At 44.1% G+C, this 288,358-nt stretch overlaps 1 protein-coding gene across 2 annotated transcripts; it reads left to right on the top strand.

Annotated features, from left to right (window-relative positions):
• The first annotated feature begins 137,988 nt into the window (after positions 1–137,988).
• KCNK15 (potassium two pore domain channel subfamily K member 15) lies at positions 137,989–262,459 on the top strand. Of its 2 annotated transcripts, none has more exons than XM_078651924.1 (3): positions 137,989–138,361; positions 259,827–261,368; positions 261,961–262,459. In XM_078651924.1, the coding sequence occupies exons 1-2, from the start codon at positions 138,061–138,063 to the stop codon at positions 260,741–260,743; spliced, it is 1,218 nt and encodes a 405-aa protein (XP_078508050.1). In that variant the 5' UTR covers positions 137,989–138,060; the 3' UTR covers positions 260,744–261,368; positions 261,961–262,459. The 2 variants fall into 2 exon arrangements, with proteins under 2 accessions (XP_078508050.1, XP_078508051.1); XM_078651925.1 differs by lacking the exon at positions 137,989–138,361 and adding an exon at positions 198,869–200,324.
• Positions 262,460–288,358: the final 25,899 nt, after the last annotated feature.

Here is a 288,358-nt window from a genome sequence, read left to right as displayed (position 1 = left end):
AAAGGGGGAGATGTCCTGTCGTTATGCCTGACTGCCCAGCGAGACAGGTCAGGCAATGAGGAAGCGGAAAGAGGGACAGGAAAAGGAGGAGCAATTAGTCTGTGAGCCAGTAACTTCCTGGCAGGGAATAAAGAAGGTTGCCCCTGTTTAAGCTCCGTGTCCTGTGGTCATTTGGGCGGGCTAGAGCGTGACAGGGGGGGGGGATGGGACTCCCATGGATCCTAATTGCAAGGCGACACCTTTCTTTGAAATGGATCCCAGGTAAACAACAGGACACACCACCAGTGCGGGGCCCCAAGCTGGTGGGTTGAGTGGGAGGCCCTGGGCAGCTGCCCACACGGCCCATGCCTAGCGCCGGTCCTGAACATGTCGCCCTGCTACCTCATCAGGTTTATATTCAGGACTTTCCGAGATGCGAGCCAGGCATCCCATCAAGTTTATATTCAGACAGTTCCAACATGCAGGCTTGGCATTTCGTCAAGTTTATATTCAAGCAATTCCAATGTACCAGTCAGGCATGTTTATATTCAGACAATTGTAATACATCGGGCAGATATTTTATAGAGCTTATATTCCGGGATTTTTATCGCCCACGTATTTCATCAGGTTTACATCAAGGTTCTTCCACCTTGCAGGTCATTCGTGCTGGACTCATCAAGTTTGTATTAAGACAATCATAACAAGTCGGCCTGATATCTAATTGAGCTTATTTCAGGCATTTTTATCGGCCACACATTTCATCAGTTAATAGCACTCGTAGGCAAGACTTACTGGTTTTGCCAAAGCTTATTTTTCCTGGGGCAGCTCCTGTCTTCCCAAAGTAAGCATCCTTTTTGAGAAAAAGCTACAAGGCAGCAGATCCTCCCTCCCCCGTCACCCGCCCTCCCTACAATGATTGACTGGCAGTAAAACCACCACCTTATGAATTAGGTCCTACTTGTTTTTACAAATCACTAGAATAATGCTTTTTAAAAGCTGAATTTAATTTCTGAGCCTGTGATGGACATTCACATCAGTCCTTTATTTGTAGGGATTTAAGTACATATTTTTCAATTCAAATACTTTGAATACTACTGTTTATTAGTGTGTTTAGGCTAAGATACCATTTTGGTAATGGAAACCTCATGGTACCCATTTGCGCGTCGTAGTAACAAACAGACACGTACTAATTTGATGATTTTATTGGAGAATGTATTATGAGTAACATGTTATTCCGATGTTTTATGCGACGAACCAGCAGCATATAATGATTACACTGTCTGAATGTTAATGGGGAATGTTGATTTACTGTGCTAATCTTATTCAAAAGCCACATAAAAAAACAATGCGAAATGGGTCCCTATTGGCCAATGTTCCGTCAGTTCTTCCTGCTTCTCAGAACATTCTCGAATCTGTGTTTCCTCAGGTGGGCGTTGCTGCCTAAGCGGACATTGATGGTGCGCGAGAACAGTGAACTCCGGCACAGCCCTGCCCTTCCCAGCAAAAACACTCCTTTTATTCTGTTTCTCTGATTCGCATTGAAAAGGAGTATTGTTATTTTTGTAAATAAACAGAGATGTGTGTGAGTCATCGACTGGTGACTTCTTTCTAAATCACTCTCACATTGCTTGTGCACTAACTTAGAGAAAACTATAGTCACCTCTAAAGTTTCTGAAGTTTTTTGAACCCATGTGGTGTAGCCAGTGAATGGCAGTGCTTCCCCAAAGTTCATTACAGATCTTCCCAAGAGTTTGTCGTTGCCCGTTTCACTGATAGCTTTATAAGCGCTTGCCCGTGTCACTGATAGCTTTATAAGCGCACCACTACCCCTGGTGTGGCTTTGTAGTGCTGTTACCTTGTCCGATGATTTGAATGTATGGTTTGGAGGGGCACTGGTGGGGTGCACCCTACATCACTGTTATGAATGAATGCCAGAGTTGTGCACCTAATGTAGTGCCCTAGAATCTGTTAGCATTCTAGTGCTAACTCTGTATTTACACCTAACACCCACCCACCACTGATGTCACTGGTCATGTGACACAGTACCAATAAAAGAGGCCGAGCGCACGTGCTCTGGGCCAGTTGCACCGAGTAAGCAGTGTGTCCTGCGTCCCAGTGATTTCCAGCATGAGGGCCTAGGGCCCGCCCTCTTACAATGGCGACGAGGGTAGCTGTGTCCACGCGTGCCACAGCTCTAAAGATCATCGAGGAAAAGGGGAAGAGAATGCTGCTCGCCTGAGAGCACCCACTGCGAAGAAACGGGCCGGCCGCCGAGAGGCCCGTGGGGCGTGTGTCGAGCCCCGGGCCTAGAGAAGAAGGAGGAGGTGACCGGGAGCTCACCCCGCACCTCTCCAGCCTGCCGTGGTCCGCCCTGCCGTGGCGGAGCCCCGAAAAGACAAGCGGAGCCATCGCGGTGCCCACCCGCTGAAGAACAGGCCCGTCGGCCGAAGGTGAGCCCAGACTGTACACCACCAAAAGCGGAGCCCACCCGCAATGATCACAACAGCGATAATGGCGGCCGCCTGATAGCGCCGCCCAGGACTATACAAAGCGGAGCTCACCCGCTATAAACACTGACTGTGCCCCCTAAGGTGTGGGAGCGGCGCCAGATATTGCCCCGTTATAAAGACAAGACCAGCGGAGCCCACCCGCGGCCTGCCTACTGCGACGCGGCGTCGGCCGCAAATGCCCCCGATGACAAAGCAAGGCTCGCGGAGCCCACCCGCGGCCTGCATGCAACCATCTCCGCCCCGCCGCGCAGCGTCTGACTAAAGCTGCCGCGGCGGTCGGGAAAAGGAGCCCGCAGCGTGAGGAGAGCTGCCGGGCCAATAACTTAGTAAGCGGAGCCCACCCGCAAAGCGCCAACACTCCTCCACCCCGCACCACGTGTAGCTGCGGCAGTGGGGGAAGGGAAACTGTAAATCCAGCGCCCGGCTTGCAGCCGGTAAAAGCAACTCCAGCGGCCCCGGCTTGCAGCGTGAGGAATAAGAGGCTGCTGCGGCGGCGGGGAGCACAGAGACAGCATCCAGCCTGCAGCGCGGCTGACGTTTGCCCCAGAGTGTCCACGGGAGCGGTGCAGGTCCCCACGCAGCCCAAGTGTAGTGAGGCATGCTGCGAGGGGCGGAAGAATCACGGAGTGAATGGCTGACCGCTGCCGCATGTCCCTAAGCACTACATGTACACTTTATCCTGCTGCCTGGCCCAAACAATAAGAGACAATACAGACACACTCACCAACCGTAAGTGAAAGCGAGTCTGATGCACGATCTAAAGGGAATCAGTGACTGCAGCATGGAAAAGCTGCCGTGGGAACAGAACTCTCGATGGTAGAAGGCAGCAGCACCATCTAGTGGCCAAAAGCAGAATCACCCTCACAAATTAAAGGGCACTGGCAGCCAACCCAAAGGCCACAAGGTGAAACAAGCCTACGACAAGCAAAGAAGGCCCACAGCCCAGCCAGCACAAGAGCCCCCACAAGTGACGCCCAGAGACTGATAGAGGACCACCTGCTGGCAGGTGGCTACTCCCAAGCAGAAAGGAACTGAAGGGCACGCAAGAAACAGTCAGCAAAACTGGATACAAGGCCTACACTCAAGGCACTGTGAGGCGACGGCGCAGGAGCGCGCCAGAAGCACAAGAACACAACAGGACTTAAGAATCGCGCCTGAAGCACCAGAAGCGCGCCAGGAGTGCAGCGACTCCTCACAAGATATCCAAGCGAACGCGCGACAAGTGCGCCCACGTGAAGAAGTTCACAAGAATCGCAACCAGCACCAAACAGAAGAAGATCCATGGAGTGGTGACGTAACCCTCCAGAAGCGAACACCCAAGAAGCATCTACGCCACGCCAGAAGAGAAGACAGCGATGCCTGGTGGCCACAGGTCATCGCTGCAACAAAATGGCGAAAGTAAGAACACCCCCACACAAACCAACGATGGTTCTGGAACCCAGCACTAGGAAGTGCGAAAGCGTATGATGCAAATGCGCAGCAGTGCGGACAGCACTAGCCCAAAGCAGCAAGTCACAAGAGAAGACATGAAGAGCGCACCCAGATGCGCACCAAAGCAACTCAACTGCGATGAAAAGAAAATGGTTGCGCTGACAACCCGCAGCATTGAAGATTCAACACAGAAGCAACCTGACCACTCAGCCTGGTCACCAAGCACGAAGTCGACCAGCCAGATGGTCGCACCAAGAAGCTCAGCACCACAAATCCTACCTGCCAGACCTCGGCAGAAGGGACCAGCACGAGGTCCAAGAAGCTCAGCACCACAAATCCTACCTGCCAGACCTCGGCAGAAGGGACCAGCACGACGTCCAAGAAGTTCAGACAAGGCACGGTCCGACGACCTAGTCCCACGAACTTCAACCACACAAATTAACGAAAGCAACAGGAAGAACCTGTGAAGGTCGCAACGCTAACCCTGGGAAGTGAGTAACAAGAAGATAGTGTTCTAGGACTAGGACAAGACCAGGAAGACACGTGCAGAGTGCGCGCGCTGCATGGGGAAGCCTGGCCAGAGAAGATGAAGAAAAGGGGAACAGGGTACGTTGCGAAAAGAGGAAAAGAGAAGAAGAAAGATCGGAGCGGCACCCCGCCACCGAAGAAAGGAAGAAAAGACGTAATCAGAGTGGCACGACTGTCAAGCTAAGAAGAATGAAGAAAGAACAGAGTGGCCACAGCCACTAAGAAAAGAAGAAAGGTGACAGGCACTGGAACACCGGAGTGCAATGGAGAACAAGCCTGGTAAGAGCACCGGCAGAGCAGACCAAAGACAACCACCTACGAGTCATCCATCCACATGGCGAACGCAGAAGGGAGCAAGATAGACTGTTGAAGACATCTACCTCTGGGGTTGGCGGAAGATCGAATGGCGAGAGTGCTCACACATCCAGCTGATGAACTGACCGCTCCACACCGACCCGTGGCAACCCGAGAAGAGGCCTCAAGGAACTCTGGTGGCAGCAAGTCCCACACGGGAGACAGATCTACAGAAGCACGTCTACAGGACCCAAGAGGATGAAAGCCTCGAGAGCAATGAAGAGAGTCGACAACTCAACCTTCAGGTGGAACTAGGACACGACGGTGAGGCTCGTGGAGCGCCCTGCTCACGGCCCGAAGGCTATGGTAGAGCAACACGACCGAAAACACCAGTCCAGTGGAAACCTGGCAAAGAGGTCCTCCCGGACATCTTGTGGCAGAAGAAAACCGGCGAGAGGGGCATCCTAGTGAGAGGGATGTGTGCACCTACTCTATTCACCTGCCAAGAGTCAACACTAAAGCCTGCCCGGAAACATCACAAAGCCAGAAGAGAGAACAAAACCAGATGACTGTTGATACCCATGTCATCCATCTATCTCTCATCACCTACAGAGCGAAGCAAAGGAAGAGCTGAGAACACCGGACAGACAGCACTGACAAATAGTGAACCCGCCGAACAACTGCGAACCGTGCCACCGAGAACTATTAGTCCTGAACGCAAGAACTATACTGCCTGCGGCCTGCAAGCAGCCAAAGAGACTCATTTTGAAAGCGCAAGTCCAATGTTATTTTCTGTGTTTTCCTTCCCCGGCAGGTTTTGGACTTTTTCCGTTTGGGTTAATTTTTAACCAATTTGGGAAGGGATGTAGTGCCCTAGAATCTGTTAGCATTCTAGTGCTAACTCTGTATTTACACCTAACACCCACCCACCACTGATGTCACTGGTCATGTGACACAGTACCAATAAAAGAGGCCGAGCGCACGTGCTCTGGGCCAGTTGCACCGAGTAAGCAGTGTGTCCTGCGTCCCAGTGATTTCCAGCATGAGGGCCTAGGGCCCGCCCTCTTACACCTAACATTATAGTACACCTGTAGTGAAGAGATAGGTGCTAATGCCACAGAATATCGCATTAGACGGTGTATGAAGTTTACTTTTTTACATACCTTCAGGGGCGCAGGAGGGGGGGTGCAGTGGGTGCGTGCCGCTAGGGTATCATCACTGAGGGGGGTGACATAATAGCAAAAATATGTGTTTTTATAAACACATACTTTTACCATTTTGTCAAGCGGGGGGGGGGTGACAAGAAATTTGCCGCACCGGGTACTACCTGGCCTTGCTACGCCACTGCATACCTTGTTGAGGTATTTGAAGTCAAATATTTCAGATAACAGTATATATCTTATATTTAGTGCATAAAAGCAGCTACTTGTGGGAGGACAGAAATACGCTTCAGCACATGTTTTTCATCCCACTACCCAGTGAGAAGAAATGGGAGCATGACTGAGAATAAGTCATAGCTGGGAATCTTGAATGCAGTTCAGATTCCTAGTCAGGTACATTTTAGAAGAGAATGGATTAGCAGGCAAGCTGTGCATAGAACTGAAGCAAAACTAACAAAACATGGACATTTCCTACACCATCCACCCACAGACTGGTGAAGGTAGCTCACTGGGTCAACCACACAGGAAAGTGAGTTAGGGCCTGATTATGAGTTTGGTGGTCATACGGAGCGGCAAACTGTAAAGATAGCCCCTGGACACAAGCTGCTTTATATAACTTTATTCTCGTAAACAACACGCCATAAAAAGTCTGCATGGCAGTGAGCACAGCCCGTGAGTAACTGTCAAACTCACTCAGCTGTCAACATTCCAGCTGGGAGCTGACCAATGACGCGCAAGGAAAAGGCACGCGCTGGGGAGGGTAAGGGGAAGAAAGAAAGGACTAACCACAACACATCTCCTTCCCTATGGAACAAAGGAAGGTTAGAAAATTGCTATCCCCTTAAGCTGTAATATATTCAAGATTGTAATTCACACACAAAGTCTTTATATTTGCTAGGTTTACTAAGAATGCGGCCAAAGCTGCTGGTGCTTGCGCTGGCTTCTCCGACACCTTCCGTGGGCCTACTTTCTGTGTCCTCAGTGGATGTGTCCACCCCACCAGCAGTGTCATCTGTTCCTTTTGGGTTGACATCACACTTCCCTTCTCCATTATCAGAAGTCTCATGTTCAGAGTCTGTACAACTTGTCTCCACACTTTCCTGTGGCTCCACCGACTCGTCCGAGCTTAGAGTCCTGTCCATTCCAACAGATTCTATTCCTTCTTGGTTTGGTCGCGTTCTGATATCCATACTCTCCATAGGTGCACTGCATTGGCTGCCTTCTACAACATCCTCATCATCTGAACATTCTAAGTGGCGATCGCCCTGCTCGTTGTTACGTTTCCTTTCCGTTTGTTCCTTTACTTCTGATCCGCGACACATTGCCATCCTTGAAGCGTGCCATACTTTTCCATCGCTGAGTAATGCTGAGTTACAAAAAACTTCTACCACCTCTAAGGGTGAGGAATATCTATCCTCCCCTTTGGCTATGTGTCCACTTTTTTTATCCTCACCTTGTCCCCTACCTTGATGCACACTTCTTTGCAGTTCTTGCTCTTGTCATGTTTTTCTTTGTAAATTTCTTGAGCGTTCCTTATCCTTTCCTTAATCGTTTCCATCGACCATCGCTGACTTGAGCTATCCGATGTTATCCTTTGAAATAGGAGTTCTTCCTCTCATTACTTCAAATGGTCTTACTAATGTCTTTTCTCCAGGAGTAATTCTGTACCCCCACATCATCACTTTTACTTCCTTTCTCCAACACTTTCCACTTTTGTTTGCCAATTGGATGGTTCCTTTTATCACCCGATTAAACCTTTCCACAGCGCCGTTTCCCGCCGGATGATAGACTGAAGTTGTTTTGTGGATGATGCCATTCCTAGCGATGTACCTTTTGAAAGCTTCCGAAGTGAATTGGCTGCCGTTGTCGCTGACAATAGTTTTCGGTATACCTTCCCTGGTGAACACATCGTCCATAAATGTTAATATGTCGCTTGTGTCAACCTTCTTGCACACCTTTATCTCTGGCCATTTAGACAGATGGTCCACCATTACTATTATGTACACCTGTTCGTCCTGCCATCCTATAGGACCTGTTATTTCCACTCCGATCCTCTCCCATGGCATGTTAGGGCTCGCCAAAGGTTTCAATGTTGGCCGAAGAGTTGTTTGTGATTTGTCTGAATTTTCACAATCTACACAGTTCCTTACAGCTCTTTCTATCTCCATGTCACAGCCCGGCCACCAGTACCAACTTTTATTCTTTGTTTAGTTTTGTTAACGCCCAAATGCCCTTCATGACATTTCTTATTACTCTATTCCTGAGAGTTTTGGGTGGTATGATTTTACCTTGTCTAAAGATGAGATTTTCTTCTACAGAAAGTTCATTCCTCAGTTCCCAATATGCTCGTAATTCTTCCTCCAGACACTTTTTCTTTGGCCATCCTTTGATTAAGAGTTCACGTACCCTTTGTAGTGTTTTATCCATGAGACAACACTGAGTCCACTCCTCTTTTTTTATGGTAGGGAATTCTTCACAGACACTTGCCACGCATAGCTCTTCTTCTTGTTCTACATTTTCCATGTTCTTTAATGGTAACCTGCTCAGGAAATCTGCCACCACATTTTTAGCACCTGGCAAGTATTGAACCTCGTAATTATAGTCCAAGAGTCTAATTGATAGACGTGCTAGTCTGGGTGACGCTGTGTACAACCCTTTCACAGTTAACACTTTGGTAAGGGGTTTATGGTCGCATCGCAGTACGATTTTCTTGCCCCAGATGTACTGACGGAAATGTTCAATTCCCCACACACAGGCCAGTGCCTCTCGTTCTATCACAGAGTACCTCTCTTCTGTTTCTGTCAACGAACGGGAGGCGAACGTGATGGTCACTTCCTTTCCTGTTTTTTCAATTTGTGTAAGTACTGCTCCTAATCCTCTCCCACTGGCATCTGTGGTGATGACACACTCCAATTCTCCATCGAACCCCTGCAGGGGAGGTGCTGTGCAAATTTCTTTCTTTAATCTTTTGAAACTTTCTTCACAATCCTTTGTCCATTCGAATTTGTTTTTGTTTTTTAGCAGTGTTCTAATATTGTATGTTTTGGTTGAAAAATCCTTTACGAACTTAGAAGAGTATTCAACTAATCTCAAGAACGCTCTTACTTCATCCTTGTTTGCAGGTATTGGTGCATCTTTGATGGCTTTTATGAGTTCTTTCTTAGGCTTTATTCCTTCATGTGTTATTTCGTGTCCCAAATAGTTTACCCTACTTTTGCTGAATTTGCACTTCTTGTATTCTGCGGTCATGCCGCACTTCTCCAATTTTTTCAGTACTTGTTGGAGTCTGTTATCATGATCTTCTTGATTCCTTCCCATAACTAAGATGTCATCTTGGAAGATGAGAATGTTCCTGACGCCTTTAAATATTTCCTGCATGAGCCTTTGAAATAACGCTGCAGCAGATGCTATACCAAAGGGGACTCTTTTAAACCTGAAACACCCGAAAGGCGAAATAAAAGTTGTAAGGTGTCTACTTTCTGGGTGCAATTGTACCTGGTGGTATGCAGCCGCAAGGTCAATGATAGAAAATACACTCATTCCTTTTGTGAGTAACAACATCTCCCCAATTCTAGGTAGCGGGTATTGGTCGATTACTATATTTTTAATCAGATCGCGAAGATCCATGCATAATCGGATTCTGCCATTTGGTCTCTTAGCGACGACTAAGGGTGCGACCCACTCCGCAGATTCTGTTGGTTCGATTATATCTGCTTCTAATAATTTGTTAATTTCTTCCCTAACCTCTTCCTTTATTGTAATGGGAATGTGTCGTACTTTGTGTAGGCAGGGTACTGCGTCCTCTTTTAGTTTAATCTTGTGTTGGAAACCTCTTAACTTTCCGATTTTTCCATTAAATACCCCCGGGAACCTTTCCAAAATATTCTTGTCCATTAAAGTGTCATGTTGAACCACTAAGACGGGCTCCGAGCTGTTGGGGTCAAGGGTAATGCCCAGCTTTCCCTGGTCTCTCCATCCTAATACTGACGGGCCAGTAGCTGCCACATACAGTTTACTGCACATTTCTCTTTCCTTGAAGAAGAAAGGTAATTCTCTGAATCCCAGAACTTTTATTGGTTCCCCTGTAAAGGTTTTCAGTGTAATGTCAGGTTTTTCCAACTCTTTTCCCAAAACCTGTTTAAACTTTCCTTCCCACACTCTGTGGTTGACAATAGTGCATGGTGAACCAGAGTCTGCAATTATTTCTAGCTTTACACCACCAATTTCAACTTTGCAAACTGGTTTCTTCTTATAGCCTTTGTTTTCGCCTTTGTTATCTGTTGTCTCTTTCACATTTAATACGCAGAAATTATATTCCGATTCATCTGACGAGTTTTCCTCATTCTCCTCTTCCTCTTGGACATATTTTACTTTCATTTTTCCACTTCTCTTGCATGCTTTTTGAAAATGTCCTACTAACCCACACTTACTACATTTGGTGTTCCTCGCCGGGCAGTTCCAATCATTAGCTAAATGCATGTTACTGTCACAGCGATAACATCTAAGGTAACCATATGTTCTTTCCTTACTGTAGGTTCTAGCACTGTTCTTTTCCTTGCTACTATAATTTGTAATTTTTCTTCTTGTTGCACTCACTTTTGCCACCACACTAGTCTCTTCATTCTTTCCCTTGCTCTCATTGATCACTTCCTTTGCACATCTCCCTGTGAGTTCTGCTTTTTTTACAATGTCTATTACCTGTTGTAGGGGTTTCTCACCTTTTGCCCACAAAGCATCCTGTATATTTTGATTTGCTGTACACATAACAATTTGGTCCCTAATGAGGTTGTCGTGTAATCCCCCAAATTTACACGTGAGTGCTATGTTTTTCAATGCTGCCACATACTCATCAACGCTTTCCTCTTTACTCTGTTTCCTCCTGTAAAATTTGTATCTATGTACAGCAACACACACCACAGGCTTATAATAGGAATCCAAATCCTCCATAGCATCCTCAAACACATTCCTGTCTGCCCCTCGTGGCTTTTCTTAGCAATGTTATTGTATACCTTTAAACCACCTGCTCCTAAACTGTGCAATAATATTTTTTTCTTTTCCTCTGGCTTTAATGCTTCATCCTCCTTGTCAAACGTGGATATATAATTACAAAAGTATTCCTTCCACTCTTCCCATTGAATATTAGGAGTACCTTCCCCTTTCAAAAATGGCTCAGGTGGCTGCAAGTTGTATATGTTGCTGTTCGCCATATTAAACTGCTCGTAGTATTATTTATTTTATATATATTCTTTTTTTTTATTGCACATGAACTTCCCTCACACACAATACACAGTTTTCCGTGTTTACTTTTAAAAGGATACTGATTTATATTTCCAGTAACTTGCACTGTTAGTTTTCAGTAAACTCGCGTTGCACGCTATTGATTCTGTGCGTGTTTCTCTTAGTTTCCAAGTAATTCACTCAAGATGGCGCTCAGCGCGATGACGTCACACGCGCTGCTGCGCAGTTAACATTCTCCTCACAAGGCTCCCTTCATGTACTTCCTCACACGGTTGATCGGTCAAAGTGAGAGTTAATCCGTTTTCTTTCAACTTAGTTTTTTTCCACTTTTGAAATGTTTATCTTATTGTCATTAGACGGTACTTTAATGCCACTTACTTTTTATGTTTCTCATCACAGTTCGTCAGCCTTAAGCGCATTAAATATGACAAATATTGACTCGTTTTCTTATTTTTTTTTTTTTGCTCAGTTACGAATTTGATGAGTTAAAGAACAGTACCTTCAAATTAAATTAGTGCGCTCCTGCTCATGCTTCCAGCTACTATTTCAGAATAATATGTCACTAGATTAAATTCAAATCCTTTTTCACAGATCTGCTTTAGTCTTCTTAAACACCGATATTCTTTCGTACCTTAGTTCTTTATATATTTAACTCAGTTGTCATTTCTCCGCTTCGTGACAAGCCGTTATTTTCCTTTTTCGTCCGGTTTCCTTGTCTCAACGTTTTTCCTCTATCATTTATTTTGCGTAGGTTCACTGGCGTGTTGTGCCCTCGTCGCCAAATTGTAAAGATAGCCCCTGGACACAAGCTGCTTTATATAACTTTATTCTCGTAAACAACACGCCATAAGAAGTCTGCATGGCAGTGAGCACAGCCCGTGAGTAACTGTCAACTGTCAAACTCACTCAGCTGTCAACATTCCAGCTGGGAGCTGACCAATGACGCGCAAGGAAAAGGCACGCGCTGGGGAGGGTAAGGGGAAGAAAGAAAGGACTAACCACAACACAAACCCACGGTGGCGATGCGGCAACCACTGCACCAGCGGTCCAACCGCCATATTCTGATTACAGAGATCAGACCACTATAGGACCGCCGCAACTGCTAGGGATCCCTGGCAGTGACTCGGTGGCCTGAGGGTCACACCGCCAGGCATATTACTAGTTTCCTCATCGCCAGTGCTCTCATAGTAGTGATCACACCATACAAATGCTGGCGGTGAGGAAATTTAAGGGGCCCTATTCCCCCAAGAGGCTGGGGATGCATGTAGGGGTACACATGGTGTACCCCCCTGTCTGCCTGCAACTGTGTTCCAGCACAGTGCACACCACGCTGGAATGCGTTATGGTGGTCCCATGGCCCTGCCATTCTAAGGCTCTCCTATGAGGCTTTGAAAGGCAGCGCTGTGGTCCAGCCGCTGCAAGACTGTCTGCCAAGATTACAACTTGTAATCTGGCGGGAGGTCAGTGGTGGAGATTGGTGGTATGGGAGTGGGGTTGTGGCGTGCTGCCCACTACCACACTGCTAAACTAATATTCAGGCCCTTCCTGCTTTCCTTGAGATAAGTTTGAAAATGCAGGATGGTTCCATTTTATGTTTGTTTCTGCCACTTAAATCTGTACACTTAAACATTTTTAACCATATATTTGCAGTGTATTTTAGGTAAGAAAATGTGCATGGATCATTTTAAGGCACAGCACCCAGGATTCCTTTTGGTCTCCATCTTGTGGAAACAGTCTAGGATTGTACAGTTTTCGGACACTCCCATCTATCAGTGAAATCTTTATTTTGCTGTGCTGTCTGACATTTCTGTGGAACACAATTAACACTAGCAATAAAGAACTGTGTGTCGTCAGCAGAAGAATGAATAATGTTGATCAAAGGCTGCCTTTAGATATTGAATAGGATGAGGGACGGAGACCAGCCCTGAGGAACCCCACAATTCAAAGAGACTCTAGTTGGTCTGAGGAACTCCATCCAGAGAAACTGATTCCGGCCTCTCAAACAACACAAACTTGTTAAATGCTGGGCCATGTAGCCCTATGTCTGCTAAGTGGTTGAACAAAATTGAATGGGAATCAAAAGTAGATGGCAAATCAAGAAGGAGGATCCCTGCTAGATGGCCACTATCCAAGATGAGTCGCAAATTGCTTACGTTGGAGAGGAGGGCCACTTTGATTTCCCTTGCCAGGCCTAAACCCAGCAGATGCTAAAAGGTCATTCTCCTCAAAATAATCTGAAATCCATTTGGCCACATATTTCTAGGCTATTTTAGCACAAAATGCAGTACAGCCTATGGTCTGAAGCTATATTCAAGAGAAGGCTCGAGAGTCACTTTCTATAGTAAAGGTATCACAACATTCTCTATCCAGGTGCTAGGTACAATGCCTGCATCAAACGAGCAGTTCAGTAGGGTAGTTTTCTGAAGTATAAACACTTCAGCTACATCTTGCAAAAGTTGGACCCGACACAAGTCATCTGGGGAGTAAGAGTGAACAGACATCAGTAGTTCCTGAATTGTGAAATCTTGCATGCTTGAGAATAGTGTTTACTTAGGAGAGGCTTGCTCTAGTGTAGTGACACTACTTGGCTACCTTACATGCGTGGCTGAAGGCTCCAATTCTATTGTAAATTCATTTGATTCTACTAACAAGGACAGCTTACAGTTTATCACATACATTCTCTATTTGAAGGAGGAATTGGAAGAGCATTGAGATACTCATAGGTGCTTAACTGTTGTAAATTTGGTCCAGGTTGAATTTGAGGCTTCCTAAATCGGAATATTGAAATGAGTTATTTTGATCTTACAAGTTGGGCCTCAAGGCAAGGGTGAAAGGCATCAGGGCGAAGAACCACCTGCGGGCACACCACACTGGCGGCGGCACTCCCCCGGAGCCCCTACCATTTACTGAATGGGAGGAGAAGGTGCTGGGCATAGTGCACCCTGAGAGCCTGGACTGGCGGTGGGTGACCGGCCTGGACTGGCGGTGGGTGAGGCAATAGCACTGTAAGTGGTTGTTTCAACTGCCATTTCAGATTGCATCATCAAATGTACGTGTTTGCCTGCACCGCCACCGCGGAAGGCGTGCACCGCCATAGCGGCGCCAGTGAGTGAATCTTTTCAAATGATGCACCGTAGCGGTAGCGCGCACATGCGGTTGCCGTTGTGTGAACGTGACGGTCCGGGCACATGTAGCCAATGTTAACAGGTTACGCGTTGCACGTAAGCACATTCAAATATTGCGGAAGACGTGATCCGCCACAACAATGTGAGTCATTGGCTCTTTTTGGATGAAGCATCCATGGAAAACCAATTGTTGCAGACATATGCCACTGGTATGAGCTCAGGGCCCTATATGTGTGTGAAGATTTCCTGCACACATTCACTGCTTCCAGCCACTGCTGCCTGCGACCGTCACCTCGACCTGCTGCTCCTGAGCTATCCAACTACTGCTGCCTGCGACCGTCACCTCGACCTGCTGCTCCTGAGCTATCCAACTACTGCTACCTGCGACCGTCACCTCGACCTGCTGCTCCTGAGCTATCCAACTACTGCTGCCTGCGACGGTCACCTCGACCTGCTGCTCCTGAGCTATCCAACAACTGCTGCTGTACTGCCACAGTCGTGAACCTTGCCATGCAGGGAGTGCGAGAGACCCGGTCTCGTCCCTTCACCGCAGCAGAGCTGGATGTCCTTGTGGACGGTGTGCTCAGCCACTATGAACGGCTCTACGGTGCCTCCGGACAGGTGGTAAGTGAAGTGGGTAACATGTTGGTGGGCATGAGGTGGTCACTGACTCCTTGCTTCTGCAAGCTTGGCGGTGTGCTGTGGGACCTTCACATGTGCTGTACTGCGCATGGCTGCATGAAGATACGTGTTTCTGCAATGTATATGATTGTGAAACAGTCCACTGACGTTCCCCTCTTGTCTCCCATCCTGGTAGGTGAAGCTGCACTTTCGCAAGGCCGTGTGGAAGACCATAGCACGTGATGTACGGGCAGTGGGGGTGTGCAATAGACGACACACACACTGCCACAAGCTCTGGGACGACATATCCAGGCTCAGCAAGAACGTTGCGGAGATGACACTGGGGATCATTCCGCGAACAGGCCGCCTTGAACGACGCACCATGACCCCTCTAATGCACCGTATCATTGCTGTGACGCATCCTGACCTGTCCGCCCGGCTGAGAGGGGATCAACAGCAAACTAGCGGTAAGCAGACTGTATGTGTCTGTAACTTGTGAGTGAATGCATGTATCTGTGCTCAGACACAGTAGTGACATCCGTGGTGCGTATCTGTAGCATATATTGCATGTTGGTGTCATTAGCGGAGTGAGCGGTAGCACCCATGTCCGCCAGGTGGACATGCCAGTTGATTAGTATTTGAGGGTTCCAGGACATGCCGTTGAGGTCTGGTGTCCCATGGCATGACATGTGTGGTGGTCTGCATGCACTTGCCCTGTTTGTATGATGTACAGGTTTCACAGACACCCACGGATCTATGATGTTTGGATGTGTGGTAGGGGTGGTTCATGTATAGGATGTGTGCTACATGTCAATCGACTGTAAGGAACTGTGTGACTTTGAAACCTTCAGTACGTGAGTGTGTCACTTAGGTTAACATCTCTTCTCTCTCTCTTTCAGCTTTGGCCGAGGGCACTGAGACACAGACAACGGAGATGAGTGGCGGCAATGCATCCGGATCCGAGATGACATACACACAGACTGACACTGAAGATGGCAGCCACGGAGAGGGGGACCGAACCGTCCCTGAGGACTCACATGTGGAGACACCATCGCCCTCATCCTCAGAAAGTGTTGGTGAGTCCGCACTGTTGGCACAGACAGGGAGTGGGCAATCGACACCTTCAGTCAGGACACAGCACACAGGGCCCACACTGCCACCCACTGCAACATGTACTGCTCGTGCTCGCCAGAGGAGGGGGAGCAGAGTTGCCTTCGGTGCAGGAACCGCTGCCCCTCCCCCTGTGACACAAAGTGCACTTTGTGCAGAGGCTGTTGATCTGCTGCGACAGCTGCGTGTAGGGCAGACCAACATGATCAATGCATTCCAAGACCACGATAGGAAGTTGGGGCAGGTGGTGGCATTCATGGAGGGGATGCATGGCGATGTTGCTGGTCTCCACAGAACAGTTCAGTCATTGGCAAACGCTGTGTCCTCAGCCATTGTACAGTCACATAGACAGGGTGCTACTTCTGTACAACCATCCACACCACTTGATGTTACAGGGGAGAGTGAGTCATCAGACCAGGCCTCTTATTCAGGATATTACACTAGGAGCAGCCACAGGCAGCAAGGCAGGGCACAGAGGGCACAGACGCCATCCCCTAGGCCTGTGATATCTTTATCCGAAGACGACGTGACCAACACTGGAGTTGACACACAGGATCATCTAGGGGTGTTTGTGGAAATGGATTCACATGCTACACAGCCACACCCCACCAAAGTGACTCCCAAGCCAAGGCCACCTCCCAAGAGCAGGGACACTCCCAAGGACAAGGACACTACCAAGAAAAGGGCACCTCCCAAGAGCAGGGACACTCCCAAGGACAAGGACACTACCAAGGAAAGGGCACCACCCAAGAGCAGGGACACTCCCAAGGACAAGGATACTACCAAGGAAAGTGCACCTCCCAAGAGCAGGGACACTCCCAAGGACATGGACACTACCAAGGAAAGGGCACCTCCCAAGAGCAGGGACACTCCCAAGGACAAGGACACTACCAAGGAAAGGGCACCTCCCAAGAGCAAGGTAGCTTCAAAGGAGAGGGACACTACAATGGACAAGTCTGCACCCAGGGACAAGGCACCGGCAAGGGATCAGGGCCATTCCAGGGACAGGACACCTCCTACGTCCAAGGCACATCCCATGGCCAAGGGTTCTCCCATGGACACGAGCACCATCAAGGACAGGCATATATCACCCCTGGCTGCACTGAGGCTGATGTTAAAGGAACGTACAACACATGTGTCAGCGGTGGAGTCCCCCCATACCTCTACTCCCATCCACGCCCTGCAGAAGCAGAGGAAGGAGTACACTGTTGTTGCATCCCCCATTACACATGATGCAGAGGGCAGAAGGCAGGTCCACAGCAAACGGCAGGCAGGGTCCAGCACGTCCCCAGAGAGCAGACCACCACAAGCACATGATACACCTTTGATGTCTGGTGATGCCACTCCACTTACCAGTCCAGGCATGTCCTGGGTGCCCCTACGTTTCACAAAGAAACGGAGACACACACCACTAAGATCTGACCACCCCAATGTCGCTCCAGTACAGCTGTTCCCAGCTCCCAGACTCACCCTGCCTTCTGGCCCATACAGCCCTGTGGCTCATCTTTTCAGTGGTCCTAGTGGCTCAGCTGCAGTTCACTCACATGTGTCAGATGCAGGCATGGTATTTGTTGGTCAGTGTACAGGGACATGTCCGGGCAGTGTGTCTGGGTCTATGGCTCATGTGTCAGTCAGTAGATCTGTGGCTGTGTCTCACACTCCTGTTTCTGGTGCTGGCGGTGTGTCTGGGTCTATGACTCATGTGTCAGTCACTACAGCTGTGGCTGTGTCTTACACTCCTGTTTCTGGTGCTGGTGGTGTGTCTGGGTCTAGGGCTCATGTGTCAGTCAGTAGATTGGTGGCTGTGTCTCACACTCCTGTTGCTGGCTCTGGCGGTGTGTCTGGGTCTAGGGCTCATGTGTCAGTCAGTAGATCGGTGGCTGTGTCTCACACTCCTGTTGCTGGTGCTGGTGGTGTGTCTGGGTCTATGGCTCATGTGTCAGTCAGTAGATCGGTGGCTGTGTCTCACACTCATGTTCCTGGTGCTGGCGGTGTGTCTGGGTCTAGGGCTCATGTGTCAGTCAGTAGATCGGTGGCTGTGTCTCACACTCCTGTTGCTGGCCCGGGCGGTGTGTCCGAGGCGAGTAGTCCAAGCAGTCCACCAGATTCTGTCGTGTGAGGTTTAGTTGCCATCACTCACATGTCTTTTAACTTTGTGTGTAGATTGTCAAATGTAACCACCTAGATATTATTATTGTCCTTGTGACGGGTCGCTTGACACACATACTTGGGTAGCCAGTGATGTACCTGCTGTGTTGGGCACAATGCCCTGTTGCTGTTCTGATACTGCATTCTGCCCTCTCACGTGCTGCCTCTGATGTACCTGCTGTGTTGGGCACAATGCCCTGTTGCTGTTCTGATAGTGCATTCTGCCCTCTCATTTACTGCCTCTGATGTACCTGCTGTGTTTTCCACAATGCCCTGTTGCTGTTCTGATACTGCATTCTGCCCTCTCATTTACTGCCTCTGATGTACCTGCTGTGTTGTCCACAATGCCCTGTTGCTGTTCTGATACTGCATTCTGCCCTCTCATTTACTGCCTCTGATGTACCTGCTGTGTTGGGCACAATGCCATGTTGCTGTTCTGATACTGCATTCTGCCCTCTCATTTACTGCCTCTGATGTACCTGCTGTGTTGTCCACAATGCCCTGTTGCTGTTCTGATACTGCATTCTGCCCTCTCATTTACTGCCTCTGATGTACCTGCTGTGTTGTCCACAATGCCCTGTTGCTGTTCTGATACTGCATTCTGCCCTCTCACGTGCTGCCTCTGATGTACCAGCTGTGTTGTCCACAATGCCCTGTTGCTGTTCTGATACTGCATTCTGCCCTCTCATTTGCTGCCAATCATGTAGCTGTTCTGTGCAATGGACTGCTGATGCACTTAGCCCCTCTCATATGCTGCCTGTGATGTAGCTGTTCTGTGCATTGGACTGTTGATGCACTTATCCCCTCTCATGTGATGCCAATGATGTTGCTGTTCTGTGCAATGGACTGTCGATGCACTTATCCCCTCTCATATGCTGCCAATGATGTAGCTGTTCTGTGCAATGGACTGCTGATGCACTTAGCCCCTCTCATATGCTGCCTGTGATGTAGCTGTTCTGTGCAATGGACTGTTGATGCACTTATCTCCTCTCATGTGATGCCAATGATGTAGCTGTTCTGTGCAATGGACTGTTGATGCACTTATCCCCTCTCATGTGATGCCAATGATGTTGCTGTTCTGTGCAATGGACTGTCGATGCACTTATCCCCTCTCATATGCTGCCAATGATGTAGCTGTTCTGTGCAATGGACTGCTGATGCACTTAGCCCATCTCATATGCTGCCTGTGATGTAGCTGTTCTGTGCAATGGACTGTTGATGCACTTATCCCCTCTCATGTGATGCCAATGATGTTGCTGTTCTGTGCAATGGACTGTCGATGCACTTATCCCCTCTCATATGCTGCCTGTGATGTAGCTGTTCTGTGCAATGGACTGCTGATGCACTTAGCCCCTCTCATATGCTGCCTGTGATGTAGCTGTTCTGTGCAATGGACTGTTGATGCACTTACCCCCTCTCATGTGATGCCAATGATGTACATGATCTGTTGTACACAATGCCCATGCTCTTGGATATTCTGAGGTTATCCACCTATTATGTTGAATGAAGCTAATAAATCATGTTTTGTGGTATGTCGTTGTCATCCCTGGTTGTGTACTTCAATTCTGTATATTTTTGTGCGATCAGCAATGTATTTCCTGTGACAAGCCACTCTCCCTTCCAACGTCACAGCCCTGGCAGGTACTCCCCTTCCGGCAGCAATAGGTGAGTTGGCGTACCTGCGTCGTCGTCGATGATGGTCCATGACTTGTTGGTGGTGGAGCACGAAGAGTATTGGAAATGTGTGCAGCGCTGGGTCCATGACTGCGATCTGCTTGTGGTGTGTATCTCCGCTGTGACGTTTCCGCCGTGTTCAGGCAGGTTGTTTTTCCGCAGTGATTGTATGTGTGTTTTCCGCCATCGTGATTTGGGGGACGGTCGGACACGTCATTCCGTACGGCAGTGTGTCTGGATTGGGTGCGTCCGCCGCGGGGTCGGGTGTACCACCGCGGCGGTGCGGGCTCTTCCACCGCGTCCGGAAATTTGACAGTGTTTCCCATCCTAATATGGCGGACGGAGTGTCCGCGGCAGGCGGACAGAAAAAAGGCTTTTTCCGCCTACTCAAGGACGGCGGTCGTCCTTCCGTCCGCCATCCTAATGAGCCCCCAAGTCTGCTGTTTGAAGCCTTCTATTCGGTTGGTAAGGGATAATCAGAGAACGATTGATTGCTGATCCCTTTACTCAAAATGACTTATGGGTAATATAGAGTGCCTCGAATTTGACTCTCCAATATCGGAAGCCAGTGTAGGGTTTTCAGAGCAGGTTTGGCTAATTGCTGATAAGGGACATCTAGGAGCAGATGTGCTGTACAGTTCTGAATGATCTGGAGTCTAGCTGTAGTGGATTTAGGAGATCCGAGATACAGTGCATTTCCATAGTCCATGTGTGAAAGAATTAACACCTGGACCATGATCCTTCTTGCCTGGAATGGGAGGAGAGGGAGGACTTTCCGAAGAATTCTCATGATGCCGTAGCACGTTGCCGAGAGTGTCGCTGTTTGGTGCCCGAAGGTCAGGGAATGATCCAGCCACATGTAATAATACCAGATATATGAGAAGCTGTTGGACTTGGCCCTTTTGTCAGGTTCACCCCTAAACATTTTGCTATTAAATATGACCTGATGTTAGTTGTTTTGGGCTTCTGCGCACTTTAGCCCTGTGTCCCAGTGTAAAGTGCGTGCGCAGCCTGAGTGCATGTGGTGAGATTGGCCTGCCCTCCCATAGGGATGTACGACGTTACAACGCATACTATTACAACGCATGCTTTTACAACGCATTTTTTACAACGCATAGTATACTACAACGCAATACTTTACAACGCATACTATTACAACGCAATATAGAGTAAGTAATAGAAAAGTACTATTACAACGAAATCCTTTACAACGCATACTTTTACAACGCATTTAAATGATTTTTTTTATTTTAGATATATAAAATCTGGCACGGGATGCAGGGAAATTAGGGGTTTTGGGTGGGGAAGTGTTTTAAAATGTGGTGAAAAACTGCACGGAAATGCTCATAAATTAACGATTTTTTTTTAAATAAATACCCGAGTAACAAAATTAATACTCAAGTAACAATTTTTTTAACTTTTTTATTTAAGATATATACAATCTGGCACGGGATGCAGGGAAATTAGGGGTTTTGGGTGGGGGAGTGTTTTAAAATGTGGTGAAAAACTGCACGGAAATGCTCAGAAATTAACGATTTTTTAAAAAAAAAGTACTCGAGTAACAAAATTAATACTGGAGTAACAATTTTAGTACTCGCATTTATAAAAATTCACTAATTTCACAGAGAGAAAAGTTATCTTTTCTTTAAAACATAGAAACGATTATTAAATAAATGACAATCAAACATTTTATATGAACAGAAAGATATTGGATATATAAAACCGCCATTTTAAGTACTGATGTTTACAAAGAAGTCCATCAACCATTTCCATGACATTAAAGATAAACACTAGTCTCAAAATGGATGCCAAAACGGAACGAAAGTATCAAAACATCACTTCAAAACTAAACATTTTAAATTATACGTTTCCTCAGTATATGTTTTAATTTAAAATTAGAAAACTAACAGTGTAAAGTAAAAAATTAATGATGCTACTGACTAAAAGATATAAATAGGAGCAAGACACCATTTTAAATTCAGTTGATTATCAACTCCCAGAGTAAGCAGACATCAAAAGGGGACTCTCTGACCTCTTCAACTAGCGATCTGCTGTAGCCAACTTTAAAGCGTTTATTCAAGGATATTCAAGTAAGTAATTAAAACGAAGTAAAACAAATGTTTATGTAGAACATTTAAGCAACAATAAATTAAAGATTTTAATTTTATTAACACGATTAATAATACTACAGTAGCCATAAATTAAAAAAATACCTGATTATATTTAAAAATATCTCTGAAGAATCCAATGTAAATATAAATGTAATTTTTCTAAAAACGTTCTTAATATTTCATCTGACAGTAATATTTTCAGAAAAATAAGATAAATTGTGTTAAGCAACGACAAATTTTTATTTTTTTCTGAAACAGTTCTCCAAACAAGTGAGACTAATACATAAGCTTCTTTTCAACAAAAGCTAATTTTCTACAAATCAACATAACTCAGGGCGAATTACAATAAGGTTTTTTTTAACTATCTACCAAAAAACATGACTAAATATTTTACAAACCTTACTAAATAATAATCCATAGCTATATTTTATTTTTTTTCAGACAGATAAACCAACTTGGTTTACGAAAAAAATCCTTTCAATTTACAACAAGATAAAAATACTTTTAAAAAGGTAAATATTTGTTAAAATTAAAAATAAGATTACATTTCAGAAAGAAAGAGTCAAATATGCACTTCTCAGTTATCATTAGCTAAAAAAAATTCTGAAATTTCCCAAAATTTTTTTTAATTCATTTTAGATACTCAAATTTATCTTTTGAAGCCCTCCAATCAAGAATCAAACTGAGAATATACCTCGACAAATAAAGCCAAAGACAAACATCAAAAAAATTAGAATTATTACTAAGGTAAGTGCTGGATAGTGTAAATATGCTACGTAGTATTCTAACTCTTAATAAGTATATCAGTAAACTAAATGCTAGATAGTGTACGGGTACCACTTATTATTCTTACTCCATGAAAATGCATCAGTAATGTAAGTGTTGGATAATGCAGGGGTACCAATTACTATTCTAACTCCTAGAAAGTGCATCAGTAGCGTAAGTGCTGGATAGTGTAAGTTTGCAACTTACTATACAAATTTTTATAACTTGCTTCATTACTGTAAGTGCTGAAAAATTAAGGGGTACCACTTACTATTCAAATGCCTAGAAAGTGCATCACTAGGGTAAGTGCTGGAAAGTGAATGAGTGCCACTCACTATTCTAACTCCTTGAAAGTGCATCAGAAGGGAAAGTGCTGGATAGAGTAAGGAAACAACTTAGTATTCTAACTCAAGTATAGTGCATCATTAGAGTAAGTGCTGCATAGTGTATGAATGCTACTTACTATTGTAACTCCAGTAAAGTGCATCAATAGTGTAAGTGCTGGATAGTGTAGGGGTGCCACTTACTATTCTAACTCCATGAAAGTGCATCAGTAGGGTAAGTGCTGGATAGTGTAGGTGTGCCACTTACTATTGTAACTCCGTGAAAGTGCATCAGTATGGTAAGTGCTGGATAGTGAAGGTGTGTCACTTACTATTCTAACACCAGGAAAGTGCATCAGTAGGGTAAGTGCTGGATAGTGTATGGATTTCACTTACTAATCTAACTCCATGAAAATGCATCACTATTGTAAGTGCTGAATAGTGTAAGTGTGCCAATGAGTATTCTAATTTAAAAAAAATGAAACATTTGTGAAAAATGTATACATTCAAAACACATTTTTTAAATTCAATTGAAAAAGAGTCATTTAGACATTTGCCACACCTTCAAATTTTTGAAATAATCAATTTACATGAAACATGTAAAAAACATTTGAAACATTTTCCAATTGTTTTTTTAGATTCCAGTTTGAGAAACCAAACCTGACAAAACAATCGACAAAAATCCCAATCAAACATATATTAGAAGACCAGGAAGAAAAGCAAGAAGCAAACTCCAAAAACTAAAGGTAATTTCTCCAAATAATCACCTCTAAACCACAAAAAAACTACCAAAAGATATATACATCAATTTTATAAAAAACAAACAAATATCATCAGTATAGTAAATGCTAGATAATATAATTGAGTCACTTCCAATTGAAACACTATGAAATTGATTCAGTAGGCTAAGTGCTGGAATTTGTTAATGTTCTCATTTTGTTTCAAAAACCAGAAAAGTGCATCAGTAATGTAATTGCTATATAGTGTAGGGGTGCCACTTACTATTCTAACTCCAGTAAAGTACATCAGTAGGGTAAGTGCTGGATAGTTTATGGGTGTCACTTACTATTCTAACTCCAGTAAAATGCATCAGTATGGTAAGTGCTGGATAATGTAGTGGTGCCATTTACTAATCTAACTCCATGAAAGTGCATCAGTAGGGTAAGTGCTGGATAGTGTAGGGGTGACAGTTACTATTCTAACTCCAGTAAAGTGCATCAGTAGGGTAAGTGCTGGATAGTGTAGGGGTGCCACTTACTATTCTAACTCCAGTAAAGTGCATCAGTAGGGTAAGTGCTGGATAGTGAAGGTGTTCCACTTACTATTCTAACTCCATGAAAGTGCATCAGTAGGGTAAGTGCTGGATAGTGTAGGGGTGCCACTTACTATTCTAACTCCAGTAAAGTGCATCAGTAGGGTAAGTGCTGGATAGTGTAGGGGTGCCACTTAGTATTCTAACTCTATGAAAGTGCATCAGTAGGGTAAGTGCTGGATAGTGTAGGGGTGCCACTTACTATTGTAACTCTGTGAAAGTGCATCAGTATGGTAAGTGCTGGATAGTGAAGGTGTGTCACTTACTATTCTAACACCAGGAAAGTGCATCAGTAGGGTAAGTGCTGGATATTGTATGGATACCACTTACTAATCTAACTCAATAAAAATGCATCACTATTGTAAGTGCTGGATAGTGTAAGTGTACCAATGAGTATTCTAATTTAAAAAAAATAAAACATTTGTGAAAAATGTATACATTCAAAACACATTTTTTAAATTCAATTGAAAAAGAGTCATTTAGACATTTGCCACACCTTCAAAATTTTGAAATAATCAATTTACATGAAACATGTAAAAATCATTTGTAACATTGTCCAATTTTTTTTTTTATTCCAGCTTGAGAAACCAAACCTGAGAAATCAATCGACAAAAATCTCAATCAAACATATATTAGAAGACCAGGAAGAAAAGCAAGAAGCAAACTCCAAAAACTAAAGGTAATTTCTCCAAATAATCACCTCTAAACCACAAAAAAACTACCAAAAGATAGATACATCAATTTTATAAAAAAAAAAACAAATATCATCAGTATAGTAAATGCTAGATAATATAATTGAGTCACTTCCAATTCAAACACTATGAAATTGCTTCAGTAGGCTAAGTGCTGGAATTTGTTAATGTTCTCATTTTGTTTCAAAAACCAGAAAAGTGCATCAGTAATGTAATTGCTATATAGTGTAGGGGTGCCACTTACTATTCTAACTCCAGGAAAGTGCATCAGTAGGGTAAATGCTGGATAGTTTAGGGGTGTCACTTACTATTCTAACTCCAGTAAAATGCATCACTATGGTAAGTGCTGGATAATGTAGTGGTGCCATTTACTAATCTAACTCCATGAAAGTGCATCAGTAGGGTAAGTGCTGGATAGTGTAGGGGTGACAGTTACTATTCTAACTCCAGTAAAGTGCATCAGTAGGGTAAGTGCTGGATAGTGTAGGGGTGCCACTTACTATTCTAACTCCAGTAAAGTGCATCAGTAGGGTAAGTGCTGGATAGTGAAGGTGTTCCACTTACTATTCTAACTCCATGAAAGTGCATCAGTAGGGTAAGTGCTGGATAGTGTAGGGGTGCCACTTAGTATTCTAACTCTATGAAAGTGCATCAGTAGGGTAAGTGCTGGATAGTGTAGTTGTGCCACTTACTATTGTAACTCCGTGAAAGTGCATCAGTAGGGTAAATGCGGGATATTTAAAGTGTGCCATTTAGTATTCTAATACCAGAAAAGTGCATCAGTAGAGTAAGTGCTGGATATTGTATGGATACCACTTACTAATCTAACTCAATGAAAATGCATCACTATTGTAAGTGCTGGATAGTGTAAGTGTGCCAATGAATATTCTAATTTTAAAAAAATGAAACATTTGTGAAAAATGTATACATTCAAAACACATTTTTTAAATTCAATTGAAAAAGAGTCATTTAGACATTTGCCACACCTTCAAATTTTTGAAATAATCAATTTACATGAAACATGTAAAAATCATTTGTAACATTGTCCAATTTTTTTTTTGATTCCAGCTTGAGAAACCAAACCTGAGAAATCAATCGACAAAAATCTCAATCAAACATTTATTAGAAGACCAGGAAGAAAAGCAAGAAGCAAACTCCAAAAACGAAAGGTAATTTCTCCAAATAATCACCTCTAAACCACAAAAAAACTACCAAAAGATAGATACATCATTTTTATAAAAAACAAACAAATATCATCAGTATAGTAAATGCTGGATAATATAAATGAGTCACTTCCAATTCAAACACTATGAAATTGCTTTAGTAGTCTAAGTGCTGGAATTTGTTGATGTTCTCATTTAGTTTCAAAAACCAGAAAAGTGCATCAGTAATATAATTGCTATATAGTGTAGGGGTCCACTTACTATTATAACTCCGTGAAATTGTATCAGTAGGGTTAGTGCTGGATAGTGAAGGTGTGCCACTTACTATTCTAACTCCATGAAAGTGCATCAGTAGGGTAAGTGCTGGATAGTGTAGGGGTGCCATTTACTATTCTAACTCCATGTAAGTGCATCAGTATGGTAAGTGCAGGATAGTGTAGGGGTGCCACTTACTATTCTAACTCCAGTCAAGTGCATCAATAATGTATGTGCTGGATAGTGTAGGGGTGCCACTTACTATTCTAACTTCAGTAAAGTGCATCAGTAGGGTAAGTGCTGGATAGTGTAGGGGTGCCACTTACTATTCTAACTCCAGTAAAGTGCATCAGTAGTGAAAATGCTGGATAGTGAAGGTGTGCCACTTACTATTCTAACTCCAGTAAAGTGCATCAGTAGGGTAAGTGTTGGATAGTGTAGAGGTGGCACTTACCATTCTAACTCCAGTAAAGTGCATCAGTAGGGTAAGTGCTGGATATTGAAGGTGTGCCACTTACTATTCTAACTCCATGAAAGTGCATCAGTAGGGTAAGTGCTGGATAGTGTAGGGGTGCCATTTAATATTCTAACTCCAGTCAAGTGCATCAGTAGGGTAAGTGCTGGATAGTGTAGGGGTGCCACTTACTATTCTAACTCCAGTAAAGTGCATCAGTAGTGAAAATGCTGGATAGTGAAGGTGTGCCACTTACTATTCTAACTCCAGTAAAGTGCATCAGTAGGGTAAGTGTTGGATAGTGTAGGGGTGTCACTTACCATTCTAACTCCAGTAAAGTGCATCAGTAGGGTAAGTGCTGGATATTGAAGGTGTGCCACTTACTATTCTAACTCCATAAAAGTGCATCAGTAGGGTAAGTGCTGGATAGTGTAGGGGTGCCACTTACTATTCTAACTCCAGTAAAGTGCATCAGTAGTGAAAATGCTGGATAGTGAAGGTGTGCCACTTACTATTCTAACTCCAGTAAAGTGCATCAGTAGGGTAAGTGTTGGATAGTGTAGGGGTGTCACTTACCATTCTAACTCCAGTAAAGTGCATCAGTAGGGTAAGTGCTGGATATTGAAGGTGTGCCACTTACTATTCTAACTCCATAAAAGTGCATCAGTAGGGTAAGTGCTGGATAGTGTAGGGGTGCCATTTACTATTCTAACTCCAGTCAAGTGCATCAGTAGGGTAAGTGCTGGATAGTGTAGGGGTGCCACTTACTATTCTAACTCCAGTCAAGTGCATCAATATTGTATGTGCTGGATAGTGTAGGGATGCCACTTACTATTCTAACTCCAGTAAAGTGCATCAGTAGGGTAAGTGTTGGATAGTGTAGGGGTGTCACCTACCATTCTAACTCCAGTAAAGTGCATCAGTAGGGTAAGTGCTGGATATTGAAGGTGTGCCACTTACTATTCTAACTCCATAAAAGTGCGTCAGTAGGGTAAGTGCTGGATAGTGTAGGGGTGTCACTTACCATTCTAACTCCAGTAAAGTGCATCAGTAGGGTAAGTGCTGGATATTGAAGGTGTGCCACTTACTATTCTAACTCCATAAAAGTGCATCAGTAGGGTAAGTGCTGGATAGTGTAGGGGTGCCACTTACTATTCTAACTCCAGTAAAGTGCATCAGTAGTGAAAATGCTGGATAGTGAAGGTGTGCCACTTACTATTCTAACTCCAGTAAAGTGCATCAGTAGGGTAAGTGTTGGATAGTGTAGGGGTGTCACTTACCATTCTAACTCCAGTAAAGTGCATCAGTAGGGTAAGTGCTGGATATTGAAGGTGTGCCACTTACTATTCTAACTCCATAAAAGTGCATCAGTAGGGTAAGTGCTGGATAGTGTAGGGGTGCCATTTACTATTCTAACTCCAGTCAAGTGCATCAGTAGGGTAAGTGCTGGATAGTGTAGGGGTGCCACTTACTATTCTAACTCCAGTCAAGTGCATCAATAATGTATGTGCTGGATAGTGTAGGGATGCCACTTACTATTCTAACTTCAGTAAAGTGCATCAGTAGGGTAAGTGCTGGATAGTGAAGGTGTGCCACTTACTATTCTAACTCCATTAAAGTGCATCAGTAGGGTAAGTGCTGGATAGTGAAGGTGTGCCACTTACTATTCTAACTCCATGAAAGTGCATCAGTAGGGTAAGTGCTGGATAGTGTAGGGGTGCCATTTACTATTCTAACTCCATGAAAGTGCATCAGTAGGGTAAGTGCTGGAAAGTGTAGGGGTGCCACTTACTATTCTAACTCCAGTAAAGTGCATCAGTAGGGTAAGTGCTGGATAGTGAAGGTGTGCCACTTACTATTCTAACTCCAGTAAAGTGCATCAGTAGGGTAAGTGCTGGATAGTGTAAGGGTGCCACTTACTATTCAAACTCCAGTAAAGTAAATCAGTAGGGTAAGTGCTGGATAGTGTAGGGGTGCCACTTACTATTCTAACTCCAGTCAAGTGCATCAGTAGGATAAGTGCTGGATAGTGCAGGGGTGCCATTTACTATTCTAACTCCAGTAAAGTGCATCAGTAGGGTAAGTGCTGGATAGTGTAGGGGTGCCACTTACTATTCTAACTCCAGTAAAGTGCATCAGTAGGGTAAGTGCTGGATAGTGAAGGTGTTCCACTTACTATTCTAACTCCATGAAAGTGCATCAGTAGGGTAAGTGCTGGATAGTGTAGGGGTGCCACTTACTATTCTAACTCCGGTAAAGTGCAGCAGTAGGGTAAGTGCTGGATAGTGTAAGGGTGCCACTTATTATTCAAACTCCAGTCAAGTGCATCAGTAGGGTAAGTGCTGGATAGTGTAGGGGTGACATTTACTATTCTAACTCCAGTAAAGTGCATCAGTAGGGTAAGTGCTGGATAGTGTAGGGGTGACACTTACTATTGTAACTCCAGTCAAGTGCATCAGTAGGGTAAGTGCTGGATAGTGTAGGGTTGCCACTTACTATTCTAACTCCAGTAAAGTGCATCAGTAGTGAAAGTGCTGGATAGTGTAAAAGTCCCACTTACGAAACTAACTCCCAAATCTAGTATAAACATAAAAAAGTTGTACATTTCTAAAAGATTAAAAAAAATATAGAAAACATAATAATTTTTTTTTCTGTTTTCATTTTCAACAGATAATGTCAAGCCAGGCCACAGCATCCTATATAAAATCCAGGAAAGGAAACAGACTTCTCCAACATTGTGGATATATATATTGTAATGAAAGGATAAGTGAACCAAGGAAACATTGGAGGTGTGTGCAATACTATTCTTCCCGTTGCAGCGGCAGAGCGGTTACTGTTGGTGACAACATAATAAAAACAACTGAACATAACCACTCTGCCTCTGCAATGGAGATAGAAATACGTCAAACAATTAACGAGATGAAAGATATTGCATCCACCTCCAATGAAACTCCTGGTTCAATTTTAAGAGAGGTTGCACAGCATGTCCCTGGTCATATTGCTTGTAATATGCCTATTATACCCAATTTGCGTAGAATTATCCAACGTAAAAAGCAGGCAAGTAACACACACACAGTTACCCCTCAAACTTTTGCTGACATAAATATTCCTCATGACCTTACTCTGTCTTTCTCTAATGAACCTTTCTTACTCTATGACAACCAAAACCCTCTTAAACGTATTCTAATATTTAGTACTCCCCGCAACCTTTTTAAGTTAGAGAATACTGAAATTTGGATGATGGATGGGACATTTAAATGTACACTCCATCCATTCACTCAAATTTACAGCATTCATGCACAAATTAACAAAAATGTAGTTCCCTTAGTGTACAGTTTACTACCAGATAAGCAATCTGCAACCTACACTGAATTTTTGACAGTGATTAAAGAGAAAACATCTGGCAAAAGTCCTCGGAAAATCATTATTGATTTTGAATTGACTATGATCAATGTGATCAACAAATTGTACGTGGATACCCAAATTCAGGGGTGTTTTTTTCATTTTTCCCAGGCATATTGGCGTAAGTTACAAAAAACATCCCTGGTTACAGATTACTGCTCAGATAGTAAACTACAATTTGAATTAAAAAAATTAACAGCACTTTGTTTTGTACCTCCTGAAAGTGTAGACGAGTACTACACTGCAATTTCTGAATCAGAATATTATGTCGAAAATGAAGAAAAATTGGCTCCCTTGTTAAATTACTTTGAGGACACATGGATTGGGCATCTAAGCCGATCGGGTCGCAGGAGGAAGCCACGTTTCCATGTGGAGTGGTGGAACTGCTACTCAACCTGCTTAGAAGGAGGTGCTAAAACAAACAATGCCATAGAGGGATGGCACAACTCCTTCAGTCATACAATTGGTAAACATCATCCAAATTTCTACTCTTTTTTGAAAACTTTGAAGAAGGAGCAAAGTTTTCAAGAAATGAGACTTGCACAAGCATTAACAGGTAGCCTAAATCCACGACCTTCTAAGCAAGCTAAGGAAATGTCCGAGAGACTATTGAGTACTTCAACAATTTTCGTTGAGTGTGGCATTAGACTACCTGGAAAATGTTGCTAACATATTACATTTCTAATCAATTTTCACAAAATTACTTTCCTGCTTTGACCTAAAAAAATGTTTACACATTTAATTTAATTGGCATTTTTTTAAACATTTTTTTACAAAAATTTTGTCGGGTTCCTTTACCTTAAGAAGTTTTTTTTTTCTATTCCACTTATTTCCAAAGAAGCCAATTCCACTTGAATATTTTTCCTTTTAATCAAACCTTTACAATCCAAAAATAATTAATTTTCCTCTTTTTTTTTCCTATCTTATTATGATATCCATCGCATTTAAAAAGGAATATAATATTTGTCAAAACATTTTGAACGATCCTTTTAAAATATTCTTTCCTTTCTCACCACTTATTTTTTCCAAAGTGATGCTTTTTTTACCAAATGTTTGATATCTTAAAAACTTTCCTATAAAGTATATTTTTTAGACAGTATTTGTCATTTTTTTGAAAATTGTGAATTAAACTTGTTTTTGGTAATGTCAGTAATGCATTCTACCACATAATTAAATAAAAATTTCAATGCTATAAAATTCCACCATTTTCCTTACGTATTTGGTAAATGTATTTAAATATTTTCTATTTTTTTTAACCAAAAATGGACGTCCTTCAAAAAAAATATGTCTTCGTTACACGAATCCTTAAACCTTCTTATTTTTTAGCAAAAAGGATATTTTTCAAAATTTGACGATCCCAACCTGTAATTTAATTGATTTTGTTATTAACTATCACATCCTAACTATTATTCTTCTCACTAACTAAGTCAAATGGTATCACATTCCAAATTTTCCAATTAAAAAAAACGCCAAGAAATGTCTTTGAATTCCAGAACCAATACATTTTAAACCAATACAACAAATCAACGCTCCAAAACGAAAAGTACAATATGCAACAAATTAAAGCTCCGAAACGAAAAGTACCACAATTAAATGAAAATATGTTTCCATTTTTTTTATTTTTCTCGTACAATTTGAAAAAAACAGTTTTATTTATCAAGTACTTTGTGAAAAGCAAACATTTTTGAAAAAACAACCTAACTATCCTATTTCTCCTCTTCAAATCTTCAATCGAAAAACAGATCTAAGTTAAATCAAAGCATTAAACGTTCAAAATGTTTTCAATAAATCAAATATTTATACAATTTTTCAATCTATATCCATTACATTATTTGTAACATAACCCGACGTAGACATATACAAGTAATATGTTCGGTGACATGCTGTAAACAAACTCTATACATCTTTTTATAACTACCGCAACCTCTCCTTATCCTTTCATTACAATATATATGTTCATAACTTTATTTTTTTAATGTAAAATAACTTTATAAAGTTTCCTACCTGAGCGCAGATCAGCTTCCAGCTGCTTCCAGCAATCGATGCTATCCAAGATGGCCGCTAACGTCGACGTCAACGTAACGACGTCATCAAATTCTACCAAGATAAACAAAGGACTATTTATTATACATTAATATTAAAAATATATTATTTTATTATAAATGTTATTTGGTGTCGTTAAATTATTAAAAAATATGAAGAATGTTAATAAAAATTCATATTATTTTTTATTATTTTTTTAACAAAAATAAAACAAATATTAAAAAAACGTCATTGTCTTTATACTTTTTTACTTCATTTAATTTACTCTAAAAATAATGTATAGACTACCAAAAATTATGTTTTTATTCACTTACCTGTATGCTGGTCTTGTTTTAATCTTCTCTCTCCTCCTTCTGTTCTTTTTCGACCTTAGTATTCCATTGCGTTGGTTACTATAGAGCGGTCATTGCAATAAACGAAGGACTAAACCTTCCATTGAAATGAATGTTAAACCGTGGGAAACATTTCAAAAATGTATGTTATTGTATGTATATAATTTAAAAAAATTAATATATATTTTAAATAAATAATTTATTAATAAATAAAAATTTTAATAATAATATTTTTCTTCATATAATTAATATATATTAATATTTAATTATTTTTAATTTTTTATTTGAATAATCATCTTAAAAAATTTAATCACTTCAACTAGTTTAAAAATTTTCATTTTCTTCAAAGATAAATGATTATTAATGCTTGTAATTACAATCAGTTTTTTAACATTAATCCAACATTAAATTTAAATAATTAAATATTTAATTATAAATATAAAGTAGGCACTACATATAGTTAAAACATTTACATTTTCTAAAAAGATACCTGAGTATTAATGCTTGTACTTATAAAAAAAATTTCAACATTTATGCAATATAATACTTAATTAATTTAAAAATAAAAATTAAATTATATATTTAAAACAATTACATTTTCTTAAAATATACCTGAGTATTAATTTTTATAATTTAAATAAATAGTTGAATAATAATAATTTTCTACATATTGTTAAAAAATTTACATATTATAAATAGATACCTAAGAATTAATTTTTGTAATTAAAAACATTTTTCTAACATTAATCCAACATTAAATTTAAATAATTAAATATTTAATTATAAATATATTGTAGTCACTACATATAGTTAAAACATTTACATTTTCTAAATAGATACCTGAGTATTAATGCTTGTGATTATAATATTTTTATAAAAACATTTTTCTAACATTAATCCAACATTAAATTTAAATAATTAAATATTTAATTATAAATATAAAGTAGTCACTACATATAGTTAAAACATTTACATTTTCTAAATAGATACATGAGTATTAATGCTTGTGATTATAATATTTTTTTTAAATTTATGTAATATAATATTTAATTAATTAAAAAAAAAATTTAAAATATATATTTAAAAAAATTAAATTTTTCTAAAAGTTACCTGAGTAATAATTCTTGTAATTAAAAACATTAATTAAATTAAAAATATTTTTTAACATATACATTACATTTATTTCATTTCTTAATTAAATTTAAAAATAAAAAAATATCTATATATAAAATATATTTACGATGTAAAAGCATGCATTGTAACAGTATTTGCGTTGTAAAAACATGCGTTGTTATAGTATTTGCGTTGTAATAGTTGCGTTGTAATAGTACTGCGTTGTAATAGTTGCGTTGTAAAGGTAGTTTCAAAGTGCTCCAGAACCAGTTGCATCTGGTTTTCCCCTTGCCCTGCACCTTTGAGACAAAGGAAATTGGTGTATAAGAAGGGGCTGTGACCCCATGTAAAAGGTTCTCTGATCCTGACTTGAGGGGTGCCAGCTGCTGGGCGCCAGGAGGAACTGCCACTGGGGACTGCCTACGTGCTGGAGGGCCCTGTGAGCTGGCCCCTGGGCCCAGCCTTTGCCCCCCCTGCCTTCTTAAAAAGACTTTCCCTGGACTTTGGGACTGCAGCGCCTGGGAGCGCTTATTTTTCATCCTGGAAGCACTTTATTGTTCACCTGCTGAAACTGCGCTTGCTCTTGCTGCTAGTAGTGCTGGGTTTCTGCCCCAGGAGGATGGCTGGTGCCTGCAGCGAGGAGCTGCGCCGTGGAGATTTCTCCCGCGTTGGGCTTTTGAAATACCCCTTGCGGGTGCCCACCCCGCCAGGGACTTTGTGCCAGTCTTGTACCCCCAGCGGGTGCCCACCCCGCCAGGGATTTGGTATTTAAACGGGAGCCTACCCCGTATTGTGCCGCACACCTGCCGCTTTTAATATCCCCTAGCGGTTGCCCACCCCACCAGGGACTTTGCATTTAAACAGGTGCCTACCCCGTATCACGGTGCTGGTCCAGGAATCCCAGGACGTGCTCCCTCTGACGTCACGAGGCCGCTATGCTGGGATTGGACCCAGCCACAGGCGTTGCCTCGCAACGAAGGGGGCTTGACTGATGGCAGCCATTGTGAGCGGAGGAGGCGCCTCGGTCCCAGCGTGCCTCCCGTACGCCGCCAAGCCTGCCCCCGGGGACCTGAGCAGCGAACGGAGGCTGCTAACCTGCCAGATGGCGGAGAAAGTATCGGAGTCCTCCAAGAGCCGCCCTGTAAGTTGGAACGGGCTGGGGGGCTTCGTGGGTGCAGGATGATCGCCGAGTAGGGGAGAGTGACCCTAACTACCTCTTGAGCCGGCCCGCCGTTGCGGCCCGCTCCAATGTTGGGAGACCCCTTTTTCTCCTACCATTTGAGAGTCCCCCGAGTGGGGGCTCACCGGCCCAGCTGTGACCGTTCTCTTTGTCTTGTGAGGGCATCATTAGTTTCCGACCCCCGTGTAGCTCCAACGAGGCCTCAGTCATCTTAGGGCTCAGGTGCCCACAGTTGCCCCGCTTGATAGTGGGCAACTGCAACACGGAGGCAAAGTTGGAAATCTCATTTTGAGTCCCAGAGCGGGACTCCGACGTGGGGGGCAGATTGAGTGCTTAGAGTCCCCCGAGTGGGGCTCACATGCACAATGGTGCCCGCACTGATTTACTTGAGGGCTCCTGGGGTCATTGTGGTAGAGGGGGCGTCGGGGCACATTGCGGGTGCCTGCCACCTCCCCTCCTGCTGTACCTACTTAGTTTGGTGCCTAGCGCGTTTCTTTAGTCCCAGAGTGCCAGTATTGAGTGGTGCTAAGTCCAGCTGCCCTGCGAGAGCGCAGGCAGCTGCCACGTGGCGCAGAATTGTTTAGAGAGCCCCAGGGTGGAGTCCTGAGGGCACCAAAGTGTCCGTACCCATCATTTGGATTCTACAGCTGCCCAGCACTTAGTGGGCAGCTGCCACGTTTAGGCTTGTTCTCTTGCGCATTCTTGCTTTGGCTGCCTAGGCAGCATGCCCTGACTATTTGGACAAAGGGCATTTGAGCCCCATGGACGCCCAGTTAGCCTGGGGTCAGTAACCTCTAGAATTCTTGCGCAAGGTGATTGCCTACTGTGTTTGTGATGATAATTGCCTAATGTGATTTATACGTAATGTGCGATGCCTTTATGCCTGTGATACCTCTAACTGTGTTTTTTTTTTAATCAGGAGGTTGTTTTACCTAGTATGGTTTATGCTAGTCAGTTTATGTTTCACTGCGTGACCTATGCCTATGGTGACTAGTATTGCGTAGTGCGTTCCTACCTTTTACCAGTAGTTACTGGTTGTGCTCTACATTTATTATCTGTGCTACATTTACAATTGGCGATTTGTGATTGTTCTGACAGTGGCCCAAGTGGCCCTGTCAGGTGTATATAATCCCTTGTAGATACCGCCCAGTGCCAGTTGGCACAGTGTACATTGTGTGATTGTGATCTAATGTGTTTATGGTAATACAAAGGCTATTTTTATATATAACCTTGTGTGGAGTTCCTTTTGTGGTGTGCCTAGTGTGTTGCTGCTGTGTGTGTGTGTTGCACAAATGCTTTACACATTGCCTCCGGGATAAGCCTGACTGCTCGTGCCAAGCTACCAAGGGGTGAGCAGGGGTTGTCTTGGCGTGTAACTCCCTCACCCTGACTAGAGTGGTGGTCTTTGCCTGGCTTTGGCGCAAGCCTTTGCTAACCAGAGATCCCATTTCTAACAGTAGCTGATTTAACAATTTATTTAAGTCCCAGACTGGAAATACAATTTAAAAAGTTCTCAATCACTCCTCCCTGGGTGTCAAACCACATAATCCCCCCAAATAATTGCCTGTGAATTGTCTAGGCTAATAACCGCCATAGATAATTGAAAGTGTACACAGAGATTTTGGGGGTAGATGGTCCACCTTTAGAAGATAAATATGCAAGGAGTTATGGAGATTCAGAATCACCTTGCAACCCATAATTTTTATATATACTAGTATAGATATTAGCACTTACCTATTGAGATTTCAAGGTTTTCCCTGAAAATAGCAGCCCTGCCCTTTAGGTAGTTGTTCTATTTTGATGAAAGATTGAGAATTCTGTCGGAATAGTATCAAAAAAATCCAGACCAGAGGTCTATATTCATCCAAATTTCAGTAAGAAAAGATAAGTTCATATCATTAGTCAAAACGTGCCGTACCTCTTTGTGTTTAGCAAGTGATCTAGTAATAAGCAGAATACTTTGTACACCATATTTCATGATGACCGAGGACCAGATGTACGACCCGCCAATTGGCGAGTCGCAAATTGCGTCGCATTTGTGACTCCCTAATTGGGATGCCAAACAGTGTCTGAGACACTGGTTGCGGTTCCCAATGGGGTTGCAATTTGCATGCTTCATGCATATTAATGAGGCTGTCGCATTTTGTGACTCCATTAGGAATGGCTGGCACTCCAGGGAAGGTGTAAGAGGAGATTCTCTTCGACAAGCACAAATCTTCAATCAAACATCCAACCAACAACCATATTGTTCAGACACACCTATACATACATAACTAGAATAGGGGGAAGGGTTTGAATGTATAATAATTTATACATTGGGGTTATTTATCTTTCTGTTATACACAGCTGTTTCCTTGCTATTATACATTCAAACTATTCAGGTTATGTATGTATAGGTGTGTCTGAACTATATGGTTGTTAGTTGGATGTTTGATTGAAGATTTGTGCTTGTCCAAGAGAATCTCCTCTTACACTTTGTTGTGGTACCCTGTCTCTTGGCCAGTGGGGTCGCTCCCTCTTCTTATATACTCCAGGGAAGGTGGCCTGCTGGGGTTAGCAGACCTCCATTTCTGGGACTGCTTTTAAATAAAGCAGTTTTTTTTAATGCAGCCCATTTTTCTTAAAGGAAAATGGGATGCAGTTAAAAAATAAAAATTAAACTTTTCAGTTTCATTTGTTAAGGGCAGGTAGTGGTCCCTGGGACCAATGCCTGCCCTTAAAAAATATTTGCGCATGCATTTGCAAATGTGAGTGTTTTGCAACCACAATTACGGTCACAAAGCATTCTTACATAGCTTAAAGAGTCGCTATTTGGAAGGGAAGCTATTGGAACGCCCCTTCCTAATAGCGAGTCGCTAATCCTATTTAGCGAGTCGCTAATGGATTTGGGACCAGCGAAATGGGATTAGTACATGGGCCACAGGTGTTTTGCGGGCGCAAACGCGTCTAAAACCCATTTGCGCAGGTAAAAAAACTTTTTACATCTGGCCCTGAATTAGTAAGCTCAATTCCCTGTTTCATATTGGATAAGATATGAGTTGCGCTTCCATGGGTGTTTCTGTTATAGATTGTGTCCCAAATTTGGCTACGAGGGGTGAAGGAATTATGCCTCAAAGCCAGCAGCCCGTCATGTGAATATTTATCGATACAGCATGCCAGATTTAGTACAGGCTTACCTACAGCATACATTCGCTGTGTGTTTGCACTTTGGCCCTATTTTTATATTGTTGCAGGCCCCTGCACATGCTCCATGCATCAGCTCCAGAGTAGAGCCACCAACAACAATTCTGGAAAAAACAGGCACTGCTATAGGGGTGGACCAATAGAGATAACAGAAAAGTCACTGGACCAACCCTTTCAACACTCTCTAAATACAGTCAAAATTTGAACAATAAAGTGCACTAAGGAACAAGCCTAATTTCAAGTTTAAAATGCCCCCAGTTATCAGACAACAATTTAAAAGAGAAAAAATGTATATGATTCACTTTTTAAAGCAGACATAAAAGTAACCCTGGGTGGAAAACTACGCTACGGTCGCTCGCGGTCCTCAACGTCAAGTTGGCAACCGCGAACGAGCAAAATCTACATCCTGGTGAGACTTTTCCCTCGTTCCCGATCGGCAACATCAAGTTGCCGATCGTGAGCGTGAAAAATAAACCTCCCGGCGAGATTCTCAATGCGGGGAGGTCAGGTTTCTCATTGCGAGTGGTCGCGTATGCTCGCGGCCGCTCGCGATGAGAAACTACCAGTCCGCGTTGAGAAAGCTGCCGCTTGTGTACAAATCTACTCGAGCTGCAGAAAACGACCGCTTGCACTGTGCGTGATGCCGTTCGCAATGATTGAACAGTGCGGACGAGCATCCGTCACTGTGCAATCCTTGCAAACAGCATTTCCCTACCGCACTACGCAGTTCGCTTAGCTACGCGTAGCATACAAAGTGCGAAGTGCACTTCACATAGCTACGTGTAGCGCGAATACGGGAACTACGCCCAGGGTTAGACTCATTTAAAATGCAATAAAGGCATTTCATGATGTCACGTGTTCATCAAAATTAACAAACAAAGAGCTAACACTTCTTACTCTGCTAAATTATCCAAAAAGCATTTCCAGAATTATTAGGACCTTATTTAGACTTGGCAGACATATTACTCAATCAAAACATGGCAGATGTCCCCCACTGTATGTACAGTGACATTGATGATAATGCTCTTGTAATGCAGTTGACGGAATATTTGCAATGTTCTGACCGAGTAAACTGCCTCTAAACTCTAAATTTGGCCTGGGTGAAATTTACATTACACAGCCGTAATTCACTTAATTTGAGGAATTTCGTGTTAGGCCTCTTACAAGAAATTCCTGGTATCATGCCCCTTCATATATCTTCACATAATTTGTGGTGAAAGATTACAGCGAAATGCCACATTCATGATAAAAATTGACTACAAATGCACACGAACAACAGAATGCAAGTGCTTTTGTTAAATACATCCTTGCACAAAGATATTATGCCCAACTTTAGCTCAAAATAATAGATTTGTACTTTGCATAATTACATTAATTTTCGCTTTCTTTTGCTGAAATTTTGCGCAATTATGCTGAAGGCAAATTACACGCATTAGACACCCCTTCCCCCACTCTACCCAAGGCTTATTAACAAATAAGGTGTAAAGCAAGCAAGCACCACACATGTATGACCGATGTGTACCTATTTACTTCAATCAGTAAAAACTGAGTGGTTCAGATCCAATTTGTTAAGAAAAACAGACAATCTGATGAAACTTTGGGTGAGAGCTATTAGAAAGATTTTCCATCTCAGAAGGAACAATTTGAAAAGTTCATAGGCAAGTAAAGAAAAAGGCAATGGAAGGGACATCCATTTAAAATCAAATAATAATCCTTGACCTGGCTGCTCTATTTCAATCAGTTTCCCAGAAGTTCACCTTTGTAAGGAACAAAGTGAAGCAAGTTGGAATGCACAGGCCTGGACATAGTAGTAATGAGTCTCCTGCTTCATCCTTGCCGAGTGCAAAATTCATTTTTGATATGCAAGATCAAGACAGTTTTTTGCTCTCTTGGGTGACCTGCAATTGTGGAAGGAAACCAGACTACATCATCTTCCTGTAAATCTTGTGTGGGCAAAACTCAGACATTTATTTTGCAGAATAACCCAAACAACAGCTCTGAAAAGAATCCTTAAGGTGCTCTGTTTTTTTCAAAGATTTACAGTTATCTCATACTGCATCTCACACTGCACTGCACTGCATCTCACGCCGCTTTTAAAAGTATTTTGACTAAATCAAACTAATTCCTGCACCTTCTCTGAGAATATTAGGGGGTCCTCTTTTGGTTTATCTCCATCAAAGTTTCCAAGTCAAAGAGCATACACTTAGGCTAAAAAGCAAATACAAAAATGTATACACAAAAAAATAAGTTAATCCAGCTATGGGAAATTGGGTTATTCATTGGGGGAGAAACCCCTTCTCAAGCAACAACCACAATCACTGTCAGGGTACACCACAAAAGTAATTAAACTAACTTGTGCTTAACCATCTGGTAGCTTGGCACAAAGGCAGTCAGGTTTAACTTAGAGGCAATGCGTAAAGTATTGATGCAGCACACAAACAGTATTAAAGTGAAAACAGAGCGCAAGAAAAATCCCACATTAATTTAGAAAAATAGTATAACTGTATTAAATAATTTACATGCGATCAGTAGAACAGGGGTTATGGATTTTTAATGTTGTAAGTAAAAAATAGTACCTAAATGACCAAAACCCCAACCCGGGGCATCTGGTAGCTTGACACCAGGGCACAATAAACAGTTAAGAATAACTGTGATAGAATGGGCCCGGTCTTGACTTACCTTTGGATTTAGAAGAAATTATGTGATTAAGCCCTGGAGAAGGTAGAGTTTAGTGTGGCAAGGCAGCAGGCTGTGGCTAAGGAGGCGTAGTCGTAGCAGGGGAGTGCTCGACTAAGCCGTCAATGAGGCGGGAAAAAGTTTGAGCAGCTGAAGCTGAATTCTCAGGCCAAGGAGGTTGTCATCGTTGATGGAGAACCTATTGCCCTCGACCTGGTAAAGATTACTACCTTCGGAGTTAAACAACTTTTGGAAGTCAAAAACATCCAGTGCGACAAAGCTGCAAACTGTAGCTCGAGAAGGCTATAGGTTGGCAGATACAGTCGATGAGAGGTCTCACTGAACAGGGTTTGCTACTGCTGAGAAAAACGCACTGAAAGCTACAGCAAAGTAGGGCCGACGGGCATTGTGACTGGGCGGATCAGCTGGCAGGTAGCTCTTAGTATTCAGTTGGTTCTTAAGCACTTTTGTTGAACTTTTAGGATTAGGTAGGTGCAGCACCTCTAGAAGCACCTCTAGCACCACTTCCTATTGTCCAGGACTAGAAAGGCATCGCTTGGGGTTTAGGACACACCTGGCAAAGGCCAGGTGCAGGGTTCATGTTCTCTAGAGACTCTGGGGTATATTATCAACAACTAGCGATAATTTTTGTCTCTAACTTGTTTAGAGACAAAAATTATCGCCGCACATCGGCGATTTTTATCGCAGATAAACCTTGCTATTAGCAAGGTTTATCGCAAATGCGATAAAAAACGCCCGCAATGCATGAATATCGCTGAAAAGTCAGCGATATTCATGCATTATCGAGCAAATGCTCTTAGCCATGTTATCCACCTCCCATTGGATAACATGGCTAAGAACTGCTCAGGGCAGGTGTTAGCTTTTGGAGATATTCGCCCTTAGCGCAAATATCTCCAAAAGTTGGTAATAGGAGATAGCGATGTTAGCGACTGTTTCCAGTCGCTAACATCTTGGCACGCCCACTTTGCATATCATTAGTGATAAATATCACTGACATGCAAAGTGGTGCCCATGATGGTCGCTATCTCCTATTAGCTGTCGCTAACTGGTGTTAGCGACAGCTTGGTAATAGGGAGATCATTTTATCTCCGCTTTCTTGGCTTTTAAAGCCAAAAAAGCGGAGATAAAACCCCTTGATAATATACCCCTCTTTTACCTCTGTAACTCACACAGGAGGCTAGCCAACTAGCCCTAGGAGTCACTCTGGTAATCCTGGGTTCAAGTAGCATAGCTTGCTTCAAGCAGTAGGGAAGCCCTATGGGAGCAAGGTAGGCCTCAATTAGCAAGAGAGCCCTCTGGTCATAGCATGACAGTCCTCCGAGACACAAGGCAGATCTCAAGCAGTGGGGCAGTCCTCTGGGGATCCAAGACAGCACTTCTGATGTTCTCCACAGTTCAAGGAGTGTTCTGAAGATGTGTTCTGAGGGCCCACTATTTATACATTTCCCTGCTGCCATGACTAGTGTTAGGTTTTATTGTATGAGCAGTAGTCAAAGCCCCTTTATTGTGCAAATGGGGCAGGAAACAGCTCTGCCCCTCACCCATACTGCCAAGATAGCCCATCCTGCCAATACCTAATCCCTTTGTCTCGCTGCCTGGGAGGAATACACAAAGCCTAACAGCAGGGTCATGTGACCCAGGACACTGGTAGCAGGCCCCACATGGTTAGGACAAGAAAATGCCAACTTTCTAAAGAGACATTTTCAGTTTTGTGACTTAACCCCTTCCATGCTCATGACGAGCTGAGCTCGTCATGAGTTGCGCCGCTCGCATGCTCATGACGAGCTCAGCTCGTCATGTAACGCGGCTTTTTAAAAAAAGCCGTTCAGCGCGAAAAAAGCCGCCGCACGCATGCGGTTAAAGTTCAATGTTACCATTAAAGAGGATTTTAAATTGCAATTCTTTTGAGCCCAACAATACCATTCCTACCTCCTCCCAATCAGCAGTTAACACTTATTAAAAGTAATAAGGTAACCCAATGTAATCCAACGGGAGAGATAGATCTTACTGTGGTGAAAAATCATTTAGGTTTTTCACTACCAAGACATATAAAACTTAAAAATGAATGTCCCACATTTAAAATGCAATGAACCCTACCACATTGACTGTTTAGGGCCTACTTTAGGGGAGACTTAGATGTATTAATAAAAAGGAAGGTTTAGACCTGGTAAAAGGTTTATTTTGCCAGGTCGAATTGGTAGTTTAAAACTGCACTACAGCCTGCAGTGGCCTGAGAAATATTTTAATGTGCTACTTTAGTGCTACTTTAGTGGGTGACACAAGAAGTGCTGCAGGCCCACTAGTAGTATTTAATTTACAGGCCCTGGGTACAAGTAGTAACACTTTACTAGTGACATTTACATAAATTAAATATATCAGTTGGTTGTAAGCCAAGTAGTTAAATGAGAGAACACAAGCACTTTGGAACTGATTAGCAGTGGTAAAGTGCAGAGAGTACTAATGACAACAAAACTAAATTCAGAAAACGGGAGGAGTGAAGGCAAAACATTTGGGGGATGACCACACGAAAAATGTCAGGTCTAACATCAGTGAAGCTGTCTAGGAAGTAAGGCTTGAGACAAGGATACGACTTACACTTTTTTATTGTCAGAGGAAATTATTACATTTCTTTAACATCTAAGAGATAGTGTAGCTATCTTGGTATGCTTTTTTAATGGTTAACAATTTTTATTCATGTAGAGCGTTTTTCTGCTGCGGGTGGTACTTTCTGAGAGAAAAAGGCTACTGGATGCAAATTCTCACAATTGGAATCCCTTTGTGATAGAACTCTCCAACTGTGACCTGTGAATCATCCTCCTCAAAAACATAGTGTAAATAAGGATTGGGATGATGCTAGATCAAACTTAGTAACTTCGGGTGTTCATAGGAAAGTAACTCCCTTGAAGCAACTGAATAATAGGAGACACAGTGTCTGACAAGTGAAAGATAAATCACCTTTTAACTTTGGTAAAACCAAGATGCCTTTACTTATCTTTTAAAAACACTGGAAATGGCTTATTCAGGAACGCTTCCACTTTTCTTTGGTCCATCAAAATCCTTAACTTTCTACTTTTGTGATGTGTAAAGTGCACTTTTCGAGTATCATATGGTGGTATATATGCACAGGCACTGAACGACAATTACTTGGTGGTCATGACCATCCTCTATGTGTGAGTACTAGAGCAAAATAGCATCAATATTGATGAATTCACATACAGCAACAAAGTCTTGAAAGACCTGGGGGCTCATTTATGAGCCCATGCGTCACTTTTACGCCGCCGGTGCGTCACTTTTTGTGATGCACCAGTGGCGTAAAAAATGCGCCTTGTTGCGCCATATTTTAAAAATTGACGCATCTAGTTAGATGCGTCACTTTGTAAACCCCTGCGCCACATTATACCTGCACCAGGTATAATATATGCAGGGGGGGGCGTATTGACGCAAGAAGGGGTCGTAGAAGTGACGCAGTGAAATCTATGAGATTTCACTGCGTCACTTCTAGGACGCCGTTGCGTCAAAATCTTGCGCCTGCCTCACAGCAGGCGCAAGACTGACGCAGGCCCTTTCACATGGGGCTTGCCCCATGTGAAAGGACGCATTGCTGGAGTTGCGTCACTTTTGTGACACACTCCAGCAATGCGTCATTTTTGCGCTTACAGATACGTCAGAAATACAGACGTATCTGTAACTCCTTGAATGATGCGTCATATTGTAAATATGACGCATCATTGAGGTCGCAAGGAGGGAGCAATGAAAAGTGACGCATCGCTGTTTTTTCGCAGCGATGCGTCACTTTTTATAAATGAGGCCCCTTGTTTTCAAAAAATGGTACACTCAAGGTGGTTCTTCAAAACCTGAAATGTATAACAGTAGTATTGTAGAAACTATATTTTGTTCAAAATTTAGTCTTCCACTTGTCTCCCTCAGAGCCTTTGACAGGGTGGTGCCCACCCCATCCCCACACCAGATGATCCAGATTTATATAATAAGTTGCTTTGCACACTTTCTCCAAGGGAAGCGGACAGTGATTTTCAATGGTGACCTTGTTCAAGGCTCTATAGTATAAGCCCAGAGATCAAATTCCTTTTGGGCAAAAAATGTAACAGGGAAGACATAGAAGACACACAGGGCCTCATTTATGAGATATGACACATCGCTGCGTGAAAGCAGCGATGCGTTACTTCTCAGTGCGCACTCCTTGCGACATGATTGATGAGTCATATTTATAATATGACGCATCATGTCGCAAGGAGTTACAGATACGTCAGTATTTCTGACGTATCTGTAGGCACAAAAGTGACACATTGCTGGAGTGTGTCACAAAAGCAACTCCAGCAATGTGTACTTTGTATGGGCAAGTCCCATGTTGTCAGTGCTTGCGTCAGTCTTACGCCTGCCATGAAGCAGGCGTAAGATTTTGACGCATTAGCGGCCAAGAAATGGCGCAGTGAAATCTTACAGATTTCACTGCGTCACTTCCATGACCCTTTCTTGCGTGAAAACGCCCCCTTGCATACATTATACCTGGCGCAGGTATAATGCGGCGCAGGGGTTTACAAAGTGACGCATCTACCTAGATGCCTCTCTTTGTAAATATGTCGCAACAAGGCACATTTTTTACGCCACTCGTGTGTCATAAAAAGTGACGCACTGGCGGCATAAAAGTGACGCACAGCCTCATATATGAGGCCCACAATGTCTAATAATGCCACTAGCCAGCAGTCTGTAAGGATATGTTGTTTAAATACTCATTGCCTTCCTTGATGCAGGCATACACCTAGCTACATGGTAATACTTCCCCAGGCTGTACATCAGTCCTGCAATCAAAATTCTAATGTGGATATCAGGTACCCATTTTTATCTTATCAAAGAAATCCTGAAAACCACTATATTGCGCAGGAAGCACAACACATGTTTTTTTTCTATAGTTACTAGCCAGGACAATGGTGCAGCTGAAGCTGGGATTCCTAGTAACAAGTGTGATGGCAACACAAAAAATCTAAGGTAATTTTACAGAGCTCCAAATCAATATGGTGGTTATGCGATAAAGATACGGAATACTAGGATGGTCCCAAAAACAAGGGCATTATTAGGTCAAAACAAAGGGGCCGATTACGATGCCGGTTGGACGAGTGTCCGACCAGCATTGTTGCGGTAAAGGGACTGGCCGATAGGTAGTTAGCAGTTCCAACTGCCATATTAGGATCCAACCAGCCGCGGCCCATGGAGGGTGTTTCGGTGGGGCAGAGAGGCGGGGTGGGGGAGGGGCAGGGTGGGGGGTGCTAAAAACCGGAGTATGGATAATTGAAGGTAAGTAAACAATTTATTAAATAAAACGAATTTCGTAGTGCGCCCTGCATCGCACAATGTGATGCAGCGCGCGCTACGAAATTCGTTTTATTTATTAAATTGTTTACTTACCTTCAATTATCCATACTCCGGTTTTTAGCACCCCCCACCCTGCCCCTCCCCTACCCCGCCTCTCTGCCCCACCGAAACACCCTCCACGGGCCGCGGCTGGATCCAACCGCCATGGAGGGGGTTGGAAACATGCCTTTTTGCATTGAAGTTTGTGCTGCGGTCCAGAAAGGGACTTCAGCACAATCCCCAATGCCAAAAAGGCGTGTTTTCAAACATAACATGTGTATTATAAAGCGCACGGTCACCCTTAGGCATCTTGGCGGTGAATAACAGATGCTTGAGGTTCTACACGGCGGCGGAATGCAGGATGCCCGTGGTCCCTGCAAGGGACCCCATAGGAGGGCAGGCCCCGTAGTATCACTGAGGACAGCCGGCCAGCACATCCTTGAGGGCGGCGCGAGCGAGCTGCTGGGGAGGGGGTGGGGCTGTGGGTATATAGGGGTGGCCCCTCCTCCCACTCGCCCTCTTTGCCGCTGCCCCTCTCCAGCCAGGTCGCGTTCCAGGCTCCTCCCAGGCCACCGCAGCCGCTCCGGCCATAGGTAGTCCCCCTCCCCTTCCAGGCCCCCCTTAGATCCAACCCTTACCAATTCGGGATATCGTCGAATGTCGTGCAAGGTAAGGTTGTTGTTCTCTCGCCTCCCCCCGGGCCCCGTCCTTGGGCTAAACCCAAGTTGCACAGGGGCTCCGTGGTCGGATACCACGGGGAGGTGGAGGCGTCCATGAAGGGGGGGCGATGCGGACGAGGCGAGGGGGCATGTAGGGCAGCAAGCGCTGGGCAGGCTGAGGCTTTGTAGTTCAACAGATGCCTTAGGCCACGCTGAAGCCACGCTGACAGGGAAGACCTAGATCGCCGGAATTTTTCAGGTCTACCGGCCAAGAGGCATTTGTGTACTTGAAGGTTCGAGCGTGCAACCCTGTGGGGGGGTCGGCAAAGCCCAAACCCCCAACGAGCGGCGCGATGGGTTATGGTCTTGCTGGGTGGCCGCCTCAGGCCACAGTGGCCACATTAGCTCAGGCGGACTCCGGGCGATGCGGCGGGGACGCATTAGGCCGCAGCAAGGTGTTGAGGCCGCAATAGATTATGCATGGCTACCATGGCGCCATGCTGACCCCCCCCCCCATGCAAGGCGCAGTGCGCCTTGCGGCGGGGCCGCCTTGACCCGTTGTGCACGTGGTGGGCGGCGGTAAGGTGGCGGGGTGGCATTGGTTTGGATGCTAGCAATGAGTCGCCTGGTAGAGCACGGGTACTGGGCCACAATGGGGGCCTTCTCGCGGTCTGGTGACTTGGACATAAGCCTACGTAATCCCCCGGCTGCCTCGCACCCCCCCTCCCCCAGCGCACCATGGACAGCTTCTCTTACAACTTCCTCGATGGAAGGTTGTTGTTGTGGGACGCATTGAGTGTGTTTAGCTGCAATTGCTCCATGGCCCCATACGTGCGGGGCCCGCGGTAGAGCGTGGATACTGGGCCTCAACGGTGGCAGTCTCGCGCCCTGGCGCCCTGGACTTATGTCCATTTAGTCTTCCCGCCGGACCGCTCCCCCCCCCCCCCCCGAGCATTGAGGCCGCACTAGTCCCCGCCTCGGTCACAATCGTCCTTTTAGGCATGTTGGCTGGAATTGTCGCTTATTATCCAAGGGTTTACAAGAAGGGATTCGGGAAGCGAAGGCTGTAGGGAGAAAACCAATTTTACCCATCACCGCCAGCCATGTGCCTGCCCCTCCCCCACAACTTGAAAATGAACGTGGAAACCTATAGCTGTGATGAAACAATCTTCCTTGTGTTCCAGCTGCACGGCTTGTTTTGCATACCCGTGCACGTCCCGATTCCGGTGTGACTACGGTCCCTTTTAGAGGAATGGATACCGAATCATGTTAAGTGTAGGGGCATGCCGGGCTGCATCTGTTTACCGCTCACCAAGATAGGGTCAGGGGTAGGGGCAGGCGATGGCATTTCCTGTTAAAGGGCACGTTGTACACAATGATTTGCTCTGCTGTGCCACCTGCTGGAAAGCCAGTGCAAAAAGGAGGGGTTGGGCAGACAGTATTATGTCTGAACGGTGGTCATTTGTACAGTTCATGTTATTGGAAGCTGTACAGCTTTATCTACGATTAGCATGGCGTGCTACGGATAAAGGAGCGGTGTGTGAGAAACGTGCTCTGTATTGTAAGATATCAGGCTGTTATCCAGGTAGAGTTGCTCAGCCGTTTGCATTCTGGTACTCGCAGTCCTGTATAAATAACAGGGAGCGAAGCTACAGGTGCCAGAACTCACAAACCGAGAACTCGAATGGTCCAATATTGCGCCAGTTATGGGAAATGTATAGATATGTATCGCTACTTTCTTTTCCAATTTTAATGATTCATGGTAGACACTGATCCTTGTTTTTAATTCATATCTCTTTTCTTCAGCTTACCTTTCATTCCGTCCTCTGACATTCGCGCCGCCCCTCTTCCTGCTTTTTAAGCAATACTTATCTGCCAGGCAGGGCTAGGGCTGCCTTTGATGGTGTTTTAGGAATTGTTGAATGAGAATCACGGAGAGAAAGCAGTGTAACCCCCACACCTGCCTGCGCGCGAGCGAGAGTCGCGCAGCAGATAAGGCTGCCTGTGGGGTGGTGGTGGTCTGTTTGCGGTTGGTATGCGGTGCCCGCATTCCGCCGAAAGACCCGCCTTCCTGTGAAGTCATGGGAGGGCAGAGGCTCGCCTCCCACCTGCAGCGGGGCTTACCGTCCAGGGGGTGTCGTGCCTCGGAGGAGCGGTGACATATCCGCGATGGGTGCAGGGCTCTGCAGGATGCTCTGCTGCAGTGCCACCCTTCTCTGCCTCTGATTTAAGTCAACGAGACCCGTTAGAGTTCGTCCACAGTCTTATCATTTAAGACCTGAAGCGTTCGGAATATCATACCAACGACGCCATAGTTATGCCATTTGTATTATGCAGCTAACAACCACGATAAGGCCAATAGCCCTGACTAGTTGTAGGTGTAATGCTACTTGTTGTATTAAATAGCTGGATGCAGGGACATAGGCAGCAAAAGATCAGTTGGGCGGCACACTTTGCTAAGCTCAGAATTGCAGCTGGTGTTACAGGCCACGCCCTTACTCACAGCGGCCACACCACTTTTAGAGACCACCCAGTGTTCCATCCCAATTAAAGATCTAACAAGCACATGTTGCACCTCTCGGGGTGTAACAAACAAAGATTCGACTACTTGTCTGAAACGGACAAGGGGGCTGGCGAACAAGGAGAGATAGTGGCTAAATACCATCATGTGCGAAGCAGATTAAATATAATTAAAAAAAGAAATTCATGCTCTTATAAAAAAAATAAAAAAAAATCTTCGAAAATCAAAGTATATTGCCGTAACACGCTTAAGCGTTTCACCTGGTACATCAGATTAGGTCCCTGCAGTTAGGAGTTATTGGAAGTGAGAGTTCTAAACAGGCACTGGGGAAACATGGGCAGAAGGCCAAGACAATGACAAAACTAGCAGTCCTGCAGAAGCTCGCAGACTCCCCGTTTTCCCCAAAGCGGTTTAGGGAACGGCCAGGCTGGGTGCGGATTCCCCCCCCTCCCCCCCCCCCTCCTCGGTCCGGCAACAATCCGAAAAACAGGTTGCCAAAGGAAAGTCCAAGACTGAACACTTTGTCCTTGGCGTCATCAGGTAACCACATCATGCATCTATATACATTTAAATAGCACTTTATTATTATTATATTATGCAGATTTATATAGCGCAAACATGACCCAGAGTATTGGAGAGCCGACACGAGCTCCAGTTGCGTTACACAGGGACACAGTATATTTGTGGTGGACACGGGGAGATTGAGGGATTTGCCCGGAATCACAGGAGGTCGTCGCGACCCCGAGGCTTGCACCTTGGTCCCCGCTCCTATGCGCTCCAATGTCAGCAATCTAGCTGGCAGACCTTCTTTCGTAGGGTAAAAGCGGGCGTTCGGTACACAGTGTAGTCCCAATACAAATCCTGGTGCTCCTCGATTGAACCTGTCCCTACCTTTTGGAAGTTCTAGTAATTATATTACATTGTAACATTATCAGTAAGAAGGATAGACACTTGCCACAGTTTTAAGGGCTTATTTAAGAATTATTATGGCAAAATCCATAAAATATAGCATAAGTAAAGTTAGCCTCAATGCATCCTGATCATAGTACATAGAACTCAGTAAAGTTCAATAGTAAATCCAACATAGATCTGCTTCCTAAGAGTGAGAAAGAAGGTTCCGTTAAGGTGAGAAAAAACTGCCCTTTATAGGACTTCAGTCAAAGGATTTCACACATTACTACAAAAAGAACATAGTTTGCAGGCTATACATCAATGATCAACAGGCGACAAGAAACTTTTACTTTAAAATATATTCAAGGATTTTTTTCCCATAAGACCAATACATTGGATTTAGAGGTCCTCAGAATGTATCCAGGTGACGCGAATTGTAACACTGTTTACTTGCGGTCTGGGACTGATGGTTGTCCTTGGTTAGGGACATCATAGTACATCTGTCGGCGGCGTTCGATACTGTCAGCCATGACCTGCTCCTGGGAAGACTAGATAACATAGGGGTCAAAGGCGAGGCCTTTAACTGGCTGAGGTCCTTTCTTCTGGGAAGAACTCAGAGGATACAGTTGGGGGATTTGATATCAGATGTGGGGACTTTAAAATGTGGGGTGCCCCAAGGCTCCGCACTGTCCCCACTATTGTTCAACCTGTATCTTCAACCCCTGATTGCATCTTTGGCTAGTATGGGCTGTAGAGTTTTTAACTACGCTGACGATACTCAGCTTATACTGAGCATCGATAATACCGAGGCTGCGCAGCAGCAAGCGCAGAAGATTTTGAGGTTCACGGTCGGCTGGATGACGAGAAATCTGTTAAAGATCAATCCAGACAAGACTGAGGTTTTGGTAATTTCATCAGCCACCTCACCTTGGAATGATCTCTACTGGCCTCAGGAGCTAGGCCCAACTCTGACTCCAAAGGCAAATGTAAAGAGCTTGGGGATCAAATTGGACTGCGACCTGTCAATGGGCAGTCAAATCTCTGCCGTTGTCGGGAGCTGCACGAATATTATCAGGCAGCTACGTAAGCTAGCGCCCATTCTTTCCCAGTCTATGTTGCGAACAGTTGTGGCAGCAACAATCATGTCAAGAATAGACTACGGAAATGTCCTCTATCTAGGCCTCCCAAAAACGCTCATGAACAGATTGAAGGTCGTCATGAATGACGCAGCACGTCTGATTTTTAGACTCCCCAGAAGGACTAGAGCATCTCCTCTGTTACGGAACCTACATTGGCTCCCTATAAAGGAGAGGGTAGAGTTTAAGAGCATGTGCACGGCCCATAAGGCTATTTATGGCCATGCCCCGGTATATATCAGAGATCGACTGGAAGTATATTGTCCAAAAAGAAATCTTTGATCCTCTGAATCTCAGCTGCTGAACTGCCCTCGGTTTAGGCTTGCAACTAAGGGAGGGAGAACTTTCTCTGTGTTGGCTCCTCAATTATGGAACAAGTTGCCTGAGGAACTACGCAGAGAAGTGAATCTCCTGCGATTCAGAAAATGTCTAAAGACATTACTGTTTGGGAGGGCTCTGGGTACAATGTAGTCCGGCTGCTGTATCACCTTCTTGTGGGACACATAGTTATTGTATGAATCCATCGATTTCCGAGCGCCTAGAGACCTGTAGGTGATTGGCGCGATATAAATCTAAATTAACAATAAAATAACAATAACAATAGTACGAAGACTAGTAAACCTTCAACCTTTCGTTAGGGACATCTTAGTTACAAAGACTAGGAAACCTCAATCGTTCCATGGGGACCTCACAATTATTAGAGCGAGGGCAACAACAACAATAATGCGGTGTATCTCGAGGTCATTTTAAATTGAAAGACAGTACAATTTCAATTTCAATTCATGTCAGCACAAACCTGATTGTGCACATTAGGAGCACAGGGAAGTAAAACAATGTTCACACCGGCATGTGGGTAAAACAACAATGCCATGTCCCCGTGCCACACCGGAGAGCTATCATCTCACCCGAATAAGGCCTCTTCTATGTGGCCTGTTGAAAAATTGTGACTGGATGCTCTGGACTGTGAGGAAGTTTCCAATTCCCATGCAGGCTAACCTGCAGCGTCTTTTAGGTTTGCCAATGTTTTGAAGAATAATTTTTGCATAGCAATTAAAAGAGTTTGTCTTTAGTTCACTGCTTATGTCTGCCTTGGTGAATAGTGCTTGTGAATTCTCGCCTTCATGGGTATCCGAGTGAGATAATTTGGGATCTCATGCAGTGAACAGGTATCTTCTAAAGTAATAGCTTTTGGTGCAAATAAACCCTCACAGTTCATGCCTTTGGACGCCTGGTCCTGTTATCTTGATCAATAAAGTGTCACTGCTGAACCTTCCCGGCATATGACCGGCCAGATGTTTGAAGTGCTTGCCACAAAATCTGGCGGGAATTTGTGCACAGTTTTGCTGCAAGTATAGAATTTAATAAACCAACCAATGTACTAAAAAGGCAGTGTAAAATAAAAAAGTGAGTACAGCTCAAAACATAATATGAGGCCGGTACAAGGGCTTTCTTCTCTCATTCAGAGAATATAGCCCACTCGGAGGAGTAACAGCAAGGATGACTAGTGCTGTCTCTCAGCTGGCAATCATCCCTATCCCCAGTAGTCCTCCCAATTATAGCACTCATACATTATAGAACGTATTTAGAACACCGAGCATGTTACGTAACCCTAAGCAAGTAACACATAGTTAATAAATACATTAATAAACCTGGCACAGCAGGTCCCTCCTTTTAGTTACTTAACAAGACAATCATGCACATGGGAAAATTTCATGCTGCAAAACAAACTCAAGTGGTATAAAATAAAATCATTAAACTTATCAGTTCATTGACAACTCTGAAGTATTTCAAAACAGGTCTCCACCTGGCGTATATAGTGTACTAACATCCTAGTCCAATTTTACCACCTCACACCACCTTATCAGAATTGTAACATCGGCTGGAAACTGTACAGAAGAAGTATAGTTTTCAGAATAAATAGAATTATTTATATTAATTTCTGGTCCACAATCCTGACCAGAGGCAGTATTTAAGTAGGGGTTAGTCTGTCTCGAGAAGGAAAGCTTAGACAACATTTTAGGTAGGGAAGGACATAGGGGAAAAACGGTAGTGTCCCATAGCTGCCCAACATGATATAGGCTCTTGGTTAGGGCAATTGCTTCAGCCACCTGGGTCCAACGAGCGCCCCAACGGGGCGACGTGTGATCCATGATAGGTTACGTTACGGCAGGGTAGACGAAGGGTTGCTGGCTATGCGGGCCCATACCAGCCTTTTCGCTTAAGGGGGACACGCACCGGCATGACTTAAAAGTGATAATCCTGGGGTAAAGGGACGGGGGCCGAGGGAGTCAGACTAGCTGCTGGCACTAGCGAGAGTGGGATCCTCGAGACCTCCAGGACAGGTTGCAGGCATACACCAGAATTGGGTCCATCCAGGACAAGAAAATCACTCCAGTCCCTATCCAAGACACGGGCAGTAGCTGGCGGCCAGACATTTAGTGGGGCAGGGTGCTAGACTCTGAGGGGAACATGGGGTCAGAGCATACCTTGGCCTTAATGATGGATGGATGTAGGAGTGTTTGACAACACCTGTACTCAGAAATGGCCAACCTTGGCTTCGCCAGGACAGGGATAGCCTTCTCACCATCTGGAGCAGGTAGAGGAGAGAAAGGTTTTTCAGATTCATAGGGTCCCGGAGGGCAAGAGGCGACTGCTGGAAGCAATGAGGGGGGACCTAAGCACATTGAGCAGTGAGCTGGGATCGTGTGGCCTCTGGTGGTCAGAGATGACACCTAGACCCATATGGCACGGGGCTAGATCCCAGGAAGCGTGGGAAGTAGCCCGCAAGCACGTAAACGCAGCCATGCTAAATTCACACAGATGCGGGGTTAGGGATTCATAGGGCACGGCCTGCTGCATGCCAAATCCGTTGAATGCTGCGGGCTAGACCTGGGGGAAGCGCTAGAGGCAGCAGGTTGCAAATAGATGAGATTCAGGGAGCTAAGTGGTGGGGGCTCTGGGTGCAGCGGAGGCCACACCCAGGGCTGTGGAGGAGTTACAGGGCGATCCCAAAACATGAAAGGCGCAGGAACAGGACCTGAAGCCTCCAGTGCAAAGCGCACCGTGCATAAGTCATACATGCTCCAAGGGGTCCTTCTTGGGAACTTGGAGTACGCCGGCGCCCCGTTAGTCCTTAGGGCGGTTGTAAACCTGAGCAACTGGGGGCTTGCCATATAGCGCTCCGCCCGGCTGGGGAAGGTGTGAGTTAACTCTCCCTTGTTCAGAGGGCGGAGTGGGTGGACGATAGGTCCACCGGTGGGAGGAGTTTATCCTCCCAGGTACAATACCGGGCTATGGCCGCTGGTGTTTCTTTGGCTACACTTCAGGTGCCCTGCAACGAGGGGTTGCGGGGTGGACGGGGTCGCCTGTAAGATAACCCACCTTTTATTTGTATATCAAATAAACCTGTAGCTCCTTTTTCCAATTAACACTGTGTCTGTGTATTATTGTTTGAATATTGTGGGATGCTGTGGGTGGCGGCGTACCGATAGAGGTACTATGCAGGATGCCCGTGGTCCCTGCAAGGGACCCCATAGGAGGGCAGGCCCCGTAGTATCACTGAGGGCAGCCGGCCAGCACATCCTTGAGGGCGGCGCGAGCGAGCTGCTGGGGAGGGGGTGGGGCTGCGGGTATATAGGGGTGGCCCCTCCTCCCACTCGCCCTCTTTGCCGCTGCCCCTCTCCAGCCAGGTCACGTCCCAGGCTGCTCCCAGGCCCCCGCAGCCGCTCCGGCCATAGGTAGTCCCCCTCCCCTTCCAGGCCCCCCTTAGATCTAACCCTTACCAATTCCCCTCCCTACCGCTCACCCGATGGAAGGGTGGGAAGTGGGGAGGGGGACCGCTATTAATGTTTGTCTCTTGTTGCAGGAGGAGTTACAAGGCGATCCCAAAACAGGAAAGGCGCAGGAACAGGACCGGAAGCCTCCAGTGCAAAGCGCACCGTGCATAAGTCAAACATGCTCCAAGGGGTCCTTCTTGGGAACTTGGAGTACGACGGCACCCCGTTAGTCCTTAGGGCGGTTGTAAACCTGAGCAACCGGGGGCTTGCCATATTGCGCTCCGCCCGGCTGGGGAAGGTGTGAGTTAACTCTCCCTTGTTCAGAGGGCAGAGTGGGTGGATGTTAGGTCAACCGATGGGAGGAGTTTATCCTCCCAGGTACAATACCGGGCTATGGCCGCTGGTGTTTCTTTGGCTAAACTTCAGGTGCCCTGCAACGAGGGGTTGCGGGGTGGACGGGGTCGCCTCTAAGATAACCCACCTTTTATTTGTATATCAAATAAACCTGTAGCTCCTTTTTCCAATGAACACTATGTCTGTGTATTATTGTGTGAATATTGTGGGATGCTGTGGGGGCGGCGTACCGATAGAGGTACTATGCAGGATGCCCGTGGTCCCTGCAAGGGACCCCATAGGAGGGCAGGCCCCGTAGTATCACTGAGGGCAGCCGGCCAGCACATCCTTGAGGGCGGCGCGAGCGAGCTGCTGCGGAGGGACAGGTACTATGTGCTGTGGCCCTTTACCAATGACGCAGCATGCCACTGTTGCGGTTCTGACAGCTTTGCGACTGCCAGGACGGCAGTCGCACCGAAATGCGGCTAAAGTGTTAAACTGGAGGGATCACACTTGATCTCAATACATGTTTCCTTCTTTCTAATCAGTATTCCTGAACTCACGTCCCAAGGTAAAACTCGTAGACATAAAACCAGAGACTGCATCATTTTCACAGCTCAGAAAATGACACCCGGCGCCAACACAATATCAGATTTACCTCACAATTTAGGATGACGGTTGGAGAGACAGTGAAGTGCGTGGCTCACAAAAGCTTCACTCTCTTACTCATAAAAAACACTGAATCAATAAAACCATCAGTACACACGTGGGTGGGTATAACTTTTCTGAGGAAATTGAATCATCAGGAAAGAATGTGTACTAAAAACTGCTACGTTACCAGAATCTCACACAGGGTGAGGCGAGGCGCATTCCTATATTTCTAATTCAAAGAGCAATTACCTTATATAAAGGAAATGCAAAAAAGTAAAATGCCTCAACACATTTACGGAATGTTTCCTGAACTTGATAAGATTCTCGACTGTGTCTTTAAGCCTAATATTTATATATATTGCTATGCAAATGTTGAGCGCAGGAAAATGGTTCTGCCCTTGTCAATCTGGCCTCCAACCCCTAGTGGTACAAGTAGGAAGATGGTATTCAAAGACTGTCACTCTGTTTTGAGGCGGGGTCCAGTCATGGGCGTTGCCCGAAAGGTTACCTCGCATATTCTGCCTTCTTGTTGCTAGCAGCAACATTCTTCGTTTTTGTCCTAATTGGAGCTGCTGAAAAAATCTACGACGCTGCTCTACAGGCATGCTGCTATGGAAACTTCTATTTATGCGTGAACAAGTGTGATTTATTTAACTTATTTAATTTGAGTATTCGAGTAGCGTGGGTCTGCACCCGAGGGGCACCAGAGCTCTGCGCAGCACCTCACGTGGGTTAATGAGGCATGGGTGGACATGTACAAAAGCTTGCCGTTGGTTTGGGCCATGTCCACAGGTTAATGGACCAGTTGGATGTATGAGGAAGTAAAAAAGGGGGCAGAGAAAGTCTGATTTGTTTCTTGAAGGGACAAGATTTAGTTTAGAGGGAAAGAAGAACGTTCCAGGTGAAGGGTGAAAAAGAAGTGGAAATCTGGGGGCATATTATCAACAATTAGCAATATTTATCGCTTAATAAGCTTAGCGACATATTTTCTATCACCGTGCATCGCCAGATTTTATCGCAGAGATAAAGTGCTATTAGCAACGTTTATCTCAAATGTGATAAAATATCCGGCGATAGCGGCTTAATGCGTAAATATCGCAAGAAATCCAGCGATATTCAGGCATTAACACCAATACGTCCTAACCTGAATATCCACCTCCCATTGGATATACAGGTTAAGAAGTGGTCTGAGCAGGCGTTAGTTTTCACCGATATTCGCGCTTAGCACAAATTTTTTAATCGCTACGCCTGCTTTGATATAGGCGATAGCTTTCAGTCCTAACAGGTTGGGTACACCCACTTTGCATGTCATTAGCGATAAGTATCGCTGACATGCAAAGCGTGCCCCAAATAGCTCGCTATCGCCAAAAAACTGTCGCTAACTGCTGTTAGTGACAGCTTGCTAATAGGGCGATGAAATTATCACTGCATCTCGGCTGAAAATTACCGCAAAAGCGTAGATAATTTCATATCGCCCGCCTTGCTAATATTCCCCCTGGTTCTCTAGTTTTCCCTTCCCTTGCCCTCAGGAGTACCTTTTTGACCAAGTTTATAGGCAGGTGCTCTTGTCAGAGAAAGAGTAAGGCTCTGAATATGGTTTGAACTTGATTGAAATGATTTGTTATCCCAGACAGAGCTATGACTAGGAATAAACATACCTTTTGTAATGAAATTTCTTGACACGTGGACGCATCACCCTACTATCAAAAGGTGTTACAGTCACAAGGTGATAGTGAGAAAGAGCCAGGCGGTATCCACGTGGCACAGAAGAGTTTGTTTGATGATATTTGTTATTGTACTTTGACCACATTCAATTACATAGTACGGGGCAGATTTACAACTTCTGGCGCATCTCTGCAAATCAGCAGGGATGCACCAGAACAGATGCATCACGTAATCCCCTCCTAGCGCCACCACGGATGCATCGCATTTACAATGCGGAGCACCATGGTGCAAGGAGGGGCAGATGCGTGACGCATCTTGTGGCGTACGGGCGGCGCATTGCTGGAGTCGCGTCACAAGCACGACGAAACTCCTGCAATACACAGGGGCTGCCCATACTTAACATGGTGTGTCACTCCCTACGCCTGCTTCAAGCAGGCGTAAGGATTTGACGCAGCAGCGTCATAAAACTGACTCAGGGAAATCGTGTAGATTTCACTGCGTCTGCTTTTCGGGGCTTTCCAGCGAGGGAACGCCCACCCTGCGACAGAACGCCCACATGAAACCTGACGCAGGTTTCATGTGGTGCTGGGCTTTACAACGTGACGCATGTGCCTAGATGCGTCACGTTGTAAATAAGTCCCAACGTGGCGCATGGTTTACACCACCGCTGCGTCACAAAAGTGACGCAACGGCGGCGTAAAAGTGTTGCAAGGGGCTTGTAAATCTGCTCCTGAGTTGATATTTCCATAGGAGAAGATTGCAGATTGGGTGCTCGCATTTTAACTTGGTGGGGTGATGGCTACACAGTGAGACAGAAACATGAAGCACATGAGTTATATCACACATGGTACATAAATACGTCTGAGGATAGCCAGTGTGGGAATGGGTAACAAGAAGTGAGCATTATGGTGTAGGTTGTCAACCCCGCCAATCCCTAGTATAAACGACTGATTTGGGGAGAAATTCTGATTGCAAGACAGGAAGGTGTGAACAGCTTTTTGTTTTGGATTGAGTTCCAGGTACAATATCCACTTATCAATCCGCTCTGCCCAACCCTGCACCGATTTACGACAGAGCTGAACACAACTCCGCCCACTCTGGGTTAAGTCAAATTTTGCTTGTAGAGATCACTGTTTCAAACTTAGTGCAAACAAGAGGCTGCATGCGTGGGTTGGTCGTTTGCCCATACTGTGTACTTGAGTAATAGGTCTAGTATTGTTCTCTTTGACACTGCTTTGGTGGAGGTCACCATGACCTCTCTACAGAAGGTGATTATGTTAGGGAGACATTTGTGGTTATTCAAACTGATGTTGTGCTGAGTTAATTACAGAAGCCTTTGAAGATTCCAGACGTACAGGTACCAGCAAGGATTCAGAAATGCTGCATGCTTTCAGAGGGCACAAGGAGTGTTTGCCTGTTCTTTGTCTTTTTTGTTATCCTCACATTGGCAAAGAAAAAAACATGAATCACAATTGAGAGGCTATGAAAATGATGGAAATAACACCACTTAGCCACTCACGGGAATTTTTATTTGATTTGAAAGAGCTTGTAACCCTTTGAGAAATGTAAACTAAACTATGCCCAAGGGCACCATTGCACTTGTTCTCAAATTAATGTAACAGCTTTTAAATGATACAATAACATCCTGAAAATACCCTTGTAAATTCCAGTGAGCATGATTTCTTCAAACTATAATCTTGTTTAACATACTTATATTTACAAGTATCTCAAGACACTACCACCACTACAACGGGGTGGTCACCAAAAGGTTCCACCTTCAGGTGAACCTCACCCATTCCAGCGTGGATACCAATAACTGTGAGCTCAACAGAGGCGAACAACACATTTTGCAAGTTACGTGAAAGGGTTGCCTGATTAATAGCATCCAGTAAAAACTTAGCTGTTAGAATCACACTAGTTAAATTAGGTGAAGGAAGCTTTGCCAGCCGAGGAGCAGTTCTGTTAAGCCGAAAGACATATTGCCCACTTGTAGCCACTTAAACGGAGAGAATTTAAAGTTTAACATACCTTGCCCATAAATCTCAGTAAGCTTTGGAGGCATGCAATACTCCAAATGCATAATAATGTGATGCCGGCTTCTAAACAACACAAGCATTGTCAATGCCAATATATCCAACCCAACACTGAAATTGCCTGGAGCAAAGATTTGTGAACAACAGACACCTACCTACTGGTAGTTACGGAGAACATGGGCTTGTAAAAGGACCAGGATATGATATGTTATGTTATGTTACCAAACTTATACCAAACTTATAAAGCGCATGGCTGCCGCAGCGACGGGCGTCTTAGTGCTGGTTCCAGATCGCACATACAAGGTGGAATTTATGGCCGAAGGATTATGCCGGAAATAGCCAGGTCTTTACAGCCTTTCTAAATGCCCATTGTTCTGGGTACTTCTGATGGTACCTGGGAGGGCATTCCAAAGGGCCGATGCCAGGGCACGGAACAACCGGCCACCTGCACATGCTCTTCTATCTTGAGGAAGGCATTTCAAGAGTTAGGAATGGAGAAGAGATGTGGGAAGTTGGAGGGATGATATAATGAGAAATGTTATTGATCAATTTAAGGTGGTAGTGCTGAGGCCTTCGAATGATAGGAGAGTAGAACCATGCATGGACTTGACTGGAATTTGGCACCCACTTCTCTTTATGGAAATATTGCTGACACAGGGGTATGGGGTGATAAGGAAATTTCCAAGGGAAGGGTGCTGTTCAGAAGTAGGGGGACCTCAAACAAGATGTTGATGGAGCTTGAGAGGAGAGGTGCTGCCCAAGGCGGGGCATGAAGAAAATAGGAGGGGCTGATCAGAGTTTTTGTGGCGAGTTAGGTATCAGCAGGCTACGTTACACAGAGATTGTGCCAAGTTGCTCAGATCTGTTTCTGGAGTTACATACCAGCCATCCAGGCACCAATAGCTGTCTTGATGGAGAGCCGAAGAGGTGACTGCAGGGCAGAAAAACTGCTGAGTGGAGGGGCATTACTACAGCAGATTGATTACCACATAGGGAGTAATTTGGAGAAGAACATTTGAATAATAAGGGAGAAGGGAGGATGTGGCCTTCCTTCTCTATGAAGACCACAAACTAAAACTGGTGCAAAGCCAGAGAGGGGATTAGAGGGTCCTGGAATGGTTAGAAAACAGACCACCAGGTCCAATCATGTTGTACTTGAGGTAAAGTGGGAGTTGGACCAATGAGGGCTGCTTGAGTTCTGTGGGTTTGGCAGGTGATATGGGTCATTGTTTGTAATCGTACATTGCATAAAGTATTTGGGAGTTTTAAAGGAGCGGGAGAGAGTTTGCTGTTTGTGTAAGATTGAAGTTTACTGCCACAAACAACTTCCCATCCATCCTCAAGTGCCCTCCCACTTCAAAATCACAGTGGAAAAGTTACAGCAAGTGGGCAAAAATAGCTCCTTCTTCTCAATTTGGAACACAGCATTCCTGAGAAGGAAGAAGTGATTAACAGCCACAGTAGCCTTATTTTTAAAGTAGTAACCTTTAGTATTCATTTTGACAGTCGCTGATTCACTGTGTAGGTAGGTGTCGGTACAGATTGTCTAGAAACGTAACCAGCAGATCCGAGCAGGACACATTGCACTCATAAATAAAACAAAGCAGCTCATTCTATACTCAAGATAAAATCAAATGAAATTAATTTAAAAGGAAATGATGGCCATAAATCCAGATCTCCATATTGTACAATGCGTCTGTGTTCCTATTTTAATTGCTTGCAATTGCATACTACAGTGCAGCGTATTTTTGTGTGTACATGAATTAAGGTTATGGATGTAATGATGCACCCAGACAGCAGATGTTTGTATCTCTCTGTTACTAGGTAACACATAACCGCTAAAGTCTGATGTCTGACACAGAAGAAATTAGTTCATTGCCGAATCCACTGCTTCAAATGCCATTTTAATCTAAGCTGTTACTATGAATAGCATTTCATAACTACAGCGCCAGAAGCCTAACTTACATTTTTTCAATAGTTTGGCCTTTATATGCTTCACATTGTACACTCTTCTAAAGCAGCTCTGTGATGTGACAATCTGCAGCACCCACACACTGAACTTTGCACAAAAATACAGTGAACAACATTCTCCATAGAACATTGAGTGGTTGGTCACATTATGAAAAATGTATCAAGTATGATAACTTTTGTTTCTGTTATAGCTTATTTTAAAATACCCCTGTGTTGCTAACACATACTTGCTTTGCTGTTCATTGTCCTTCTACTGGTTGACAGCTTGTCTTTTTTGGTGAACTCTCCTTCAAAGTAAGGAGGGTCGACACTGGATGCAGAGACAACATAGGGGCTGGGGTATTTTGTCTTTTTGCACTTGTAAAGCTCTTCATTTGCAAAATCACAGACTTTACAACTGCAAAAAGGTTTGTCGATATGTACAAAGGAGACACCACAGCTCATAAGTTGGTTTTGTGTTGGCAAAATGCCTTTTGTAAACTCATTGAAATTCAGTGGCAGCTCTTCCACTAAGGCGGAGGAGCTTCGCCCCACTGCTATTTCAGCAGTGCAAAAAAATAAAATAAAAATGATAATGACCGGACGTTATTATCATTTTATTTTTCTAAGCGGGAGTCAGGCAGTGCTGGGGTCTGTGATGCCAGAGCAGGGGAGGAGTGGTTTGCACTTCTCTAACTGCACATGACAGTTTTGCTGGCCCTCTAGGGCACGCAAAACCATCATGTGCACTTGCCATTTTCTCTGTTGGCCTGTGTTGCACAGCCCTATGGAGAACATGCACAGGCTCCCAGGCACTGCCTTTCTGCCATCCTTTTCATGGCGGGATCACTGCCATGAAAAGGGTGACAGAAATGCAACTCGTAATCTGCTTGGCGGTGCCGGCAGCGGCACCTCTCAGACCAATCACGATGCTGCTCCTGCAACTTCAATATTGGCTGGGAGAGTCAGGAAGCTTCCAGCAGAACAAGGTCGGAGGAGAGGCGTGCAGTGGCGGTAGAAGCATTATTGTTTTAATCCATCGCCTCACCACCCCGGTTTTGAGGCAGCCACAACTGTTGAGATTTAGTAGTATGAAAGAGGGGTCTTCTACTCCCTACCAAGTTCTTAGGGAATGTATCAGAGCTTTAGGACCACAATTGTGGTCGCAAACCCGTGATAAAAAAAAGCTCCATAAAAGCGGTGGTATTCCATTCACAAAGTAGAAGCTGTCCCATTGTGCTGTCTTGAGGCTGTCTTTGACTGGTTTCAACTCAATAGCCTCAAGTGCAACTCGGATAAATCTGAAGTGCTTTTCTTCGGTTGCCCTTCAGATGCGGGCTGGAAGTCCTGGTGGCCAGCGGCCACGTTTCCACCCTCTGCCGCTACCTTTGCGGCCAAGAATCTTGGAGTAAAGGTAGACAGCGGTCTTACTTTGAAGCCACAGATTCTCGGCCTTGTGGGAAAGTGCTTTGGCCTCCTAAAAATGCTAAGGAAGTTTCTGCCAATACTATCTCTCGCCCATAGAAGAACCACTGTCCAAGCTCTGATAGGCTCACGCCTGGATTATGCCAACGTGTTATACCTTGGCCTCCGTGAATTCCTTTTATCGCGTATGCAAACTGTGCAAAACTCGGGGGCGCAAGCCATTTTTGGTCCTCATCATAGATCCAGTGCAAGAGACCTTTTAAAAGCTCTTCACTGGCTTCCAGTTAGGAAACGTATCATTTTCAAAACTCTTACTCTGGCTTTCAAGGCACTCCACGGCACAGGTGCCAAATACATTAGGAAAAGATTGGACTTTTATCTCGCTTCGCGGTCGCTCAGGTCGTCTTCTTTGGCCTTGGCCTCTGTCCCGGCAATCAGAAGATCGCGTATCGGAGGCCGCTCTTTCAAACACTTGGCGCATCAATTGTGGAATGCCTTGCCTCTGTCCTTGAGGAAGAATGCCAATCTCTTGGCCTTCAGGAAGGACCTCAAGTCGTGGCTTTTCGTACAGTAAGTCTGCCATCCTCTCCTGCTCCGCACCGTTTTGGGTTTGCAGCGCCAGGACACTCTTCTGAGTAGCTGAGCGCTATATAAAACTCATTTTAACATAACATAACATAACATAACATAACATAACATACACCTTGAGAATGTGTGAGTGTTGCATTAAGAGAGTAGAGAGTAGACCAAGGAACTACTATATAGCCCTTCAATGTCACATACAGAATGTCAACTTATATAAAGCAGCTATTCTCTCTTTAAGGGGCCGGGCATGCTTTAAGGACAAGCATTGGTAATCCCAATAGGTCTGGCTTTAAGGGAATGTGTAGGATAATGTGAAGCATTGCAAGTAGATAGCATTGGAATGGATATGTATTTGGGTGGAAGAAAAGAAGTGTGGAATAATATTGGTGTTGGTTAGAAGGTCAGGTGACATTTGCACTGTCAAGCCAGACCTAAAAATCCATGTAGGTTAATGACTGCCCTTTTCCGATTTGTGATGCTGCCAGAGTAAAACATAATACATGTATCTAATTATCTAAGGTACATTAATAGATTTGAAAGCAAAACATATACTCTAGGCTCCCAATGGGTGCAGAGCCAAAGTCTCTCTCCTGGTAATTCTCACATAATTATATGACGACAGCTGTGTTGTCCAGAACATACAACATTGGCATTCAGAGAATGAAAATTGAGGGACAGGGTTTGCAGTCCTTTGTTGGTCTCCATTGCTACATTCACAACATTTCACAAGGGTCGCACAAAGGGTTTCTGTCTCATAAATAATAATAAGCCAGGAGATTTCGCAACTCTCTGCAAATGAGCATTTCGCAATGAGTCTGATTAGCACATGAATTCCTCATCAGAATGGAGGAGGGCTCCCAAAGCAGGGATCGCTGACATAATATGGTAGTAAACAATATCGTTGACAAAAATACTGGGTCAAAAATATTGTTTACCACAATATATTGCTCCTAAACTTATAACAGTATGTACAAAAATATGAGTAAAAAAATATAGTTGACACTAATATCGTCAAAAAATAGACAACAAATAGATGTTTTTTAAATATAGAGATTAAAGTAGTTAATATTAGGGCCTTAAGGTCTGCTGAACCAGTGGTGGCAGTCTGACCACAGCCACACTTCGGGATCAACCGCAGTATTAGGACTGCGGCGGTTGGACTGCCACAAGACCGGCGGCACCGCAAGAATCAAGGATCCAGCTGAGCCAGAAGTCTGCAACTGGCTGTAATATGCTGGTGGTGGCACCGCCAAGCATCTTACAAGTTGCATTTGTCTCTCCCTTTTCATGGCAGTGATCCCGCCCTGAAAGGAAGGCAGAAAGGCAACAAAAGGGGCCCTAACAGGACCCTCTACCGAATTTGATGTAGTGCCCCCCGTTGTATTTGCACCCCCACTTCTCGCACGGTGAGACATCTATGCCACACCGTGCAGGAAGGTGCAGTCGGCGGTCGGACTGCGGTGGTCTGCATTATAGGCTCTTCTATGAGCCTTGGAGACCGCTGCAGGCAGACCACTGAAACACTGCCCACCAGACCAAGATGTAACTCCTGAGCTGGTGGGCGGTTGCACCACAGGTTTAGCAGTCCTACCGTGGATGGTGGAGGACCACCAATCCTGTAATCAGACCCTAAATATTTAAATAAGTAAATTTAGCACAGTGCCATCCACACCAAGATAGAAAGATACAAAGGGGCCTACCTATTATGATGGTGGGCGGATCGCCATCTGTACCTGATTTACCCCTCGCCATATTAGTAGGGCGGGGGTACCGCGGTGGACGGACAGACCATCCACTACTTTTCCACCGGCAGGCAATCGATTGCCTGCCTTGCGGATCTGGGGCATAATATGGTGGCAGTGCAGAGCAGGCACCGCCATCCATATTATGATGTGCAAACTTGAAGGTTTTTCCACCGCGGCGATGCCGCCATGGAAAGGCCGGCGTAAATTGCTTTGGAGGCCCGTTACTGCCCCCCGGGCGGGTAGGGGGCTGCACTTGGGGGTACCTATGGTATCCCCCTACATTTCCATACACAAGGTGGCAGGCACCGCGCAGTGCCTGCCACGTTGTGCATGGCAATGCAAACATGCACTTTTAACATTGCGGATGGAGCTGCACCCAGCAGCACGATCCGCAATGTTAAAGGCCAGAATGCGCCTGCCGGTGTCGCGAGCGCATCCTAATTGGCCTTGTGGGACTGCCGCACCGTCGGTCCCATTTTCCGTAACGGTGGCGGGCGGACAAAGTGCGCATGCCATCGTAATGGAGCCCAAAGTCTATTGCCATTTCTACAGCAAAATCTTTAAGCATGGGATTAGCATTTTTGCTGTAGAAATGGCAAAAGACTTTGTCCTTTTCTATCTCGAGTTGGTTGACACTGTGCTAATCTTATGCTTAAAGACTTTAATAGAAAAGCAGACATTTGATGTGAGCAAATTTAGAGTGTTGCTGGTGTTGAGAGTGCTCTATACTGGAGCTGCTTTCCACCTAAACTTGAGAACTACCCAGAGTTTTCTGCTTCTTTTTTGCATAATATATGCATCACTCTACACCTGAATGGGTATTGTTTTGACTTATACTGGGTGCTCCCTTGTGGCTGGACAAAGCTATACCTCTCTGAAGAGCGCTAATGAGCTAAACACGTCAGGGGTTGCTTGTATTAATTTCAAGTTGGCTTGGAAGGTATTTTACCAATCCAAAGTTGAAATACTGTGCCTGGAGTGGTAAAAGGCTTTGGCAATTTTACAGCTGCCATGGACAGCACTGTGCTAATCCTATGCTTAAAGATTTTGCTGAAGAATGACAAAAGACGTTGTCCCTTTCTATCTCAGCATGGGTGGCATTGTGCTAATCCTATGCATAAAGACTTTGATGGAAAAGCAAATATTTGAGGTGACCAAATTTAAAGTGTCGCTGATGTTGATTGTGCTCTATACTGGAGCTGCTTTCACCTAATCTTGAGAACTACCTAGATTTCTCTGCTTCTTTTTTCCATAATTTATGCATCACTCTACACCTGACTGGGTATTGTTTTGACTTATACTGGGTGCTCCCTTGTGGCTGGACAAAGCTATACCTCTCTGAAGAGCGCTAATGAGCGAAACACATGTCAGGGGTTGCTTGTATTAATTTCAAGTTGGCTTGGAAGGTATTTTACCAATCCAAAGTTGAAATACTGTGCCTGGAGTGGTAAAAGGCTTTGGCAATTTTAGAGCTGTCACGGACAGCACTGTGCTAATCCTATGCTTAAAGATTTTGCTGAAGAATGACAAAAGACGTTGTCCCTTTCTATCTTAGCATGGGTGGCATTGTGCTAATCCGTTGCTTAAAGACTTTGATAAAAAAGCAAATATTTGAGGTGAGCGAATTTAAAATGTTGCTGATGTTGATTGTGCTCTATACTGGAGCTGCTTTTACCTCATCTTGAGAACTATCTAGAGTTCTCTGCTTCTTTTTTCCATAATTTATGCATCACTCTAAACCTGAATGGGTATTGTTTTGACTTATACTGGGTGCTCCCTTGTGGCTGGACAAAGCTATACCTCTCTGAAGAGCGCTAATGAGCGAAACACATGTCAGGGGTTGCTTGTATTAATTTCAAGTTGGCTTGGAAGGTATTTTACCAATCCAAAGTTGAAATACTGTGCCTGGAGTGGTAAAAGGCTTTGGCAATTTTAGAGCTGCCATGGACAGCACTGTGCTAATCCTATGCTTAAAGATTTTGCTGAAGAATGACAAAAGACGTTGTCCCTTTCTATCTCAGCATGGGTGGCATTGTGCTAATCCTTCAATCAGGAGTTTGTTGAAGCGCAACTACTCACCCGTAAGGGTCTCAAGGCGCTACGGGTGGGGGTGGGGGTGCAGGTTCCTTTCCATCAAGGAGGGGGTCTGTCGAAGAGCCAGGTTTTGAGGTTTCTTGCGAAGATGGGGAGCGATGTTGTCTGTCTGAGGTGGAGCGGAAGGGCGTTCCATGCTTTGGCCGTGAGGAAGGAGAAGGAGCGGCCTCCCGATCTGGTCTTTCTGGTGCGGGGGACCACGGTGTAGGAGAGCTGGGCTGATCGTAGGGTCCTTTGGGGTGCGTGGAATTTGAGCCGGCTGTTCAGGTATGCTGTTCCGGTGCCGTGGAGGGCCTTGTGTGCGTGGGTGAGCATCCTAAAGGTGCTTAAAGACTTTGATAGAAAAGCAAATATTTGAGGTGAGCAAATTTAAAGTGTTGCTGATGTTGATTGTGCTCTATACTGGAGCTGCTTTTACCTAATGTTGAGAACTACCTAGAGTTCTCTGCTTCTTTTTTCCACAATTTATGCATCACTCTAAACCTGAATGGGTATTGTTTTGACTTATACTGGGTGCTCCCTTGTGGCTGGATAAAGCTATACCTCTCTGAAGAGCGCTAATGAGCGAAACACATGTCAGGGGTTGCTTGTATTAATTTCAAATTGGCTTGGAAGGTATTTTACCAATCCAAAGTTGAAATACTGTGCCTGGAGTGGTAAAAGGCTTTGGCAATTTTAGAGCTGCCATGGACAGCACTGTGCTAATGCTATGCTTAAAGATTTTTCTGAAGAATGACAAAAGACGTTGTCCCTTTCTATCTCACCATGGGTGGCATTGTGCTAATCCTTTGCTTAAAGAATTTGATAGAAAAGCAAATATTTGAGGTGAGCAAATTTAAAGTGTCGCTGATGTTGAGTGTGCTCTACACTGGAGCTGCTTTCACCTAATCTTGAGAACTACCTAGAGTTCTCTGCTTCTTTTTTCCACAATTTATGCATCAATCTATGCCTGAAAGGGTATTGTTTGACTTATACTGGGTGCTCCCTTGTGTCTGCACAAAGTTATATCTCTCTGAATAGCTCAAATGAGCGAAACACATGTTAGGGGTTGCTTTTATTAATTTCAGGTTGGCTTGGAAGGTATTTTACAAATCCAAAGCTGTAATACTGTGCCTGGAGTGGTAAAAGGCTTTGGCAATTTTACAGCTACCATGGACAGCACTGTGCTAATCCTATGCTTAAAGATTTTGCTGTAGAAATGAGAAAAAGACTTTGTCCCTTACTATCTCGGCGTGTGTGGCACTGTGCTAATCCTACGCTTAAAGACTTTGATAGAAAAGGAGACAATTGAGGTGAGTACATTTAGAGTATAGCTGATGTTAAGAGTGCTCGATACTGGAGATGCTTTCCACCGAAACTTGAGAACTACGCAGAGTTCCCTGCTTCTTTTTTGTATAAATATATATATATATTCACTGAAAAAAACATAGGTTTCAGGGGTGTTATAGTTAGCTGGACATTTCACTCATACAAAACCATTGAAATTCCTCCGTGGTAGTTAGTTATACTAACTATAACTCGTGCGCCTGCAATCCACTGCTGATGATGTCACATATTACATCATTCATGACATGGTCAGTGACATCACTGATGACATCTCAAATGACATCACTGATGACATCACTGATGACATCATCCAGTGAATGTGGTTTGGTTTGATATTTAAATATGTATTATATATATAGCAATCTGCATTGAAGAATGAGTGGATGTATAAGTGTCTGGATGAAGGATTTAGTAGCACTGTGATTGACTGTTTAAGTGACTAATTTAATGTGTCTCACTAAATATATGGGATAGTGATTAAACTGTGTGAATATCTGTTTCATTGTATCTCTTGTTGTGTAAACTACTACATAAGTTGGTTACTAGCTATGTGAAAGTATATATTAGTATTAATTAGTTAAGTTAGTATTTGTATGGAATAGTGAATGTGTGTGTGGTTGAGTGGGAGGTGTGTGACTGTCCAAAGATGTGTAAATAGTTGATTTAGCAGGTATATGAGGTAAGACTGCACGTGGAAACACTTGTTTGGGTGAGTGAATCTCTTTATGAGTGTGGTGGTGAGTAAATATATTTCTCAATGATACATGTCCAACAAAGTAGAAATATAAAAGGCAGTGTGTGTGACAGTTGTTGTTAATAAATAAGTATACTTAAGACTCAGTGATTGTATGAGTGACTGGATATAATAATGTTCTATTGATCTTTGTTAGCATGTCTGAGTGAATCTATAGGTAAGTGTTTAGATGTGTGTGTAGATGTAGGAATCACTGAGTGGGTTTTTAGAAACTTGTATTGGTGTGTCAATGGTTTCAAATATGGTACTTCATATTTTATAATGAGTGTTGAAAGGTTATACTAGTGTATGATGAGGTGTCACGTGGATGATGTCATCAGTGATGTAATTTGAGATGTCATCAGTGATGTCACTGACCATGTAATGAATCATGTAATATGTGACATCATCAGCAGTGGATTGCAGGCGCCCGAGTTATAGTTAGTAGAACTAACTATAACGGGGGAATTTCAATGGTTTTGTACGAGTGAAATGTCCAGCTAACTATAACACCCCTGAAGCCTATGGTTTTTTCAGTGAATTTCTAAGGTTTTTTAAATGCTAATTCCTAACTTTAACATGTCTGAAACCTATGGTTTTTTCAGTGAATTTCAAAGGTTTTTTAAATGCTAATTCCCAACTATAACATGTCTGAAACCTATGGTTTTTTCAGTGAATTTCAAAGGTTTTGTAAATGACAATTTTTAAATGTATTAATTGTTATATTTATTTTTTTGATACTGATTTACTGCATTTTTTAAAACTATTTATTTCTAGATATTTTAATTTTTTAAATTACATTATAATTACATTATACATTACATTACAAAATATACTTTCTCAGAATGAATTACTTTAGTTTAAATACTTTGCAAATAGGCAATAGACTTTTAAGTACAGTAGTTATAGTTGTTGCAATGGGCAACCCAATTTCAAACACAATGCAACATTGAGCGCAATGTGAATTTCTAGTTAAATTCAATTAGTTACTTTATGGATTACTTTTCTAACCACAGGACTGGATCCTAGATTCAGTCCTGGGACATCTCCTTTAAACAGATGAGTAAAAGCATTTTGGTTACAGTAGTGATTTTTAAGGAATATTACTGTATTTTAAAAGTTGACCCTTAGAAATGTTTTCAGATGGAATCACCAATGTTATCCTATGGGAGTAAATTCACTTAGCAGGTAAGTAGTGTTATCATTACTTTTTCTTACTCAGTGGTGGATCCTGGATCCAGCACTGGTGCTTCTCCTGTAAACAGTTGAAAGAATACGTTTAAGTCATGCAGGCGATTTTTAAGGAATATTTGTAGTTTGTTAAAATAGACAGAAACTTTTCTGGTTAAAACCAGACAATGGATTCCTATAGAAGGATATACAAGTTACTGGTAAGTACGGTTAGAATTACTTTTCAGGGTCAGTGCTGGGCTAAAAGATGCATCACTGGGTTGTCTCCTGATAACAGGTGAGTAAATCGGAATTCGTAGTTTGGCTGATTTTATTGGAATATTTTAAAGTTCCAAAACTTCACACTTAAAAGAATTTCCAAGTGAAACCTGTCAATGTTAGCCTATGGAAGGAAATTCAAGTTACTGGTAAGTATGGTTAGAATTACTTTTCAGGATCAGTACTGGGCTCAAAGATGCAGCACTGCGGTTTCTCCTGATAACAGGTGAGTAAATCGGAATTCGTAGTTTGGATGATTTTATTGGAATATTTTAAAGTTCCAAAACTCCACACTTAAAAGAATTTCCAAGTGAAACCATTCAATGTTACCCCAATGGAAGGAAATTCACTTAGCAAGTAACTAGTGTTATCGTTACTTTCTCTTACTCAGTGGTGGATCCTGGATCCAGCACCGGTCCATCTCCTCTAAACAGTTGAAAGAATGCGTTTAAGTCATACAGGCGATTTTTTTGGGAATATTCGTAGTTTGTGAAAATAGACACTTAGAAACTTTTCTGGGGAAAACCTGACAATGGTTTCCTATTGAAGGAAATGTAAGTTACTGGTAAGTACGGTAAGAATTACTTTTCAGGGTCAGTGGTGGGCTAAAAGATGCAGCACTGGGTTCTCACGGGTGAGTAAATCGGAATTTGTCATTCGGATGATTTTAGGTGAATATTTTAAAGTTCCAAAACTCCACACTTAGAAGAATTTCCAAGTGAAACCAGTCAATGTTAGCCTATGGAAGGAAATTCAAGATACTGGTAAGTATGGTTAGAATTACTTTGCAGGATCAGTTCTGGGCTCAAAGATGCAGCACTGGGGTCTCTCCTGATAACAGGTGAGGAAATTGGAATTCATAGTTCGGCTGATTTCACTTCGGTTCAGTTTATATAGAGCCACTTTCCTACACCATCCCTTCCCTTCACCACTGTGCAAACACGCCCTCTATCGCGTTTTAAGTTGGGGAAATAATTCCCCTTCAATCCTGAGGGCCCCTAGAGTCCAACTAGCCCACTAGGTACACCCAGTAAGCGCCACAGAGCTGCGTAGCAGGGAGATGTAAAAAGGGGCACGACCTGCATCACCTCTCTGCAACACAGTGCAGTGGTGCTTCCTGGAAGCACCTGGTGGGCTACTTGGCCCCCATGGTCCCTCAGGATTGAAGTGAAATTTTTGCCCCAATTTAAAACGTGCCACAGGGCGTGTTAGCACACATCACCTCAGACCCCGTCCCCTCCCATCACCACTGTGTAAATGCGCCCTTTGGCCGTTCTAAGTTGAGAGATTAAGTCCCCTTCAATCCTAAGGGTCCCTAAGGTCAAACTAGCCCACTAGGTACCTCCAATAAGCGCCACAGAGCTGCGTTGCAGAGAGGTGTAAAAAGGGGCGTGGCCTCTGAACACCTGTCTGCAACGCAGCTCTCTGGCGCATACTGGAGATACCTGTTGGGCTATTTGGCCCTCAGGGACCCTCAGTATTGAAAGAGAATTAATTCCCCAACTTAAAATGCGCCACGGGGCTTGTTTGCACAGTGGTGAAGGAAGGAGGCGTGGTCTGAGGTGACATGTCGGCAAACACGCTCTGTGGCGCGTTTTAAGTTAGAGAATTAATTCCTCCTCAATCCTGTGGGTCCCTGGGGGCCAACTAGGGGCACCCCGGGACACTGCAGGAGCCGGCAGGAGCCGGCCCTGGGGGGTGGCGGTCCCCAGGACCACAACAAGGCTCCAGGAGGGGGGCAGCGTGGCCCCCTCCCCTTGTTTTACAAAGCCCCGGGGGTGGTGGTCCCCAGAGATGGGGGGTTCATCACGGACCCCCAATTACAATCTTTAGTGCCCAGGGGAGGTGGGGGTCCCTGGGGCATGTGGGGGGGCCTGAGCCCCCCACACAGGGTATTTATTTTTAAAAAAGCCCCAGGGGTGTCGGTCCCTGGGGCTGTGGGGCGCGCTGTGTGTCCCCCACAATGTTAATAAAGTCGCGCCCAGGGGGGTGGCGGTACCCGGGGCTCGGGGGGGCCTTAGAGCCCCCCCACATTAAACTATTAAGCCCCGGGGGGTGGCGGTCCCAGGGGCTGCGGTGGGGCTATGTGCCCTCGCAATTATTCTTACTTTGCCTTATTAGCATTTCGTTTTTTTTGGGGATCTGCAGGACCCGCGCACCCAGCACGGATTTTGCTGATTTTTAAAAAACAAATTTTTGGGGACCTTGGGGGTCCTTGTGGTACCCCCTGAGCAGGCCTAGGGGGTCAGGATGTTTCTACCCTGCCCCCTTTTCGAGTTTCTTGTGCCTCGGTTCTACCGAGGCATAAGATGGCTGCCTACACTTCCTGATTTGGAGTGTTGACAGCCAATTAGAATACACGTTCGTGCACGGCAGGGTGCCCTTATGGTGCGCGGATCCTGCGCGGCCATAGATATATATGTACTTTTAATTGTGATTTTCTCAGGAACTACTGAACGGATTTACACCATTTAAGTAAAAGGCACGAGTCTGAACTAAGGACTACCTCTTTGCCAAATTTGGTGTAATTCCGTTTCAGCAGTTCCTATAGAAAATTGCATGGGGAAAACACATTTTGGGACCCCCCTTTTTTCTCGGCCCCCGCTTCACGAATCACATTGAGACTTTCATGATAGGAGCGGACAGGAGCTGGCAATTAGTTTTAAAATATTTTGCGAAAATTCGTCAACCGGCGCCAAAGTTATGCCAAAGAGAATGTTGCGGATTTCTTATGGAAAATAGGTCCTAACTATAACTACCTACTTGTGACCACCAGTAGGTAATATATATATATATATATATATATATATATATATATATATATATATTTATATATATATATATTCCACGAATAGCACGCCAAACCACCTCCAGCTCAACAAACTGGCGAAGAAGGAGAATGGACCACTAAATCAGGCAAGATGGTTTTCTTTATTGCCAAGTTACAGCAGTGACACGTTTCGGGCGTGAAAGCCCTTGATCACACGTCGACCACAGTGAAACCAACAAATTAAATGCTTCACCAAGTGCACTCCCACTACCACACGTAATTGGGTCATGTGGCCCTCGAAAGTGAGAAAAGACTATGAACTCCAAAATCTATGTATGTATAAATACATATATACATAAACCAAAGCATTTCACTATATTAAAGTCACTGTTATATATATATATATATATATATTTCTTTGTTTTAAGAAACAGTTACCTATTTTACATAATTAATAATCAATTAAGTATTTGATTATAAATTAAAAATCCTTATTTACTATTTAATAATTATTATTGACCATTTAAAAATATTTTAATTGTTTATTACTATTAAAAATTTTTATTAAAATAATTATTTAATTATGATTTAATTAACTTCCCACCCTATGCCTCTACAAACCTAGCAGCTCACACCAAAAAATCAAAATAAATACGTTTAGCAAAATGTACATAATTATTATTCAGTTAAATAAATAATTAACAATAGACACTAAGGAGCCAATTTTGATGTTAGACGGACCCTAGTCCATCTGACATCGATCTGGAACTGGGACGAACTGAAGTCCTGTCGGCGATCCCAAACCAGCAATTAGGATGCATGCTCTCACTGTAAAGAGCTGAGGTGCAGTTCATCCCTGCACCCGGGGGCAGGCACCTCAACGTGCCTGCCACCGGGTGCAGGGATCAACAGGGGGGCATGGCTGCCATTCGGAGGCCTTGCACCCATGGGGACCTGCTGGGGGCCCCCAAAGTTGGATTCCCACAGCCTTTCTGAGTCTGAAAGGCCAGCACAGAAAGGCTGTAGGAATCTGCCATCGTAATCCCTTCGGCGGAAAGAGCCGTCCTTTGGATTACAGGCCCCTTTCTGAATGGCAGACGGGCTCTCTGAGCCATTCGAAAAGCCTTTTTGCATTCATTTCTGACCAACTCCATCAAAATGGGTTGGTTTGAAATTAATCCACACAGGAGAATACGATGCCGTAAGAACAGCTCCGACCAATGGTCGGAGCCGTTTGTTACGGCATCGTATCAGACCCTCAATTTTTCATTATTTATTGCTTAATTAACTTCCCACCCTAAACCACTACAGACCTTGCAGCTTGCACCTAAAATATAACTGAAATATATAATTAGTGCACAATTTGCTTAGTTAATAATCAATAAAATTATCACTTAACAATTAATAATTACTGGTTAATTCATTATTATTTAACTCCTTACCCTAATCCTCTACAAATTTAGCAAAGGACACCTAGAATATAACTAAAATATATTTAACAATTTACATATTAATAATCAATTAAATAATAAATTCTAAATTAATAATTCGTTGTTAACTATTGATTGCTTAATTAACTTCCGACCCTATACCCCTATAAACCTAGCAACCTGCACCTAAAATATGACTAAAATAAATAGTAATACATAACTTACATAATTAATATAACCCACATAATTAAGTGAAAACAATTAATTAATAATTCATTACTATTTAATATATTCCTACCCTATCCCGTACAAACCCACCAACCTGTTACAACACTATAAATTACTATTAACAATTACATTTATAGATCTAAATTACAATTACAATTACATTTTTAAAAATCGAAATCACTTAAAATTACAAATTACAAACACAGACAATAGTAACACATACAATTAATATATGAACTAGAACATATTAAATAATTAAAAAACACATTTTTTCCCACAATATTACTGAAAATGTTATTAAAAACAACAATATTCTTAAAAATTATATTACATTCCTACAAAAATGATATTCTTGACAATGATATATGTGCATCACATTGTATTATTTCCGAACTTTCTGTCTCCCGATATTTACAACTCAATATTTTGTCCAAACAAACAAAGCAGCTAGTGTGTACTAAACACTAATCTGTTTACGACCCCACCACAGTACTTCTAGCTAATGGGAATTAAAATATTAAAAGTAACACACTGCAGTCATTCATAAAAATGTTTCTCCCATTTTACTCTTTCAGTCTTTGAACTGTATTTACTACCACTTTCTTTACTCAAGAGGGCATACCAACATACATCACAAACATTCCATTTACACTTGCTCTTGATTAATGTCCTTGTATTTCCTTAATTCCATTCACTGAGATCGATAGGGACACAAAACACGCACACTCCCTTGCTATCAGACAGGCACACAGTCAGACAGACACACACACGCGCGCACGCGTGCACACACACACACACACACACACACACACCCATACACACACACACACACACATTACCTAAAGCATGACTTATCTTCTCCTTACAGTAACACATCAAATATATTTACATCACTAAAGAGATGAGATTTAGAATATATACGTGTTCCTCAAAGTTCTGAAGCACTTCACCCTCTCACATCGTTCCAGAGATCCCACATCATCCACTCCTCCAAGGTTCTTAAACTTCACAAAACTTCTGATAGTTCTCAGAAATGCCTTAGGATACCCTGAGATGTCCCACTGCACCACTAATCACACAATATTATTCCTTAAATATAAACACTATTATGAAATTGTTTACGAAGGATGATTGGATACACACGTGCCTATAATCATGTTCTCCATTACCTCCCCTTGGCATGAACAACTAGGGAAATATTTTCATTGTACACCAATATATCCTCAGATAAAACTGAGGCAGCCTAGCTGACTTTCTCAAATCAAATTTTATCTTGCATCATTTTATTTCTTCAGAACTCTTTTTCTCACTTTCCTTTCTCTATACATCCATCTTTGGTACACATTTTTGTTGAGGGGTCTTCCCCTCAGAACACTGAACCTTCTTGTGGGGGAGCATTGTTTAAGTGAACAACTTATTTCCCACATTTTTGACCCAGCCACGACACACAAAAAAATACAAACTCTTGTTAGGGTCTCACCAATCTACAAAGTACCTCTTTCTGAGACCCACCTGCTTCGCAGGTTAGAAAAACGTACTTAGCTTGCTATGTGTCTCAATTCATTCGAAGTGCAACCAGAATTAATGTCACTGATGACCAGAAGTCTTGGGTGCACATTAGGATGGCGGGCGGACACATCCCGTCGTACAAAGGGAGCGCCCGCCATAAGAGCGGGGTCCCGTGGCTGCCATTAGGCTGCGCCCGCCACAGTGGCGGGCGCATCCAGCATTCCTGGCATTGTGGCGGGCGGTGCTGAGGGCATGTTGTGCATGAAAGGGCAGGGGGGTACCATAGGTACTCCCCATGTGCACCCCTCTTCTCCGGGAGTCCCTGGGGGCCCGCAACGGGTCGACCAAGCAGACTCCGCATGCCTTTCCATGGAGACAATGCCGCCACGGAAAGGCATTTCAAAACCCACATCATAATATGGCTTGCGGCGTCTTTCAGACACCGCCACCATATTAACGGTCTTTCCGTCCGCCCCGGACCCCCTGCCACTGTAATCTGGCAGGGGGTCTCCAATGTGAGGATGGCGGGCGGATCGCCCCCGCCATGCCAGCGTTGGTTACCGCCGGCCCTGCGGGGGCGATCCGCCTGCCATCCTAATGGGGCCCTTAATGTTTAGAGAATACTTAAGCCTAAAAGTATGCTCTTTTATCTGAGTGAGCTTTTTAAAGAAGTGAATTTAGCTCCTCATAATCAGGTATGTTTGAAACACTGTACACTGATAGGTTCCATTCTGATAGGCTTGTTTCAAAGTTATTAGGTTTGGCTTTCAAATAGATATTGTAAACATCCTTTTAACACAGAACTACCCGGGACTAAATATTGTTGGGCCACAAGAGGATGACCCCGAGGAAGATCTCGTCAAATTGAACCCCCAAGGGAAATTGAAGCACGTAGGTTTGGCGCTGGAGTGTTTGGGTGCAAATATTAATAAACGATTCAGCCCATAATGGACTGATGTACACCTATAAACACCCGTGCAAAGGGGACGAATGTTTTTAAATAGTGAGTGAGTGAGTGATATATGCTTTATTTCGATACGTAAATATCTTAAAAGCAATACATACATTTGAGAATTACATTTCTTAAGGCAAGATAAAAACAGTTTAGAAGTTTATAAAAGATAAAACAAGCAACACTGCTGTAATAAATATTTAAAAAAAGAATTAAATTGCAATGGAAAGCCTTTTAGAACGAATCACCCATACCCATTTTAAAAATTTAGGGGCATATTATCAAGGAGGTTTATCTCCGCTTTTTTGGCTTTAAAAGCCAAGAAAGCGGAGATAAAATTATCTCCCTATTACCAAGCTGTCGCTAACACCAGTTAGCGACAGCTAATAGGAGAAAGCGACCATCTTGGGCCCCGCTTTGCATGTCAGTGATATTTATCACTAATGACATGCAAAGTGGGCGTGCCAAGATGTTAGCGACTGGAAACAGTCGCTAACATCGCTATCTCCTATTACCAACTTTTGGAGATATTCGCGCTAAGCGCGAATATCTCCAAAAGCTAACACCTGCCCTGAGCAGTTCTTAGCCATGTTAACCAATGGGAGGTGGATAACATGGCTAAGAGCATTTGCTCGATAATGCATGAATATCGCGGACTTTTCAGCGATATTCATGCATTGCGGCCGTTTTTTATCGCATTTGCGATAAACCTTGCTAATAGCAAGGTTTATCTGCGATAAAAATCGCCGATGTGCGGCGATAATTTTTGTCTCTAAACAAGTTAGAGACAAAAATTATCTCTATTGGTTGGTAATATGCCCCTTAGTAACACCACACACAATGAGGGATGATGTATCAGTCAATAAAATACGGAGGGCCACCAAATGCTGTCTTGTACCTAGAAGTCTGCACACTTGTGTAAGCCAGCGCCTCCTTGGAGCACAATAGTCCGGGCATTCAAAGAGAATGTGTGCCACCGTCTCGACCCGCGTTGAACACAAAGCACAGAAGGGTGAAGACTCTGGAGCTGATTTCCACCTAGACACCAGGTTGCCTAAAGGTAAAGTACCCACTCTGAGCTTAAAGTAAAGAGCCCTGTCCAATGGAATAGAAATGAGGTCCAGATAGGGCTCAAATGCAACCACATCTTTAATTCGTAAAAATGCTGTGGTTGAGTTGCAGCGACGAGGGTTGCAAATGAGTTTGGATGGTACCCACTCCCAGTAAAGTTTCTTCAGGGTGGCTTTGGGAGGAGCAGAACGGGTAGCCCACGAGTCAGCCAACCCCAGCTCCCCCAATAGGCTCTTAACGTCCCTAAGCCATTTAATTCGATGCCACCCCTCCATGGCCATCACCTCCGACAAGCATGCTGCATAAGAAGCTAGCTCTGGGACCCTCCACAGGCGAGCCCACAGGAGCAAAGGCCGGAGGCGCGCCTGGTCCGCAATAGATCTGCAACCCAAGTCAAGAAGCACCGGAACTGTTGGAGTGCTCAGGGGGAGCGCCATGAGGTCTTTCAGGAATTTGCTTTCTGCTTTAGTTAAAACCTCAAGATTTGAGGTGCCCCACAACTCCGCCCCATACAGGGCGGCAGTTACCCCTCTGGCTTTATAGATGTCTATAACCGGGGAAATGCAATGTTTAGCAGATGAGCGATATTCCCCGAGTACGGCACCAGTAACCCTTTTATGGCTCAGCAGCATCTTATGAATATGTGGGGACAGGCTCATGGAATTACTTAGGCGGATCCCCAAGTAATCAAACTCACAGACCCTCTCCAAGGGGACAGAGTTTAAGATCGGGGGGGTCCTAACCTTTTAGGAGGGTTCATGGTCAGAAATGTGGTCTTGTCTACATTTATCTTTAGACCCCTAAGAGAGCAGAACTCCTGGAAGCGGTTGAGGAGCTTTTGGAGTACCCAGGGTGTCCTTGCGATGAGAAGGGTGTCATCCGCAAAGAGCAGGGTGGGGATCCGAGTGCCCGCCAGGGACGGGGCATCTGCTGGTTCTTTAAGCAGGTGCTCTACCACACCATTCACATAAAGTGAGAGTGTTTTTAAATAAAGCTTTATGTTGACTGATCAAAAACGGGTCAGATTGTTTGAAACCATTTAACCTTTATATATGTTGATTATTCAATATCACTTTGTTAATGTATACATTTAATATCTTTATTGATTAGGTATGATTTTGCTTCAGAATGCTACCAATTGGGTGCCAAATGGCACGATCCACTAATGGAAGCATTGTAAAAAAATAACACCTGAGATTGATATAGTTATTTTTTTCAATCCAATGCCTTTATTGATTAGCTACGGTTTTGTTAGGTACTAAATGGTATGATTAATTTATTTATGTTATGAAAACATGGTAAAAACGATATCTGAGATCATTTATTATGTAAAATCACAAATATATTTAAATCCATTTAACATACATGTGTTGAAAAATGTCTACATGTCTGAGTTTGAATAATATTGGTGTAAAGGATGGTAAATGAAGCTAGCATGTTTGTGCTTGTAGCTGAGTAAGTCACTGTCACTCACTGATTCAAGCACCACCAAACAATAAGCAAGTCAGCTCTTCTTATAATAGTCCATTGCTCATTTTCACTGCACATCTAGTTGTCACGCAAATGGAGAACATTTCAAGACCACCCAGGTCACTCACAAAGCTGGCTTCTGTTTAATAGAATTCCATAACTTGAGGCAAAGGAAATAAATGGCTACATGAAAACTGAAAACTGCCCCTCCGCACAAACCTTGGTGTTGGTAGTGATGATACACTTTAAGCCACAATCAATATGAGAAAGACTCTTGATGATATCAGGTGTATTTTCGTAATGCATTTGTGATTCTTATCAGAACGGGGAGCCTTTTATTTGATTTTGATAGCCCTGAGTTGGCTGTGTGGAAAGACTCAATTTGCAGCATTTCAGTTGGTTCTACCTAGTAGTGTAGACTGATGGTGATAATAAAACAGGCATTAGTACCATACAGTTCCACACATGTGTGGTCCATGCAGCCTTACTGAATTGCTGCCCAAAGACCATATGCTGTTTCTTTAGCACTATAAGGAAAGGCCTCTTTTTGCATGATGACCCACCAAGTGTTTGGACTGATGCTGCTGGTTTTTAGACTCTGAAAGTGCACTGAGTACTTTCCAACAGGCCCCTATGCTAGTGCTCTGAACCTTAAAAACGCATATGTCTAATTGGCTCACCTACAATTCGCATAAGTTACCTTACCTACAAGTCCCTAATATATGGCACCAGCGGTATCCAGGGCCTGTAAGTTAAAGTGTCTCTAGTGGACTGCAGCACCTACTGTGCCACCACAAAGCATGACTCTCAGCCCACCATTGCTTGCTAGCAGAGCAGTTTTTACACTGCTAACTTGGCTTTTCCGTTTTAAAGCAACGGCATAAACCAAGCCCTCCTTTTTTAATATTAATAAGTCCGCCCTAAGGCAGGCCTCCTGAGCCCTAAAGGCGGGGTGCATTACATAAAAAAAATGTGGACATATGGTTCCTAACTTTACATAGCCTGACAGTAAAAACCTTGTATTGTTGTTCTTACTGTGGAAAAGCCGAGACACCTCAGCAGTGCTAACATCTGAATGGAATAACTAAATAAGATTCTTCTAAGTATCAAAAGAATCATTGCATTCAATTAAATGTATGGTCAAGGCAAATCTAATGTAACTTGCCGCTTTAGAAAGTTGCCACTTTGTTGCGCAAAGTTTTTACAATGACCATTTACTGTTGTTAACCTGCTGCCCTCCTAGTGGGGGACGTGTGAAAAACTCTCAGGAAGGAACGCAAAGAGATTGCTGTTTGAAGAGGTGTAAAATTCTGGCAGGAAGGCCAAATGGTATGAACCCAAAAGGCAAGTTTCAAAGGGAAAGCCACCTTTGATGGGCAAATGTTAGCTGCACATAAGAGGGCTGCTCTTTTGTTATTACAGACAGGCTGACATCATGTATGTGGAGGGGGAACCTGTTGCCAAAACAGGGTTCACAGTAGGCATATACCCCCAGGTTGCCACATCCCTGGGATGGGCTAGGGAGCGTCACGCACAAAGAGAAGGGTTCTACCATGTTGGGAGTGAGCAGAATGGTGCATGCTGGTCAAGCTAAATGCTGCACTTTACAGAAAGTCGTCGCTAAGTGAAAAGGGACCTGGTAGCCAATTGGCTGTACTGCACCTGATGCTCCTTGGATTACAAAGAGAGGTCTCTGACCAATGTGTCCTGCTTAAAGAAAAGTTGTTCCCAAGCCCTGGACAGTTGTAGTGATTGAAAGAGTCAGTTGCTGATGTCTTGTTGCAGCTTCAGAGTCACAATAGCTGAAGAATGATGTGTTGGTAGCCAAGAATGCCTGACCCCCACTGACCACTAAAGTTCAGCCTAGGAAACCAAGACCTGACCCTCAAAAGTTGTATCCAAGTGTGCTGAGGGTGGGAGAGTTGTCAGAGTGCCCTTTGGTCTCCTAACAAGAAGGTTACTGTAAGTAAAGGGAACTGCTGATTTTGCTATAACTGTACACCAGTAGACCAGTGGTTACTGGTTTTTGGCTGGCCTTCACACAGACTTCTCAAGACTTCTAACACTGTGGCCAAAGTTGCACCACTGTGTTCGTGGACCAAGGGGTGGCCCCGGTAAGACCCCTGTCACCTGCTCAGCATCCTCAGTATCCTTGAGCATCTTCAGTATCTTGTATTCCTTGCATCAGAACCACTCTATTAAAGGTTATGGCGGTTCACCAATAGAACCTGGAACTGGACTGGAGACTGCTTTGACTCTGAGATAACTGTTCTACTTGACCTTATGAATTCAGTGACTGGCTCCCTGCCAGACTTTGTAGCGACATGATTGCCTTTATAGCTGTTTTTAGTTATATGTTGTGGCTAACCCTAAACCGTGAGTCACAGTAGATTACAATTATTTTTAGCGCCAAGTAAAAATCTGTGATTTATTGTTTCTTTAAAAATTCATATCTCTGGAACCCTCCAGTGAATTTTTGTCATTGAGGTGTTTATTTAAAGATAACCATACAGCCTATTATTCTAAATTGGTGTCTGATTTTTAGTTGAGTTTTCTACTTATTCAGCTGTTTCAGTACTTCTTCATACTTTACACTGGTTCCTTCGCTAAAGCCTGACTGCTCATAGCCACAGCTACCTAGGTTTGAACTAAGGTTTTTCAAATAAACCTGACTAGACCCATTATGGATTTGTGCTTTTAACATGCAATGAGGTTGAACAAACCACAACATATAATAAAACAGCTTTCTCAAATATACCACCACACATTGGACTTTGAGGCTCAGAAAATCACAATGCCTTAGGTGTATAGACAGGGCAGTTCAGTTGTCAGCCAGCTGCAAGCCTGTGCAAAGTACACTAGTGTAGTATGGCTAAGATTCCCTGAAGCATCTAAATTGATTAGCAGCATGGGGGATAGTGGTGCCTGCTCTCAGTTTCGAAACAATTAGAGACAACAGAGATTCTACTAGGTACTAATTATGTGCTCGCAATGTTTTCAAAAGAATCAGTGAATATATATGAATCCAATAAAGCAAATAACAAATATACAAACCAGTGATCAAACAATGCAAGTAGGTCCATGTAGGTGTAGTAATAAAAACAATGGGATCAGAGACCGAGGCAGTAGACAATGAAATAGTCAGAAAAATACATCAAGTAACTGATTTTGACATTATGTAATAAAAATGGATCATGTATTTAGTCAAAGCTCCTAATTGACCATCATAATAATAACAGACTATCTTTGCTCCCAATGTGGTGGACGATGTTTCAACTCATCGATGATATTTGAAGGGTCTTCGTCAGGATGAAAAATACTTTTGGAGCATAGAGTAGATCTCAAAATTCTTGTGAAGTGTCCGGGGGTGGAGGGGAGAATCAACAAGGTCCTGAATCTGGGACAGCACACTCAAGCCCACATTACGAAGTCGGGAAGAATCATTTCAGCCCGACACCACATCGGTCATGGGACCGACCGTCACCCGGTCGGCGGGCCTGACCACTTCATTAGGAGGCGATCAAACACTGTCCGGTTGTATTCCTACATTTTGCTGAGGGAGCATGCATTCCAGCCATAAACCGGCGGTAATGCATGCTCCCATAGTAAATTGTGAGTTCATTCATACACCCTGTGGCAGGCTGGGATCAACAGGGGGGTACCATAGGTCCCCCCTCGGCCTCCAAACAGAGGACGTGCAACCAAGGAGGCCCTGCTGGGGCCCCCAAAGATGTTTTCCGACATGGTTTCCATGTCGGACAGACCAGCATGGAAACCATGTCGGAGAGAGTTATCGTAATCTCAAGGGCAGAAATTCCGGCCCTTGAGATTACTTGCCGCATTCCAACAAGCAGACTAGCTCTCTGAGTCAATCAGAAGCCAGCCGGAATGACCGGTCTGATTCCTTTCCGACTGCCTCCATTGATATGAAGTGGTCAGAAACTAATCCGACCGGCACATTACAATGCAATTCGGAAGGCTCCAACCATCAGTTGGAGCCTTCCGAATTTTTATTTTTATTAATGTTGGTATACAACATTTGTGACCTCTTCTTAATATTCTTTCTTCTCTCTTGTAGGTGAACTGTATACCGGGACCAACAGTTCTCCTCAAGCCCTTGGAGGAAAATAGAGGCCTCCAGGTAAGTGTAAAGTTTGGACTTTTCACTCTTTTGTTTCTACAGGGACGGGTGTGAGGAACGTTCATGCAGCCACCACCATCACTGGGTGTATAATTGGTAACTCCTTTGCATTATGCTAATCATTACTTTTTCTTTGAAAACTTAGGGTCAATGAGATAGAATCACCAAGAAATAGTTCTGCTCCTCTCCCTCCTTCTCTAAAATGAAATCCCCAGTGTTCCTTCTAGGGCAACCATGGGTATTATTGAACCCCACCTGTTTCCCTCCTCCCCCAGGCGTGTAAAAATACGGTGTCAAACTCCAATTTTCCCATTAGGATGATAAAAAAACACAGTCATTATTAAGACATAATTAGATTAACAGGAATCTTAGCAATCTTTTGGCGGGGACATCTTAGCTCCTCGGTGGTATTTGCCCTCCTCCCACCACTCACACCTCCCCAGAATACATGCCCACTCCTGGTGAAGCTACGCTCCTCCTGGAGTGTGGCCTGGCGTATCGGCTGACCAGTGACCACCTGGTGTTTTGGATCTGTCCTGGAAGCGTCTGCCTGCATAGGATCAGTGTTCCTTAGGAACTTGGTGATTGAAGTCTTCTTTATGTGGGTCTAACGATGTCTCTACCAGCTATGAGTTCCACTGTTCCCGGTCTCTTCCTGTTTCCTCCCTTCCCCGCATTCTGACTCCCCGGCGTCTTGTCTTCCTGGCGTCTCACAACACCCCTAAATCCAGTGGAGGTTTTCAGGGGTGCTGTCAGATGGGACCATGTACCTCATTTTCTATCTTGGCCGTTTCCCACTTCCTTCTGGACTCTTCAATGGTGTCGTTTCCGGATGTCTTTTGTTTTTCTGCGTTACCTTGAGGAGTGATACCAAAGGGGATAAGTTCACTCCACTACCCCAGTTCAGACATGGCCATATGCAAATCAGTCTGACCCTGTGCATTACAGGAATAGTTCAGCCCGAAATGCCAAGCCATGTCTTCCCTGGACCAGAAACAAGCATCCTGGGACCGGTTTCTGGCTAATGAGCCGTCATCAGCCAGGCTAGCTTGAATCCAGTGGCAAAGTGAGTAAGGGACTCATGTCTGGGCATACTCTACAAACATTGAAACAGCAACCTAAACATCTCAGGGCCATCGTCAATTCAGATGAGAATTACCCGGTTGCACGCCATTTTGGTTTAGTCCATCAAAAAAATGTGAATGATTTAAAATACTTCATTATTGACGGAATCCCTAAAAACATTAGAGGTGGAAACAGAGAGAAATTACTTAGGCAGTTGGAAAGCAAGTACATTTTGCTTTTAGATACTAGAATTCCCAATGGGTTAAATACAGGGGAGGACCTTCACTGCTTTCTGTAAATTTTGTCGGGAGATTGGGGTGTACAGATGAAGAGTGTCAGTCTTCGATTTTGTTTGCAGGTTTGAAAAACCCCCCTAACACCCCTTAGCCCTGTGTTTCCTCCTTTTTCATTTATATGATGGAGTTCTTATGAGAAAGTTGAAATAGAACTCTTTTTGCATAGAATGAATGTGTGTACTGCTTTGTAATGTGTAGTGTTCTGCTACAATTCACCTCGTTTTGAAGTAGATTTGGGATTTAATTGTCATTTTCTATAATGTGGATGAATCATTCGTTCATTGATCTTGTTGTTTTGAGCAGTATCGATTAATATGTAATGTATCAGAATCCAATGGTGGGGATGAAAAGGGCACTATGCCATAAGTCTCGGTTCTCCACAGAGGGTTTCTGATTTTTAGCCATCATTTCGCGAGTCTAGTAATTTCTACTGTTTGAAATGGGGTATAGGTAGTTGACTTATTTAATTTTGACATCATTACATGTAAACCTCTTAATAGGCATAACGTGTTTTTTGATCGTTTTTGGTCCTCCCCCTTGCTTTTTGTATTATCAGCCTATGACCAATGAGGTATATTTGAGGCAGGGATCTGTCTCTTGTCATGGCTGACCTCGCACTTTACACTTTGCACTTTGCACGCGTGTTTGCACAAAACGATCATGAATTTGAGCACTAGCACTTTAGCAACACCGATGGGCAGTAAACACAATTTGTATGTATCTAAAACATCTTGATATTCATTTTATCCTATAGACCCTTGATTCTTGATTAAGGGTACTGACATCAGCATGATATTTATGTTGTAAATAATGTTTTCTTGATTTCATAAATATTCAGCCTTCAAATTTATTTTAATTTAGTAGGTTGTATACAAAATGCAAATTCAATATTTACTGACAAATTTACGTGTTTTACAATGTTCAACATGGTGTCTGTTTTTTAATAGGATATGTGGTAAACCTTATATGTTTTCAGTGTCTATGAATGTATACGCCCCCTCTGTGTTAATTGTGCACCCTATTTATTCACTGTTATTGGTTCTGTCTGGCATGTGATCAAGGCTACCGTGTCGTAGCCGAAACGCGTCATGCTGGCAACTATGAGAGAATAAACTTCCTTTGAATTGCAACTTTAGCGCTGTGGAGTGGTCTGTACCTGTGGCTTTCTTTGTTGAATGAATGCTTTTCCTCGTGTAAGAACGGAGCAGGAACTTGAATCATATATATATATATATATATATATATATATATATATATATATATATATATATATATATATATATATATATATATATATATATATACACACATGTATATATCCAGAACACCTCCTCCCTGGGAATATATATATATATATATATATATATATATATATATATATATATATATATATAGTCCACAAGGTTGATGCAGGAGGTGAAGTTTATTCCTGGCAGCAAAGACGACGCGTTTCGACCACATCCGTGGTCTTGGTCACATATTTATGACCAAAAATATCATACTATATATTATAAATAAAAAATAAAGCCTAACTTAACGTTTACCATAAACGGACTCAACTGGTAAAAGAGTTCAAACTATACTAAACCAACCAATAAAATAAAACTATAATCAATTTTAACCAATAAAATCGCACAAACAATTAAATCAACAATATAAAAGGCACACTAATTTAACCAACTAAACACTTCAAAAATGACAAATCTGCAAGACGAGGCTTCACCATAGTCTGAAAACAAGCCAATAAAGAATGAATTCGGTTGAGCATAGACTATGGGATATGAGCTAACTTAATAAATGGTGATCTTCGTATTTTGATATTTTTTGTCGAAGAATTTGGACTGAAATAACACTCATAAGACAAAGGCGTGAGTCAGTGCCTGTGACTGGATAAGGTGCTGATGATTGGTTCCACACTAGAAGATCTAAGAATGACGGTATAGTCATAGTGAGTTGGACTGTATGGTCAATAGACCTATGTCTATAGAGTAGACTAATATGGAGGTAATATGGTAGGAACAAGTATCTTAGCTTTATTCTACACTCCTCTAAGTGAGATGTGGGCTTAATATGAAATGAAATGAAATGAAGAAGGTTCTTAATAAAGCGCACTGTGACCAAACGGCTTCCTGGCGCTAAAAAGATGACTGAGGAGGGTGGAAAGTGCCAAGAGTGCTTTAACAGGAGTACGCAATAGAAAACAAATGGGTCTTAAGGGCCTTGCGGAACTGTGAGTAAATGGTGATTGATGTGATCGACAAAGGAAGACTATTCCAGAAAGAGGGACCTAATACAGAAAATCTTGTGCCTCCAGTTTTAGATCTCCGAAACCGAGGTACACTGGAAAGAAACTGATTAGTGGAGCGGAGGGAACGGTTGGGAGTGTAGGGAATGATGAGAGAATTGATAAAGACTGGGCCAGTGCGAGCCCGAGCCATAAAAGCCAGGCAGCCCATCTTAAAGAGGGATCTCTGAGAGATAGGGAGCCAATGAAGGGATTTCAAGACAGGAGTGATGTGGGTGGAGAATAAGAGGGGCGGCCTGATTCTGAACAGCCTGTAGGCGGCAAAGTTCGTATGCCTGAATGCCCACGTACAGGCTGTTCCCGTAATCAAGACGGGAGAGAATCATTGCCAGGATGATGAGTTTAAGGGCGTCAGGGGAAAAGAAATGGGACACCTTTCGGATAATTCGGAGAGAAAGGAAACAGGAGGAGACAACCGAGCTGATCTGGGCATGCATAGAGAGGTCCCGGCTGACTTTAATACCCAAGGTCTTTGCAGAGGCCGCTGGGAGAGGAGGAGGGCCGAAAATGGGAGGCCAAAAGGCGGCTGACCAAGGGGAAGAGGAAGGGCCGGTCAGGACCAGCTCCGTCTTGTCCAGATTGAGCTTCAGTTGATTCCGGTTCATCGAGTCTGAAATAAAAACTAAAGTGGAGTGGAATTTAGGTAGGGAGTGCAGGGGAGAAGAAAGATCAAAAACAAGCTGGAGGTCATCCGCATAATTATACACGGAGACCCCCATATCAAGCAGGGAAAGAATAAGGGGCGGATATAGAGGTTAAAGAGGAGAGGGGACAGGGAGGAACCTTGGGGGACTCCACAGGGGACCAAGCGGGTAGGGGCGGTATGTCAGGAAAGATGCACCGCCTGAGTCCGATCTTTGAGAAAGGAGGCGAGCCAAGAGAGGGCAGTGCCTCGAACGCCTGCTGCGCAGACACAGTCGAGAAGGATGGAGTGGTCGACCGTGTCAAACGCAGCGGACAAATCAAGGAGCACCAAGGCTTGGGGCAAGTTGAAATCTGCCTTACTCTTTAGCTCGTCCATGACGGATAGGACCACTGACTCAGTGGAATGAGCCGGACGGAAACCCGCTTGGTGGGAGGCCAGGAGATTGTTGTCCTCGACGAAGGAGGAGAGGCAGGAGGTGATATAGCTCTCCAGGATCTTCCCAAGGTAAGGGAGAAGGGAAATGGGTCTAAAGTTAGAGGGAAGGGAAGGGTCTAAACCAGATTTTTTAAAAATGGGACGAACTATGGCGGATTTGAAAAATTTAGGAACTAAGCCAGAGGAAATGGAGGCATTAAGAAGGGAAAGAGGAGGGTCAGGGCAATGGGTAAAGAGCACTTTCAAAATGCGAGCTTGCGCAGAGTCAGCTGGGGAGCCAGACTTCACTTTCTGAAGAAGAGCCAGAAAGGAGTCCAAGGAAATAGGGGGAAACTGATTAAGAGGAGAGAAGGACAAAAGGGGGGCAGGGGAAGGGGGGGCAGAGGAGCTAAAGGATTATTGGATTTAATCTTGGCGATCTTCTCCAGAAAGAAGTCGTTCAGAGACAGGCAGAGGTCTTGGGAAGGGATACGTTTAGGGTTGGCTCTGTCAGAGGCAACAAGGTTGCGAACTATGGAGAAAATCTCCTTGGGCTTGTTAGCTGACAAAGAGATTCTCTCCGAAAAGTAAATAGTTTTATTTATTTATTTATTTATTTGCTGGTTTTTATAGCGCTTGAATCGACTCCAGATGGAGTATCTCTGCGCTTTTTGGTGCCGGCTAAACTGAAGATGTGAAATTGGAGCAGATGCTAGATCTCATTTTTAAATAAAACAGTTTTCAGTTGCCTCCTGAATTTCAAGTGCTCAGTACACTGTCTTAGGGACAGAGGAAGTCTGTTCCATAGTGTGGGTCCTGTGATTGACAATGCTTTATTCCCATGCCTCGCTTTCTTGGCGCGGGGCACCACTAAGAGCAAATTGTTGCTTGATCTTAGCGTTCGAGATGGCATATAGGGAATAAATTTGTTTTTAAGATAAGCAGGCCCTTGTCCATGGAGACATTTGTGGATCAGGCAAGCTATCTTGAATTTTGTTCTTTGCCGGATCGAGAGCCAATGTAATTGCTCAAGGAGGGGTTTGGATGGAGTCCTTGGCGGGGCATTCAGAACCAGTCGGGCCGCAGTATTTTGAATGACCTGGAGCTTAGCCAGCACACCTTCATTTGCTGAAAGCAGCAGGCCATTACAATAATCGATCCGACTTAGCACGAGTGCCTGTACTAGCGTCCTCCTAAAAGAATCCGGCAGTAGAGGGAAGACCTTGCGCAGCAGGCTGATGGTATGGAAGCAAGAACCCGAGATAAAGTTGGAGTGCTGTTTTAGAGATAGTTCTTGGTCCAAACGGACCCCCAGATTTTTCACTATCTGCTTTGGTTCTGGGGCTGCTTCCAAGTCCTGTGGCCACCAATCTGGGGCCCATAGCATCCTGGCTTCTCCAAACAGCATGACTTCCGTCTTGCTGACGTTGCACTGAAGGCAATTGGAAGACATCCAATGTGCCACTGCCTTCATGCCTGATGAAAAGGAGTTTCTTACTTCAGCGCAGTACTTCAGTTCCTACTTTGGCTCGCAGAATAGCTTTCTTATAGCTCGCCAAAAGCAGCTTGTATTTAGCTCGCAGGACGGGACAGTATTTACGTCTCCAATGGCGTTCAGAACGTCTAAGGTCCAGTTTGAGAATTTTTAGCTCATCTGTAAACCATTTTTGGGCGTCATGGGGGCTGCAGGTCTTGATTTTCCTAAGGGGGGTAACTAGATCGCAGGAGGAGGACAGCCAGCGATTCACGGGGTCTACTTGATGGTCAATGGGGAAGATGCATAGGTCAGGGGGGGAGGAGGCAAGAGAGACACAAAGAGAATCAAGGTCCACCCGGTTCCAATTGCGAGCCATGACGTTTTTGGGTAAGGGGGGCTTCTCTTGCGTTCCGAGCTCAATGGAAAAAGAGATCAATGAATGATCAGACCAAGTGCATGGAAGAATGGTAGGGGAAAGGATAGAACAGCTATCTGACCATATTTGGTCCAATACATGACCATGGACATGGGTGGGGGAGTGAAGATGTGGGAGGAAATTAAGAGACTGAAGGGTGGCAGAAAAATCCTTGGAAGACAGGTCTTCCCTGGGGTCGCCGGGCCAATAGTTAAAGTCCCCCAAGAGAAGCACAGAAGAATTATTGACAACGAGCGTAGCCAGTAGTTCTTGCAAGGCAGGTACAAAAGAAGGCATGTACTGCGGAGGGCGATAGAAAAGGGCTATTGTAAGAGGGGCCTGAAGATTGACTGAACGGGCAACTATAAAGTCGACACCAAGTATGGGAGGATAAGGAAGAAACTGAAACTGAAGACTAGAACAAATGATCATCGCCACACCCCCACCGACTTTACCAGCGGGACGATCCGCACGAAGAGCGTAGTAAGAGTCGGGGAGGGCGGATAGAAGATCAGGGAGGGAATCAGCAGAGAACCACGTCTCCGTGAGAAAATGAAAATCGGGGGCGTCTGTATCCAGTAAGTTAAAGATCTCAAGCTGATGTTTGCCTGCAGATCTAGTATTAAGCAGGTAGGCAGAGGCAGTACTGGATGGGCAGAGGGAGGAAGGGGCCGGGGTGGGAAGAGTCTGAGACCGGGGAGAGAATGGCGAATATCCAAATGGTGAGGCCGATGGGGAAGAAATATCCAATGCGACAATGCGCTGAAGCAGGGAAGGGTCAATAAGCTGACCTGTATTGAAAGACAACAGTTGAGCTGGGGTATAGGTTACAAAATGAACAGGGTCCATGGCCCCAGGTCCCTGCCGGTCGCGGACGGGCGCAGACGGGCTTGCCTTTGGCGCATTTAATCAAAATGTATGTCTTCATTTAATTAAATTCTTTATTTCTTTTTCTCTTTCTTTTTTAGGATATTAGGATGGTATTGCATTATTGTTGTAGAATATTTTTGTTTATAACTCTATGATATCAGTTCAGTTCAAGTATGTTCAATGCTGATTTTAAAATTTGGAGTCTGGAGTTGGCAGTTTGAGTCTATTGGCTGTTTTGAAAAGTGGTTAGGGTAATTACCAAACAGTGATGTCAGACACCAAACGCAGGGCTTTACTACATAAGCAGGGATGCATTTTACTTCTATGTGTACTCTTGTTCTCAGGGCATGATCGAGAACATCCAGGTAAAACTAGGACGGCATAAAGGTTCTGGTAATTTTTGATTTGCAATGTGAGGTCTTTGTGGGTTTCATTATCCTTGTTTAATGTTATACAGTCATTGAGGATGAGTTAATCTTGAATAAACTTGCTTTCAAATGGATTTTATGTGGAGCATTGACTTTTGGAGTGGTCTTTGAGGCACCTTATTATGATATGCTAGGAAATAAGGCAGTGGCGGCTGGCAGGGAATAGGGTGGTGGCAGGGGTAGGGGGAGTGAGAGAAGTAAACTATAAAATAAAAGCACCTCTTCAGCTGGCCACGTCTCTCCTCAACTTACCTTCTGATGAGTCCCGTAACGGAAGCAGGAAGCACGCAGGCTCCCTGTAGCCAATCACAACACTGCAATGCAGAGTTGCGTTTGGTCTGAGCTCCATGGTTCGGCGCTCAGACAGGGACTATGGGCCTCTGCATGTTCCCCACCAGGTTGTGTATTACAGTCTGGTGGGGAACATGCAAAGTGCACATAAGTATTTGGCCGGCCCAAGACGGTTGACCAAACCATCATGCATACTTTGAGTGTGCTCACCACTCCTCCCCTATGACCCCAGGCCCACCCCACACTAACCTAGCCCCGCAGCAAAGAAAAATAAAATGCTAATAACATTGTTATTAGCATTTTATTTTTCCATTTGTCTCTGCTCGGAGAACAGTGGCACGACACTCCTCCACCTTAGCAAAGGAGCCGCCCCTGAAATCAGGAGTTCTTAGGACTCAGGTGTGAAGGTACTCAAAGGTTTTTGTAAGTAGCATCTTATGAGTTATGTTGCTGATTGTTATAATTGGTCAATATTGATTTCTTTTCTCTTGTATTTTTGTTTTGTTTGATATTTTTAGATCTTATTGTTGGGGATCTGGAGTTGATCTGAAGTTCAGACCCTGTTATCAAGCATATGTGGCTTTACGGAATTTGCAAATAATCCTTGTTTGATACACGTATGAGAAGAATTTTTTTACTCCAATGCCTGATATGTTAATTTAGGAAACCTCTTAACTTCATGTATTTTAGTTCTTGAACTTCACCGAATTACTCCCTTTTGTATTTTCAATTTCTTAATTCAAATTATCTTTAAATAAGAACGTATCCTTTTCATTATAAATATGGGTTGACTGTATTTTGTTGTTATAGATTCAAACTTCTTATCCATTATTGACCACAGTTGTGGTTTTTAAAACAGATTATTATGGTATTTGCAAATTATATGTCTGGAGGCACAATTTGAAAAATTCTGTGGTGTAACTAAGTTGTTCTTTTTAGTACTTTTGCAGCCCTGAAGAAGTGGTGTTCTTACCGGGCAACAAGTGCTAGCTTCCCAGTTGCATTGTTTCTTTATCATCCATGAACTTCATAAATTATATTTTCTAAAAAGTCCTTATGGATTTGCAATTTTGTATAATGTCTTTGGTGTTAATAACTCAATGTGCATCATGTTGATGCATTATGTACACCAAAGGTATATGTTTAAAGAGTAGAGATTGATAAATATATTTTAGAAATTTTGGATTTAATTGCAGACATCATACAAAATTACTCCCCACACTTTATTACTACTTTTTAAATGTTTTAAGCCAAAGGGGAAAGTGGATTAGTGGGTGGAGTTCACAGGGCCAGATGTTTTGTTATGCCCTGAAATGTTTTAACCCTAACAAATAAACTGGCATCCCAAGTATTCTGCTTACTCAATGAACAGTTGTCATATTAGAACATTACCCCTAGCTGGGTGGCAAATAGAGCATCAATTTTTACTAACAGCATCCTGGAATATTTTAGCAGTATTATGATATTGTTATCAGCACCTGGTTTATTGATTGTTATATCCTTTAGTAAAGCAGTTACATTTGTTGTTATTTTCCTTTGCATGGAACATATGATAGTTTTCTTAGAGGAACACAATGTAAAGGCACTACCATCTCTCACACACACATTTTCTCTCCCTTTCTCTCTCTCCCTTTATTTATCTATCTCTATCTCTTTCTCTCTCTCCTTTACACATCATCTTCTAATGCCACATGTGACATCATGTTTCAGGTCAACAGCAGTGCATTGGATGTTGTCATAATGGTGTTCCTCACTCTAACTAGGGAATTGCACTGGTTGTTAGAGCTTACATTGTCACCCTAACGTTCCTTGAACAAACAGTTTTTTAAAGGAAGTCTGCGAGTCAGTTTTTGAGTGTTCAGAAAATTGGCGCTCAACTTGTTACGGTAGGATAGTGGTTAATGGATACTTGAAAAGATATTGTGGTAGGTGCTTCTTGGCCAGAGGAAAACCTTAACCTCTGTAAAGAAAGAAGGACAGAAACCTCCTTTTCTGTGAATTTAGGCAAAAGGTCCAGAGCACACAATATGTATCTGTAGACTGGTTTGTCTTAGAGTAGTGATAGTAGGGATAGACCGGACAAAGCGTATAGTTTTGAAAGGTTTTATTCACCAACAGTGTTCACCACCTGGGAATCACTGTAAATATCAATCAAGCCAAGCCGACACGTGTTTCGTCACAACATATGGCTGTGACTCTTCAGGGCTAGAAGAAAATAAATGAATGAATATGACGTCAAAAAACACATGGAATCGCGTTGTTTGTGGCAAAGAGGAACACCCGTGCAGTTAGAATGTTAATATGAACCCCTTAAACTTGACTACAAGCCATTATCAAATAAACTCCCACGTCCAATTAAGTTTTTATTTAGAATAGATACCCTTTAATCAACTGAGATTCGGTCCCATTTCTATTATTTGTGATTGTACCTACATTATGAAATATGCTACAATTGTCAAAAGTGATATTCTTTACTACAGACCAATTTATTTTCATTCATTATATCGTATTAACACACTTGATTTGATGCTATAAACAGAATTATTTTGCCTCACTGCACATTTGCACCGTTATGATCATGTAACGTATAAAATGTTATTGATCTAATTTTACCCTGATTGCGCCGAAAGTCACGACACATTGACCTATCCCTGACACCGGGAAGTTAGATTCATTCTGATCAATAAACTACAAACAAGTGTTGAAAAGTCACCAACATGTTTTCCTATCCCTTTCCCTTCTGTGTTGGTTTCCACTGCACGGGTGTTCCTCTTTGCCACAAACAACGCGATTCCATGTGTTTTTTGACGTCATATTCATTCATTTATTTTCTTCTAGCCCTGAAGAGTCACAGCCATATGTTGTGACGAAACACGTGTCGGCTTGGCTTGATTGATATTTACAGTGATTCCCAGGTGGTGAACACTGTTGGTGAATAAAACCTTTCAAAACTATACGCTTTGTCCGGACTATCCCTACTATCACTACTCTAAGACAAACCAGTCTACAGATACATATTGTGTGCTCTGGACCGTTTGCCTAAGTTTTTTAAAGGAATTTCATTTTTTATAAAAAACATTAGTTTCTCTTCTGAGTAAGGAACCACATTTTCCTTTTAACAAATTGTTTTCAGCGACCATATTTTCCTCCACCTACTACACATGCCAGCCACTAGTGTCATTGTAGCCTGACTTGTCATCGCCTGAAAGAGGGCAAGTTGTGCCTGCCCCTCAGTGGTGGGGAGAAAGCATGACCATGAGTAGGATGAAGAAGTGGAAAACTATAAAATCAACTCTAAGGAGATTGGCTCGTCATCAAGTAGCTTAGCTGTTGCCCATCACCAGGGAGGCTGGCACAACAATATGCCTCTCACTGAAGAGATTTTAACATATCTCAAGGACTGTTGCCATCTAGCCTGTCAGTGTGATGGAAATAGAAGCTAAAACAAGCCAATTAGAAGAGATGATACCTGGAGCTTCAGTATTGTTTACTTGCTGGATCCATGTCAAGACTTATAGATGTGGAGATGGTCTATGCAGCCGTGTGTGAAAAGTGCCCTTGTGATGGTGAACAAATATTGGCCAGCCTGATATAAAAGGAGAATAAGTGAAGGTGAAGGAGAGCCTTCCAGTTTGACATGGAAAGAGAAAGTGCTTGGCAGGTCGAAAAGAGAACTTTGACAGCGATCAATAGTTTTGTAGGACTCAGACAACATGTGCAATGGAACCTGATGATTATTTTCCATTTTATGAAAGGCAGTATTCACATGTGAGCTATTTATCTTTCACAATTTCCTGCATCCATTTGTTATGCTTTTTGAAATGGGCTTTGACTTTTATCAATCGTAGTCTAACCCTAAATGGTCCCACCGGCTTGTGTATATTCAACAATAAATCCAGGAGCAATTAACCAATAAACATTCTAAAGATGAGGAGCCACATGTACATAGGTTTCATTTTGCAATTTCCAAATAGCTAATCACAAACATTTCACAACACTTATGTACTAATGTGTCCTTGACACATTTAGTGATGCCTGATGGGGTCGCAATTGACCTACCTCATTAATATTCATCAGGTAGGCCGTAATTTGAGACCCATTGGGAATCGCTAAAAACACAGGGATGGCAGCCTGCTGGGGACAGCAGACCACCATGTCTGTGTTTGCTTTTAAATAAAGCAACTTTTTTTTATGCAGCTGTTAGACCTGGCACCATTGGCGTGAGTCTCCCTTCCATTTTTGACGGATTGCCTCCTCTGTTTTGATATGTTTTGCTGAATTAATGCTTTGGGCACTGTGCCACTGCTAATCTGTGCCACACTGCAAGTGCTCCCTATGTTAAATTAATGTACTAATTGGTTATTCCATGATTGGGTTATTTGATTTATCTGTCAGTCCCTAGTATAGTGCACCATGTGTGCCCAGGGCTTGTAAATCAAATGCTGCTAGTGGGCTTGCAGCACTGATTGTGCCACCCACAGAAGCAGCTTGTAAAGTGTGTCTCAGGCCTGCCATTACAAGGCCTGTGCGCAGTCTAGCTCTGCCATGTCGACTTGGCCAAGTGCACCCACTTGCCAGTCCCTAAACCTTCCCTTGGTTTCATATTAGACACCCCTGTGGTAGGCCCAAGGGCAGGGTGCATTGTAAGTATAAGGTAGGACATGCTCTGATGTGTGTAGCATGTCCTAATAGTGAATTACAGCCATTTTCATTTTTCACTATTGAAGCCTACCTGTTCTCACAGGCTAGAAGGGGCAGTTAGATTATTACATTCTTATAATCCTAACTGACTCAAAGAACATGGTAGAAATTCGAATTTAGTATGCCCGAATTCAGAATAATAAAATACATCTCTTAGTAAAGTTTATTTTAATATTCTGTGTTTGCAAATACCACTTTTAGAAAGTAGGTATTTGCTGCCTAACCATTTGAGCCTGCCTCTGCTAGGTTGTGTATTCCTTGTCTGGGTTTGTGAGTGACAGGGCTGGGGAATTCCAGGAGACAGACTGGGCCAGCCCAGTGGTGAATAGAGAGATCTGCATCTATATGGGAGGGAGGAGTTGCACCTGGGACCTGAATAGGGCTGGGCCTTCCCTCTACAATGATGGCTCCACCTCCTGTGGCTTGTCTGATGTCTCTGCCCTGTACTGTGAAAGGAGAGGAGGAATCATGTCAACAGAGTGCTCAAGAGCTGTATCTTCCCTCCCCTGTGCTGGCTCCACCTCCTGTGGGGCGGCTGATGCCTCTGCCCTGCACAGTGAAAGGAAGAAGATAGTCAGCCAGTGTGCTGTTTGCTGGGTTGGCCTGCAGTGGTTGCTTCATTGCCAAGGAAAAGGAGAAGGAACTTTGTAAGGACTTTCATCTACAGAATATTCTCCAAGGGCTTGAACTGTGCAAAAAGTGAACAGTAAGTCGGGAGCATTTAGATCTTCTTTCTTCCGGAAACAAAAAAATGCAGATTATTGCCTTAAAGGGCCAGCATGGGGCTTCAATGGACCTTGCCCCTTTCCGCTAGTGCTGCTGAACGACCACTACGCAGACGCCATCTTGATTCGCTATCGGATAGCATTTGTTTGTTTCCGGAATAAAGAAGAAAGAAGATCTAAATGCTCCCGACTTACTGTTCACTTTTTGCCGCAGTAAGGGGTATGCGAGTGGGGAAGCTTGGACTCCAGTGGCTCCGTGGGCTGAGTGGCATTTTGTTTCTCTGGCCCCGTTCTCGGATCTGGCGTGGTGGGCTTGTTGGACGGGACAGGCGGAGTGAGCGAAGCAAACAGAGCGAGCGTAGTGAACGAAGCCTGGACGGAATGGCACCTAAGCCTACTCTGGGCGCTTCGGCAAAATCGGCAATGGCGGCAGCTGCCAGAAAGAAAACCCAGGCAGCGGAGCAAACCGGACAGGAACTCGGAAAGGATGGGTCACCGATTAAACTTCGCAAGCCCTCTGCAGAGCCGCCAAGAAAGGGGAAGCAGGCTGCTGCGAAGATGCCTCCAGCTACTACTGTAATCCCCAGGATGTTTTCACAGAGTAAAGCAGGTCCGACCTCCAAAACTGAAGAAGTAATTACCTCCATACGCCTACAGGAGGAGGTCGAACTATCAGCAACACAAGTCTCAGGTATGGATCCCCCTGGGAAAAAGGGTATTACTGTTCAACAGGGCCCCCGGGTCTCCTCAGGGGAAAAAATACAAATGGAGCCTGCAGAGATCTCCTTCGTTGGAGAAAGGGGAGGCATGAGTAACAACGAGCCTGGCAATGTAAATACAGTAACTAGCAACATAAAGACAGTAGTGAAGGAGGGTGAGCCCTTGGGAGACGAGACTTTGACCGCACAGGTGGAGGGCGCATCTGAGGGGAGTCAGACAGTATTGACACCGGCATCGGATCAAACAACTGTAGGTAGCACCCCAGGTGTAGATGGGTTGGAAGGGTTCTTGCCCCCTGTGGCCCCGTTGGACAGCAAAGAGAAGGAGAGCAGTGAATGTTTCTATTCTGTCTCAGAAGAGGCGGAGTGGTCAGAAGATGATAGGAGCTCATCCCAGGGGGATAGTAACTTTGAAACAGAAAGTGACCTCGAACAGGACCCCCCTAACACAGCTAAAAGGGTAAATGCTCAATCAAATCAACAGGAGACAGTACGAGACTTACGTTGGGATCACTCATCCTCTATGCCACTCCAGGGAAGCCCCAATACAGTAAATCCTGTAACCCAGACCCCGATCCTGGAGGTCATCCACAAGGCAATTTTGGCTCATCGCGATGAAACACGTCAAGATAGCCGCAAATCGCAGGCTGCAATAAAGAAGATGCAAGGCAATGTCCGAAAGCTGTCCAAGGCATGTGCCACTGTGGGTGACAGGGTGTCAAACCTTGAAGAAAGGATTGTCGCAACAGAATCAGAGGCTGCCGCTGCCACCACTAGAGTTGAGTCCCAATGTGCCCAGGTTATCGATATTCAGTGGAAGCTGGAGGACATGGAAAACAGACTCAGGCGGAATAATCTACGGGTACTGGGGATACCTGAAGGGGTGAAGGGTTCGGATGTTAGGGGGTAGATGATTAATTTGTTTAAAGCGACTTTCCTAGAGCTTACTGACTGGAACTGGTCTGCAGAAATTCAGAGAGCACATCGTACTCCGTTTAAAATCCGAGCTGGTGCGGGAAGAGGGGATAAGCCTAGGGCAATTTTAATTTTCTTGGGCAACTTTATCTTACGGCAGGCTATTGCAGAAAAAGACAGACCAGAGGCACGGAGATCCAGCGAGGGAGTCACCTTTTTTGTCAGACCGGACTACTGCCATACGACGGTGGAGAGGTGCTGGAGGCTGAGACAATTGATCAAACTTTTTCAGGATAAACATATCCAAGTATATCTAATCAATCCTGCACAACTAAAAATAATAAATGAAGGTTGGACTCAGTACTTTGCCTCAGAAGTGAAGGCACAAGAATATTTGGACTCCCTAGTAAGCTAGGGGAATAAGTGGGTAAATGAAGAGGTTGGCTAGGAGTAGCTAAGGGGGGAGGGGCCGTCTGGATCCTTCCCATCGCTCTCTAATCTGTTCTTTTTCTTATTCCTTATTTCTTCTGTTTTTCTTCTTTTTGAATTTCGTATCACGGTAGATCATTACCTTATGTTGGGGGTTGCAAGGGGGTATTAGACACTGAAAAGTAATTGAATGAAATGCCCTAAAACGCTACTGCTGCTAACATCACAAGCACAGACCAAGGTCTGAGCGCTTCACAAGGATGGGAGGGGCTGGGGGTAGGGAAGGGGTTGGGGAGGGGGGGTGGGTCAGGGAAGGTTGGGGTGCTGACAGGGGTTGATCAAGGGGGGAAAGGTATAAAAAGAAAATTCATGGTACAAATATGTTCTTATCTATGGGAGCCGGGTATGGTTCCTATTTTGGATTAGTTGTTGTTTCTATTCAGTGGATGGTACAAATATTGAAGGAAATGTTTAAAGGCATTTATGGTCAATCTTAGGTTTTGTTCTATCAACATAGGAGGGCTTAACGATTTTATGTTTCCAAGAAACGCATCTACCCTGGCAAAAAAGCAGCTTCTTAATTTGGGGGGATTTGATATTTTATCTTGCTCTTCTCAGACTTCCACAGTAAGAGGGGTAGCCATTCTAGGGAAAACAGGACTTGGTGGGGTTAAGCGTTTTAAGTCTGACCCATTAGGGAGGTGGGCATTAGCCGAAATGTGCATGGGTATGACAATCTGTGGTTTATATGGCTCTAACCAGGATGACCCTGAAGCCTTTGAGCTACTAGAGAGTGAGTTGGTTAACTGGCCTACTCCCGTGGTGGTGTGCGGTGACTTTAATATATTTGCCGACCTCAATGGTAAGAATCAAGTATGCAGGCCGGAAGCCAAGGGTTTTTCGGGCCCTGTGCTCGTTGATGCAGTCCCACAGCCTTTCTGATGTTTGGGGCAATAAGGAGCCCGGGAATCCAGGGTATACTTACTTTTCTTGCCCGTATCAAAAATACACAAAATTAGATTATTTTCTGATTTTATCTACAGAAATGAGAAAAGTCAGAATTAGGAAGTTGCCGAAGGTCCTGTCAGATCACAGCCCCCTCTATATGAGCTATGATTTTCTAAAGTCACCAAGAAAACAAAGTGCTTGGACTTTCGATAGGAAACTGTTAGTAGACAGCACCTATGTAGAGCATTTAAGGAAATGGGCTAGGGAATTTTTCGATGCTAATCGTTACAGCGCATCCAGTAATAGTGTGTGGGATACATTCAAAGCAGCACTGAGGGGGGAAACGATTAGTTACGTTGCCCGTATTAGGAAGAAAGTGCGGGGCGATAAGGATAGGCTACTCGCTAAACTTGCAGAAGCAGAAGAACAACATGGTCGAGATGTCCTTCAAGGGAAAGATGGGAAATTAAGTCAGCAGAGAATTAACTCTGTTAAAGCAGATATACATGAACAGATGGCTGTAAAAGCTGCCTCTGAATACCAAGTTTTTAAAGGCAAAATGTATGAAACAGGGGAACAGGCGGGTAGAGCACTGTCAATTCGAATTAGGCAGGGTATCAGTAAAAATATAATAACAAGTATCCAGGAGAATGGTCAGGAGTATGTGGAACCACATGAGATTTTAGAGGTGTTCAAAAACTTCTATCAAACACTGTACCAGGAAGAGATTGATGGGGAGAATCCACAGGGGGAGTATCCAGATGAAGGATCTAAATTAGAGGAGTTGGAGAGTGAAATACTGGAGAGGGACATAACGACCAATGAGGTGCTAGAGGCATTACAGGAATTAGCCGCTGGTAAAGCGGCAGGACCGGACAGCATTCCATTGGAGGTCTACAAGTGTATCTCCAGCGTAGTGGTTCCACTTTTTCTGGATCTATTTAATGGTATAGTAGGCACTGGTATAATACCGGAGACATGGAGGGACACAAATATAGTGATTTTCCATAAGAAAGGAAAACCAAAGGAAAACCCTGGGTCATATAGACCGATATCATTGATAAACGCGGACAATAAATTATATGCTAAGATTCTGGCAAAACGTCTGGGGAGGGTTATTGGCGGTCTTGTCTCCCCCTGGCAGCATGGGTTTATCCCAGGGCGGGGAACAACAGATCATATAAGGCGTGCAATATCTCTGTTTGAGGCACATGCTGTCGGGAGGGGGCAGGGATGGCCATGATCCTCCTTGACGCCGAAAAAGCCTTTGAACGCGTCAGGTGGTATTATTTGTGGGGGGTACTGGCAGGTAGAGGGTTTGGGCCAAGAATTTCGACTGCCATCAAAGCTATGTACTCCAACCCGGTTGCTAAGGTACTGCTGATGGGTGAAAGCTCAGGGAAGATTACTATAACAAGAGGGACACGTCAGGGGTGTCCCTGTTCACCTATTGTGTTTGCCTTGTTTATAGATCCACTAATTGGGCAGATTTTACGCAGTGTGGAGATTAAGCCGGTTATAATTAAAAGCTTTGGGACCAAGATCTTGGCTTACGCTGATGACTTGGCAGTGATCTCCGTGGAACCTGTATCGGCCATGCGCACATTAGTGGAAATCACCAAGGAGTTTGGCAGTCACTCAGGGTATCGGTTAAATGAGGGGAAAACCCAGGGTATTTGTACAAAAAATATCGTTAAATCTGATTATAGATATGAAGATGCCGCAATATACTTGGGAGGGACTATTAATGCAGCAACAGAATCAATTATAAAGGATAACTTTGTCCCGCTGTTAAAAACGATTGAACAGGACCTTAAAAGAATGGATACTCTGCATTTGTCACTCATATGTAGATCCAACGTCCTTAAAATGGCTATGGGCCATATGTATCAAGGTACCAATTAGCGATTCTGTAATAGCGATTTTTAAGAAATCGCAATTTCAGAATCGCTAATTGGTATGTATCAAGAAAATTGCAAATTTTTAGCGATTTCTTGATATTCCTTAATTGTGAATTTGCAAATTGCGAATTCGCAATTAAGGAATACTTTCCCATTCATTTCTATGGGCCAGGAGGCCCATAGGAATGAATAAGAAGATATTCTCAATTTGCGATTCGCAATTTTCTAATCGCAAATTGAGAATAATTTCAAGGGTGCAGGGGTGTCCAAAGGACACCCTGTTGCACCCCTGAAATATGCATGAGTGCACATGTGGCGCACATACATGCCCTAAGGGCATGTATGTGCGTCACGTGGCACTTTGAAAAATGCAAAAATTTGCATTTTTAAAGGAATTCGCAACTTACCACCAACTAGAAGTTGGTGGTAATTTGCGATTCCTTAAGGCCATTTAGCGATTTTTTTTGGCATCTTAAATTGCATTTAAGGAATCGCAAAATTTGCGATTCCTTAAATGCAATCGCAAAATAAGGAATCACAAATTTTGCGATTCCTTATTTTGCATGTAGATTTGGGTGGTACATATCATTTTGTGAAAATGCATTCGCAAACGCTGAAATTCTGCGAATTTCGGTGTTTGCAAAAGCATTTGGGCATGATACATATGGCCCTATGTCACCTAAAGTCCTGTATCTGTTTCGTTCTAACCCCTTTTTAATTGATGAGGTGCTGTTAAAATCTATGGAAGCTATTTTTATGAGATTCTTATGGCAATATGGGAAGATTAGACGTTCACTGAAGCTTATGTCTCTTCCACAGGAGCTAGGAGGATTGGGCATCCCGAATCTAAGGTATTATCTTTGGGCATGCCTACTAACGCAAATGGAAATCTTATTCGATCCGTCTACAAGCAAATCCGCTGCCCAAGATCCCCCACATAGTAATCAAAAGGTTCCCTCGATATATGAGCTGCTAATGGGGAGGGAGGTCCATGGGGCATTACAAAGGAAAACAGGTCGTAGTTACTTTAAGAAAACTAGATATAAGCTATTGGACAGCGCCTGGGAGGTATGGAAAAAAGCGCAAAAGATGTTATTGATCCCAAAGATTAATTTATACACTCCTCTTTGGAAGTCAGGACTTAAGTATTGACGGGACATGGAAATATTGGGAACAGCAGGGCATCCGGACAATAGGGGACATAATGGAGGGGGATGTGGTGATGAGTTTTGAGGTGATTCAGCGGAAATATGGGATACCTAGTAGTCAAAGCTTCAAATATCTCCAGATTATGCAAATGCTGAAATCTATAGACCCCGAATCTCCCCTGGCAATCGTTGCAGTGTCTTGGAATATCTTTTAAAAGGAGGGCGCAGAATCAAAATTATTTATAAAGCTTTAATATCTGGGATCCAGGATGATATGGATAAAAAGGATGCCTCTTGGGCCAGTAAATTGGCGGATCCAGATGTTGATCTTGATAGAGGGCTACAATTAGATAAGGAGATATTACACTCCTCTAATTTGAAGGCACAACATTTCAAAACATTATTTAACCTCTATTATACACCCTCCAAACTCTTCAACTGGGGTAAAAGGGAAGATAATAAATGCCCTAGATGTATGAAAGGCCCAGCGGATTTGACGCATATGTTTCATAATTGCGAGAAGCTAAGTATCATAAAAGGGGAGATCGAGACATTTTGGCAGGGGCTGCTAGGCAGTAAGATCAGCCTATCCCCGACCCTGATGATCTTTGCAAGGTATACTAAACTGGGTGTAAATAAAGAGACTGAAGCGATTGTTTTTATCTCAACGGCAGTACTGCGTATACTCATATCAGCAGCATAGAAAGATGATACCGCTCCATCATTTCAAATGTGGCTGACCAGACTATTGGGTATCCATAATATTGAGGCCACACTATATGCACTAAAGGGTAGGAAGACACGTGAATTTGGGTTAAAAATCTGGGCACCCTTGAAAGCTTGGAGAGAATCATGAATGTAAACATGGGCTAGTAAATTCTCGTATTTTTATGTATATAAGGTATTTAAGAACTATAATGGTTTTATTGAAGATAGAAATATGCTTTTATATATAATGTCTATTTCTCATATTTTTTGTATCTCCTTTTAGTCTTGATAGATGAAATATTGTATGGAATAATCTATTAAATGAAATGGTTATTTTTCCTTTGTATTGTACCAGCATGAATTCTCAATAAAAAAAAAAGGAAGTATTACTTAGCTGTACAAAAACACTGTGTCGGTAGTACTATATACAAATGTGAAAGGAAGGTATGGCTGTGTCCTACGTAAAAAAAAAAGTAAAAAAGAATATAGGAAGATGAAAAAGAGGTAGACGCACATGGTAGGTGGATGGTGGGATGATTCCCAGCTTTGTTTTTGGACCATGGCCCATATATGAGAATGAACCGTGCATATCAATTTGAAGAACTGGGACATGAAATTATGTTCAAGATTATTGAAAGGAAACATCCCAGCCACCAAACAAGATCATCATCTCTCCATCAGCTTCTCAACTTTTTCCTACCAACATTCTAAGTCATTACATAATCTATTCTGACATTCTACGATGTCACACATCTCCCATCCTTCTGAAAACAAAAGAAAGCACTCCAACAGATTAAAAATACAGAGTGGCATAGGCTGGAGTCAAAGAAATAACAAAATATTATACAAAATAAATTGACGAGAGGTCAGAAATAAGAAGATTAAATCAGTGTAGCAAGCACATAAGCGTGAAGATAACTAGGCTCGAAAATATTCATTTTTTCTGTAAAATTTCTGATTGAAGACCTAGCTCGGAAAATACAACATTCCAAGTGTAGTTTATCAGAGACAGATCCATAGAGGATCACCATCTTCACCTAACCTACCAAGCTTGTTACCTCCATCCTTCTTGACAAGAGAAACCCTATTAAAAGTCCAACTGTGACTTCACTTGTCTTAATTGCATCCTGAAAAATTTCACCACACACATTGAAATAGTACATTTTGACCATTCATTTCTCCCCATCAGAACCTTTATCACAACTAAGGACCGGATTTAGATCTCGTTGGCCGGGTAACTCTGTCACAAGGGTGATGGATATCCCAACTGCTGAAATATAAATCCCATTATATCCTGTAGGATTTATATTTTGGCGGATGGGATATCCATCACCGTTGTGACGGAGTAACCAGTCCGCCAAGATCTAAATTAGGCCCTAAGTCATCTATTATGACATTTCTCATCTTGGTAAATGTGTTTTTGGCAACATCCTTCCCATCCATTCTCCTAGGATATGACCAACATAGCTCTCCCTCAGCATAACCTTCCACCATTTTACTCAACTTCTAGTCCACTGCATCCTTTTATTGTTCTATTGAATTTTGCTGTAAACAAAATATTTTCCTTTTTTTTTGTTGTCCTCATTTTGCCAACTCTCATGTTGAGTCTCTTCCTATCTGTCTATACTGAGTGTGATGACCATCAGTGAGTCCTTCATTATTTCCTGACAAATTTACCCCGGTGAACTACATTTATCGGGGTGCTGATGAAAAGCAAAACATGCATAATTGTGCCTGGTAAACCCTGTTTCTTGATGTTATGCCTCATTTATAATGCAATAGGCAGAGTGGAAATGAAGGGGTGAAAAAACAACAAAGCCTCAGAACAAAGCCTCGTTAACACGTAAATGGTCTTTTAAAGACCTGTGAAGTACTCGGGTGCGGCTGCGATAAGCTCAAAAACTTTCTCAAACTTTCTCTGTGTGTGCCCAGGAAGCTGTCTCACCGAGGCTGACAAACACGACGGGAGGGGGAAGCTGAAGCCCTTTGAGCCCAATGGGCGTTACGCGTGTGGTGCAAACCACTGTTTGCATTGGTGTTGGGATTATGATTATGCAGGGATTTTGCAGTCAAAATGTACTTGGTAAGTAACATGGCACGTGGATTTGGGTGCATTAACCACCAAAATATGCATTGAATGGGCAATTTTGAGCGCCAAACGTATAAATGGGCATTATTGTGATAAATAATCAATTACAAAAACTCGTAATTGAGGATCATATTTGAGCCCATAATAAATAATAGCCCACCTATACTTAATTTAAGTTATCAGTGCAGCGAATACCATTATTTTTCAGACGAACTCAGAATCAGGACAAAGCCTTAATGATGGCACCCAAGGATAAACAAACTAAAAGTAGTTTGATGCTTATCACTTCTTTTTTCTCGTGCTGAAACTTTTAAGCCTCTGCTACTGAACACTATAACATTGAAGACCATTGGTTTATATTTGTGTACGGAAAGTCACACATAAAAAGATAAAATAACACCTCAAATATGTCTGCCAGGACCAAAGTGTAATTGCACTATATGCCTTATCTACATGGACGCACAACAACTTCCTCCCCGTGCTGCTGCGAGGGCTCAAATGAAGACAGATGTCCTCGGCACCTTATCTGCTAGGTTTCGAGTATTGACTTTGTGTTCCTGCCACAAGCCATAAAAACTTTGCTGGGAAATAATCGACTTTCTTTGTTGTTTTTATTGACTTATGCAGCAGAAATGTGTGTTGATGATGTAGTCTTAGTAATGCAGGACGCATATCTGGCTGGGTTGTGAGCACTGCTGAGAGATCAAAGAGCCATACCTGCGGTTGGAAGTTAATATTTAACCTTGCATGTCCCTGTTTTGTTCTCAGTCTCAGTATTGTTAAGAAGGATCTCATCTTTCCACAAATCTACATTAACTCCATGTCTAGTCTTTCTCTCACAGTCCTAACCTTGTGGGCGTCTCTGCTCCCTTAGCCTTAACTATTTCCTTGGTTTGTTTTGTTTCATTTTCATACAGTAAAAAATACAATCTCTTTGTCCTTTCTTTGTGTTGTTCCAATAATGAGCCCTCCTCCCTACCCATAAAACTCTAGTGATTCAGTTACTGTTCCTGGCAGATTGATTAAATCTTCCTGAAAATACCGGGGATAGTCTGCAAACAAGTTTAGGGCGAGGAGTGACAAGGAAGTCTCACACTAGGAGTAATTTCACGGTAAGGCAGGTCATTGTTTCAATGTCTTATCACAGTCCTAATCTCCGGAGAATGTACCAAGCGTTCAAAATCCTGGGCCTCCAAAATTGAATAAAAAAAGTGTTATACACATTGCTAGAGCTTAAAAGCGTTAAATATGAATACACAGTACTAATTATAAACATATTTATAACTAGTTTTAGATATAGCTCAGAGGTAATCAGAGATAACACTTCATCTAAGGTTCTATCTGTATTTTTCATTTTTATTTTTATTGGCAGCGTGGAAACACAAATAAACTCAGATAGAAGATATCAATCATATTTAAACAAAAATAAGATTTTTAATTTTTTTTTATTCTAGTGACAGATTACCCCAGTGGTCTAACTAGTCATTAAAATGTTCATCATAAAGTACACATATTGTGGTATTTTACATGTGATATTACGTGGAACACGACAACTCATTTCTGTATAGTAGCATTCAACTGCCCATTATACCTTGATAGTATATAGACTAAAGGGGTATCCACCAACCCCATCTGATGTGTCCAGTTGTAGTTGCCACAAATGCAACAGCAAGAGAACCTCTTGTTTCCTGATTGAGTCAATAGTGATGCGTCTAGTAGTGTAGTAGATGTCTTGTTGGCAAAACTGAGTAATTCTTTGAATGATCTTCGTATAATACTGTTGAAGCAGTGAATAAGTGGCAAATCAGAGATCATACAATCGCTTCTAAACAACAGATGCTTGGGCAGCCCACACACAGGCGGTCTCCACAGCCGGCCAGCAGGGCTTCAACTGATTCCACTCCACTTAGTGGCACTAGAACACTAGATGTTATTTTGTTCCATAAAGCTACAGAATATACAGTGATTATTCCCCGGTGTATAGAGAATATTTAAAGACTATTCAAGCAACGTGTGATATTCCAGACCAATACTATAGTCAGAACTGTTTTACATTTGACACAAGTTGCCTGAAAGATAGAATGAAAGCAAACCTCTTAGAACTAATGAGTAAAATTGAGACAATTCAACTGCACCCACTATTCGTCCTTCTTGGGTGTTTTGCCCATCACTACTGTATCACTCAGATTATACAGGGGGCTTTATTCAACACTTTAGTTCATATGCTGCACTGCCTTTGCCCCAGTGTTGAAATAGTGTATCCACCTTCTTCAGTGTTCCTTCTATGCCCATTATCGTAACAGCCTGACCTCTTTCACAGGCTCTGTCTTGATGATCTGTTTGCGCTGGGCTTCCTGGCATGAAGTCTGAGAGCTTGCTGAAGATAGTTGTGGAATTCATAAGAATAGTCCTTCATACAATGGAGCCAGAATATCACTCATATAATCAGCTGACATGATTGGTACAGCATATCCAGTTTAGGTCTTATCAGGGCTCCATCCTCCACCACCTGAAAACATCTCTCAATCTAAGACACAGCTAAACACACCGGCATTTTAAGCATCACCTGAGCCTGATTATGAGTTTGGCTGTGTGGGAGAGGGGCGGCACGCCAAACTCCACCTTCAACCACCCACCGGGTTGTAATTTTGGCGGGCGGTTCTGTGGCAACTGGCGCACGGCGCTGCCATCGAAAGGCTTATAGGAGAGCCTTTGAAAGGCAGTGCTGTGGAACCGCCACAGCACGTTCCAGCACAGCATGGACTGTAAATTCCATGCCGTGCTGGTACAGGGTGTGCATGCCCACAGTGGGGCACACCATGTGCCTCTCTCCGTTCATCCCCAGGCCTGAGGTAACACATGGCCCTATAGGAACCCCTTTGTTTCCCTCGCAGCCACACTTTTCATGGTGGACTCCCCGCCATGAAAAGTGTGGGGGTGAAGAAACTCGTAATATGCTTGGTGGTCCCGCAGGGGTCCTGCAAGCATATTGCGAGTCTCTGACCGTCGCACTGATCACTAGCAGTTGCAGAGGTCCAATGGTGGTCTAACCGCTGTAATCATAATATGTCGGTTGTACCACTGGTGCAGCAGTTGCGGCAACGCCACCTTGTGTTTGGTGGTCCATCGGACTGCCAAACTCATAATCAGGCACTCTCTCTCTCTCACCTTTACATTGCATGTGCAAATGAAACTAAGAGCATGTAGCACTTGCAGTACTAGAAGCTATATAATCACTTTTCCATACACATAAAATAACCCGAAAATAAGTTGCCTCCACCAGCCCCCCTGCTACTGACCGATAATATATTAAAATAACTCTCACAATAAAAATTAAGAACTCACTGCATACATTAACAACTATCTCAACTTCCTCTTCACTTCTCAAACTTTTCACACACAGGTACACCAATAAACTCACTTCTCACTCAGTAAACTCCAAAGAAGTACTAAGGCAACACACATTGCTGGAGGCATTTCAATTCAAGCAAGCTAGCCGAGACTCTCTGACAACATTCCAGAAGTAAACCACACCTCTTGGTGTGACAAAACACCTCCCAAGACTCTAACCATAAAACGTATGTGCCCCAAAGACTCTCAACGTCACCAATCTACAGACCTACTATACCCCCTCATGCAATAAGTTTTGTATGGTGCCTCTCTGCCCCAACTCCTAAACCACAACTTCTGGCTTAGCCCACACACATGCCCATACAAGCCAGCACTCTGCTTTGCCCAGCACCAGTCCAAGCTGTCACACAAGCCCAAAGTACAATCGTACCTGATCTAATAAGAACTCACAAGCTGCACTCACAGCCTCAGCATCAAGAAACACAGCCATTGAAATTTCTCATTGACATCCTGTGTTGACTGGTGCAGCAAACCTAGCCTAGCACTCATATGCTACACAAAAATCTACTGGAACTCACATACATGCCTAAACACTCACTCACGTACACCTAGCAAATTACAAAGCAACTAACACTCAAACAATGTTCTGTAAACCAAGGCCTGAATGAATATTTCCCTGTACACAAAAACATTGGGCCCGATTCACAGAATGAATTTAAGACTAAATCCTAAACTTACTACTATTTGGTATTCACAGAATGCACTTACTACTTTCGGGATTCACAGAGTCAACTTACTACTTTCGGGATTCACAAAATGAACTTACTACTTTCGGTATTCACAGAGGCGGAGCTTCCGGCTTGGGGGGCAGAGTTTGCGGCCCGGAGGCGGAGCTTGCGGCTCGGAGGCGGAGCTTCCGGCTCGGAGGTGGGGATTTAGCCTCTGGGTCGGAAGCTACGCCTCCGGGCCGGAAACTCCGCCTCTGGGCCGGAATTTCCGGCCCGAGTGCGGACGTAAAGTTAGTAGTCTTAAATCTATTCTGTGAATACCGAAAGTAGTAAGTTAATTCTGTGAATCCCGAAAGTACTAAGTTCACTCTGTGAATCCCGAAAGTAGTAAGTGCATTCTGTGAATACCAAATAGTAGTAAGTTTAGGACTTAGTCTTAAGTTCATTCTGTGAATCGGGCCAATTGAAGCCAGCAGTCCACAACCTTATAATAAGAAAATGTATGCACACAACCAAACGAACAGGCACTCACCCCTGCAAACAAGCAAACCGGGTACTTTCCTTCCCCTACAAGCAAGAAATCAGACGCATTCCCTTCTTCGAGAAAACAGAAAGTCTTTCCTCCTATTAAACTCAAACGAGGTCCATCAACATGGAACTTACTGCATTTCAGAAATAATCATCGCACCCAAACCATATACAATGAGGACGATTTGCAAGTACTCCAGAACATTTGCACTTCAGTTGTGAACAAGCACACTCACACAGCCTAATACATTTGTCAGCCAAGCACTCAAAATTAGCACCTCCTATACAGAATGTGAGGAAGCATAATCATTAGCGGTTAACTCTATAAATGTAACACTCTGTCAAGTACTGAGACACACTCTCCCACACGGCAGTGCATTAACATAAAATAATTCAGACAGAAACTTAATGTTATGCATCACCAAACGTCTCTCGAGCTCAAGGATAATTTAATTACAAAGTCGACAAAGATGGCAGAAATGCGGTATGTGGCGCCAGTAATCTACATGCACATAAAATAGATTTCTTTAGGGACCAATTATATTGCAGAGAGAAATTTAGTTTTAGGACCGACCTAAAAGCAGCCAATGCTCACATGGAACATATAAATGTGTTCAAAGGGACCACCATTCTCTCGAGAGGGCCAATCAGGAGTCACAGACTGCCACAGGGATACTATGGGGCTGATTTACAAAATACTTTTTGAGCACATGAAGTAGAACTAAAGAAGTACTGGTCTACATACTCTTTCATGCTTTTGCGAATCAACCCCAAAACGCCAAATAGCAAAGTGCAAGGAGAGCACAGTCCTGTGCAGCTGGGTAGGAACAAATTATCTTCGATGTTGACTAAATTATGCGACAAGAAAAGACAAATTATGCAGAGTAAAGCGGCACATTTTGTTATAGAATTACTTCATTGTTTTGTCTTTTTACACATGAGCTCTATAGGCAACTGAAAGAGCAACCTCTGACCCTGCTCGCAGGCAGGTCGCTACCCACGCTGCTGCACGGCTCTGCCTGCATTGTTTTTGCCTAATCTTGTATTTTTCCCCTGTGCCTAACTTGCTTTCTTGCCCAGACTTGTTTTTATTCCTCTGTCCCTGTACTTGTTTTCTTGCCTAAACATGTTTTTCCTTCCTGTGCCCAGTTCTCCCACGGCCCCCGCCCGTTTTTCCCGCCGCTGCGTCCCTGCGGCCCGCCCCCTGCAATCCCTTTCGCCGCCCCGCTACTGCCTCCCAGCTGCTCCTCCCTCCCACATCCCCTCAAATTGAGGCCAATGCTCGACCGCGCCAAAGGCGCGCCAAAGGCGTGCCTAAGGCAAGGCTGTCTGCGCCCGTCCGCGCCAATCCGTGCCTGGACCGCGCCCTGCGCCAGGACACCTGGACCCCGAGAACACCAGGACGCCCGACACCGCTACGATGCCAGAACCCTCCACGCACTGAACACCTGATGATCACACACCTGCTTCCTGGCCGCCCCGAAGCGCACCCACAGAGGTTTCACCTGCTGGAACTGCAGCTTCACAAGCATCCGCACCACCATGCTGCCGACCAGGAAAGAACCCAACCAGCTCAGATGCATCCTTCTCAACACCCGCTCTGCCCACAAACACGCCGCTGAACTCTGGGACCTACTCGACTCAACCTCCCCAGACGTCACCTTCCAGATGGAGACCTGGCTGAGCCTCGCCTTGTCACCCGACATAGCCATAGCCGTCGCGGAAGGCTACAAGATCACCCGCAGGGACCGCATCAACGGAGCAGGAGGATGAATCGCCATCGTCCACAGGAACACTCTCAGAGTCTCGACCAACACGGACGTCACCGTCAGAACCGCTGAACACCTGCACTTCCAGATCCACACCGACCCCAACGCCACCCTCAGAGGAACCCTCATCTACAGACCGCCCCGCGGACCCTGACCAGAGTTCAGTGACTCCATCGCCGACTTCATCAGCACACACGCCCTTGCCTCCACGGACTACATCCTACTCGGGGACCTGAACTTCCACCTCGAGAATATCAACGACACCGACTCCACCACCCTGATCGACAACCTAGCAAACCTCGGACTCAGACAACTCGTCACAACACCCACCCACTCCGCCGGTCACACGCTTGACCCCAACTTCTCTGCAAGCCCCCACGTCTCCTTCAACCACACCACCGAACTCCACTGGACCTACCATCACTGCATCCACTTCACCTTCAAGAAACGCACCACTGCACCACTGCACCCAACAGATGCCTCGCTGCTGCTGCTGGAGCAAAGTCACCGAAGACCAGCTAACCACCACCCTCGCCCAGAGCCCACCTGCCGACCCCACCAACCCTGACACAGCCGCCCGCAATCTCAGACAGTAGATAAACGACTGCGCCAACACCCTCCCCCGATCAAGAAAGCCTCCAACAGTCACACCAACAAGCAAGCCAGCTGGTTCACTGAAGACCTCCGGGCCTCCAAGCAAACCTGCCGAAAGCTGGAGAAGATCTGGTTCCATGAACGAACACCGGATAGCCACGCAGCCCATAAGAACGCCACCCGCAAACACCATCACCTCATCGGATCCGCCAAAAGGGCCTCCTTCAAAGACCGCCTAGACAACAATGCGCAGAACAGCAAAGAGCTCTTCAACACCATGAAGGAACTCTCCAACCCCAGCTCCAACGCCAATGATGTCCCACCCTCGCAAGTCCTGTGCGACTCTCTGGCCACCTTCTTCCACTGCAAGATCTCAGACATCCATGACAGCTTCAATGCCACGACCACCCTGGCAACCGCTGAGACCTCAGCCCCAACGACCACCATCCGCACCAACCCCCTGCTCTCCTGGACCAACATCAACAACAATGACACCCTCAAGATCATGAACACCATCCACTCCGGATCTCCGTCAGGCCAATGCCCACACCACATCTTCAACAAAGACAGCACAGCCATCGCACCCCATCTCCGGAAAGTCATCAACACCTCCTTCGAGACAGTAATCTTCCCGGAGAGCTGGAAGCACGCCGAGATCAACGCCTTACTCAAGAAACCCAAGGCGGACCCCAAGGACCTCAAGAACTTCCTGCACATCTCCTTGCTCCCATTCCCGGCAAAGATCATCGAGAAGACTGTCAACGAACAACTAACCCGCTACCTCGAGGAGAACAACATACTGGACCCTTCCCAGTCCGGGTTCCGCAGCAACCATAGCACCGAGACTGCCCTCATCGCCGCCACTGATGACATCAAGTCCCTGCTGGACAACGGAGAAACGGCAGCCCTCATCCTCCTGGACCTGTCAGCCGCCTTCGACATGGTCTGTCACCACACACTACGAACACGCCTCCACAACGCCAGGATCCAAGAGAAGGCACTGGACTGGACCACCTCTTCCACTCCGGCAGAACACAGAGCGTCCGCCTTCCCCCCTTCCTCTCCGAAGCCACCAAGATCATGTGCAGTGTACCCCAGAGCTCATCACTCAGCCCAACTCTGTTTAACATCCACATGGCACCATTCGCCCACGTCGCCCATCGGCACGACCTCAACATCATCTCCTACGCCGATGACAATGAGCTGATCCTCTCCGTCACCAAGGATCCCCGCACCGCCAAAACCAACCTTCACAAAGGAATGAAGGCCGTCGCTGAATGGATGAGGAACACCCGACTGAAGCTGAACTCGGACAAGACGGAGGTCCTCATCCTCGGATCCACCCCTTTGTCCTGGGACGACTCCTGGTGGCCGACTGCACTGGGAACCGCTCCAACACCCACTGACCACGCACGCAACCTAGGGGTCATCCTCGACTCCACCCTCTCCATGAATAAACAGGTTAACACTGTCTCCTCCTCCTGCTTAACACCATCTACATGCTCCGCAAGATCTACAAATGGATCCCCACTGAAACGAGAAGAACGGTCACCCAGGCCCTCGTCAGCAGCAGGTTGGACTATGAAAATGCCCTCTACGCAGGAGCCTCGGCCAAACACCTGAGAAGGCTCCAACGCATCCAGAACGCCTCTGCACGCCTGATCCTCGACATATCTCACCGCAGCCACATCACACCCCACCTGACAGACCTGCCCTGGCTCCCGGTCAACAAGAGGATAAACTTCAAGCTCCTCACCCACGCACACAAGGCACTCCACAACACCGGACCAACATACCTCAACAGATGACTCAGCTTCTACACCCCCACCCACCAGCTCTGCTCCGCCGACCTCGCCCTTGCCACAGTCCCCCGCTTCCGAAGAGCGACCTCCCATGGCAGATCGTTCTCCCACCTTCCTGCCAAGACCTGGAACACCCTCCCTATCCAACTACAGCAGACCCAAGACCTGCTCACCTTCAGAAAACTCCTCAAGACCTGGCGTTTCGAGCAGTAGCAGCATTCCCCACCCCAGCACCTTGAGATGCTCATGGTTGAGTAGTGCACTTTACAAATGATATAATTGATTGATTGATTGAAAGAACTGAAAGAGGACCTAGTGGAGAAGTGTGGCTCAGGGGTTAGAGGCGGCAGAATCGGAAGCTGAGATCGGTCCTGGACCAGGGTTCGATTCCCCGCCTCGGTGGGTCTCGGGCTCAAAATTCCACGGACTTGACAATTCTCGCTCCGGTGCCTACTCGATTCACAGGTTCACACTCTGCGACTCTGGGCAATAGCTTGCTTAATCTCCACTACGGCCCCTCGCGGCGGGATGCCTGGCTTTCACCTTGTGGATACCCTGCTGGGGTTATCTCACAGGGGAATACCAGGACGGGTTCCCAAGGCAAGCGCCTTGATGCCTTCGGGTGATACGTGCGCTATATAAATCGCAATACATTTACATTTACCTGTCAACCTAAACGAAAGGCCTCCCCTGGTCAGGTACATGTTGTTGCATTTTCCGTACTTTTGACTTTTGATCCCTTTGGCGCAAGAAACTATTTTCTTGTTAAAATTTGCAGATTATGTAGCAGATCGTGGATCAGAAGGTAAATGCAGCAATTAAATATTGATATGGAAAATGTCAGTGTTAGACCTGACAGCCTTAGTGTTAAAGGGTGACGCTACCAACCAGAATATAAGATCCTTAAGTATTGCCCGGCGGTGTCGCCTCTCGAACCCACAAGATATTAACAAATGAAGAGGCAGGCGCTGGAGACTGGAAGGCAGGAAACAAGGTTTTATTTTCTCCGGAGGAGAAACACATCAGTTGGACAGCAGGTATCGTTCTGAGGTGCTCTACCCGCATCTCTGAGGCCTGGCCTCTTATACACAAGTTTATCACTTTATTGCATGTAACACATTCTCGTCAATACTTTGATGTACGGAAAGACATCCTCGGAATCTCCCCTTCAGGCCCGTTCCCACACATAGTTACAGTTGGAGTCCCCACCCCGGTCACAACAGGTGATGATTAACGCGCAGCTGGATATTCCGCCGATTCACGGAATGTGTGGGGTTCGATCGGATCTCGTAGGGTAGGGGCTTTGATCGACCCGAGGGTCCTTTAATGGGAGGAAGCTTCCTACTGTACTGGGGGCAATAAACAGTATCCGCAGAGCCAGGTGGTGGCCTGGGAACGAGGAAGCAAACGGGCGCACAGGAAAAGGGGGTTTGTATCAAAGGACCTGGGACCATGAAAGGAATGAAGGGAGGTGTCGTGCTGGGAACAGGATGGGATTCCGAGGCAGAGCCGCGCTGAAGAGAGGTTTATGACCCGAGGCATGTGAGGGCGAGGGGGTTGTCAGCATGCGGGGGATGCCTGCGAGGCTAGGAGAGGGAGAGAGACGCGCTGGCTATCAGCAAAGGGGGCAGGGAAGCCATGGTGTTCAAAATGGCGGCTGTTTACGTGCACGAAAGGGTTCGAGAAGAGCAAGAGGGCGCCGATAATGTTGACGGTTTCAGCCTAACTTTCAACAGTCCTCCCTTTTCAACATATCTAGCCAACTTGCTTACTCAATGTCAATTTTCATCAAATTCCTAACCTCGGCATCATACAATGCTCTCATGTGTTCGCTTCCAAAGTCCACAGGTTTGGGGAAAATACAACTTGCACATAAAGAACACAGAGGTGGCAGACATTGAATTCCTAAGCATAGACCACATATTACAACTACAGGAATCAGGATAATGGTGAGCAGTCTCCAGCCCCAGTTCTTAACGGTGTCCCAGAACCAACCACCAAGCGACCATTCTTCTTGTTCTTGGTGGACTTCTGAAGAGAGTCTGTGAAGATGTTCGATGGCTTTGTACACTGAGGGTGAGTTGTCCGGTATGTATGTACAACAGCTGGACCCAATAATGCGGCATGCTCCTCCACGGTCCGCCAGAACCACATCTAGAACAAGGCGGTTCTGAAGAGCCACCAGACGGACCGCTTGGAGCTCGGCAGTGTTGTTAGCAAAGATACCAGCTGTGATGTTCATGGTTGTCTCAACTGCCTGAGTCAGATGTCGGATGGCACGGCTGTTTGCCATCGGGCCCCAGAGGGGGACGAGTCCTTTCATAGCATCGAGGAACTGCGCTCCTGTTGAGTCGGCTTGCTCAATGTCTTTGGCTCGTTTTTGTCTATGGTGATTCGCTGGGGCCACATAAGTCGGGGGAAGGACGAAGGAGATTAAACAAGTGCCCCCCCAGCCTTTGGGGAGCCAGGTGTAGGCCTTTGTGCCGCAGACGAAATACATGTTTGGGGATGACACAAAGGAAGGTGGATCCGTGGAATCCAAAGTTCTGGTAAAGCGGCAAGCGCTGCGGCCCACCAGCTGTGTCCCAAGTCCTTCTACACACATGTGGCCTGTGACGTTGATGACCGACAGGGCCACAGTCAGAGTGGCAGCCGTTCGTTTCCGCAGATAGGAGAAGGTGGGTCTGGTTGGATTGTTGAACACCTGCATTTCGATTCGTTCTTTAGCAGGGATGTCCATTTGGATTGAGTCGTTGGAGGTCTGCGGGCAGAAGTGTATCTTCGTTTTGTTTCGCCGGCCCCCGTGGGAGAAATGCGTTACGGTTCTGCTGGAGGTGGCATTGTCCTTATAGCTTTCTTGCAGGAGGATCAGCCAAGCAAGGCAAGAACCATGAACTGAGAAGGGCGAAGGGATGAATGGTATCGAGTGTCCAGTGGCGTGGGGTAGCAACCCACAGATCCAACAGTTGGTGGCATTGGTGGCGAGATTGTGCTGGTGAAGGAGCTGTACGAAAGAGTTATTCCAGAACTCCTTTCGCCTCTCTCTGAGTTGAGGAGAGAGCGAAACCAGATAATGTTCCTTCGTGGTGGTAGGCCGAGCGGTGGTCAGGAACGTTTCGTGAGCAGGCGCATTTTCCTCCATAATCCAGAGTGTGGTCATAAGGAGAAAGCAGAAAAGGATTGCGATGAAGAGTGCAATTGTCTTTGAGCTATGGAGTCTGTCTGTTCTCGGATTTCTGTAGTGGGTATTTCCTGTTGTCTCCATCGTCTTCTTATTTGGCGCTTCCATCATCTTCTTATCTGGCGCTTCCATCATCTTCGTTTTCAAGGTGCTCGGTAGTGGGCAGAACCACAGACTTAGTTTAGCTTCTCTCCAGGTAACCCTTGGTAGTTTTTGGGTCACCGTTCTGAGACCTTTTAACCTAGTCAGTGGCCTACTTAGCCGAAGCTCCCTCCTTTCGACGCAGGAAATACCCTTCTCGAGATGGCACAGTGGGATCAGAATGTTTTGAAAGTTCAAGTGTCTCTGTGTCGGGATAACAGTTCAATGATGGTCGGTCTTTGTTCAGGAGCTCTTCTTGGGTACTGACGTTGTCTGTCGTGGCCAGGGCTGAGGAGACCTTTTTGCAGTGATGGGCGTGCAGCCAGTGCTTCTTCCCCTCCACTCGAAGAGCTGTCCGAGTGGTGATCAACACTTGCCAGGGGCCCGTCTACCGGGGTTCCAGACTCTTCGACCGCTGAAAATTCCGGATCAGCACGAAATCCCCAGGTTGGATGGCGTGACCCGGACCCCTGGAAGCATCGGGGATGGCCTGCTGCACCTGCTGATGAATGACAGACAGAGTTTCAGTCAATTTATACAGATAATCAGACATTAGGACGTCCGGGACGTCATGAATGGAAGTTGGTTTTGGGGCAGACCAGACACTCATGGGTCGACCGAAGACAACTTCATAAGGAGTTAAGTGATGTCGGGTGGGGGTAGAGCGCATCGATAGCAATGCCAGTGGGAGGGCGTCTGGCCATTTCAGACCCGTGGTAGCCACTATCTTGGCCAGTTTAAGCTTTAGTGTGGCATTGTGTCGCTCAACAAGTCCAGCAGATTGGGGGTGGAAGACTGCGTGAAATTTCTGTCTGATGCCCAACCCCTTTAAGATGAGCTGGATAACTTCGGCTATGAAGTGGGGGCCATTATCACTCCATAAAATACGACAGAGGCCGTAACGGGGGAAGAATTCCTTTAACAGTACTTTTGCAGTGGCCATAGCGGTGTTGTCACGGGTTGGATATGCTTCCACCCACTTGCTAAATGCGCACACCACAACAAGTACATATTTTAGGCCTTGGTACCTGTCTAGCTGGATGTAGTCCATCTGCAGGACTTCAAATGGGTGGTTTGGGACCCCAAATCCCCCCCGGGGTACTACAGTTCCTTTCCCGGGGTTGTGTTGCAGGCATATTAAGCATTGTTGGACCAGGCGTTTGGCGGAATCTGGGATTTTATCATTGTGCCAAACTCTGGAGACAAGTTCGATCATGGGGGCTGACCCTATGTGGGCAGGGGAGTGTGCCATGGTCAGTATGGGAATCAGGTATGAGTCAGGTAGCAACCACTTGTTTGAGGCTTTTGTCCGCCAGCAGCCTTCGTCATCTTTTACTCCCACCCGTGTCCATTCAGTCAGTTCGTGTTGTGTGCTAACCGTTTGAATGTCTCTAATAGTGTCCTTAGCGTCAGTCCAGTTTTCTGCTTGTGACCTGGTCACGTACATACGTGTAGTCGTCCTATTTTCAGCTGTCGTTCGGGCGGTGATGTCGGCTAGCGAGTTTCCCTGTCCAATAATGTCCGTCACCTTTTTGTGTGCCTGGCATTTGATGACTGCAAGCTTTTTGGGGAGAAGGACAGCTTCGATCAAGGCGGAGACTAGATCCCCGTGCAAAATGGGTGTGCCGTGTGAGGTCAAGAATCCCCTTTCCCTCCAAAGGAGCCCAAAATGGTGTACCACCCCGAAGGCATACTGGCTGTCGGTGTAGATGTTCGCTGTGGTCCCTGCTGCTAGGATGCAAGCTCGTGTTAGGGCAATCAGTTCCGCTGCCTGGGCAGATCGTTGCGTGATGCGGGCTGTCTCGATTACAGTTCGAGCCGTGGTGACTGCATAGGCAGCGGAAGTGGTGCCATCGGGGAGTTTGATGCAAGAACCGTCCACCCACAGCTCCCCGTCGGGGTCAGGGAAAGCCGTGTCTCTGAGGTCAACCCTACTTCTAGTCTGTTCGTCTGTGAGAGTCACGCAGTCATGTATAGGGTGTACGTTGGGATCGTTCTCTGGTAAGGGTAACAGAGTTGCCGGGTTCAGTGTGGTGCATCTTTTCAGGGTGATATGGGGTGCAAGCAAGGTCAGTTCGTATCCGGTCAGTCGTGCGCTCGTCAGGTGTTGCGTCTTGGTTTGGTTCAGGAGGGTGTCAACTGCGTGGGGTACCAGTACCGTGAGGGAATTCGAGAGTACGATCCCCTCACTCTGTCGGATAGAGATTGCAGCAGCAGCCACGGCTCGAAGGCAGGCAGGTAAGGCCCTGGCTACAGGGTCAAGAGTGGCAGAGAAGTAAGCGCACGGTCGTTGTCTCGGGCCAATGGCCTGGGTCAGGACGGACAAAGCGCACCCCTCCCTTTCGTGCGTGTAAAGGGAGAAGGGCTTTTTGTAATCAGGGGTACCTAGGACAGGGGCCGAACAAAGGGCATCTCGTAGTTCCGTGAAGGAGGTCTGACACTCAGGGGTCCAAGGGAGTGGGAAGGGGATGTCTTTACTTAGCAGAGAAAGCAGCGGTTTCACAATGAGGCTAAAGTTTGGTAACCACTGTCGGCAGAAGGAGGTGAGGCCTAGTAGGGAGCGAACCTGTTTCTGGGTCTTAGGGACAGGAGTTTCAAGAATGGTTTGGATCCGGTCGGGAGTGAGTTTCCTTCCTTCTTTGGACAAAAGGTGGCCTAGGTAAGTGACTTGGGGTTGGCAGAATTGCAACTTCTTCTTGGAGACCTTGTGACCATTTTCTGCAAGGAAGTGCAGGAGTTGAATGGTGGCGGTAACCGCTAATGGGGTAGTGTCGGCTGCCAAAAGGATGTCATCGACATATTGTACTAACACCACTCCATCGGGTAACTGGACTTGATCCAGTTGTCTTTTGAGGGCCTGGCTGTAGATGCTAGGGCTTTCTGTGTAGCCCTGGGGTGCTCGGCAAAACCTATATGAGCGGGCTTTTAGGGTAAAGCCGAAGAGATATCGGCTGTCTGGGTGGATGGGGATGGAAAAGAATGCATTTTTGAGGTCGATGACGGTGAAGGTGGTGGCAGTAGAAGGAATCAAAGTCAGGATGGTGGTGATGTCTGAGACCACAGGGTACTGGGGTACCACCACTTTGTTGATTTCTCGGAGGTCGATGATAAAATGGTATGCTTTCTCATCTCCCTCTCCCTGTTTCTTGATGATGGGCAAGATAGGGCTGTTGCAAATGTTACTAACCACTTCCTCTACCACTCCTGCGTCTATCAGTGACTGGATAATCTTTACCAATGCCTTCTCGCCCTCGGGCGATATCCGATATTGTGGAAGTTTTGGGAGTGTTGCGTCTGGTCGGACAGTAATGTGCACTGGGTCAATCAACATACGCCCTACGTCCGAATCCGCTTTGGCCCACAGATACGGAGGCAGAGTGTCAAGCAGGGATGCGTCAGCGTCGGTGATGGAAAACATGTGTTGGGGAGAGCAATGTCTAAGCAGAACGGGGTTGTCGTAAAGAAACACTCGAACTCCATCTTGAGAACATCTAATCGTCGCTCGGAAGTGTTTCAGTAAGTCAAGTCCCATAATGGCGTCAGGGCTATTGGAGGAGAGCAAAAACGTGGTGTCAGTGGTGTTGTTTTCTACGTCAAAGAGAATCGGGGCAGACAAAGGGTTAGTGGAGGGCGTTCCATCGAAACCTGTCGATGTTATGAGTGAGCCAGACAAGGGTGCCCTTGGAATCAGTCGTTTAGATAACGCACTACGTGTTGCGCCAGTGTCTACCAGAAATGGAGACTTGGTACCCAGGACCTTAGCAGTGACGTAAGGGCCCTGCTGGTCAACATAGAGCTCGACTGGATCCCTCCCTTGCCCTTGGCTGTCCTATGCGAAGTTGTGGGCGTCCTCATAGTCGGATTGCTGATATTGGTTCTGCCTGGGTCGATCAAACGTATTTGGTCTGCCTGATCTGTCGTTAGTCGTGTCATTTGGGGGCCCTCGCTGTTGTCCCTTATTTCTCAGTCCATTTGCTATGTCCCTGGGGTCTCTGTTTTTGATTATTTCCAGAAGAACTGGGCACTGGGATTTCCAATGGCCAGTTCCTTTGCAGAAAGCACACTGGTCCTCTCTAAGGTCTGTACGTCCACTGTAGGAAGTCAGAGTGCGGTCCTGGGGAAATGTAGTCTTAGGGACGTTCGTCTGGTAGTTTCCCCGGTATTGGTCTCGTCCTATAGTCACCCCTTGCAGTTTGGCAATCATCACCCTCTCTTTCAGGTCCTTCTTCTTTTTCTCTGTTGCCCTATCGTTTTCATTTTTCTGATGTTCATAATATTGGGCCATTTGGAGAATAGCTGTAGGTTTGGAGGCTGCCCAACTACTCTCGCTGGCCTGTAATTTCTGGGAGATCTCCGATGACAGGCCCTTAACATAATTCTGGACAAACAGATGGTGTCCGGTCGCAGTGGTCATGTCCTGGCTGCTGTAATCGGAGAACACCGTTTCAAACCGGGAGAAGTATTCTGATACATCCTCCTGGGGTTTCTGGCGACAGGCCGTTACTATCGACCAGTCCACTTTCTTTTCTGGAATCAGGGTTTTTAATTTCTCTACGATTTTATCTGGAAGGTCTAGAATGGATTTCAAAGGCTTTTGTCCTGGTCCCCGTCGTTTATCCAGGTCATCGAGTTGTGACCAGGTATGTCCAAACAGCTCAAGGTGGTCGACTTTCCGGATTTGCTTCCACACATCAGCTGGTAGACATAACCCAAAGAACAAGTCGATGTCAGCCAGGGTCATAATCGTTGAACCCAGGGCTGTACCCAATTCAGTATAAAAGGCAGTGGGGTTTTTACGTAGGTCGGGCAGAGATTTCCGGAATGTCAGAATCTCTTGCCAGTCCCAGGGCTGGTAGACCCAGTTGTACACTACCCTTCCTTTTGCATCCTGGTGGTTTGCATCATCGTTAGTCCCTGAACCTCGGGGCGGAACCCAGTAAGGGGCAGCCTCTCGTATTGGCATCATGGTGTTAGGTTGTTCAATCTGAGGTTCGGTTGCTACGGGTGTCGCGGGTTTAGTCCCCGATTCTCGTTCAGTGAGGTGGCGGAAAACCTCAAGCGTACGCGTAAGGAGGTCCGACACATCACCCTCACCCTCTTCCCCGATATCGACCTTCCGGTACAGAGTCGTTAGGTTCTCGGGACCTTTGTCTCGATATCGGTCCTCGTATGCATTCAAGACATGGTAACACAGTCGTACGGTAAAATGTCGTCTGTGACTCCCAGTATATGAGTTAAACACATCCGTGATGTGCTCCTCACCTTCCTTCCTTCCTATCAGTGCTCTTACTATCCTGTCGATCCCTGCTCGCTCATCTTTGCTTAGTCTGTTTGTTCTTGCAGGGCCAGCCCCTCGAGTCTCAGGGTCGCCTAACGTTGTCGTTGATGCAGTATTTAATACAAGGGGTTCGGCTGGCACAGAGGCCATGGGGGCCGAAGCTGTGGCTGTACTTTCGTTTGCACCTGGGGGTGGTGCGTGCTGCGCTAAGGGTTGGGAAGGGGCGTATGGAGGGGGCATGTAGATGATAGGAGGATCTAACAGCAGATCATCGTTGGCTCGTTGTTTCGAGGGTAAATCAGGGTAGAGCGTGGAGGAAGTTCTAACTGGACACTGGTTTGATGTTTCCCTTTCTAGTTTCTGTTTAGCTTTTTCTCTTTCCTTTATCTCTCCCTCTAGTTTCTGAGCAGCTAGGTGGGCTGCTTTTCGCAGCTCTTTTCCCAACCTACTCTCAGTTTTCTTTTTATGTTGTTCAGTTTCTTTGCGCCACATGCCGAAACTATCAAGCATAGTGGGTGTTGTCTTGTTTTTACCAAGGGCTGTTTCTAGCGCTTTTATTTTATCATCATCGAAGGATCCTATCAGTGGCCACTGACTTTCTCGATCCTTTTTCGTATATTTATGCCATAGTTTGCTATAGGCTATAGCGATCAATCCATGCTTCATGAACATGTCCTTATTAGGGGTGCCTTCCAGTGGAGCCGGATGGTTCACCTCTAATAAGCGGTCCGGGCTAAACAGGCTACTAATCAGTGGGGAGAAGACAGACATGACGGCTCGCAACGAGGGACAAAAAGTCAGCACTACCTATCTTATCACTGTGTGCAAAGACTAGACAGAATATTTCTATTCTACGTTGTTTGCAGGCAGTGAATACCTCATGAATCAATAACAAATGACCAATAAATATTCAATGGGGAGAATAAGTAGGCCCGCAAAGGTCTGCGTTACCTACCCCTTTCACTATCTGCAAAAAGGGGGGTCTCTTTCCTGTTTGCAGACAGAGAATCTCCAGAAAGCAATAGTTTTGCGAACAACAGTTCAGTTTCAAGTAATTATTCAGTGGGGGAGAAAAAAATAGACACGACGGCTGCCTTACCTATCCTCCACTGCTTGCAAAGAGAGAGCCTGTTGTTTCTCCGTTTGCAGACAGCGAATCTCCAAATAAATAAAAAGAGCAATACTAGTATTTCCTAAACAATCAAGCAATTATTTCGCAACTCGTCGTGTTTACACGACCTTACCCGGACCGCATGGACAGTTTCTTGTCTTCCGAATCCAGCGCCCGATCGTCCTCTTTTCTCCGTTATCCTTGCGGCACTCCTGATGGTTCCCAGTCAGGACCGTAGATCACTCGAGAGAGGTCTGTTCGGAACCAGTGAAGTTCGGATGATCGGCTGTCAGACGAGGGTCTATCGGACAGGCGCGCTCCCGATCGTTGCAGTCGTTCACTCTGTCGTCAGGACCTCTCCCACTGGATCCACGAGTCGCTGATGGGCCCCACGTTGGGCGCCAATTGTTAAAGGGTGACGCTACCAACCAGAATATAAGATCCTTAAGTATTGCCCGGCGGTGTCGCCTCTCGAACCCACAAGATATTAACAAATGAAGAGGCAGGCGCTGGAGACTGGAAGGCAGGAAACAAGGTTTTATTTTCTACGGAGGAGAAACACATCAGTTGGACAGCAGGTATCGTTCTGAGGTGCTCTACCCGCATCTCTGAGGCCTGGCCTCTTATACACAAGTTTATCACTTTATTGCATGTAACACATTCTCGTCAATACTTTGATGTACGGAAAGACATCCTCGGAATCTCCCCTTCAGGCCCGTTCCCACACATAGTTTCAGTTGGAGTCCCCACCCCGGTCACAACAGGTGATGATTAACGCGCTGCTGGATATTCCGCCGATTCACGGAATGTGTGGGGTTCGATCGGATCTCGTAGGGTGGGGGCTTTGATCGACCCGAGGGTCCTTTAATGGGAGGAAGCTTCCTACTGTACTGGGGGCAATAAACAGTATCCGCAGAGCCAGGTGGTGGCCTGGGAACGAGGAAGCAAACGGGCGCACAGGAAAAGGGGGTTTGTATCAAAGGACCTGGGACCATGAAAGGAATGAAGGGAGGTGTCGTGGTGGGAACAGGATGGGATTCCGAGGCAGAGCCGCGCTGAAGAGAGGTTTATGACCCGAGGCATGTGAGGGCGAGGGGGTTGTCAGCATGCGGGGGATGCCTGCGAGGCTAGGAGAGGGAGAGAGACGCGCTGGCTATCAGCAAAGGGGGCAGGGAAGCCATGGTGTTCAAAATGGCGGCTGTTTACGTGCACGAAAGGGTTCGAGAAGAGCAAGAGGGCGCCGATAATGTTGACGGTTTCAGCCTAACTTTCAACATTAGGGTGGTCTTCCCCCTCACCCCCCCACACTTTCTGTTTTCCTCCTCCACTTTTTATTATCTAGTTTTTGCTGGTATGTGGACTCTCCACACGTTACCATTGCTAACCAGTGCTAAAGTGCTTGTGCTCTCTCCCCTAAGCATGGTAATATCGGTTTATCCCCAATTGGCATATTTAATGAACTCATAAGTCCCTAGCAAAGTGCACTACATGTGCACAGTGCCTGTAAATTGAATGCTACTAATGGGCCTGCAGCACTTATTATGCCACCCACTTATGTAGTCCTCTAAAAATGGCTCAGGCCTGCTATTGCAGAATGTGTGTGTACAGCTTAGAGTGCTATGCTGGCCTGGCAAAATAAACTATTTGCCAGGACCAAAACTTCCCTTTTTATCCATATAAGTCACCCCTAAGGTAGGCCCTAGACAACCCAGAGGGCAGCGTGCATATTTAACAGGCAGGACATGTACTTTTACGTTTTACATGACCTGGTAGTAAAATAATCTCAAAGTATTTTTTCACTACTGCAAGGCCTATCTCTCCCATAGGATAACTTTGTGATTACCATACATTTTATAAGTGTAGGCATTTTCTTACTTTAGCCATTTGGTGCCTGCTGTCTGTCTCTGATCACGTCCAGGGTGGGTGACAGCTGGTCTTTTTGTATTCCCCCTGGACAGTCACACACAATCGGTGCTTAGGTGTGACTTGATGAGCCATCCTGACAGGATGGGAGGGAACAGCTGGACCCAGCCTCACTTACACCTGAATAGGCTGTGTCCTGGCCCCACAGAAAGGTCTGCATACCCTCCTGTATTGGGTCTGGGGCCAGGGTAGGAAGGGAGGACCTCTGTGCACCTCAAAGGCATGTCTTTGAAGTCTTCCCTACTTCAAAAGTACCACTGGGTATAAGTACTGGACCTCAGACACAACCACTTCAGTACACCTCTGGACCTGTGGATGCTCTGCCAAGAAGATGGACTGTTGTGCTGATGAAGGACTGCAGCTTTGCTGGACTGCTGCTTTGTTAGACTCCTACTTTGCTGTGCTGACCTGCTGGCCTGCTGTCCTCCAGCCTGGGTGAGAAGGACTGGGACTGCATCACTTGACCCCACACCCAGAGTGAGTCCAAGGGATAGCTGTCTGGCCTCCTGAACTGAAGTCTCAGGGGCATAAAAGACTTCCATAATTTTTTTTAAAGCAGGAATTTTCAATTAAAGGAACAGGTGCTGTTTCAAAAAAGTTCTATTGTTAAGTTATCAGTCAGAGCAGGCATTTGGTTATGGACCACTGTCTGCTACCCCAGAGATTGTCCACATGGTTCCCAAAGGGGATGTTATCCATGAGAAACAGCTTTCCCTTTCCGAACCAGCTACCACCCAAAATTGAGGGTCGGTACCTGGAAATTGGTTTGTGATCTCAATTGCAATCATACACAAATGATACATCTCATTCTAAAAAACAAATAAGAGGCAGGTGCCACTTTTCACAACCCTTCCTGTTCAGAAAGGGTCAAAAAGGCCATTTTATGTATCGGAAATAATGTTTTCCAATTCATAAAAGGGCTTCAGTATATAGCAAAAGCTCTTTTGAGGTTGTAAACCTTGTGATTTTGCTATTTGCGCAGTTTGCAACCACCAACTTTGTACATTGGCCCTACATTCTCTCTTAGCTCCTGGTGTCCATAAGAATATCTTCCTGCCCATTACTTGAGAGTGGACTAAAAAAGTCATGGCTCCAAGTAAATTACAGTCTTTCTTTCACTGCTTTTACTGCTCTTGCATTACTGGCAAAATCTTTCAATCACCGCTACTTTTGTGTGTACATGAACATGAACACCACTGCTTCATTTGAGTTTGTGGTTACTGGTGCTCTGCACTTATTTGCCAACTCCGGGACTTAAGGCAGTCTGCCTTGTTGTGGCATTGTTTGTTTTATTTTACAGATCAATGCAAAAACAGTTGTTTATTAATTTAGTATACATTAAAAATTCATAGTACCTGCCCCTCATCCACTCTTATAGCTATGGGGGCCTGGAATAGTCTGAAGTGCCACACTTATAGGAGTGTGATATTAGTAGGTGTGTTTGTAGTGTCACCGGCAGCGCTTGTCAGAGCAAAGGGTGCTGCAAGCTACAGTGGCCTACTGACTAGGACCCCAGCACTTATTTATTTGACTAAATATGTATGTAATCTATTATTATCTTCTGTGGCCAGGAAAGCACAAACACACACAGGTTCCTGTCAGGTTTCACACTCCAACAGCCACTGCATTTATGACATACTTATGAAGAATGTAAGGTTTGTTTCACACTTTATTGGCTTCATTCTCAAATGGACACCCAGCGGCACAATCCAAGAAAGATTCATTGGTGCATGCCCCTCCTCAATGTAGCAAATATTGGGCCACAACAAGGCCCACGCTACACATATGTAGCAATTCACCAGTAGTAAATGTTACACCACACATTGAGTGCAGGCGATTGTGCCTACCCTTGAACACGACAACATAAAAAGATGTCATATTACCTGAGCTGTAGGCCACTTAAAATATAACAAAGAGGCCATTCTTTCCCAATTTGCAGTAGTATACACCAGAATGAGAAGGCCAGTCCTACATCTTTCAGCAAATTCTAAGAAGGCACATAGAACCTGTGGAAAAGTGCCCTTTTTTGCACGTTCGCTCCACTTTTTGCTCCAAGTGTTGATAATTATGACTCTGATAGTACACTGAAGTCTGCTGCTCACACTCCAGTGCCTGTGCTCTCTTCTGTTATGTCAAACTTGGTAATCCTAGATTTACCAGGACTTTACCTCCTTATGAGTCCCTAGTATATGCCGGTGTAGACAGGGCATAGGTGGTAAATGGATCCTTACGGCTGTGGCAGTTTTGGGCCACCCTGGGTGACCCAAGTGAACTACTGACAGTATGCTTGCCAATAAAACATGCAGGAGCAGTCCAAACTGCTCAAACTCAACTGTGCCCTCAACATGTATGGCACTGTTAAATGCAGCACCTTTAATATATGTGAGGCACCCCTAAGGTAGGCCTTCTCGGCCCAGGAGGCAGCATGTAGTATATGAAAGGTGAGAACATATAAGTGCAGGCCTATATATCCCTATAATGGTGTTCTTCCTTGGGAACTACAATAAGTGTTAGCGATCAATAGGCTAACATCGGCTGGCACCCAGACATTCTCGAGGTTGGTAGCTCCATTATGGTACCACTAAAATATGTCATGTTTGGTATCAAACAACATGCTTTCTCACCCCTAACATGAATCTCGTGCCCTGGGTGACATGACATGCACTAGGATGATGATCTTAGAGGTTGTCCACCTGGTTGTCCCAGATTCCCTGTACTGTGGTTGGCCAGCAAATGCTTCCCACACCTGCTGCTGCCAAGACCGGATTCTGACCTCCTGCCAGGCAACGTTATCACTCTGATAAGTCAGGAACAAAGGCTTGGGAAGGAAAAAGGTCATGCCTCCCTCCTCCACCCAGGCTAGTAAATTGGCACATCAAGGCAGTGAGATTCAAAGGCTGAACTGCCTCTGATATGCATCAGAGCTAACACTCAGTGAAGGAAACAGCCCTCCCCTGACCAGGCACATTTGCACCCGGGCAGCCAGGAAATTAGCTATGCATGGAGGTTTACTTCCCCAGGATGCTAGCCCCACTTCTAGGGTGAGTAGCCTGGTCTATACACCACAGTTTGAATTCTACCATCTTTAAGAATGGCAGAATAGAGGGTTCTGAGTAGAAAAGGTGACAAACACTCCCGGATGTGGTCACCCCATAGGTGGAATGGCTGTAGGGACTAGCTGCTTATTTGTACTAGCTCCCACACACCTACCACCCCAAAATCTAGGATTTAAGGGACCCTCCTGGCACCATACCCTCATATATGAACTACTTGCATCAAAGAAGGACCAAAAGGAGACCCGTGTTGCAGACAACAGGACTTTGCCCACTGCACCAAAGCAAAAGAGTGATGGATATTGTGTCTCTGTGACAACAGGCTTGGAACTGGGTGAATGAACTGCATCTTGGGTAAAACTCAGAATGCCCTGAGAGCAGTAGTGGAAGCCAGAAGCACCCTTAGAATCCCCTGGACTAGTGGCACTAGTCTCTTGCAAACTGCAGGTAAAAACACTCACTGGGTCAGCAGAATCGCTGGCCATCGGACCCTCTTTGGGATTGCCCAAACCAGGTGGTCCAGTGCTTTGGAGTTGTAGTCTCACTTGCCATGAAGTTTCAGGCCGCTACTTCTCTCACCAAGGTCCAGTTAAGTTCCAGTTCATTTTTGCTGTGCTTACTGCTGCCAATGCTTGTTGGTCGCCAATCTAGCAACTAACCCCCACACTCGATGCTGCATCTACAGGAAACACCGTGCAGCCTTCACTCATGTCAGCAGCTGGGTATTGGTTGCATTTTTACCTTCTGTTTCTTGTAGCACCATGTAAGCAGCTTCCGTTCAGCACCATGGACAGCCAGGACAACTCTGCAGCCAGACAATACGGGCTAGATAAAATTGATCTGACTGTCATGGACTGGTCCAGGGGCCCAAAGGAGGGTAACCCTGTAAGGGTTCCACGTAACTCGACATGCAAGTGACCGATTTTCACTAGTGTTTTTTTTTCCTTTGACTGTAATGTTACATTTTTCATGTATTATTTTTCACTGATTTCATATGGTTTCAAAAATCTAGAACTCTGGTTATAGGTATGCTAGTCAATTCATTTTAGTGTCTAAATTAAGATATAAATACACTCTATTTTTATAAATTGGTGTTGGTTTTCTCTTGAGCCATGTCAATTATTTATTGTCCATGTTGGTACTCTGAAATGCTTAACACATGTTCCTCTTGCAAACTTAGTGATATCATCTTGCAGCAGTTTTTGTGGCAGGTGCCCCCCACACAACAGTTCACATCGTGGGACCCTCCATCTCAGTTTGGTTAATTTCAAGCTAGGGACAGCCTCTCTACTTCTCCAAAATACCCTTGCATTTTTCATCCGGTTCTTTAGTGGTGGGTTGCTTCATAAGAATTATTCATGGCACACTATTCTGTGAAACATAAATATTTAACTAGTTGAGCTGCCAAAGCAGTAAGGGCTAAGGCAGGCATATCAAGCATAGGTTTTATCAGACAGGAACCCATTCTCCAACATGTTTAAAGAACTGTAACTCGAACACATACAAGATTCAAGGCACTATCCATCAACATTTAAGAGTATCTCTTGTACCGTGCAAGCAGACACTAACATTTCAATATACCACAAGCTGCAGGTGGAGCAACACACAACCATAACAAGAACCCTTGGTGTCCATCGTACTGGGGATGAGTCCTCTAGAGTAAAATGAGAGAGGCTGTCACAGGAGATGTTGCCCTGGGCAAGCATGACTATTCTACATGAACTGCAGACTTCTCTGTGTGCGCATGTGTGTGTTTTAGTAGTTCATATATAAGACGATTTGTGTGCATGTGCATGGTTGTTTCTGTGCATATATGTTGCAAATTAATTTTGTAAGGGGGTGTTTGCTGTGGCATTTTTTTACTGTGTTATATTTGAGGCAAAAGGCTCTGTGCATTCCAGTTTGCTCTCACCCCTGATTTATGACTTAGGGCATTGCATGCAACCCAAACAAAAAACACACTTCAGGGCTTGGTGATGAGATGCATGGTGCTATGCAACACAATTCAATACCGTGCACGTATGTGTGTTTCATAGTGTGCATCTCTATGTGTGCACTTGTCTGTGTCTGCCTATGAATGTCTTTGTTGTTTATGCCTCTGCATAAGTGGGTGCATTTTTGCATGTCTGTGCATGTGCATGTGTCTGTGTGCTTCGGGGTGTCTGTGCAAAAGTGGCACTGCCAGTCAAATGGACTGCAAATAGCCCTCTTTTACAGGCATGTTGTTGTAGTTGAGAGACATATAGTTTGCTGTGTTAGCATTTGAGGACCTACTTGAACTTTGAGACTGAATGTGAACTTGTGACTTCCTTGGATATGGATGATTCCACATATTCATGAGTCCTTCCCTGGGTGTAAGAAGCTCTGCTTGAGTTGTGAGGCAGAACCAAGGAATATGAAGTATTCCATGGCATGAAAAGTTAGTACATGGTCATGTGAACCATTCCCTGAACAAATGATGGTATAGGGCATTTCTGAGAATTCATATGATCTGTGGGGCTATACATATATCTCTAAAGCTGATTTTAGTATAGGATTGAAGCATATAGGCGTACATGATAGTAGAAGAGTATATAAAGGTGAATCTGGGATTATTGCTCAAAAGACTTTAACATAGTTGACACTGAATTGGGTGTGGGGTGTAAAAAACAATGTACATTTCCAAGGATATTTTCAATATTTCTTTTTTACAAGCTAGCTGTTTGGGTAACGTGTTGGTCTAGAATGTTTTCTAACTCCTTCCATGGCAATTATAAAGTTTTCCACACTTTGAGAAGTAGTTTTCAGAGATTTAGGTTTGGCTGTATAGACCACTTATTTTCTTCTTTCCTGATTGCTCAATTAATGGCTTTTATTGAAGGGGAGTACCAAACATGCTTGTTTTTTAGGTTTATTATTTTTTAATCGACTGTCTAATACTATTTCTAAGTTTGTCAGTGCAGACTTAATTTTGCATATTTACATGGAATCCACTTCAAGATTTTATTTATTTATTTTGAGGTTTTTTAACGTGCCACTTAACCATTTGCCTTGCAGACATAAGGAGGAACACAAATAATGATTTTAGGGTGGAAAAAATTACTACAACTGTAGAAGAAGACAAATCCAGTGCCATAGTTCTGGTGGAATGACTATTGTCCTGATTTTGAGCTTGGCAGAAGAAGGACGTCTGCCAAACAGTGGCAACTGACGCGTCGACAGTGTTTAGAGCTTAGAGACACGCTCAAAGTATAGAGCTGAACCTCACTGTCCACATTCCAGCAACATTTCCAAGGAGTAAACAAGTTTAACGTTGATGAAGAAGAACCACAGATTTTTCTTGAGGTGCACCGCTTTGTCTACGCATGTGCAGATGCACTAGATTTCAACCAACTCATTAGTATCAAACTACCCATCTCTTTGACAAAATCCATAGTCACTTTATGTCTTCACTTCTATTACAATCATGCTTAATTTGTGCCGGTTGTGGGCACATCTCTCACTTTTGTGACAGAACTTAGTTTTCATCATTAGACTTTGACCCAGTGCAAGATAAATAAAAGAATAAAATTGAGAAAGAGAAAGGGAGAAAATAGGGATATAAAAGGACCTGCTAGAGTTTACGAATGAGACATCAAGTACAGGTAGTAAAATAAAACGCCTAAGGTGGAATAAAAGACTAGAAAATCTTTTTGTTCGGTGTCCCTGGCATTTGATAGCACCGTGACAGGCTCTTAAGAAAAACTTTGCCCCCTCCCCTAACTTTTATTTTTTCTTTCAAAAAATAATAACTCTTTCTACATTACTTTGATATCTTTGGAGCTATATTCACTAAATCCCTTCTGGGTTCAGCAGGAAGTAGATTGTACCTTTTGGAAATGGCAGACAGCTTGTACTCTCTATTTGTGTCCCTTTTCCCATCTGTGTACAAGTGCATCGCATCCCTGTCATCTGTCTTTCAACTGGGACACAAATTACATTAATGCCTGCCAAACAGCCTTTTTGTGAACTGCAGTCCTTTTAAGTGGCCGGCATCATCTCAGCATCATCTCAGCGATGAGCTCAATAATTCATGAACGGCCTATGAGCAGAAAATGGAATTGTGTTGATAAAACAATGATTCCATACTCACTTCTTTGATCTAATGGCTTCATGAACAGACCTTTCTAAATAAGTAATGTGTTTCCCAGCTGGCTCCAGCTACCCTCGGTACAGGGTGTGCTCTTTAAATCAAAGGCTCGCTGACACTAATTTGCAATGACGCTAAGTGGGAAAGCACTTTAAGGTGTTGTTCAAGGAAGGCGAAGGGGCATCAGTGCAATATTTCAGGCGGCTCGGAAAATGGCATGTCCAGAATTTAGCCTGGGCCGTTATCAACGATGCTGTGTGTGCCTTTAACGTCCTGCTGCTGCTTTCCTCAGCACCACTCGTCCGCTCGGTTGCTATGGAACATCTCCAAGGCAGTGTCCGCCCGAGCTAAGGGTTAACCAGGGCTCTGGGGCTGAAAGTGCTGAGGCAGCCCGCTGCAATCACTTCCGACCGGCAAGTTACGGCGGAGGGGAAGCGAGTGGTGGTACCCGCTCCAGCTGGAGGTGAGCCCGGCCATTTCCCCGCTCTTTCCCCGCGCGATATATTGCTTGCGAGATCCCTCCCCAGAGAGCTTTAGCGCCGCGAACGCTTCATCAGCAGAATATGAAGATTTTATTCCGAATCTGCGGCATAGATGGTTTCCAGTCGTTCCGTTGTTCGTCATTTTAAGGAGTTGCTGACAGACGTATAGGGCAGACAGGAAAGGAAACCAGAGGAGGGAGAAACAACGTCCCCTCTACATCCACTTGAGCAGAAGACATGGACTTTTGACTTCCTCAGAAGTCGTCTTTACTTCCAAAGCTAGGGGCCCCCCAATAAGTTTGCAAACCTGTGTTTACTCACTGTGGGATGCGCATTATTGTATAATTTGGCAACATTGTTACCAGGGCTTTAAGTGGGATGAAAAAACTGGGGGGTCTCTCAAAGGGGCATGGCCAAAGTAATTAAAGGCGTGGCTTAAAAAGAGGTAAGCTAAAAATCTGTGCTTAGCATAGTGTGCTGTCCGACTTCTATTTTGTTGTTTCTGTCATTGCATCCAGATATGATGCAACAAGTAACATCATACCTACAAGAAGTCAGGACTATTGGCTTTGTCAATAGTTGTTACTTGCATAAGATAAATAAGCAGGAACTATGGCTTGTAGATAATTGAAAAAGCTTCCACTAGTCACACCAAGACAATGTTGCTGCTCCGGAGTTTCAAAAACAGAAGGGAAATCCAGAGAGAAAATGCCTCTCTTTAAAGGATTCCACTTACCCTACAATGCTCACCTGGCATGACGTCATGCCATAACTTCTCCACTAGTGAGAAGTGAGCAGTGTGAGCAGCGCCCATCGATGTGCCTGCTGTCACTGCAGTCTGGAAAAAACGGACCGCCTGTACCAGGGCACGAAACAGAGCCCGATAGAGACCCGTTTTGAGCCCCACTTTAAAAAACTGCCGGTGCTCAGCACCGGTTAGACCCGGCCCACTTAAAGTCCTGATTGTTACTATGTCTTCAAATCTAACCCCTCCCAGACCAGACGGGCGAGTGCCCGGGAGCTCCCCAGCTGAAACATGCACCCCAACATCCCCTGCAGTAAAAGATGAAATAAGCCTCTGGTGGTGCAAAATGACCGCAGCTTCTCTTTATTCACATCATTGAATGATCAAAACACACAGCTCAAGTGTAGCCAAGCATAATGTTATTACCCAAATTGTCTGTAGCTGAAGTCCAGTCCTTAGTCCATAACTGCACCCTGTGACAGCACCCTGAGCCAATGCCCCTCATCAGCCAGGGTCTAGCACCTCCTGCTGCCTCTGGGCTACACCTTGCTGCCAAGTGTTGTTGGCGGCCCTCGTGCCTGACTCAGGCTGCAAGTGCTATGTCTCCCCCATGTACTGACCCCTAGCCTGTCCCTGTGCGATTTAGCTGCGTGCAGTGTAGGAAAGCAAAACCTACTCGCAAAATAAGGAATCGCAAAATTTGTGATTCCCTATTTTGCGCATGCATTTAGAGAATCGCAATTTGCGATTCCCTAAATGCTATTCCAGTAGCCATCGCAAATTGCGATATTGCTGCAAGGGAGCCCCTGATCAGCTAGGGTCTAGCACCTGCTGCTGCCTCTAGGCTACACCTTGCTGCCAAGTGTTGTGGGCGGCCCTCGTGCCTGACCTGGGCTGCAAGTGCTGTGTCCGCCCTGTGCTGACCCCTAGCCTGTCCCCTGTGCCCCTGTCGTAAGGCATCCCAAGAGCATGCGCTTCATCGGCTCCTATCCTTAGCGTTCCGGCTCCCTCTGCTTTCCCTTTCTGCTGTCCCCCCACCGCCCCCTGCCTGAGCCCATTCATTATCTTCAGCTGTGATGCCCGCATTAAAGGTGCAGGTGTGTGGGCCAACAACGAGGGCACATGTTCTCTTCAAGAGACCACATGCCCTTTTAACCCAGTGGCGCAATGGGGGGGGGGGGGGCACCAAGCCGATTGGTCGCTTCAAACCAAGCTGACCAATCAGTGCCTAGCGTTTAACGGGCTCAGCTGCTTCCTGCTACGGGTTTCCGCCCTCCGGTAGGGGTCTGTTGCTGGCCCCTCAGCGGTCCAGCTGCAACTGCCTGGTCCATGTGCTTTCATGTCTTTGTTACTTGTTTTAGTTTTCGGTAGCTCTCATTATAGTCTCTGCAACGTCTGTTTTGGTGAGACTCTTGAGTGATTGTTTTTTTTGTTTTACTTTCAGCAAGTAGCACACAATTTCCTTACTAAATATAAGCATTGTTTCTCACACTGGTAAATAGTAATGATCGTTTGGGCTGGTGGCAGTGGAGGGTAATTTTTTAGTTAGCTGCAACGTTAATATTCCAAATTATCAGGACTGAATTTTATACATTAAAGAGATTGCACCAATCTGGTCATTTGTCACCGGTGTCAGACATTTTTGCATCAGTCATGAAACAAATATTTTCAACTACATCTTGTACAAAATGTCTTATTTTCTTCCTGCCAGTAATTGCTGGTTTGATCATTCACTTATTGCTTGCGCTCACTACAAAAGTGACAAAGGTTTGTACAATCGAATTGCCCTGTACTACTGCAATTTACTTTGTAATTTAGCTCAACTTTGACTATCACATATGCTTGTTTCCTCTTATATGTTTAATTATTTAACCAATAGTGAAGTGATTTTTACTACATGAATTAATTAATTTTCATATAAATTAAACGGAGATCATTTTTTTACAGATCCGCGTATGTCAGTTTCGCGAGCCTTGCCCGCTCAACATTCGCCATTGTCTTCCCAAGCTTTTTCCTGAGTTGAATGCTCTCCCTCCAAATTATGAAGAAGCAAAACATAAGGACGGTTTCTCTCATCCTTTGCATGTTCTCCTACCTGTTGGTCGGTGCCGCAGTCTTTGACGCCCTGGAGTCCGAATCAGAGGCCTCTAGGAAGTGGGTTCTGGAGCAACAGCAAGCAGATCTAAAGAGGAAGTACGAATTCTCTGATGAAGATTACCAAGACATTGAGAGAGTAGTCATAAGATCCGAGCCTCATCGAGCAGGAAAGCAATGGAAATTTGCTGGGTCCTTCTATTTCGCCATCACTGTTATCACTACCATTGGTAAGTAACATAATTACACCCTTCACTTTCTAATTATTCTATTTAAAATAAATGGGAAAACTTTTAGTTTGTCTAAATTTCCCTTGCGCATCCACTACATGATCTGCCATCATAAATAAAAATGTAGCGGCATATTACCAAGCAATAGCGATAATTATCGCTATTGCTTGGTTGGAGACAAAATTTTACCGCTGGGCTGCGGCGATTTTTATCGCAGATAAACCTTGGTATTACCAAGGTTTATCGCAAATGCGATAAAAAACGGCCGCAATGCATGAATATCGCTGAAAAGTCAGCGATATTCATGCATTACCGAGCTAATGCTCTTAGCCATGTTATCCACCTCCCATTGGATAACATGGCTAAGAACTGCTCAGGGCAGGTGTTATCTCCAAAAGTTGGTAATAGGAGATAGCGATGTTAGCGACTGTTTCCAGTCGCTAACATCTTGGCACGCCCACTTTGCATGTCATTAGTGATAAAGATCACTGACATGCAAAGTGGGGCCCAAGATGGTCGCTATCTCCTACTAGCTGTCGCTAACTGGTGTTAGCGACAGCTAGGTAATAGGGAGATAATTTTATCTCCGCTTTCTTGGCTTTTAAAGCCAAAAAAGCGGAGATAAACCCCCTTGATAATATGCCCCTGAGATTGTTGGAATGGAGATTTGTCGATATTTACTGTCACAAAGGGGCTGAGGAAATACAAACCAAGAGACTAGCTTTTCAGTACTGGTAAGTTCTGGAAAGGAATGGGTTAAGAGAGGTTGCCAGGGCAAGTGTAGTCTTTACTATCATTTGAGGAAACTGATTAAGTTATGTAACTTTGTGGGTATTCATAAATATTCCACATGCTTTTTTTCACCCCAAGCCAGTGCTTAATTTGAGCAAGGGGTTTCCGGTGCTTGGCTCCAGCATCTAATTCTCAACACAGGTGCTTCTGACAGCCGCAACAAGGTGGCGCTGTCTGGCTAATTTAGAGATGAGCACAACAACAGGTAATTCATTCAATATACATTCAAAATGACTATTAACTGCCACCCAAGTCATTCTTGTAGGTTTGAGGGCCTTAAATAGTCCGAATTGTCACATTTGTAGAAGTGTGATGGTTGGTAGTTGTTTTGTTACTATCGTTGGCAGCATGGCAGGGGCACTGTGTGGTGCAAACTGCAGTGGCCTCCTGACCAGAGCCCTGGCACTTTTTTTTCCCCCAAAATAATTATTTCCCCAAGTGATCTTATAAATTGAGTCCAAAAAGGGTGTCTTGGAGTATACAGTGTGAGTATTTTCCAAACACCACTACATTTTCAGGCAATGAGGAGAAATAATTTCTGTATGAGAAAAGATGGGAACTATTGCGGCAAATGCCCATTTGCCTGATCCCTAAATCTGCTGCTGATTGTCGATATATGGGTATTTTGGATGATTTATTAACCACATTGTCATTTTAGCACACTTTCAAGACGACACAACAATATTCAGTGTTTATGAAAAATGCCCACATTATTATCTCTTTAAATGGCAAATCTATTCAGGAGTGGAACTTATTTCATATAGAAAGCTTGTACATTTGATGTTAAACTCTCAATATATAGGTTTTAGTCTATGTAAATCTTTTCAGGTTTGAATCATGACATGTGCTTTATTGTACTTGAAGGAATATGGTTTCTACTTCTGCATTACAGAATATTTGGCAAGTTCTTGCATCAGAAAGAGAGTATGTAGTCAAAAATGGTGTGACTCTGCTTCATTGTTGGCAGAGAGAGAGACAACAATATTAATTATCTTGTATGTTATGCAGGATTTATTAGACCGAATTCTGCAAGAAGTTGGTGACAGCAGACTTATTGCAGCAGTGTGTGTTCATATATTGTAGCAGATCAATGAATGTATAAGGCTTTCATTTATAAAGTTGCCGTGCTTAAGTATTTACATTTGTTGACACTCTAAGTGGGCAGACACTTAACCAAAGCATTCCTAAAGCATTGCCATTTGTGTTTTTACACTCATCGGCCCTGTTAACACTTTTACCCGGCAACATCACAAAATAAAACTTTTCAAACACTCACCCCCCAGTCACAGATCTGGGTTTAATTCATCGTTATTTATCGCGTCACGTCACCCCAGTTTGAACCCAGCCATATGCAAATCAGTCTTGACCCTGCTCCCTTTGGCAACCGTTCAGCCTGAACTGCCAAGCCAGGTCATCCCTGGACCAGAAAAAAAGCAACTTGGGATCGTTTTCAGAGTTTAACCCTTCATCAACCATGCTCGCTTGAATCCAGTGGCACAGTGAGCAAAAGACCCACATCTTGGCATACTCTTAGCCACTTAGGATGCACATAGCAACCTCACAAAATAAAATGACGGACAGAGTGATGAAATCTTTCAAACACTTGTGCCCACTCGGTATTAATGAGGATACATAAGGGCTTGTTTAGGACCTGGTGGTACGTCCACCAAGGCTGCCTCCACCCATCCTGTGGCAGACTGCCCACCACATATAAAAATAACCAGAACTCTTCTAGTTGACTTCTGACAAGAGTTCTCCACCACATGGTGGAAGCACTTTCATTAAACTGGAATGGAAGCTGGAAATCTAGTCATTGTGACCCACTCAGCATTCTTTTTTGGGTATTCAGAAATAAACTCCAAAGTCAAGGGTATATTTCTGAATACCTAAAAGCAATTTGCTGACACAAGGCATTTTCTCCAAAGCAGAAACCATCCACCAAACACGAACTGGGCTCCCAGAGCTGAAAAGAAGAACTTGAAGTACCAGCAAAAGAACACTTGAGAATAATCAAGGAGAAAAAATAACTTGCAGGTGCAAAGCAAGGCACAATAGGGAACGCATATCAGCCCTCGTAATAAACAACTGTGAAAGTCTCTAGCATGCCTGCAAAAAGGGGCTCAAAGCAAGGGAACAGCAAGCATAAAAGTGAAGGACAGTGACAAGGGAAACATCCTTTACAACGCAACTTTTACAACGCACTACCATTACGACGCAACTTTTACAACGCAAGTTATTACAACGAATTGCGCTGGGGGGCGCTCTAGGATAGGGAATAGTTTAATTACAATCCAACACCTTCCCTAATATCCACGGGGACTGGAGTTGGAATAGTAAATTAAACTATTCACTATCCAGCACCCCCCAACGCAAGTCATAGTAACGACTTGCGTTGTAAAACCTGCGTCGTAATAGCAGGCGTTGTAAAAGCATGCGTTGTAGTGTCATACATCTCAGTGACAATCATAAACAAAACATAGACCACAGCATGCATGAGCAAAGAACATTTATTGTGATGTGGAGTGAATTCATGGTGAGTCATGAAGCAAAATGTTAAGAGGGGGTAGACTAGGATGCAGGAAGAGCATACTGGGCATCCTAGCTAATTTACAAACATTATATAATAGGAATACTACTCCTTGAGAGTATGAATGTTTAGGAGTAGAGTATAAATAAGCACTACACCCTGGAAAATGTGTAACTGATAGATATGACGCCTATCACAGAATTTAAAGTAAGTCATAGTAGAGAGGGTGGCTTGATGTAGAGTAATGGAAAAGTCACTCCTGGATTTTAGGATGGGATAGCCAGAACTATGAACACAATACTTGGAATGTTGTAGCTGCTGGTTAGTGAAGGTGAATTCTGGAGAGACTCACAATAGTGGCAGAAAAAATTATATTGCACTATTGTGAAGTAATACGCTAGACAGTGGAGAGAAGGTAGATGAGTAGACTACTAATGTAGACTTCTGCGTCAACGCTCTGAAAAGTAGGACAACCCGGCCGTTAAAGAACAAGGATATCATGGCACACACACCGAACAGCAATGCCACTAGACCGTACAATGGCAGTCAATGGAAAAAGGCTACTCCTCAGAGAGTGAGTGATATGATATTGCAGTGCTATACGATATACATGGGGACAAAAAAATCCCAGTGCTGTGTCCCAAAGTGTGAAAACTACAACAAGAAAACAGACAGGAGGACAAAGGCTGCAGGCCAAAAGTGTGAGATAGCTATTAAACACTAAGGGGAGCCGAAAGACTTACACACTACCGATGGACCATTTCTCCATAAATTTCGAGCTCCACACTGGAGAACCGATTGCCCACTAGAAAGCAGTCTCCAGAATGATGATGACATGGTGGAAGGTATTGCTTCCCTCTTTTGTGTCACACTTTCCCACCCAACCCTCCACAATGCACTCAGATATTAACCCAGACTTACATAAATATCATTGATCTGGCAAAACCGAATAATAATTATATGAAATCGCAGTTCTTCTGATGGCCCTTGGAAGAAAAGTCCCAAATAGGTATTTGGAGTCGATGAAAGCCATGTCTTGTTGCCAAAAAGGAAGAGTTTGAGAGAGGTATATTTGAACCGATCTCTGAGCAAACTCTATAAGGTAACCCTGAACCGTGCCCAACATCCAGCAATATTTCGACATTTTGGCCCAGTTGTGACCAAAGTGACACAATCTGCCCCCCAGTGGAAGAGTCGAAAGGAAAGACGGGTTTGTTAACTGTAGGCTGATTGTTAGAGGATAGATTACCCCTGTTTATGTCTCGGTTGTAACTCCCTCAGTAAGTCCCTAGGCCTTGAGGGGTAGAAGCCTGCTTGGGAGGAATTTTGCCCACAGCCTCTTCCTCAAAGGAAGAAGCCTCTTTGAGGACCTTGCGGGTTGAAATGGCCGCCTGAACACCCTCTGCCACTGCCTGCCTGTCCAAAAAGTGGGTTGAATACCGTCTTCAAGGATGATTGGGCCTTGTCAAGCAAAGCAAGTGTTCTCAAATTTCCCAGTGCAGTCCCCTTTAATAAATTGTTTGAGGAAAGTAAGCATGGTGTGGTTAATGTACGGAGTCAGTGCAGCCTTATGATGAAGGTCCAGCCTAGGGCATACAGCCCGGAGTCTGGAGTGAACCACTTGGATGTATGACGGTACAACGCGTGCTTTTACAACGCGTACCGTTACGACGCAGGTTTTACAACGCAAGTCGTTACAACGACTTGCGTTGGGGGCGCTGGAGAGTGAATAGTTTAATTTACTATTCCAACTCCAGTCCCTGTGGATAGTAGGGAAGGTGTTGGATAGTAAATTGAACTATTACCTATCCTAGAGCACCCTCCAGCGAAAGTCGTTGTAATGACTTTCGTTGTTAAACCTGCGTCGTAACGGTACTTCGTTGTAAAAGTTCCGTTGTAAAGGACGTTCCCCGAACCTCTTTCTCAACGCTTTTTTGAAGGTGGTGTTGCATATAGTCCAAAAGCAGGGGCCAGCAACCAATTTGAGGCCCTACGGTGGATGATGTCTGAGGATTCAAAAGTGAAGGGGCCCAAGACCGCCAGTCAAACATTCATCCGCACTTACAGGGTGTGCCTACCACTCTTCACCCTGCTCTGAGAGCAGAGCAACCCCGCCTGCGAAAATGCCTCTGCAGGAACAAATAAAATTATAACCTTGAGTTATTATCATTTAATTTTTCCATTATTTCACTGCTTAAAAGCAGTGACGCGACGCTGCTCCGCTTTAGCGGAGGAACCCCCACTGTCATTATTACTGCTCTGAGAGACTCGGCTATGTTGACCCCACCCCGCTCTGTGATGAGGTGTCAGTAAATGACACTCTCTCTGGGCACTTCAGGGTTCAAAACTGAAGCGCACATGTCCGAGGCTAACAATGACACTTTTTTTTGTCATGAGGGGGAGGTCAAGGCATTTTACTGAACTGGGGATGTCACACCCATAGAGCTGTAACCTCTTCAGCCCAGCAAAGTTCAGTACTGGAAGCCAGGCGCCTGCGTATTTAGTGCATGTAAAAACCCTGGATGACTGACCTGAACAAGAAGAGTGTCTGTCAGACTGACCTTTGCTCCGCCTGACAGACACACTTCAGTACGGAGAAAAGGTAGAAGGGTGGGGCCCCTCGGCTTAGAGGATGGGCTGCTGCTGGAAAGAACCGAGAGTGAGCAGGGACCTCAGAGCATTATGCCAGAACACACTTTACAATTCTCTTGTTCAGCAATCTGCAGACTGCTTGGTAATAAAACCACAATGCATTTTGGCATTTTCCATTTTATCTCAATATTCACTACCCCTGACAGTTAATCAAAATGCACTAATATTGAGCCATGTACCTGCAGTTTGCAATTAAATACTGATATTTAATGCAATAAAACAAACTTTTTACCCAGCTTTGTTTTAATGTACTGCTTGCTTAGTGTTTATTTACTTATATCTGCCAATATTTGCATTTAATGTGATTCAGTATTAGTTTTAGTGAGAGGAGAAACATGAATAAGTGTGTAAAATTTAAGTTTGTCCTCTATGAATGTGTCTGCCGTTCACATTAGCTCCATGTGTACGTTTTGTGTCATTTCGTTTGTATATTCATGGATGTGCCATGCAATCTTAACGACCAATTATGCTCTGTAAAATTGCCAGACAATAACTCGTCTAACCTTTGTCCCATTAAAACTGAGGCCATTATATGACTTCTTGTAATTTATGAACTTCATTTCATGGGAGTTTATGCAAACTCTTAAACCTATATAAAAAAAATGTTTGCTAGCCTTTACGATTCTCATTCATTACAATTTCCTCAGACTGCTGGTGTTTAATGTCGTTTTTACTATATAATACTTTGAAACACCTCTTTCTAGAACTTGACTTCAGTGGTACCTTAAGTTGTTTAGTGCAACCTTGATTATTACATTAATTTTATCTATAATTTCTATATGAACCTCCAGCAGCCTCTGCAGTGCTTCAGAGCACCAGCGAGGGGATGGAATTGACAGTAGGGTTAAGGCAGTCACAAAGGTACTGAAAAGGTATAAGTCGAGCAGGGGTTTACTGTAGAACGTTTATTTTCAGACATTTGGCGTTCTTTCCACAGTTATAGGAGTTAGACTACCACAGTGATAAGCTTTGTGAGTGGCATGATCTCTTAGCATAACAAGTCTATCCTCAGTGCAAAGTTATCCGGTCCTTGAGCCAGCTGTTGCCTTTATTTAGGCCTACATGTATCTACTCTGAGGCTGCAAATCCAGAATGATGCTGCCCAGTTTTCACTGAGACCTTCCAATTCTTTGGCCCCTATTGTCAAGAATTGCTCATTTGTAAGGAACTATGCAGTGTGCACCAAATACATTTTCAGTGTCCATCTCTCACCTCTCTCATACTCTTCTTGATCTGAGCTCCAATCATCAAACTACTTGTTGGTTTATGTGTCTCTGAAAACAAGAGGCGGGCCAATCAAAGATCTTTTTTATTTAACTACCATTTTTCTGGCGTATAAGACTACTTTTTAACCCTTGAAAATCTTTTCAAAAGTCGGGAGTCGTCTTATACGCCGGGATCATTTTATAAGCTGGTGAATATAGCCCAAACCCTTTATTTTAAAAGGAAAAGTAGGGGGTCGTCTTATACACCCAGTCGTCTTATACGCCAGAAAATACGGTAAATGAAAATTATGTTGGAAGTATAAAGGCTTGAAAAATTGAACTTTCAATTTTTAAGCTTAAGTCCTATTTGAAATTACTGCTTCCCATTGTTGTTTTCTGACAGTCTTAAATGACAAGACTCTACACTCATAGAACACATGTGATAAGTATTTTAACAAAAGAAACCCGTTATTCCAAGGTCAAACAACTTGCAGCCCAGTTACCTGCAGTTTATGCACAGGCAAGGGTCTGAACAATCATGGATGCTTGCTACCCCTCTTTTGCCTCTGTTTGAAATGTTTCACAAACTATATATAAATCCACCCTATTTAGTAGCCTCCAAGTCTTTGTCTTGATCTACCTCTTCAAAGATGTGAGGTGGGCTTTACATTTTTCTCAGGCAGGGCGGGATGTAACAAAGTTTGAAGACCACTGATGTAAGCTCCCCTTTGCAGTCCCATGTGCCAACAATGACTGAGAGGAAGCATGGCATGCAATTTGCATTATGAGGTGTCTACTCTATGAAGGATGTGCATGACAAAGAATGTGTTCACATTTGACTGTGCGATATTGCATGAAATGTAATATAATACACACACTATCTTAATGATTCAGAGTGCAACAAACTGAAGCCCTCGTCTAAATGCTTCAGGCCTGATTCACAAACTGCACTTTTAGTATATTTTGTAGTACTACAGTAGTACTACAAAACCTATTACACAGTGATATTCACTAACTGGACTTTTGAAGTAACATACACTTTTGTAACAAGTCATTACTTCCATTATTTTCTAAGGGAAAGTATTGCACTCTTAGCGGTTGGCCATGTGTAGTGCTGGACTTACAACAAAAGTGTAAGGTTGCTACAAAAGTGTAAGTTACTAGAAAATGCAGTTTGTGAATACTGAAAATTATTAAACTAACTTAAAAAGTGCAACATTAAAAACAACAAGGTGACTAAGTCAAGAATTGTGTAAAATCGTGTGTGCCTAATTGACTCGAAAGCAGAAATCTTGAGGGAGCTCCATGGAGAAGAAGTGGCTACCACACACTCTAAATAGGGAGATAGCGCCTCCAACAATAATTTCTGAAGGTCCTCTGAGCACCACAGAGTAAAATGTAAAATATATCCCAAAGTCCAGCATACACAATAGTTCTTTATTTTTTGTCTTCACATGCATCCAGCAATCTTGACAAGTCTCGTAGCCATACTTGTTGACAAAATGTGTTTCGTCAGTATGGTATGTCCGGTAAACATAATTTACCACAAATACTTTTCCCTTGCAGGCAATTACAACGCGGTTGTTACATCAACCGTGTTGTAACAATGCAAACCATTACTCTGCAAGTCAGAACAATGACTTGTGGAGGGGTCAGAAGGTGTTGAATTTAAAATCCAACACCTTCCCTACTGTTGGACATACTGGAGTTGGAATAGTAAATTATACTATTCCAACATCCAGCACCCCCCCTAGAGCAAGTTGTTGTTATGACTTGTGGGGTAATGGTATATGTTTTGTTACAATGCAGTCATTGTAACGACCACGTTGTAATTGCCTGCGGGAAAAAAACATACGTTGTAAGGGGGCACAATCGGTATGTTCACCACTGACTTCATCAGGGCTACAAATAAACAAAATGTGACCATATATGAACACATCAGCTATCTGAAATGTAATAGTCCATAACGATTACTCTGGTGCTCGAACTAGAAAAGAGTTCCAAATGTTTGGGGCAGATACTGCGAAGCCTTGCGTATAGGTTTTCTTTCAGTTGAATTTGTGGGTCTTCAGCAGTAGAGAGCTTGTTGTTCAATAAGTTACAATCCCACCAGATAGAGCCAGTTTTTGCACCAGGTAGGGTGGAGTGTTATGGTGAAGATCTTTATGTGTCATGCAAGAACTTTTGAGATGGATCCTTACCTCATAAGGTAGCCACTTCAGTGTTTGCAGGACAGGTGTGATATGATCACTTTTTTCGAGCCTGTGATGATCCGAGCAGCCGCTTTCAAGTTAGCCTTTAAAGGTGCTAGTTTTATTTTTGGTAGGCCCATGAGGGTAGCACTACCATAGTCTAGTTTGGAGATCCCAAGTGTGTGAACTGCTGTCTTGAGATCTGTAGTGGGAAGGAAAGGGTTTAGTTTCCTTAATGAGTGAAGTTGATGATTGGCCCCTCTGGTGGAGGCACAGATGTGGTTCTGCATGGAGTGGTTATTGTCTAAGATTATTCCTAGAGAATTTTCTAATTCAATAATGTGTGGGGTGTAGTTCAAGGCTGCAAGATGGGATAGTCAATCTTTGATGTTAGAGGTGGTATTGGGTGGAGAGATTAAGAGGAATTCACTTTTGAATGTGTTAAGTTTGAGGTGGTTATGAGCCAGCCAATGTTGTGTTTTGTCAAAGAGTTATTGAGGATGATGATGTCTTCTGGTGAGGCAATTTTGAAGCAAAGTTGCACATCATTAGCATACATGTAGTGGGAGATGGCATTGAGTTTGAGGATTTCGGTCAGGGGTTCCATGTACAGGCTGAACAGGGTGAGTAAAAGATTTGAGCCTTGAGGAATTCCGATCCTGACTATTGTATGGTTGAATAGGGTGTGGTTGATTAAGAGATCTGTTGTGTAGGAATGAGAGCCATTTTACCACAGTACCAGATAGATGCATTCACCAAAGAGATTTATAAGAACCTCATGTTTAACTGTTTCAAACGCAGCTGATTGATCAAGTAGGATTAATAAGAAAGATTCATTCTGAATGAGCAAAAGTAGAGAGTCGTCGACAGTGTTGACGAGGGCAGTTTCAGTACTGTGATCTGGCCTGAAACCAGACTGGCACTCTTCCAGGAGTTGGAATTGCTCAATGTGACTGCAAAGTTGTTGATGCACAAGTTTTTCCAATATCGTGGCCAAAGTTGGGATGTTGGAGATATGGTAGTAGTTGTTAGGATCAGACTGGCCTGAGTCTGCAGCACCCAGTTGTCTGCAGAGGAGAGAAAAGCTGAGGCTGAGAGATCCTTGACAGCGAAAAGGATCTTTCTGGCTCATGAACTGAGTCTCTAGGAGCTGGACTTGAAGGCTAAACAGGTGGGAGAGTCTAGCGGAAATGGAGGCAACAAAACTACTGTGTCCAGTGTTGAAGAAAAACATCACATACCCAGAAACTTGGTGCCTGACTTCAAGGAAGGGGATGACATAGACAGATGGTTTCAAGCATTTGAGGTAGCTCTAGAAGTGCACTTTAGCTCTGGCAGTCATTGGTATCAACAGGATAATCTCTATTTTGAAGTAGCCATGACCTTGAAACGACCCCAACTAGAAGGAAGTAGTCCAATGGTGAGGGACTGGCAGTGCCAACCTGAAAATCAGTCTTTATATTTTTCAGGGAATCAGCCCGTAGATACAAAAGAAAAGATCTAGAGTTACGCTGGTCTTGCATCGGAGGGTCAGCGAAGGATGGGGTGCAAGAATGTCGTCGGGAATCTTGGTCAAGAGGATAAGGACCAGTGAGCATTGGAATCAACACCGTCCAAGAAGAATGTGCACTTTGCAGCACAGCAACACTGTAAAAAGCAACATAAGTCTGAAGGAAGGAGGAATGATGGGCCACTGATGCTACTGCCTTCCTGTTCAAGTGGTCGGTGGCATCAATATGTGGGACTCCAGTATTGATTAGGGATCCCGAGGAGCACGGTCATCAAATGGTGTGCTTGTTGCAGAGAAAATGTTGCAGTTCAGGTAATATTCCGAATCATCTACATTTGAGATGGTTTTGAAGTGATAGTAGTCGGGGTGCAAAAGCAACAGGGCACAGATGGCATGCTTAACCAGGATTTAAACCAAAAAAGTGATTCCGAGCCCGGGAGCCTCTTCATCATGCACGACCTTGCTGGGGCCATCTCCCATGTACTGCACGCCCCTCCCCCCCCCAGACCATGTGCTGCTAAATTCTTCTGGACCTTATACTTTTCTCCAACAACTGTACCGTGCTCTGCTCCTTATTCCCCTATGATCCCGCACTTGTTCCTGGACGGTGCTCTTTTGACTCAACTTGTTGCTTTGCTTCTTCCCTCCCCATCATAGACACTATGTTGTTCTCTCCTCCAAGACCCACTATTGATATCACCCATTTCAACCTGCCAAAAGGGCTTATATTTTTGGCTTTTTTTAAACTGAAAAGTTATTTGCCCAGCTACACTAACATACAACACTGGTGAGAAATGGCTATGAGCAGGATCAGTGCAAGCCTCACTTTGTGTGTTTAACCGGCACCTGCTACTGCTAACCACATGTTACCATGTCTGTATTTCAACCAAGCTTGCAAACAATGTTTCAATGTCCAAAAGCCAAAACAGGTGACATTGACATTACTTGAAATGCTTTATGTGAAGCAGTAGGAATATCACACACCTGGCAAAACCTAACAACATCTCTCAGGACTTTTGTGACCCGTCCCGGCGCTGCCCCCCTGCGGCCCGCCCCCTTTGCCTTCTGGAACCCTCCCATTGGCCGCCCCGCTCCCGCCTACCAGCTGCTCCTCCCTCCCACTTCGCCTTTTATGAAGGACGCCACGCGGAAGTGCAACGGACGCGCGCAACGGGCGCGCCGCTGGCACGCCGAAGGCGCACAAAAAGGCAAGCCCATCTACGCCCGCCCGTGCCTGTACTGCGCCCAGCGCCAGAACCCCTGGACCCCGCACACCCCACAATGCCAGACTCTGTTACGATGCCAGCACCCTCCTTGCTCTCAACACCGGCCGGAACCACCGCTGCTTTCAGGCTGCCCCAAAACGCACCCATGGACCCTTCTCCTGCCACATCTGCAGCTTCTCCTGCGACAGAACCACCAAACCTCCAAGGACCGGACCCAACAACCTCCGCTGCATACTCCTCAACACCTGCTCCGCGCGCCAACACGCCATCGAGCTGTGGGACCTTCTGGACTCAACGGAACCAGATGTAGCATTCCTGACCGAGACCTGGTGGAACGACTCTTAGGCACCTGACATCACCATAGCCATCCCAGACAGATACAAGATCACCCGCAGGGATCGCGCCAGCGGAATCGGAGGAGGAATAGCCATTGTACACACTCCAGGTCCACACACTGGCAGACGACTCTCTCAACTCCGCCGAACACCTCCACTTCCGGATCCACACAGACCCCAACACCACTCTCAGAGGAACACTCGTCTACAGACCTCCTGGACCCCGGGCCAAGTTCAGTGACTCCATCGCCGACCTCGCCAGCACCCATGCCCTCTCCTCCTCGGGGACCTGAACTACCACCTCGAGAACAACAACGACAACAACTCCGCCACCCTGATCGACAACCTTGCCGACCTCGGATTCCGACAACTCGTCACCGATCCCACCCACGCAGCCGGTCACACGCTCGACCCCATCTTCTCCACAAGCACCCATGTCACTTTCAACCACACCACCGAACTCCACTGGGCTGACCACCGTTGCATCCACTTTACTTTCGAGAAGGCAACCACGCACCACCACACCCAGCAGCTGCCGCGACGCTGCTGGGGCAGAGTCACCGAGGACCAGCTGACCTCCGCCCTCGCCCTGAATCCACCTAGCGACCCCACCGACCCAGACACCGCCGCCCGGAACCTCAGACAGTGGATCGAAGACTGCGCCAACACTCTCGCCCCGCTAAAGAAACCCTCCATCACCCACCACAGCAAGAAGGCCTCCTGGTTCACCATAGAACTCCAGACCTCCAAGCACACATATCGGAAGCTAGAGAAGAAATGGCTCCAGGACCGCACGTCAGACAACCACGCTCCCCTCAAGGACGCCACGCGCAGACATCACCAACTCATCAGAACGACCAAGAGAGCCTCCTTCAAAACCCGCCTTGACAACAACGCACGGGACTGCAAAGAACTCTTCAGCATCGTGAAGGAACTCTCCAACCCCAGCGCCAACACCAACAACATCCCACCCTCGCAATCACTGTGCAACTCACTGTCCACCTTCTTGCACCGCAAGATCGTTGACATCCATGACAGCTTCAACGTCCCGCCAGCCCTGATCACGACAGACAACACCCCGAACGACACCAACCTACTGACCTCCTGGGCCAACGTCAACAACGAGGAAACATGCAAGATCATGAACTCCATCCACTCAGGATCACCAGCAGACCCCTGCCCACACCACGTGTTCAACAAAGCAAGCGCTACCATCGCACACCAACTGCGAAAGGTCATCAACATCTCCTTCGACTCAGCGACGTTCCCGGAAAGCTGGAAGCACGCCGAAATCAACGCACTCCTCAAAAAGCCCAAGGCCGACCCCAAGGACCTCAAGAACTTCAGGCCCATCTCCCTGCTCCCTTTTCCGGCGAAGGTCGTCAAGAAAATCACCAACGTACAACTGACCCGTCACCTCGAGGACAACAACATCCTAGACCCGTCAAAATCCGGATTCAGACGGAACCACAGCACCGAGACAGCCCTCATCGCCGCCACAGAAGACATCCGACGCCAACTAGACAACGGCGAAACCTCTGCCCTCATCCTCCTGGACCTGTCGGTCGCCTTCGACATGGACTGCCACCGCACACTAAGAACGTGCCTCCAAGATGCCGTAATTCGGGACAAAGCCCTGGACTGGACCACCTCCTTCCTCTCTGACAGAACTCAGAGAGTCCACCTCCCACCCTACCAAGCCGAAGCAACCAACCTCATCTGCGGTGGACCCCAGGGCTCATCCCTCAGCCCGAAGCTGTTCAACATCTACATGGCCCCCCTCGCACAAGTGGCCCGCCAACATGACCTGAACATCATCTGCTACGCCGACGACACCCAGCTCATCCTCTCCTTTACCAAGGACCCGCACACCGCCAAAATTAACCTCCACGAGGGTATGAAGGCCATCGCCGAGTGGATGAGGAACAGCCGCCTGAAGCTGAATTCGGACAAGACGGAAGTCCTCATCCTCGGCCCTACCCCGTCTGCCTGGGACGACTCCTGGTGGCCGAAATCACTGGGAACAGCACCGACACCCACAGACCACGCACCAACTTGGGATTCATCCTCGACTCCTCGCTCTCCATGTCCAAGCAGGTCAATGCCGTCTCCTCCTCCTACTTCAACACCCTCTGCATGCTTCGCAGGATCTACAAGTGGATACCGGTCGAAACCAGGAGAACGGTGACCCAAGCCCTCGTCAGCAGCCGGCTGGACTACGGCAACGCACTCTACGCTGCAATTCCAACCAAACACCTACAGCGACTACAGCGCATCCAGAACGCCTCGGCCCGACTGATCCTCAACCTCCCACGTTGCAGCCACATCACCACCCACCTAAGAGACCTGTACTGGCTCCCCGTCAACAAGAGGATCACCTTCAAGCTCCTCACCCACGCACACAAAGCACTCCACAACTCCGGACCAGCCTATCTGAACAGCAGACTCAACTTCTACACCCCCGCCTGCCAGCTCCGCTCTGCCAATCTCGCCCTCGCCGCCGTCCCTCGAATCCAACGGACCACTTCCGGAGGCAGATCCTTCTCCTTCCTCGCTGCCAAGACCTGGAACACCCACCCAACCTGACTACGACAGACCCACAACCTGCTCACCTTCAGGAGGCGCCTCAAGTCCTGGCTCTTCGAGCAATAGCAGCAGCCCCCCCCCCCCTCAGCGCCTTGAGACCCTCACGGGTGAGTAGTGCGCTTTATAAATACTGTGATTGATTGATTGATTGATCAGGTTCCTCATAAAAACAAACTCAAGGACACCCTCACACTGTATTCAACCCTGTTTGTCTTTGTGCTCAATGAACATAATCCTGTTACAGACTGGTTGCTGTAGCAGACACATAGCTTCATAAACTCTCTTACTGGGTCTGGCTAAACCTGTCACCTGTAGGTTTCAACGTGTTCCTGGTAAATTTCCAGCTCATTAGCTTTTATGTTTGAAAGTGGAATTAGATCATAACAGCACAAAACGGCTCTTCAAAGGTTCACCATTGTTGAATATTTAATGATCTACCTCTACATAAGGGCTAAGCAAACCATGACCTTTTAATTTAAATTGGGACCCATTGTTAGATAAACATTGTAGGAGCAGCTTTAAAGATTCTTGTCCTTAAGCATTGCCTATGTGATTACTCAGAAGTGTCTTAATGAAAGCTGAATTACAGCGACAGAATGTGCATTTTAAAGCATTTGCCTGTTTATTTAATCAGCAGTCTATTCATGAAACCTGGGTATTCTAATGGCAATCAAGTCTCATTGTTAGCACTACTTTGCTATCAATAGCTCAAAAATCCTTTGACTTCTACAGACAAGATGGGCAAACTAACAAAGCATGTGTACTTTCTCTACAAAGTTGGATTTTTTACATTTTACTACAGACTATATTACAGTTTTTATTTGTACTGTAGCCCAGTATTTCACCTACTATTTTCAATAAACAGGTCCTTTTTTGAAAAAGCATTGCTTTCATAATAACTGCTCCAAAATAAACAAGTAATAAAAATACATAAATACATAAATAGTGCCATGTGTAATATGGTCCCATATTCTCATATTGAGGTTCAGAGGCCATTTACAAACCATTTGACCTTAACTCTCATGATTTATGACGCCACCAGGACTCCTTAAAGGGAATATAGAACAATATCACGCCAGTGAAATCGACAATGATGGCATTTAACAGATCATGAGTGATCGCATATGTGAGGTCATAAGCAGCGCACGACACAGACCCAAGATGTGGCTAGTGTACCTAACTATGACTGGCCAATTCAGATTATCTTTGGGGGAACCTTGGGGTAGATGTATCATCCGTTTTTTTTGTAGCAAACGCTGCAATTCGGAAAAAAGCAGCGTTTGCGACAAACAAATCGGCAAATGCGATGTATCGCAAAATTTGCGATTCCTTAATTTTGCACAGGCATTTAAGGAATCGCAAATTGTGATTCCTTAAATGCTATGTATGTAGCATTTAAGCTTTCCGAATTTAGGCTAAGAAATCGCAAATTATCACCAACTTGTAGTTGGTGGTAATTTGCAAATTCTTTTAAAAATGCACTTTTTGAAAATTCTAAAGGTGCCATGTGACACTCATACATGCCCTTAGGGCATGTATGTGCGCCATATGCACACACATGTCAATTTCAGGGGGGGTGCAGCATGGTGTCCTTAAGACACCCTTGCACCCTTGAAATTATTCTCAATTTGCGATCAGCAAATTGCGAATCGCAAATTGAGAATTGAGAATAATTTCACATTCATTCCTATGGGCCTCCTGGCCCATAGAAATGAATGGGAAATTATTCCTTAATTGCGATTAGCAATTTGCTAATCGCAATTAAGGAATTTTAAGAAATCGCTATAAAATAGCGAATTTTTACATACATACCATTTTGCAATTCTCAAATAGCGATTCCTTAAAAATCGCTATTTGAGAATCGCAAAAGGGTATCTTGATACATCTGGCCCTATAACTTGACCCTTAACTTTAACTGTGTTTTTTAAAGATACAAATAAATAATGTAGCTAAAATGTGAATTATTCAGCATATTCTCTGGCAGTATTATTTTCATCCATTTGAGCTAGACGCATTTTTGTGAAGTATAGAAATTATGAGACAAATACTCGAAATCCATAATTATGTGGTAAATGCCTCACCCACAGAATCATATAAATCCACTGGCCCGAAGCATTGTCAATTGTTTATGAATAATTTATACATAAAAGGTCAACAAAGCCTAAACATTCCAATTCTTTTCAGTGCCCATTTGTGTTGCACTTTGAAGACAACAGCTTTTTCAAGCTCACTACACCAAAATAAACATGTAATATAAAAAAAAGTGAAGGATAACATGGTATATGGTCCAATGTGGTCATCTTGGGTTTCTGCTGCTATTTGCAAACCACTCAGCATCGTGTTTTATGATGTCACCTGAATGCCTGAAAGACAAAATTGGGCCAAATTACACAGTTACCCATTATGTACCCTCTACGCATTAAAAGTATGGATGCTTTTAATGCACAAAATATACTGGTATTTGAGCCATATTTCACACAGAAGCATGAAATATGGAAAAACGTTTTTGGGTTTCCAGTGAAATATGGGTTTAATTATCAAAAAGGCAACTTTCAAAACACTCTGCAGAGATTTACCCTTATCAGGGCTACTAAGAATATGCAGCAATAAAGGACCCAATTATGCGGTACGGTTATCATAATTAGGCGGCAATTTTATGTGGCATATTCTCGGGCAGCATTTATTTCACCAATTTGAGCTAGAAATTACACTTTTGTTGAAATCTGAAAATGATGTGGCAAATATATGTAGTAAATTCTGTGATAAATGTGGTAAGTCTATAATTATATGGTGAGCGATAAAATCTTCTGCCATCACCATTGTCCTTTGTTTTATCAACAAATTATTCTTTAAAGGCAAAGAAAACAAAACATAGGACCTGATTACGATGGCAGAAGGCCCGCTGCCGACGGTTTGTCAGTGGCAGGCCTCCGCCATCGTACTGCTGTTTTCTGCCCGCCAGATTACCATGGCGGGCAGAAATCGTCAGGAGGTCAATTTCCCACTGCCTGTCGGAGCAGCCACATCGGCCAGTATGGCCGCAGTACCTGTCAGACACCGCTGTCAGGATTATGATATCCCTTTTCTAGCACTCATTTCGCGGGGATCAACCCGCCATGAAATGGATGACGGAAAACAGATTTGGGTGCACGTAGCTGGCCCCCCTTAATCCCTGGGCCAGGGGAAAGAGCACTGGAGGGAACCTATGTTGCCCCCCAACATTTCCTTGCACCATGTGGCAGGCACTGCATGGTGCCTGCCACTTAGTGCAGGGAAATGTAAACAGTGCATTTTTAACATTGCGGCGGGAGCGGGCAGCTAGCAGAACCCGCCGTAATGTTTAACCCCTTCGACGCTGATGACGAGCTCAGCTCGTCATGAGGTACACCTCTCGTACGCTCATGACGAGCTGAGCTCGTCATGAACCGCGGGTTTTTCAAAAACTCAGCGCACAGCGGGAAAATGCGCCGCACCGATGCGGTTAATATGGCAGATGCGACTGCCACGGTGGCGGTTGCAGCGTAATACCCCCTGAGGGACCATTGCCTTGCAGGTAGGTGGTCCCACTCGCCGACAGGACTTCCGGCCGCCATCGTAATAACCCCCATAATTCCAATCCTTGCTCACCGTTTACTGCACTTTGGGGAGAACAGTATTTTGAGGATAACTTACCCCAAAATACACATATATACTAAAACTGCATAAAAGTTAGCATGTGCAGTACGGTTCTATACTGCCATTTCGTGGTTCTGCAATATTTATAAACCAGTTGGTCTTTGGCCTCGTGATTTATGGTGTCACCAGAGTGCACAGATGCAAGTTGATCCATATTACACAGCGAAATGCAGGTGCACCAACTGTATTCTGCTATTTTGACTATTCTTGGAAGGACCCACGATTTCCAAGCGGCAAAGACCCTCAGGTCAATCATAGGGGGTCATTAGGATGGCGGGCGGACTTTGCCCGCCCACCATCCTCGTGGTAATCGGGACCGCCCGCCATAATGGCGGGGGTCCTCTGGGGAGTGTATTAGGATGTGCCCGCCACAGTGGCGGGCACATCCTGTATGTTTAGCATTGTGGCGGGTGGGTGCTCTCTGCACCGCCCGCCACAATGCTAAAAAAGCATTTCAGCATTTGCATAATCAAAGCAGCAGGCACCACGCGGTGCCTGCCGCTTTGATTATGCTAATGCAGGGGGGTACCACAGGTACCCCCCGTGTGCACCCCCGTACTCTCCTTCACTCTGGGGGCCCGCGCGGGGCCCCCAGTGTGAAGTCCGCCTGCCTTTTCGTGGCGGCATTGCCGCCACGGAAATGCAACTGCAGACGCCCATCCAAATATGGCTGGCGGTGTCTGATAGACACCGCCACCATAGGAACCCTTTTACGCCCCATTGCAATGTGGCGGGGGGGAAAAGGGTGGCGGGCGGGCATTTATGTCGGGCGGATCGCCACCGCCACCATGGCGGTAGCGATCCGCCCGACATTGTAATGGACCCCATAATGTCCAGTTGCAAATGCGCAACTAAAAAAATGTGCATATGTGCAACATTCAAGTGCTCATGTTTGAATCGTCATTTGCTAGTGTAATTTTCAGTTACATGTGAGTGGTTCTAGAGGTTTGGACTATTGTGCAAAATGGATGGGTGTTTATGAATTGAACTGCTTAATTTGAGCAGGTGTTTTCCGGTGCTTGGCAATTTGTTAGTACCGGAGCTTGCCTGGCATGCTGCCACAAGGTGGCGCTGTCTGGCTAACGCAGAGAAGACCACAACAACAGTTAATTATGAATTCAATAGCCCTTAAAAATAACAATTACCTGCGACATTGAAGCTTCCTTGGGTAAACATTCTGAAACAACACTAACACGTTCCTTGAGCACTTGAAATGCATTTATGTATCTGTGTGACTGGCGATGGCTATCAAATTCTTAGGATAGGTCCCTTAAGACCCTTCAGGAATATTTTGTGTTCTGGCTACAAGAGATGTGACCTTTGCCCCCGACAGATTTCTGCTTTTGCTTCAGGGTTGCTGGAACATTAAATGAGCATGCAGGGGCAGATGTCCACCGGGTCTCGCTCATTTACATCAGCTGTGTCTGAATCAGCAGTGCCAGGAATAGTTGGAAAGTCACTGCCCTTTACCAGAATGGCTGACTCAGTGGGAGAGAGGTGACCTATTTTTGGCGTCGTTGGCAGGCTGCGGTGTAAGTGTCTAATATATGGAGAAGGGTTCGTACTCTGTGGTGTTTATGGATGCGGGAGAGTGAGCATCACTAGAGGTAGTAGAGTGAGCAGGCAGTCAGTTGTGTCTGGGAGAAGGCAATGTGCTTGCAGAGGGAAATAAAGACCAGTCTGGTCTCTGCACTCTCTGATGGGGGAAATAGTGGGAACAACATGCCGAGCAGAGCCCGCGTGTTCCAACAACGCAAGTGCTACCACGCTTGCCTTAACCCCTCCCATGCTGGTGACAGAACCGCTCCGTCACCAGCCACGGACGCGCTGTGCTGATGACGGAGCTGTACCGTCACGGCCCGCTCGGCGCGCCTGCGTGGCACGGATTCCACGCCTGCGTGACGCGGATTCCGCGCCTGCGCTGGACGTTCTGATGAGCGGGCGGGGACGTGACGGAACCGCTCCGTCATCAGCACAGCGCACCCGAGGCTCGTGACAGAGTGGTTCCGTCACGAGCATGGGAGCGCCGCGCAACCCCCCCACCCCCCTAGCTCTGCGGGGGGAATTGCCGCCGCAGCGAAGGGGTTAAACACACATATTTGTGGTTAAGGCAGTGTGCTGTCTAGCTGCTGTTGGGCGAAAGCAGGAAGGATGGGGAGAGGACGCAGTGAGGTGAGCGCGCCAGGGCCGGGTTTTTGGAGGGTGGCAGGGGTAGATTTTAAGTGTTGGGGTAGTTTTCAGAGCTGGGGGTGTCGGGAAACTTTTGAGGGCTTGGGTAGTTTTTAGGGCTTAGGGGAGGACAGGTAGTGTTTAGGGCTTGGGGGCAGGGAAGCTTATAGGGTTCGGGGGGAGGGGTTGGTTTTCCAGAGTGAAGGGGCTAGTTTTAGGTCTCAAGTCAGGGACTTGCAGGGATGTTTTAGGGCTCAGGGCGGTTGGCAGGGATCGGGATACTTTTTAGGGCTGGGAGTTAGGGTAGTTTTTAGGGCTCAGGAGGGGTCAGGTCATTTTTAGGGCTTGGGGCAGGAAAGTATTTAGGGCTCGGGGAGGGGGTTAGTTTTCAGGCGGTAGGGGGTAGATTTAGGTCTCGGGCAGGGGTTAGGGGAAGGGTTACCTGATAAGTCTTAACCTCGCATATCTCTTTACCATGCATGCCTTAACAATGCATATTTTGTTGTAAAGGCATGCGTAGTAAAGGCATATGCGTGGTTAAGACTTGCGTGGTTGAGATATGCGTGGTTAAGACATGCGTGGCAAACACATGCGTAGTTCCGTCAAATGGCAATAACTGTACTGAGTTACAAATAACTATCCAGTGCATGGGAATAACATACAACACAGGAGTATTCTGTAAACCTAGGAAAAGGTTCAATGAGGCAACATGCTGCAATATTCGGTACTCCACAAAGACAGCACCAGGAGTACACTCCTATGACAAGTGTGCAGCCTGTTGGGCATGCAAAGGTGAGTTTGTACACAGTGCAAAGTAATATTTAAGGGATGGTGAAAGCAAGGCTATAAGACCTATGGCACGCACTGAGCATTAAAGAATGGGAGTTATGGGGGATTCTAAGTAGCCAGAGTCCATCAGATAGTAAAAAGCCAGCAGTGTGGTTGGGATTCTAGGATGGAATCTACACCAATCTGACATACACAGTGGCACTGATGTAAAACCATTTACTGGTATCCTTATGGTGAAAGGGAGATAGAGCAAAAGGAGACGAATGCATCAATTCCAAATTTGGAGCCTCTGTATAAAGTGGTGGCAATTGGCAAAATGAAGGTTTTTTTTCAGTAATGACTAAGGGGCACATGCACCAAGCATTTTACCAGTCGCAAACAGACCGATTCACAAAATCGGCCCATTTGCGACTGGAAAATGCTTTTTCCGATGCATGTACCTTTTAGCATTCGCAATATAAAAATTGCGATTACCTAAATTGCAAATGTATTTAGGGTATCGCAAATTCCTTAATTTGAGATGCATGTAGCATTTCCTAAATGCAACTGTGCATTTAGGAAATGCTAATTACCATCAATTTCAAGTTGATGGTAACTTGTGCATGCATAGAAAAATGCACAAAAAAAGCATTTTCCAATGTGCTATGTAGTGCACACATGCCCTTAGGGCATGTGTGTTACACACGTCCAAACTTACCTTTTTTGGGGGGTGCCACAGGGGGCCTTAGACCCCCAGGCACCCTTGGATTTGCATTCGCAATTTGCGATTACCAATTTGGTAATCTCAAATTGCAAATGCATTCCTATGGGCCTACAGGCAATTTGTGACTCGCTGTTAGGGAATGTTAAAGATTCTCAAAATTGTTTGCGAATCCTTCATGCATAGGGATTCGCGATTATCAAATAGCAAATCCTTAAAAGTCGCTACTTGTTAATCGCAAATGGTTACCTTGATGCATGTGCCTCTTAAACTCCTTGGCGATTTCGAAAAAGCCTTTCTGATTTGAAAAACGGGGATCTGCCACACATTCTGAATCGCAAGTATGAGGGGTGTCCTCCAGTAATGGTCATAATCCATTGAAAAGTTATTGACGCCACAGAGAAGGCGGTAACTCATTTACAAAGGAGAAGTTGTTGCTGTTGTAGAATGTCCCCTCGGATAATTGTGTCAGGTGGCCTTCGGGGAGCAAGTTGTGGTTCAATGGACTTCTCAATGTTTTCTCAAATTAGAAACATTTTTTAAGCTGCATGCCCCATTTATGGGCTTTGGCTGCTTCAAAAATATGTTTCCCATTTGGTAGTGCAGATGCAAGTATGGTAGTCTGCTGTTCTTTATCAACCATCCCTGTGTTTGTAGCCAATCGCAGGGGTACGCAAATAGCTACATGCCTAATTAATATTAACTAGGAATGACATTTTGAGACCCCCACAACCTGTCATTTTGCCATGGGTCCTATCAATGCATAGGTCCTGTCGCCAAATGAAAGGCAAGTCACCAAAGATTTGGTACACAATTTATACCCACTATTGCAAACTGCCTGTTTGTACATCAAGGAGTGATTCTTCTAAATGTTAGAGTTAAAATTCAATAGTTCTACAAAGTCTCCAGGATTAGGGATCTGATCATTGACTGTTCCTACTTCATTGAGTGGGGAAGATCCCTCCCAATGAGCGGAGAAAAGAGTAGGTAATTATGGCCTCCCTAGCACAGATGTGGAAAGTGCTTACAATCTTTCTGGTAGCAGGAGCATTTAGCCGCCTTAAGGTGCATCGAGGCATGCACTAGCAGTGATCGATGGATACAGATGTAGATGTTATCCAGACTCAAAGTGGAAGAGAAGGAATGACGAGTCAAGTAGGGAGAACCATTTCATCTCAGACACCATCCAGACTTCTTTCAGTCGATGAATGGTAGACCCCAGGCCTATAGAAGAAGAGCTTAACAATATAGCTTCTGCCCATAGAAAACCTCTCTTAGACTGAGCATGGGAATAAGGACAGAGGGCTTATTTAATTCCTCCACTTTCCAGAATGACAGGTAAAGGAAACAACCAATCTCTAGGGAATAGGTACTAGTGTGCATCAAAGGGTTTCACACTCACGTTAGAGATCACGCATTACACTTAGTTGAGGATATTCAGCATCATGTCAGGAGTATCACATGACAAGAGGAGCCAGCCAGGACCTACCACCCTTTCTTATTTTCTCTATCCACAAACGAAATGATGAGGGCACTCTAACCTGGATGTATGCCAGATGAGGGCAGATGCATCCATTTCACCATGTCTGGAGTTGGAGTGGTGTGTACTGGTCATCAGTCATGGGTTTCCCTCTCGATTCCCTCATCCTGTTGCCTGTCCTTCAAGGCTCTAAGAGGTGAAGGTCCAGATTATCTTAGGGACAAACTTTTTAAGCACGCAAGCGAGTGTAACCTAAGATCAAATGCTCTTGCCCTCCTGAACATTCCCCGGATACGGCTAACCCGCACAGGCGGTAGAGCATTTTCATTTGTAGCACCGAAATACTGGAACTCCCTCCCAGTGACGCTGCGAAAATCCACCACCTACCTGACCTTTAGGAAACAATTAAAAACCTGGTTGTTCTGAAACTCTCTGACCACAGGATCCCCCCCCCCCCTTTCTTGGTGAGCGCTGAGATGCCCCTGGGTGAGTCACGCGCGATAAAAGAGTCATTAACATAACATAACATAACATCCTTCCTAAGTGGCGGTCATGGCTTCCTATCGAGCACAGTGGAAGTTATCGCTGATAATAATGGTGGGACTCAGAACGTATCTACTGCTGACCTGCAGGACCACATGGTGCAGAAGTGGTGGCAATGTGGTTGCGGCTGGTCACCTAGATCTCAGGTCCCCCACTGTTCAAGTCCTCTCTGCCACCGTATAACTTTGTTCTTGAAGCTGTAGTATGATTTAGGTAGGATTTGTAGAATTATGGTTCCTCACAGTTTAAGGCCTCGTGGTTGTTTTTATTCATACTAGTTTGACGTGACAAGGGGCAGCAGTGCTAGGCACAAATAGGCTGCATCCCCAACATGGCAGGAGCAGGCTTAAGAGAATGACATCTCCCTCAGGCCCACAGGCTTCCTGAAGCTATTCCTTTATTGTAAAAGGCTTGCAGGGAATCAAACACGCTGTTAACGAACGCATGGTAAAGGAAAGCATGGTTGTTTCATACAACCGTAAAGGGACACCCTAAATACCACAATCGCCGAACCATGCATTGCCTTTGCAACATTGGTGGCATAACCAATGCGTCTGAACATGCATTCCATTTACAACGCAAGAAATTTTGACATGCGTTAGCTAAAGTGGTGCTTGGCTTTAAAGTCCAACGCTTTCCCTACTGCTCCGGGGGCTGGAGTTCAAATAGTAAATGATACTATTCCAAAGTCCAGCGCCTCCTAAGCAAGTCATTGTAACGACTTGCCTGTTAAATGGAATGCGTGGTTCAGAAGCATTCATTGTTCAACCAGCGTTGTTAAGGAACACATGGGATTGGAAAGCGTGGTTGTGTCAAACAACCGCAGGGAAATATAGGGCTGAAAAGTCTGCTAGGTCTTACCAAAGCTGCGGCTCACTTGAGCAGGAATATATGGTGAATGGGAAGAACCACGCAAGTAATGGATCATGCTCAGAACATGGAGCTACCTGATTCTCTGATGTATCTATAGGAGCTTTCTTTTGCTACCATTCAAATATTGATTGGTGGTTGGCTATCTGGATTTGAGCTGAGCCCTGCCACTACAGCAACAATATACAGGTTAGATCTGAACATTCTGTGCCATGTGGGTACATCTACCTGGAGTACTTTGCACTACTTACATAAGTGTATATATTTTAGTAGTGAGGTCTGTAGACCTCATCATCAGCATATGAGATGCGAACATTCGTCCAGGGACAGATTTTAATGTTTGAGGATCCATCATACTAAAATACCTGGGCAGAACGTAAACCAACTCTACTCTACTTCATTGTAAGTGAATTAAAAAGTAACAAACGTGTCTCACTATAATACAGTCAGAGGAAAGAGTGAAATGCCCAGCATGATGATGCTAAAGGAAGTCCTGTCATAATGGGCAGGGTAAAAATGTAACACATTTGCAGGAAAATACAGCCCTCTATTACTGGGAAACAGTCAGAACACCATGGTCTGAAGCACGCGTGTTCCGACTTCACAAGCTCTACCACGCCTGCCTTAACCATTCATATGCCGTAACCACACATATGCATTGTTAAGGTAGTGCATGGTCTAGCTGCTGGAAGGAGGAAAAAGGAAGATGCTCCAGTGAGGTCAGAGGGGCTGTTCTTTATTTTTAGGACTGACAGGGGGTTGGAGTAGGTTTTAGGGCAGCAAAAGGGGTTGGTGTCGTTTAAGGGACAGTGCAGGAGGGCCAGGGGAAGCTGGATAGTGTAAAGTTTTAGGCCTTAGGGCAGTGGGAGTGTAATGGGTAGTTGGAGTCGTTTTTAGAGCTAGGAGTAGGTTGAGGTAAGTTTTAGGGCAGTGGAAGGGGTTGGGGTAATTTACGGAACAGCACAGGGGGGCATGGGGGTCAGGGTAGTAAGTTAGGGTGCAGGGTTTTAAGCCTTAGGGCAGTGGGGAGGGAATGGGTAGTTGGGTTCGTTTTTAAGGTGGGATGTTGGGGTAGGTTTTAGGGAAGTGGAAGGGGTTAGGGTAGTTTAAAGGACAGCGCGGGTGGGTAGTATCGGGTTTTAGGCCTTAGGGCAGTGTGTGGGAAACGGGTAGTTGGGGTAGTTTTTAGTGTGGGGGTCAGGGTAGGTTTTAGGGCAGTGGAAGGGGTTGGGGTAGTTTAAGGGAGAGCAATGGGGTGGTCGGTGGGAGGCATGGTAGTGGCAACCTTAGCCCACATACCCCTTTACCATTTATGCCTATACAACTAAATGTCATGGTAAAAGCATGCATGGTAAAGGAATGCATGGTTAAGAAGCATTCGTGGTTGGGCTGCATGGTAGAGGCATGGTTGGTAAAACCATGTGTGTGTCTATCTTATAACCCCTATTACTGCACCACTGAAATCGCTGGCCCATCTAAGCTGTAGTGGTGATCAGGGATGGACTAGGAGAGAAAATAGGCCCCGGCACCAAAACGAAAGTGACCCCATTAATTAATTAAATAGCTTAAAATGGGACCAATGTTTGTAAATTGATGTAGTTTTGAACCTGTAAAGACATACTGTATAAGTGTTTCACAAAGTATGAAAGACTGCTTACATTTGAGCTTGCTGCAAGCAATGTTTGTTTTGATATGAGGAAAATCAAGCATTGTTAAATGCATTAGGTTCACCTATGTGATTATTAATAAGCTGTTTTTTGTTGTAAATTGTAGCTTGCTGAGTAGTTGTGCAATATAAGTTACAGAAAGTCTGTTAAAGTTTTATGACTTGTTTATGTACAAAAAGCCAATATATTGTGCTGTTACTAGTGGTATAGTGCAGGTAAGTATTAACAACTGTTGGACTTGGCCCTTTTGGCAGGTTCGCCCCGAAACTTTTTGCTTTCTCCTAGCCTCTTTCTGTAACCTGGTGTTGGTGATTTTAGGCCTCTGCGCACTTTTTCATTGTGGTCCAGTGTAAAGTGCGTGCGCTCTCTGTGTATGTGTAGTGAGAGTGGCCTGCCCTCCCATAGGAATGCATGGGGATATGTGTGTTCATGGTAGTTCCTGATGTGTGGGGAGTGCAGGGGCGAGTTTGGTATGTGCGAACTCGTGAGATTAAATGCTGCGCGACGGTGTGCGCAGATTTAATGTGTCTAGTGTAGAAGTGCCACTTTCAGAAGTTGGCATTTTTGTGTGCAGTGAATGTGAATTGACTGTCTGGCTTGTGAGTGACAGGGGCTTGCTGGTGTGCTTGGCTCGAGGAGCCAGGATGGGTCTGCCCGATGGTGAATGGGGAAATCTGCATGTTGATGGAAGGCAGGAGTTGCACCTGGGACCTGAATAGGGTTGTGCCTTCCCTATACAATGCTGGCTCCACCCCCTGTGGTGCGTCTGATGTCCCTAGCCTGTCCAGTAAGAAGGGAGAGAGGTGCTGAGCAAAACACAGTGCTCAGGAGTTCCCCATAACCAGCTGTAGCCGGTTCTCCCATTGCCTGCACCATGTTAAACAAAGGAAAAGTGTGTATAAAAAGGGGCTGTGATCCCATTTAGAATGTTCTCTGCTTGAATCCTGATTGCTGCAGGGTATGCTGCTGCTGGAGCCCAGGAGGGCTACCTCCCTGGGCCCAGCTATGCCCTGAAACCTTTGTGGCTTGATTTAAAGACTTTAAGGACTTTGTGGATTCTAGTGCCTGTGAGCGCTTTGATTTAAATTTGACCAAGAGGCGAGGAGAGGGGAGCATGTGGGACTGACAGAGCGACGCTGCGATCAAGCTCGAGGGAAGCCCCATTGTGGGGATTCCCCCGAAAATGTCTCACCAGCGGGTGCCTACCCTGCATTTCTCTTTCTTTCGAGGCTGCCCACCCCGCCGTGATGCCGTGTTTTGCTGGTAATTACCGGCGGGTGCCACCCTGTATTGTGGTGCCTTTCGCTTTATTTCTATAGCGGGTGCCCACCCCGCTTATGGCAGCGGAAATAAATCACCGTCGCAGCCCGAGCATAGGAGGAGATCTCCGGGCCGCTGCCAAATGCTTGGTACACGCCCCCAGAAGTAACCAGGTCTCCCGTGAGCTAAGGGAGACCCGGGCATTTCAAAAGCCAGGCGGGAGCCCACCCCACACTGGCGACCGAAGGAAGACTCCAAGCAGGGCTCCTGTGAGGAGGACGGAGCCCCGCGGGATGTGATGCTGCCGCAAAAGAAGATGGTGCTGGGGCGGAGGGGGCAGTAGGCACATTGACGGTGCCTGCCCCTCCGCGCTGGATATGAGGATTCTCCCAACAGCCGGGACCACAGAGGAGAGCGGAGTCCCCCACAGCAAGAGGAGCCGGCCGACAGCCGCCCAGTGAGTTGGGCTGAGGGCGGTCACCTTGGTGTTGTTAAGCACAAAGCGCCCGGGCAGTCTTGTGGGGTCTGGGCGGTCCGGAGAGAGAGCGGGCCGCTCCACCAATGGACACAGTCATTGAGAGAGGGCCCAGAGGGGCCCGTGTCCTCCCGTTCCGACCATATTTTAACAGTTGCCCTGCGTGACATTGGGCAACTGCAACGTTGGGCATGTTTCCTAGTTCAGAGCCTATGTGGCTCCCACGATGTGGCAATTTTGTTTAAAGCCTACGTGGCTCCACCATGGGGGCATGTTTTGTTTCAGGAGCCAGTACGCTCCCTGGGGGCTAGATATTTCTAGAGCCAATGGGCTCCTGGGACACAGTTGATTTTAGAGCCAGATGGCTCCAACGCCCCAAAGCTGTTCTTAGAGCCTAGATGGCTCCAACGTTTAGGCGCCATTTGAGTAAGAGTCCCTGAGAGGGACAGAAGTGGCACAGAGGTGCCAGGCCTTCCACAGCTGCGCAGCACTTAGTGCCAGATGCAGCGTTTAGGCCCTGTTATTGTTCTGAGCTGCCCAGCAAGTAGTGGGCAGCTGCAACGTTTAGGTTTGCGCAGATGGCGCACCCCTGACAGGCGCTGCATTGGCAGCGCGCCCTGACATTCTGGACACAGGGCATTTGAGCCCCTTCTTGGATGGCCAGTTGGCCAGGGGGACTGGTAGAGTTATAGGGCGCAAGGCCCTAATGTGATTGATGTGCTCATGCAATGTGGTGCAAGGAAATGTAATGCATTTAGTATGTTTTACGCACCCTGTTTGATACCTCTAGATATGGTTTAGGCTTTTGAGGTTGTTTTACCTATTTAGGTTTGTGTTAGTGAGATTATACTTCACTGTGTGATTTACGCCCCTAATGTGAATTATACTTAGGAGGTAGGGTCTAATGTGTTTAGACTAGCGAGGAGATTGCATAATGTGTATATGCTGGTGAGGTTGGCGCAGGATGTAATTCGCGCCTGATGTGACTATGCATAATGTAAAGTTATGTTACAGGTTGAGGTGGTGTACAGTGATTACCAGTGGCTACTGGTTGTAGGTTTATGATCTATTTTTACTTGTACCAATTTCTGCTAAGTGTTGATCCTGACAGTGGCCCACGTGGCCCTGTCCTGTGTAAATAATCCCTTGTGAATATTGCCTGTGCCAGTTGGCACAATGAATATTGTGTGATTACTATCTGATGTGTTTTTACATAACCTTGTGTGAGTTCCTTTTGTGGTGTGCCTGGTATGTTGTTGCTGTTGTGTGTGTGCGCAAATGCTTTACACATTGCCTCCGGGATAAGCCTGACTGCTCGTGCCAAGCTACCAAGGGGGTGAGCAGGGGTTATCTTTGGCGTGTAACTCCCTTGCCCTGACTAGAGTGGTGGTTTCTGCCTGGCTTTGGCGCAAGCCTTAGCAAACCAGAAATCCCATATCTAACAACATTTTGAAAAATTAAATGAAAGAGGGAAATAATAGAATTAATTGATAAAATAGCAATATTGTGTGTTTAGAGGAGTGCTGACAACTTTTGGGACTGGTGCCACTGCACCTGCTGCAGCATTCAAAGAATGACCCTATTTCCTGCAAGATAACTGTATTTGTGACTGCCTATTTTGAAGTAAAATATAGCAATCTTTGGTGTTTAGTGAAATTATGACAGTGTTTGGCCCCAGTGCCAATGCACCTGCTACACCGTTTAAATCAAGCCCCTTTCAGATGAAAGGTAACTGCAATTGTGACTCCTTCTAAATGGAACTGAATCTGTAGTGGTTCCAATTGTTGAACCCCCTGGTTATCTTTTGGAATATCATCCACCCCCCACGTAGTTCCATTGTTATTTATTCCATCTGCGCCTGATGAAGGTAGATCTCCGAGACAGGTTTATACCGAAACGCACGTCTGCATTTCTTCACAACCATCTAGACCAGGACATTTATTTAATTGGAGTACCATTGGATGAAGAAAAGTTATGTTATGTATCACTTGAATGCTTGGAACATGTCAAAATAGGGATATGTTATTGCATAATTGATTTCTTTCCTAGCCTATAAATTAGTCCCTTTGTTTTTTTTATCGATTTGGGATTTTGATGCTTGAATGACTGAAGTGTGGGATTGACTCAGTATGACTGTTCTGTTCTGAGTGTGACTTTGATTGAGTGAGCTTGGGGCTTGTTGGCTTTTGGGGTTCCCAGAGATCTCGCCACTCAGTAATGCATATATTTTGGATGTTTTTGCTATTGTTTTTATTGTTTAAAAAGGAAATATTTCCTCATGTGATTAAAATGCAAAATATTCATTTCTATGAGAACAATTGTATCTTAAGATTTGTGGAGATTTATATCCTTTGGGTTGTACTATGACTGTATCATTAGTTTGAGGTATTATCTTATTCTTTGGTTGTATCTGTTTACCAGGCAGGCTTTCTTCTGCTTGTATATTGATATATTTCCCCTGAACCTACTGGTACATCCGTTTGCAGGGGCCCTCTTTGCTTTGTTTTAACTGCCTTGCCTGGTGCTACTGCACCTGCTGCACCATTGAAATCATGACCCTAGTGCCTGAACTGCACTTGTGACTGCCTGATTATTTGTAAAATATATAAATAATTGTAGTTTAGTGGGGTGCCTGTAGCTTTTGATCCCGGTGCCACAGCTCCTGCAGCATTATTGAAATCATGACCCTAGAGCTTGCTAAATAATTACCCTTGTGACTGCCTGTTTAGTAGTAGAATATAGCAATGTTAGGTATTTAGAGGAGTTCTGACAACTGCTGCACCATTGAAATCATAACCTTGGCATAATCTGGGTTTAGTTGGGTCCACAGAGCTTTTGGCCCCAGTGCCGCTGCCCCATTCAAATCAAGTCCCTTTTAACTGCAAGGTAACAGAAATTGTGACTGCCTGGTTAATAGTCAAATTAGCAACATATGGGGCCTTATTTAGAAGGAATTAACACAGCGTGGTGCAGCAAGCTATTTGGCAAATCGTTAATCCCGAAGCACAGGGATGCGTCATATCTACAACAATATGACGGATCCCTTTGCTCTCCCCTGCGCTGGCGCACAATTGGCTGCCATGTGCCGATGCAGGCACCCCTGCACCATGGTGCAAAGGTGCCTGCGTCACAGAGATGATTGTTTTTGCGCAGGAAGGAACACTTTCCTGCACAAAAACAATCTCAAGAGTTGGTTTCCTCTTCCAACGTGTGCTGCAGAATGCAGCATGCTTAGAAAGAGGAGACAAACAAGGAGAAATGAAAACATTTCTCATCGTTGCGCCTCCCTATGCCTCCCCTGTGCAGCCACAGCATTCAGACGCATTCCCAAATTTACGATTTCACGTAAACCCGGGAATGTGTCAGGTTCCATGGGTGTTGTGTGGGAACACCCACAGCAACAACCATCGAATTCCCCTTTCACTCAAAGTGCTGCGTGTAAAGGGGCTACATTTACAAGGACAGGAAAAGCCATGCAGGGTGTCTTTTCGTGTTCCTGGAAATATAGGGCAACAAAATGCACCGCTGGTGTGTCACAAAAAGTGACATATCAGCAGTGCAAGGGGCTTGTAAATAAGCCCCTATGTGTTTAGATGAGTTATGACAACTTTTGGGCCCGCGCTGATGCAAGTGCTGCACCATTCAAAGCATCACCCTGTTGTCTGCAAGTTAACTGCACTTGTACCTGCCTGATTAGTAGTAAAATATAGCATAGCTCATATATATTAACTTTATTTTTAAAGTGCAGTCTTTATCACAACATTTAGAATTTGATCATAATGGTTAAATAGATGAAGTTGAAAAAATCAATCCGATAATGTCTACAAAGTGCAAAGAAAGGTACTTAGGCATGAATAGGAAATACCACAAAGGTTCTAAGGCTAAAGCATCTGCTTTGCACAACTAAGTAATACAAAGTAAGCATTCCAGCATACTGTTAGAATCTGTCTGCCTTTTCCGTAGGAAGAGATCTTATCTTGACAGTGAATGGGGTTTAACCAGTGTGAGCAACTTTAGTAGAAGTATCATAAATGGCAGCAGCCTTGGGAAGTTAACAAAAAAAAAGTTCCACACAAAAGCGAGCGAACACAGTAATTTGACATTGGGAACGGATTAGAGCCCTTTTTAAAGATATAATACATACAAGAGATTTCACAAGCACAGTGCAAGGGCTGTGCAGGCGAAACCTAAAAACCCGCCCCAGTAAACTGGAAGCTGGCCCACAAACAACCAAAGAACCAGCCCACACACTGACCTATCGGAGCAGCTCGTCAGACACTGCCTGCTTGCCCTATTGGCCAGTTCGCCCCTGACTGAAGATACAGTCAGAAAGAAGTAACCCCCAAGAACGACCCTCAACAGATATTGGTGACTCAAAGCAGGGCCGGCCTTAGCGCTTGTGGCGCCTGGTGCGACAATCATTTTTGGCGCCCCCACTCCACATGACCACCTCATCGGATTGGCTCACTACCACCTGCCAAAAGTGCCCCTCATCTCTCCAATCATAAATGACTGCCAATCACAGCACCCCTCCACAGGTCAGCGCCCAGTGTGGTTGCACCAGTCGCACTGCCCTAAAGCCGGCCCTGACTCAAAGTGCACATGCATTATACCATTTATGCAGCAGGCTTAGCTTGGGGCGTCCTGGCGGTAACTCAAACATAACACAGTTAAGCACTAAAAATTGCAGAAATGGGCTGCAGTATACTTGTTGGGAAAAGCAAGCCATTCGGTCAGCAGTAGGTCTGGTCAACAGGCAGCAGGCGTGCCTCCCCCCATGGACTGACTTTAACGGTCCTTCTGCTGAATGCCCTCATTAATACTAGTGAGTGGAGTACTTTAGCAAGATTTGCCAAGAAAGGTCACGGCAAACCAAGGCCTTCATTTAGAAGACCTCCGGAAGTGGTGGTAAAACCATCATTCAGTATTTTTTTTCCTCACCTGTAGGCCTGGTGTTACTGAAAATTTTACTTTAACTAGACAATAACTGGTTGAAACATTGCTTCCACAAGGGTTTACACAGTTGCAGAACCGGAGTTTGCATCACATTTATACTGTTGCTAAGATACCTGGATTTCCCCTGCAATTAATTGGTATTAACAAATCTGGTGTGTGGTAATGCTAAACTACTTTAATTAGCAAACACAAAGAAAATGTGTGATAATCTTTTTATCACACAGTTAACATGACATGTTATGCTTGTAACGCTCTGTACAAGCGTGTAGCCATTATGTAACAAAAAGGTAACTAGAGAAACTAAAAGTCACTGTGCTCTTTGTGGTATTTTTGGGTTTGTTTGGTGGGAAAAGTGGCAAATGGTTGATTTAACACGTTAGTCCAGAGCCATTCTTCACGACTGGCAGGATTAAATTCCATTTTACAAGTTTGTGGCTCCTCCCTCCGCCTCTCCTCCCCGGAACTTTATGGGTAATGTAGTGACACATAATGAAATTAAACGCTTATTAGGACAGTTATATTGTATATAGTGTATTCGTATTTTGTGGTGGTGGGGGGGGGGGGAGGGTATTAATCGTCAAGTGTCCAATGGGACATTTAGGAAATCAATACCAAACTAAACTGGGGAGGGAGTTTGTGCTAGATTTGAGGATTCCATGTGGAGCCATTTCGTTTACACACCTGGAAAACATTTAATAAACACACAGGTGTTGCATTATTCGCCAGCCAAATTGGAATCTTGCAATAACAGAGCACTAGCAAAATATCATACCTACACTATCACCGACTAAGGTAACTAATGTTGCTGCAATTTTTTGCGCGGGTGTCTGAATGAGTCTTTTAGCGGCAAATGGTTGATTTGTAAACGTATTGGCCAATTCACGCTACACAGAGCTTTTACCGCCTCCTCAGACGCGCATGCGTAGGAGCAGTCCAGACTGACGCACTCTGTCGTAACATCGCTTCACTTAACAGAGAGAACCCCAAACGTCGTCGTTCTGGTTGAGCATCATTTGTGACGAGTAGCCCGGGTTCTAAGCAGAGCCCTGATACATTCGCTAATATACCCCGCTACTGTAGGTTTACAGCCACCTGTTGCAAATCTAGGGTTTACTACCTCATGTATCACCATCTACAAATTGGGTATTGTGTTGATACAAGCAGCAAACAGAGACCTGGAGAAATTTGCCAAGATATTCCAAATAATGAAAGACTCAAATTCAAAAACTTTATTCGATCATTGATTAATGATCATAAAAGTACATACATACATAAGTGATAAAACATGAGGAAACAGCAAATATTAAGTTAATCACATATCAAAAAGGGTGCTTTTCCTCAAACAAATCGATTTTAAAATAAATACAGCAGTAAAAAAACAGATGTCCTGTGAATCAAGTCCAAATAAAAGCCCCATGGCCGATACAATAGTGGATACATTATATTTTTTGAAAAGCGGTTTCAGATATATTTTTCGGAGGTGAAGATAAAGAGGGCATAACAATAAAAAGTGCTCCGTACTTTGTTTTGTGGTCCCATCACACGGACAGGGGGCAGTAGTATAGGTCTTCATTACAGGATAAGCGACAAGCAAATGAACAATCCCCATCCGTAATCTTGTCAATACATATTGGTGGGATCGGATAGTGACCAATTTAAGATATCCTGAAAGCCCCATTTCTTCCTTAGTGTATCTGTCGTAAAAAACATGTGTAGAGAACTGGGCAATAGCTGCGTTACGCTTCCCCATGCTAACCCTCAAAAATTCATGTTTAAGCTCACTCTTCGGTATATCTAAGACACAAAAAGGGTTATCACGCACAGTAAGGTTAAAAACATCATTAAATGTTCGAATAATATAGTTAAGCCAAGGGATGCGGGCACATTTGTCCATATGAAGACAGTCTAAAATAATTTTTCTTGTGAAACCAGTCTGTTCCTTAATCCATATAGATCTCCATACTAACAGGGGTCTTAATCTGATCAAGTCAGATAGATGTTCTAGACCAACCTCCTGATGGATCAGCTTTGTTGAGGCAGAAGATGGTAAACACAGGAGTTTTTTGACAAATTTGTTTTCCTCAACCTGGAGCATGTTGTTATTACAATGGCCCCACACTCCTGAGCCATATAGGGCCAGAGCAACACATTTATGGCGGTATAAGTACAACATGTCTGGTATCCGTCTTGAGCCTAACTTGGATGCGAACTTAAATATGCCAAAAGAACACTTGGCCATTTTGGCTCTTACATTAATCATTTCAGGTGTCCACATCCCCCCTCTGTTAAAGGTGATACCCAGATAACAAAATTTGTCCACCACTTTTATAGTTTGGTCCATAACTGTAAAGGGCCTTAAGTTTTTAATTTTCTTCCCACAGGGCATTATAAAAGTTTTTGAATTATTAATTTTTAATTTTCTCCCATTAATAAAATCTGCAAATTTATTCATAAGTTTTTGCAACCCAAGAGGGCCCTGTTTGTGAGAGCAGAACCGCGTCATCCGCGTAAAGCAATATTGGGATGGAAAGGCCGTCAGCAGTCGGTGCATCTGCACTGACGGTCCGTAGTTCCGACTCAATTGCGTTTATAAAAAGGGAGAAAAGAAGAGGTGCAAGGACACATCCCTGCCTAATTCCAGAACCTACTTTAATACTGGGTGTACACTCCCCCGATTGCCCGTAGCGTATCTTAGCCGTCAGATTCCTATAAAGTTGGGCCAAAAAATAGATAATATCCTGTGGAGCACCCATGTCCAACAAGGTTGACCACAGAAGACCATGATCAACCAGGTCGAAGGCACTGGTCAGGTCGGCAAAACAAAGAAACAACGAGCCTTGTTTAGCCCTTGTATATTTGCATATAATAAGATCTAAATTAATGCATTGTTCTATGGTGCCTAACCCCTTGCGGAATCCATACTGAGAATCCGCAAGGATCCCTTTATCTTCTACCCATTCCTCCAGACGACTCAGTAATACCCTACTCATAATTTTTAGGGAAGCAGTGAGGAGAGAAATCGGGCGGTAATTTTTTGCCTCACCCCTCTCCCCTTTTTTATACACCGGGATAATGATTGACTCCCCCCAGATCTGTGGGGCCGCAATCATTGCAGCTGCATTAAAAACCTTTGTTAACAATGGACTCCAGATAGAAACCTCGGCTTTATAAAGGTCAACGGGTACCCCATCAGGGCCCGGCGCCTTTCCCCCCTTACTGGCCCGGATGGCGGCATCCACCTCAGAGACTGTGATATTAAGAGGTAGGGGGGAAAAAGCCACGGTCTCCCTATCACCCTCTACAACTAGTCCTTCCGGGTTAAAAATGCTAGTAAAATGAGCCACCCATTGTTCCTCAGACACCTGAGCAGACATTACCGGGGCTTCTTCATTATGGAAAGACTCATTAGAAGACCCAAGACACCAACTACACCAGATCGCACCAGGAGACACTCCTGTCGCTAATGATAACGACAGGGGAGTCATTAGATATAGGGGACACCATGCTCAAAGCTCGAAACGAGAAGATAGACCTGAGATAGCAAGGTCCAAGTCTGAGAACACGACAGAAAGAACGGAGAGGTGTATCAATCAGACAAACAATGAACAGAACCGGCTCCAAAGAGAAGAGCCGTCCTCGTTCATGAACGAAGAAGCCTCCCTGGTAGAGCATACATCGATCTCGAGAATAATGCCCCATGACAACCAAGAAGTGGACGAGGGAGAAGATATCAGCCCCCCTACACCTCCCTTGAGTATAACACCAACACCATGCAGACTTTCACCCACAAACGCATCCATGACAACACAGAACGGAGCGAGCAATGACGACACCCCCAATAGTAACGGAAGGAACAATCAAACATGGGTTACAATTGAAAGGGATACGGAACAAAGAACAGATCCAAAAAAGGGAAGAACAAAATACAAACTCCGGAGCAACAGATCTGTCTACCCTAAGAAATCACATCAGAACAGGAAAGATATTAATATGCTCCAGAAACTAGTAAACAAGATGGCACAAATCACTATAAATACCTCACAGGCAATGGATAAAATCGAGGAGATGATGACGAGCATTCACTCCAAGGTCACGCACATCCAAAACGTGGTACACCGCTCACAAAGAAAGAGTAACGAAACGATCTGGCAGTTGAAACATAATGACAACAGACCGAATAGGGCAAAACCTTTATCAAAGGAGGAAACTCTGGCCTTAACCCGATCGTACGAAATACCGGAACACGAGAGAGAGGAAAGAATCGAAACAGTACCACTCGACTCAAACAGAACATCGAGAAAGAATGATAGAACATCTAACCCTCATAATCTACAACAGGTACAACTCACAGCCACAGAGAATAAGAATGGAAACCTCAGCAACAAAGAAAAACCGCTGACATGTCTACTACTCAACTGTCGGTCGGCAACGAAACATGCGTCTGATATAGCTGACCTCATCATCAACAAGGACATTGATTTAGCAGTCCTTACTGAAACATGGCTTACGGAATCCTCATCCCCTATCATGGATCTCCTAGTACCACCCCAATTCAACATTTTGAGACTTGATAGACCCATAAAGTTAGGAGGAGGCATAGCCTGCATTCACAGATCCGATATTGAGGTCAAACAAATCCAAGCCGACCCCCTAGAATCAAGCGAATACCTAGGTCTTAATTTAAGAACAACTACCAAACAAAGATTCAACCTCCATTCTTTTTACCATCCACCAGGGGACAGCGAAAAGTTTACAGAGGAGCTAATAGAGATCATAACGACCAACTCTAATGACGGCGTCAATAATATATTTCTTGGCGATTTCAACTTACATTGGGAGGACCACAACGACAAACTGGTCAAATCGCTGAAAGATTTCCTTGCTGAACTGAACCTTACTCAACTATGCACACAACCCACACATTCGAAAGGAGCGACGTTAGACTGGATTATTGCGCGAAACAAAGATACAGCAATCCTCTCTATAACACCATGCGACTGGTCGGATCATCATGCCATAACATTCACGATACCTATAATGGAAAAAGGCACAACCAGACAACCCCTCAAGACCAAAAAATGGGTTAGAGACACAAGAGATGCAAACTTAGAGCTACTAGTGGAAAGCTGTGAAAGAGACCTAAAACCGCATAACAACCTGCAGAACGTGAACGAACTGACCGAACACTATATAACAACGGTCGAAACTATTGTCAATAACACCATGCCATTAAAACTGAAAAATATCTCGGAGAAGACAAAAAATCCATGGTTTAATGAATCGCTAAATGAAGAAAGGCGCAAACTGAGAATGGCCGAAAGAAAATGGAGACAACACCCTTCATCCCCAGAGCTGAAAGCACTCAGAAAAATTAGAGGCCAATATAATAAAAAGATCATCAAATCAAAACAGGAATTCATACGGTCAGAACTGGATAGAGCCAAAAACAGACCACGAAAACTCTTTGAAATCCTAAAGCAACAATCAAACAAATTAGCCAAATCTGCCCATGAGAACTCAAAAACACCCCTAAATTGTGAGGAATTTTCTACATTTTTCACAGAAGGCGAAATCACTAGAAGTAGAGCTCAAAGACGCCGTGGCAAACATTCCCATTGAACCAATGCCTACGAGAGATACCGCCGTTACAACGGAGAGTACCATAACAAAAAAATGAGGCAAGTTGGGATACGTTCGAACTATATGACCAGCACAGTATCGCCAAAACGCTTTCCGAAATAAAACCAAACAATCACTACCAAGATCCCCTTCCCGCAAAATGTGTAAAAGAAATCAATCACGTTTTGATTCCAATATGGACCGAAATTATAAATGCCTCACTATCACAAGGGATCCTCCCTGACTGCCTACAAACAGGTCAAGTTGCCCCCATAATCAAAAAACCCACAGCAGATAGATCAGACCCAAACAACTTTCGCCCAGTGACCAACATCCCGCTACTGGCCAAACTAATTGAAAAATGCGTACAAAACCAACTAAGCCAACACATCACCAAGTTCTCATTGCTTGATGAATGCCAATCAGGATTCAGAGCAGGGCACAGTACTGAAACAGCGATCCTCCATATTGTTGATGATGCGCTACAGGCACTTGACCAAAACAAAGCATGCCTACTGATTCTCCTCGATCTGTCGTCGGCCTTCGACACGGTAAATCACGAAGCATTACTGTCCAGGTTACGGGACAGGATGGGTCTGTCAGGAATTGTGCTGAAATGGTTTATCTCTTTTCTACAGAACAGAACACAACGATTCCTGGTCAACCAGTCAATTTCACCTCCATGCCCTATTTCAATCGGAGTCCCTCAAGGATCAACGTTATCCCCAGATCTGTTTAACCTTTACGTCGAACCGCTTACAGAAATTCTCCAAAAAGCACAGATATCGTATCACATGTATGCAGATGACACGCAAATATATTTAAAGATCTCTTCCCTAAAAGACATGGAACTAGTGAACAAGGCTTTAAAAATGGCTCTACAATGGTTAACTACCAACCAACTGAAGCTTAACGCCAACAAAACGGAGTTCCTACTAATCTCACCAGCAAGGAGCCGTACGGAAATAAAGGAATGGACGAAAGTGGTGACTGCGCTAAACTGCACCCCAACACTAATCAAGTCAGCGAAATCGCTAGGAATCACACTGGACGAGAATCTGGACATGAAAGCCCACATCAACTCAATGGCCAAGAATGCCCGATTCCACCTGAACTACTTAAGAAAACTGAAACCATTCATCTCAGAGGCGGATCTCAAATTGGCAATCCAATCCTTAGTTATCTCTAGGATTGAATATGGCTGCACCACCTTAGCGGGCTTACCAAAAATGTCCACAGCACCATTGAAAGCATGCCTAAACGCTGCGGCAAGAATTATCACCGGATCCAGGAAATACGACCATATATCGCCACACTTGAAAGCTTTAAGTTGGCTACCCTATGAAGCAAGAATCCAAATGAAGATAGCTTGTATCACCCATAAAGCGCTACACTACAACACCCCAGGTTACCTAGCGAAGAAAATCCAGCTATCGGGAGGTAATCGACCAGCGAGGAGTACTGAGGAATTTCTACTACGGCCAGCCTTTTTCCACAAGAAAAAAACTTATGACAGAGCGTTCTCAGGAGCTGCCCCCAGAATATGGAACTCAATTCCTCCTAACATCAGGAAGATCCAAAATGTGGCATCATTTAAGCGAGAAGTAAAGAGCTTTCTGATGAAGAAATACACTACCTAGAATAGATTAGTCACGAACTGACAATGACCTAACTATCATACTTGCTTACACATTTTACTTATGATAAAAGTATATCCACCATTGACTATATTTATCATCTACCTCCTATCATCTACCTCATATTTGTTGTCCGTATAACTGTTTGATATATATGTCTTTCTCCTACGCCTTATATGTTAAACGTTCTGATACACGTATAACTGTTTGATATATATGTCTCTCTCTTACGCCTTTTATGTTAAGCGCTCTGATACCCACGGGTCTTGTTCGCGCTATACAAAACTTTCTAATAAATAAATAAATAAATAAATAAATAAATAAATACTCACTTTTACTACATCATGTACTCACTTTGTTGCAGTGGTATTACTGTTTGGAATTCACACATCTTTTCTATGTTACATCTGCAACTCTGAGCCAGCTGCCGAGTTCCAGCTATTATCCTGCCAACGTGATGCTAATTCCCTTTTCTCAGTTGAAAATATATCCCTGTAAATTTGTACTTGCGAAAAAAATCAGCAAAGCAAATTCACTTGGTAATTTGCATCGCTGTAGTGTTTACTGGGAAAAATAGTCCAATCTAGTAAAGAGGTCACCTGCACTTGAATCTCTTTCAATTTTAGGTGTTGCTTTGCTTTTAACACACTGGAAAGAAATTAACACATGCCCTTAACAGGAGTACATCTCCAATTATTCCCATGGTGAGAAAAGGACAGACTTCCTTGTGAATACCCATGATTGTGCATGTTTATGGGTGCATGTGTGTGGGTGTATATGGGTGCATGTTTGTGGGTGTTTATCAATGCATGTTTGTGGGTGTTTATCAGTGCATGTTTGTGGGTGTTTATGGGTGCATATTTGTGGGTGCTTATGGATGCTTATGGGTGAGTTTGCGGGTGTATCTGGGTGCATGTTTGTATATGGGTGCATGTTTGTGGGTGTATATAGGTGCATGTTTGTGGGTGCTTATGGATGCTTATGGATGAGTTTGCAAGTGCATCTGGGTGCAAGTTTGTGGGTGTTTATGGGTGCATGTTTGTGGGTGTTTATGGGTGCATCTTTGTAGTTGTTTGTGGGTGCTTAACAGTGCCTGTTTATGGGTGCATGTTTGTGGGTGCATGTTTGTTGGTGTTTATGGGTGCATATGGATAAGTTTGCGAGTGTATTTGGGTCCATGTTTGTGGGTGTATATGGGTGCATGTTTATGGTTGCATGTTTATGGGTGCTTATGGATGCTTATGAGTGAGTTTGCGAGTGTATCTGGGTGCATGTATGTGGGTGTTTATGAGTGCATATTTGTGGGTGTTTATGGGTGCATGTTTGTGGGTGTTTATGGGTGCATGTTTGTGGGTGCTTATGGATGCTTATGGGTGAGTTTGCAAGTGTACGTGGGTGCATGTTTGTGGGTGTATATAGGTGCATGTTTATCGGTGTTTATGGGTGCATGTTTGTGGGTGTTATGGATGCTTATAGGTGAGTTTGCGAGTGTATCTGGGAGCATGTTTGTGGGTGCTGATGGATGCTTATGGGTGAAATTGCAAGTCTATCAGGGTGCATGTTTGTGGGTGTTTATGGGTGCATGTTTGTAGGTGTTTGTGGGGGCTTAACAGTGCCTGTTTATAGGTGTGTATGGGTGCATGTTTGTGGGTGCTTATGGGTGCATGTTTGTGAGTGTTTATGGTTGCATGTTTGTGGGTGATTATGGGTGCATACTTGTGGGTGTTTATGGGTGCATGTTTGTGGGTGCTCATGGATGCCTGTTTATTGGTGTTTTGGGTGCCTGTTTAAAGGTGTTCACAAAGGTCTTGGTCAATGCCCACACCCCAGGCCTACTGGAGATTTGCTCACTTTTGTATATCCTTACACAAGCCCAACACAATCTTACAGGATTCACAAGAGTGGTTTTGGATTAATAAAAAAAGGCTATTTGAATGCAAATCTGGTCCTATATAGCTGCGCTGAGACAAGATATTTATTTCTTATTTCTGCACATATCCGATAGTTACAATGTAAAAGGGCAATTTTTCAGTGCTCCTCTGTGCTTTCACATTGTAGGACCAATAGTTTGCAAATCAATCAGACCAAGAACTTCGAGGGGTCTAGAGGTTAACTCTCCTTTTGTACTCTGCAAGCATCTGCAATGCTGTACATAGCTATAGCTTTGGCTGTCACACAACCATAATCGAAGCGATCAGCGCTGGAACACTTTCAGAGCAGTAGTACTGCCAATAATATTATATTACTGTAGTCCTAGGGGTTTCCAAGCATCATACAAAGAAATGCAAGTGTAGCATATGTGCCACGCCCAGTCAGCATAAGAGCTATAAGGACATGTATGTAGTCTTTGATGCATTTTGAATCACTGCTGTGGTAGTGCGCTGTCATTTACTGAGAGCGCATTTTCCATTTAAATGGGAGCTAAATTTGCATAGGCACAAAGGGGCATATTACCAAGCAATAGCGATAATTATCGCTATTGCTTGGTTAGAGACAAAAATGTACAGCTGAGCTGCGGCGATTTTTATCGCAAATAAACCTTGGTATTAGCAAGGTTTATCGCAAATGCGATAAAAAACGGCCGCAATGCATGAATATCGCTGAAAAGTTAGCGATATTCATGCATTACCGAGCTAATGCTCTTAGCCATGTTATCCACCTCCCATTGGATAACATGGCTAAGAACTGCTCAGGGCAGGTGTTAGCTTTTGGAGATATTCGCGCTTAGCGCGAATATCTCCATAAGTTGGTAATAGGAGATAGCGATGTTAGCGACTGTTTCCAGTCGCTAACATCTTGGCACGCCCACTTTGCATGTCATTAGTGATAAATATCACTGACATGCAAAGTGGGGCCGAAGATGGTCGCTATCTCCTACTAGCTGTAGGGAGATAATTTTATCTCCGCTTTCTTGGCTTTTAAAGCCAAAAAAGTGGAGATAACCCCCTTGATAATATGCCCCACAGTTTTAGTGATAAAACTATATATCTCAGAAATTAAGGCGTGGATATCCGGTTGCTTTTCTTAAATGAAAAAGCATCAAAGAAGTAAAATACGGTTAGTACAAAAGACAGCTATCCTACACTTAAATATGTCAACAAGCCACCAATATAAAATAGTAAAGTGTAATGTCATACATACATAACCAGCAAAATGTATATAGTTTCTAAATTATTTAGGTAGTCGGGCTTACTAAACACAAAGCCTTCTGTTACTGGTGACCACAATTTTCCCAGTTTACGTCTCTTAGAAAAAGGGTGAATAATTGTGAATTCCAGATCACAGGAAAAAATAAACTCATGCCAGAAACCCCTGGGATCAAGCATTTCGCGCTGCTACTGGCTACTGTGATCACATCAAAGTAAATTTGCGCTAGGTTGTCAGAAATGGAGGTCAGTTGGCCGAGCATAATAAGCCAAGAATCACAATTGGATTTTCCTCGTAGTAAATTATTTATCCTGAAAAATATAGAGGCCCAGTATCAGTTCAACGAGGAGCAAGTATGGGTAGCATCTGCACCTGGCGTCGAAACACCCTAAAGCAGTGAGAGCATGGCCGGAGGCCCACTTTGAACAACCTTTGAAGTGTATAAATAATATTTGTCAAATAAGGTCTTAGAAAACTGGGCCTTCAAACAGGACATATTAAGGGGCCGATTACAATCTTGGTCGGAAAGCCTCCAACCTTAGTTCAAAGGCTTTCCGACCGAGATCGTTGGTTTAATTTCCGACCGCCTAATTACAATTTAGGCGGTCGGAAGGGAAACCGGGTCATCATTCCGATGGGCTCAAGGAGCCCGTCAGCCAGTTGGAAACTGGCCAGTAATCCATATGGATGGCATTTTCCGCCACCCGGATTACAATGCATGGTTCCCGGCAGTCTTTCCATTCTGGGCTTACCGATATGGAAAACCTGTCGGAAAGCGTGTTTGAGGGCCCTTAGCAGGGCCCCCTTTTGTTTGTTTGCATCCTATGGTTGGGAGCCGATGGGGCACTGTTGATCCCTGTATCGTGCTGTAGCAACGCTCTGTACATAGGGAGATACAACCCCCTTAGTAGGGTGCTTCTTTAACATCACCCGGGTCAACAAGGGCAACAGCAGGGCCAGTTACAATCTGAGTTTTGCCAATATTCAATTTATAACCGGAGACTATGCCAAAGTCAGCGGCCGCAGCCTCAATACCAACTAGAGCCTGCGCAGGGGATGACGAAAATATGGCATTGTCATATGCATAAGCAATTACATTGCAGATGAACTGATTCAAGTGCAATGGAGGTAGAGTATCCTGAAGATTAAGTCTCTGAATAAAGGGCTCCAAATATAGCACAAACAATAACGGAGACTGGGGGCAACCCTGCCAGGTCCCACGCTGAAGTGCAATGCTGTCCGATATTTGCCCCATGCTAATAATCCTTTGCCAAAACTGCCCAGAGAAAACCCCACCCACCCTATCAAAAGCCTTTTCAGCATCGAGTAGGATCAGTCCTGCAGACTCACCATTTGTTTCTGCCACATCCAGAACAGAGATGGCTGTGTTAACAATGCAGTGGTCAGGGCTGGAGTAGGATTCGAAACTGGCCCTGGCAAACTGCTTGGGCCGCTGAGCGGGTACTACTGAGCTGTTTGCAAGGGCTGGTTTCAGGCGATTTTGTTACAGGGGGCTGATATTGCCGGCCCCTGGTAAAAAAAATGCCCCCCCACCCCCCAGGGGTCCAAAACCGGCCCCACCCTGGCAGCCCACCAGGGAAATGCCCAGTGCCTGCTACGGCCAGTCCGGAGCTGGCAGTGGTGTGCTGTCCTGGAATGATGACATGCTGCTGATTATCCACTACATTATTTATGACAGAGGGTAAGCGATTAGCCAGGACATGAGTAAACATTTTAGTATCTGTATTCATTAAAGAGATCGGGGGTATGACCCACAATTAAGCGGGCTTTTACCCTTCTTTAAGAAAATTGAAATATATGGTTCTCTCCAGGACACAGGTACCAATTGCAAGAAAGTTTGAGAATTAACCAGCTCTTCAAATCTAAGGACTAGAATATCTGCAGATGTTTTGTAAAACTCAAGAGGAATAGAATCTGGTCCTGGTCCTTTCCCTGAGGCTAGCTCCATCAATGCTTTCTTAATCTCTACATACGTGACAGGGGCCTCAAAAATCTGAGATTGATTTGGCATTAGATATGGTAAGCTTATCCTTTCTATGTACCCTGCTATAGCTGCTAATGAGGGGGCGCTCCCCTCACGATAAAAAAATGAATAACATTCCTGAAAGATAGATAGAATATTAGCGAATCTGCGGCATACCTTACTGGACGAACCATGAATGCCTGCAATTGCATTCTATGATTGTTTGTCCCTAATCTGAAAAGAAAGAACCTGTTCCATCTCTTCACTGTTCTCAAAACATAAAGCCTGTTTTGTGCACCATCTCTGATAAGCCTTATCCCATATCTCCTTCTGAAATCTCATATGAGTGATAATTCATTGCTCCAGCACTTTTTTGATTTCCCGGGAGTCACCTACAACCACTTTTTGGGAGTATTTAAGTTCCAAAGGTAATAGGTCTGTATGGGACTGTTCTTCCTTTCATTGTGCTCGGTGGTATAACTAAGAGTCCGACCCCGTATAGCCACTTTCACCGTATCCCACCATTTGTTGGAGAGGCCAAATTTTAATTATACAGAAAGTAATCAGCCAAAGAGGTTGACATATTATACAGATACCACTTGTACAGCAACAATGTACGTCAAACGACCACCTTGAGGGAGAAGCAATACCATCACAGGGGCTTAGAGACAGTGACATAAATAAAGACAGAGAATTGTGATCAGACTATTGAGCGGGTTCAGCTTGATAGTAAGCAGCGGGACAAGAGTATGGCTTGCAAAGATCATATTGATTCTAGAAAGGGTCTTATGTGGTGCAGAGTAAAACGCAAAGCCTTCTGAAAGCCCATGGCAAAAGCGCCATGCATCAATAAGGCATGAGATTGACTAACTACTCTCAAATCTGCTTGGGATTTTCTCATGCATTCCATGGCCAATGGACCCGAGGTGGTGTCAGTTTGTGGTTCCAATAACAGATTAAAGCCTCCACAAATGGCAAAAGGGGACTGGCATTAGCACAGTAGTTCAGCTGCCAAAAAATTTAAAAGTAAGGAGTCATCATTATCTGGTGCATACACCCCACACAAAGGGGAAACATCATTTACATCGTATGCAATACATCACATGCCATTACAATGCGGTCGTTGTACATTGCAAGCCTTTACAACTTAAGTCGTTACAACAACTTGCTGTAGGGGGCAGAAGGTTTTGGATTTAAAATCCAACACCTTCCCTACTGTTGCACAGACTGGAGTTGGAATAGTAAATTATACCATTCCAAAATCCAGAGCGCCCCCTACAGCAATCGTTGTAACGAATTCCTTTGTTATGGTACGTGATGTAACAACACAGTCGTTGTAACAACCGTGTAGTAATGGCATGCGATGTATCACATGCGTTGTAACGTGGCCTATTCCACACAAAGTCAAGCAAACATTATCCTTCGCTATATCAGCAATGGCCTATCTGCTGGATTGATCTATTTTAGACCTGTAAACCTTACAGCCTTCATACCCTGCTAATAAGGCCACCCCCGCTTAAAATCTTCCCCTCCTGAAGCCTTCAGCATATTATACCCCAAGATATTCCGATTTTTAGACTCTTTTGTAGTTATGTGGCTATCAGAATTCAGCTAATGTTTTATCATTGCGCATCACCAACTGTATCAACTGATTTAGAGTTTGGGGGACAGGTTACTCTGTCACAAACTCGATGGATACCCTTTGCACTGTGTTACAAGTGCCGCTGGATATAATGCACTTGCAATGCGGCGGATGGGATACCTATCAGGATTGTTAGGTTGGTTCCTTGTCCCTTGGGGACGTCCTTCCATTCCAGCACATCAGTGGTGGTTTGCACTGCAGTATCAGTGACCAGTATGCATGATTGTCTTTGAATAAGTGGTTTCTTCTCTCGTCAACCAGTTTCTTCTCTCATCAACCAGAATTTGATCTTTAGCTATGCCTCAGTTTTCCTATAATAAACCTGTGCATAGAATCACCTTTACATGTTTCCCAAGTGCCTCCCCAAGGGGATCCATCTTTTTTTGACAGAATGATAAAGCAGCTGTGCACGCATGACATTTTATGTTTGGTGAAGTGGCACACCTTGGTTGGCCATTGTGATCTTCTTGGAATGCAGTCAGTTGCTCGTCACTGCTTGTGGAAGCTGTGTCACTGGAGTAGTGTTTCGTAATTGTAGGAGTATGACTGCTACATGCCCTTGAGCTGTGCAGAGAAGGATGGGGATTATGAGTACATCTTGTTGGTTTTGTACTTTTCTCTGGATGCTCAAGTTAGGAAATTACAATTAAAAATAGAAAAGTTACAAAACTTTGCCATTAAACCTACATATTCTAGTGTCTTATTATTGGTTCAGTGTATTTGGTGGAACTCGGTGCCCCCTGAATATTGAATCATTGATGGGATGGTGGAACCCTTTGTCTCCAAGTTGAGGACTGAGGGCAAGGGGAGAACACGTTTTACTGTATGCAGACAACAGCTCCTGTACCTCTGCAACGCTAATGCCGGAGTCCCCTGGAGCATCACAGGGAAGGGTCTCTTATATTACGTACTAACTAGAACAAATGCAGTGACTCTCCGGGTCCCCCGAGTTCCAGGATCCATTGTGGCTTGAGTCTCAACAGGCCGTTGAATGGACACCCCAAGTCCTCTGGTACATGGTGTGCCACTCCAGAATGGATACATGGGAAGGAACCCTGGGTGAAGTCTTACGAGCCCTGCGAAGTTGCGTATCATTTATGCTACAGATTATGACTAGAATCATGCTGTCTACAGTGGTCATCCTGCCACAAATCCTGTACTTTTTTGTGAACCTGCCCATAGGAATACTGCAGAGCTGGGTCAGGGAGCTAAATACCTTGTTGCGTGATCGGATTTGGGTAGACAGTGGGTCTCACTGGAAGTGCTAAGGTGCATTTGGGTAGACAGTGGGTCTCACTGGAAGTGCTAAGGTGCCCAACAGACAGGAAAGACTATAGTGATCAGACTTGTGTACTTCTTTTTCACCCAGCTACAATGACTGGTCAGATAGCTAGCCAGACGCATCACAGTAGAGTTGGGGGAAGTGGGAGACCTGTGACGCCAGGGAGCCCTTGTGGTGCTGCTATTGGGAGCATAATCGAGAGAGGTTCAGGGCCCTGAGCTACTTAGCCTAGCATTCTGCTGCTGGAAATAAGTGGTCCAAAAGACCGTTGTATGTGGCTGCACTTCCCATGCCCGGCATAACCATCCTGGGGAGGCTTTTCACGGAACGTAGGGTGTGGGAGTAGATTGTGTCTGGGATTGAATCAGTAGGGGACTGCTACATGAAAGGGTGGGCCCACACCCATGATAAACTAGTTGGGGAAGATGGCTTGCCACCAACGGAATTCCTATTATACGCTACTTTAATTAGATCAGTGGGCCGTCTCAGTATGGTGGGCCCAACGGAGGCACCCACACATGACCTGCACCAAACCTCGCTGACTTTGGAGGTGCCCCAGACTCTTCTAATAGAACTATTATATCACCTTGTCCATGGTCATAGACAACTTGCTTGCATTACAGAGCCGATGTAAAGTTGATTTGGGTAGACCGTTTAGGGGAAAGGAATGAGGGGCAGATTTACAAGCCCCTTGTGACACTTTTATGCCGCCGTTGCATCACTTTTGTGACTCAGTGGCGGCGTAAACCATGCGCCACGTTGCGACTTATTTACAACGTAATGCATCTAGGCAGATGAGTCACGTTGTAAAGCCCTGCGCCACATGAAACCTGCATCAGGTTTCATGTGGGCATTCTGTGGCAGGGTGGGCATTCCCTCGCAGGAAAGCCCCGTAAAACTGACGCAGTGAAATCTACAAGATTTCACTGAGTCAGATTTACAACGCTGCAGCGTCAAATCCTTACGTCTGCTTGAAGCAGGTGTAAGGAGTGACGCAAAACATTAAGTATGGGCGGCCCCTGTGCATTGCAGGAGTTGCGTCGCGCTTGAACGCGACTCCAGCAATGTTCCGCCCGTACGCCGCAAGATGCATCACGCATCTGCCCCTCCTTGCACCATGGTGTGCCGCATTGTAAATGCGACGCATCCGTGGTGGCGCAAGGGAGGGATTACGTGACACATCTGTTCTGGCGCATCCCATCTGATTTGCAGAGATGGGCCAGAAGTTGTAAATCTGCCCCTGAGAGTATCACAGAACACATGTTACAAATACGCACAATTCAATTTCTTACATCAAACTTACCTCATTCCACACATTCTAAACATTAGGATGCAATCAGATGCCATGCGCTGTGCCAAGATGGATGCAAACTTCATGGACATGGTGTGGAGTTGTCCTATAGTGATGAGATTCCCGACCAAGGTGGTGTGGGACTTGGAGCAGATGCTACACAGACACAACCTACACACTTTGGAGATTTGTATTCTGGATATTAACACACGGCAGACGAGTAAGAAAGTGGGCAACAGGCTTTTGGACTTGGGCCCGGTTATGACCCGGAGGAACATAGCGCAGCACTGTTGGTCTCAGATGGGCCACCACAGAGTATATGGAAGCATGAGGGAGAGACCTCCTGGGGTACAGTAGAGAGTACTGACATACAAATTGAGGAACTATGAGGGATTTGTAGGAAGCCATAGAAGAGCTGTTAATGGAAGTTCTCACTGCCTTCATGGAACTAGACGGCTAAATACCTCAATAACGCTTTCCACAGTGATTCCCCTAGGGACACATGCTCCTGAACTCCTCCTACCCCCCAAACCACCAAGGGACAGCCTCTTGCTTCAAGCCCCCGGTGGATTACCTCTAAGATGATCGTAAATTAAAGTCACTGTATCACGTATTGGCTGAACCTAACCAAACGCTACTGGCAAGAGGGAAATATTTGATAACACATACTGGGATAGTGGGCAAATGATGTGTTCTGGTGCAATTACACATAGTTGGAGCAAGATTATCCTCAGTCATACGATACTGGAGCACTACGTTCATACATCTTGCAAATGTTGTGTACTTTGTTTTGCTACGTACAAAGGGCCAGATGTACGACCCTTTCATTTATCTCTTAGCAGTCCCCTAGGGAATGTCCACCTTTAGTTGCCATTTGGAGCTAGGCCAGCCATATATTACGGACCTCATCAAGGCAGAACCTATCCTCCTATGGCATCACATCTGGACCTGACAATCTAACCTTCACTCAATCCATCGTGAGGGATTGTCTTCTGCTAGATAACATCTCCAAAATAAGTTGGCTCGATTATGTTAAAAGGTTTCTTCACGACATGAGTTTAGATCGCCTCTATTCATTCCCCTGTGAATTGAGATCCATTACCAGGAAGGCGCTTAAAATAAATGCCTATCCCACTTGATGGAGCTCCGTGTCTGTGCGGAAATTCACAAACCGTCAACCCAGCATGCCCTAACGACGCAGACTTCAATGAGTCTTCAAGCCTACTTGTCATGGCCTATCAGTTCATACGATAGGTTCCTCCTTACACGATGTAGGTTAAACATTATTTTTAGGTTAACTACTTTCCCCACAGTAAACGATTGGTCCCGGTCTCTCCCCGAATGTCCTTGTGATGGTTCCTCTTCCCAATCAACTATCCACATGACCTTTTTTGTAAATTCTATACCAAACCCAGAAAACTGTATCTTAAACCAATTTTAAAAAGCTTAGGCCTACATCAGTGTCGCCCAGCTTTAATGATACTCCAACTCTTAGAAACGGAATTTTTTGCTTTACACATTGTTAAAATTATTTTCTTATCATATAAATTATTTGCTTGTTCCTATGGACGATTACTGAAAAAGAATGTGCACATAGTGGATTTGTAATTTTATGGTTTTATGAACTTTTGAGACCGAATAAAGTTTTATTCATTCATTCATTCATTCATTTAGTGCCACGCAATTTGCGACACATTGCGAGTCGCAAATTGCAAAGCACTAAATGAAATGTACACCAGTGTGTTTACACTATTTCGCGATTCCCAATGGGGTCGCAAATTGCGAGGCTCATTAATATTAATGAGCCTCTCGCAATTTGCGAGCCCATTGTGAATGCCAGCCCTTCCAGGGATGGTGGCCTGCTGGGCTCAGCAGACCACCATGTCTGGGACTGCTTTCCAATAAAGTAGCTTTTTTTCTCCATTGCAGCCCATTTTCCTTAAAGGAAAACGGGATGCATTAAAAAACTTTAAATGATATGTTTTCGTTTCTTTTTTTTAGGGCAGGCAGTGGTCCCTGGGACCAATGCCTGCCCTTAAAAATGATTTTGCATGCATTTACAAAGGGGAAGGGGTCCCCTGGGGACCCCTTCTTCCCCTTTGCAAATGCATAAACACCTACTTGAAATAGGTGGTAATTGCGAGTGTTTTGCGACCGCAATTGAGGTTGCAAAACATTAGTATATTGGTTTGAGACTCGCTATTTGTAAGGGAGTACCCCTTCCAAATAGCGAGTCGCGAAACCTACTTAGCGAGTCGCAAAAAAATTGCGACTCGCTAAATGGGCGATGTAAATGGCCCAATATGTTTTTGCATGCGCAAACAGGTTCGCAAACCCGTTTGCGCATGCAAAAAGTGGTCATACATCTGGCCCAAATACTAGTCTGCTCTCTACAATGAAACTGCATATATTATGAAGAATCCTAATAAAAATATGTTTAAAATATGTATCGATGTGACAGAATATTGAGGACAAAATATCGAAAATATGATATCCAAAAGTAGGTACCTCCAGATTTTCTACACCTAACACCACCTTAATATAACTATGCACTACATATAGCTTCACGTAAATGTGGAGTTATGAATAGTAAATCTATTCATCCCTATATGCACTTACATGTCAATATTTTGTCCCTCGGTTCTCTGTCCTTGATATTAGTATGCCACAATATTGTTGGTCTCTATATTCAGTACAATCGATGAAAAAAGGACATTTGGAAGGTCGCTATATTATTTACTTGTATTTCATTTTTTACATGTTTGGGTGCATATAATCTCAAAAGTAAAAATAAATTCTAGGCATATTCTGTGGTTATTGAAAGAGAAAACCACATTAGAGGGGTTGTGAAATAAATCTAAATATGGCAGGCTCCTTCTTTTGCTTTATTTACAATGCAGCAGGAAGAAGCCGCGTAAAACCTGGCGGCTGTCCAGTGCCCTGGCTGCCCCCCCACCCTATTAAAAAATTCTGTGCAGGACATATCCCCTCAATTTCTCCTCCCCCCAGTTGCTATGCCCAATGAGCATTCCTAATGGACCCTGGGAGGTTGTTCCAGATCCTAAGAGCACAGATATAGAAGGGCTGTTGGCTCATTTGTTTTCTTTTTGGCACTTGTTTGCCTTCAGTATGATGTAGTCCTAGCTGTAGATGTGCAGAGAGCCTCCATAGATGATGAGCTTCTCAGCCATATATGCAGATGTGCCAATGTTGATGAGGATGTAGAGAGCAATAGGCAATGTTTCCTTCCCTATCAGGTAGTATTGTAATTATCCCTTTTCTGTCAGCCTGTGTAATAATATTTCCTAGTCTATAGGCAGGTTTTTCGATGATATATTGTCCAGGGGTGTATTTTGTAACCAGGCGCCTTGTTTAGGAGTGACTGTGGTCCATTTCACTTACATGAACAAACCTCTTGGAAACAGAGGGATGGAGATCTAATGTCAGGAGTAGAGGAAGCATCAGAGGGATTCTTGTCCTGATTCTAACCAGGCACAGCATTGCACAATCAGCAACCCCAGTAGAAGGGTAAGAGCATTATAAGGTACACAGACACAAGCCCAAGTTACTGTTGAGATTGAGTGGAGGGGCAAAGTCATGTGATAGCTAGGGGTCATATTTGCTAAAGGTTCCTGCAATGCACGGCAGCAAGCAAAGTTGCTGAGGTGTGTTGCATGAGAGAGAGAGACCTGAACACCACCATAACTACTAAGATATGATGCTCTTCAGCTCTCTACCTGAGCTGGGGCACTTGAGACTGTCTAGCGCAAATGCAGGCATATTTGCACCATGGTCCAATATCCTCTTTCTAAGCATGATGACTAAAGCATCAGGCATTAAAGAAGATGCAATGAGAATAAATAAACATATTTCTCCTCATGACCCAATGGTCAGATTGTGTTCCATTTTGGCCTAATACTAAATTTACTGATTTCAGAAAATTTGAGATTGCACCTAATTACACTGGTGGATGCATGGGAATGCCAAGGCTCCAGCCATGGAGCGCCTACCACTAGGAACGGCAATGCAATGTAACGCAAGCTGCAGCGTTGTGTTATGTTTCTTTACAAAGTAATGCAAGGCAGTGAAAATTGCCCCTTACATCGCCTTTTGCGACCCAAGGACAACGCAAAGGCTTAGAAAATCTGGGCTCAGACAGTTTGGTAGGCATGAAGTCTGCTTAATTTTTTTATGTCGCAATTATGACTTTAGTATATTAATGAATAATTAAATTAGGAATGACTGAAGTGGCAACATTTTGAAAGCAGCGTGGAACTTGAGAAATACATTATGAAGTTTGTTGCTCAGAGTAAAAATCTTGGTCTTACCTGGTTCAAAACCTATTGACTTTGCCCTGAGAGTTATTTATCTTTCACCTCAAGGAATTATTTGTATGATGTATCATTCCACCTCATAGGGGGTGCTTGCATTATGCTGCATGAGAGATTATTTTACATCTTAAAGTACACTGAATCATTAAATATTAAATGTATTATCTCAAAGATGCACTGTATGAATAAAACATTTTTCACTTATTTTTCTTTTTGCACTGCAGCAGGATGTTTAATACATTATTCAAACCCAAAATGCAAGGCAGATTTGGTGACTGTGCCAGTGCTTTTTTGTTTGTATTGTTAACCCTTTTGCTGTTAATCTGCTTCTTTCAAGCACTTGCACCTTGTTAAAGTATGAAAGGGTAAATAGTGGGTTGTTAAGAAATATAAAGATAACATCACACTTGGTCGTTGGTCAATTCCTAACTTGTAAAAATAAATATGTCCTAGTGTCCACAGTTTGTTTTTCAGAAGGTTATGGTCCACTTCCACTACCTGTTTATGCCGCTTCTGCCAACGGTGTTGTTCACTGCTTGCATAAACACAAATTTCCCAATATGCAACAGACATTTATGCTTCACACACTTCTGATTTCCCAGTCTCTCGCTATAACTTTAAAATAATGCAATGTTTTGTCACCTTCTTCTTGCTTTATTACACTTCCCAAGTACTGTCGTGTTGTACCTGACACTTTCTGAGCCTTCTGCACGGGTGAGAAGTTGGTAAGAACTGAAGTGGTAACGCTGAGCGTATTATTGGAATAGGCCATGTTATAACGCATGCGTTTAGAACGCATGCCATTACAATGCAGTCATTGCAATGACTGCGTTGTTATATCGCATACCATTACAATGCAAGTCATTAAAATGACTTGCTGTAAAGGGGGGGGGGGCGCTGAATGTTAGAATAGTATAATTTACTATTCCAACTACAGTCTGTGCAACAGTAGGGAAGGTGTTGGATTTTAAATCCCACACTTACTGCCCCTTACAGCAAGCCGTTGTAACGGCTTGCATTGTAATGGCATGCGATGTAACAAGTCGGTAATGACCGTGTTGTAATGGCATGCGTTGTTTCGCATGCATGGTAAATGATGTTTACCGTCTTATTGAGACTCAGTGTTTCATGTAGGGCTAAAATCTAGAGTTGAGGCTCGTGATAAGCTGTATTGGAGGGCTCATGACTTACAGAGAAAGGAATGAAGCTCAAACTCATATGAGATAATCTCAGTAGAAGTTAAATACTTGCAAAGGTGCAATTGAACATATGCAGGGCAGATGAAAGAGCAACAGTCCGGCCCTGCTAACATTATATATAAGCAGAAGTAAACACAGTGATCAAAGGTAAAAACTGGTGGCAAGTGGACTTCACTCATCTATTTCACACAGGCAACTGAAACCAGCCCTGGCAATCAGCTCCACCAGCCCCAATGGGGCGGGGGAGGGAGCGAGTTGGTAGCACCACTCCCACTGCCACTTTTGTTAGAGGCAGTCGATATTGCAGCACTGCTGCAAAACCGGCCACCTGTAACAATACCGGCGCCCTGGGGGTCCAAAACTGCCCCAAACCCTTCTGGGCCACCTGGGAAACGCCCGGTGCCTGCTATGGTCAGTCTGGCCCTGCACACTGCACCCAACCCCATTGAACCAACAAACTCCCTGTCAGCAGTTGGCACAGCTTTAAGCCATACACAGCAGTGGTTTGGGAGCAGGGTGTCGTCTGCAGCCAGGCCCCGATTCCAATCCTCCATGGGTGCCCAACTACACAGATAGAACTGAGGTGATTTTTTTTATTTGTGTGAGGTTTCTTTCACATTTTTTGTTTCCATTTTTTTGCAACTACGACTACTGTATTTACATATATTTTACATTCTTTTTACCGCTTTTTAAACCCTTGTTAATATTTTTTTCCTTTTGTGGAAAGTGGAACAAATATGTTTTGGTTGCAAATCATTCATCTTTATTTATGAATTAAAAATCTGCTCTAACAATGCCTAGCGCTTTTTTGAAAATGGGAGAAGACGAGCCCCAAGCAACACCACAAGCACCTATAAGCCTCCCTTGGACTCGGTCTAAAGAGAAGAATGTCCTCCCTCGAGAAATAGTGAGGGGACTCCATACACACGCCTCAACCGCCAACACGTGCCATGACATGGGATCTGGATAACCTGAGAAATGTCTGCTCTTATAGAAAGAAGCCTGAAAGATTTGCGAGACCTGGACTAAAAATGAGCCTGTGAGAGCAGCATATACCAATGAAGAGAGTTTCTGACTTAGAGCCAAGCCAGTCAGTTCTGTAAAACCTGTGGGATACTATTTCCTCTGAGGGGAGCTTGTAAGGCCAGAGTAACCTGGAGATAATTGCTTTTGTGACTTGTGTACCTTGGGTAGTAGCTCTCTGCTGACCAAGATCTGTGTACCTTGGGTGGTAGCTCTCTGCTGACCGAGATCTGTGTAACTTGGGTGGTAGCTCTCTGCTGACTGAGATCTGTATAACTTGGGTGGTAGCTCTCTGCTGACTGAGATCTGAGTAACTTGGGTGGTAGCTCTCTGATGACTGAGATCTGTGTAACTTGGGTGGTAGCTATCTGCTGACTGAGATCTGTGTAACTTGGGTGGTAGCTCTCTGCCGACTGAGATCTGTGTAACTTGGGTGGTTGCTCTATGCTGACAGAGCCCTGTATAACTTGGGTGCTAGCTCTCTGCTGACTGAGATCTGTGTAACTTGGGTGGTAGCTCTCTGCTGACAGAGCCCTGTATAACTTGGGTGGTAGCTCTCTGCTGACTGAGATCTGTGTAACTTGGGCGGTAGCTCTCTGCTGACAGAGCCCTGTATAACTTGGGTGGTAGCTATCTGCTGACAGAGTCCTGTATAACTCGGGTGGTAGCTCCCTGCTGACTGAGATCTGTGTACCTTGGGTGGTAGCTCTCTGCTGACCGAGATCTGTGTAATGTGGGTGGTTGCTTTCTGCTGACTGAGATCTGTGTAACTTGGGTGGTTGCTCTCTGCTGACAGAGCCCTGTATAACTTGGGTGGTAGCTCTCTGCTGACTGAGATCTGTGTAACTTGGGTGGTTGCTCTCTGCTGACAGAGCCCTGTATAACTTGGGTGGTAGCTATATGCTGACTGAGATCTGTGTAACTTGAGTGGTAGCTCTCTGCTAACTGAGATCTGTGTAACTTGGGTGGTTGCTCTCTGCTGACATAGCCCTGTATAACTTGGGTGGTAGCTATCTGCTGACTGAGATCTGTGTAACTTGGGTGGTAGCTCTCTGCTGTCTGAGATCTGTGTAACTTGGGTGGTAGCTCTCTGCTGACTGAGATCTGTATAACTTGGGTGGTAGCTCTCTGCTGACTGAGATCTGAGCAACTTGGGTGGTAGGTATCTGCTGACTGAGATCTGTGTAACGTGGGTGGTAGCTATCTGCTGACAGAGTCCTGTATAACTTGGGTGGTAGGTATCTGCTGACTGAGATCTGTGTAACTTGGGTGGTAGCTCTCTGCTGACAGAGCCCTGTATAACTGGGGTGGTAGCTCTCTGCTGACTGAGATCTGTGTAACTTGGGTGGTAGCTATCTGCTGACAGAGCCCTGTATAACTTGGGTTGTAGCTATCTGCTGACAGAGCACTGTATAACTTCGGTGGTAGCTCCCTGCTGACTGAGATCTGTGTAACTTGGATGGTAGCTCTCTGCTGACTGAGATCTGTGTAACTTGAGTGGTAGCTCTCTGCTAACTGAGAGCTGTGTACCTTGGGTGGTAGCTCTCTGCTGACTGAGATCTGTGTAACTTGGGTGGAAGCTATATGCTGACTGAGATCATTGTAACTTGAGTGGTAGCTGTCTGCTAACTGAGATCTGTGTAGCTTGAGTGGTAGCTCTCTGCTGACTGAGGTCTGTGTATCTTGGGTGGTAGCTCTCTGCTGACTGAGATCTGTGTAACTTGGGTGGTTGCTCTCTGCTGACATAGCCCTGTATAACTTGGGTGGTAGCTCTCTGCTGACTGAGAGCTGTGTAACTTGGGGGTAGCTCTCTGCTGACATAGCCCTGTATAACTTGGGTGGTAGCTATCTGCTGACTGAGATCTGTGTAACTTGGGTGGTAGCTCTCAGCTGACTGAGATCTGTGTAACTTGGGAGTAGCTCTCTGCTGACTGAGAGCTTTGTAACTTGGGGGTAGCTCTCTGCTGACTGAGAGCTGTGTAACTTGGGGGTAGCTCTCTGCTGACTGAGATCTGTGTATCTTGGTTGGTAGCTCTCTGCTAACTGAGATCTGTGTATCTTGGTTGGTAGCTCTCTGCTGACTGAGATCTGTGTATCTTGGTTGGTAGCTCTCTGCTGACTGAGATCTGTGTAACTTGGGTGGTTGCTCTCTGCTGACATAACCCTGTATAACTTGGGTGGTAGCTCTCTGCTGACTGAGAGCTGTGTAACTTGGTGGTAGCTCTGCTGACTGAGAGCTGTGTAACTTGGGGGCAGCTCTCTGCTGACAGAGCCCTGTATAACTTGGGTGGTTGCTCTCTGCTGACATAGCCCTGTATAACTTGGGTGGTTGCTCTCTGCTGACATAGCCCTGTATAACTTGGGTGGTAGCTATCTGCTGACTGAGATCTGTGTAACTTGGGTGGTTGCTCTCTGCTGACAGAGCCCTGTATAACTTGGGTGGTAGCTCTCTGTTGACTGAGATCTGTGTAACTTGGGTGGTAGCTCTCTGCTGACTGAGATCTGTGTAACATGGGTGGTTGCTCGCTGCTGACAGAGCCCTGTATAACTTGGGTGGTAGCTATCTGCTGACTGAGATCTGTGTAACTTGGGTGGTTGCTCTCTGCTGACAGAGCCCTGTATAACTTGGGTGGTAGCTCTCTGCTGACTGAGATCTGTGTAACTTGGGTGGTAGCTCTCTGCTGACTGAGATCTGTGTAACTTGGGTGGTTGCTCGCTGCTGACAGAGCCCTGTATAACTTGGGTGGTAGGTATCTGCTGACTGAGATCTGTGTAACGTGGGTGGTAGCTATCTGCTGACAGAGTCCTGTATAACTTGGGTGGTAGGTATCTGCTGACTGAGATCTGTGTAACTTGGGAGTAGCTCTCTGCTGACTGAGAGCTGTGTAACTTGGGGGTAGCTCTCTGCTGACTGAGATCTGTGTATCTTGGGTGGTTGCTCTCTGCTGACTGAGATCTTGGGTGGTAGCTCTCTGCTGAGTAAATCCTGGGCTAGAGCATCCTGCTGCATAGCCCTGCTGCATGTAAAAGCGGCCTAACCTGAGGGTTACCTCTAAGGCCTGCTGCAGGAGCCTTTAAATCTTTTTATACATAGGAATGACTTGTACCAAATGTGTGGGCCTTTGTGATCCACGTAACTTGGGTAGACAGCTCAGCTGCCCAAGGCACCTGCTCCTGAGATCTGTGCAACAAGATGGATAGTTCTGCTGTCTTTAAAAACTGCGTGGCCTGAGGGGTAGCTCTGCAGTATGAGGCCTTGTACCAGAAGACCGCTCGAGCTACCGGGTGGTGGTGGTGTATGTGTGCGCGTGTGTGTGTGTGTGTGTGAGTGTGTTTTCTACAGCAGTGAGAGTGGAGGAGGGCGGTGAAGAAGGCAGAGGAGCCAGAAGAGAACCGTGTGTTGTCATTGGAGATCTCTTGCTACAGCCCATCTCACAGGTTCGGGTGTGCTCACATTGCACCGCTGGGGTTCCCCTGTACATCACTTGGCGCTGCTTCTCTGTTCCCTTTAGTATGGTCTTCACTGGTTGCATTCCCAGCTCGTCCGTTTGAAGACTTTCAGACACCGCGAACAATCTCGCTTCTTAGCCCATCCTTTCGGAATCTGGACTCCACCGAGAGCATCCGGAATTTGGGACTCCGTTCACTGCCTTTGCTCCCCCCCCCCCCCTCCCCTCTAGAAAGCCTCCAATTGGTTGCCTTGGCAACTGAGGCGCCCCTCCCCTCGGTGTCGACTATTACTTCACAGCATCTCTTTCCGTACTGGCGAAGGCGAGCTCTGTTTCTCCTGCGACATCCCGGCTGCTCTGTCTGCACCAGGTACAAACCGAAAGCTTTCTCTTCAGAAATGCAGCTGGTTGGAAACTGCACCGGAAACCCTCACCCCCTCCGGTGCAGCCTGTTTCAGCAGCTCCTGGGACAACATTCGGCACAGGACCTACAGGGACCGGGTGCCACAGGCGTGTGGAGTCGTTAGTGTGGGTAGCAGTCCGTCAACCCCCACAGGACCGTCCAGAGGTGCGCTCCCGGGCAAGAGTTATTTGGTCCAGCCACGACAGGGGGCGCCCAATCCAGCATTGCCCCGAGGGACGTTCACTTCATCACCCCTGCCTACTGACCCCACCCTTCCCCAGGGGACCGTGTGGACAGCCGGCAATGGGATTTCACTCCATTTGCACCGACCCCAAACGCAACAGGTCTTCCGCCGGAATCACTCGCCTGCACCTTCCCCTTCATGCCAAGGGAGACGATGCAAATTCTGTCAGCGCGAGGCTGGCGTGCGCGTGCGGTTTGAATACTTTTCCCTCCCTGGTTGTGAGACTCCAGGGCTGAGTCACTCTTCGTGTTTCTACTCAGCATCTTTTCTCCTGTGCTGCAATGTCTTACACGTGTGTGACTCTGTGTGACTGTTAAATCCCTTGCTGGTGACAATGCTTTGATTTTTTTTTTTTTTTGCAAACCCCTTACGAACTCACAAGATCCAGCATCCATTATTGCAAAAGGCACCCTGGATGGTTTTTCATGTGTGTATGCCATTTCCCTCAAGCACGGTTTTTGGCTACTCAGTGCAGAAATGGTGCATTAGCACCCTGGCTGGGACTTTCAACAGATTTGCTTCCCTTGAACCAGAAAGATGGACGCGGACCCTCCCTTAGCCATACCTGTTTTGAGCTAAGAGGTCCTGCATCTGCCAGGGTCAGGACCTGTCCCTTTGCCAGGTTGTGCAGCATTACCTCTGCCAGACAGAGAGAACTCATCTCTACCAGGGTGGACTGTCCTCCTGAGTAAGATCTCTGCCCGGAGTGAGAGACCTTATTTTTCCAAGCCAGAGTGAGTGAGAGCCCCTCTCTGGGTGATACCTTCAGCCCCAGCACCGGAAGCTGCAACCCCAGCTCTGATGACCCTCACCGCCGAGGATGAAGAAGCAGAACATCCGGACACTGTCCCTCATCCTCTGCATGTTCTCCTACCTGCTGGTGGGCGCCGCGGTCTTTGACGCCTTGGAGTCTGAGACTGAGACCTCGCGTAAGAAGGTCCTGGAGCAGAAGCAGGGCGCTCTGAAGAGGAAGTACCACTTCACAGAGGAGGACTATGGGGAGATCCAGCGGGTGGTCCTGCAGTCTGAGCCGCACCGCTCTGGGAAGCAGTGGAGGTTTGCCGGCTCCTTCTACTTCGCAATCACCGTCATCACCACCATAGGTGAGGCCTCCTTTGCCTGGAGGGGGAACTTTGAGGAGCTAAGAGGGGTTGCTGCCGTGGGCGGGTGTTAGGACCTGGGGGCTGTTGCTAGTGAAAACCTATCATGATCATATCTTGACTCATGTCAATGTATATTTAATATTTTTATAATACTGCATATACTTCCCTTTGCACAGTGCATGTGTTCACTACCCCGTTCATTTGATCACTTTCGGGGGTAATAATGGTATGATGGATCTTTGTGCCACTGATGGCTATTTAAATTATATAACATAAACACTACCCCCTGCTGTGGGACATTAGATTCTGGACATCCATTGCAGTGATGAGACATTTACCAATTTACAGGTATCCTTTATCAAGGGGTTGCACACTTGCGGCTAAATTGCCAATGTCGGTGGAGGAGACATGGTTCACAATGCTAATTGCTCCAGTTGACTATAGTGCATGATCCTGGACGAATCAATGAGATTTCTCCATGATTTTGTTCTCTTATCTGCCACATTTGTGAGCATTGTGAAGCAGACTAAATATATTCATTAGTCAAATAATTATTCAATGTATTTTTGCATGCCAAAAATCTCTCTATTGTAAGTAATTAAAGAGATAGAAAATAACATGGATGTTTTCTAAAACTCAGTATAGATTTACATTTCAGTAAGTAGCAGTGGACTGACCATGTATGTCAGAAGAATATGTTGTAATGATCTCTATTTCATGGAAATTTGATGTCAGTCTCATGAAGATTGAATAGTCTTTGAGACACATGTAACACTATGGTATTTCTTGCTGGCAGATTCAGTTAGGAAGACTCACTATGTAGAGGTCTCACCAAACAATGCGAGAACGAGATTTAACAGATAACGTAATAATGGAAATGTTCACCCATAGCCTTCACTGATTTTCCTTTAATGGAAAGGATTCTCATTGAGGTAAAGGTTTCATGATGTTAATGTTAACTGGTATTTATATAGCGCCTAATCACCAGCAGGTCTCTTAGCACTTGAAGGAGAGTGGCCAGAAGCTACTAAACGGTGTCATAGACAGTGCATAGACAGTGGATGGATATGGAGCTAGACCGCATTCAGAGCCACTCTGAACATAAATGTTTTCAGCTGCTTCCAGAGCAAGAGGAGAGTGGGTTCCTTTCGGAGATGTTCAGGTAGCTGGTTCCATAACTGTGGAACCAGGAAGGAGAAGGCTCTGCCCCCTTTTGATGTGGTGTTGTACCGTGGGAGAGAGAGGCGACAGGCCTCGGAAGACCGCAACGTACGGCATGGGACATAGGTCCTCTCTTTAACCCTTAAGATGTTATTGTCAAGGGGGCAACCTGCACAAAGAACAGACTGTCTGTATTTTAGCCAGACCATGCTCTACAATCCAGCTAGAGTTTACCATTCCCATATGACTTGGTTATGATGCCATCTACGTATGGCCCAATCTTCATCCAATATTTTTTGCAAAGAACTACCCATCAGCTTATAGATGAGGTGCAAGGCCTTGATTTACCCCAGACAGTAGCCGGACAGGATACGCCATGTACAGATAGAGCTGTGCATCACATTAACAACCCACACATTGCAAAGCAAGTTGATTTGGCTTCAATTTGGTAATGATCGCAAAGTCACACATACAGAAATACACATTAAAGTCAGCCCACTGGGCTTTGACTATGCCTATTTTATATCATCAGCGAGAATATCCATAACTTCATAATTAGTATCTCACAACCATTTGAAACAGAGAGAGGATAAAACAAAACCATTTTGTTTTTCAGTATCCTATTTCTAAAGTTTGTGCATGTGCTTGTTGCTGCAAATCAATGGCGCATCTGGGAGGGCGGGGGCAGCACTATATTTTGGGGTCAGCGGAATTGAGCAAGACGTGTCTGTCGACTACCACCATCCCCCCGAGAACAAGTCGTCAGTCTGCCGCCACCCCCGCTCTTACCTGCACCAGGTGGCAAGCTTAGTGTCCGCCCCACATGCCAGTAAGTCTAGCTACTCCACTGCTGCATATATCTAGCCCCTCGTCCTTTGGTTTAGCCTTGGTTAGCTACAAACACCGTAGGAAAGTTAATGTAGAAGAGAAAAAAAGCATAGATCTATATTGCCATCAGTAGCTGCTCATCCCTGGCTCCATGGCTGAGGAGATACCAAGTGATCACATTGTAAAGTGTGTTTCCCAGCCCCAGAGGGATAGAAGGTGAAAACAGCAGGTAAACCCGCAAGGGCTCAAAGCATAACTGATCATGGTTGTAGGTGGGTTATGAGATTGGGATTGCGGTGACCTGACTCCAAAATGGAGGCCCTGAAGTTTCGGTAGATCACAGTTTTTAGGTCTAAGCCTACCAGACAGCACAGCTGTCTGATTTGCTAAAGGCAACTTGGGGACATTCAGAAAGCTTAACAAGGAATTAATTCCAGCCTTTGCTTACAATTGGCTTTGTGGTTTGTAACTCACATTTTCTGGCTTTCTACTTACTAGACTGTTCAGCATGAGTCCGTGCCTCCCAAGGAGCAAAGCCTTTTCACACTAACACCTTTCTGTAAACAGGCCTCTAAATCTTGTTCTTAGTTTGTCACATTTGCTGTGCATTCAGAATCAGATGTCAAATGTCAGGCTCTGTCTCCTGTGGGAGCTGGTGTTTACTTTTCTTTCTCTGACTTTGTGAGTGAGAGGATTTATCTGACGATCTTGCTGGATACTGGCAGTAGGAACGTTTTTTTTCCTAGTACACACAACATTTATATGAAATTGCTAGTAATTCAGAATAAATTAGAATTAGGAATGCACAAATAAAGCACATTTTTTCGTTAATTATGAAGTGTGTCAGATACAAATACTTTAATATGATCAAACCAAATCAATACATTAGGTGAAGCCATTTCCCCACATTATTGTTTGAGCCTTGTATAGTTTTTTCAATTCAAAATGTGTTGTCTGTAATGACGATGTGCTACCACACATTTGCTTCTCCACTCTACGCCATTCCACTCTACGCTGCACCACTCAATGTCACTGCACTTTACTCTTCACCACTCCACTTTACACCACTGCACACCATTGTGCTCTATGCCACTGTACTCTATGCCTCTCTACTCTACTCTGTGCCAATGCCCTCTACCTCACTCTACTCCACACAGCTCAACTCTTTGCCACTTCACTCTACACCACTCCAATCTAGGCCTTTCCAATCTATTCTGCCTAAAATCCACTCTACGCCACTCCACACGACGTCACTCTGCAACGTTGCACTCTGCGCTGCTTCACTTTATGCCAAAACATTGTATGCCAATGCACGCTACTCCGCAACACTCAACTCCACACCCTTGCAATCTACGCCAATCCACTGTACGCCACTCTAATCAGCTTTGGACAAATTTACTCTACGTTACTGCACTGTACACCACTTTACTCTATGCCATCACACTCAATACCACTCTACTCTATGCCACTGCACTCTACTCTGAAACATTCTACTGTATGCCACTGCACACCACTGCTCTCTACACCACTCTACTCCACTCTGCACCACTCCACTCTATGCCACTGCACTCTACGCCATTCTACTCTAAACCACTGCAGGCTACGTCACTGCACTCTATGCTACTGCACTCTACTCTGCACCATTGCACTGTACATGACTGCTCTCTACGCCACTACACTCAACGCTAATGCATTCTACACCACTCTACACCACTGCACCTTATTACATTCTACTCTGCAACACTGCACTCTCTGCCACTGAACTGTATGCCACTTTACTCTGCACTACTGCACTCTGTGCCAGTGCACTTAACGCTGCTCTACTCTCCATCACTGCACTCTACGTCTCTGCTTCACTCCCCTCTACTCCACTGCCCTCTTTGCCACTCACCCCACTCTACTCAACTCTACACTACTACACTCTATTCCACTCTACTCTATGCCTCTCTAGTCTGCACCACTCCACTTTGCACCACCTCACTCTATTATGCACCAATCTAATCTATGCCACTACAATCTACGATGCTGCATTGTACGCTGCTGAATTCTATACCACTGCACTCCATGCCGCTGCACTCTAAGCCACTATACTCTGGAACACTCTATGCCAAAGCACCCTTCAACAGTCCACTCTACTCTACACCACTCCACACCACTGAACTTTACTCTGCAGTACTCTACGCCACTGAACTATACACCATTTCACTCTACGCCACTGCACTCTACTCTCCGCCACTGCACTCTATGCAACTCTTCTCTACGCCACCCTACTCAGCACCAATCTATTTTATGCTACTGCACTCTACGCCAATGGACCTTATGCCATTCTACACCACTGCACTCTATGACACTGTAATCTGCAACACTGCACTCTGCACCACTCTTCCTAGCACTAATGAATTCTATGCCAATGCACTCTATTGCACTGCACTCTATGCTACTATATTCTGCATCACTCCAGTCCTCGCCACGGTACTCTGCGGCACTATATTCTACTCTGCACCATCTACGCCCCTCTACTCTGCCTCACTCTATGCTGCTGCACTCTATGCCACTTCACTCTGCACCACTACACTGTACGACACTGCACTCCACTATGCAACTCTCTAATCTATGTTACTGCATTTTATGGTGCTTCATTGTACACCGCTGAATTCTATGTCACTGCACTCTACGCCACTGCACTCTGCAACACTCTACACTAATGCACTCAACACCAGTCCACTCTACTCCGTATCACTCCACTGTACGCCATTGTACACTACTCCACTCTATGCCACTCCAATACATGACACTCTATGCCCTTCCACTCTACGACGTTCTATTCCACTCTTAGCCATTCCACTCTACGACACTCCATGCCACTCTCCTCTACGCCACTAAGTTTTAGGCATGCTGAACAGCAGCCTTGTTGTTGTACAACATGGATAAAAAACATGGCAAAGTCAATAGCTCTTGCAAAGGCGAGACAAATTGGATTTGCCAATGCTTGTTGTTGTTGATCTCATGAGATTTCGATATAGCTATCTTAGGGTTAAGCCATCCCATCCTGCAAACAGAATTGCCTCTAAGTTGGCCTTCATTGGGTTTGCCAAGCAAATAAGTCCTTCGAAATGAATTTAAAAAAAAACTTCATTTTATATGCTGCCATCAAAATAAATTTCTTTTTAGAATGCATGTGTGAAAAATGGGATAAAAGTTACTAGTGATACGATTTATTTCAGTTTGTATATGTAAAATACTCCAGCATACATTGCAGTGGAAGTCATTCCTGGAAGGGAAAATGATACACACAATAAAGTCCACTCCATGCGCATTTTGCTAACAAAAGGTTTAGCAAACAGCAAAAGCTAAAAAAAAAAAAAAAAAAGTGCAGTGTTAAATCAGAAAGTTGGCTATACTCAAAATGCATAAATCAGGAAATTAGTGCATGCACTGGTGATAGAGAGGCTTATGTGTTTCTGTGCATGCAACCATGGGTTCCATGACGGGAACCCTTAAACCCACCGCGAGAACAGGTACAGTGATAAACTGGAGGACCCACCCATGTGGTGGGGATCATCAAACCCCCACAGTGGAAGTGGTGCATAGTTCCGCTCAATCGAAACTGACAGCACAAACGTGTCACAAAATCAATGTGAGCTCAGCGCGACCCCATACCTGCCTTTTAAACAATTCTATAGGCTCCAACTTGGGGTTCCACATATATGCTCAAGTGTGCTTCCTGTAGCATCACTCACACTCCCTTTGCTTCCTCCTAAAGTTTTCTAACGGGGAGGGTAATAAATAGGTTCCAAGTGTTACAAGCAAAATGATTCCCTCATCTGCATGCAGACATGTGCCCATGCAAATAAATGAATATTCACTGTACAATGTAAGGGCACTGACTTCAATTCCTGACAGTGCCTCTCACAGAAGGACAGTGGACCCACTTGGGATACAAAATCTCCCAGGAAGTACACAAATTCCCGTGTACTCTCAGAGTAATTCTAGAAAGCAACTACCAATGCAAACCTACTCTTCCAGTGTGTGTTACATCAGCCTAGCTCTAGCCTGGCCTAGCCACCTACAAGCGCTTAAAAAGAAAAAATATTTCCTATGATTAATGAATAAGGGCATCTAGCTATATTTCATTGTAACCCTTTATTATGAGCTTTTAAAGTCAGAGACATACACACTTAAAAAATGATTGGAAGAAAAATTCCAGTACCAGAAATTTTGTTATTTACTCTTCATTTTAAGGGAACCCAGAAATCCTCTCTTGGGACGAAATTGTTTGCAAATAATGATGCAGTGTTTGGTGTTATGAATAACTGAGACAGCCCATGTCGTCAAATTTGTAGGACATTCTGATTTATGTAATTTACAGTTTTAAGTGTCGTCTAGACAGCGTCTCAAAGAGACATGTTGTGTTTAATCTGTGGGCTTCAGCCTGCACACAGGCTTCCTATTTGCTAACTCCATCGTCTGTCTCATATACTTTGTTACCTTTTTCCCAGGGCATGCATGGTCATGTCTCTTCTTGTGTTTGGCCCTCCCTCCAGAGCATGGACCAAGTACTTGTAAACATCCGCTGCTCCCATTTTTAGAACTATTTTAGAACTTTTATTTTTTAGAATTCTACCCAGTGCTCGTGCTTTTACCTGCTCCGTCCACTCCCACCCAGCCTCATGACCCTGTCTACAGTTCACCCCCTCCCCTGTCACTGCTTTTCCTTTTGTTGCTGCTTTTCGTTTCCACCACCTCCTCCCTTCTTTCGCTGCTTGCTCCCTTGCACCTCCCGGTTCTTGCCCCATCCACAGATCACCCTCTCCCCTGTCACTACTTTTCTCTTCGTCGCTGCTTTCTGTTTCCCCCACTTCCTCCCTCCCATCTATGTTTGCTCCTTCACACCTCCCGGTGCTTGTCACATCCACAAATCACCCCCTCCCCAGACCCCAATCACTGCATTAACCCCCCATTATAGTCTGTTTTGTTTTATTGAGTGGTGGTGTCCTGCCTTTTAATGTACTGTTAGTGTATAGCTGACGTGCTGATTGGAGCATGTGTGCACGGCTGTTATTACTTGGCACATGTGTAGCCTCTGTTTATTTTCCACAGGTGTGGGTGCTCGGTATGTGTGCGTGTTTACACCATATGTGGTGGTTCGGCAATGCTGTTTATAGCTGGAAAATCAGACCTAAAGTGAATCATGTATGCGTTATCACCGGGCATGCCAGATCTTCTAAAATACCGGGGTCTTCTGCTGTAATTGCATAGCCATGTTTCTCCTGTGACAAATGATTGAACTGTTTGTATCTCGCCTTGTTGCTTCTTATTTCATAGCGTGGTACTGTATTTCTTCGAATTTCTCCCTTCAAAACACATTCTACTTTTTCAGCATTCACCTGTGAAATGTTTCTGTGTGCCATTGTTGCTTAACTTGAATTCTCTTCAAAGGAGCCAGGCTGATGCTTGATATCATCAAGGTCGCCTGCCCCTCGATGTCCATGGCAAAAGTAATCATTTTAAGGTGATTGCCAAAGCGATGTATTTCCTCATGTTCACTACTGCTTTTTGTGTGCAGTTTTGTATAGTGCCAACATTACCCAAAGGTAGTGGAGCACTTTACATTGGCACCAGTCACGTTTTTTTTGTATAGTTTGTTATAGCACCAACACCACCCAAAGGTATTGGAGCGCTTTACATTAACACCAGTTACTTTTCATGAGGACACCATAAACGTAGGCAAATCATGTATTCTCCCCTGCTGCAGCCCGCATTTGCTGTTGGTTACTCATCGACCTCCCATCCGTTGCTGCTTGCCCATGCTGCACTCCTGTTGAACAGATCCCCTCTTTCCCCAGATTCCCTCCTTTCCCAACTCAGCTTTTCATATTTGTTTTTGTGTGCAGTTTATGTAGCGCCAACCCCATCCAAAGGTATTGGAGTGCTTTACATTAGCACCAGTTACTTGTTTTTGTGCAGTTTTACATAGCGCTAACACCCCCCGAAGGTATTGGAGCACCTTACATTAGCATCATTTACTTTACACTAGGACACATTCACTTTTGTAGGCACAGCGAGAATAAGTAATTTGCCCAAAATCAAGGATGTTAAGCAGATGCCGAAACTCAAACCAGGTTTACCAGCTCAATAGTCGGCAGCTCTGGCCCTTAGGCTATATCCTTTCCTGAAAGGAAATCATATCATCTCCCTAGCCTCGGCCTCAGTTCGACATTTTGTTATTACGGATAAATCTCCCCATTTCTAATCACAACAAGCATTGACAAAACCAGTAGGTTTTGCCTGTGTGAAATCTATTGTTTTCTAGGTCCTGGCTAGACAGCGCATGCACTGTCTCAAAGAGACGTGTTGTGTTCTATCTGTGAAGCTTGGAGGCCGCCCATCTCCTACCATTGGTAAACTTCAGCATTGCGCCCATTTTCTTTGATGCCATTTGTCATGGCATGCAGGCTTCGTGACTTCTTCTTGGGGCCAATTCACAGAACTAATCTGAGATAAAATCCTGAACTTACTACTTTTGGTATTTACAGAAGACATTTAGTAGTAGTAAAGTTAGGATTTTGTCTTAAGTTAGGATTTTGTCTTAAATTAGGATTTCGTCTTAAGTTAAACTTAAGTTTGTCTTAAGTTTTGGTTTTAGGACAAAATCCTAATTTTAAGACAAAATCCTAACTTTACTACTACTAAATGCTTTTTGTGAATACCAAAAGTAGTACGTTTAGGATTTTGTCTCAGATTAGTTCTGTGAATCGCTCCTTTCTCCGTCTTGCAATAGCAGCGACAACAGCCGAAGGTATTGGAGCGCTTTGAGTGCTCACCAGTTACATTCTACAATGACACATTCATATTTATCTCTGATCCTGCTTCAATTAAGGTATTTCCCCCTTGATTGTAGCTTCCCCTTCCGTCGTTGCTTGTTCATCTCCCCATTCCCACCTGCTTCACTTCTTGACCCGCCCTCCCACTACCTCCCTCTTCACTGCTGCTGTTATTTTGTATTTTGTATTTTTGTGTGTAATCTGATGATATTGGAGCACTTGTCCCATCCTCCATCTTGCTATAGTGCTAACACCAGCAGATGGTATTGGAGCGCCTTAAGTGCTCACCAGTTACATTACACAATGACACATTCATTGTCGAATGCAGGAGGAAATCTAAGTGATTTGCCCAGAATCACAAACTGTTCAGCCGAGCCCGAGATTCAAACATGGTTCCCCAGTTCCACTGTTGGCAGCCCTGGCCGTTATGTCACATCCTAGCTTCACTTCAAAGCTCCTCAGCTGTTTATCTCTATCACGTCCACATTTGTTCAGCAAGACCCCGTTAACACCGAAGAAGCACTGGCAAAGTCAATAGATTGCAGCAATGTCTGAGCTATTGGCCTTGCCAATGTGAATGTCTTTCTGCCATATTTTCTAGCAGCACATCTGCTGTTCAGCATGGTTGAAGTACACTGAAAAAAGTGCTATGGTACGGCCATGGCAGGCCACGTCATAGCACTTTTTTTATGTTAGAAGGGGCAGGACAATAAACTCAACATGGGGGCGAAAAGACTCAGCTTCGGCTCAACATCATGTGATTCTGGACTTTCAGCCATGTTGAACAGCATATGTACTGCTAGATAACATGGATAAAATACATTTGCATTGACAAGGCCAATAGCTCAAGTATTGCTGAAGCTTATTGACTTTGTCAAAGCTTGTTCTCCTCTCCTTACAGTACACTTTGAGATTTGTCTTGAACCGCCTGATTCTCATAGAATCAAGGCCTAAGGCAGGAGCAAATAAAAATTCCTTGTTACAAGATGGTCTGTGGCCAGTGTTATTTAACAGATCTTAGTCGAGTTGTTTCAAACGCTCCTAATTGGGCAGAGGAGAGATTCTGCCTGCTTCCTTGCTGGAAAATCCATCTAGCATTTGATCCTTATTGTGTTCATACACTAAAAGGCGTGCAGTGCAATTAAAATAACTATGCAGTCCTCCTACACTCGTGTCAGCTTATTGTAGGAGCGGAGGACATGGTTGAATAAAAATCTAAATTTGTCAGCCCACTTCCTTGCATCTCAAGTCAGCATCCTTGTCTTAAATGGATTAGATATATAAAATCACTCTTTATGCAAGTGCACGTGGATTGCTTCAAGCACATTTTCTTTGCCAATATACTTTAATTAATAACATTGCCTGTTTTATATCATGTTATATTTTCTTTTGACATTTTTCCTTATATGATTGTGACGAAGTCCCTGACCTGGTGGTGGAAAATAAAGTCTTATAGCATAGCTACCATGGAACTTTGACTTTGCTACCAGTAGTGGGCAACCAAGACTCCGTAAAATAGCCTTTGTCATTGTTTGGCAACCTGGCCGAGCTCAAGACATAAGAACTACAGGAAAAACCCCATTAAAAAACAGTGAAGGCTTAAAGAAGGAATTTCCAACAAAATAAATTATCACCGACTACCCAGGGTTAACTCCAAGGAAAATTATCCCAGCCATAAATGCTGGCATGATGGCCACAGGGGCAAGTGCCATTTCTGAAGGATATACATTTGCCAGCAATTCTTTCTTTTCGTAGTCTAAAAACTCGTTTGTCTCTTCTTCAAATGTAAGACTGTCTCTGACATTTTTTTGTTCTGACATAGTTTCATATTTGGGCTAATGATGTAACGTCAAATGATTGCCCACACCTGTACAGTGTGATGTCACAATGCCCAGTCATTGGAGGCAGCACAGAGCAGGTAATCATCTTTTCCCAGAAACTGTGAGAGAAAAATATGCTCCCCTCAAGAGACCGCTCTGTTTGCTGGAAGCAAAGATGAAAATACATAAATAACCATTACTGTAGGGAAGTGAGTTCCTAGAGCACACAATAATCCCCCGTAGAGAGACACCAGGCGATGAGGTACAAAATATTGCTTCTTTATCCCACTCATAATGCGGAGCATTACAAGTAAGCCTCCAAGTCGTAAATGTCCTTTAACCCCACAGCGGGGCCTTATATAACTCTCGCCAAGATACACGTGCACGCGACATATTGAATGTTTACAATCCCATAGAACGGCATGTAAGCAGTTAACTCCCCCATTTTATGATCTACCGCGTGAGCGCGTCACAACAGATCACATGCTTGCAAACATGAATACCCACTAGCCCCTTCAAGTGTAAACACAGGGACACGATGTGTGAGCACCAGCACGACAGCATAGAGGACGTCAACGCGCTCGTGCATCTCTACACCCAACACATCTCCTCCCTTTTATAATAAAACATTTATTATGACTTATTATCATTAAAACTACAGAACATAATCCTGGTACTTTCTGGGCATAGTATGCACTGTACTACACCTTGCCTGCCTCAACATCACCTTTATGTCAGCAGGAATGTTGGCAGTGGGACGGGATCTTGCAGTGTCAACCACTCCACCTAAACTGTGTTTTAACAATGCAAGTTTCCTTTCTGCCCCACAATCCTCACCCTCTAGTACCTCAACATAGGCTAGGAACATGTCTTCCAAAGTCTTCCAATCCATAGGAGGTTGCCCACCTATAGCAAGAAAAGAGGGCAGAGGAACAATTCCTGCCATGATAATGCTAAAAGGTAAATACGTACACAGTAATGCAATATACCATAAAATAAGAAAGGTAGCTGCCGTTGCAAGAAGTAGGCCTGATATATGCTGTCCACTAATTAAAGTGGGAGCCTTGCACCAGTCCAAATGACCCTTATGATGTATGAGGTCAAAGATACCCTATAGAAAGCTATCGTAATGGTAGCTGTGGAGAGCAGCCTTCAGGGTTAATCTTGAAGGAATTTAACGCAGCTTGTTTTACCAGAATATCACCTCTTGAAAGTATTAAATAAAAGGAGAACCATACAGTAGTTATATAAAAATATGTATTCATTAATATCATTAATATAACACTCTCTAGTATCCTAGGATAGAACACAAAGCACACAATACGAAGTCAATAGAACAGTAGCACAATATACAGTGGGCTCCAGGGGCGACCACACCATATACTAAAATACTAGTATAACAACCGCAACTCAGGTCAAGACAAGGTTTGGAGCACGTAGAATCACTGGGACCCCAAGGAACCACCCAAGATGAGTAGATAGGGACCCCACGGAGGACGGGTGCAGTGTGCTAACACGACCGCAGGCTCTGTACAATTCTATGGAGAAGTCACAGTTGCAATTTTACAGTTTAACGACCTTTCTAGGAGGACTTCGAGGAAACCCTTCAGAACTTAAAAGGTTGGAGAGCCACCGCACCCGTGGATACCAAAATACCAGAGTTACCTATCCCAGAGGAGCCCGGTGCATAGGGTTGACGTGGCGTCGGAAACCGCTATCATTCTGTATGGATGGCTTCGAAGAAGTGCTGCTGGCATGAAGGAGAAAAGGGTCCGATGGAATCCAAGGCTGGATTCTGGAAGGAAGGAACCTGAAAAGAGAGGGGTAAAAGTCCGGGTCACTTCACAGTTACCAGGGGCTCGGGAGACGAATGCCCACCGATGTCGGGCGCTTCAGGTGCGAAGAAGGGATACTTGACTCTGCAGCCACGAGGACCAGGAGATGCGATGACGACCAGGAGCCAGATGGGAGCTGTCCCATGAAGGATGTGAAGTGCTGAGGGGTCGGTGCCCGGCTGGAGCACCAACAAGCCTTGCCAAAAGCAACCCACACAGGAAGGTCAAGCAGGTTACGATGAGAACCAGCAAGGTACTGGTGACCCTCCAATCAATGGAGAGTCAGGGCACATCTGGAGCAACCAGGAAAGCCCAAGAGAAATAAAAATGACCCTCAGGAGGACCCACAGGCTGAATGACCAGGAGCCACGAGGGGACCTCGAGCAAGATCACAAAGTACCAGCCCACGGAGCACTCAGTGCTCGTGCACCACTACATCCAACAATTACCACTCCAGCACATTAAGCTGTGCTCAGGTATCTGCCCACTATTTTCCTCACATTTTATATGGGAATGAGGTAGGGTCTGCTTCACCACCTGTACAGCAGAAACTCTCCCTTTCAGCATAGACACCTTAATTTCATGTAAGGGCGGATTTTTACAACACTCCAGTGGAAAAAGGTGGCTCCTACGACAGGTGATTCACCCTTTACAAGATATGCTGCCAAGAGTATGCTTTCAGGCAGTGGCATAGCTAGGGCTTTTCTTTTGATGCCAGCGGCAATCCCTTACTTTGCCGCCCAGTGCTGGTATGAGGAGGGGGGTTGCAGATGACGAGAGAGAATAAGGAAAAAGCAAAACTTACCTTTTGCTTTCGGCTCGCTGCCCCCCACAAAAAAAGTGACGCCTGGGGCAGACCCCCTCTAGTTAGGCCACTGCTTGCAGGAGCCTCCTGAACTCAAAACCATGCACAACAACCACATCTATTTTTGCACATCAATGAAAGCCAAAGACCAGGGTTTGTCAAGTCTAATCACTGCTGACAGCAGATAGGTAGTTGATTATGTCTTCTGATGAGAAGGAAGATGTATTTACGCATCCATTCCTTAGTTGTAAGCAAATACTTGTAATGGGTTGGGGGAGGCTGGTGAGCATTGCAGAAGAAAACAGGAACAATTGGTAGTTTTTGTAGCTGGTAGACCAGATAATGAAAAAGGGTTTGGTGCATCCAACCCCATACACGGCCTAGGGTGTGGGTTGTTTTAATCCGGTATGGTAAAAAAATTACTTACAACTCGCCATGGGATGTTTGCCCACACTTTATTTTCTCTCAACTGACTCCCATAATTGGCCCCGCAGTCACAAAAGTTCTTAACCAGTCCCTGGAGCAAGCTGTTTTCCCAGACGTTTGGAAAAAATCGGCAGTAATTCCATTATTAAAAAAGGTGGGCGCGGACATAAACGACCCAGCCAACTATCGTCCCATCTCACAGCTCCCCTTTCTATCCAAGGTTTTAGAAAGACTGGTAACAAAACAACTTTCAAGTTACCTAGAAACCAACAAACTTCTAGATGTTTCCCAAACTGGCTTTAGATCAAATAACAGCACTGAGACAACGCTCCTGGCGGTAATGGACGACATTCGAATGCAGGTCGATAAAGGCAAAACGGTTGCCCTGATACTCCTTGATTTATCAGCGGCATTTGATCCTGTGTCCCATAAACTGTTAATTCACATACTTGCCGCAAAAGGAATACAAGGTAAAGCCCTAAACTGGCTGGAGTCCTTTCTATCAAACAGATCCCAGTCTATTTGTTTAGGCAACTTTACCTCTACCCCTCGAATGATTAAATATGGAGTTCCCCAGGGGGCTACATTGAGCCCAACATTGTTCAATGTATACGTCTCCTCATTGGCGTCGATTGGCAAGAAATGGGGCATTAATATCTGCTCCTACGCTGACGATACTCATCTGATGGTAACCCTAAATGGAGAAAACGACGCCAAAAGTAGACTGCAAAACTGCCTGTCAGAGCTATCCAGCTGCATGCACGGCCATTATTTAAAACTGAACGCTGACAAGTCAGAAATTCTCCTTTTTGGTGGGGCTAAACAGCTCTGGAACAACACCTGGTGGCCAACCTCCCTAGGCTCTCCACCTAATCCCACATCGTCTGCTAGAAATTTAGGAATTCAGATGGACACCACTCTATCAATGAAATGCCATGTCTCCTCAATATGTGGCAAAGGATTTGCCATACTAAAAAGGTTGAAACGGGTCTTCCCCTGGATCCCACTGGAATGCAGACAGATCCTAGTCCAGTCACTACTAGTTAGCAGGCTGGACTATGGCAATTCATTATTTGTTGGTATGTCGGACTACCTATTTAGAAAACTACAACTGGTCCAGAATGCCGCAGCAAAAGCCGTTTGCAATAAGAGAAAGTATGATTCAGCCACAAGTTGCCTGAGAGCCTTACACTGGCTGCCCATGAGGCAAAGAGCCTTGTTTAAAATGCTATGCATTGCCTATAAAACAATTTACAATACTGGCCCTGACATTCTACGGAATAGAATTAAGTTCTATGCTCCAGCACGGAAGTTACGTTCACAAGCCTCAGCCAAAGCAGCCACCACTCGGATCAAGCTATCCAGGATGGGCGGAAGTGCTTTTTCACACATTGCTGCTAAATGTTGGAATGATCTGCCCATCAACCTCCGACTCACGGATTCCTACCCCACCTTTAAGAAAAAACTAAAAACTGCTTTATTCCCTACACATGAATAATCAATAAGTCCCAGGTAATTGCCCAGGTTTTACTGCTCATTTTGCAGCGCCGTGATATCCTAGTAGGATGAATGTTGCGCTTTACAAGTACTCCTAACAATAACAATAACAACAACAATGTCAGTCGGAGACATTGCTGCGGATGTGGAACTGACCAACCTCAGATTGGTGGTTCCGAAACCGAAATTAGGATGCAATCATACAAGATGCAGTCGCAAACATCCATTTTTCAATGGGAGCTTGTGTGGTGGGCCAAAACTTCCCGCTGCACAAGCTCCCATTGAAAAATTGAAGATTTTAAACATCCCTGCACCGTGTGGCAGGCACCACATGGTGCCTGCTTGCCACACAGTGAAGGGATGTGAATGGGGGCCCCATAGGTGTGCCAGGGGGGAAGGGAGCCCTGCAAGGGACTCCCAAAGATACTTTAGGACAGCAGTTCCATGTCGGAAAGGTCGATATAGAGTTGCAGTTCCCGAGGACGGAAACACCAACCAGCGATCGGAGGCTTTCCTACCAATATTGCAGTTAGGCCCTATATATCTTAACACTAAATGCATTCTCGCATCATTGTTTGGTGCAAGGATGCATTTAAAAACAACACTATGAACAACAGCCACCCACATTGTGTTGTCCTTATTTGTTCACTCTAAATTTTTACAGCAAATTACAGCAAATTGCACTATTCACAGTACATTTTTACCCTGATCGGCGCAAACATATGCAAAGTGGCATAATGGTGTTATTTATTCAGATGACAAGCACAACACGAAGTTGCAGATATTAAGGTAATTACGCAAATTTTCATCAGCATAATAAAAATTTCCCCCAAGGCCTAATAAATACAGAAATTAGCATTCTTGTTGTTTATTAGACCTCGTAATGATGCTTCTGTTGACCACTAGGGATTTAATTGCTAAACTGCTGCTGGCGTTGGAAGTCCATGTTTCTGCCTGTATTTCAGTTTTCACTGCCATTGATAAGGAAGATTTTTGAGAACTCGTAGAAAATGTGCCCTTGTTTTAGCTTTCTAGAGCCCTAATTGCAATTTCTATGACAAAAAGCACCCTTCATTTTGTTCATTAACTGCAATCTCCTTTTTCGAAAATGCATTTAGTTTCACCCCGTGGATTCCTCCAAGAAGGCGTTCAGGTGTGCCACACTTTTTTCATAAATACAGAATGTTAGCACTGTAGTTGTTCATTTGAACACGGTGGGAAGCTACAGTTGATCATGAGACAATTAACGTACTGACTGCTGCTGGTGTTTAAAGCGCTTTGAGTGTGCATGTCAGAATGCTTTACTGACATGGATGAGAAAGATATATGAGAATTTATAGAAAATATATCTCCATTTTAGCTTTCTAGAGCACTACCATATTTGTTAAGACAAGATAAACCCCTCATTTTGTTAATTTCTAAAGCAAATGCTATCAGTTTTACAGCTTTGATTGCATCAAGATGCATTCAGGTATGCCACAGATTTTTCATAAATACATAATTTTGGACTTCGACCAACTTGGACCAAGTGCAAAGTCTCATACTGTGTTTTGAGATTTACCGATTGGCAGGGTGCCTCTGCCAATTTGAAACCAGTTCCCTTTTTTCAGATGTTGTTGTTATGAGTGTGGTGAGGGTATGAATGTGGGAGTATGTTTGTGACAGACTGCTAGTTACCAGGGGTATGATTATTTTGGTGAATTTACTTTTTTGTATATAGCTATGTATTATGTATATATTTATGTGTCTTTTTCTATTCTGAATGAAATATCAATGCATTTGGACATTTGAGACTTATACATTTATTATGAAATTGTCCATGAATCAAATACCAAAAAAACCCTTTTTTTAAAAAAAAGAAATTCTTAATTTTGAGCAAGTGTGAGAAAAGATTATTATTAAAAGAAATGATAACTTGGAAACAATGAATAAAACGTTATACTTTTTTTAAGAAAGTTAATAAGACTGCTGTGTATTTGTCACCCATATCAAGTTGAATATTGGATATATATTTGTACTGAAATATTATGGCCAGTGAGGGAAAATTGTTCTTCTTGCTGTTGGAAGTATATTCACTAGTAGTGAGGAGTGGCATTACACGTGGTTTTCAGTGGTAATAGCACTCCACTGATCACAAGTGCTACCAAATGTGGTATTATTATGTGGTATAACCCCACCCAGTAATACCCCGCCAGGTAATCCTACTTGCTCTTCTGGTAAAACACAGTTATTACTAGGTATAACTTGCTAATACTGGGTGCTGAATGTTAATCCTTATCCCAGTCCTTATTCATGTAATGGAAAGTACATGGATGGAAAACTATCCAGTAACGGTAATAACAGGTTAGAAATGACTACCCCATTTTACAGGCCAACTCGTAATGGGACCCTAAGTACACTTAACTACCCTCATCAGATGGCGTTCCTTCACTATTCATAACCTTTACTGGAATGGTCTCAGTGTGCGTGATGTACAAAGCCATTTTTCTGTTGAAGTGGTCAAATTGAAGCCATTATGACCTCTAAAAGGCATTTTAAAATGTACAAACCACAAATTGCGATTTGGCAACACGAGTGCGAGTAAATTCCAAACAAGACCTATCATATGGATATTAATGAGGTAGGTAGAATTGCTACGTACTACGATCCAGTATTTTGTGAACCAGCCTATTAATATATATATCGGTTTGCAAAATGCAAATACATTCGCCAGAAGTCTAAGCACAAACTGCGACCACTTCGACCGTATACATTTTAGTACATTCCAAATAAGAAATTGCAAATTTCAAATCGTTTTTATTTATAATTTACAATCTCCTATTTGGAATATTAGTAAATCGGGCACAGTATTTGGTTTGCTTGTTCACACAGTATGGGGACATGTAATTTGTTACGTTTAAACCATTCCAGTCACTAGGGAACAATGCAATACTCTGGGGTGGAGACTTCAATGTAATAATGTCGGACCACGTGGACAGGGTGAGCGCATATCTCAAAGCCACCACCCACAGGCGGCTGCTATGCTCCACACCATTATGGACGAAAAGTACTTAGCTGATACTTGGTGGGCGTTACATCCTGATGCAAGGGAGGGCACCTGTGCATCACTGCAACACAAAGCGGGGTCCTGACTAGATTACTTTCTCATATTCAAAGATATACACTCCTTGGCCATAACGGCCACACAGCTTCCACGCACATTATCGGGCCATGCTCCGTTACTACTCAAGCTCCGGATTCCCCAATCCACTGCACCGCCATTCGCATGGCGACTGCCCCCAAGTGCACTACTAGACGCTGTTTTTAAAGATGGGATCCATAAAAGCATTATTTAAGTTTCGAGCACAATGCTGACTCAGTGGCCACATTATAGGAGGCCTTTAAGATGGTGATACATGGCCTGTACAGGGGTTTTGAAAGGTCTCTGAAACACCCTTGCCAACCCTGAGGGTAAGATCCGTACACTCGAACGCCAATACTTTCAGTCCCAAGACCCAGACGTACTGGCCAAGATAAGGGAGAGAATAACGGTATCCCAGGAGGAAGCCAAAAGAGAAACAACATTTTAAAATAAATATGCACAGGCCCGAAGGTATGGGGAGGGCGACTGCCCTGAAAAAACACTGGGAAATTTGCTGAAACCAAATAGGGCTTCCACAACATAACCCAGCTCCACCCACCTGAGTCGCTGCCGGTCCACCTTTCAACTGGCATCCTAGCCACTATGAAAAACTTTTATACCCAATTATGCACTGTGACACCCCCCTCCCCCAGACTCAGAAATACTGCAATATTGAGACATAATCGAGCTATTATGGCTGGGCTTAGGACTCCGTGCTTATCTAGACGAACCTTTCACGATCGGGGACATGCACTAGTCATACAAAGCCTACCAGGGGACAAGGCCCCCGGATCCGACGGGCTCACCTCAGCATTTTACAAAGAATATGCATCGCTCCTGACCCCTTGCCTCCTGGAGGTATATCAGGAGGCATCAATGCACAGGCCAGTCATCATCACGCTGCTTAAACCAGGTAAAACCCCAACATCGTGCGACTCCTATCGCCCGCTGTCACTAATAAATATTGACTACAACATTTTTGCCAAACTGCTGGCGAATAGGCTGCAGCCGTTACTCCCCCTCATTATCCGGCTAGATCAGTCTGGCTTTGTGCCGAGCCACTCTACATCCAACAAACTCAGGAACATATTCACACTAATGCACTACCTTGCCCCGCCCATCTCAGGCGATATCTGCACTGTTAGATGCCACTAAGGAATTTGACTCCCTAGAGTGGAAGTTTCTCTTTGCGCTTCTAACCCGGCTGGGTCTGAGCCCCGCAGTCATAAAACAAATACAACTCCTATACGCATCACCCACCGCCAGAGTCAAAGTAAACAGCTAATTTCTGACCCTATTACTATAACAAGGGGCACCCGCCAGGGCTGCCCGTTATCCCCCACTTTTTGCCATTGCCTCAGAGCCTCTTGTTGCCCGGTTGAGACAACAGCATGCGAACAGAGGTATAGCTTTCACCACCAGGGGACCGATAGTGTCCATGTATGTGGAGAATATCACACTCTACATTAAGGACCCAGCGACCGATAGTGTCCATGTATGCGGACGATATCACACTCTACAGTAAGGACCCAGCTGTGAACTTTGCACCCGTCACTATAGAACTGATACATTACGGGGGTCTCTGTGGGATACACATAACTGGGCCAAATCCACCCTCGTTCTACTCACAAACGTCACTAGCACATTTGATCTTAAATTCCTGGAAGCATGGGCAGGCGGCCAAACACAATGCTTGGGCATCTGGATAGCAGGGACATACAAGATCTCTGGAGCACCAACTTCGGAAAGGTAATGACATGGATAGAGGAGAGAGTGCACCAGTGGAATAATTTGCTCCTATCCCTCTCAGGCCGTATTGCCATTATCAAAATGATAATCCTCCCTAAGTTTCCTGAAATACCTTAAATCAAGCATGGTTGAATTAGTCTGGGCAGGAAAACAACCCAGAGTGTCCTGGGAGCTCCTTACACAACCACTTGCACAGGGTGGTCTGGGTGCTCCAGATTTCACACTATATGCATATTGAACCCAAGCACAGTTTTTCCACTTCTGGCAATTCCCAATGCCATTTCAACCATACATAGCTATTGAAATAGACTGAGTTGCTCCCCTACTATTAAGCACAGCATTATCCAAAAAACGCCAGCACCCCAGGCAAGAAATAGACACAACAAAAACATTAAGATGGTCCTGGGAGGGGCTTTGAAAAAAGAGCCTACTTGGCTGCATCATACGCACCATCCATCCCGCTAGCAAAACACCCATTAATTCCCTCCATTGTTGGAGCAAAGTACGCCGACTCTTGCCCACCAGCTAAACATTATTACATTAGCGGACCTGTACCCAGAGAGTCAATTCCTCACACCGCAACAAGTTAGTGGGACTTCCTGGCTGGCGTCACTAGACACACTCCTCTACCTCCAACTTAAGGCAGCTTGCCGAGCAATACGACACATTCCCTGCCGCCTGGCCCTCACTTTCAGCGCTGTAGCACATGCTCACAGAGCCCTCCGCTTGCAAGCTAATCACTCGAATTTACACCATTACCCAGCGCACATCTCTGACCATTACCCCTACATCGCGCAACACCTAGGATAAAGAGCTAGGGTTTCCTATTCCGGGCACTCAATGGACTTTTTGCTGCGGCCAACTCGAACAGCTCTCCCCGAACTACCACCTCAGACTAATACACTTTAAGTTCCTACACCATATATATTGCACCCCAATTCAATTACACTGCATGGGACTAAGGCCCAACACTAGATGCTGGCGATGTGGGACACCTGAAGCCACTTTTCTACATATAGCTTAGGACTGCCCATGCCAGTCCAGGTTCTGGGTGGAGGTGACCAGACACATAGAGGTCATAACTGGTCAGCAGCTGCGGAGATCGCCGTGGCAATACTGGGCTATGTGCGTGGCATTCCCACGATAAAGAGACGGCTCATATTGATGCTACTCCTGATGGCCAAGTGAAGAGTGACAATGCACTGGGGAAGAGGGCAACCCCAGACATAAAAACCTGGTTAAAAGATGTGGCATATTGTAATGGACAACTGACATGCTATTGGGAGCTCATATTGGTCCGATCCCGCCCAAAAGATATCTAGTCCTCATTTATGTGCTGGCTCCGCTCCCAGAATGTGGAACACAGTACTCCTTTGACCGCAGGGTATTGCTCTGTGATTGCAGGTGCTGTATGTTTCGCCTAGCTGACCGTCTCTGACAATTAATTGTATGATTTTATGTGCTTGTGACCTAAACTGACATATGTAAAGGGCCATGTAACCGAGATGACATACTTGCAGGTACGGAGGGAGAGATGTTCACAAACTGTATCGCAGGGTATCGATGTATCAACAATTATCAGCTACTCCTCTGTGTGCAAAAAACTTTGTTGTATCATTTGGATTTGTAAACATTTAACATGCTAATCATGCCACTGCTGGACAAGGAAAAAGCGATTGTTGTATGTTTATAATTCAAAACTCTTTTTTTTTTAAAAAACCTCTTTAATGATACGGCCCCAATTCTGAAAATGCCACTTTTAGAAAGTTGCCATTTTCTTGTCCTAATCATTTGAGGCCTGCAGCCTGTGTCTTGAGTCACATGACTGGGTGTAGTTGACAGTTTGCCTTTATGTGTTCCTCCCAGACAGTGAGACATATAGGGTCTAGGTTGTGTCAGGATGGGCCATCCTGAAGGATGGGAGGAGTGAAGCTGTTCCCTGCCCTACTTACATTTCAGAGGGCTGCCTCCAGCAAACTCACAAAGAATTTGACACCAGCTGTTTGTCACCCGAAACCTCTTGGAGCCTGGGCAGAAGAACAAGGGAAATTCCCAGAACCGGAAGTGGAGGTGGCCTAGGAATTTCCCCGACTGGAAAGGAGGACACCAGGTATAAATATTAGACCTCCTGAGACAATCTTCAATACACTCCTGAACCTATATACATTACTGAAGAAGGCCTGCCTTGATCCCCAGAGCATTGCCCCGCTGCTTGACGCCTGCCTTGTTGCCAAGAGGACTGCCCTGTTGTTTGAGGCCTGCTTTGTTTTTCACAGGAATGCCCTGCTGTTACCAGAGGACTGCCCTGCTGCGTGAGACCTGCCTTGCTCTTCAGAGGACTGCCCTGCTGTTTGAGGTCTGCCCTGCTCTCTGAGAAGGAAGCCTGGATCTGCTCCCTTCATCCGAGGCTATCCTGAGTGACTTCAAGGGTCAGTTTGCTGACCTCTTATTCTGAGCAACAGGAGCAAAGCAAGCTCCAAAGGCTCCCTGCAACTGCCCAGGTGACAAGTTGCAACTGGCCCACCTGCACCTGCTCCTGCAACCGGACCTACCTGAGCTCTGTTGGGCTCTGTTGAAGTGAATTCCTGACCCCCACGAGGTGCCTCCCCAGGGCCTGAACCCTTGGCTGGCACTAGTTGAGCTCCTCCTGTGTAATCCTGATGTTTTGAGCATTGCACGCTGGAATTTGTGAAAGTAACTTTTTCAGGAGGACACACAATTAAAGAGTGGAACAGAGTGATTTGTGCACACCAGTACCACAGTGTGGGTGAGTCCGGACTTCCAAGCCTTGAAATTGAAGCTTGTGAGGTCACGGCGTGGAACGCCCCGGGTGCATGCTAGGGAGAAGACCAGGTTAAAGTGGGCCCATCTTCAGACAAGCCTGGACTGACCCCCCTCGTGGCCCTACAGTAGAGTGCATGGCCCTGACCAAGTGAGCTTTGCTTGGACTCTTTTATTTCCTATCTTTCTATCTACTATTGTGTCTACACTGATGAGGAGGAGGAGATACATATAGCCTAAGTGTGGAATGGATTAGGGAGGTTTTGCCACATCTTCAATTACCACATATCTTTTATCAGCCATGGGGGCTATTTACACTGATTTGGGGATTGATAAGGATCGAATTGATGCAGTTCCGTGGCAGATTAATGATCCAATAACCAAGCCCACAGTCTCTACTGCTCCCGTCCTGGCAAAAACAAGTAAATGAGAGACTGATAACTGTCTCAAAGCTTTTAGCTAAAGCCCCTCAAAAGCCTGCATCCAAAGTTAGTTTAAATAATTTATATTAGTTTCTTTAAATAAATCTTAGTCCAATATTTACAGGCATATAATACAGGTCATAAATGATGTGTACTACATATATAGTAATATGCTTTTAAAAGGTACACAGATAATTATAATAAATAGATTAAAATATAGGTTAACCAGGAGAAATACCTAGATAACTATAATTTACAGATTCATAGTGATATAATTATATCTCATATGACATGCTTCCATAAGCATTCAACCATATACCAACTACTGTATATTTCATACATATCTTAAGTCTACTAACATTTGTACAATAAAACTGTAACATCAATCTCCCACCCACAGTTACCCCTAATCAAGAAAAGCAGTCAGAAATAAAGTGTCAAAATATTCCACATGCACAAGTATATCACAGTAGTACCCATTATTACCCAATGAATCAGTATTAAACTAGATTTGCCTTCCCTTACAATCAAGGACTCAGCAAGCTACTCGAGGAATCTGTGTCTGCTTCTAAGGCCATCACACTATCCACCAGGCTTTAACCCTTTTCAATTTTCCCTCATCCTCTTTTAATCTAAAAAAACAACACAGCACTCTCCAAACTTGCCTATTTAATCATTTCTTTACGCCATCTAATAATTTGAGGACCATGCACTGATTTCCAGTGCATAGTCAATTCTCGTTTTGTCAAAATCAAACTTAAGTCAGTAAATATAGTATTAGTTTTCTTATTTTAGGATGAGGATATCCCCCTAGGAGGCAGACCAAGCGTGTTAAGGGATATCCGCAAGGTTATTCCATTAATATATTCTATTACTTTCTCCCAGAACCCCGCTAATGAAGGGCAGGACCATACCATGTGGAACATTTCTGCCCCAACTGTCTACATCTAGGGCATTTTTCAGCAGCAGTCTCATAGAACTTGTTAATCTTGCCAGGTGTAAAATAAGTATGCAGGATATAGAAATTAATTAATTTGAACCTAGCATTTCTAGAGACAGCTGGTATGTTCGCTACAATCCTATTCCAGCCAAAATCATTAATTTGAAGTTCTAAATCTCTATCCCATTTTATTTTCAACTCAGCAAGAATATTTGCATGAATCGCACGATATAGATACGAGACCGCTCTTACACTCCCTGTTGTTGAACAGAGCTGCAAAGTGGAACCAAGTGAGATTTTTGACAATTGATATATAGCCCAGATACTATACCAAAGCTGTTTAATAAGTCTATAGTACCAGTCAAATCCATCAAAAATAATTAGCGATTTTCCTCAGATTTTTTTCAGGAGGAAACTGTCCACCCTCTGACATTCATAGGTAATGGGAACGGTAGCACAATTGATTTTATATTATTATCCTCAAACCTCACACCTTTTATCTCAAGGTTCTGGCCAACTGTAAAGAATCACAATCATCTGTCAATTCGTTTAAACTATCACCTGCATAGGAACAAAGACACTGTGCGTATTCAAATTTAAGCTACTACCCAAGCAAGGAGTACAAATTAAATGGGATAAAGTTGATCCAACTACCAAACTTATAATTGAAAACAGATGAAGCCCATTCAGGGGAAGTATTGAGTAGCTTTGAGGAGATCTGTCAGTCGATCTCTAGCATGTTGACATCTAACAAATCTTCTAAGGATACCCCTACCTATAGGTGGTTCACCTCCGCATGTTCATAACATAGAGGACATCAGAATAGATAGACACTCATATAACATGGTTTTGAAGCAGCATAGAGAGGAAATAAGAGGGTGGCCTGGAAAGATATGGAAGTAGTGACTCGAACTAGGGATAGTAAGTCTTTTGGGGAAATTGTTAACCGGCCATACTTCACTGAGCACAACAAGCGAAAGATTGAATGATGTATTTCCCCCGAAGTGTGGGTAAATCACTTTACTAAGGTGTTTGACCCAGAGAGTGCTTCCTTGCCCCAGACTGACCTCTCAAGTCAGCCGATTTTTAACCCTAATAACGCACTCAGTTCAAGTAACAAAATTGATAAAGATTGATGTTTCAAAAGCTATTTTTAAGTTTCCCTGTAGACAAAGCCCCTGGGCCGGACGGTGTCTACAGTGATATCGTTAGGCAGAACACTTCCTTTTGGGCACTGCTAATCATCAATCTGCTTTGATCTGCAATAAATAGTGATATGTCAAGATCATGAAGGTAATCCATGATAGCTCCAATCTTCAAAAGGAGATGCGAATCAACCAAATTGCTATTGTCCCCTATAGCTTTTGTATTCCACCACAAAAATTCTAGTAGGGGTTAGCCTCCAAAAACTAGAGGACTGGGCAGGCAACAAATATGTTTCACAAAAGTCCAATATGATGTACGGCCTGGCATTAGAACAGTCTTTAAAAGTATTTGTATTAATTGGGAAATATATCAAAGCAAGGAAAGGTCCACTATATATGGCTTTTCTGTACCTTTCATGTGCCTTTGACATGGTGAAGTGGGGGAAATTATGGGACTTGATAGGAAAAATGGGTGTTGATATTTCTCTGCTGCACCAACTTAGGCGTTTGCATTGGGGGACTGTAGTCAAAGTACGTCACTGCCTGGATGGGGGATGTGGAATGTTCTCCTAAAAGGTCTACTCGTGGTGTCAGGCAGAGATGCATTTTAGTACCTTCTTTATTCCTTTTTTATGTCAACGGTTTGGATGTTGAGTTTGGACAAAAGAGAAAGCATTGGCTACAAGCAGGAAATCACCACATTTGTGTCCTTTTACGTGCTGGTGGTGCCGTCCTTATAACACAAACTGCAAAAGGTCTTCAAATCTTATTAAAATAAGTAATTACTTCTATGAATGATTTTAACATGAAAGTTAATCATGTGAAATGCTTTGTTATAATTAGAGGCTCAAAAAACTCTACATCAAAAAACCATGTGATAGAAGGGACCACAGTCGCTAAAGTTATAAATGTTAACTACTAAGTCATCACTTCTGATTCTAATATGAAGTAGGGAAACCCAGCCGCGGCCCGTGCAGGTTGGAACAGTGGGGCGGTGGGGCTGGGTGAGGGGGGATTTCGACGGACGATAACCAGGGAAAATTAAATAAATAATTAGACTTCCCTCTTCATAGTCCATCAACATCTCCCAACAGTTCAAACCTGCACGGGTCGTGGCTGGGAAAACCTATTTAATCAACCAGCACAGACTTTCTCAAGGGCAACAGAAGCAATATTTAGGTTTGTGGAAAAGCTAGGCCATAAACATATTAAAGAAATGGTCCAGCTTTATTAATGCAAATGTATTTTTGTGGGTTCCTATGGGGTGGGAGTGTGGGTTTATATAGATTCTGGTAATCTGCAAACCCTTGAAAATAGATTATTATCGAGGTTGCTGTCTGTGCTCAAGAGTACAGTGGGGTTTAGGCATCCCCTACATTGAGGATACCATCAGAACAGCACCTCTACTTCTTTGGCTTAAGATCTGGTATATTCCTGAGGCTAATTGTTCACGTTTGATACTCAAGGACTGTATCACATTGGATAACATGGGCAAGGATCCCTGGTTATATTACGCCATTTATTTAATTGGGGATCTCAAATCTTTTTTATTCCCCTGACATCATTAATAAAAATTCCAAGACCCATATCAAAAATCTGTTTTTTAATCATAGACATGAACTTCGGATGATCCGTGCACAATCAATTGATACTGTTATGGATACTGTTATGATATATTCTCCGATTTATACAATTACAGGGCTGGAACCATACCTGGTGAGGTTGACAAATACAGAATACTGATTTTATCTTGATAGTCTTAGATTATGCACAGGACACTTTTTAGTAGCTTTTTCCCAGCAATTAACCTGGTTTTCTGTCTTACCTAGTTGTCCTTGCGACAATATGTTTCCTCAGTCCACTGTACATTTTATACTTTTTTGTAAGCTTTACACCTTGTCAGGAATACAATATTTGCACCCAATCCGGGAAGCAGGTAAAATTAGGTCTCACAAGTTAGGGTTGCATTTTCCACTGCGTTTAGAGTCATATTTTATCTGTTGCTGAGTTATTAGCTTTATACGGTGGCATTAACTATCATGAAAAAGTATGCTTCATAGGGCTAAACAAAGTAAAGCTGCAATGGAGGTGTTTTGGTATGTGCATTAGGTGGATTATTATGATAATATTTCTTATTTTTAACTTTTTATCGTTTTTTACCTCCCGTAACTGAAGCCTTTTTAACAGATGTACAAATGAAACTATGATAAAAGCATGCATATGAATTATATATCGTTTTACTACAGTTTTTAAAATGGATGATGTGCACTTTTATTGTAATAGCTGAATATAGAATTGAACTGAACTTGACAGTGGATGCTGTACCTGGCCCACACTCCAACGCGGCCAGCCTGAACTTGTGGCTTTGCCCTGGTCTACCGTGACCAGATACCCACAGTTATCGCTTTATGGTGCTATTTTTGAACCTTTAAAATTGAATATCCCTGGTTCATTTATTGTCATTTTGGAATCATTATATATGTTTAAATTGTCTCTATTTTTCTAAATTGGTTTGGGATTTTTCTTGTGTTGTGTTTTCACTTTATTACTGTTTGTGTGCTATATAAATACTTAACACAGTTCCTCTAAGATAGTACTAACTGCTTTTGTGCCAAGCTACCAGAGGGTTAAGCACGGGTACATTTAGTGACTTTTTGTGATTCACCCTGACAAGGATTGTGGATGCTACTTGAGGAGAGTTAGCCCCCGCCCCAACTAAAAACGTAATTTCTAACAACTTGCAATGAAAATTTGCACAACAAATAAGATTGATGCTGTGGTGTGAGGGATAAATTATAATTAGTGAGGAGGGGTTGACCTGTAGATTAAACAGTGGCAACGGTAAATCCACTGTGCTGCAGTCTTTACTTTTCAACATTTTGGAGACCATTAGCGAACTACCTGAAAGGATTTACATATATTTCGTCCTCAGGAATAATCTGCTAACCAAGCCTTCTTCAGACCACAATACAGTTTGAAATATGTTATACATTAAAACACATATTCAATATTGACAAGAGAATTCTGTGCAACTGCATTTATATGTAGATCCCAATTAGGACTGAGCAACATATAAGAAAAGCAAACATATAGTTGTAGACCAAACAAGCACATCACATAGTTGATGGCTAGACGACTGGTCTGCAGATGCACATCTCCATAAATAGTATAATAGTAAATTATTTCAACTTCAATAGTTTAACAGATGCTATCAGAGTGGTGAGGTGACCATCACACACCCCACAATAGGAAAGTTTCCAAAATCTGCAGATAGCTACGACTGTTTTCGAACTCATGAGTAAATACTACTCTATACAGTACCTCGCTTTTATATTTGGATATGATCGCAGCTATACAGTGGTATTTTTCTATTCATTATCTTTCCTTCACACTTGGAATGATGATTGGCTTTACATATTTGCCTTGAAGAAGTCTTTTAGAAGGCGAAACACGTGTTGGCTAAAAGTGGAAGAATAGATCAACAGACTAAAAGAACACCAATATCAACCAAGATTTGGACTATTTTTTGTGGTGCTCCTTTTTTTTAAATTCTTATTTATGACAAACAAGCGCAGGTCTGCAATCTCTGGTTGTCACTTAGAAACACCTAGCCAATAAATACATGTTTATTCCATTCACATGACATAACGCGCCATGTAAAAGTTTCATTAGATGTTTATTAGATGGTTCGAATGATCTAAACTAAGGAAGGTGACATCAAATCAAATGTAATCAATTACTCAAGCCTTTATTACAAGTTAAGGGCAAATTCTGATCCTTGTGCAGGCAAGAGTTTGCACAGGCATCTGAATTACGATTAGTGTGACAGTTATCCTACCATTGCTGTTTGCAAAGGATTCTAAAAACAATCAACAAAATGTGTGGGGGGGGGGGGGGGGGAGAGCATAGGGATGAATTTGCTAGTTATGGCAGGAATTTGTGTTGCAAGTAATTTGGATGTTTTCCACTGCCACTTTAATATGTACATCGAGCTAGACTGTCATCCATGAATGTTTCCAGTTCAACCACCATTGATTTCAACGACAGAGAGAAAAAAATTTCTGCAGCAATAATATTACCGGCAACCACATCAGGAAACAGTGACATGCCTATCTACAGCAGCTTTAACCAACTATGCTCCCCTCTTTCAAATGAAATATATGATTAATTTGATTATGCCAACATACAATCAGTCACTCTATTCATCCTAACCTTCTTGTGCCCTGGGGACTAACTGGCAATTCTGAAGTACTCCAACCTCAGCAAGGTGCTCTTGAAACCTTCTTGAGTGGCAGTGATTATCTCTGGGTTATGACATAATTCACAGTTAGGAGAGCTATCACAGTTCTCCTCTGTGTTGAGATGAACGTTTGCAAACAGCTATTGTTGGAAAGACAGCTATGAGTAAGTGTTTGAACTCGTAGAGATGGAAGAGAGAATAAAGGCCTAATTCACCTTACATGAACTTTTCAGAGATATGAGCGAACGCTTCTTTAAAGTAATTTTACTTTACTGTTTGGTAGCCTAGCTGAGGCGATGTCTTTGCTCTGAACCAAATTCAAGGGTAAAGGAAACAACAGGCACTATTCAGTTGAATTCTGCGGGCAAATAACTTAGGGCCAGATGTAAGAAGCCGTTTGCGATTCGCAAACGCCGGAATTTGCAGAATTCCGGCATTTGCGAATCGCAAACTGTGTTTTGGTATGTATGAGAAAAATCGCAAAATAAGGAATGCTCAAGCATTTAAGGAATCGCAATTTTGCGATTCCTTAAATGCTATGCATCAAGCATTTTTTCTTTTTGCAAATCCACATTAAGAAATCGCAAATTACCACCAACTTGTAGTTGGTGGTAATTTGCGATTTCTTTTACAACAGCACTTTTTGGCATTTGTAAAGGTGCCATGTGGCGCTCATACATGCCCTTAGGGCATGTATGTGCGCCATATGCGCACACATGTAAATTTCAGGGGTGCAGCAGGGTGTCCTTAAGACACCCTTGCACCCTTGAAATTATTCTCAATTTGCGATTAGCAAATTGCGAATCGCAAATTGAGAATAACTTCCCATTCCTTCCTATGGGCCTCCTGGCCCATAGAAATGAATGGGAAATTATTCCTTAATTGCGATTAGCAATTTGCTAATCGCAATTAAGGAATTTTAAGAAATCGCTAAAAAATAGCGAATTTCTACATACATCCCAAATTGCAATTCTCAAATAGCGATGTCTAAAAAATTGCTATTTGGGAATCGCAAATGATGGTTATGATACATCTGCCCATTAATTTCTAGGCAATTAAAATTCAGAATGTTAGGTGAATTTACTACATTTGAAACTACTACAGCAAATAAATAACTAAAAGTATGACTCCCGTATAGAGTAACATAATTTTCAGCATCCAATAGGGCTTTATGATTAGGTTTAATTAATAAAGATTTCTATTTGTCCAATAAATCTATGGCAGCATAAATATGTTTAAGAAAATGTACAAATGCCTCTGGAGTCCCTAGCAAGATGAAGCTCTAACATCAGTACTTGCTTGGAGGATCTGACAACTATATAGAGATTTGCCATGCTAAATCATGTTAACTTTGCATAGATATTTTATGTGTAAAGGTATGTGAAACCGGAAATAGCCAAGGGTCAGTGCTTGTGGTAGAGAATCTGGTAGAATAATGTAATGCTCTGGACAGGAGTAGGTGTGTGAAAAGGCCAAAGGAAAATATAAGGTCTTTGGATCAACACAATGGCTACTAGTGTTCATTTTTTTGTTGATTGTCGGAAGTTCTCATTGTGGTCACACTGTCCAACCCTTGCTAAAAATTAATTTTGGAATTTCTTTCTGAACAATTTTTCACACTTACATTTCAATAAATGTTTCAGTATAAGGTTCTCTTTTAAGTGTTATGGGCCTTGAAGAAGCTCCAAATACTTTTTGCTTTGTGAATTTTCTGTTGTTTGGTTTCCTAGTCACCCTTTTACAATTTGGCTGTCTTCCTCTGCCAAATGATGCATGAGGCTGTTGTTTCCTGATTAAAGCACACACAGCATTTGGAAGTAAAGACTGTGGAGTTGATTTAGAGTTTTGTGATTGCCTGACATCCTCTAAAAATAGAATGATGTCCAATCCTCCCTTTTAGGAGTATATACATTGCAACACACTTTAACTAGTGCACCTGGGACCTTGGCTATTATTATCAGATGTCTTTCATCTGCCAGTCTCTATATCAATCACTCTGTGTTCAAATGACAAAGTGTCATGCAAAACGTTTCCAGCCTCAGTGACACTGGGTTTCATTTTCTCTGTCTCCAATCGAACTTTAAGATTGTAGACTCAGAGCTTAACCGCATCGCTGCGGCGGCTTTTCCCGCTGTGCGCGGTAATTTTAAAAATACCGCGTTACATGACGAGCTCAGCTCGTCATGAGCGCACGGCAGGTTACGCTAATGACGAGCTGAGCTCATCATCAGCCTGGAAGGGGTTAATAGAGCTTTGCAAAAGTACTTAAGTTTGACCCCCAGTTGGTCCTAGCAAAATCTTTACTCTCCGTAAACTGGAAAGCATGGTCACCAGATGTAAAGCCATTCTGCACACTGTTCACCTTTATTCTCTTGTTAAAAATGCTACTATTTAATATGGCAGACAAAACTACATACTTTACTTGAATGGGCCCTTCCCAACACATGCTAACTACGCAAACACATCACTGAGATTTGGGAACTCCTCTCCACCCTCACACCGAAGTCCTCTTCCTCACGAGACCTCACTCAACCCCACTTCCGTGTATGACATCAGCACTGCAATACTCGAAGGATACCAGATCACCCACCGTGACCACATCAACAAGCCTGGTAGAGGGCTTGCCATCATACACAAGGAAGCTATCCAATGCACCACCACAAATGACAACATCACCCCAGCCATGGAACACCTCAACTTCTGATTCCAACCAGACAGCAGAATCAGGGGCTTCCTCGCCTACCGTCCTCCAGGACTACGTCTGCCCTTCTGCAACTTCATCACTGGCTTCATCACACCCCTTGTCATAAACTCCAACAACAAAATTTTCCTCTGCGACCTCAACTTCCATCTGGATTACCACAATCAACACTACCAACCTCCTCCTCAGCATGAACAACATCGGACTTACCCAACTCATCCACGGCCCCATGCACACTCCAGACCTTGCACTAGAGCCCATTTTCACCTCCAGTGACCACATCTGGTACAGCCACACCACGGAGCTCACCTGGACCGACCACTCCATCATCCACTTCAACATCACCAGCTCACAGACCTCCACCCCAATTCTGCCCAACACCCCACATCACATCTGGAGCAAAGTCTCAAAGGAAACATGGATCAATGCCCCCAACACCACACATCCCATTTCCTCCTACAACCTAGACTAGAACGTCAGAAACTTCAACAATTGGATCTTCAACACCTCCAACAACACCCACAGAAGACCCACCAAGCAGGCTAGCTGGTACACTGAAGACCTCAGAACCGCTAAACGACACTGGAAACACTTGGAAAGGAGATGACACATCAGTAAGGACACAACCCACAAGACTGCCTTCAAAACATCCCTCAACCTCTACCACAGACAGTTTAGAGAATCAAAGTAAAAGGCCTTAGCCTCATACATCAAATCAAGCTCCAATAACATCAAAGAACTCTTCAAGAATTCTCCAACTCCTCAGCAGCAAAAAACAATGTTACCCCCTCACAGAAACTCTACAACAGCCCTGCAAGCTTTTTCCACAACAAGATCACCCAACGCGTACAGAAACTTCAAACCCTAGCCCAAGGCCACTGACTTCTTTAAGCAACACAACAACCATGCTTCCACCACAAACATCTCTCTAACCAAATGGATCCAGCTTGCCCCACAGGAGATCACCTCCATCATGAATTTGGTCCACTCAGGGTCCTCAACCGACCCATGCCCTCACGACATCTTCAACTTAGGTGAAACCAAAATCAGCCACGTATTCACTACCTTGATCAACACCTCAATTGCCATGGCCACCTTACCCGAGCACTAGAAACATGCAGATGTCAATGTCCTACTAAAAAAACATTGGCAGACCCCAGAGAACTCAGCAACTACCAAATGGTCTCCCTGCTCCCATTCCCAGTCAAAGTATTAGAAAAATCAATCAACCAGCAACTCTCCTCACATCTGGAATAGAACCTCATACTCAACTGCTCACAATCCAGATTCCACAGCAACCACAGCACTGGGACAGCCCAAGGAGATACTGTGACTCTGATCCTCCTAGACCTTTCAGCAGCCTTCGATATGGTCTCCCACCACACACTCATCACAAGGCTGCACAACATGGGCATCCAACTAGACTCTTTCAAATGAATCGTCTGATTTTCCCCCTTCACCTCTGAACCCAAGGAAATAATCTGTGGAGTACCGTAAGTAATCCTCACTCAGCCCCACTCTCTTTAACACTTATATGACACATCTGGCTAGCATCGCCAAAACCCACAGACTCAATATCATATCCTACGCCCATGACATACAACTCATTCTCTCCCTCGCCAAAGACATCACTAACACCAAGACCAATTTCCACAACTGCTTGACAGATGTCACCAACTGGATGAAGGATAACTGCCTGAAGCTCAACATGGTGAAGAAAGAGGTACTGATTTTTAGAAACAAAAGCTTCCCATGGGGTGCATCATGGTGGCCCTCAGAAATTGGACCTACTCCTACCCCACTGACCATGCTAGGAACCTAGGCATCATTCTGGACAGCAAGCTAACCCAAGCTAACCATGACAACTCAGGGCAGCTCCATCTCCTCCTTCTGCAGGTTTCAGTAGATATCCAAATGGCTACCCCAAAGCTCAAGACGCACCATCACCCAGGCCCTGATCTCAAGCCAACTGGACTACGTCACTGCTCTCCACGCAGGGATCACAGTTCCCCATCTCTGGTGGCTACAGACAATACATAATACTGCAGCCAGACTCATCCTGGATCTCTCTAGAAGAACTCACATCCCTCCCTTCCTCATTACACTCCACTGGCTCCCTGTACAGAAAAGTTCAAGGTCCTGTTTCATGCATATAAGGTCCTACACAACTGCGGACCCACCTCCTTTATCGACCACCTGACCTTCCATCAGCCCACCAGACACCTCCACTACGCATCCATTTGTCTAACCCTTACCGTGCATCCAATGTTACAGATGCAGAGGTCGCTCCTTCTCCTACCTAGCAGTAAAGACATGGAACGAGCTACAGTTTCATTCACGCCCGCCCCCCATCTCTTCCGGAATTCTGAAAATCCCTGAAGGCCTGCCTATTCAGCAAATCAAATGGACCCTGCCAGTTCCTGGATTCCCTCACAGATGGCAATAAGCATTATATAAATCTACTGATTGATTGATTGATTGATTGATTGATTGAGAGACTTACAGTTACTCAAGGCCAGCGTCTAGCCGAGTTAACAACTTAGGACCAGGAACAGCAAGAACAAGGTCAGAATTGTCTAAATCACAATCTTTCCAGCTTTGCTTCACCCCATTTGCACTCAGATAACAGTGGCCTTGTACTTATTTGTCACAAATCTATGAGACGTATTGTATAAACTTCCGACACTGAACAAATTGCTCTTAGTGCAGTTTGTTCTGCAGGAACTGCAGTATGATTTTACTAATGGGGTTTCATTGCCCCTTTTATAATACTGAATGTGCTGCTGATGTCCCATTTGATGTATATTCAAAGAGTCTTTTCCCTAATTTGCATGGGTGCTTGTTCCCAAGCAAGTAAGTAAATCATCTTTTTTTCTATGAGGTTCACAATGTCCGAGCCGAGGGCAATCAGGGCCCAACGGAAACACTACATGTCAGTCACACATTATGTAGACTTAGCGTCCTTCTTCCGGCAACCTTTGAAAGTGGGATGGAGTGTCCTTAAGGGGGGACCCAGCATCATTGACATTTGGGGCCACACTGTCAGTATGTCCACATGAACACTTTGCACTCTTGCCCTTGAGAGAGCTAAAGACCTCTAAGAATCGGTGCAATCAGATATTTCTCCATTTAAATGAGTCTCTTCAAGGAGGTCTTTGAAGGTTCCCCCCACTATATTCCATAGAAAGAAACACAGACACAGACAGCACTTTTATGTTGCGTTAAGTGTATCTGTATAGTGCCTTGTAGTCTTTTGTGCAGTCTGGAAGTGATTTCCAAGGTTTCCATGCCATAATATCATCAACACAAATATCACAAAAAAATATAGTGAAGTTACAAATATTGACTTTACATACTTTCTATGTAAAGCACAAAAATATTAACTATAAATATATAGTGATAGTGGACCAAAATATTAAGATTAAAAACTACGAAAGTACATTGCATTTAAAAAATGTGACTTTATATTAATTTTTAAAATATATTAGCGATGCGAGACCTTTACATTTAAAAAATATTAACATATAATATAGAAAATGTGTAAATAAATTGTATAACTTAAAATCAAGACTCATAATATATACTTTTAAATTAAAGTAAATAATAATACAAATAAAATTAATAAATACACATGAATAATAAAATATAAAATACCTCTAATGATAAAGAACAATGAAAAATGATATATGTTAAACATTATAAGAATACACATATACAATAAAATTATTAAAATGCAAGAAATCATTAGCTAAAAATAATAATTAATTCAAAGGTAAAAATGCACAATAAAAATAGCATTATAACAAAAATTGATTTTGAAATGAAATCGCAAAAAATACATTTAAAAAACAAAATTAATAAAATATAAAGGAATATAATATTATTAATAACACAAAATTATTACAACATAATAAAAACATTTTAAAAACATATTATATACAACTTTATTTAAAAAAAGATATATTAAACACTTCAAAAAATATATTCTTACCTGTGATTTTCTGTCCCAGAATATTCTTGAGATCATAATATTTTTGACATGATATTTGTGTCCAGCGGTACGTTTGGTCTGGGCGTCCTGCATTTCTGGGATTTTCTCCGACTAGGTTCCAAGGTACCTGTGGGAATTGTATTTCTATGTGCTGCATATTGTTTAAAAATTAGTAATCTTAGTAGGCTAAAGATTTATTTTGAGGAGAATTATATTGGGTAATGGTATGCTAGTTTCTTTTATGGGTCTGTGTTGATAATAAGGTGCATCAATATTTGTGTCAAAGGACAATCTAGTTTGTTTTCTTTTGGGCTGTATATTTGTCCATTGCTCGGGTTCAGGTGTTTATGTCTTTTGAGATGTGTTGGTGGATGCACTATTGATGTGCAAGTGCCTGAGCTGGTGTTATTTGTATTATAATCCACAGTGGTAATTTTGCATGATGTGGAGCTATCTGTGTTTGTGTGCCTGTGCACATGATATTTGTGTAGCATGGACCTAACTGAATAGCAATGGAGTGCTACACAAGGGCGTGAACCCTCAGATACATTTCTGATCATTTCTACGGGTATTGATTCACCTATGTTTGTTGTGTGTTGCTTGGTATTACTTATTGAAGTGATTTGATTTCAGTTCCATTCGGAATTGAAGGAGGGTAGGCGCTGTTTTGAATTCGCCTGGGTGTTGTTGTACATAGATGGAGACGGCCTGCTTCTTGTGTTTTTTCTTTCTTTCCTTTCTACATATACAGTCTAGTGATGTCTCGGGTAAACCACTGATACAAGGGTATCTTGCATTTCTTAAGGGAAATTGTAGGCACAGTTACCAAAGCAACGCCAGGGACTCACAGGACCTTTTTAAGGAAGTATTTAAATATGTGTACCATTTTCCCAGCTAAGCAGTTATATTGAAAGTACTGGGATTTTTAGGAAATTTATGCAAGCAGGCTGGACGAATATTTTGACTTTTTCCATAGGAGGCCACGCCTTGTTATTGTAGGATAGTTTAAAGGCTCTTCTAAAGATAGGGTTTCAGCACAGATTTTGTGAAGCAGCTAATTCCCATCCAGTCATTGAAACCTATCTACTAGGAGTGCAAACTCAGCAGTGCCACACCCGTTGTCAAGAATCATATTGTATTTGAAACAGAAAGTTTCAAAACCTTGGTTTTCTTTGCTTTTTCCAGAAAGAAATGGAAATTGAGATTTGGGAGAGGAGAAAGATGTTGGCGCACCTCTCTGTTGTAAATGTCCTTTAAATGTTAAATTGCAATACATTTCAATAACCCTAGGTATGAAATTCCCAATAAGATTGGCAAATTAATATATGTTGTTATATTCAACTTATCTCTTGGTCCTGGCTTAAGAGCTTTCTTATTCAGAAAATAAGTAAAGGTTGCTTCCATAAGAGGACTGCTTGGTTTCTGCTCTATCCGCATGAGCAGTGCTGTAGTTCTTTAGTGCAAGCTAGAAGCCAAATGCTGAGAAGCCTTAAGGCCAGTGTTTGGTAGCTGTGGTGCTCCTGCCATCCTTGCTGTGAGGCAAATAACATTTGTCAGAGTAATAGGCAGGGTGTAAGAGTGAGCCAACCAGTACCTCACCTTGAAATCTTTAGCCATTGCTTCCAAGCACTGTGCCTTACATCTAGTAGAAGTTGAAAGCTGAAAGCTGACTCCTTGGACTAGGACAAGTACTTACAGCACTTTAAGGCATATGCATCAAAGAAAATACCGGGAGCAAACGGGCAGATTCTCAGAATCTGGCCGTTTGCTCCCGGTATTTTTGCATTTGGGATGCATCATCCCAAATGCAGAAATCGCAATTTAAGGAATCTCTAAATAGCGATTCCTTAAATTGCTCTTTCATTTAAGGAATCCCAAAATGAGATTCCTTAAATGCAATGCATGAAACCCAAAAAAATAGCGAATTCGCTAATAGGGGGAGCAAATTACCATGAAGTTGAACTTCGTGGTAATTTGCTAAAACTTTGAAAAATGCACTTCAGTGCATTTTTCAAAGTTACATGTTGCGCACACACATGCCCTTAGGGCATGTGTGTGTGTAACATTTGTGCACAGGTCCATTTCAGGGGTGCAACAGGGTGTCCTTTGGACACCCTGGCACCCTTGAAATAGCGGAACATTAGCGATTCGGTAATAGCTAATCGCTAATAAGGAATGGCTTTCCCATTCATTTCTATGGGCCTTTAGGAATGAATGGGAAAGCCATTCCTTATTAGCGATTAGCTATTACCGAATCGCAAATAAGGATTCTGTAGGAATCGCTAATAACATTGCGATTCCTACATGCATCCCGTTTTGCGAGTCTTCAATAGCGATTCCTTAAAATTCGCTATTAAGGACTCACAAAACATAACTTTGATGCATCTGCCAGCTAGTCATTTGAAAAAAAAACATTCTAGGAAGAAGCATGTTGTATGTTTTCTGAGAACAGCTTCCCATGCCAAGCCGAGGTTTGAGTGACTTTATGGAAAAGATCTCCAGCACGCGACAAGCAAGAAAGGACATTCTCAGGCTACAAGATGCTGTCTTAGATTTTTGACAGTGTCTTCCAACATGGATACTTTTTTTCATCTTCTGAATACTCTATCATGGTCACCTGCAAAACAGATCGTATGCTGTAGAGCTTCTATTAGTCACCACCCGAAACCTGCCTCTGTGTATGTATGTATTGCGACTTATATAGCGCACGTATCACCCGAAGGCATCAAGGCGCTTGCTTAGGGAACCCGTCCTGGTATTCCCCTGTGAGATACCCCGGCAGGGTATCCACAAGGTGAAAGCCAGGCATCCCGCCGCGAGGGGCCGTAGTGGAGATTAAGCAAGCTATTGCCCAGAGTCGCAGAGTGTGACCCCGTGAGTCAAGTAGGCACCGGAGCGAGAATTGTCGAGTCTGTGGAATTTTTGAGCCCGAGACCCGCCGAGGCGGGGAATCGAACCCTGGTCCACGGCCGATCTCAGCTTCCAGGTCTGCCGCCTCTAACCACTGAGCCACGCTTCTGTGTGAGAACCTTCTCTATAAAATTTGTATGTGACAGAACACACTGGGAGAAAACAATAGATTTTGATGGATTGCCACAAATCCTGCCTAAGCTTCGGGCAGTTTCTTCTGTCGGCTGGAGGTTTTAATTATTCCCAGCAGCTTTATAAGAGCTCCTGTGAAGTTGATCCACGGCTGTGGAAACCACAGTGATCGCAACATGAGGGATGATCTTGCTTGATTTTTCTCTTTTCACTATTTTCCTCCATGAATCACAAAATATTTTCTCAGCTGAACAGACCTCCCCTGCAATATGACTAGGTCCATTTACTGCTCCGCATGGCTTTTCTTTCAGGTCCTGAAAAGAAGACCATGAGGACACCTTGTTGTTTTAAAAACATTTTTAACCAGATAGTCTGCCTGTGAGATAGATCTCCTTTTTAGAGCATGTAAAACAGCTATCATAGGCTTTATTTAGCCTTATTCCCCTTATTTCTTATCTGACATGTTAGTGAAATTTAGTGAATAAATATCTGCTATATATCTGTCTACCTTTGTCAGCTTGTTAATTTTTCTCGTTACAGTTTTGCATTGTGGTTATTGCTTGTACCATCCCCTAGCAACTCTTGTAGCGTTATGACCAGAGCTCAGCCACTCTAAATATAGGAGATATCTAGTATTAATGTTTTAGGCAAGAATTAAGCATGTAAGGACATTCTTTTGAAATAGCTAGATTTATGTGATGTGGGAACTCATCTATACACCCTCCTTTCCTGCAAGTGACTTCCTCACAAGCAAATGTGATGAGGACTTCTTACACCAAGCCTTTCAGATGTTGTGTCTAAGTTTTGCTTTTTGAAACATATGCAATCTCATTATTTTGAGGTTTTGGATCTATACATGTGTCAAAAAAATCTATTTTTACTAAGCAGTGGATAGGGAAGGTCTTCATGTCAAGTGTTATTGTGGATCACAGCAATATTTTTTAATTTGGACTAAACCTAAATTACGGAATGACCAGAAAACATGTAGCTGCTTTGTTTCACTTTACACCACCAGCACATGGTATTTTGCCGTTTGCTCCATCTCAAAGCTGCAGTTCAACTTATAGAAATAAGACAAAATGGCGTTTGTGTCTACAGGAAGAAAGGTGGTGCTCCAGATGTAGTGCTAGCTGAGAGGCTGTAGTTCAGCTGCCCTGTGAAAATTTAACACAGAAAGCTTGGCGTGAAGGCAACAGAGCCCACATGTTGGGAGCCAGGAGTAGACTTTAATTGCTTCCACAAAAATTGCTTGCCCCCCCAAACACCTGTGATCATTTTAAATATTAATCCAGCTGCCTGAGCTTGAACTTTTAGGGGCTCACACATGACATTGTAATGCTATTAAAATTAGATAAGTACATCATTTTAAATATTTTTCTCAAGCAGAAGCACAGATGGGAGGAGGGCAGTCATTTCTCTATATTAAACCTTATAGATGTGTGTTGTTACATGGGATCTGACAGAATGCTGTATTAGACAATGATTTTGAGGTTGGCCAACAACTGTGACAATCCCTGGTTAGTTCCATTAAGATGATTCTTCTTTGAGAGGGGTTGTATATGTTTTGTTTTTCAAGTTGTATTTATCTGTTTGTTTGTAATTTTATAACTCCATGCATAATGGTTGCCAGTTTACGTGTACTTGATTAGGCTGGTGTAAAGCCAATGTTAATGGGTAAAGGCTTCATCAGTTCATTGGAAAAACATGTCGGGTTTCAAAGGTTTGCTCTGTTTATTATGAAACATTATGACACAGCCAGTAGGCCAGACCTACTTATTGTGAGAAGGATGCATTAAAGTCAATAGGCTTTTGAGGATGAATTGTTTTCACACTGAGGTAAAGCCTGTAGGGAAGTACTTTGCTACATGGAGCTTTCCAGATTAAAGTTTTGGTGTTGTTGATCTACCCAAACAAAACTACGCTCTCCTAGGAGAGACAGTGTTTTTCTTTACCAACTGTAATTTGTTATACATTTGTATTTTTATAACTACATGCCGAATGGTTGCCTTGTGTAAAGCTTACACCCAGGAAAATGAGTTTAAATTGGTTATGGTGACTAGCCAACAATGAAGACTTCATTCCTGATGGCTTGATATGAAAAGATATGATAAAAGCAATAGGCCTGACATATTCATTATGAAAATCTTTTGTTAGTCAATAGGCATTTTAGGGTGTATTGTTATTGCTGTGTATTGAAGTCTATAGATGAGTATTTTGTTACATGGAATCTCACAGATTTCCATAGTAGGCTGGCATTTTGGTGCTGGTTACCCCCTGTGACAAACCGTGGGTATGGAAGATTTGTGTTGTCATAATCTTTGCCTAACCCTCTTAGCGGAGATAGTATTTTGCTTTGTGAACTCTAATCTTGTGTAATATGTGATTTTATGACTGTACGTCTGATGGTTGACTTGTGGAAAAGTTTTTGCTCAGTACAGGAGTACTCAGTTGGTTATGGTGATAAGACTGATCATCAGCTACATGCCCGAAAGGTTCTCTAGCAAAAATAGTTCTGTTGTCATTTGCCTGATATGTTTATTATAAAATGTTATGATTAACACATTAGGCTTGTCATTGATAGTGAATACCATATGTCAAAATCAACAGGAATTTAAAGCATTTAAGGGTGGATCAGAATTTCTTTGTACTACACTCTGTCAAATTTCCCTCATAAGGAATATTTCTGATTCTGTGTACTTCCTTTGACAAACATATCTAAACTGTAATAATTATTGTTAGGATATTTTTGAATCTACTACTAATAAATCATTAAATAATACATCCATCCAATTTATATATGTGTAGATACATATCTATATAGATAAGAAGAGGGCATTTGGGCCCACTCTGTTCTGCCATTGGTCTATCTGAGTGTCATTTACATCCTGCTTCAATCCTGGGCAACAAACTGTAGGGGGTAACGGTTCAGTGTGCATCAGTCATTGGCTCTCTTGCCCTGTGAGTTATGGCATTTTCTAATTACATGTGTTCATCCACCTGAAAATGAGTGAGCTTCAGTGTTCGGGCTGGTTCGCCAGTGCTTTAGTTTTGAAATTTCTCCTTTTGTATTTCCCTTTCCATTTCTTTGGTGCTCCTCTTTTTATTTGAATGTTTCCTAAGAGTATACTTCAGCGTTCCAGGCAGTGCTAACAGGCCGCTTGCTCGGCGCTCATATTATCTGCAGTGCACTGCATTCAACATAGCCATTTTCTCAAAATCAGGAGATCATAATGAAATGCTGTTGCGCAAAGTGTATCATTGTTTTGCCATTCCAAGATGGCCAACCTGTTGGTTCTAAATGTGGAGGCCTTGCTTGAACTTTAAAACAATGACTGACTATTTACAATGTCTTTGCACGACAGAGACACCCACTGTTATGCTTAATTTTGTTATTGCAAACGTATGCCCGCCACTTTTAAAAGGGAGCATGTTTTTTTTGTATCTACTTATATTCTTTTGATGTATCTTGCATATGTTGTTGAGGTTATGTGTATTTTATTGTGGTTGTGTCAGAGGGTAAATGGAAGGATGAGTGTGGACTGATGGATGGATGCATGAGTACAAAGATGAATGACAATGTGCGTGTATGATGTCTTATTGAGTGTCTGCACCCAGCATTTATACAAAGGCACTTTTATCCATTAGCCAGAACTTTTGGCATTTCCAATACTTATTTTATTACGAGCCACCCAAGCCGTCTTCCAGCACAGCATAGTCACAGAGTTTTCATTGTATATACATTTTAAAGAACTTCTAGAATAATCTTATTCTAATCTCTGCCATTGCAATCATATTTGTTGGTTGGATAAAAATGTATCCTTCCAGGTATATTATCAGTTTATTTTGACAAAAGCATGTTCTTTTTTCCTGGACATTAGAGATGGCTAGGCCCTAAACTGTCAGTGACCAGCCTGGCATCATTCTCCAATCAAAGTTTTTCTACTCCACCCCCTAAATGCCAATTCCATGCCCAGTTCTGGGCCTGCCACCTCCCTCCCAACACAGATCTGCGGTTTGCACCTCCACATACCATCACTTCTCAGACCTCTTCAGCCCCATGACTTGGATGACGAAACATCATCCTTTTCAACCGTCTCTGGCACTTCTTCCCTGGTGACCAGGGGGCAGACTGCCTGAATTGTAGGCTGCTGGGATTTCTTATCAAGGATCTTATTCTAATAGGAAATCCTGGAGTAGGTTTGATCATAAAGGGCAGACTGGGGACTTAAACTACATCTGAGGCAGTGCTTAATTTGAGCCGGTGGTTTCTGGTGCTCGGCACCGGCACCTAATTGCCCGCACCGAGGCTTATAACAGTCTGCCACATGGTGGTGCTGTCTGGCTAATTTAGGTATGAGCACAACAGCAGCCATTTAGTCGTTCAATTTACATTTTCAGTGACTAACACCTGCCTCCCAAGCCATTCTATAGCTTTGGGGGGTTGGAATAGTATGAATTGTCACACTTGTAAGAGTGTGATGGTTAGTAGCTGTGTTTGTACTGTCATTGGCAGCTGGCAGGTGAAATGTGTGGAAACCACATTGGCCTCCCAAGGAGAGCCCCGACACTTATTCTTTTACAAATTAAGCACTGGAACAGTTGAATTCGGGAAACTTCACCTGTCTTCGCTAAAGCACATTTTGTCAATTTAGCCCGTCCACGCAAATAGTATTATATTATAATATAGATTTACTCAGCCCATTACATATTGACTATATGGGCTGTTTCATCCCTTCCCTAAAGGTCTGCTGTAACACAGTATCAAATACAGTGGTGGTGCCTAAATACAGGCAGGTTTGTTTTCAAATTAGTTCTCTGTGCACACGTCACTCGCTGGAATCGTGTTGCACCGAGTGGCCCAAATTAGCAGTTCGAAATGTAACAACGTCTGGCTAATCCGACACATTCTCTGCAGCTCTGCTGTTCTGCTCTGGTGCTTAACTAATGCTGTGTTCTGATTAAAAAAAAAAAAAACACACGCAATCTATTAAACCCTTGGAGCGTCTGCCTGCAAAATGAGTCAGCAGGTTTTATAATCCCATTGTTTGTAGTTATCTGACTGGAGAAAAAAATGTATCTCTGGGGGTCGCAGTCATTTAAACTATTTTTATAACAAAGCAGACACACATTTCTAAAGCACCAGACCGTTATTGTCTTTCTTTAGCAAGGTGTTTTATTCAGTGCTTTAAATGGGCGGGGAGCTGTCCGGTACAGAGTACCGGCACTTTTTTGTTTTGAGAGGGAGAGTACCGGCACTTCTCAGAAACAAGCAGATACTATGGTATAGAGTGGGAAACATCCTTTACAATGCAACTTTTACCACGCAGTGCCTTTACGACGCAACTTTTACAACGCAAACCATTACAACGCATTGCGCTGGGGGGCGCTCTAGGATAGGGAATAGGTTTAATTTACTATTCAACACCTTCCCTACTATCCACGGGGACTGGAGTTGGAATAGTAAATTAAACTATTCACTATCCAGCGCCCAAAAGCACTATGCGTTGTAAAGGCATGCGTTGTAAAAACAGCGTTGTAAAAGCATGCGATGTAAACGCATGCGTTGTAATGTCATACATCCGTAGAGAGTTCCTGCACTTCTTTTTTTCCATTTCAATCACTGGTTTTCTGAACTAGTGGTCACCGTTTTATTGACTGAGATAAACATAACATCACGTGTTTTTTATTTGCAAAGCGCACATTCACCCAGAAAGGTATCTTGGCACAGAATAAAAGATGTTTATTGTTACTCAACTCAAAGGTACTCATTTTATTGACCTCAGAAGGAATAAGGGCTATGTGGACCCACCTGTTTTCGAACTTGTGATCAAGAGATCAAACACAGGCCCCTACAATGGGCGCATTAATGCACTAAGTCACCAGACCCAGCAGGAGAGCAGAGGGAGTGAGTGAGTGAGAAGTAGCGTACAAGTTAGTTATAGTGTTGGACATAGTGTGCTTGAGTATGAGTGAGTTAGAATACGCAACTGACAGTGGCGGCTGCCACTGATCGGAGGTAGGGGACGGGAGGGGGGGACGCAGGGGTAGCTGGTATTAAAAAAGAAAAAGAAAAATCTTACCTTCTTGCTGCTTCCTCACCGCATCTCTCCTCCATAGTCCCTTGCTCGGGCTGAACAGGAAACACATCCAGGCTCCCAGTCAGCCAATCAGACCATTGCCTTAGCAGCATTGTGATTGGTCTGCGCGCTGTGGTTCGCCGCTCAGACGCTGATTGGGAACTTGGGCGTGTTCTCCATGCAGGCTGTAATGCAGTCTACATGGAGAATTTGCGAAGTGCGCATGAATGTCTGGACGGCTCAAGAGGAGGGGCCAAACAGTCATTTTGCACTCAGGAAGGTGCTACCACTCCACCCCTGCCCTGCTCTGTGAGCAGAGAAGCCTCGCCCGCTCCGTCACGCGAAGCTGCCAGAAGTAGGACAAAATAAAATGATAATAACAAGTTATTATCATTTTATTTTCCCTTTATTTTAGTGCTAAAAAGCAGTTGGGCGACGCTCCTCCGCCTTAGCGCAGTAACCGCCCCTGGTAACTGGGACGGTTTTGGCGAGATGAAGCATGAAAGAGTCATAGAGCCCGATTCACAAAGAGACATACGTCTTGTAAAGTTACGAGTTCAGAGTTTTCCCACTCAGGGCAGAGTCTCCGCACTCGAGGCAGAATCTTCACACTGCAGTGCTCAGTGGGGAGATTCCGGCTTGAGTACGGAGACTGCACTCATATCTATACACATCATAAGTCCCTTCGTGAATCAGGCCCAGAGTGTCTGTGTGAAAGGGTTTTTGTGAATGTATGTAAGTTACAATGTGAATCAGTGAGTGAGAGACATAGTGCAAGAATTAGAGTGTGAGTGTGTGCATGTTAGTCTGTGTGTGTGAGCGTCTGGGATGGAGTGTGAGAGGAGTTTGATTTGTGTGTTTTGTGTGTGTGTGTGTGTGTGTGTGTGTGTGTGTTTGTATGTATATGTTCCACTAGTGAGTCTACTACTGGCCTTGATATATTCAAGGTAATTCTTGGATTATGGAGGTACCCATGTCAGGCGCTGGCCTTTTGGAACTAATTCTTGCCAATATGGAGGGCCACTGTGGCAAAATACAGGCACAGGAGGTATCCTTAGAAAATTGAGGCATTAATAGCAAAACAGCTGATGGTGTAATATTAGAGATTTTTATTACTCTAAGAGGGGAAGCATGGCTTATTGGAGGAGGGCAGACACCCTTGAGAAAAAGCAGGCCTGGAATACTGGAGTCCCTTTTTGACATACAAGAACCTATGATACATTTCAGAAAGCAAGGCCTAATTCACACTTATGAGCTTCAGGTAACAACCAGATGTAAAAAAAAAAAGTACACACACAACTTACTTTGCTCACTTGACAACCGAGGGAAAGAGAGAAGTGAAAAAAACTGAGATGAAGAAGATGGGAGCTGAGATAAAAACATGGAAAATTCAGACAGGGAGAAGACTAAGGAAAGGGGGAGGATGGGCCAGAAAGGATTGTATTGACAAGAATGAAAATACTGTCTTTTTAGTGTTGGCAATAAGAAAGACTGTGAACAGGAAAGACGAGTAGAAAAAGGTAAAGCGAGAGGAAGGGCATTGAAGACTACGATAAAGTAAAAATAAAGGAAAGACTATGGGTCTCATTACAATTAAGACTAACAAAAAAGGCAAAATCATTCTGAGTTCAGTGTGTTAACTATCGATTCAACAAGATAGCCATCAATTTGAAGCTGACTAGGGGGTAGTTAACACAAGGGGTAAGCACCTCACTCTATTCTGCTCGATTTGTAACGAGAGCTTAGGAAGTGGGGGTGAGTCTGGCAGAGGGAAGAATGTTGTGGGTTAAGAAAGCCTTGAGTGGTGGAGAATGAGAGAGCAGGAACAGCCGGGACCGCTGCAGGCAAGAGCGGTGGGGCAGTGGCAGTGCTTAATTTGAGCCAGGGTTTTCCGGTGCTAAGCACCAGCACTTAATTGGTTTCCGGTGCTCAGTACCGGTACCTAATTGTCAACACTATACATAGAACAGTCTACCACATGGTGGCGCTGCTCATCTAATTTAGAGATGAGCAGAACAATGGTTGTTTAGGAATACAATACACATTAAAATTGCCAATACCTGCCTCTCCAGCCATTCCTTTAGCTTTGGGGACCTGGAATAATCTGAACTGTCGCATTTACATGCAAGAGAGATGGTTAGCAGTTGTTTTGGCAGCGATGACAAGGGCAATGGGTGGTGCAAGCTGCAGAGGCTTCCTGGTCAGAGCCCTGGCACTTAATATTTTACAAATTAAGCACTGCAGTGGGGCCAGGTGAGGGGGATTTTGAGAGATGACTATGAGGGAAAATTGATTATTTATTTACGCTTCCCTTGTGGTCTTCTCTCGAAATCCCCACTCACCGCGCCCCACCACTCGTACCTGCAGCAGCCGCGGCTGGGAAGGAAAGTGATATGTGGTGGTATACGAAAGCAAGATGAAGGCTTGTGCCATGTAGAGGAGGAAATAAAGAGCTGTGACAAGCTGAGAAAGGCCATGGGGGTCATAGTAGAAAAGGTGAAAGTCATAAACAGTGAAGTACACAAGTGGCTGTCCATGGTGTGCAGGGAGGACAATGATGCCTGATCCCCTTGCTACAAATGTTAAAAATAATTGTCATTTCATCTGACAGCTTGGCAGCATCGCATTTTTCCGCTGGAGTCATCCTGACAAGTAAAATACTGTAGAACCATCTCAACGACACTTTGAAAAACACACTTTTTTCAAAGCAGTACAGGTGGAACTAACTGTAAAATGAATTACATGTTCATCTAAACCACCAAACATACAAACATGCATCAATTCTGGGTCTCACATATTTCTCAAGAAAACCTTGTATGTTATTATTAAATAAAAGCATTTGTTAATTGCTCAAGGGGATTGTCTCTTTAGATACTAACATATGCTTCTCTAAACTAGAATCCCTTATAAACCACTTTGAAGTTTGGGCCACAACACACTTATTAATTAAATGAGCTTCCCTTAAGCAAATCAGCTTAATAGAAAGATGTCATATTTTCTCCAGGGACCGTATTACTCAAAGGGCGTATAATCCTAGTCTGCACCTCAGAGCACATGTAAGTGGGTGTGCAGAGCACAGGCCAAGACAGTAAGCCCTATTATGGTGATTGTGCTGTTCAGAGAGCCTGGGTGAACGCCCTCCTGCACTCTGAACCACTAATCAGTGAAAGGCAGAACAGCTGTTTGAAGCCGCTGGGCCGCCTTAGTTTTACTGCAGCCGTTAACACAGACTGTGTTTTAAAGTGGGGAAGAGATCCATACCTGCCAACTCACACGGTGCCACAGCGTGACACAGGATATCGGCTCCCATCATACTTCCTCCCGGTGAATAGCCGATATCACACAGTAGCAGGGAAAACAAGTTGAAAACCACTGTAAATAGTTTTCCGAGGTTTTGAACTGCCGACGTCCATTAAGGGGTGTGAAAACACCCCAGGACATCAGCAACAACCTCAGCAAAGTATTTTTTTTGGGGGGGGGTCTTGGGGGCAGGGTGTGGTTCAAAAGTGTCTCCTAGGTACTTCTCGGCATGAGGCCCTACCCCCGTCAAGAACCTCGCCCCTCCTTACACGTATATGGTTCTTTAAGTTAGCAGGTATGGCGATCCCCCTGCAGGTGGCTACAGAGAGAGACTACACATGCCTGCCCGGAGGTGGCTGGGCGATGCTTAGGGAAACAAGGGGCGCCCTCTAGAGGACACACTGACTGTTCCAAAGCTCTACATGGCGCAGTTAGTGCACCTCCCGACAGCTCCTTCACCTCTGAACACATCTGTAACACAGCTTGAGAACAATGGCAGAATGCTTCCTCAATAGTATATGGCCACGCCAATATGTAAATGAGGGAATGCCACCTCATAATTGCGCCAGTGCAAAGTATGCACCGTAGAACACATATTGTAGTAGGATCAACACAAGCATCTGCGGCTCCTGGGGTGCAAGAAGCAAGCTGAAATGCCCATTGCACCCCCGACACTGTTTGTAATACTGCCCCTGGTCCTGTCTGCTTGTAGACTGCTCCACCTAAAAATTCTTAGTTCATCTGACTGTTGGCTGCACTACATAGCAGTCCAGAATCTAAGTGCCAATAGCATAGCATACCTCTAAATTTCGACGTACAGCAGCCTTCCCCACTAAACGCCTTGATATGCTTCAGTTTTTTCTTCATCAACTAGGAAATTAACATTAGGATCTGCAGTGCTCAATCCGTATGGCCCCTTATAATCCTTGTAAATTTTCTCCCTTGGAATTACTGTTATCAGAAGAAGGTAGATGGGGAAATAAAGGTGATTGAAGATTCATGGGGGACAACATTAAGGAAATTGCACCCATGCCAATGTTTGCAAGTTTCCCTGGGCTTTCATGCTGAGATTAAAATTCCATTTGAAACAATGCAATTATGCAATTTACAATTACAATTATGGTAACTCCTCTTACCAGACGCTTAATGACGACCTATGGGACTTAGAGAGTAACAGCGGGCGAAGTAAATAAGCGTATAGCAAAACAGCTGGAGCCATTCAACTATAAATACAATATATCAGAATGTCCACATGGTAGTTTGTCACATCACCATTATCTCACAAGGGATTTCAGTAACAGAGTATCTGAGCATCTAGTTATTGTATTCTTTTTGCAATTAGTGACCGTGGTGGTGTATGCGATTCATTCTCCTTTCCTAATTTAAAAAAATAAACAAATATTTAAATGGAAAGCAGAACAATAAAAACGTAATAGATTTAGTTTTGCAGTATAATCTCTGTTCCCCTAAATGTACATACTCGGACTGACAGGTCTAGTTCTTCCCTCTCCTCCCCAGGAAGGAGAAGGTTAGGAGCACCAGGCCAGTCATACATAATGATTCCTCCTTAACTGGCCCTTTCACAAGGCAAATAACAGGGTTGTCAGCAACATTTGGTGAACTCACCCGAGCATGTGACTAGAGAGACAGGAGAAGTGACTGCTTACGGCATAGGCCTCAGACGTTGACTCTAGCAGAGATACAGCAGGCAGCACCCAGCCTAAATCGCAATGCTGCCACTGGACAACTGCAGTTCTTATGTGAATCCTGGCTTCTGCAGGGCAAATCCTTTACCTACAAGGTGTGTACACCTGCAGAGTTAGCCATCAGGCAGTGCCAAGCTGCAAGACTCCCATGATCAGACTGGGAGTGTCATGGACTCCCATGATCAGACTCCATGACATTGAAGTGTGTGCATGCAAACAAGCAAAACATGTCAAGAGGCTGGGAATCAGGAAGACAGAGCACCCATAGCCTAAAAGTACAAATATCCTCTGGCTGTTACCTTGGAATGTTGCTGCTCTCCCCTATCCCCCTCTCTAGTTCTCTTTTTTTCACATCAAGGTGTACAGACTTACTGACCTGAAACACATTTATTGGATAAGCCATGTAAATTGCATTCCCCTCTTCCATAATTTGCCTACTGATCCGAAATTCTCGATTTTTATCCTGATTTATACCTCAGGAATGACCCCCATTGATGTGGAAAGATTAATATGTCATTCAATTTACTACTTCTATTTTAATCTTCTTACCCCGGCCCGGTTAACTGGTCATCAAATCAAGGTTTGCCTTAAAAATTAGGCCATTGCAAAATTTCTGTTCGGCTGGCGTTATCTCACATATTTACGCACATTTCGTGTTAAAGTTGTTGCACAAAATTTCTGAAATTACACCAGTGTGTTCCGGTGTGTAAATTCAAGTGTATTTGAGTTAAAATCATTTTTAAGGAGCACGGGAACAATACAAAAAGAACACGACTAACTGCTTTTCCAGGCACATGTGTCTATTGCACTATTTTATTTAGCATGACATTCGTCCATGCTTCTAAATACCAAATTTGGATTGCAAGTAATCTTGGATCATTTTCCCAAACTTTTGGGTAGTTACACAGTAGAAAATTGTGCACCTTATTTGTAGCAAAACTCGACATGGCAGCTATCTCCACAGACTTAATCTAAATCATGAGGCAAACTCCAAGACTCATGACTCTGTCCCACTTGAAGATTTCGTCAATGATCAGATTTAATTCACAAAACATCACCTGGTTCCAATGAAATCAGGTGATATCGGGACTGGCTATTAAAATGACCCGTTCCTGTCTCTACACTGGAATGCTGCCTACAAATGGGTTTGAGCTTTAGTAGTGGTGCTCCTTTGGGAACTTCCTTGAAGCTTAGAAACACCAGCTTTACAGATACCAAAAAACACCTCAGCATAGGGCAAAGCTGCCTTCATTACCTCCATTATCAGATCTGCTTCTAATTGGAAAAGTAAGCTGCTCTTAATCTTGAGTGAGCTGAAAACAACAACTGTGCAAATTTGAGAACATCAAACCATTGCAACTGCTCTGTGACAATATCACTTGTGCTTACACAGAAACAATCACTAAAAGCTAGGATTCTTGTTTATTTCACGAGTCCTGCTCCTATCTCAGTGCATGCAGCGCACCTCCCATCTGCCACAATACTTCCCGTTGTCACAGTTTCAAGGGTAGCTTGTCTGCTCTCTCTTTTTAAATTCAGGTCTCTGAATAATCCCTTTCTCATTTGCTTCTTTCTACTGCCATTCATTTCATCACTAATACTCTTATTCTGCCAGCCAGAGTCACACTGGCTAAGAAAGACATACCAAGCTGGTTCTGCAAACATTTGGGGGCAGATTTACAACAGCTGGCGCATCCCTGCATATCAACCTGGATGCACCAGTTATTTAACGTCACGGCAGACACCTCTTGCGCCACCATAGATGCGCCGCATTTACAATGCGGCGCACCATGGGGCAAGAATAGACAGATGCGTGATGCATCTGCTGCCGTAAAGGAGACGCATTGTTGGAGTTGCGTCGCAAGCGCGACGCAGCTCCAGCAAGGCTCGGGGTGCCCTTATGCCTAAAATGCTGCGTCAATCCTTACGCCTGCTTCAAGCAGGCGCAGGGTTTTGACGCAGCATGGCCGTAAAAGTGACTGAGTGAAATCTTGTAGATTTCACTGAGCCACTTTTAGGAGGCATTCCTGCGCCAGAACACCCACATGTGGCGCAGGGCTTTACAACGTGACACATCTCCCTAGATGCGTCACGTTGTAAATACACCGCAGCATGGCGCTGGCTTTGCGCCGCCGCTGCGTCACAAAAGTGATGCAACGGCGGCACAAATGTGGCGTATGGGGCTTGTAAATCTGCCCCTTGGAATCCACATCCCTATTGAATGCACTTAGGGTTAGCTTCAGTACTGCTAATGGGAAGAAGTGGGAGCTGCTGGTGGACGTGGCTGGCTTGTGCTTGGTCCTAGACTCTGGTACTGCAACATTTCCAGTTCTTTCCGCCTATAATGTGTTTGACATGGTCAACCAATCCATCCTGACCTAGAGGCTAGTGATAGGTATCCCAGGAATACCTTTAAAGTAGATTAGCTCTACCCTGGGTGATTGCTCACAAGTTTTATCCCAAACTGTTTATAGGTCTTAACACATTCCAATGTGGTCTCCGCTTTGTTTTCATGCTGTTTGATGTTTATAACCAGGTACTGCCAAACCTTTTCCAATACAACAGATTCAAATTATTTTTATTTTGCTTCATCACGATACGAGCCATATTCTTCCCTTTTTTTCTGAATGTCTGACTTCTTTTCCGTCAGAGATGGACCAAAATGACCTCAAGCTGAGCTCTGACAGGACCAGTTTTTTACTGTGTCAAATGAGACGGTTGATAGCCATTGATGGTTCTGGTTATCGTCACTCAGTCCTCCTCTTGCCCCAATGAATGATCTCGAGAACATACACTTGTTTCTCAATGAAGATCGCTGAATCACTTCCAGATCCAGACCAAATGTTTCCTCCCACTTCCATCAGCTGTGTCTGCTGAAGATCATATTTCCCCTACTTTTGTGTCACTTACAAGGAGTGCTAGTAATTATATTTTCAGGACTGGATCATGGTACTACATTTTACCTGGGACTCCCAGAATACTTCTTTAGGAAAGTCTGGTGTATCCAGAACCTTACAGCTTTTGGGAATTTGATCAAGTCACCTGGACCAGGTAAAAGGCTACACTGTTTTAAGTTGCCAAAGCACATTATTTCTAAAGCTTTCTTCCTTGTAGCATGCATATTGCCCCCTATTAAATGCACAAAAAGGAAACTCTATTTGTCCATTTGTAAGGTATGCTCTACGTCCCTAGCCTTAGTTATTATTTCACGGTATAAGTGTACTTGTATCTGCAGCCACACCTTGTTCCGAAAAACGTATAAATGGGGAAACCAACAATAATGCCCTAATTACCCCCACCCATCCGCCTGGACACACAGGGTGTGGTGGGGTGGGGTGGGGTGGGTGGCCGGTTATCACAATCCCAACTGATGTGCCTCTGAGACGTCTTGTACAAGGGAACAGTCTCTGGCTTAATATGCTGAAAAGGAGCCAAAAAGAGATCCTCATTAGGTGAAGGGAGGGTCAGTTGTAAGAAGACCTAAGTTATTCCTTAAATGTTGTAATAGGTATGCCAAGTACGACCCCTGAATATTATGGCCCTGTCTGTTATATCATCAGGGTCAGTTCCCTGATGATCTAAATCTTGGAATCTTTGGAAGAAGTTGTCCATCTCGAGCCCTAAAAGGTGCCTCCACCACAGGCTGAATCATCATGTTAAAGATTCCAAAGAGGGCTTAGCCGAGGGCCCTGCCCCTTCTCCGCAAGTCTGCATGGCACAGTCACTAGCGCAGCTGCGATTGACTGCTCCGACCTCCCAGGACGCCAAAAACAAAAGGAAGGAAATCAACTGCTAACTTCCTGTTTACGGTCAATTTCTAGGCAACCAACTCTTGTGAGAGCCTTCTTGGGAGGCCAGATTATCAGAACACAAGTGCTTAACTTCTGAGATCAGCCTACAACATCATGTATTCCCAAGTGGTCTCCCATTCAGGTATTAACCGGGCCCAACTGTAAAAAACAAGCGCTGCCAAGACTCCCTCATTGCTCAGCGGTGGGCGGAGACGCGCATTGCCGAAGCCTCTCACAAAAGACCGCTTTGTGAGTCCATGAGAGTAAGGGAGAAACTGATAAGCCTAACCCGCTATGGCATGGCATTATGGGCAAAAGTAGCATAAAGACAACACCAAACATAAAAATGCATGCTTACCTTATCTTACGCTCTTAAGCGTAGGGTACAATTGCCAGAAAGTAAAGAAACAGGATGTGACACTGAGTTACAGCCTTTTGTGGTGGTGATGGGTAATGGCGGACATCTTTCAACTAGGGAGTAGGGTCTGCTGGGGGGGAGAAGAATCTCAAGTGTAAGGACTGCCTCCAGGAAGACGAGGAGGAGGTAAGCAATCTGTATGCGATTCTGCATTTGTGTAGGTGAGTAAGTGAAGGGGGTTTGACATGTGAGAGAGCTAGTCTGTCAGTCTCTTAATTAGACAATTATTTACAGCAGAACAACAGGTCCAAATTTCAGTTTTTGCCTTTTGTTTGTATGGAGGAAGTGGACGGGGCATTTTGCAGTGCTGTTGCCATTGTGTCAAGGGACCGAGTGAAAGGAACAAATGAGCCCTCAGTCTCTTTTTGAGTTGTAAAATACAGCAATTATCAGGATTTTGTGGGCCCCTCAAGGCTCTGGGCCCTGATGCCACTGCACCTCCTACTACACTCCTGACATTTTGCAAACACTGTACAATTCAGCCATATAGAGATATTTAAATCAAGTGGTACATGTTCAGGGGCCAGGAGATCAACTCATGCTATTGACATGCAGCAAGTAACAGACTAAAATGTTGGTGACTTGTTTCTCTCCTTCAATTATCATGGAGAGCTCAGCTCTTGCAAATACCTAGAAACCATTGCTGGAATTCAGAGGTGCTAAGCTGCCTTCACTTAACAACACAATAAAACATGGCCTCATCGTACTGCAGGTCTAGGTAGTTAACCTATCAAGCTCTTACTCCATGCATACTGCACTGGTGGCTTATGGTGATATTTCTGGCTGGTCCCTATCAGGGAAGTTCTGCTGCCAGTCAATCAACCAAGGGACAGAAACACAAATATAAGTCAGTCTGTCAGCTCCCCACATCAGGATGCCCTGGGTGGGGAAATGAGAAGAATGTGGAATACACTCTGGTAGCAACCCCAAATCCTTGGGGTGTCTCCCTGGGCACAAGTGTAAAATGCTGTTTATACTGCCAATTTCAAATAAAGAATTCTTTTTTGCTCATCAAATGTGTTTCTTTAACTCTTTTAGCGTGTTTTATTCACACATATTTCTTCATGGTTTATGGAAAAAACTCCATGTCCCACAATGCATTGCTTTCACATCAGGCGCTCATGATATTGCTTCCTCCCAATGCATTTTGGCGTGAGCCTTCATCAGGGTAGTATCTAAAGAACGAATCAAAAATGATATGTTCACATTCTTGCAGGGCCGTACCCCCGAAGCATAGCCACCACCTTGTGATTGGTGATTAAATGCGGTAAAGAAAAGTATTTGTCGTGTTTTATGTGTGCTTTCTGTGATGTGGTTAAACGTGATCTACAGGTGTTTATTTAAAAAGGACTTATTAGTCTCTGAGCTCTTAATGCGGTGTGCGAAAATCCAACTTAGGCGCTCTATGATGTTAATACCCCCTGGTACTGGTGTCTTTTAAATTCCGCGTATTTGCGCTTATATACTAGCGGACATTTTACGAAAAGGAAACTATACGTTCAGCAGCTCTAGAAGTGTGAACTCGATTGTCTCTTACCGGTATCCCGAGTGCGGGGAGGTTATCTCCTTCTCTGCTCGCGTATACGGATGCCGGAGTCAGTTAGTGGTTTAAAACGTAAACATACATCAATACGTACTTCCTATTGTCCGTAGCGTGAGTGTTAGTTTAACTCACTGTTGGTTAGTCAATAAAGATGAGAAAAAAATGCCTTAGTATCGGAAGGTTAAGATCGCGGTTTCGAACACCATCATAAGGACAATTGATTAATTACTGAACGTACTGCAAAAAAGCAATAATAATAATAAAGCAATAGTAAATAATAAACGAATTGTAAAAACATTAAAGTAAAAACAATAATAATGCAAACACATTATTTAGATCCCAAAATATTGCGTGCTGTCTGTTGTGTCCATAATAATTCGTTTGTGATTGCCTGCAGTCCGATAGGTACCTCCTATTCAGGAAGTGAATTACTAGGTGTGCTTGTCTTCTATCACTTGGTAATCTTCTTTATAGGTAGCATTGAAATTCTACCCTTTCGTTCAAACCATTAGGTTTTAAAGTGTTCAGATAATAAATCCAATAATTCTCTCTCTTAAGTAAGGTCTTTCTGTTGTCTTTTCCTTCAGCCTTTTCTAACACGCACGCTTTTAGTTGGCTGATATGAATGTTTTGTTTGGTGGAGGAGTGTAGCTCACTGATTAGAGCGGCAGACCCTGATGCAGAGGTTTGGCCCGGGACCAGGGTTCAATTCCCGACGCGGCAGGGTCCTGAGCCCAAAAATGTCCATGGACACGATAATTCTCGCCTCGGTGCCTATTTTAATCATGGGGTCCCACGCTGCAACTCTGGGCAATAGTTGCTTAATCTCCACTACGGGGGCCCACCCGCTGCGGGATGCCTGGCTTTCACCCTGGGGATACCCAGTAGGGGTTATCTCACAGGGAAAAAGCCAGGACGGGTTCCCAAGGCAAGCGCCTTGATGCCTTCCGGTGATACGTGCGCTATATAAGTCGCAATACATTTACATTTACATGTTTTAACAATAAGTTTATTATTTACTATTGCTTTATTATTATTATTGCTTTTTTGCAGTACGTTCAGTAATTAATCAATTGTCCTTATGATGGTGTTAGAAACCGCGATCTTAATCTTCCGATACTAAGGCATTTTTTTCTAATCTTTATTGACTAACCAACAGTGAGTTAAACTAACACTCACGCTAAGGACTATAGGAAGTACGTATTGACGCATGTTTACGTTTTAAATCACTAACTGACACTGGCATCCGTATACGCGAGCAGAGAAGGAGATAACCGCCCCGCACTCGGGATATCGGTAAGCGACAATCGAGTTCACACTTCTAGAGCTGTTTAACGTATAGTTCCCTTTTCGTAAAATGTCCGCTAGTATATAAGCGCGAACACGCGAAATTTAAAAGATGCCAGCACCGGGGGTATTAACATCCTAGAGCACCTAAGTTTGATTTACGCACACCGCATTAAGAGCACGGAGACTAATAAGTTATTCTTAAATAAACACCTCTAGATCACGTTTAACCACATCACAGAAAGCATGCATAAAACACGACGAATACTTTTCTTTACCGCATTTAATCACCAATCACAAAGTGGTGGCTATACTTCGGCGGTAGGGCCCTGCAAGAATGTGAACATATCATTTTTGATTTGTTCTTTAGATACTCCCCTGATGAAGGCTCACGCCGAAAGGCATTGGGAGGAAGCAATATCATGAGCGCCTGATGTGAAAGCAAAGCATTGTGGGACATGGAGTTTTTTCCATAAAACATGAAGAAACATGTGTGAATAAAACACGCTAAAAGAGTTAAATAACACATTTGAAGAGCGAAAAAGAATTCTTTATTTGAAATTGGCTGTATAAACAGCATTTTACACTTGTGCCCAGGGAGACACCCCAAGGATTAGGGGTTGCTACCAGAGTGTATATTATTCACACTCCAGAGCAGGGAGTTATTCCCAGGAGCACGGCACACTGTCAAACAGAGGAAAAAGTACAAGCTGTGCACGATCTATTTTGATCTTTCATATATCAAACTAAGGATGTGGAATAGTCATAATTGAAAAGCAGGACATGTTGACACTACACACTTGCCACATTTGGAATGGATCAAGAACACAAGTGCCAGCAAGGCAGTGGAATGCTGCTCCGGAGTCGAAATTGCCCCAAAAAAGCACAAGCTGCTAGGTTGGATCACCTGAGTTTAGAATCAAATATCAATTTGTAGCTCCGTAAGACATAGTGGGACTAGATGTTTTAATGTTGGTTGACGGGTCATCATTTGGGGCAGAGTCAAATATTGTGCATCAACACATCATAGAAATCAAGTTGAGAACAACTCACATTAAAGGAGGTGCTCCCGTTCATGAATGAAGTGCATTGGAAAAGTAGCTTTCATCCTATCTTTCAGAAGCAGTAGACTGGCCAGCTACAGAATGAAGTGCATAGGCAGAGCCGCCTGTCAGTGCTACTTCTAGAATATATAAAGGTGGAGAGATTCAAGACAGATCTATTGGGAGAGTTGTGTGAGGGTTCCAGGGCTATAAAAGCAGAGGTTGCTGAATTGAAGTGTGTCAGCAAAGTTATATGTTGATCTCCCATCTGAAATAGCACAAGGGCATGCAAATCAAAACTGAGGAGTATTTTCTCAGCTATATGCTGGCCACACTGCTGGTGAAGGAGGCAGTGATTCAGAGGGCACCTCATGAGGAATATCTATCATGTTGAGAGGTTGGATTTTCTGTCTCCTTTCTATGTCTCCTGAACCTTTTGCTATAATCTACTTGCTATATAATGTATCCTCACCATGGTTCTCTGGCTTGCTGACTAGCCAGTGGTGAGTTCATTAGAATGCTGGAGTTGTTGTGCTTGAAGGAGAAGAGAGTTGGAGTGTATGGGCTGAGAGGCAAGGAGGCTGCTCCTGTTGGGGCATTATATGGAACTTACCATCTTACTGTAACTTGTAACTGAAACTGTAACTTGAAGAATAAACCCATTACCTTTTCCTACATGACCTGTCTACGTGGCATACTTCGTTTTAACACATTTCTCCTGATTGTGCTGTACATTTGCACTCTTTAGGGCTACCCAACATTTGTAGACTCCTGCAAGCCCTTCAGAGCTTTAGCTAAGCCACGCACCTTGTCCCATTTAGTTGTAGCAGTACGCACCAACAAACCAATCCATTATTTTGCTTAGAATTGTAGTGAAGTGTTTAGTTGTGCTACAGTGACAAGGTATAATACACTATTTTGTAGATGTTGATGTGCTGTGATTTATAAGATTTGTACATAGACAATTTATGAGATATCTTGGGTCACTGTTTATCTCTTGTTGTTGCAGGTTATGGGCATGCTGCCCCCGGGACCGATGCAGGAAAAGTATTTTGTATGTTCTACGCTGTCCTTGGAATCCCACTGACCCTCGTTATGTTCCAAAGCCTTGGCGAGCGCATGAACACCTTTGTCAGATTTCTCCTGAAGAAGCTGAAGAAATGTTTCCACATGAGGAAGACGGATGTCTCCATGGAGAACATGGTCTTTGTGGGGTTCTTATCATGCATTGGCACACTCTGCATTGGGGCGGCAGCATTTTCCTACTTTGAAGGATGGACCTTTTTTCATTCGTACTACTATTGCTTCATAACGTTGACGACCATCGGATTTGGAGACTTTGTTGCTTTGCAAAAGAATGAGGCACTGCAGAAGAAGCCGCCCTACGTTGCATTCAGCTTCATGTACATTTTGGTGGGATTGACCGTCATTGGGGCATTCCTCAACTTAGTTGTCCTGAGGTTCTTAACCATGAACTCAGAAGATGAGCGTAGGGATGCAGAAGAAAGAGAATCCCTACGGAGAGCCCAGAATAACATCAGCTTGAGACGTAAAGACGATGACAGAAGTAGAAGCTCTATATTTCTGCCATTGGGGGACAGAACGAGTCAGCTGAATCTTATCCCGCTAATTCAGGAGGACACTGAAAAGCACAGACGTCAGTCCGCAGGTGGAGCTTCTCGTGTAGGCTCGTTCTGCACATGCATGTGCTACAAATCCCACTTATGTGACAGCCCAGCCATATCGCACCAGGATACGTTGAACTGTCACACGAATCCTGTGTATTATAACTCCATTTCTTATAGGATAGATGAAATCTCCATGAGCACACGGGACAACACTGGGTTTTCTTCACCCGGAAGTACTTGTTCGCAGATGAACCAAAGCTGCCACGAGTATCTTAGGCAGAGGAGAAAATCTATTTAAATTGACATTTGGCTCTGATTTTATACTTTGATACCTAATGCATAATGTAAGATAAATGAACGATTAATACAGCACATAGATTCTTCTGCACAGAGATTGCCAAAATGGCTGCCAGTTCACTCGTCTGTGACATTGTGGTCCGTGGAAATGACAGCGAAATGAATTAAACATTATTGCTCAATTTTCTTTAAAAACTTCTCTGCCATACCGATTACAGATAGTACATTACGCATATTGTCATTTTGTTTGCTATGATTAATCTTATAATTAACATTTTATCTATAAATACACATAGGCATAAAGTGGAAATCTGTATCCTTTGTTTCTAGTGATTACGCTCATCCCTTTGACAGTGCTCCATAAAACCTGGTTTATATAATATTATCTTTTGAGCTGGTTTAATATGTTACAAAACGTGTTCTCTCATCTCTAGTGCATTGCTACATCTTTTTGAATCAATGTTCCACTTGACCATGTGAAAAACATAGCCTGCCTGTGATGTAGGATTGGGAAGCCTAACAACAAGTATATTATTTCCTTGGAATCAATATTGTTATTAGATGTTATGCAGACTTCACCAAACTTAACAGCACTTTGTACACATTTACTTCTTTTATGACAGATGGTGTCTAAAAATGGGCAATGTGTAATACTGTTTACGACATTAAACAGTTGCACTGTGGGGAGGGGGGCTCATTAACTTCTACCACCATGCCACAGTGTCTTGAGACACTTTCTTACATGAAGTGCCATAAGAGGAAATTGAAAATAAATACAGAGTTTTCTGGACCACAATGGATACCGATTTCATTGGATATAATACAAATAGCCAGGTATCCAGCAAATGCAGCAAAACCCTCTAATATAATTGGTGTACACTGCTATGCTACCCAGCAGGCTCAGCTGAAAAGTCTGGATTGAATATTCATTAATTCTGAGATACGTTGACACCCATCTATTTTATATCTTATACAAATTAGCAGGCAGTGAGTATTAGCTCACATTGCTATGGATTACTTCGCTTTGCACTTCCACATTCTGGTGCTACTTTACCTACACCGCACTCATGCCCAAAATTCACACAACCCTTCCAAAGGCGGTTCTCATGGTTTGCATGCTTATGTTCTTACTTTACTTTGGGTGTCATTTTGGAAGGCATCTCCAGGGTTTGGCAGCTGAGGGGAGTGTGTAGATTAAGATAGATAGATGATGCATAGGGATTGATATTTTGTCATTTGAGGAATTCATGACTATGAGGCCTCTAACAAAGGAGCACGCACAATCCCTTTGTCCATCATGATCACTGTTTTGATTTCCAGCAAAGAGCCACATAAAATGACTGGGAAGAGTAAGAGGCAGCTTAGATGAGGGTGAAGATATAAGCAGGTAATAAGCCTCATAAATCCTCCTCTTCCAACACTTGACCAGATCCCTGAATGCACCAGGGTTTTTGAGCACTACTGTGGAGAAAAATCTCATTGTCCTTCCCGATCAGTACAAAAGAGATTAAGGGTGCGTCATTGTTCTCCCCTATGTCTAAAATCAGTGATAAGTGTGCCCCCACAAACCTTAACAAGCATTGTCAAAGCCAATAGGTCTTGGCTCTATCGGGGCAAATGTAGGTTAGGCCAATGCTTTTTAGAATTGCAATTTGCATTGCGAATACATTCTTATTAAATAAAACCCAATTCAAGATGGCCTGTAATGGGTAAGAAAGAGTCATGTGTCACATTTGTGTGTGTAAGTCATGATGGTGGATGCTAACGTGCATCGTGATGCATGAGTGTGCATGCATCATAATGCACAATGGCCATTTTATTTCTTTTAATTTATTGTTCTTATATGATGTTGGAACAGTAGAAGAAAAGTTTAAAACTGTTAAAACAAAATGTGCATGAAAAAAGGAAACTTGTGACCCAGTAGCATTTTGCAGGTTATAGGCCCTCACAAAAATAAATATATTTAAATTTGGGAGCACTGCAGAGTCAGGGACGGAAGTAAGGAGAGAAATCAAGCGGCGGAGATACTAATGAAACCCATACACTACAATGGACGACTGCTGAATGATAAATGAACAACCTAATCCAAAGCATCCCACCTTTCAATGGCATTACCAACCTACCTTTTGCCAATGCTGAGCCGCATCTGCAAAAAGAAAAAAAAGTTTTAAAAAATGCTGATGCAGAACAGAATTGGCAAAAAAACACTTGCAGTGGTATGGCATAGCGATGCACGTGAAAAAGCTGGAGCCTCGTCAGATTTCCCAGCCCAGGATGCACAGCAAATAAGTATATTTGAACCTTCCAATAAGTTTCAAACAATATCTCCCATTTTTTTTATCCATTTTATTCCAAAAGTAATCCAAAGTAATCCAGGTTTCAACAAATATTTCTATACTGCAATCTTCAAATAAGTTCAACAAGTGCCGATAAGGAGATGCTCCAAGACACATAGAGGTACATGATTCCTCATAATTCAATGCGAGGCTGATAATCCCAACGCATTTCAGGCCAAAAAATTGCCCTTCCTCAGGGGTAATTAAGATAAAATGAAGCAGCGAATAAGAACCCCGTGTTTCCAGCAATAACTTAAAAACGGGTTTGTTTTTTTAAACGCCTAGGTTAATGGGCAACATGTTGTGACCCCTCATTTATAACAAAAAGTGCACACTGTGCACTCTGTGTTTTATAAACATACTCTCTTTCAAAAGTACTCTCAAACGCAAATATTGTGATATTGTGACCACATTTATGACCTCAATGAATGTACACCATATTTTATGCAAGTGCTCTTTCCCAAAATGCATCGGTGTGAATTCTAACACTATCGATATGGAACTATCAGCCACATGCATCAAGCTGTTTTGCATTCGCAAACGGTGCGAATCGCAAAAATCGGCCGTTTGCGAATGCAAAAAGCTTTTTTGGGATGCATCATTATGTTTTTTATTTTTTCACAATTTAAGAAGTCGCAATTTTTGCGAATTCTTAAATGGTATGCATGATTTTTAAAAATTAGCGAATTCGCAATTTATAAGGAAAAAATGACCATGAAGGAAACCTTCATGGTAATTTGCGAAAAGTTTCAAAAGTGCAAATAAATGCATTTTTGAAACTGATATTTTACACACACACCTGCCCTTGGGACATGTGTGTGAGTAGAATGTACTTACATGACATTTCAGGGGTGCGGGGGGGGGGTCCTTTGGACCCCCCTGCACCCTTGAAATTGCATTCTCATTTTGCGATTCCTTAATTGCGAATTCGCAAAATGAGAATGCCTTCCCATTGATTCCTATGGGCCTCTAGGCCCATAGAAATCAATGTAATGCAATTCCTTAATTGCGATTCGCAATTAAGGAATCGCAAATAAAGAATATTAAGAAATCGCAAAAATCTTTGCGATTTCTTGATGCATAGGATTTTGCAATTCCTAAATTGCGATTCCTTAATTATCGCAATTTAGGAATCGCAAAATCCTACAATGATGCATGTATGTACCTGTATACCCTTTCAATCCATGGTTTAGTTTGCATCCACTCTCTGGGTTACTTTGGATTACTTTCAGAATAAAACGTATGCAAATAGAAGACTCTGTTTGAACTTTATTGATGTTCCAAATATACTTCTTTGCTGTGCATCCTGGGCTGCGGACCCTGGCAAGGCCCCAGCTTTCTCATTGATACATTCACCTGCACGGACAGAGCTCATGCCAGGATGGCAGACGTTATACCTGCCTGGAGCATTGTTATAAGCTTTGAAGGACAATATACATTGGTGTGCATTCTATGACTTTTGATATAGCTGCACATGTGTCATATGCAGCAGCCATTCTTTTTGCATTTAATTTACCATTGCAAGATGGAGGATGCCAATCTTGGAGAGGTATAAAAAATGTGGAAGTGCATCTAAGTGAGAGAAATGGCTTGGTAACAAAGTAGAATTGTATGGTTTTCCAAAAAAGAAAACAAAATAGCATTTGGAAAAAAGAGTGGTAATGGAAGGGCTGGTTGAGTAATGGAGGAGTGGGAGAGGGGTGGTGGGATCAACTTGGGATGATGTGGACCAAAGGAGGAGTGGGGGGTCAAAAACAGAGAAAAACTGGAAGGAGAGGGGTGTGGGTGGGAGAACAACATGGAGAGTGGGTAGAGGTGGCCTATGCACTTCCTTGAAGTATTGCTAGAAAAAGACAAAAGTAGTTCCTTGAATGTAAGCAGCGGAAGAATTCAAGTTAAGCAGTCAAAAGAATAATAAAGAAGCTATGCGCTAGAGCAGTGAGACTCAAAGTACGGCTCGGGCCACTTGCTTCCCTCTTGGCCTTTAAAAGCAGCCACCTGGTGGACAGTGGCATGATCTGCTGTTTACTTGCTGAGCACTAATATTCAGAAAAAATGTTAAATAAACCGGCAGGCATTTATTTGCAGGTTAAATGAAGTAATACTGCGGTGTCCTGCAATACTTAACTTTAGTTAACCTGTAAATAAATGCTTGTCTGCTTATTTAATATTTTCTTAGGCCTCCTTACACAATCTGTGATCCACCCAGGACCCCCTAATGCCAAAGTGTGGCCCTCGGTCACACCATAGATCATCCTTTGTGGCCCCTGGGCAAAAGTGTACAAGTATCCATTCTCTAGAGGAGGGACAAGCACAAGAAGGGGCAGGAAAGCCACTGAATAAGATGCAAGGAATTCAGATAAACATGAGAGCCAATCAATGGTAAGCAATGATTAAAACCCACTGTAAGTATTGGTATTGTCCACAATAATACTTTGACAACAACTATTAGCTATATGTGGGCTAGACCTAAAAAGGAGTCCTCTCAGTTTAGGAGTGGAACAATACAAGAACGCTGAGAAAGTGAAGTTGTTTTGGGGTGCACAACCACAAGAATATGGAGCAAAGTCATCGAAACAAAATCAGACACCTAAGAAAGACAAGAAAGACATCCAAGCATGAGCAAGAGACTGACCCAGAATAGGCTCTATGTATATGTTATGTATTGGAAATAATAGACCCGTCTACAGACAGCTTAAGCTGTCTGTAGCAGAGACCTTAAAAGAAGTCTCCTGCTGCATTAATTCTGTGCGAGGGGGTATTTTTAAGCAGATGATCTTATATATCTTAAACATTATCAAAGTGATACCATTCAGAGGGCAAAAATACCTATTTGACCTACACTGTTTTTGGCTGGTTAAACCTACTCATGTTGGAAACAATTCAATTATTTATGATCACCAATTGCATCGATTAACATAGTAAATTCTGAACTGGCCAATGTACATATTGCCAATTTTTTTTCAGATGCTTTTATGTATCGCTAGAATAAACAAAAGTAAAAACATACGGAAGTCTCACTAATTATTAAGAGCATTCTTTATTGCGTAACTGATGAGCATTCCATTGTGGATGCAAACACAAAAGAGAAACGCGATCTCAACATTCTAAAATAAAAATAAAAATTTAACGTTTTGTTTTATTTTGCTTCTGGCGGAGTCACCACCCTTTCTTTTACACACTTCTCAGCACGCAGTTGTGTTCATCATGAGCGTTCTAACAGAATGTGTGCCTAAAGGATGTCAACGTTCCTCCTCGTCGCAAATAAATGAGGGCAAAAAAGGTTTAAACAGTATTTTAGCTTAATTCAGTGAAGTGCGTCATGTGTGAAGGAGACCAGAAATGTGCCACAGTGATTTTCCAGCCTCTCTGTTTCCATGTCAGAGGTAGTTTATGCATGTCTACCTGCCTTAGCAAAACGTCTGACGTCATTAAGAGCATCCCAGTGCCTGTTTCATCTGCTTTGTGTCTATAATGTATACAAAGGATGGACGTTTGGTCGTCCATATCCACCACTGTCAACAGGCAGATGACAAAGGGTGCAGAGCATTTAACTTTCCTGATATTAGAGAAATATTTGGAGAGAAACATCAGTTACAAAAAGATAAATATATACTTGCTCCTTATTAATGTTTGCGTAAGGGACACACTTAAAGAAAGAGTTATCAGGGCCAGACTGGGGAACCAAAAGCAGCCCTGACAAATACTCTGCTCCCTTCCTCCTCCCTCTCTCCCCTTTCTCTCCATCTCTCGCTCTCTCCTCTGCTTAATTTGAGCCAGTGGGGGGCACTGGCAGTTATTTTTGGGGACGGGAATCATTATTCCTGATCAGACATTTTTCAAGAGAGAGAAAAACTAAAGTAAAGTAAAGTAAAGAGGGAGGAAGAAAAAGATGGAGAAACCATCACAAAGGAAAAGGAAGGAAGCAGGAACTTGCAAGAGTGAGATAAAGAAGCATCGAGTGTCAGGCAGAGGATTAAAGAGGCCTGAGGAGGACTGAAGTATGCTCAGCAGTGCATACGACGAGCTGACATTTAATAGTGCCTCCCCAGACTTCACTTCTGAGCAGAGCTTTGGCAGAGCACTATTTCTATCAGAAATCAAGCACTGGCGTCTAGCGCAATCATGACCGCTTTCTCTTGGCTGTTGGCTGTGTGATGTATGAGGTGGCATAGAAGTCTAGTGTTGTCTTAGGATAGTCTACTCTTAAGGTACCCCACCTGTGAGTTGTGGATGAGATGGGGGAGATAGGAATTTAGTCGTGTTGCCATTATTTTCGCATACATTTTACAGTCGACGTTAATGAGTTATATCGGGCAGTAATTTTGTGGATGTTGTGGGTCTTTGCCTTCTTTGGGGATGACTATGATGTTTGCCTCGGCCATTGAGTTTGTCATGCTGCCCTTCTGTATGCAGTGTAAGAAAAGCTCTACCATGGTGTGTTTCAGTTGGTGGAGAAATTGTTTATAGAAAGCGGCTGTGTACCCGTCTGGGCCGGGCGCTTTGTTCGGTTTTAGGGATGTGACCGCCATCTCTATCTCTGCTTCAGTTATGTCCCCCTCCAGGGATTCCCTTTGTTGGTCCGTGAGTCTAGGGAGGTTGAGTTTCTCTAGTAGATCCGCCCCCCGTCTGTTGCTAGGGCTTTGTCAGATGTGTAGAGTTCTTTGTAGAAGTCTTTAAACACCTCGAGTATTTGTTTGTTTAATGTGTGTGTCTTGTTTGTTTTGTCTGTGATTGCCGCTATATAGTGTCTCTGTTTCGCTTTTAGATGGGTAGCTAGCGCTTTCCCTGCCTTGTTGGCTGAGCATAGGTTAATGGCTTTATATTTGTTAATCCATGTGCCCGCTCTTTCACTCAGTATCTTATTGAGCTCATACTTCTTTTTCGTTAGTTCCGTCAGGGTGTTCCTATCTGCTAAGTTTGCGCAGTGCCCTCTTTCTAAGTCTTTGATCAGGTTTTCTAGCTCTGTTATCTTCCTAGTCCTGCTTTTGTTCATCCTGGACTTGATGCTTAGAAGTTTCCCCCTTATTGTCGCTTTCAATGCCTCCCACAGGGTCTCTCTGTCTGTCTCTACTGTGTCATTGAAGTTAAGGTATTCTTCTATCGCTTCCCTGATTTCCGTTATGTTGGCTGGTTGTTCTAGGATATCGCTATTTAGCCGCCAGCTGCGGCTGGGGTTTTCGTTGTGTTTGCCGCTGATCTTAAGGGTGATGTGTGCGTGGTCAGAGATTGTCATTGGACCTATCTCCGTTCAGTCAATGAGGTGTGTATGGGTGGAGGACATGAAGATGTAGTCTATTCTGCTGTATGAGTTGTGGGGATGTGAGTAGAAGGTGTATTCCCGTGCTGTCGGGTGTTGGAGTCTCCACGGGTCGCTCACCTCTAGCTTGGTGCAGAGGTTTTTGAGGGGGTTCAGTTCTCGTGAGTTGTGACTGGCCCTGTGCGGGTGTCTATCTATGGCGTTGTCTATGGTCTGGTTCGTGTCCCCTGCTAGGATCAGTAGCTCACCCTGGGGTATGTTGCCTAGTCTGTTCCCTACCTCTTCCCAGAAGTTTTTGTCAGCTGAGTTGGGCCCGTAGATATTGGCTATGTGAAACGTTTCTTCCCCCTTTTTAAGGCTTGTGATCAGGACCCTCCCTTCTCTGTCTGTTTGGCAGTTTTGTATCGCAAGTTGGGCCTTTTTGCTTACGATTGTGATGACCCCTCCTTTTTTCCTCACAGCCGGAGAGCAAGCTATCCCTCCTATCCATTTCGCTTTAAGGCGTTGTGAATCCTCTTCGGAGATTCTAGTCTCTTGAAGGACGTAAACGTCTCCTTTGAGTTTCGCTAGGTGGTCGAGTTTTTTCCTCCGCTTGATTGGGTGGTTGAGGCCCTTCACGTTAAGGGACACCACTTAGATGTCTGAGAGTAGTGGGGCGTTCGATTGTGTAGTCATGGTGGTTTGTACCCCTCACTGATTCTTTTGGCATGTGTAGCTGCATCGCACCCCCTGTAGTGTTGTGATTGGCCTGGTCTGTAGGGTTGTTTCCCCCCCTGGGAGATAGATAAAAAGTAGAGAAAGATAAAGATAGATAGAATATAGAGACACTCATGTGCATACAGCTGTACCGTGTTGCCGTCCTCCCCCCTCAATCTCCCCCCCTAGCAAAGTTCTGTAAGCGTGCGACAGCAAGGGTACTCCCGGCCTCCGTCACCCCTGAGTCCATTTCTCGCTCCGCCCTTCTGTTAGATATGTTTCACCTGGCTTAAAGGATATTGATTGTGTAGCTTCTTCTTGAGTCACACAGGTCGCGTCTTGGCGTGGAAATTCTTGTGTTGGAACTGCCACAAAGAGAGAGGAGATCTAGCCCACCTCATTTATGAGTGCCCCAAAGTTAGGAACTTCTGGAACAAAGTACACAACTTCATCAACACGGTTGTGGGAGGGGACACACAACAGAGCCTCGGGGGAATAACCACCGTATTCATGGACCCAGTGTTAACATGCAAGGGTGACAGAGACCTAATTGACCTCCTTCTCACTGCCGCAGTCAAGACAATCCTAGCAAATTGGAAAAATACAGGAAAGGCAACGTTCAGGAGGTGGTTCAATTGGGTAATCTTCCTGAGAGGCGCAGACAACATCACCGCAAAACACTCAAACACGCATATAGCCAGAGCGGAAATGTGGACCGCCCTAGACTCTCATCTTGAGACACACAGACCCCCGTAAAAACCCACGACAGGCCGGGAGCCATGCCACAGATCCTACCTGAAACCCCCACCCCTCTTCTTCTTTCTTCTTCTTCTTCCTTCTCTCTTTCACACTCGCCGCGAGACCGCCGGGGCCAACAGACCCGCCCTCGATGAAGTACAGCAAGCAAACCAAATGTCATTGTATACAACAGTATACAACACGTAACCCTATTACCGTCTGTAAGTGCCCGAATAGTTACTGTATTGTATTATACCTTTTTCAATAAAATATTTTGAAATAAAAAAAAGAAATCAAGCACTGGAGAGGTATCTCTCTCTCTCTCTCTCTCTCTCTCTCCTCCCAACACACACACACACTCCCCCGCCCTGCTGTAATAACCTGGAGAAAGTGACAAAGGTACCAGCCGCAGCCTCCTGCCCGATAAACAGGCCTCCAAAGGCTCGTGCCCACCAAGAAACTGGGTAGTCCAGGCTTGAGTGTTATGCTTTTAATCCCCAAAGTGGGTGAAATACCTGCCCAGAAAGCAAAAAGCAGGAATTTGTAATCTTTGTTTCCTTCAGCAAAGTGGGTAAAAAACAAAAAGCACTATTGCTTTTTGAAGCACTGTGGGGGTCTGTCCTTAACACCCAAGTAAGAAAATTTAGATGCAGAATAGGGCAAGGGGTGTAGTTGGAACAACACATAATAGACACTTGGCTGCAGGATGCTTTAAATACTGTGCTACCAGTCAAAATCACTCGCCAAGTCAGATGCCATCCACCAACCCCGTGGTTTACAGAGGCACTGCGGATAAGGAAGGCCAGCTGCAAAAACATGGAGAGAGAGTGGAGGGAGTAGGATGAGGAGAGCAAATGTATACATGAACTTGCTCTCAAAAAATATCACGAGAACTGCAAAACACCTCTTATTAGAACATTGGAATGTTGGGAGCTCCATTGCAGACAATGGAGTGCTCCCTGCTACTACGGGCCGGTAAAGGCCCGCAGAGCAACATTCCAATGTTCTACAAAGGCTTCTCGAAGCTCGAGGGGATTTATATCCCCTGGAGCTTCGAGAACCCTTTGTTTAATTTCTTAGAACATTCTGACCTCTAGTGGCAGAATGTTCTAATAGCCTTATAGCCCTTCGTAGCAGGGCTATACCGGCTATTAAAGTCCTGCTGTTTCGTTAAAGTCCCTGGCCTTCGGCTCGGGCCTTTAACAATTCAGCGGGCCTTTAATAGCCGGTATAGCCCGCTACGGCGGGCTATAAGGCTATATTATATGATACAAATGAATGCAGACAAAAATGCACTAAAACCATTTTTAAGGTGGTGAGCGAACTCTCTGATCATAGCAATAAACTCCCAAGACCAGATTTATCCCAACGAAAATGCAAGAAAATAGCCTGCTTTTTTGTGAAAAAAGCTGTAGACATACAGAAGACTCTGAAACAAGGCGAGGAAGATCAAAAAGCAAACTAGAGAAGCCGGGGTTTAAAGATCAAATGGACCAAGACTCTAGGAGAGAGGAAAGCAAACTGAGGTCATGGAATACAATGGACCTGAGGGAGTTTCTGTCATTATTGACATCAATTAAATCTGGATCACCTGAAGAACCATTCCTAGCAAATAAGATGAATTTCCTAGCCGTGGATAGTTTGCAAATATTAATGGAGCTCATTAACTCCTCGCTAAACCAGGGAACGATTCCAAAAGCATGGAAACATCCTATAGTCCGGCCCATAGTAAAGAAACCTAATTTAGATCCTGAAATCTGGTCTAACAACAGACCAGTGTCACTGCTTTCTATTATGGCAAAAATAATAGAGAAGAATATCAGTGGGCAGCTATATAGCTTCTTGGAGACACAAGAGGGCCTTCATCCATCTCAGTCAGGATTCAGGAAAGGACACAGCACAGAGTCAGCCCTGCTAGGAGCTACTGAACAACGTAGGCGTCTCCTGGATAGAGGCGAGACGACAGCGCTGATAGTACTTGATTTCAGCACTGTCTACAATAATGTATCACATACAATGCTCCTGGAATGACTGACAGAATTAGGACTGGAGGGAATAGCCCTCTCAAGGATGGCTTTTTCCTATGAGACCGGTCGTTTTAGGTGTTCTCGGCAATGGCTGTTTCCGAGACACACCCTCTGACTTCAGGAGTTCCTCGAGGGTCATCCCTAAGTCCAGTACTATTTAACATCTATGTACGCCCATTAGCGGACTTAGTGGAAATTTGTCGACTCACTCTATTCACATATGCAGATGACACCCAAATCATCTGCCCAAAGACACACCTCCGAGACGTTGAACTCTGGATTAAGAATGGTTGTGTACTGGATGGACTGGCACTCACTTATGCTTAATGGAGTGAAGACAGAAGTTCTTTTATTAGGTAGGAACCCCTCCCTGTGGGGACCCCAACACTGGCCAGAAAGTGTGGGTCCTCTTCCGGTGCCGGTATCTAAGGCTAAAAATCTTGGGATCATAGTGGACGATAAGTTGTCCATGAAACCTAAGCTGACAAAACTAGCGGCCCTGTGCTTTGCCACTTTAAAATAGCTTAGAAAAATGATGTGGCAGCTGCCAATCTATACCCAGAGAACAGTGATTCAGGCACTAGTAATATCTAGGCTGGATTATGGAAATATATTATATCTTGGAGCCGATAAAGCTGATACTAAACAACTGCAAGTTGTCCAGAACTTGGCAGAAAAGATGTTGTTTGGGCTGTCAAAAAATACCTCCGCATCAGGGTTTCTACGTGTATTACATTGGTTACCTACAGGGAAAATAATTCATTTCAAGACCATATGCTCTGTGCACAAGGCTAGAGCAGGGAATGGCCCTAAGTACATATAAGAATCGATAAAATTGTATCAACCTCCGCGGACGCTACTGTCCAGTGAACAATCATTATACGTGGTCCCTTCAGTGAAACGTGCACGCATGGGAGGCCAGTCCGTCGCTTTCCAAGGGTCAAAACTATGGAACGAGCTCCCGAATTTCCTGAGAAACTGCCCATCATTAATGATATTTCATAAGCAGTTCAAGACATGGTTGCAAGGGAAGATATCTGTTTTGTTTTCAGCGCCTGGAAACTGCTAGGGGTATCTGTGCACTTTATAAATTGCTATAATAATAATAATTCATATTAATTCTGATTGCTAAGCTAAATACAGTGCACAGTCTCCTAACAGGGCACTTCAAAGTAATATCCCATCAGGAAAGACTCTGTGCCAAACCTGCCTGCAGGGTCATCCTGGTAGGCAAGCACCACAGTCAAGCTCCCATGCTGTGGAAGTTTCTTTGAAGAGCACTGTCAGGAGCTGACCACTGTAATTAACTTAATGTAATTACTATTAAGTTAATGAAAATGACTGACAATGCTGAGTAGCACAAGAAATCCTCATTGATTGCGTACCTCAATGTCTAGAGTGAGGAATTCCTACTTTGCAGCGCATTTCACCTTGATTCCTCCCTTTTCCCAAATTTGGGCACACAGATGTGGAAACAGCGAAATCACTCTCAGTTTCACATCTGCTTGCCATGGATGGAAAAACTGGAATTTTGTCCATGTATATTAATCACAGAGAAGTTGATGGTAGTCCTGAAAAGCCAAGCACGCTCAGCTGCCAATGATCTTAACTAGCATCAGGGAGTGCTCTAGAATCTGTTGGAACAGATATACTTGAGGGGGCGTCAGCGTAGGGAAAAAAACACAATTTCTAACTTGTCCATATGAACAAAATGTACAATAAAAATCATACAATTTGACCTAATAGGAATACACTTATACAATATCTAGAAAAAAAGCATGTCTATATTATCAGGAACCTGCTATTAGGCTGGTGAAAGGTTCTGGCTGGCAGACTTTGAACTTTCCAAGTATGTAAATGTATTTCGATTTATATAGCGCACGAATCACCCAGGGGTCTCAAGGCGCTTGCTTAGGGAACCCGTCCTGGTATTCCCCTATGAGATACCCTTGCAGGGTATCCACAAGGTGAAAGCCAGGCATCCCGCCGCGAGGGGCCGTAGTGGAGATTAAGCAAGCTATTGCCCAGAGTCGCAGAGTGTGACCCCGTGAGTCGAGTAGGCACCGGAGCGAGAATTGTCAAGTCTGTGGAATTTTGAGCCCGAGACCCGCCGAGGCGGGGAATCGAACCCTGGTCCACGGCCGATCTCAGCTTCCGGGTCTGCCGCCTCAAACCACTGAGCCACGCTTCTCCAGTATCTAAAGTATCTAAAGCTCATGTTAACAAGCCTGCACGAGTGCCAGACTAAGACAAAGGATCTTTGCAAATCAAATATTTAACTTACATTGAATAACATACAATACATTTTCAATGTTTTTCAGGGATGATTCCACTGAATCATAACCTCTTGTCCAGTCACTCTAATATGCTATTTATAAGACCTGGCTCTTTTCAGTTCTACAGCACTCAGGTTCTTCGGAAATTGGTGTTGCCTACCAGTTATAATACCCAAAAGTCTCACTCCAACATTGGTGACAGTATCATGGATTTCTAGGTCCAGGATGGCTCCTTGTGGCCCAACAGATTTCACAGAGTTCCATGGGCACTACAAGCTCTCCTCTACCTCCCACCTACACATTTCCTTCACAGTTAAGCTGACAAACAAAAAAACAACTCTGTTCCAGCAAATTCCAGGGTAAGGTCTCTCACATTCAAATAGTACCTAAACATCCACCTGATCCTATATTCTGAAAGGAAAAGGGTGACATTAGTCATTTTCAATCTTCCAAGCCCTGGTCAGTTCCTCCCTTAACTTGTTGTCTCTTATTTGAAACGCATTTTGAAGTGGCTTGTAGAGAGATGAGGAAAAGACACAAATGTGTTTGTAAGGGGACAACTTCAGGCAGCTGCTATTTTAGATTCAATGAAGATTACTTGGTAGCTTGAATCGATCTCCACCAGTAAACTTTTCAGACCATGCTACATTTAGTTTACAAATTTGATTCTGATTGCATTTGTCATTCAAAGGTCACAGATTAATGCCATCATTACATTTCTATAGCAAGGGCACATTGTGCATTATATCTTGACAAAAATACAAGCAGTCAGAAATCACATACTTTTAATTGTAGAATTTCTGGGAAAACATCATCCTTCTCTAGAATTTCACATAGACTTCTCTATGCAGGTAAACTTGGCACCTGTGCACAGACAGCTGTCTTACTAAAAAGCATGCACAGGAATTAGAAAAATAAACTACATATCATTTGTACAGATTTCATGTGGCTATGCTGATAATGTAGGCTGAGCTCACAGCAATTGTCAAAAAAACACGGGGCATATTATCAAGAAACGGCGTTAACATTATCGCGGCTTTACCGGCAGAAAACTGCTGTTAAAGTGGTGATAATGGACTTGATAATACGCCCTTGTGAATTCCCATTGAAGCCCATGTTCTGGTGTTAACATGGGCTTCTATGGGAATTCTCTATGGCGTATTATCAAGCCCATTATCGCTGCTTTAGCGGCAGTTTTCTGCCGCTAAAGCGGCGATAATGTTAATGCCGTGCTTGATAATATGCCCCCACATTCCCAAAAGTAGGAGTCCTTCGGAATGAGGTTCCAGTTGAAGTCCTCAACTGTTTATTCAGGTGAACCCACCCTCCTACAAGTCAGAAAAAAAGTATATGTGACAAAAATTACAGATGAACTAATTTAGAGAACTAGGTTAAATATTTTTTTAGTATAAAATAAAAGAGGATATACCCAGGAGAGTGATAAATAAGGTGTTACACATAATATTTAGATTTATGACTGATTTACAGTATTTTGGAAAAACAGTGGTTTACTTAGACCAATAGGTCTCAGGAGTGTTTTAGAGAAAACATGAAAGGTCCCATATCATGTTCAGGACCCAACAGTACACAGTATATCAAAGGCAAGTATTAAGTAGGACACTTCTTAGCATTGTAATGCAATTTAATTATTCATTGCCGAATATGTCACTTTAAATATAATTCTATAAATATCATGATCTAGTGCTCACAGATAAGTGAAAAAACGTGCTGTTTGGAGTGGGAAAAACATAAAAACATGCATCAACTTAAACAACAAGAAGCTAGAGTCCTTTAGGTGTTTTTTCTTATATAATAACATAAGAAGTCAGGTCGTTCTTTGTTCGATGGCATTTCAATCTCATGTAGTTGAGATCATCATCAGGACAGGTGTGTGAGCACCGAATATCTACAAGATAAAAGCAAAGAGTGCCAGGGTCAGAATTTGGAACCCGGAGGGTCCTGCATAGTTATACACTTTTAAACTATTTGAGAACTTGCCTAATGAGCAAGAAGAGATATGACATTCCGATTAGTAAGGAACCTACGGCCAGATGTAGGTAAATACCATTTACCGATTCTAAAATACCGAATTTTACAGATTCGGTATTTTAGAATGGGTAAATGGTATGTAGGTATTCATTAGGTAATTTTTACAGACTCTGTAAAATTCAGTAAATACCGATTCGGTATTTACCGAATCGGTATTCCCCATTCATTCCATTTGGCCTCCAGGCCCATATGAATGAATGGGGAATACCGATTCGGTAAATACCGAATCGGTACGAGGGGGAAGACCTACAAGGGTGGCAGGGTGTCACATTGACACCCTGTTGCACCCCTGTATAGTGCATGGGTGCACATGTGGCACACATACATGCCCTAAGGGCATGTATGTCTGCCACATGGCACTGTTAAAAAAGCACAAAATTGCTTTTTTAACGGTTTTCGTTTTTTACCACCAACTTGTAGTTGGTGGTAAATAACAAAACCTTACAAGTGAAAAGCACTCACTTGAGTGCTTCCTACATTTCAGATTCGGTAATTTACTGAATCGGTATTTAAGAATTTGGTAATTTACCGATTCCTTAAATTACCGATTCGGTAAATTACCGAATCTGAAATGTAGCCACCTACTTCTCAAATGCCTAATACCGGTCGGTAACGGCCGATATTTGGTCATTTCGGCCGTTACCGACCGGTATTAGGCTTCCTACATCTGGCCCCTATTTAGCTAAGGAGATGTAGGAAAGTTATCCCTGGGGATTAAACTAGTTCCTTGTATATTTTGTAATACAAAGTCTAGGCTCATGAGAACTTGCCAGTTTCAGTTCCAAATTAAGATTTACGGTGGCATCGACCGCGCACCCAGTAAGTGCTAATTGACTCCTCTCCTAGCACCTCTCTAATCACTAAGTGGCACTGTCCTCACTGACGGGGCCCTTGCTTGCCTAACCCTGGTCTCTCTTTTTTCATTAAAGATTCCAGGATTGCAAGCCCTCATGGACTCCTTAAATGAATTGACTTTTACAAGCCTTCCTATATTTGGGATTCTGCCACACCGCTACTCCGGTCGTGGATTAAGTATGTTTGTCTCCACATGACTTCAGTATAGAATGAACTGAACATGATAGACAGAAGAAAAGACTTTCGTGAGCATAGACTCTTTGCTTTTATCTTGCAGATATTAGGTGCTCACACGCCTGACCTGATGATGATTACATGAGATCGAAACGCCATCGACCACAGAAGAACCCAACTCCTTATTTTATTATATAAGAAAAAATGCTTAAAACAGTCTTGCTTCTTGTTGTTTAAGTTAAGTTGAGGCATGTTTTAATGTTTTTTTCACTCACCACAGAACGTTTTTTCACTTATCTGTGAGAACTAGATCATGATATTTATAGATATTAAAAAAAGGTGACATGATATTCTGCAATGAATACATTAATTGCATTACAATGCTATGTGTCCTGCTTAATACTTGCCTTTGATATACCGTGTACTGTTGGGTCCTCCAAATGATATAGGACCTATTGTGTTTTCTCTAAACCACTCCCGAGACCTAGTGGTCTCAGTCAACCACTGTTTTTCCAATCTGCTTATTTTCCCAGGTTCTCATAAATTGTGGGATCCACTTGTGTCATAATATATACCATGCTCTGATTTACGGTATGGCTGAGGCTACTCTGTCACAAATACGTTAGTTATCCTGTTCGCCTTATGACGTGCATAATATCCTATTGTATATACCTACAACTGGGTATTCATAGTTAGGATTATGTTTCAATAACAAATGCCTTTTTTTGTGCTGCTAATAACTTTGGTGCTGTTTGACAAATCACTTCAAACTTTCCCAAAAAGTGCTACTATTTGTATAGTTTGCACATAGAAGGGTTCAGAGTGATTCTTCAAGCAGTAGCCTTAGAAAAGGGGGGTTTCTCATCCATTATTCCATTGCCACTTTAACTTAGCTGCAGCCCAATCCACCGAGCACATTTGCACCAAATTTGGCAGCAAAGCTGGATCTTGGTCCAAAAATAATGTTTTGTGACTTGGTGTAAGTCTGCTCAGTAGTTTTTTTTTAGCAATTAATGTTCTAAAGAATTTGCTTATATCATGCCTCATTCCATGAATGATTAGCGGAGCCGACAGATCTCATGCTGAGATCTGATTGCCTGCCACCACTTCAATAAGGATATGGTGGCAGCCATCTTAGGACTTGCAGCTCGTGGACCCCAACCCTGGGGCTAAAATCTAAGGGGACGGAAATATGCAGCAACCTCCCGAGCCAAAATAATCCCCGGGGACTCTAAAAAAGGGAGGGGCCTCATGGCCCCCGGGCCATAATAGGCCCCTGGGACCCTATTCCCCAGTGCCAAATGTAATAACAAGTTACTGAAATCCCACAATAACAGGATGTTGAGCCGACACTGAGTCTCTTCGCCCCCCCCATATGTTGAGTTCATTGTCTGCTCCTCCTAACACAAGACTTGACTTGGCCTCCACTGACCACTTTTTTCAGCGACTTTCAGCTATGCTGATCAGCAGATGTGCTGCTATACAACATGGCTAAAAGACATTCACATTGACAATGCCAATAGCATGTGCATTGCAGAGATCTGTTGGCTTTTCCAATGCTTGTTCTGTGTGGACGGGGTCTTGATGAACAAATGTGGAAGTGATAGCGAGTAACAGCTGAGGAGCTTCGACGTGAAGCAAGAATGTGGTGAAACGACCAGAGTGGCTGACACTGGAACTGGGATACCAGGTTTGAATCTTGGGGCTGGTGGAACAATTTGTGATTTTGGGAAAATCACTTGCGCTTCCCCCTGCCTACAAAATTAATGTGTCATTGTGTAATGTAATTGATGAGCACTCAAAGCGATCCAATACCGAAGGCTGGTGTTAGTACTATGGCAGGATGGAGGACGAAACATGTGTTCCAATACCATTGGATCGTGCAAAAAAAAGAAAAAAAACAAGCTGCTCAAAATCTGGGAGGATATGGAAGATTAAGGTGCATATTTGCCCCTAATTGTTTAAGTGACTTACAAATGAATAGCTAGATAGATAGATAAAAGATAGATATATAGACAAAAGGAATATAGATAGATAGATGAAAGATAGATAGAGAGATAGATAGATAACAGATAGATAACAGTTAGATAGAGAGAAGATAGATAAAAGATAGATAGATAGATAGACAGATAGATAGATAGATAGATAGATAGATAGATAGATAGATAGATAGATAGATAGATAGATAGATAGAAGACAGAGCGATAGGTAGATAGATAGCAGATAGACACTGAAAACAGATAGATGGATAAAAGATAAATAGATTGAAATACTGATAGTTATATAAAAGATAGCGGGATAGACAACGAATAGATAGACAGAAGATAGATAAAACATAGATACTTTAAAGGTAGACAGCTATAAGATGGATAGATTGATAGATATTAGATAGATATAGATAGATAGATAGATAGATAGATAGATAGATAGATAGATAGATAAAAGATGTATAGATAAATGATAGCGAGATAAAAGATAGATAGATTGATTGATTGATAGATACGATTGATAGATTGATAGGTACAAGATAGAGAGATAAAACATTGATATATAAAAGATAGATAGATAGCTAAATAGATAGCTAGATAAAAAATAGATAGATAGATAGGTAAAAAAAAAATATATATAAAAGATGAATAGCTAGATAGAAGAAAAATTATAGATAGATTGTATTGTACTGTAATTGCATTTATATAGCTCTTACTACACCATGCGATGCGTTGAAGTGCTTTTTCGGCAACTAGCACGCTATTCCAGAACCCATAAAGGATTAGTGTTGAATTAGGATAGTGAAAAATGGAAGTAATTTGAGTGGTGGATAAGTTAGTCAGTTATTTGGATTGAGAAGGATAGCGGAGGGATAGAAGAGGGAAAAAGTTTTCCATTGATATATCACTTGTTACCCCTGATGGGGTGTTGAAGCACTTTTTGGCAAGTAGCACGCTACTTGGGAACCCATAAAGGATTAGTGTTGAATTAGTATAGTAAAATATGCAAGTAATTTGAGTGGTGGATAGGTTAGTCAATTATGTGTATTCAGAAGGATAACGGAGGGGTAGAAGAGGGAAAAAGGTTTGCACTTATATAGCACTTGTTACCCTTATGGACGATAGATAGATAGATAGATAGATAGATAGATAGATAGATGGGTAGATAGATAGATACACGTTAGATAGATAGATTAAAGATAGGGAGTTTTTTTATGAAGTGCTATGTAAATGTAAATGTAGTTGAGTGGAGTAGTGTGGCTCACTGGTTAGAGGCGGCAGGCCTGAGAGCAGAAGTCAGCCTGGGACCAGGGTTCAATTCCCGACGCGGCAGGGTCGTGGACCTTGGTCAGCGGACTCGATAATTCTCGCTTCGGTGCTTACTCTAATCAGGGGTTCCACTCGGCAACTCTGGGCATTAGCTTGCCTAATCTCCACAACGGCCCCACCAATTCCGGGGATGCCTGGCTCCACCTTGGGGACTCCCAGCCAGGGACCATCCCACAGGGAAAGCCAGGACGGGTTCCCCAGAGTTATACAGCGCCGGGACGCCCCGTTGCTGGGGCAGCTGTGCGCTTTACAAGTATACTACATTTACTACATTACTACATTTACATTATATAGCGCACAGCTACCCGCAGTGGGTTTCCCGGCGCTTGCTTAGGGAACCCTTCCTGGTATTCCCCTGTGAGATAGCAGGGTATCCACAAGGTGAAAGTCAGGCATCCCGCCGCGAGGGGCCGTTGTGGAGATTAAGCAAGCTATTGCCCAGAGTCGCAGAGTGTGAACCCGTGAGTCGAGGAGGCACCGGGGCGAGAATTATCGAGTCCATGGAATTTTTAGCCCAAGACCCCGCCGAGGCGGGGAATTGAACCCTGGTCCAGGACCGATCTCAGCTTCCGGGTCTGCTGCCTCTAACCCCTGAGCCACACTTCTCCTAAGTGTATATGTATATAAAGCTGTGATAGTCGAATGTAAAAGTAAAATATGCGTCCACAGTGCTTAGCTGGCCTAATGGTTAATGCCTAATGGCTGAGTACATATGTTTAGCATTACCTGACACAAAACTGATGTTTGCAGAAACGGGGCTCCTGCTATCATGAATTTCCCACAAATCTGTGTATTTTATAAACAGAGCGAATACCACATAATCAACCAAGAGCCCCCATCAACCCCTACAGGTATTGTAGTGGAACAGAGATGTACACAGATAAAACATGATCCTAGGGGGTTCTTCTTTAAGTACAGTCCTTCCCTAGGTATTGCTGCTGCGTCTTTAAAGCAAACGCCCACGGGTGGAAAGGATCCGCGCAGCCCCAGTTCAGGTCAAGGCAAAGGCTGATAAGAGTGCCAGCAGCCTTTAGAAATATTTATTTCAGTGTTGTACATGGGATCTTACAGAAAACAGTGCTTGAAATTTTGTTGATCAATATATAATGATCAAAGTAAAAATGCTCAAAAACAACATTTGAGCCGCCCGATTGCTGTTGAACTTTGAAGACAGCAGCTGCCTGTTTAGAACTGATTGAAAGTAATATGTGCTGTGTGCTTTTGAGATTCAAGAACAAAGTGTTTCTCAACTAGAACAAAAGTGCAGCATGAGTAACAACAGAAAGGAAAGGCACATGATGACCCCTGTGAAAACTAGGTCTATACTGTTCATTGTTCAACTGCTGGAGAGAGAGTGTGGCATAACAACCAGAGCTACTGACTTTGGAGCTGGGGAGCCAGGTTTGAATCTCGGCTTCGGTTCAACATCCTGTGATCCTGGGCAAATCACTTAATCTCCCCGGGGCTCCCAAGAAATGAATGTATCCTTGTGTAATGTAGCTAGTGCTCATGTAAAGTACTCCAATCCCTCAGGGTTGAGTTAGAGCTATGAAAAAACAGCACCAAAATAAAAACTAGTGGGAGACAGAGAGAGGGTGCAACAACAGACAGTGAAAGAAAGAGGAGTGAAAGAGCAATATAGAGGGATTGCAAGAGGCAAAGAGAAATAAAGAAATAGCGAGGCAACACAAGCGGGAAACTAAGAATGGTGCAAGTGAAAACAGTAGCGCTGTGAAAAGTTCTCTTAAAGTAATAAAATGTAGATCCCAAACAGTGCCTTAAAATGGTGCCTGGGTATGTTTAGCAGTAATTGGTCGCTACTCTGAGGGAGGGCTAGAGACAGGAAAAAGGCTGACGCATGCATGCCATGGGCAAATGGCGAGAACGAATAATGGAGCGAAGAGGGAGCCAGCAAATGGCAAGCCTATGGGCGGGCTAAAACCCCCAAAGTACATACAACAGGTCTCTTTTTGTCTCCTTATTTGTAAAGGATATTTCAGTGGGGTGCGCAATGCACAATACCATCAGTAGAATTACATTTACAGGCACTGAGTTTAGGTAGTGTAAATTTACTAAGGACTTACAAGTAAATTACATGCACCAAATGAGTGTCAGCCAATTTCACAAGATAGATAGATAGATAGATAGATAGATAGATAGATAGATAGATAGATAGATAGATAGATAGATAGATAGATAGATAGATAGATGGACAGACAGGTAAAAAGATAGACAGCTAGATAGACATGTAGATAAGTTGATAGATAGACAGTTAGATGTATAGACAGACAGATAGGTAGGTAGTCAGGCAAGTAAACAGAATAATAGACATGTAGACAGATTGAGTGGCAGGCAGCGAGACAGACAGATAGATAAGTTTGCAAATATAGCAGAATATACAGAATAAATTGGCTTACAAGTATAACTGTAGTCTTCAATTCAAATATATACCAGCATGACATACGTAAGTGCGTTTATAAATGCACTTCATTGCCTGCATACGAAAATACGGCAACCTTTATAAAGAACAGTTTCAAATTGACAAAATCTGATATGCTGGGAAATAGCAGCACTCAGACAAACAAATGTCACCCCAAAAATGAATTTACAACAGCATTAGCAGGAGACAGGATCTGATAATATAGCCGGAATGTGCCCTGTGCTCAGACAAAAAAAACAAAAAAATCAACATGAAGGGTTACGAAAAAGCGTCCTACTGTCTTATAATGCTCTGAACACAAATGCAACAGTGGCACTTAAGGGAACTATCTTATGTGCAGATGTGCTTGCTGTGAGAAAGCAAAATCAAGTCACTTAAAGTCCAGTTAGCCAGTGTCTGAAGTAGGATGATCCACTGTCCCATGCTGTAAGCTGTAGTGGGCGGAAGCAGAATGTGAATGACACAACAACAATCCAATGGATAAACTCATCTGGCTAAAAGCCCCTTTAAGTAAATATATTATACATATATTTTTTCAAATCAAAATGACTTGGATAATGCCAAACCTAGAAAGTCTGAAGAATGAGTTAAAGATTTGTGTACATGTGCGTAGTATGATTTTCCGCTTTCTGACTTGTAGAGTAAGGGGGTTCATAGGAGTGATTCTAGGTGAATGGATGGGCCATTGGGTGGTATGGTAGGGGAGCTAGGGCATACTATCAATGGTGATCCAATAGAGTTTGTTACCTATTTTCAGAATCCGGGTTGCCTACCATATTTTGTTGTATTTGTGAAGGACATCATTATCTGTTATCATACAAGTTGGGCCTGTCAATTGCCCCTCTTCTTGCATTTTTCGATGTGCAGGACCTCCCCTTCTATATCTGTGCAAATTTCCCAACTTGTGAGTCATTGCATGCACCATCGTTCCCCAAGTGACCTCTGAGCCTGAGCTACACACCTCTTAGCCACAACTAGGGCCAGGCCAAGAAACGTGTTCCCCAGTTTCTGTTTTCGGAGTGAGGCCACAGGCAACGCAGATATATCTTCACTAGTAATGTTTGGCCCAGGGTCTGCTCCAGTGTGTTTACTACCATTTCCCAAAAACCCAAAATTCTCGTACACGTTCAGACCATGTGTTAGAAATCTGCCACTAAAATGCCACATCTAGTGAAATGTGAAGGTACTTAAGGTTACATTTTGGACAATCTCTAAGGAATCTGGGGGCATATTAGCAAGGGCGATATCGCCGCTTTAGCAGGACTTTTTCCAGCGAAAGCGGCGATATTTTTATCGCCTTATTAGCAAGCTGTCGCTAACAGCAGTTAGCGACAGCTTGTAGGCGATAGCTACAGGTTTGGGGCCCTCTTTAAATGTCAGCGATATTTATCGCTAATGACATGCAAAGTGGGCGTACCCAACCTGTTAGCGACTGAAAGCAGTCGCTAACACAGCCATCGCCTAGTAGCAAGGCAGGCAAAGCGATAAAAAAACTTGCGCTAAGCGCGATTATCGCCAAAACCTAATGCCTGCTTGGACCACTTCTTAACCTGTATATCCAATGGGAGGTGGATATTCAGGTTAAGTCCCCATTAGCGATAATGCCTGAATATCGCTGGATTTCCAGCGATATTCACGCATTGAGACGCTATCGCCGGATATTTTATCGCTTTGGAGATAAATGTTGTTAATAGCACGTTATCGCAGCGATAATATCCGGCAATAAAAAAAATGCGCTAAGCACATTTAGCGATAATTATCGCTATTTGTTGCTAATATGCCCCTTGGTACTTTTTCCTAAGTAAGAAACTCAATTTGAAGCAGGAATTCCCAGAAACCCCTGGAGTGTGTTGTAGAACTGAGTTCCAATCACGTTTAGTCAACTCTTCCCCATGTATTGCCCCTATCTGTGCCCTAAATCAGTCAGATTTGTTTTGAACTCAGATAGTAGTGTTCCATAGATGGTTACAACCTTTCTTCTGGTTCCCAGTATACATAAGAATTGCAGGACACCAAACCCAAGGGATTGAGCTGTAAGTCTCCCCTATAACCGAATGCAGGGAACCCAGTGACCTATTGTAGTACAGGAAGTGTAATTACTGGAATCCATAGTCCCTTGAAAGGTCATGGAAACCTTTTAAGGAGCCTGCTTCATCACCAGTGTATCACTGTCAATCTATTGAGGCTGTCCCCCTTCATATTCAGTGGTCATTGCTGCTATCTGTATTTCGAAAGCATACAGGGCTTTTGTCTTCTATTCAGGTATTATAGCAAACAATGGGGCATATTTACAAAAAAATGTTGGTGAGCGTAGCTGTGCCAAATTTGGCCGCTTCGCACTCCGACAATTTTAAAACACAGGGATGTGCTGTATTCACAAGAATACAGTGCACCCCTGTGTGTCCACTAGCTCTGGCACCAAAAATCTGCCTTACGCCAGAGTGGGCACCCTGCCGCCATGCGGCAAGGGTGCCTGCGCTGCTGAGACAATTGTCTATGTGCAGGAAGTGACCCCTTTCTGCACACAAACAGTCAATAATGATGATTTGCTCTTTCTATCTGTGCTGCAGAATGGAAAGAGCAAAAAACAAGGAGCAATTAATAATTTCCCCTCGTATCCCCATTCTAACACCTGGTATTTCCTGGCATTGGTTTTTGCCACTGCCTCAGCCTTGTAAATCTGGGACAGCACAAAAATAAATGTGTGTTATGGTGGAACGCCAAAAGCAACACCCATTGCACACCCCTTTGCCGCAGAGGACTGTGGCGGAAAGGGGCATATTTACAAGGTGCTATTAGGCCACACTAAGTGGGTTAGCACCACCTTATAAATATAGAAAATGGGACTACTCCACTGGAGCGTCAAAAAAACTCATGGTACGGTTACAATAGGGGCTTGTAAATATGCCCGAATGTCTGGCCATTTTAAGGAGTTATTGGAGATGTTTCTGCTTTCGTGTGGCTGTGAGTAGCAGAGACATGATGTGGGTGAGGTGGAGCTCTGAGGTTACCAGTTGTGCCTCACCTATTGAAGGTACCACCAATCACTTGGTCACTCACTCTCAGGCATGCCCTGCAAATTTTTACACCCAAAAAATTGAACAATCCAAAAACTCATCGAGGGAACTCTTCAAGATAAGCAAATCCCTAACCTCTCTAGAAATAACAGCAGTGTCAATCCCATCTTCAACTGGTCTCTGTGATCAGATTGCACAATCCTTCTTAGATAAGAAGATGGAGTGCAGATGGTGTCATATGCGGACGTACCGCAACCGATTCTTACTTTTGGCCAAGACATCGGCCTAGCGGCAGAATATTTAAGCTATGTCTAGCAGGCTTGGCTAATTGGATGAAAAATACTGCCTCAGATTAACTGCTAGCAAAATCAATATTTTAGTGGTAAGGAAACAACCATCTATTTGGTCCTCGATCTGGTGGCCCAGTGAACTGGTTTCCCCACCGTCCCCTACCTACAAAGTCAAAAACGTTGGAGTCTGGTTTGACTCTACCCTATCTTTCTAGGACCAATCTCCACCCTCACAGGTACCTGTTTTGGGATCCTAAAAATGATCAGGAAAAGCTCAGGCTTATTCTGGATTCCGCAGAAAAAACTGCGGGACCCATCCCACCACCAAACAGCATGAAAAAACAAAAATTGGCATACCCAATAGGTCTCACCTTTGGGACCTTATAAGTGTTTAGCCTTGCAGCACTTTATCCTGGGTGCTGTGCCACCAGGGACTGAAGAGTTATACACTTACTACACACAGGATTATGCAGTCTGATTCAGGAATACATGCTTGCCTCAGGAAACATTTATTGATACCTTCCAAGGCTTTTTAATGCAACACCATACTCACCACCAATGTACTCAGATCTCACATGTACCCCAAGTGCACTGTAGTCAGAGGTGTCAGAGGTGACACGGAGAGAAGGCATGTAAGGAAAGCATAGGGGCAGGGAAGAATGCGAATGTAAGCAGTGGTGTAGCTAGCCCTTTGACCGCCTGTGGTGTTCCCCGAGTTTGCCGCTCCGCGGTGGCCGGAAAGAAGAGTGGGAGGGGGGGTGCTGGCGAGAGCCCCGTTTCATTTGCCATCCCGCAGTGGCCGATTTTGGAGCAGGAGGGATGATGCCCACCCCGATACTTGCAGGTAAAAGTGAGGGAAGGCCGCCGCCCCCAAAACTTGTGCCACCAAGGGCGGGCCAACCCCCTAACCCCCTTCTACACCACTGAATGTAAGTGTGGTATATAACTGCCGAACCCCTGAAACCCACTGCAGTGGTGTGCATGCTGGTTAATTTGCACACCATTTGTAACACAGGATGGGGAGCATTTTTTCAGTCCCCTTTCCTCTTCAAGGGAGGCATTTGGAGATAACATTTTTTTTTAAGTCCCCGAACTTTGCTAGCTAGTTGTGTGCTTCCTTATGAGACTCTGAAGCAACGCAGCAGAGCAAGGAAACCCCACTGCCGAATATATGCTCCACATCCAGCTGCAAAACAAGATGAAAACAGGAACAGAAAGCGACCGAAAGCAGCTTCTGAGTATAAGGGGAAAGCAACTATCTTTTCAAGTAACATTGTTCCCCTGTTTCACTCAAAGTATCCTAGTTTTCGATGGTTTTTTGTGACAATTTGTTCTTGTGCAGTTCTGTGTAACAACAAAGCAGAAAGAGGAGCAGTAAACTAAATAAGTGACTGTTTAGTGTGTGAAGGAGTTGGGTAACCACGGTAGTTTGCTGTTGCATAGCTTTGAGTGTGCTTTCAAATATGGAAGGATAAAATGTCCTGAGAGCATCATTTGCTTTGTAAATAAATCAGAAACAATATTGGGACAAATAATGTGAATGATACAATTTTGAGCCTGACCTTGAAAAATACTATCATTTGATTCCGCTATATAACACACATGAGCTGAAGCAATGTTATGCTGTTGTGCAATAAAGCAAAACGTGTTAATTTACCCCTATTAGGCATGCTGAATGAGTTGTAAACACAGCACAATCCTAAACAAGATTTACAGGTGAGCGGAGATCTACAAATGAACAGGTAAGCTTTGACAAGAGGCATACATTTGCGGTCCTGGAGGGCAGCAATGGAGCACTGAAGCCCAAGTCTACTTACCTTCGAACTGTCTCTCCAAAAGAAGTGTTAAAGAAATATACAGAGACACCAAAATAATTAAGACAAGGGACTGTTGGCTATATGTACAAGGATGTAGCGTTATCCTTCCTGGCTTAACGCCTCTCTCTGCCACTTCTGAAACGCAGGTCTGCACCATATTTACAAAAATGTGGTGCAGCCTTGTGTTTTCCCCTGCGATGGCGCTAAGTTTAGAAACTTAGCGCCAACACAGGCACCCTTGCACCATAGTACAAGGGTGGCTGCATGCAGGGGAGGATTGTTTATGTGTAATAAGGTGTCCCTTCCTGCACATAAACAATCCTA

Source organism: Lissotriton helveticus, chromosome 7, assembly GCF_964261635.1.
Source record: "Lissotriton helveticus chromosome 7, aLisHel1.1, whole genome shotgun sequence".
NCBI classification, from domain to species: Eukaryota; Metazoa; Chordata; class Amphibia; order Caudata; family Salamandridae; genus Lissotriton; species Lissotriton helveticus.
The sequence above is the reverse complement of the archived record's forward strand: the minus strand, read 5'-3'. Positions and strand labels throughout refer to the sequence as shown.

Excerpts from the sequence above, each read along its gene's own strand:
- KCNK15 (XM_078651924.1), top strand. The coding sequence starts at position 138,061 with ATGCTCTCCCTCCAAATTATGAAGAAGCAAAACATAAGGACGGTTTCT. Across the intron at positions 138,362-259,826 it reads CACTGTTATCACTACCATTG|GTTATGGGCATGCTGCCCCC; the intron begins GTAAGTAACATA and ends TTGTTGTTGCAG.